This window comes from Lissotriton vulgaris, chromosome 5 (genome assembly GCF_964263255.1).
Source record: "Lissotriton vulgaris chromosome 5, aLisVul1.2, whole genome shotgun sequence".
Lineage (NCBI taxonomy): Eukaryota > Metazoa > Chordata > Amphibia > Caudata > Salamandridae > Lissotriton > Lissotriton vulgaris.
The window spans coordinates 213,940,144-214,228,501 of NC_141693.1; the positions used below are offsets into that span (position 1 = coordinate 213,940,144).

Below are 288,358 nucleotides of genomic sequence, written 5' to 3' on the forward strand. Positions count from 1 at the left end.
GTTGCGGGCGGTGGTGGGATGTGGTCTTCTTAAAGGTGAAGTGGATGCAGCTGTGTAAAATTCTTAGCTGGACCTACTTGTAAAATTCTTAGCTGGAATGTGGCTGGAATTAGACAAAAACGAAATGACGATATCTGGGTTGATTTTGTTAAACAGTACGATATTATCGCCCTTCAAGAAACATGGGATATATCTAAAAGCTTTAGTTTGGATGGGTATTCCAGTTTTGTTGTCGGAGCAATCCCTGGTTTAGGGGGTAGACCAAAAGGAGGCCTAATTTTGCTTATCTCGTTAAAACTAAGTGGTCCCTTGAAAATGCTGGAGTCTGGCTCCAATAATATATTAATTCTCGAGTGGGCTGGTCCAGATCTCCCTACTATTTTATTAATTAATTTTTATAATGCCAGTGAAAAGGATTTGACGAACCAACATTTAGGTTCCCTGGCTGGTTTTTTGACTGATTATAAATTAGCACTTGACACTTTATTCGAAATTATTATCATGGGTGATTTTAATATTCATCCCTGTAGTTGGGATTGTTTTTAGATAGCCATCAAGGGCCTCCAGGCTCTGTGGTCCCGCATTTCGAACATAGTAGGCAGGGAGAGGCTCTGGAGGACCTCCTAGCTAACATGAACCTCTTCGAGGTAGCACATGATTTGGTGGAGGAGAGGGTCCCCACATTCAAGGGCAAAGAATCTGACACTGTGATTGATTATATTTTTGTATCATCTGATGTATTAGCCGGGGCAACTCTCTATGAAGTAGTTGCCTCTCTGTATAGTGACCATAACCCGGTAACCCTGGTATTGGACTTGGGGGAGGTTACTGATATCAGGAACAGGATATCTACTGAGATTAACCACTTAACCCCAAAAGATCAAGGTAGGAGGCTCAATTGGGCTAGGGTGGTCTCAGAAGCCTTTATTGAGGATCTCTTAATAAAGGCTGATGTTAATCTGGCCGTATGTCTAGATAGTTCTGCCCCTAGTAGGGAAATTATTGGTGCCTATGTCTCCATTTGCACTCAGATCGGAAAGGACCTGAAGGTAAAAAATAAAGGGAAATTAAATAAGCTGTATAGATGGTTTGATGGTAGTTGCACCAAAGCTCATGGTGCTCTTCTTCAAGCATTAAAACAAAAACATATGAATTGGCAATTGCTAACCGTAAAAAGGATATCAAAACTGAGGCCTGGAACAATCTTCTGTCATCAGATGTTCTAAGGGATAGCAGCAAATTTTGGGCAACCATCAACCATCCCTTCTTCTCAGGTCAAGAGACCTCTATTCTAGACTGTGTGATCCCAGACGAAAAATGGCTCTCACATTTTAGTGAGATCTATGGCAGTGAGGGCAGTGCCTGCCAAGAGATTTATCACATACCCACGCAACCTGTACCACCTCTTATATTCACTGAGGACGATGTTCATAGAGCGATTCTGGAGATATCCAAAAATAAAGCCCCAGGCCCGGATGGCGTCCCAGCGGACCTATATGGTACCTTACCCAAATTCTGGGCAAAGATTTTAACTAATGTTTTTAATGCGTCTAGTATAAATGGGTTCCCGCCATCTTGGGCTACTTCAATAATAATCCCAGTTTTTAAAAAGGGCCTGAGAGATGACCCCTCCTGCTACAGACCTTTCTCGTCGATAGACTCTGCTGTTAAAATCTTGGGCAGAGTCATCTTGCATAAGCTTAGGGATTGGCTGGAGGAGAGAGGGGTCCTCTCCAACCTTCAATACGGGTTCAGGGAGAAGAGAAGCACCCTAGATCAATGCTGAAATTTGCACCTTTTAATAAGTAAATATACTCGGGCCAAGGAAAGGTTGCTTTATATGGGATTTATGGACCTTTCTTGGGTCTTTGGCCTGGTTAACCGGGCAAAGCTTTGGGCAATTTTACTGAATATAGGGATTGAACCATCTTTAATAAACTTTTTAGCTGCTCTTCACCAGGGGCTTTTAGCATCAGTCAGGGTTACAAGGGAGGGGGGATGCACCAGTCACTTTAGCTCTAAACAGGGTGTTAGGCAGGGTTGCATCCTGGCGCCCCTTCTTTTTACCTTATACATTAATGCTCTTGATAAGTCTTTAGAGGGGGCTTCATTGGATGTTCCGCGTGTAGGAGATTCCATAATCCTGGTTCTCCTATATGCGGATGATGCAGTGTTATTGGCTCGAACTGGCCTGGGTCTCCAGAGGCTGTTGGATTCCTTTGGGGATTTTATGGGATCTTTAGATCTGCAGATTAATAACAAAAAGTCACATGTCATGGTCGCTGGTAGATGCCCCAGGGGCCTAAAATTAAAACGCTTCATATGCAAGGGTACCTGTTTTTACATACCTTGGGGTCCTCTTCGATGAAAGAGGTACATGGGGACCTCAGCAGAAGATTAAATGTAACGCCGTAGCTAGGTCGACGGCGGCGCTAATGGGCTTTGCGAAGCGGTTGAGGGCAAGACCTATGGAGGCACTTTTAAATGTTTATAAATCCAAATGTTTGGCTATAGCTTCATATGGTACCTCACTATGGGGCTTTTTATCTCAAGAAAAGATACAGGTTGCAGAAAATACATTTTTAAGATCCCTCTTGGCGGGTTCCCCAATCTACCCCCACATTTTCTTTGCACTCCGAATTGGGGCTGGGTTACGTTATCGATCAACTGAAAGTTGCCCTATTGATTTGCTGGATAAAGACCTGGTTGAACCAAGAGGTTACATTGAATCACCTTATTTTAAGAGATTGTATCTCCATGGAGAAGGTTGATAGGGTGTCCTGGTTAGTTTATATCAAAGAAATGTTTTTAAAACTCAGAGGCCCAGAAATGTACATGTCACCTGATCTTATTAGAAAAGAGGATTTAACTTGGACAAAGAAAAATGTTTTGGGTATGTTATCTCTGGATCATGAGGAACGGGTGCTGAAGAAACCTTGTGTCAGAGCTAATTATGTTTTATTAACCTCATTGTTACTTGAGCCGTACCTAAAAATTGTTATAATCCCTTTTCATCGTCACCTTTTAATTAGATTTAGGTTCAATATAATTAATTTGTCTCTGGGTTACTTTCCAGTCTGGGGCAAACCTGAAACTTCAATCCCTTGTAGTTGTGATAACTTTTCTATCCAAGACACGATGAACTTTATTATGTTTTGTGAGCACTACGCCGATATTAGGAAAAAGTTTTTAGTACCGATATTAAGAGAAGCTGGGTTTCTACAAGTTAGGCCCGCACTCACCTATTTGCAACTGTTAAGTAGTACTCGTGTAATTTTTGGCGTTGCTAATTTCTTGGTGGCTGCTGCACAGAATAATGCTAAAAGAACAGCTGTTCGTAATCTCCTTGTCGGATCTTTCACTCTTCTAAGATAGTATATAATTTTTTATCATGGAATTTTATTACACTGTGTATAATGTATGACAATTTGCACCTATGATTGTATGGATTTTGATGTATGAACTGTTTATATTTGCTTTTATGATTTTAAGTAATCGAATAAAGTGTTTTGACTGACTGACTGACTAGATGCAGCTGTGGTCGGACAAGTGTAGTCTAATGGAGTGGCTGAAGGCAACGTGGCTGCTGTCAGAGAAGATGGGATCGAGCGTGTGGCTGGCATAGTGGGTGGGGGTGTTCACCAGTTGCTGAGTCTGAGGTTTGCGAGGTTGTCGAGCAGGGTGGTGGTGTTGTTGTCATTGTTGTTCTCCAGGTGGAAGTTCAGGTCCCCTAGGAGGATGTAGTCTGATGAGGCGAGGGCATGTGGGCTGATGAAGTCAGCGAAGGCTTCACTGAATTGTGTACATGGGCCCGGGGGTCTGTAGACGAGGGTTCCTCTGAGGGTGGTCTTGGGGTTGGTGTGGATCTGGAAGCGTAGGTGTTCGGCGGTGGTGAGGGCATCTTCGGAGTTGGCCATGACATCAATGGTGTTCCTGTAGATGATGGCGATTCCATGTTTTGAAAAACAGGGGACCCCTACTTAAACTACGTTTGCTAGTTGTAGGGAACTATAAACATTTATGAAAAAAATGAGAGTGAAAAGACACTCCCACTAGCAAGACACAAGGTTATTAACTGCCCATATGGTGAGTAACTGTCAAAGCGACCCTTCTCAATAATCACATCAAAATATTATAGACAATTTTTTTGATTATGTTTTTTTATTTTTATTTTGGATATTTCTTTTTTGTAAATATATTATTTCTCTTAAACAATTCATTAGTGAACATACATATATTCCATGCATAAATATATATATAAAATAGTCAACACAAGAATACACTATACAAAACCAAACACAGAATCTCCGGTCGATGTAACAATGAGGTAGGCAAAGCGGTGGAATATAGCAACTACGCGCGTTTCGGGCAGTAGCCTTCGTCAGGTGACCGTCATTGACAAAAAACAAGACTTGACATAGTACAACGTAAATTATCAAGGGATTCACATTTAAAATCTCAGGTAAATAGCCTTCCGATATTCTTTATTGCTTACATAGACGTGTCTTTGTTACGGGAAGGTCTATCCGAGCATTGTTTTCTTATGTTACGCCGAGTGTACCTTGTCTAAAGATAAAATAATAGAGTCGCATCAACAATGCCAAGTACGTCCGAATAGATACTAGATGACCTCATAAATATGGTGGTCTTTCCCTGAAAGAAGATATTACCCAGAAAGCAGTTTCTATCTCATAAGGACGTGATCCACAAATTGCCTCAATGTTTTTACTAATATAACCGCGATTATCCATATGGAATGTCAGAAAAATAAAGGACCGACTAAATGAGTCCAAAAAACTTTTTGGGATCGGATAAATTAAAAGGCACTACAGAAGTGCGGAACTTCTTTTCCATCCTATGGCTCAGAACATACCAGAAATCAATCACCTGAGATTTTAAATGTGAATCCCTTGATAATTTACGTTGTACTATGTCAAGTCTTGTTTTTTGTCAATGACGGTCACCTGACGAAGGCTACTGGCCGAAACGCGCGTAGTTGCTATATTCCACCGCTTTGCCTACCTCATTGTTACATCGACCGGAGATTCTGTGTTTGGTTTTGTATAGTGTATTCTTGTGTTGACTATTTTATATATATATTTATGCATGGAATATATGTATGTTCACTAATGAATTGTTTAAGAGAAATAATATATTTACAAAAAAGAAATATCCAAAATAAAAATAAAAAAACATAATCAAAAAAATGTTCTGTAATATTTTGATGTGATTATTGAGAAGGGTCGCTTTGACAGTTACTCACCATATGGGCAGTTAATAACCTTGTGTCTTGCTAGTGGGAGTGTCTTTTCACTCTCATTTTTTTCATAAATGATGATGGCGATTCCTCCTCCGGTTTGGTTGACGCGGTCCTTTCGGGTAATCTTGTAGCCGTCCGGGATGGCTATGGCGATGTCGGGGGCTGAGGAGGCGTTCATCCAGGTTTCTGTGAGGAAGGTGACGTCTGGTGCTGTTGTATCAAGGAGGTCCCAGAGTTCGACGGCGTGCTTGTGGACGGAGCGGGTGTTGAGCAGGATGCACTTGAGTTGGTTTGTGTTGTTGCCTGGTCTGGGTGGTGGGATGTAGGTTCGGAGGCAGGTGAATTTGCAGGTTTGGCAGTAGAAGGGTCCGTGGGTGTGCTTCGGAGTGGCTTGGTAGCAGGCGGTTGGTCGGCCGGTGTTGAGTGCGTGGAGGGTGGTGGTGTCGTATCTCAGTCGGGTTTCTTGGTTTTGGCGGGGTACAGGGTTCTACGCTGGGCGCGGTCCAGGCGCAGACGTGCGCAGACGGGCTTGCCTTTGGCGCGCCAGCGGCACGCCTGCTGCGCACGACCACTGCGCGCGCCTGCTGCGCGGCCTCCATAAGAAGGGCTATGGGAGAAAGGAGCAGCTGGGAGGCGGGAGCGGGGCGGCGAATGGGGCACCAGAGGGGCAGGCCGTAGGGAGGCAGCGACAGGAAGCGCGAGGGAGGGGAGCGGGTGGGGGGCAGAGGAGAGGAGGGCACGGTCACTATGGGCGACGAAGCAAACAAATGCGGAGAGCTGTAAAGGTGAAAAAAGGAAGGCAGTATAATTGGCACAGAAAAGGAAAGAAAAGGAAAAACAGTCCGAGGCCGAAGAAGGACTGCAACGGTTACAGGCCGCACTGCGAGACAGCGGCGGCACAGGGGGACCGTGTAGCGGCTGAGGGGGCAACCTACCTAGTGAAAGGGTCAAATGTCTTAAGTACCTGAAACTTAATAAAACATAGACTGAGTTTGTCCTCGTAAAGAGGAGATCCCTTGAACCTCTAAACTAGAAGTGGCTCAATAATATGAATTTAGATGCCTCCTTCTCATGTCTTTTATCTAACCACATCTGTGAAGCAGAGAACTCAGAATAGAATATCACATTATCACATAAGGAGTCAACACTAGTTGCTTCCTATCTACTATTAGTTTTGCCCTTTTAGGTGTCATATAAATATAAATATGAAAGTAACATTAAGTGGCCCATTATGATGAAGGTCGGAAAGCCTCCAACCTTTGGACGGAAGCTTTCCGACCCCCATCGTCAGTTTCAATTACAACCAGCGGATTATGTATTAGCCGGTTGGAATTGAAACCAGCCAGTTATTCCGGCTGGATTCTGACAGGTTTAAGGAGCCCGTTGGCCAGTCGGAACTGGCTCGTAATCCCAAAGGGCGGGCCTTTCCGCCTTTGGGATTACGATACACGATTTCTGGTATGATTTCCAAGCCGGTCTGTCCAACATGGAAACATATCAGAACGCATGTTTGGGGGCCCCCCAGCAGGTCACCCATGTGTGTGTGGCATCCAGTTGGGGGCCGAGGAGGCCCCTATGGTGCCCCCTGTTGATCCCTGTACCCCGTGGCAGGCACTTTGAGGTGCCAGCCACAGGGCGCAGCAGTGCTTAATTTTTAAAGTATGAAGTGTCAGTGCTCTGACCAGGAGGCCACTGCAGCTTGCACCACCCATCGCCCCTGCCATCTCTGCCAAAACAACTAGGGGCAGATTTACTACTTCTGGCGCATCTTTGCTAATCAGAAGGGATGCGCCAGAAGAGTTACAATGCATCTGCCTACCCGCGCGCCACCACTGATGCGCCACATTTACAATGCGGTGCACCGTGGCACACGGATGGGCAGATGCGTGTCGCATCCCCCGGCGGAAAGGCGGCGCATTGCTGGAGTTACGTCACAAGCGCGAAGCAGCTCCATCAAGGCTCGGAGTGCCCCTTTCCCTAACCTGCTGCATCAATCCTTACGCCTGCTTGAAGCAGGGTTTTGACGCAGCATAGCCTGAAAAGCGACCGAGTGCAGTCTTGTAGATGTCACTCAGCCACTTTTAGGAGGCGTTACTGCGCCGGAACGCCCTCCCCTCAGCAGGGCTTTACAACGTGACGCATCTCCCAGATGCGTCACGTTGTAAATAGCCCACATCATGGCGTGGCTTTGTGTCACAGAAGTGACGCAACTGTGGTGCAAATCTGGCATAAGGGGCTTTTAAATCTGCCCCCACCTGACCATCTCTCTCACATTTGAATGCGACAGTTCAGATTACTCCAGGCCCCCAAAGCTAAAGGAATGGCTGGGGAGGCAGGTATTAGTATTTTTTTCAATGTATATTGTTTTCCTAAACAACTGGTATACTGTTATACTAAATTACATGAGCAGCGCCACCTTGTGGCAGACTGCCCTAAGTGTGGTCTTGACAATTAGGTGCCGGTGCCAAGCACCGGAAACCAATTAAGTGCCGGTACTCAGCACCGGAAAGCTCCGGCCCAAATTAAGCACTGGGGTGCAGGGATGAACAGCACCTCTCATTTCCCCATGGGAGCATGTATTACGGCTGGTTTACGGCCGTAAGGCATGCTCCCCTAGGGAAAAGTAGAAATGCGACCGAACAGTGTTTGTCGCAACCTAATTAGAGGGTCGGAACCACCGAATGGAGGTCAGCCAGTCCCAGGACTGAGACAGTGTCAGGCAGACTTAAGTCCACCCGACATCATAATTAGGCCCTTTTTGTGCGTGGTTGTAGAATGACTGAAATAGTTACTTGAATCATACATTCAATGTATTCAATATCAACTGAACATAATTCCTTTTTTCATACAAATCAGTGAATATATTTGCTTATGCTTAGCTGTCTGCAAAGCCAATAGATATGTGAATTTGATAGAGGAATTCCCTGAAGATTTTAAATCCATTGCTTATTTTGAGCCCGGTCTAGGAAATTGTCAGTCAGTTCTTGTCACAGGCGTAGAAGTTTATTTTCCAATCTAAGGGTCTTACATCGTGCTGCGTGGCACACACACCTCACCATTGTATCACCATGGAAATACTTATTGATAGCCGAGTCCAAGCACTTTTGCAGGACATGTGATGGCTGGTAAATGTTAGAATTTAAAATGTTATCGTCCCCTTGCTCATGTTTTATTCTGTGTTAAGTTATCATTCATGGAGCCATTTTATTAGTATCCGCTATTCTGCTTCATTTTCGAAGCTAAGCTCCTGCCTCATACTGCTTGCCTCAGCAGAAAACTGTCTCCATGCACCTTTGCTCATGTTTCTCCAAAGCCGATTTAAGCGGCACTAATGAATGTACTCTCTATTGTTGCATACCATAGCTGCTAGATAGACTCGTTCCCACCTTCACTCTAATGGCGAGCATGAATGAAGTGGCCGTGGAGTGAAGATAACATATACCCGGTCCCAGGACTGTAGTTCATCCTTCTATGCTCCCTTTGTTTGCTAGTGCCTGGACCGGAAATTTCCAGTCTGGGGCATGTTCTTAGAGATCTGGAAATGTATAATATCTTATGTCATGTTGGGGGGAGTCAAGTCCCTCGCCATCCATCTCAAGAGGCTGGTCAGACTGGGCTTGACGGCAGCACTATACTAATAAATAACTTGGTTTGCATTCTCTACTGTCTGACTGACTCTTCATTTGCTTGGAAGGCTGAGAGGTGGTTGCAGGTGACCCGGGGGACCATAATCAGGCCACTTCCTTCATTTGGCGCCCAAACAGGGACCCACAGGTGGCCTATCCTAGCCCGCAGTAGGATGGGGATGACAGGGCCATATTTGGTATGGTCTGCGGACTGTTTGAATGTATTTGGTAGGTCTGTGGACCGATTTGGTTACAGAGTGTCTGCGGACACTCTATCAGGCAGCATAATGGATTTGTCTTCCTGGTGAAAATGCTTGGGGTTTGACTAGTCTTTGGTGCAGTCTGAGGGCTGACTTTTGATTTGTCTCTGTTTTATACGCCCCGAGGACCGGCTTTCAGAAAGATATTGGATAGGTTAGTTATTCGTCTGGTACGAATAGCGAATCTGTTTTTCCTTTTTAAGATGCCATGTTTTAGAAAATTGTGTTGTTTGAGGTGCTGTTGCTGTTCTGCTGATGCTCAATTGTACGAGAGGCAACCTGCGCCTCCGGAAGGCACTCCAAACTATGACATGTACGTTAAGCACCGCCTTGGGCCCATTATATTTAGTACATTATGACACACATATGCAAGGGACAATGCAGAGTTACAGTGGCCATTAACAAGTACCTTTGATGAACAGAAATTTAATTTCTTGCAGGATAAATTGTTTGCAAAACGGAGTAGGCTGTCGATGTTTGATTATCTCCGGGTATGGCAAAAGGAAGCTAAACAGAGGCGAGTAGGAGCAGAAAAGGAGGCTTGAAGGGGGAAGACGCAGATGATAACACAGAAGGTTATAGCGTATGATAGAGAGAAAATAGAGAAGCGCATAGAAAGTGCTAACTGGAGGTTTAGGTTGCAATGTGACGAGTCCTATGTTGTTCGAGAAGAAGGCGATGCCTTTGTGGAGGACCTGTTAGATACTCGACCTCCGCCTCCATATGCCCCGTAGAAAGTATATCCTGCTCTACCACAACACCAGTCCTCTGCCTTGTCTGCCCCTGTGTTTGATTTTCCTGCTATTGATCTGGCTGCCTCGGCTACAGCGCCTCCTTCTTCTTCCTCTTCAGCTTCATCTGTTGCGCCTACAGCTACTGCAGGTCCTTCTGCTATGCCGGTTGCTCCAACTTCTTCCCTCTCCCAATCACTTACACCTACAACACAGTCATTATTAACACTGCTACCTGCCCCTTCGATTATTGCGCCTGCCTCACATTTCCTCTACCCGACCTCATTGAGCATTGGGACGCCTGTGCATGATTGGATGACGGGGATTGAGTGACTGCACAGGAGGGAATGGGGCGGGTGTTGATTCGGTTTGATGTGGGAGATGCATAGAAAAAGATGGAAGCTAACCAGGCTGGCCTGTGAGCCCAGAATACGATTTACAGTGTGGATGATGTGTGGAGTGTGTTGAAAGAGTATGAGCTGTTTGTACAGCAGCATGCCCTCAAGCATATGTCCGCTACTCTGACAGGGTTGTGGGTGCAGTGTTTCAATGATGTTGCGCCCCAAATTATTTATGACATCCGGTACCATGTGTATGTTGCTGACATGGCCCCTAATAGTGTTTTTAGTAATGTTACAATGTTGATTGGATACCGGGTTAGGTTGCACCAGTAAAGTCCGACAACAGCGTTCCAGTTTCCAATGAAGAAGGTGCACCCTATGCTTCATCCTGAGATACCGGAGCTGCGAGATGAGCATAATGCTGTTGTCAGACAGCGAGTAGAGGCCGTTTCCAGGAACAATGGGTTTATACTCCTTGGAAAAAGTGTGAGGTTTCGCCCCTTAAGACTCAGTTACTTGACCCTAGGAAAAATCCCACTGCATATTATAAAGAATTAACAGAGGCTGCATCGTCGACGGTTATGACGTTGGCAGACATTGAGATGTTTTTCGTGTTATTGCTACCCATGGATATTCGGTGGCAAGTGCATACAGGACCATGTTGTGGAGTTTGGTGGCACTTGGGATGAGATTAGGACATGGGATAAAGAGAGGAAGCCTGGTGAGAAGTCTAGGGCTGAGATACTAGCTTTGCCAGGACGTATTATTACATACATTCACTCTCTTATTCCTCCCAGAAGAGTAGATTGGGACAAGTTAACGGCATGTTATCAGAAGAAAGATGAAAGTGTGTCTGATTTTTTTTACTAGGTTCAAAGGAGTGTTTAGGGATTTTAGTGGGCAGGCTTTACCAATGGAAGGGGGTGTCCGATTTTTCGTTAACAGATTTATTACAAACCTGCTTCCTGAGATCGCGACTCTGTTACAGGCCTCAGAGAGCAATTGGACTACCTCCTCCCCATCGTTGATCTTGAGCATGGCACAATACTATGAGCATAGAGAGAACCAGGGGAAGGAGAAGTTGGCGAAGAAAATAGGGAGTTGAAGACAAAGTTGTTAATGCAGCAGGTGTCCTCGCACTAGCAGAAATGCCACCTCTTTGGGGCCAAACCAGTGTGCATATTGTAAGGAGGAGGGGCACTGGCACTGTGAGTGTCCGAGGTTGTTACTGAAAGTTGCTGTCCCTAGAGGACGAGGTTCTCGAGGACGGGGTTGTGGGGCAGGCAGCCACGACAGAGGCCAGACAGGTGAGGAGCAGCGGGGTCGCTCTAATGAAAACTATTTTAATGACCCTAGGGGGCGACAGTATTACCATGATGACTACGATTTGGATGAGGTGACGGGGGTAACACATGGCTGGGACAGCCAGGGGCAGGGTGAGGAATCAGTTCAGATCCCTGTGGATCAGCGCGGACCTTATGTACAGCTGAGTTGCAGGGATCAGCTAAAAAATTATTGGTCGATACAGGTGCGATGAATAGCTCTGTGTTTTGTTCACTGGTTCCCCGGGCAGCCCTGTCCGGCCATAATAATGTTTTGGTAGGCTTTTCAGGTACAAAGAGTCCCTCACAAAATTTCAGCATGTTGACAGGAGGTCACCTACCTAGGTCACCTACTGTCGAAGAACGGAAGGAGGCTAACACCTGAACGCATTAGCAACCTTGTTAAAATGCCCCTCCCTAAGACTCAAAGGGATGTGCGTGCTTTTATAGGTATCACCTGGTATTGTCGCCACTGGATTCCTAACTACTCCCTACTAACGAAGCCTTTATTGCAACTATCCACTAAAGATGTGCATGAACCCTTGCCTTGGAAGCATGCATGTAAACAAGCTTTTGAGAAACTAAAAGTTACAATTTGTTCTGCGCCTGTGCTTGGCATGCCTGACTACCAGAAGCCGTTCATGTTGTATGTACACGAGATGGCTAGCTGCGCGCTCTCTGTCTTAACACAGGCCTTTGGAGGTAAGCACAGGCTGTGTGCTAATTTTTCTGTGATAACATCGCAAGAGCCCTCCTGAGGTGCCTAAGAGCAGTCGCGGCTGTTTCCCTCTCTAATCGATAATCGGCAGGGCTCGTTCTTGATACTGACCTCACAGTCATGGTTCTGCATGCTGTGGACACACTTTTGAACAGAACGAAGACACAGCACCTTACCAGTGCGCGTCTGACTTGCTATGAGCTGACCCTGTTTGCACCACACATCACCATCAAAAGTTGTGCCACGTTACTTCCCCTTCCTTCTGAGAGGGAGGACACGGACATGCATGATTGCATTTTCCATAAAGAGGAGGAGACGAAGGGATGGGTAGACCTGACTGATGTTCCCTTATCTGATCCCCAAGGGGAGCGATATGTCGATGGCTCTTGTTTCAAATTACCAGATGGCACCACAACAGCAGCGTATGCCGTAACAACATTATACACAGTAGTCGAGATATCACGTGTTCCCTACTAATCGGCCCAAGCTGCAGAGTTAGTTGCCCTTCTCCGAGCCTCTGAGTTGAGTGAGGGACTGTCTGTCCATATTTATACCGACAGCAAGTATGCCTTTGGAGTCGTTCATAATTTTGGGCGGCCTGTTGGTCCACCTGTGCCTGAGTCCCAGCCCGCTGAGCCCCAGCATATTTTCTTGAGGAGAAATATCCTGTGCATACTTTGATTAGCACTACGCCTGTCCCCTTGAACATATTTTTATCACTTTGGCACCTCACAAGGAGGAGCACCGAAAGTCCTATAAAGTTAATGTGTTCATCCAGACTCTGTGCCAAACATACAATGCTTATAACAGCACAAATGCTCGGTATGTGGGTTGCTGCCCTCTGTGACTCATAGAAGTGAGAACTTGTTGTCCATGCCATTGTCATATGTCAATAGCTGTGAGGAGTGGTTTGCATTGCTTAGTATGGTTCGTTCATTTCCCTGGGCTGCTACATTAGAATGAAAGAGTACTGATTCTCGATCCCTTAAACAAATATACGTTTCCAGCATAGAGCACCTCCTGGTGGTCATGTAGGCCGAGAGCCATTTGGCAGATTGTTCCTAAGCTCTTGCATGATAGGGTACTGAGAAATGGAACATGGTCCCAGGCAGAAATTGATAATTTCTTGCAGTTTAATACATCAGAATACTTCCAGTTCTTTCAGGCCCATAATGTTACTGAATATAAGCCGATACCCCTGGCAGTGGCTAATGTTACAGCTGCTTTCTGTGTCCAAGAGGCTGGAAAAATAGAGGTAGGGGAGAGCAGATGCAACATCACTTATAATTTGAGACTAGCAGATAGTCCGCCCCTAATACCGCCCCCCAATGTCTACTTTGTTTGTGGATCTCACAGCTATGTCCGTCTTCCTGAGGGATGGTTGGGCGGTGTTATCTTTCTTACCTCTTACCCTCGGTATATATCGCCCTGACCAATTACCATAAAGAACATTGATTACAGTGTAGAAATGCCCGTGCATTTCGGTTTAAGAGAATGATTAGCACAGTCGACTTAGATCAGACAGACACCACCTTGCAGTAGTTTACTGATGCTATGAAAGGTATAATACCTTTCTGGGGACCCATGGTCTTAATATTCGGGGACTCACTAAGGTTGTGGAAGGGGTCATTAACACCACTGCAGGGATTTTGACCAATAACACAGTAGAGGTCCAGGCTATGAGACTTGTTGTCAATAGATCAAAAAGAGAGAGAGGACCAGGTAAGCTGGTCCGAATCCCCAGGGTTATATGTTCTATCAAAAAGGACCAGTACCATATATGTATTTAGAAGGTGAAGCGACTCAGAGTTGTACGTTTTCCCAAGGAAAAGAAACCGCTTGGGTTTTTCATGAAGCCCTCACCCACCGACCTAGTCGGTGGCATGCTTCATCATCGGGCCCACCTCAGTGACACCGAATGTGTCCCGGGTGTGCTGCAACGCCAGATGTTACTGCAGAGCTGGTATTCTTGCTGAGTGTGCAGTGAAGAAGTGAAGGAAGTGAAAGTTAAAATGCCATACAGGAAAGTCCCAGTACCCGAGGGATCAATTAAACTTTAATTTCTGGGCCCCTGTTAGCAGTTAAAAGGCAAGCGGATGCGGTGGAGTTAAATTACGAACTCCTGCATCCTGTGTGGTCGACATGTTTCAGCCAGGCCTTTCTATTAAAACTGGCTTTCCTCAGGACCATATGGTATGTGAAAAAGTGCAATTAAACTATAAAACTAAATTATAGTGATTGTGTTCATTGGAAACAATGTGTTGCACGCCCTAAAGTGCGTATATGTGTTTAGAGGGGGATTCCCTCTAGCATTGCTACACAGAACATAAAAGACAAGGACAGACGTACATGGGAGAGTCATATTTAGTATTAACCCTTTTGCTGCTGATGACGAGCTCAGCTCGTCATCACCCACGGGTGTCGTGTGCTGATGACGAGCTGAGCTCGTCATAAGTGAAGCAAAAGAGCAATTTCCAGCATACGGGAAAAATCATGGCAGCAGCCATGTGGTTAAGGCAAATATTTAAAGCATTCAATGCAATGATGCCGACTTATTAGGTGGGTGTCCGACACGTAGGCGGCAGCGATGTGGCAGAGAATTATGCCGAGATGGCGTGAAAATTCGACGCCAAAAATGTTCGGAAGTGGTGGTGGGCTAAAACAGCGAGATGTTAACCAAGTGAGGCACAAGTGGGTGAAACATTATATCCTCACATATGCTTTTTCTGTTGAAGTCTTCTTGGGTCACCTGGCAGAGATAGAGACCCTAGAGAAAATGTACAATTACAAAACAACCTGCAAGGGGAGTCGGACTCTCATGCACCTGACTTGAGACACTGCGCATGCTCGGCCGCTACCACACCGGCACACATGCGCATTGTAAACACCCACTAACTCTACACCCATGCGTGATAAGCGGCGTATGACTCAGCGAAAGCGCAAGCATGCACCCTCCTCTATCTCTACTACAATACAGGTACAACCAATCCGGTCATACCACTACCTACATAACCACCGTCCAAAGCCCATTACCTTCGTACCGGGCACCGCAGAAGGACGTAGGTTCCAGGGAGGATCCAGACCGGCAGTACCGTGAGTAAGACCACATCCACTCAAGCTCCAGAACAGGGGTAAGCCACACCAACCTCCTTCCCTTGCAGGTTGTTTTGTAATTGTACATTTTCTCTAGGGTCTCTATCTCTGCCAGGTGACCCAAGAAGGCTTCAACAGAAAAAGCCTATGTGAGGATATAATGTTTTACCCACTTGTGCCTCACTTGGTTAACATCTCGCTGTTTTAGCCCACCACCACTTCCGACCATTTTTGGCGTCGAATTTTCACGCCATCTTGGCATAATTTTCTGCCACATCGCTGCTGCCTACGTGTCGGACACCCACCTAATAAGTCGGCATCATTGCATTGAATGCTTTAAATATTTGCCTTAATACTAAATATGACTCTCCCATGTACGTCTGTCCTTGTCTTTTATGTTCTGTGTAGCAATGCTAGAGGGAATCCCCCTCTAAACACATATACGCATTTTAGGGCATGCGACACATTGTTTCCAATTAACACAATCACTATAATTTAGTTTTATAGTTTAATTGCACTTTTCACATACTATATGGTCCTGAGGAAAGCCAGTTTTAATAGAAAGGCCTGGCTGAAACATGTCGACCACACAGGATGCAGGAGTTCGTAATTTAACTCCACCGCATCCGCTTGCCTTTTAACTGCTAACAGGGGCCCAGAAATTAAAGTTTAATTGATCCCTCGGATACTGGGACTTTCCTCTATGGCATTTTAACTTTCACTTCCTTCACTTCTTCACTGCACACTCAGCAAGAATACCAGTTCCGCAGTAACATCTGGCGTCGCAGCACACCCGGGACACATTCGGTGTCACTGAGGTGGGCCCGATGATGAAGCATGCCACCGACTAGGTCGGTGGGTGAGGGCTTCATGAAAAACCCAAGCGGTTTCTTTTCCTTCGGAAAACGTACAACTCTGAGTCGCTTCACCTTCTAAATACATATATGGTACTGGTCCTTTTTGATAGAACATATGAGACTTGTTGCCCATCAAAACTGGATGGTGTTAGGCATCAGCCTTGCTGATAGGGGTGGGGCCTGCCGCATCATCTGATTTAAGAGACCATGCACCTCGGCCAAGACGAGAAGGCCGCACTGAATTTATTCTTAAACACAGTGATTTTCATTGTTAGCTTTAAACGCTTTTTTTCATCTTTTAAAAAAGAAGATAAATTGTCATTTACCTGCCATTTGCACATTGAGATTTTCCCTTAAGCCTGCGAAGCTCTGCCCCAGCCACCCTGGTCCGTCACGGCAAGTCCGGTTGAACGGAGGGTGCTGAGGGTGACAGAGTAACTCACTTCCTGGCTAGGGGCATTTCCGGCGCTTCCGGCGCAGAGCGGACTAGTCGATCACCGCTAATTGCATATTTAAGGCTTGGTTAGAGCAGACGCGGGTCTGATTTAGGAGACCGCGCGGCTCGGCCAAGACGAGAAGGCTGCCCTGAATTTATTCTTAAACACAGTGATTTTCACTGTTAGTTTTAAATGCTTTATTTCATCTTTTGAAAAAGAAGAAAATTGTTATTTACCTGCCATTTGCACATTGCACATTGAGATTCTCCTGTAAGCCTGCGAAGCTCTGCCCTAGTCACCCCGGTCAGTCACGGCAAGTGCTGGTTGAATGGAGGGTGTCGAAGGTGACAGAGTGACTCACTTCCTGGCTGGGGCATTTCCGGCACTTCTGGTGCAGAGCGGTCTAGTCGATCACCGCTAATTGCATATTTAAGGCTTGGTTAAAGCGGACGTGGGTCTGATTTAGGAGACCCCGCGGCTCGGCCAAGACGAGAAAGCTGCCCTGAATTTATTCTTAAACACAGTGATTTTCACTGTTAGTTTTAAACGCTTTATTTCATCTTTTAAAAAAGAAGATAAATTGTCATTTTCCTGCCATTTGCACACTGCACATTGCGATTCTCCCGTAAGCCTGCGAAGCTCTGCCCCAGCCACCCCGGTCCGTCAAGGCAAGTGCCAGTTGGATGGAAGGTCCCGAGGGTGACAGAGTGACTCATTTCCTGGCTGGAGGCATTTCCGGCGCTCTGGCACAGAGCGTCTAGTCAATCGCCGCTAATTGCACATTTAAGGCAATGTCAGGATGGAGGCGCAGCGGCCGCGCCAAAGGCGCACCAAAGGCAAGGCCATCTGCGCCCGTCTGTGCCTGGACTGGGCCCAGGGCCATAACCCCTACACAAACTGAGACAGGCCCAAAGAGGGTCTGCTCCTCCAAACATGAGCTACTTCCACTCCGGCCCGAATCCTCCTGTCCCACGTTGATGATGCAGAACGAAGCCAAACCTTGCCGGATAAGTCAGCTATCCCTCAATCTCACACAGAGTAGAAGGCCGAATGCTCTCTATACCCACTGTAACACGCCAATTATCAAGACTACTAAGGCTGGACTCATTAACGCCTGGTCACTAGTCAATCACAATTCAGAAACAGCAGAGCTGATAGAAACCCAAAACCTTGATGTCATCTTCATTACCGAAACGTGGGCTGATGATGCCTCCGATATTGATCTAGCACTCTCAATTCCTGAAGGATACTCAATCATCAGGGCAGACAGAAAGGGGAAACGTGGGGGGGGGGGGGGCCTGGACGTCATCCATAGAAATGAGCTAAGGGCCAAGGGCTTAGATCATGGCAGTAATCCAGATTGCGAGATTCTGCTCTTTCGGATCAATGTCACTAATAACTACACGTTTAAAGGCCTTCTGATTTACATACCGCCAAGGGCAAAAACAACACTGATACAACTGCTGAGCCCATATCTGGAATATAGTGTGAATAACTCAGACTTTACTGTGCTGTGCAACTTTAACCTGCACCTAGAAAAGAGCTCTGATATTAGCATAATAACACTGATAGATGCATTATCCAACCTAGCCATGGGTCAGATTGTAAAGCATAACACGCATGAGGCAGGGCACACGCTCAATGGGATTTTTACCTCCAACAATAACATCAAGATACTAGAAATCCTACCAGTGCCCTGGTCAGACCATAAGGCAATAATATTTGCTATAAACGTAGAAAAGGATATAGCTGTATCTGCTCTGCCACCTAGTGTAATGTAGTTCCTATATTCCCAATAGGCTCTGCGCATTGGAATAATATATCCTATAGATATGACGTAGGACTTATGTTTACTAGGTCGCTATTGAATATATTAGACTTAATTGTGAGTGCCATCTAGCTCAGAGGTCACTAGAAACTTTCTCGAATGAACAAGGGATTAGTTTCTGACAACCGCGTAAACATGACAACTTTGTTTCCCCAAGATAAAACGTATCTTCAGAGTCGTGGAAACAATAGATAGATATTTTACTCAGTCAATCGTGCATGCTTTGTTTCACCAGAGGTGCAGGGAAATAGAGAGACGGGCGTTTTCAATAAAATGTATTTATTGAACAGTCTTCTTTCTCATGCAGAAGAAATGAACTGCTACAATCGTAATACTGGCTGTAAAGTATAATGCGTACAGCAAGAAGCGTATTATAAAATAATACTGTAAAAGCATGGAATTGTTTCTAAGCCAAAAAATACATACATAAATAAATAAAGACTAAAAGTACTCAACTGGTGCTTTTAAAATACGCCTACCCCGATGTACCTAACCTAACTCTAGTACGATGGAAGAAGTAAGTGTGGTGTAGCATACGTTTAGTATTCTTTTGCCAAGAATCTATCAAAGATATCTCTTAGGGTTTAATCAGCTCCGTACCTTGGTTTAGAATGAAGGTCTGGTATCTCTCTGTCTCAGGACTCGATTTCCCAACACCCCGCAAGGGGAGCTTGGAAACACTGGAGCTGGATTTCTCGGCAAGAGAAAAGACAGTGTCTCTCCCAGTGCGTCTGATGGAGGGTCGGCTTCCCTTGGCACTTGCTGTAGCGAGATGCATCGGGGAAGTAGATAGTCGAGCTGCTCCAAACCACTGTGCATTTGCTAGGGCAAGGGTGGGCATATTTATACCTTGGAGGTGCTGAGTTTGACGGAAAGGTGGACATAATAACGTCATCAAAGAGTCTTAGTTCTTTGAAATCTCCATGAGTTCTTGGACAAATCAATATTCAAGCAAGGGGAAGTCCCTAACTGCTGAAGCCGAGTTTTCCAAGAAATCGTTGTGGATTTTCGGAACTAGTGGAGGTAGCCATGTTAAAACCTAGACTGCAGTGTCAACATTATCGGCGCCATCTTGCCCCCTTTTCGAGCCCATTCGTGCGCGTAAGCGGCAGCCATTTTAAATGCCATGGCCTCTCTGCCCATCGCCGACAGCCAGCGCGTCTCTCTCTCTCTCTCCTGACCTCGCAGGCATCCCCCGCGTGCTGACAGCCCCCGCTCTCACATGCCTTGGGCCATAAACCCCTCTTCAGCACAACTCTGCCTCGGAACCCCATCCTGTTCCCAGCTCAACACCTCCCTCCATTCCTTTCATGATCCTGAGTCCTTTGAACCCCCCCCCCTTTTTTTCCTCTATGCCAATTGTCTTACTCGTTCCCAGGCCGCCACCTGGCCCTGCGGATGCTGTTTATTGCCCCCCATACAGTAGGAAGCTTCTCCCATCAAAGGATCCCCGAGTTGATCAAAGCCCCCACCCCATGAGATCCGATCAACCACATACATTCCGTGAATCGGCGGAATGCCCAGCTGTGCAACAATCGTCACCTGTTGTGACCGGGGTGGGGACTTCAACTGTAAATGTGTGTGGGAACGGGCCTGAAGCGGGGATTCCGAGGATGTCCTTTCATACTTCAAAGCATTTGCAAGAATGTGCCACATGCAATAAACTCTAATAAAGATCATAAACCTGTGTATAAGAGGCCAGGCCTCAGAGATGTGGTTAGAGCACCTTGAGAAGATACCCTGTTGTCTGATTTGATGTGTTCTGCTCCGTCGGAATAAAACTTCTGTTTCCTGCCTTCCAGTCTCCAGCGCCTGCCTCTTTGTTTGGTAACTTGAGTGGTAATAGAGGCGGTTAACGCCGGGCAACTCTGAAAAAGGTCAACGGCCCTACCTTTTTCCACAATTGGCGTCCCAAACGTGGGGCCCATCAGTGACTCGTGGATCCAGTGGGAGAGGTCCTGACGACAGAGTGAACGACTGCAACGATCGGGAGAGCTCCTGTCCGATAGACCCTCGTCTGACAGCCGATCATGCGAACTTCACTGGTTCCGAACAGACCTCTCTCGAGTGATCTACGGTCCTGACTGGGAACCATCAGGAGTGCCGCGAAGATCACGAAGAATAGAGGACGATCGGGCGCTGGATTCGGAAGACAAGAAACTGTCCATGCGGTCCGGGTAAGGTCGTGTGAACGCGACAAATTGCGAAATGATTGTTTGATTTGGATAATACTAGTATTACTCTTTTGTTGGTTCTTTTGGAGATTCACTGTCTGCAAACGGAGAAACAACAGGCTCTCTCTTTGCAAGCAGTGAAGGATAGGTAACGCAGACTTTTGTCCCCGTTGTTATCCGTCGTGCCTATCTTCCTCCCCCACTGATTGATTGTTTGGCCCGAACTGTTGTTCGTGGATTGTTTTCTGGAGATTCTCTGTCTGCAAACAGGGAAGAACAGGTTTTCTCTTTGCAGGTAGTGAAAGGGTAGGTAACGCAGACTTTTGTCCCCGTTGTAACCCGTTGTGCCATCTTATTCTCCCCATTGATTGTTTGATTGACCGAACATTGACTGTTCGATATTGGTTCTTTTGAGGTATTCACCGCCCGCAAACAACGAAGAATAGAAATATTCTGTCTAGTCTTTGCACGCAGTGATAAGATAGGTAGTGCAGACTTTTGTCCCCGTTGTAATCCGTCATGCCTATCTTCTCCCCACTGATTGGTAGCCTGTTTAGCCCGGACCGCTTATTAGAGATGAACCATCCGGCTCCACTGGAAGGCACCCCTAATAAGGACATGTTTATGAAGCATAGATTGATCGCTATAGCTTATAGCAAGCTGTTGCATAAATATACGAAGAAGGATCGGGAAAGTCAGTGGCCACTGATAGGATCCTTCGACGAGGATAAAATAAGCGCGCTAGAAACAGCCCTTGGGAAACACAAGACAACGCCCACTATGCTTGATAGTCTCGGCATGTGGCGCAAAGAAACCGAACAGCGTAAAAAGAGAAATGAAAGTAGGTTGGGAAAAGAGCTGCGAAAGGCAGCCCACCTAGCTGCCAAGAAATTAGAAGAAGAGATTAAGGAAAGAGAAGAAGCCAAACAGAAACTAGAGGTAGAAACATCAAGCCAGTGTCCGGTTAGAACGCCCTCTACGCTCTACCCTGAATTACCCTCAAAACAGCGAGCCAACGATGATCTCTTGTTAGGTCCTCCGATCATCTACATGCCCCCTCCATATGCCCCTTCCCAACCCTTAGCACAGCACTCGCTACCCCCAAGCACAGACGAGAGTGGTACCAGAGCTTCGGTCCCCATGGCCTCCGCGCCGGCCGAACCCCTTGTACTAGATACAGCACAAGTGACAGTATTAGATGACCCAGAGACCCGAAAGGCTGATTCCGCAAGAACGAACAGATTAACCTCTTGGCTGCTAATGACAAGGGTAACTCGTCATGGACTTTCCATTGATTTCAATGGAAATTATATGAGACTACTGATAATGCCTTAGCAGTAAAGGGGTTAAGCAAGGATGAGCGAGCAGGGATTGACAAGATAGTGAGGACACTGGTAGAAAGAAAGGAAAGTGAAGAGCACAGCACAGATATGTTCAACTCATATGCAGGGAGCCACAGACGACATTTTGCCGTACGACTGTGTTATCATGCCCTGAATGCGTATGAGGACCGATATCGAGAAAAAGGTCCCGAGAGCCTAACGACTCTGTATAGAAAGGTCGATATTGGGGATGAGGGCGAGTGTGACGTGACGGACCTCCTTACGCGTACGCTTGAGGTTTTCCGCCACCTCACTGAACAGGAATCGGAAGCTAAACCCACGACACCCGTAGCAACCGAACCACGAACTGAGCGAGCTAGCACCATGATGCCTATAGGAGAGGCTGCCCCCTACTGGGTTCCTCCACGAGGTCTAGGAACACACGATGACGTCAACCACCAAGATGCAAGAGGGAGGGTAGTGTACAACTGGGTCTACCAGCCATGGGATCGGCAAGATATTCTGACGTTCCGGAAATCTCTGCCCGATTTACGTAAAAACCCCACTGCCTTCTACACTGAATTAGGTACAGCCCTAGGTTCAACGATTATGACCCTGGCTGACATCGACTTGTTTTTCGGGTTATGTCTGCCAGCTGATGTGTGGAAGCAAATCCGGAAAGTCGACCACCTTGAGCTGTTCGGACATACCTGGTCACAACTCGATGGCATAGATAGGCAACGAGAACCTGGACAGAAGCCTTTGAAATCCATTTTAGACCTCCCAGACAAAATTGTACAGAAATTGAAAACCCTGATCCCAGAAAAGAAAGTGGACTGGTCGATATTAACGGCTTGTCGTCAGAAACCCCAGGAAGACGTATCGGAATACTTCTCCCGGTTTGAAACGGTGTTCTCCGATTACAGCGGCCAGGACATGACCACTGCAACCGGACACCATCTGTTTGTCCAGAATTATGTAAAGGGTTTGTCGCCGGAGGTCTCTCAGAAACTGCAGGCCAGTGAGAGTAGTTGGGCGGCCTCCAAACCCGCGGCTATCCTTCAGATGGCCCAATATTACGAGCACCAGAAAAATGAACACGATAGAGCAACAGAGAAAAAGAAGAAAGACTTAAAAGAGAGGGTAATGATTGCACAGTTGCAAGGGGTGACTGTAGGACGAGAGCAATACAAAGGGAACTACCAGACAAATGTCCCTAGGAACGCACCGCCTAAAGACCGTACCCCAACACCCCACATTGGACGTAGAGACATTAGCGAGGACCAGTGTGCCTTCTGCAAAGGATTCGGCCATTGGAAATCCCAGTGCCCGGTTCTGTTAGAGATGAACAGAAATAGGGACCCCAAGGACGTAGCGGATGGACCGAGAAATAGAGGACAGCAACGGGGGTCCGCAAATGACACGACTAACGATAGATCGAACAGACCGAATACATTTGACCGTCCCCGACAGAACCAGTATCAGCAGTCTGACTGCGACGATGCCCGCGACTTCGCATAGGACTGCCAAGGGCAAGGGAGGGATCCAGTCGAGCTCTATGTTGACCAGCAAGGTCCTTATGTCACCGCTAAGGTCCTGGGTACAAAGTCTCCATTTCTGGTAGACACTGGCGCGACACGTTGTGCGTTATCTAAATGACTGATTCCAAGGGCACCCTTGTCTGGCTCACTTGTAACATCGATAGGTTTCGATGGAACGCCCTCCACTACCCCTTTGTCCACACCGATCCCCTTTGACTTAGAGAACAACACAACTGACACAACGTTTTTGCTTTCCGCCAATACTCCTGACGCCATTATGGGACTCGACTTGCTGAAGCATTTCCGAGCGACTATTTGATGTTCCCAAGACGGAGTTCGAGTTTTTCTGTACGACAACCCCATTCTGCTCAGACATTGCCTTTCCCGACGCATGTTTTCTATCACTGACGCTGACTCGTCCCTACTTGACACTCTGCCTCCGTATCTGTGGGCCAAGACAGATTCGGACGTAGGACGCATGATGATTGACCCAGTGCACATCACTGTTCGACCGGACGCAATACTCCCAAAACTTCCACAATATCGGATATCGCCCGAGGGCGAGAAGGCATTGGTAATGATTATTCAGTCACTGATGGACGCAGGAGTGGTAGAGGAAGTGGTTAGCAACGCTTGCAACAGCCCTATCTTGCCCATCATCAAGAAACAAGGAGAGGGAGATGAGAAAGCATACCGCTTCATCATCGACCTTCGAGAGATCAACAAAGTAGTTATACCCCAGTACCCCGTGGTCTCGGACATCACCACTATCCTGACTTTGATTCCTTCTACTGCCACCACCTTCACTGTCATTGACCTCAAAAACGCATTTTTCTCTATCCCCATCCACCCAGACAGCCGATATCTCTTTGGCTTCACCCTAAAAGCCCGCTCATATAGATTCTGTCGAGCACCCCAAGGCTACACAGAAAGCCCCAGCATCTACAGTCAGGCCCTCAAGAGACAACTGGATGAGGTCCAGTTACCCGATGGAGTGGTGTTGATACAATACGTCGATGACATCCTTTTGGCGGCCGACACCACTCCACTAGCAGTCACTGCTACCATTCAACTCCTGCACTTCCTTGCGAAAAATGGCCACAAGGTCTCCAAGAAGAAGTTGCAATTCTGTCAACTGCAGGTCACTTACTTAGGCCACCTTTTGTCCAAAGACGGAAGGAAACTTACTCCCGACCGGATCCAAACGATTCTTGAAACCCCTGTCCCAAAGACTCAGAAACAGGTCCGCTCTCTACTAGGCCTCACCTCCTTCTGTCGGCAGTGGTTGCCAAACTTCAGCCTCATTGTGAAACCGCTGCTTTCTCTGCTAGCTAAAGATGTCCCCTTCCCACTCCCTTGGACCCCTGAATGCCAATCCTCCTTCATAGAACTACGAGATGCCCTTTGTTCGGCCCCTGTCCTAGGTACCCCCGATTACACAAAGCCCTTCTCCCTCTACACTCACGAAAGGGAGGGATGTGCTTTGTCTGTCTTGACTCAGTCCATTGGCCCAAAGCAACGACCATGCGCTTACTTCTCTGCCACTCTTGACCCCGTAGCCAGAGCCTTGCCTGCCTGCCTTCGAGCTGTAGCTGCCGCTGCTATCTCTATCCGACAGAGTGAGGGGATCGTACTGTCGAATTCCCTCACGGTATTAGTACCCCATGCAGTTGACACCCTCCTGAACCAAACTAAGACGCAACACCTGACGAGTGCACGGCTGACTGGATACGAACTGACTCTGCTCGCACCCCACATCACCCTGAAAAGATGCACCACACTGAACCCGGCAACTTTGTTGCCCCTACTAGAAAACGATCCCAATGTGCCCCCTGTACATGACTGTGTGACCCTCACGGACGAACAGACTAGAAGTAGGGTTGACCTCAGAGACACAGCTTTTCCTGACCCTGACGGAGAGCTGTGGGTGGACGGCTCTTGCATCAAATTCCCCGATGGCACCACTTCAGCTGCCTATGCAGTCACCACGGCCCGAACTGTAGTAGAGACAGCCCGCATCACACAACGATCTGCACAGGCAGCGGAACTGATTGCCCTGACACGAGCATGCATCCTAGCAGCAGGAACCACAGCGAACATTTACACCGACAGCCAGTATGCCTTCTGGGTGGTTCACCATTTTGGGCTCCTTTGGAAGGAAAGGGGATTCTTGACCTCACACGGCACCCCCATCTTACATGGAGATCTAGTCTCCGCCCTGATCGAAGCCGTCCTTCTCCCCAAAAGACTTGCGGTCATCAAATGCCAGGCACACAAGAAAGTGACAGACATTATTGGACAGGGAAATGCACTAGCCGACATCACTGCTCGAACCACAGCTGAAAATAGGACGACGACACGCATGTACGTAACCAGGTCCCAAGCAGAGAAATGGACCGACGCTAGGGACACTATTAGGGACATTCAAATGGCTAGCTCACAACACGAATTGACTGAATTGGCACGGGTGGGACTGAAAGACGATGAAGGCTGCTGGCGGACAAAAGACACAAACAAATGGTTGCTACCTGACTCATACCTGATTCCCATATTGACTATGGCACACTCCCCTGCACACATAGGATCAGCCCCCATGATTGAACTTGTCTCCAGAGTTTGGCACAATGACAAAATCACAGACTCAGCCAAACGTCTGGTCCACCAATGCTTGATATGCTTGCAACATAACCCCGGGAAAGGAACTGTGGTACCCCGGGGAGGGTTTGGGGTTCCCAATCACCCGTTTGAAGTCCTGCAGATGGACTACATCCAACTAGACAGATGCCAAGGCCTGAAATACGTACTTGTTGTGGTGTGCGCATTTAGCAAATGGGTGGAAGCATACCCAACCCGTGATAACACTGCTATGGCCACTGCAAAAGTACTGTTAAAAGAATTTTTCCCTCGCTACGGCCTTTGTCGAATTTTATGGAGCAACAATGGCCCCCACTTCGTAGCCAAAGTTATCCAGCTCATCTTGAAAGGGCTGGGTGTAAAACAGAAGTTCAACACAGTTTTCCATCCCCAGTCTGCTGGACTTGTTGAGCGACACAATGCCACCCTAAAATTAAAACTAGCCAAGATAGTGGCTACCACAGGACTGAAATGGCCAGACGCTCTCCCACTGGCATTGCTATTGATGCGTTCCACCCCCACCAAACACCACTTGACACCTTACGAGGTTGTTTTCGGCCGACCCATGAGCGTCTGTTCTGCACCAAAACCGACTTCCATTCATGACGTTCCGGACGTCCTAATGTCTGATTACTTGTATAAATTGACTGAAACTCTGTCTGTCATTCACCAACAGGTGCTGCATGCCATCCCTGACGCTTCCAGGGGTCCCGGACACAACCTGCAACCCGGGGATTTCATACTGATAAAGAACTTCCAGCGCGCCAAGAGTCTGGAACCCCGGTGGACGGGCCCCTGGCAAGTCCTACTCACCACCCGAACAGCTCTTCGAGTGGAAGGAAAGCGGACCTGGGTGCATGCGCACCACTGCAAGCGGATCCCCCCGACTCTGACGACGACCGAAGACGTGACCACCCAGGAAGAGCTCCTGAACAAAGACCGACCATCACTGAATTGCTACCCAGACACAGAGACACTTGAACTTGCAAAGATTCCTGACCCCACCGTGCCATCCAAAGAAGGGTATAACCTGCGACGAAAGGATAGAGTTTCGGCTAAGCAGACCATTGACTAAGTCATAATTCTCAGATCGGTGGCCTAACACTACAAAGGCTGTCAGGAGAGAAAGCCAGACAAGGTTTTTGGTTCTGCCCGCTACCGAGCTCCCTTGAAGATGATGGAAGCGCCCGATAAGAAGATGATGGAAGCGCCCGATAAGAAGGTGATGGAAGCGCCCGATAAGAAGGTGATGGAAGCAACCGGACGTCCGAAAATTCGCTACAGAAACCCAAAGACAGACAGAATCCACAGTTCAAAGACAATTGCACTTTTTATCACGATCCTCTTCTGCCTTCTCCTCATGACCACACTCTGGATTGTGGAAGAAAATGCACCCGCTCATGAGACATTCCTGACCACTGCACAGCCTACCACCATGAAGGAACATTATTTGATTTCTCTCTCTCCCCAACTCAGAGAAAGGCGAAAGGAGTTTTGGAACAACTCCTTTGTGCAGCTGCTGCACCAGCACAATCTTGCCACCAATGCCACCAACTGCTGGATCTGTGGGTTGCTACCCCACGCCACTGGACATTCGATACCCTTCATCCCTTCGCCCTTCTCAATTCACGGCTCCTGCCTTGCTTGGCTGATCCTTCTGCAAGAGAGCTACAGGGACAATGCCACCTCCAGCAAAACCATGACACATTTCTTTCATGAGGTCTGGCGAAACAAAACGAAGACACATTTCTGCCCGCAGACCTCCAACGACTCTATCCACATGGACATCCCTGCCAAAGAACGAATTGAAATGCAGGTGTTCAACAATCCGACCAGACCCACCTTCTCCTACCTTCGGAAACGAACAGCCGCCACCCTGACTGTGGCCCTATCTGTCATCAACGTCACAGGCCTTATGTGCATAGAAGGGCTTGGGACACAGCTGGTAAGCCGCAGTGCTTGCCGCATCACCAGAACTCTGGATTCCACCGATCCACCTTGCTTTGTATCCTCTCCAAACATGTACTTTGTTTGCGGCACAAAAGCTTACACCTGGCTCCCCAAAGGCTGGGGGGGCACTTGTTTTTATCTCCTTCATCCTTCCTCCGACCTATGTGGCTCCGGCGAATCACCATAGACAAAAACGAGCCAAGGACATTGAACAAGCCGACTCTACAGGAGCACAGTTCCTTGATGCAATGAAGGGACTTGTTCCACTCTGGGGCCCGATGGCAAACAGCCGTGCCATCCGACATTTGACTCAGGCAGTCGAGACAACAATGAACATCACAGCTGGTATCCTTGCAAACAACACAGCCGAGCTTCAAGCGGTCCGCCTGGTGGCTCTCCAGAACCGCCTTGTTCTAGATGTGGTTCTAGCGGATCGTGGTGGAGCATGCCGCATTATTGGGTCCAGCTGCTGTACATATATACCGGACAATTCACTCTCAGTGTACAAGGCCATCGAACATCTCCACAGACTCTCCTCAGAAGTTCACCAGGAGCAGGAAGAATGGTCGCTTGGTGGATGGTTCTGGAGTACTGTTAAGAACTGGGGCTGGAGACTGTTTACCATTATCCTGATTCCTGTGGTTGTAATATGTGGGTTCTGCTTAGGAATTCAATGCCTGCCGCCTCTGTGTTCATTATGTGCGCATTGTATCTGCCCTAAGACTGTGGACTTTGGAAAGGAACGCATGGGAGCACTGTATGATGTCGAGGTTAGGAATTTAATGCAGATAGACCTCGAGTAGGCAAGCTGGCTAGATATGTTGAAAAGGGAGGACTGTTAAAACCTAGACTGCAGTGTCAACATTATCGGCGCCATCTTGCCCCCTTTTCGAGCCCATTCGTGCGTGTAAGCGGCAGCCATTTTAAATGCCATGGCCTCTCTGCCCATCGCCGACAGCCAGCGCGTCTCTCTCTCTCTCTCTCCTGACCTCACAGGCATCCCCTGCGCGCTGACAGCCCCCGCTCTCACATGCCTTGGGCCATAAACCCCTCTTCAGCACAACTCTGCCTCGGAACCCCATCCTGTTCCCAGCTCAACACCTCCCTCCATTCCTTTCATGATCCTGAGTCCTTTGATAAACCCCCCCCCCTTTTTTCCTCTATGCCGATTGTCTTACTCGTTCCCAGGCCGCCACCTGGCCCTGCGGATGCTGTTTATTGCCCCCCATACAGTAGGAAGCTTCTTCCATTAAAGGATCCCCGAGTTGATCAAAGCCCCCACCCCATGAGATCCGATCAACCACATACATTCCGTGAATCGGCGGAATGCCCAGCTGTGCAACAATCGTCACCTGTTGTGACCGGGGTGGGGACTTCAACTGTAAATGTGTGTGGGAACGGGCCTGAAGCGGGGATTCCGAGGATGTCCTTTCATACTTCAAAGCATTTGCAAGAATGTGCCACATGCAATAAACTGTAATAAAGATCATAAACCTGTGTATAAGAGGCCAGGCCTCAGAGATGCGGTTAGAGCACCTTGAGAAGATACCCTGTTGTCTGATTTGATGTGTTCTGCTCCGTCGGAATAAAACTTCTGTTTCCTGCCTTCCAGTCTCCAGCGCCTGCCTCTTTGTTTGGTAACTTGAGTGGTAATAGAGGCGGTTAACGCCGGGCAACTCTGAAAAAGGTCAACGGCCCTACCTTTTTCCACAGCCATGCCGTATTTGGACTGCATGAGCTATGTCTAAATATGGTTATGATTGCTATGCCTATATAAGGATATGGTGATTTATACCTATATAAGGGCATGAAGTGGGAAATTTCACTAGGACCCTAAAATGCGATACAACACTAGGTATGCCACATACTTCGACTGGTCAAAGACTATTTCCCCTAAATTAAAGGAGCATTCAGCACTGTCAATTTCGGAATTAGACAAAGACTGCAACATAGCCACAAACCAAATTTCGAGCTGGATAATCTCAGCCATTAAATTAGCAGTCCCTCAAAAAAAAGATACCTCGAGGAGGAAAACTCCTTCCCAACCATGGTTTACAGACTCACTAAAGACACAAAAGCAAAACTGCAGAAAGTTAGAAAGTTAGAAAAGAGATGGAGGTCTAACTATGATCAACGGTTGAAAGATGATTATAAAATCTCCCTGGCTATATACAAAAAAATAATACTAGCAGAAAAAAGCAAATATTTCACTCGAAAAATAGAGGAAGCAAACAATTCTAGCAAAGAGCTCTTTTCCACAGTTAAAAAACTAACGAAAATAGATAGCACCAAACAAACAGAAATTAGCTCGGTCTTTTGTAACAATCTAGGCCAATTTTTTGTTGATAAAGTCTCCGTAGTATATGAGTCCTTTAAGAGGTCAGCTAATCCTATTCACATACTGCCCAACACAGAACCTAAAGAGGAAACTCTTCCATTTACACAGAACCCCTTATTTCACTTTCAGCCACCATCAGTAGAGCAGATTCTTCAGGGGGTTAGGTCAACTAAATCGGGGGCATAACTGACCCTTGCCCGCCAAAGGTGATGCACCTTTTCCCTGACCTACTGAGTGAGCAATTAGGTCTGCTATTCACAGAAATAATCAATTCCGGCCACTTTCCAGAGGCATGAAAAACAGCCTCAGTATTGCCGCTACTAAATAAACCAAGCTTAGACCCACAGGAACCCTGTAATTACAGACCCATTTTGAGAATTCCATTTGCTGCGAAAGTTCTGGAGAAATTACAGTTGTCTCAATTTCTCTTGGTGGTAAATGCATTAGATCACTCTCAATTTGGCTTCCGAGAAGGACATGGAACGGAAACAGCCCTGCTGATGGCAACTGAGGAACTAAGGAGTGTACTGGATGTCGGAGGAAAGGCCGCCTTCATCTTATTGGATCTCTCGGCGGCCTTTGACATGGTAAACAATGGCACTCTCCTGATCCGACTAACCAAAGCTGGAGTCCACAAGTCAGATCAAACTCTGTTGGCCTCTTATTTGTCCAACAGAACGCTCACAGTAGAGCTGGGAGAGGCTACATCTAAATCGTTTAATTCTCCGTGTGGTGTACCCCAGGGGTCCTCGCTAAGTTCCACTCTATATAATCTGTACGTGGCACCTCTGGCAGCAATAATAAGAAACTGCAGCTACCTGCCGGTCTCCTACGCTGACGACACCCAAATCGTGGTGTCAATCACAAACAATGCCAAAGAGATGACAGACAGGTTTAAAAACAGCTTGGAACAGATTAACCAATGGATGCAGGGCAATTGCCTAAAATTAAATGGAGATAAAAGCGAAGTCATGCTGTTGGGGACAGACATGCAAATCTGGCCCCGGGACTGGTGGCCAGATAGCATAGGCGATCGCACATCCCCAGTTAACAAGGTAAAACACCTGGGAGTGCTCCTAGACAATAAACTGTCATATGATGCACAGTCAAACAAATTAGCATCCACCATCTGGTACATCCTGAAAATGATCAGGAAACTCCTGCTATTCATTCCCCATGATTCCTGTAAAACAGTGGTAACAACTCTGGCCGAATCGAGGCTGGATTATGGAAACGCTCTATATTCAGGGATCCAGGTCCAGCATCTGGCAAAACTACAGCGCCTGCAAAACGCAGCAGCCAGGCTGGTGCTGGACATTCCCAGGTCTGAGCCAATAGCACACAGATTGAGATCCCTCCACTGGCTTCCAATAGGAAAAAGAATAAAGTTTAAATCATTGTGTCTGGTCTATAAAGGCCTCCATGGGATGGGTACGCAGTTTTTGAAAACTCACCTGAAACTGTATGAGCCATCTAGGACCTTGAGATCCAGTCAACACAAACTGATAGAGGTGCCAAAATATAAACAGGTCAGATGGGGGAAGAAGTTTTCTGCTGCATGCAGCTAAGGCTTGGAATCTGCTCCCAATTGCAATAAAAAATAGCCCATCTCTGCTTTCATTCAGGAAAGAGATAAAAACCTGGCTGTTCACAGCCGGCTAGAAACATAAACTTGGCAGCTCACAGGTCTCTCTGCATCTACCTAGCGTCAAGACGCCCATGGGGCAGTCGCGCACTTTATAAATAAACAAATCAAATCAAATCAAGTGGTCCTGTATGTATACACATACCGGACCACGCTCCGAATGTATAGGCCACTATAAAGAAGGTCCATAAGATTGCCTCCGACATACACCAGGAGAATTACAAATGGTCTCTCACGGGGTGGTTTTGGGGCCTCTTTGCCTCTTGGGGGTGGAAGATTATCATCTTCTTGGTTGCCATAGCTGGTAGTATTTTGGCATGTTGTCTGTGCATCCACTGTGTCCCTGCCTGTTGTGCCTGCAGTGTTTCAATGTTGACTCCTCGCCCAAAGCCTCCAGAACGTTATTCTCAGAGCAAAGCCATGATGATGCAGAACATCCAAGATTTGATGAGCATTGATGAGGGCATTTTTGAATATTGATTATATGTGTCTAGCCTTGCGGAGTATTTAGTTCCGATTGATAGTCTTTAGGGTAGAAAGCATTACTTCTGATTGACTGATCTTCCTATCTTTAGAATTGTAAAGACCCTTACCTGGTTGCAATAATAAAATTTTGCATGAAGGCTAAAAGGAGGGTCTGTTAGAATTGAAAATGTTACCGTCCCCTTGCTCATGTTGTTATTCTGTGTTAAGTTAGCATTCATGGCGCCATTTTATTAGTAACCGCCATTCTGTTTCATGATCGAAGCTAAGCTCCTGCCTCGTACTGCTTGCCTCAGCAGAAAACTGTCTCCATGCACCTTTGCTCGTGTTTCTCCAAGGCCGATTTCAGCTGCACCAATAAATGTATTCTCTATCGTTGCATACCTTAGTTGCTAGATAGGCTCGTTCCCACCTTCACTCTAATGGTGAGGATGAATGAAGTGCCCTTGGAGTGAAGATAACATGTACCCGGTCCCAGGACCGTAGCTCATCCTTCTGTGCCCCCTTTGTTTGCTAGTGTCTGGACTGAAATTTCCCAGACTGGGGAGTGTTCTTGGAGATCTGGAAATGTATAATATCTTATGTCATGTTGGGGGGAGTCAGTCCCTTGGCAGCCATCTCAAGAAGCTAGTCAGACTGGGCTCTGCTGCAGCGCTATACCAATAAATAACGTGATTTGCATTCTATACTGTCTGACCGACTCTTCATTTGTTTGGAAGCCTGAGAGGTGGTCGTAAGTGACCCAGGTGCCCTAATCGGGCCACTTCCTTCATGAGTTATGGTCCCATGAACTGTGTATATACAAAGAGGATTTAAAGATTTGTTAAGTCCTTTATAAGGTAACTTTCATATTCAATATTTGGAATGCAAAGTTTGTCAGTTTTGTATTCAGAGGTGTAATCCTTATGATTTTGACACCCAGTTCAATGTATCACTTATATTAACAGAGTGAAGTAGTTATCTTTTAAGTATGACCATATTGTTTAATGAAGAGAGAACACTGAAAATTGGGATGCAGGCGGCACTATCCCTCGGAACTCTGTTTCATTGTGCTCAATGTATCACCTTACAGACTTTCTCTCACACAAGTGTTTAATCTCTGGTATGTCCAGAGAGCAGAAGCTGAAACTAAGGAAGGACATTAACAACAAAAATTATGACCTTTGGAAGATAGTGACCTTTCTTTTGAGGATACCTCCAAGGCAGTTGCTGCAGCATTTCATAACTTCAAGAGGCGGCACTCAGCAACCATGTCTGAAGATAAAAACAAAGGACACAAAGCAAGGAGTAGTAAAATCCAAAGAATTTATTTCGTAACTATGTAGCCTTTTCTTGTGACACTATGTGAACAAATTTGACAAGGTTCTTCTAAAAGGACAGCTTTCATTTTTGAGTTACAGCATAATTAAAATCATTAAGCAACATTTGAAAGTGGGAATATTTTTAACCACTTCAATAGTTTTTGCTTTCTAACAGTTTTAGAAATGAGGAAAGAGGCACCACATATCGCAGAGTGTAATGTGCATCACAACCCACATTTTGTTCACGCATCAATATGACATTCACTTCCTTATTTCCTCATGTATAATAATGCGGGTACGGTAACGTGGGATTAGAGCCTCACAAAAAAATGCAATTCTGCATAGCATACTTTACATCATTATCTGCCTCTGAATTTGTTAAGAAATCGTAATAATTTTTTTTAAGTTTGGAAAATCATTATATCTGAACCAGTTGGTCTAGTAGCATACAGTATTATGGCAATCCAAGAGAATTGCAGGCACAGCTGCTTTCTGGGTTAATTCTTAACATCAGTACATAACGACTGGCCGAGTGAGTAATCGGGAGGTAAGCAACCATTTCTCCTGCGTCATAGTTTGCTTAGCATTCAGTGATCATTAAAGGGGAGTCTTTGTAATAAGGAACTATTGCATTGTTTTAAAGCAAACAATAAACATAGCAGGTGATTTTTCCAGATGTTTGTGTTGGGACAAAGACAAGAAAAGGTATGCCCTGCACAAATGAAAAGATAATTTGCAAAGATAACATCCCATTCTATTGGCAGACCTTCATCTGAGCCTACAGGACCAGTGACATTTTAAGGCATGAGCAAAGTGGGCACTTCCCCAGGTGCCCCACCTTCCAAGGAGCCCCGGGAAACGTGATCCTTCTCTCTAACTCACCTCCAGATATCTCTTACATTCTCCTTCTTTTACCAGTGTCATGTTAAGGATTTTTGGAGCCAATGAAAAGACCTACTTCAACTGTTTTTGTTTGACCGCATTCCTGGTAAATTGTTTAGTACCATGTCAGTGTGATCTATCAGAAATTGGTCAAGAAATTCAAAGTTGTTCCAAATAGGACCCCCTAAATATGTGTTGCCCGGGGTCCCACAAATCTTTAAGATGACACTGTACATGTCCACAGCCAAAATTATGAGCCGGTCTTCCAAATATACTATTGGTTGAGAATTCATATAATCCAGGGAAGAATTCTGTAAATTGGCAGCCTAAACAAAATTACCATGGTAATGCAGGTGCTTAACATGTATTCAGTAAACATAAAAAGTACATGTGTTCTAATTGTCTCATCTACTGACTATTTTTATTTCTTTAGAGTTCGGCCTTACGCGGAAAGGATATTGTTCAGTCTGAAACCAGCAGGAGGGAAAGTAGGATCCATATTTCTGCCCTGCGTGTGGTAGACAAAACCCCATAATTTATAGCATGAAATGAAGCTACAGATGCCAGTGTCATTGCCAGGTTCCCACAATGTGCAACAAGTGCAGGCTCCAAGGCTAAGGGTGGCTAACAGTGGGTAAGAGAGGAATCTCAGTTTCTTTAAGTAGCTGGGTGGTATAGAACAGTCATTCACTGGCAGGTGTCATGCTTTGCATACTGGTTTCACAGAGACAACAGCATGTGGGCAAAATCTGAGAAGTCTATAGTCTGCCCACCTCAACTCATATCCATTTTGTGATACCATTAGGCGATTCATCAATTTACATGTAAATGTATAACATTTCAATATTTCATGGAAAAAAAGGAAGAGGAACTTCTGTGAGAATGGAACATCGCAACATACTGATATAGGTATGTTGATACTAGAACAGGACATTTTTTCATTGAGGTGAATTATGATATAAATTGCGAAATCTGTAATACCTATAATCACCACATTGCAGATCAGTGACAATTTTTCAGGAATTGTAATGTTTTGTCACAAATTGCTGTTTTTAAATTTTTTTCACAAATCGATTCATTTTCTCACATATCAATTAAAACATTTTTATTTTCAATCATCCTTTTAGTAATTCACATATATTCCAGTGGAGAAATACATTTTTTAACCACATCTGAAGTCAAATTATCTTTTCAAAACAGTCTTTTATTGTGAAAGACTGATTTATTCTCAAGAATGGGTTTATTTCGGTAATTTCTGGTTGGACGAATATTTTGTTGGTGTCTAAAGGTTAAAGGTGCCAGAAAAAATAAAAGTAATAGGCCTCCTCTTATTTTTCTCTTCAAGTCACATGTCTAAAAACCCTAATGTTGCAACTGCATGTACTAGAAATCTTTAGTAACAAGTGATCTTTAATGTCAACCTTAACAGATCTTGCTCTGCACCCTCACTCCATGTCCTGACCCACCCGGCTGTGTGGCACACCTTCACCATTTGGAGTGATACACTTTTCCTAGATTTCCCTGGCTACTACTCCAATCATTTTGGGGCCTCATGATTATGTCCAGAAGATGAATGATAAGATGTTGAAAGAGGAATTTCTAACCCAACTTGTCACATTTTTCTATGGCGCAATATCTTGCATCACCGATGTTACATACAACAAAATTTAATAAATCAAAATACCAATGATTTTTAAAGCTTGTTTATGGCAATTAGCTGAACAATTAACATTAATGGAAACAACTGGTTAAAAAATGTCATGGTAAAAGAATTCACATAATGATCATTGGATTTCAAAATTGTAAATTTCAAATATAGTGAAAATTGAAGTTATGAACCCGAGACATGGAAGCAAACCTACCATCAGCAATTATGTCACCAAGCAGTGATTTATTGTTTATTTACACAACACTTGGATGTCAATGTATGAACGCACTGTAAAGGACCACACTCTTGGCATAATGTCTACATTGTTAAATTCTTTACTATGTGTCACCTCTCTCACACACCCACACACCTCCACGACAACAAACAACTCCAAACAACTGTACCAAATATTGCAATAAGGTAAAAATCACTAGTTCTGTGGACAGAATCTCACACCTCATTAAAACCACGAAATTCGTGCCTGTCCAGCTTTCATAATTTCTCAACTGGATGCTCAAGGCTTTCTTTAAGGCAACTCAACCCTGAAAAATAATGACAGGTTCTGCTGTGTTCTAGAACACCGAAAGCCTGGCTTGGTGATCAAGTTGATAGCTGGCATTCTTTGGGAGTCTTATTATGTCACCGTATCGCCATCTGGTTCTTTAAGAATTCATAAGCTGCACCGACAGCTTGAACTTGGGTGAAGAATGTGGTTAAGAGATTGGAAAGTAGTTGGTTGGGTGGGAAGAGCAGCCTTCGGAAAAGAAGAGTCTGTGGTACTGCCTCCTCACATTTCTTCTGTTTTGTGGTATACAAGACTGTAATTTTTGGTAGCAGCCTATATGGAGGTAAAGTTGAATATATCCCAGGAAGGCCAGAGAAGGATTTATTTATAAGTTTATTCTAAAAATGTCTCAACAGAAAAAACACTCCCAAGTTGTGTTTCTCAAATTAAACAAAACTTCTTTTCAAAGTCTTTCTAATTGTTTTTTATTGTTTCTTAATTATTGTACTTTGGAATTACAGTTGAGTTAGTAGAAAGGCTGCTTTCCCAATGGCAAAGGCCTGTGGATGCATCAATTGTGGTAACATCACCGGATGCTGTTGTTTAGGGACCATCTTTTCAGGGACTATGATGCCAAAGACAGTCACTGCTAGCATATTTCTATGGCAGAAGGTTCAACAAGATGCTCTTCATACAGTGGACAAGGTGGCAGCACTACTGATGTTGTAGTTTGCTGGTCCTCTACATCCAGTACATATACGACCGCATAGGCTGAATGACAGATAAAATGTAGTCTCTTCTCTCTCAATGGCCCGTGTTACTCGAAGACCTCCCTGTGCTCTGGAATCTTCTCCAGCTCAATAGGTCTACAGTATTCTAATACTTTAAACCTTACAAAGTGGTAACAAGTGAATTTCTTTCAAATGCTCTACCAATGGCGAGAAACATTTCCCTGGGTGATTTTCCTCTGGAGTTAGCACTTTCTACAGAAATCAGAGGAATTTAAGCATAGTAGAACCAATAGGGTTATCTAGCAAAATACCTATCCTTCCAGCCCATTCAAGGCTAACATCCGCTTTGGGCGATTTCTTCTCTACCTGATACCCAATGACCGTGTGCACCTAACATAAGAGGTAGAACATTGTCAGAAGAGACAAGAACCTCGCTTGTGTCTTCCTACAGAGAGTTGTGCAAAATGGAGATATTGCCAGCAGGGGAGTGACTGAGCAAAGTTAATAATGTTTTCATTGGCACAGGGGAAGGAAAGTGGAAGCGAAGGGTGGAAGATATTTACCGCCATAAAAGAAGTAGAAATGTGAAATTAAGGTGGGACATGAGCTCAGGAGGTGGGCTACACCACAAAACAAAAATAGTTTTGAGACAGACCAAAAGCAAAGCATTTAAAATACATATTGGGACGGAGAAAAGTGGTTCAAAATGCGGCTACCTGTGGAAAGGAATGAAAAGATTCGATCAATAGACACAGTTCCAGATTGGGTATTATATGTCAGGAAAGATGTTCTGATATTTCACGGCTTCTCTTGAGCAAAGTAACTTCACAATCTGTAGTAGGAAGTCAGTTCACTTCCTCCCCTGCTGTCCATGCTTCATGATCCCTGTTTGATCTATTGGTTACATATTTTTCACCCTCTCCAGACTGCAACTGGTTAATCATGCTTCACAATCCCCATTTGAGCTCCATAGTTACGTATTAGAAGTTAGCCATCCAGACTGTAACAGGCTTTTCGTGCTTCACGACCCCCCCTTCGATTTCCATAGTTACCCTTAACGTATAACTATCTATATTGCTGAAGAATCTGAACATTTTGGCAACCTGCAGTAACTGGCAGGTTTCATTTAATACATCTGACACTTTAAAAAACGTTTGTACCCTCATCCATCAGTCAATAGGAACATGCTTCTGTACAATGTATTAATTTAAATTCCTTATGTCATCAGAAGAACTTTGCATATTACTATATGTACATATGCTAGTAGAAGAACTACAATCACCCTCTGATATCAAAGAAAATGCATACAACCTCCTCATCCAGCGTCCCTCCTGGCAGCTAACATGACAGTTATTCTCGATCATGCATTGCTTTTTGGGTCATCAGCTATTAGACAAAATGCACACATTCCTCCTCATCTATCTCACTCACTACAGCTTTCTAGTCCTCCCCCACGAGGTCAAAGGACTGCGATCTGAATAGTGGTTTGAAAATGCATAATTCACACAATAAGACATATCCCAGATGCAACTCTCAAAAAGCAATATGTTCTCTACATCTATGTATAACTAATTTTTCACTTGTTTTCCATTGTCTGGTAAAATTGATGCTTTGTCTAGCGCTTGATCCTCGCAATTGTTCCGCCTGCACACATCTTAATGAAAAGAATGCTTAACAAGACCAATATAAACTTCTCTATGATGGACTTGTAAAATGCACTGTGCAGTGCCACCCCACAGTTGTTTTTCATGAAGTCTTGTACTGCACTTGGAAAATGAATGATGGAAAAAATACCCAGTGAGTATTGCAAAGCTGAGTGCAGCTCAACAGAAGATTTTGGCTTGAAAATGCGGTCATTAGCAGAGAAGAACATAACAGCAACCGATGATCAATATGGTAATAAACCTAGCGACCCACATCCACCAGAGAAAAGAAATGTGGCAGAGCCTAAGTTTGGCTCTGTAGAAGTAGTATTATATCAGAGTGTTGTGGCAAAAATATAGTGCTACAAAAATACTGTAGCCAAAATATCGACTAACAATAGCATTATGAAGCTAACTATAGACTTAGTATTCTTAACTTCACATCTACTACCTTTTTACAAGATTCGTGCTATACAAATACCTCATATCAAATGCATACACCTTGAAGACATATATCTACACATATATATGTATGTATACACACACACATATATATTCAAGATATATTTATATACATATCTGTGAAGTTAAGAATAGTAGGTAAATTTTCTGGCAGCAATCATTTTGGAGCACAATATTTTGGATACAAGCGTCTGTTAGAATACTGTAGAGGCACTGCAAACTGTTCTGGTTGAGAAATCACTACCACGAAATCTTACTTTGGTTGGCCTCTATTGGTGTCAAATCCTGAATACACCAAACAAACACTAAAAGACCAGTATGAAAGGTTGGAACCAGTTTGGTATGGTACTGAGGGCTCTAAGCAGATTTGGGCGAAACCACCTGGAGTGAGGTGGCCGTGCAGGGATAGGAAAAACAAAAGCTTCATACCACTGGAACAAATTTGATGCCAAACCGCATTCTGACAATATGAAGGTTTGACAGCATCCACAATGCCCAGAAAGATCAGTGACATAAAATGCCCACCAACAGCACACCAGCAAATAAAGATATGTGGTTGGAGAGTAGTTCTCATCTATGGCGCTGCAGTCAGCCCCTTGTAAACAAAGTGTGACTCTGGAGACTCATTTGCAGATAAGAAGAGGGATTTAAACTTTTGGGAAACGAAAAAGTAGCACTTTGATGATTTTGGGGGACAATCTACAGCCGTCAATAGTCATTTTATTACCACGTTTCTTGTTAAGAATCTTTACATTAGTGTTTGCAAGACAGGAATAAAGACATGACTGTATGAGTAGCAATCTCAGCATCGTATAATGTCCTGGACATATATAATGAGACATGGCAGAGAGTTCAAATCAAAACACCAGTATCTTACATCCCCTATGAGACTCTGAGTAAAGGGGTATGTTGCATTTTTTTTTAAAAAAGGGAACAAACCTACAATTTTTGTCCTACAAAATAGCTTCCATTCTATTTACTTCTTCTTTAGAATTAACTTATTTAAGCACTAAATTAGAGGGTACTGATGTTTCCACCAAAACAAGCTTAAGGAGCAAGCACTGATTGTACAGGTTGAATGAGGTACCACCTACACATATACATTATCTTCTTGGCCCAGAGGAAGTTAGAACCTCTGCTGCCTGTACAGCCCTAGTTCTTAACACTTAGGGTGAATGCTCTCAAGTAGCTGCCATTTTGTAGAGACTGTACTGTACCAATAGGCATACAGTGGGCCACTCAGCCACTATCAAACTTACTGAAAATGGTAAACCAGAACGGTTCCTGGACAAGCAGGAGTTGGAAAAGGAGAATGGGAGGAGGAGGGGAAATATGTAGAAATAGTTTGATTTCCAGTTACACAGTTTATATGTTCATCTCACAAAAAATTTGAGTGACTCTTCCTTTCACTCAGAAGAGTCCTGTGCAAGCACTAGCAGTCAAATCTCTCTTCTACTAAAGAGAAAAGCTTCCGGCAACATTTGCCAAAAGTGATATCCACTGTGCTGTAAGAAACACCCACATACAATTCTATAAAACCAAATGCCACAGCTCAGAAAGGAGTGCTGTGAAACCAATTTGGTCTAAGAAAGACCTAGTTAAAAAGGTCAAATCTACTGCACCAACAAGGAACAAAATGGCTCATCTGTCTGGTTGAAAAGAGACCAAAACAGACACAAGTGCGGGAATACAAACTGTTTGATTCCCATGCTATTGACAAAACACGTTGAACAAGTCTGATAAGATACTGTACTTCAGGAGGAGCGTGTCCTCAGAAAATCTACCCTAGTCAAAAAATACATACTTGTATGACGAAAGCAGTTAACAAAGATGGCATGGTTGGAAAGAAGACCTAAAATTCACAGATCATGTACTGTAGATTAAACCCAACAATACACCTGTTTCTGGGGGTAATACATTGACCACTAACTATGAAAATATGTTGTTTAAACGTGGCCACCCTGAAGCGCAAAAGGGAGAAAGATTGACAATGCACAAAAAAACACAAGATCAAATAACAGCCTGCCCATTGGGTATGGCATACATTAGCTACCTCACTAAGTCTTGGAATTTGAAGCCTAAATTGGCCTATGCACTAAGAAAACCATTGCTCTACTAAAGATAAATTGCCCGAGCATGGCAAAAGATGAGCGACCAAACAAACGCTCATTATCAATAAAAATTATTCTAGCTATATTTTCTATTTCTGCTTCTAACATCATCTTTAATATCATCTAAAAGAGATATGAGTACATTTGACAGATCTTCTGCAGATTGTTTCTGATTAATTTTGGTGGCACACTCCAGCATGCAAATTTTGTAGTATTTAACTTGTGCAAACATTTACTAAAATACTTTGATTTACAAGATGGCGTTCAAGGTCCCAGCACGCTTTTTGCCAGAGAAAAATATGGATCCTGAATTTTTCTGTGTGAGATCTAAACATATCAAGCAGAAATCTTTGGATGCCTGATGGGAACACCATTTATGGGATTAGCTGTCACAAGCACAGCTCCCAATAGTCTGTTAACCTATAGCCTTCAGCAACATACCAATAGTGCTGAAAGTAATACATAGTGAAAAGACAACCATGCCTAAAGAAAGAAGGAAGTTTAAGAGCACTCTGGAGTATATTGAAAATACAGGACCAGTGTATTCACCTACCCAACCTTCAGAGATGGTCAATGCATAACCCACCTTCTGTACTTAAAGCAGCAGTAATGTATAGCAAAGTAGTATGACCTCTTCAACTCCAAAATGTGAATCTGCTCCTTTTTCTCAGATTGTATTCAGTTTCAGGATAAGCATTTTTAATTATCCTTATACATCATCACAAATGTTGTTGTAAAATTGTTGTGTTGTTTCTGATTAAAGATTCTGCTGCCATTTAAAGGATATGTTCAACAGAATCACCCAGAAAGTGACATTCATAAAGGAGCTATTTAAGTACAGATTTTATGCCTAACAATTTATATAAGAAGAAAATAATAAAAATTAAGCCATGATCAGTTACATAGACTTTTTTGATATACTGCTGCTTTAAGTTTACAGGTTCCCATACTGCAAGCTGCTAAAACCCTGACTCAATTCCCACTCTTAAAAATATTTCCAGAAATGTATAGGCGCAGACATATGCTGGCGTCCACAATGAAACAGCAAAGAAACACCATGATTTAAAATGTGATACGTAAGTCTATGGAAGATAAAGAACTACTTCTCTTCTATGCCTCAAACACGGCCAGCTGACCTCGACTACAATTTTTTTCTCTTTTTCTAATTTTGTTTTTTTACTAGGTAAATAGATTTATTTTCTATTTAGAAAAATTGCACTTAATTCCTAGGAAACCCAAACGAAAGGAAAAAAATAGTTAACTCGTAAAGATATATGTGTGTGTGTATCTGTGTATATATAGATATAGATATTTATATATGTGTATATTTAAATCTATTGTTCTAGCTTATTTGTTTTTTCCCTATCAATCCACATATTGTGGCTAAGCACAGACCTATTTTAATCTTTGCTGAACAATAAACAAAAAGTCCATGAAACGGCACCTGGATGGCTTAAAAGGTCTATTCCGTTTGTACGACAGTCAGATCTGCTGCCTGCTAGTGCAAGTTTTTTTAACTTATTATTCATTTTAAGAAAACCTGAGCTTAAAATGTCATGACAAGGACCTCAAAAATCTTAAATCGATAATGAAAAGTCCAGCATTTTGTGACCTGATACAGCTCAGTCTTGCAACGAAGTTTCCAGCTCCGTAACTGTAATGAAGAACCTCTCATCTGATCAACCACCACACTGGCCTGAGGCTTTATGGCGCTCAACTGTCGCTTTCCATCAACTTCTCTGAATTTCCAGAGGCGACGTGCGGCTTCTGTTGTGCCCTTCAAAGGCTCTGGAGCTCCTTTTGGATTTCCATCCATGGCTTCCCCATCCTTCTGCAACTCAATCAGGATTTAGGGACGTAGGTCTCCTCACCAAAAGAAAAGTCTTTGCAACAGGAATGACTCTTGAGTCCCAGTGAAATGTACCCCCTTCTGCTGGAAGGGTTTCGCATAGCTCATAAGATGTCATCGTAGTCCAGTAATTTGGAATGCTGGCGGGTTTTCCAGAGACGGTAGAGGCGGAAGTCGAAGTAGGTTTCAATCAATTGCTTGCCTACAATTGGAAAGAGAAGGACAAAAGAGAGGGTCACACAAGTGGAGGAGAAAGTACATTGAGGCAAAAAAGAATTGAGTTGGGAAATCTGAAATGAAAAGAAGAATGGTAAAATTGAAGGAGGTGGAAAGGAATAAAAAGCACGGGAAATACAGAGAGGGACAGACAACCAAGAAAGACAAAAGAAGGAATAAACAAAGAGAAAAATGGGAGAGTTATCAATTCATTGGTGTTTATAGTAAAGAACAAAAATACAGACTACAGAAAAAGCAACAGAGCATTAGGTCATAAGGATCTTTGTATTTGGGGAGGAACCACTTCCGTGAAATCACGTCCACAGCTTGCCCTTTCTTTAAGACCCAGCGTCATCTACCGCTGGACTGGAAGAATTTGACACTATGAGCTAGTGCTTCAATACAGCTCTATGGAGTGAACGGATGACGGTGTCAAAGCTGCCTCTTTTTATATTTATCCTACATGCATCTCTTGAATATCCTACTATATTTTGTTATTCGTTTTTAAAACTTGAATAATTTACCCATATAAGTAATTTCAAATTAACAAGCATCTTTCTAGAATGTTTAGCGGACTGTACAATAGCTATCACGGTTACCTTTGGAATTCAGACTAGTTACAGATCTTTTCTATTGGGTTATTACTGTAGTCATTTGTAAAGTGCTGAGTGCATGTGAGTTGTGTTACTATCTAGTGAACTCTTCCAGTGACTAGTCATATCAAATGCAATTCTGCAAGATCTACACGTTCTGTATTACAATTTGCTTAGCATTCGGAAAAAAGAGCTTTCAAAATGACTAATATGCAGAGCAGGTTTATTTCTGTAGTGTGAAGGTAAGAGCAGAGAAGCATGCATAAGTATATTTCTGACCAAAACCATACGCGAACTAATTTCAAGCAAGATTATTCAGTTTGCAATCTATGCTACACAATACACCCACTTATAGATGCGAATTTGTAAGAAAAGATGGTAGCTGGTTTCCAATTCGCGGGTATGTTTGTTGACTATTTCATTGGAGCTGTAGGGATTTCCTATTTTGAGGTTGGAAAGTGGACTATATATTTGGGGCTCTGTTCACGGGTGACCCAACCCTTGACATCAAACAAGGCAAAGGAGCATTTCCTTAGATATTCAACCCTAAATTGTTTGGCTCACCTATGGCATGATGACGACATTGACATAATCACTTCATGGAGAATAAGCCAATCTTTGGAAATTAACAGAGAATTGAGTGGCCTTTGGTATGTACACTGATGTTGGGGTCATTATCAACACATCCCCAGCAACTATGATGGCCCATGATCACATGACATTTCACTCAGTGGAGTTCCCTTTAACAATAAGAGGCTAGGTTAAAGGTACAGAGAGTTTTCTTGACCCTTTGGCAGATACTCAAAGTGTAACCTTTGGAAGCAATGCAAGCCGACGAGGAAGCCAATTAGCTTTAAAATCAGGAGTATACAGCCGTTACAAGAATGGCTTTACTACGCAGGTAAGTACATCACAGGTAAGTACAGGGTATAGGTTTTTACCTTTACCATGCACTACTTTATTAGACATGTATTTATTTAATATAATAATTTTTAATGTTATTTAATAAAAATGGGGGGAAAGTTGCCTGTAAAGGGAAATGGAGGGAAGGGCAACTTTAGGCTATAGGGATGAGTATGATAAAGGGAGCTAAGGGTGAATTTAAGATTTAGGTTTTGATAGAGGTAAAGTGAAGTATGGGTAATTTTGCGCTTATGGGGAGGGTAGTGGTAAAGGGAGGTAAATATAATTTTAGGTTTTAGGGATGGGTAGAGGTAAATGGAAGTGAGCATGGAGTGATTTATGGGGTAAAGGGAGGTATGGGTAATTTAAGGGACATGGGGTAGATACAGTTAAAAGGGAGGTAAGGCACATTTAAGGGTTATGGGGTGGGTAGCGGCAAAGGGAGGTAAGGCTAATTTAGGGTTTAGGGGAGTGTATAGGAGGGGAGTGTATAGGTAAAGGGAGGTTCGTGCAATTTTGGGGGTTAGGGGTGGTTAGAGGTAAAGGGAGGTAAGGGTAATTTTAGGATCAAGGGAAGGCTAGAGGTAAAGAGAGGTATGGGTACATTTAGTAATTAGGGATGGGTATAGGTAAAATGTGGTAAGGGTAAATTTAGGGTTCAGGATCAGAAAAGGTAAAGGGAGATTAGGAGTAAAAATAGGGTTTGTGGGGGTTTCTCCCCCAAATAAGAAAAAATATATAAGTATATAATCATTAAGTATGGGCAAATTTTGTGGATCTGTGGTCCGCGAATTCGCGGGAAATCACAAAAAAATCTGCGAATTCGCGGATTTCCCCACAAAATCGCAGATTGTTTTGAGATTTGCACCATACTTAACTGGAGTACTTGCTAGTGGCTAATCAGTAAGTGCTACCTCGTTGGGTAAATGTATAGTGCTTTTCCTACACTGCAGCTGCGTAAAGGGCCAGAAGATTTGTCTCCAGTCACCATGTGTGCCTGTAACTTTGCCACCGCGCCAAAGGGCGCTGAGGTCCATTGAGTGAGCTGCCCATCATAGTTGGGAAAGTGCGGGAAGACGTTTGATACCGCTAATGTGTGGTGGCGGGGCTTCTATGCGTGTTCACATGCCTCCTGTGCATAAAGGGTCAGAGAGCGAGCAGGGCAGCAGACGAGGAGAAAGCAGCCTCCTGGTCACAGGAACTACACGGGGATTGCACTTGAGAAACTCATGGATGCAAAGTCCTCCCTCAAGTATTACAGCAAATTTTCGACGGCAGATATGGGGTTTAATCACACTTGCCAGGCCTCGACCGTGCTCACTAATGTTTTGGACTGATTAAAACGCTACTGAATTTTAACTTCACCTCGGGCACCTGTTTTATATCTGTAAGTGCTTCCTGTTGCAGGAGCCTCGTGCCATACTTGTAACTATTCTCTGACCCTTTTTCGAGGGTCAGAGCAGGGTCTGAGAATAGTTGCAAGGAGGCGCCGCTCAGGAAGCACTTACAGGGTTACAGCAGGTGCCCAAGTTGAAGTTAAGGGTTATAAAGAAATTAGCTTCAACTTGGGCACCTGCTGTAACCCTGTAAGTGCTTCCTGACCAAAATTCTCCTGCTCACGGATTCGCGGATTTTGCCGCAATTTCGCGAGATTCGTGGATCGCGAAATTGCGGAGAATCCGCAAATTCCGCGAGCGTAACAAATTTTCGGCCCATACTTAATAATCATATATATGTGTGCGTTTGTGGGTGTGTGTGCATGTTCACGCACATACATACACATGCACATATATATATATATATATATATATATATATATATATATATATATATATATATATATATATATATATATATATATATATATATATATATATATTACCTACTGGCTATCGCCAGTAGGTATATATAGTTAGGATTATTTGTCTATGGAACTTTTGAAAATTCTATGTCTAATAACTTTGGCGTTTGTGGACGGAATCGGCTGAAATTTTCAGGAAAATGGCACATTTTGTTTCTGAGCAGCCCCCGAGGCAGCAGAACGCGCTGAGATGTTGATGGCACCCAGGTGATGTCCAGTAAACTGCTGCACTGGTTTTGGTATCCTACAATGCTGCTCCGAAAATTGGCGTGGGGCGGCCCGGGGGGGGCGTGGGGGAGGCGGCGTGAACGGGCCTCCCCAGGTGGCGGCCATCCAGCTGAGTTGCGCCCGCTCTTGCGGCTACAGCGTCTCGCTCACCATGTTGTTGAGTTGCTCCCACTCTTGCAGTGCAGCGATAGGCGGCTGCCACATGACTCTTAAAATGGCGGACGGCTCTTCGGTTTTGGGCCTGGTCCACTAAAATGGCCCTGGGACACCTTGGAACTCGGACGCTTGCCTGCTAGGGCTTGGGCTCCATTCTCGAAAGCGTCCCCTCAGCCGTGAAGATTCTACAAAAGTCTTGGGGGCCCTCGACTCCTGCAGGCTTCCGGTGGGGAGCGGCTGCCATGATTGCTCGCGGAATGACCACGACGGAGCCACGAGATGGTGGTGCTCTCATGCTGACGCCAGCTTCAGTCTGAATCATCCAGAAACAAGGTGGGGCTTTCATCGTTTGGGAAAAAAAAATGTTCTAAACCAATGAAAAGTGTTATTTTTAGGTCATATGACCAAGCCTTCCATCTTTAGGAAACCAAAAGTAAAATGAACCAATGAAAAGTTTTATAAACAAGTCACATGACCTGTTATGCGGCATAGGGCTACAAAAAGCGTAGAAAATCCGTTGGCACGTGAGGCGGCGTCAGTAGCGGACCGATGTGCGAATAGGCCGAAGGCAGCACAACGCGCCGAGATCCGGATGGCACCGAGTTAGTGTCCAGCAAGTTGCTGCACTGGTGTGGCTATCCTACAATGCTGCGCCGAAAGTCGGCGTGGGGCGCCCCGTTGGCCTGTGAGGTCGCGTCAGTCAGTGGGGGCTGTGCGTCTCCCCCAAGATGGAGGCTCCTCGGCTGCAGTGCGGCGCCCCTTAGCGTTTCACTCGCCGTCCAACTGAGTTGCGTCCGCACTTGCGGCTACAGTAGGCCAAAGGCAGCACAACGCGCCGAGATCCGGATGGCACCGAGGTGGTGTCCAGCAAATTGCCGCACTGGTGTGGCCATCCTACAATGCTGCGCCGAAAGACGGCGTGTCCAGCTGAGTTGCGGTCACTCTTGCGGTACAGTGACTCGAACGCGCCGAGATCCGGATGGCACCGAGGTGGTGTCCAGCAAGTTGCCGCACTGGTGTGGTCATCCTACAATGCTGCGCCGAAAGACGGCGTGTCCAGCTGAGTTCCGGTCACTCTTGCGGTACAGTGACTCGAACGCGCCGAGATCCGGATGGCACCGAGGTGGTGTCCAGCAAGTTGCCGCATTGGTGTGGCCATCCTACAATGCTGCGCCGAAAGTCGGCGTGGGGTGCCCCGTTGGCTTATGAGGTGATGTCAGTAGTGGACCGATGTGTGAATAGGTCGGAACCAGCACAAGGCGCCAAGATCTGAATGGCAAGTCCTGGATGTTGAGTGCCATAGTTGAGAGTTCTGAGCAGTGCTTGTAAGACTATCTGAAGCTTATTTGCACCTGCTGCAGCTTCACTATTGCCCGAGGTGGTGTCCAGCAAATTGCCGCACTGGTGTGGCCATCCTACAATGCTGCGCCGAAAGACGGCGTGTTCAGCTGAGTTCCGGTCACTTTTGCGGTACAGTGACTCGAACGCGCCGAGATCCGGATGGCACCGAGGTTGTGTCCAGCAAATTGCCGCACTGGTGTGGCCATCCTACAATGCTGCGCCGAAAGTCGGTGTGGGGTGCCCCGTTGGCTTATGAGGTGATGTCAGTAGTGGACCGATGTGTGAATAGGTCGGAACCAGCACAAGGCGCCCTGCACTGTTGAGCCTTTTTCAATGCCTGTTTTTTGTTGTTTCCCCTCCATCAAAAACAAAAAAAATATATAAAACTGTGCAAAAATACAAAAAAATCAAAAAATGTTTAGAAAAGCAGTGCTTGTAAGACTGTCTGAAGCTTATTTGCACCTGCTGCAGCTTCACTATTGCCCTGGTGTGGCCAAAGATCGCCCATGACATAGGCGGCCGGCTCCCGAGGTCCGGCGGAACTTTTTTCCTTTTCCTTTTTGCTTCTTGTCCCACAATCCGTTTCATCTGAAGACATGACCAGGTCCCTGAATGTGTGCAGGGGGACGTTATTGATTGAATCAAAATGGCGGCTTGACACAAAGCTGACTCAAGCGTTGCTGTTGATGCTATACAGACAAAAATTGGTTTTCAGTTTGTACATTCTTCAGGATTTTTTTTTCCATCCAAGGCTGATTGAGAGTTTGTAGAAAAATGGCTTCAGATTTTCCACATACTACTCTTCAACATTCTTCCTAAATGTAACAATGTGAGACTCACTAGGAGAACGGCTGTTTATGTTTCCTTTCAAAATGCTGCCAACAATATTTTCTGAATGGAAGACACCATCTTGTAGCATAAAGGGCCGAAAGGGGTTCTGGTCTGGCCGATGGTTGGTGGAGACATTTTGACTATATCTTGGACCTGCCCGGCCTCGCCCAAAATGGCGCCGGTATAAATGGGACTCGTAACTCATTGTTGTGTACTGGTTGAACAACCTTGATATCACGAGATATGAATGCAGTTTTGATGCTCATGGCGGGCGGGGACGAGAATTGATTGAATATTTCGACATCCCTATTGATATTAAGTTCTGATGTGTTATTGATTACTGTACTATTGAAAGTTCGAATTAACGTCACCCATGGTTTTTGCACGCAAATGTATATCTAGATAACTTTTTTGTAAGTGGCCCTGTCGTATTTTAATTACAAAATGTACGTCCACCGATTCCGCAACTGTTATACACCTTAGTTCTTGCAACCTAATGGCTCGTTCGTTACGTTCCTCTATAATGTAAATGTCTCCTCATCATATACGATTTCAGTTTGCTCCGTGGCCGGCCCACGTGGTTATAGGCCCGTATTTGTATACTGACATTTTCACAATAAAGGTTTTTAAAACAAAACATGGTAGTAGTATTTACATTGGTAAAGTTTTTACTTTTAGTCACTGTTTTCGAATCAGTAAAAGGCAAGTGAAATAAAGCAGTCCAATTACATGACGGATAAAAGGTATAATATGTAGGAACGCAGTAAAGATAAATGGTCAAGGGCAGTTGTGTTTTCCACTCCTGCAACATAAAGTGATCGATAAGAATCTGATAATCAGGCGTATCGGCGACTAAGACAGCAGGCCGAGTCTCTTTTACTCAACGGCTCCGTCATGGAATGAAGAAACGCCCTTTTTCTCGAAAAAGGAATATATTTTACTTGCAGGACAGTTGTAAATTTTCGGGGAAAGTACATTAGCCTGGAATATTATAACATATATGTTTTTTAAAAAAAGTTCGAAATCAATAAAAAGCGTATTTTTTAGGTCATATGACCAAGCGTTTCATTATTAAAATAACAAAAGTAAAATGAACCAATAAAAAGTTTTATTAACAAGTCACATGACCTGTTATGCTTACGTTACGTGCTGCGCGCCGCGCCCCGGATCACTTCCGGGTGCGCTAACGCGGCGTGTCATATAACGCATTACGCGACAACGTAGGTCAAGGATATAGTCAAAATGTCTCCACCAACCAGCGTTCGGAACACAACCCCTTTCAGCAGTCCAAAAAGTTCTGTAAAATGACAACAGAGGGGACAGGCAACAAGAACCATCAGTCAAAGAGGGGAGGGCAAGTTCTTCTCTACCGGGTCATGTTGGGGCGCTACCGGAACTGATCGAATTGGTAGTCTACAGTGTTTCTGGATGTTTCAGACTAAAGCTGGCGTCAGAATGAGAGCACTACCATCTCGTAGGTCCGTCGTGGCCATTCCACGAGCAAACATGGCAGCCGCTCCCCACCAGAAGCCTGCGGGAGTCGGGGGCCCCAAGACTTTTGTAGAATCTTCACGGCTGAGGGGACGCTTTCGAGAATGGGACCCAAGCCCTATCAGGGAAGCGTCCGAGTTCCAAGGTGTCCCAGGGCCATTTTAGTGGACCACGCCCAAATCTGAAGAGCCGGCCGCCATTTTGAGAGTCCTGTGGCAGTCGCTTATCGTTGCATCGCAAGAGCGGGAGCAACTCAACTACATGGTGAGCGAGACGCTGTAGTTGCAAGAGCGGGCGGTAAACAGCTGAATGGCGGAAGAGGCACAGTGTAGCAAAAGCGGGCGGAATGGCAACTAAAACGGTAAAGGGGCGCCCCACTACAGCGTGTCTTCAGGTCAAACGGATTGTGGGACAAGGTCCAGAATAGAAGAGTCATCAAAAGGCAAAAAGTTCCGCCGGACCCCGGGAGCCGGCCGCCTATGTCGGGGGCGATCTCAGGCTACACCGGTGCTATAAGACTTGGGGAGGGGGTCGGAGCCAAGCGTCTTCTCCGAGTCCATGGCCATCACACCGCCCCTCGGGGGCCTCCGTCAAGCGGTTTAGGAAGGTAACATATCACATTGTTTTCAAATGCAGTCAGGTCCACAAACGACACTCACTTACTTTGAGAATAGTGAAGCTGCAGTAGGTGGAAATAAGCTTCAGACAGTGTTACAAGCTCTGCTCAGAACTCTGAACTATGGCACCCAACATCCAGAACTTATGCCATTTGAGAATGGCAGTGACATTGAAGCAACTCAGGGACCAAAACCATTAACGCACTTTCACGTATGAAAATCTTACTTGGGGAAGGGGCAGGAGCGAAGCGCCCCCTCCCAGTCCGCGCCACCACACCGTATGTTGAAAATCTGAAGCCATCGTTCTACAAAGTCAACCAACCTTGGATGGAAAAATCTAGAAAAATGTACAAACTGAAAACCAGTTTTGGTCTGCATAGCATCAGTAGCAACGCTTGCTATCAGAGTGCATGAGTTTCATGCTCGATCGATTGAGCTAGCCGGATCGGGCAATAAAAAGTATAAAATAGTTATGTAAATAGTTATTTAATAAAATGTTTTACCCTGTTTCTTTGCTGGTGTGTTGTCTATATTTTTAATATTTGCATAGGGTTTGTCGTTATTTTGGGCGGGGTGGGTGACGGAGCCGAGCTGTCTTGCAGCCCTCATGGTGTGGAGCTCAGTTCATCTCACTATTTTCGTATTTCTCATGAAGGGTTGTTCCTAATATTTCTATTTTAGCGAGGTCAAAAAGAGATCCAATTAGTGGCCTACTGATTTTGCTCGATTACTTTTATTTTTCTACACGATTTTTCACGATTTTTCACTATCTGCAAAGACTAAACAGAGTATTGCGACTTTGTGCTTGTTTGTAAATAGAGAATGAACCAAAGAGAATCAATTGTAAAACAGTAAATGCTTGGATAACAATCAATCAAATGGAGAGACAAGCAGGCACGACGGATTACAACGGGGGTAAAGGCCTGCGTTAACTACTCTTCACTATCTGCAAAGAGAGAGTACTACTAAGAGAAAAGAGGGGAGGGGGGCAGCGTTCAAAGCACATCAGCGTGCATAAACACGAAAACGTTTTTACCTATCACGTACTTGACATTTTACAGCTTTTGATATTTGCCATTAAAAAAACAATGAAATTCACTGAAAAAAACATAGGCTATAGGCCATATATAGTTAGGAATTTGCATTTACAAAACCTTGAAAATTCAATGAAAAAACCATTGGTTATAGAACATATATAGTTAGGAATTTGCATTTACAAAACCTTATTTTACTCGCATAAAACCATTGAAATTCCATATATAGTTAGATGCGCTAACTATATATCGCGCACCCGCAATCCACTGCTGATGATGTCACATATTACATCATTCATGACATGGTCAGTGACATCACTGATGACATCACTGATGACATCTCAAATGACATCACTGATGACAACATCCAGTGACTGTATGTTTCTGTAAAGTTAAAATATGTCTTACATATTGAAGAATGAGTGGATGTATGAATGTCTGAATGAAGGATTTAGTAGGTGCATGACTGATTGTATGAGGGAGTGATTAAATGTGTCTCACTGAGTGCATGGGTTAGTGATTAAACTGTATTAATTTGTGCATCATTATATCTGTTGTTCTGTAAACTGCTGCATGTGTTGATCAGTAGCTATATGAGTAACTATATGGGTTATTGATTGGTTGCCCAAGTATTTGTATGGGAGACTGAGTATGTGTGTGAGTGGCTGGGAGGTGTGTGACTCTGTGCATAGATGTGTGAACAGCTGATTCACTAGATGTATGGGTTCAAAATTGCATGTGGAAACAGCTGTATGGGTGGTTGACTGTGTGCATGAGTGTATTGGTGAGTGAATGGATATCTCAGTGCTACATGTCAAAGTAAGTACATATGTAAAACACAGTACATGTGAGAGTTGACATATATAAATAACTGTATAAGAGCTAGTGAATGTGTCAGTGGTTGCAAGGATCATTGACAACTTGTATCAGTGATTGTATAAGAGAGAAAATATGTGTTAGTATATGTTTGAATAAGTAAAGTTTGTATAACTGTATAGTTGAGGAAATGGAGGTGTGATTGATTGTTTGCATGACTGACTAGTTGTGTGAGTAACTCCATGAATGAGTGACAGTCTGTGAGTGTCTGTTTACACTGATTGTATCTAAGGTTATATTAGAGTCTGAAGAGGTTCATCGTATTATCACATGAATGATATCATCAGTGATGTCATTTGATATGTCATCAGTGATGTCATCAGTGATGTCATTTGAGATGTCATCAGTGATGTCATCAGTGATGTCACTGACCATGTCATGAATGATGTAATATGTGACATCATCAGCAGTGGATTGCGGGTGCGCGATATATAGTTAGCGCATCTAACTATATATGGAATTTCAATGGTTTTATGCGAGTAAAATAAGGTTTTGTAAATGCAAATTCCTAACTATATATGTTCTATAACCAATGGTTTTTTCATTGAATTTTCAAGGTTTTGTAAATGCTAATTCCTAACTATATATGGCCTATAACCTATGGTTTTTTCAGTGAATATATATATATATATATATATATATATATATATATATATATATATATATATATATCCATAAATATATATATATTTATATTCATGCTCGTGGGGTTTGTCCAACAAATAGAGATGCACTCGGGCACAACAGAGCTCTTCCCCAACAGCTTTATTTAGGTCAAGCACTTGCTCTCGCCAGTACCATTCAGCATCGGGCTGTTTGTCCGGACGCGTTTCGGGTGTCTCCCTTCTTCGCCGGCATTACAGTCTATAAAGCAACATCTGGCCCCACCTTCCCAACTTAGCGATATCGCACGCCACTGATTGGCTGCTCAAAATGTATCTGTGCGTTGTTTTCTGGGGGTCGAAGTCCGTCTTAAAATGGTGCCCACATTTCATGCTATAATTTAAGCTCCACATGAGCCCCAGAGAGAGCAATTTGTTAAAATCCTCCTTTTGTGCCCCACAGAGAGATTCATTTTGATGTCAGAGTGGCCGTCCTGCCGCTGGGAAGCACCACTACAGAAGCAGGAGGCCTCGAAGTCACGGAGTAAGTGGCTTCATATGTGGTGCACAAAAGGAGGATTTTAACAAATTGCTCTCTCTGGGGCTCATGTGGAGCTTAAATTATAGCATGAAATGTGAGCACCATTTTAAGACGGACTTCACCCCCCAGAAAGCAACGCACAGATTTATTTTGAGCAGCCAATCAGTGGCATGCAATCTCGCTAAGTTGGGAAGGTGGGGCCAGAAGGTGCTTTGTGGACTGTAATGCCGCTGAAGAAGAGTCACCCGATGCTGAATGGTACTGGCGAGAGCAAGTGTTTGACCTAAATAAAGCTGTTTTTTGTATTTTTTTTTTATTTACGCTCCCTTGTGCACTGGACGCACAAAAACAGGTACAGACAACTTCTTAAGCTGCTGACAGATATTTGTTTTATTTATTTAAAGTTATGTGCAAAGCTCCTTCATGACGTCTTTTGGGCCTCAAAGCCCTTGGTCACATATATATATATCCACAAAAATGCTTGCTTAAGGTCCACGATGTAATGCAGTGCATTGTATAGGTAGGTCATTGTGTTACATTACACGTGTGGTAAGGCCATGCGTGGTAATGGCATGGGTTGTCATGTAAGATAATCAAACTCAAGCTATTGGGAATTACACAACCTGTATCTCAATTCCAAGGAACTGAAACCACACTTTATCTGCCCTAGGTTTTTTTTCGTATCTGGATTAACTCAAGTTTTCAACAGTATGAAGATCAATGAAATTACCTTGTGCCGAAAGTTCAAGTGGTGACTCAAAGATTATTCGGTATGGGCTCATGAGGTTTTTCAAGTTCTGAAACAGCTGAAACAAGTAGATAGTGCAGAGGATACATTTAATATAGAAAAGAATATTTGAAATGGTCGAACTGTACATAATGGCTTGAACTCTGCTGGGATTATAATTTAAAGGTAAATTGGCTAAATTTAGCAATTTATTCTCATGTAACTATATATATATAAGTGCATCACGCAAAGAGATAGTAATCAGAGTAAAAAGATATGAATCATTATTAAAACATTAGCTAAACCAAATGCATTCTGTCTCTGTCTTAACACTAGCTTCACTTAAACGTGGTAACTAATTCTTCATGGGACACATTACCGCCAGGCCCCTCCAGTCCTCGTCCCATTCCTTACAAAGTAAAGATGACAATCTTCACAACAGAAAAAAAACTGGAGAATGCTGGGACACCTAACCCCACACCCTCCCACTGGTAGTAAATAGCTGTACCAACCCAGCATTTACTGGTTCTTTTCTTCTGTCTTTCAACAGAACAGGGCGTGGATTTTGCTGGTTGCACTTACCTGTTTCACTTTGGGTGTCTTTTGTTAGGCTGCTGGGCTATCCTCGACGTCCTGCTGCTCGGTCTCCTGGCCTGCCGGGCTTACCGGGAGCCGCGTTGGTTAGCGGCAAGCCCTGTGTGGCTATGGCGCCGGTCTGTTCTGGGTTGGAGGGTACGTCTTCCTGTGGCTGGGCCGGTCTGGATGACGTGCTGCTGATGCTCCTTTGAGATGACTGAGGCCGGTCTTTTGTGGTGCCTTTGGAGTTCCTGGCTGGCTAGTGGGGACCTGTATGTCGGCCTTTTTCCACACTGGAGCTGTGAGGCCGTCTGGGAGTGCCAGATGCTGCAGGCTTTTCTTCTTTGCCCAGCACTTCTCTGGTGGAGGGCGCCGGGCTAGCTGGTGAGGGCAGTCTCTGTGTGGTGAAGTCTGCCTGCCCTGGTGGTGAGTACCGCATAGCGGTTTCTTTTCCAGTCCTGGTTCTGCCTGTAGCCGCGTCTCCCTATTTTTTTTCCTGTGTTCTGATCGGCTCTCTGGTTGGGCCTGGGTGTATGCTTCCCTGGGTGGCTATCTCTTCCTTTGCCCATGCCTCCCTGTTTGCAATTGGTCTTGTCTGCTTTCCAGTGTTGAGTAGGTTTGGTCCTGGTTAGTATCTGGTTGGGAGTCCGGCTGGGTTTACCTGATGCTGCAGGCTATTGGCCTTTTGTGATCCAGGCACGCATGTTGCTTGAACTGTGTTGTGGTCGTTGTTCCCTCTCTCTCTCTCTTTCAGCGGGTGTTTCCAGATGGCCTCCTGATGGCCTTTTGCCCAGCGCTGCGCTGGTGGTCGGTTCCTGGGCTGGCTGGTGGGGTCAGGCGATGTGTTGTGCTGTCTGCCTGCATATCGGTTTCTCTCCTGTTCTGGCTCTCTGGCCCTGGCCTTTGTGGTCCCTGGCCTCCCGGATGCTGGGTTATGTGTTTTCTACCTATTGCCTGGTGCTGTGTTGGTGATCTTTGACTGGGATGCTGGTTGCGGTTGGCTGTGTTGTGTGGCATCTGCCTTCCCTGGCGGTTTTTCATTTGATTTTCCTTGCGCCTCTGTGGGTTGGTCACTTTCTTGTGTCCTGCATCGGCCCTTGGGGTTCCTGACCTCCCTGCTTCTTGGGTTCTGTTTTCACCTGGGGGGTGGGGGGAGGTTGGTATTGTGCCCTCTCTCTTGCCTGGCATGGCCCTTGGTGCTGGGGTTCAATGGAGCGCTGTGCTTCTGCTGCCTTTCATTGGTCTCCAGCGGCTGTCTGTGTTCGGCTCGTTGGCTCCCGGGGCTGTGCTGGGGGCACCCCTGGTGTGCCTTTATGCGGACGTTGGGGTTTGCCTGTTGCCTGGTGCTGCATTGTGGGTTGCGGGTTGTGCGTGGACTGGCTGGTGGGGGTTGGGTACCATGTTGTGGTTTCCTTCTCCCCTCTTGGGTTTCTTTTTGAGAGCTTGGGCCACTTTTGGGGGTCCTCTGTCTCTCTGCTGCCAGGGACTGGGTGTTGTGGGTCTTCCTTCGCTTCTGCCTCTATGGCTCCTTGGTTTCTCCCCTGTTGCTTCTGCATGGCCTTTGGCCTTTCCACCCTGTCAGTACCTGTTATCTTCTGATCTTGGAGTTTGGTCCAAGTCTTGCCTGGTTCATGCCAGAGTGGGAGATATCCTCATAGTACCGGGTGCTGTACGTGTGGTTGTGTTGGTGGGGCGACCAGTGTGGTCTGGTGTCTGCCTACCCAGGGGTGTGTGCCGCTTTGCAGCATTCCATTTCACTACTACTTGTTGGTCCTGTTGTTTCTCATTTCCGAGCTGTGTCTTTTCTCTCCCCTGGCCTTGCCTCTGCTCTGGGGCCTTGGCTTCCCCGTGGTTTTTATTCGGGTTGTCCCTGGTATTCCTGGTTGCCAATGGCCCGGTTTATGGGACGCCTGCAGGGTTGACTTGGTCATGTTGCTTTCCCCTTGGGGCCTGTCGGGGGATGGTGTGGTGCCTTTGGTGTCTCTGGTCCCGGTTCTTTTGGTGGCTCTGCGGTTCTGGGGTCTGCTGGGGTTCGATTTCTCCCTTTCCCTCTTCCGGTCCCTCTTCCCTCTGTGGGTTGTGCGCCTTTGGGTTCTCCGGGCTCGTCCCTCCTTGGGTTGTGGTGTGGCCTCTGGTCTTCTCGTCTGTTGGTGGGGCCTTGGCTTTGCCTCTGTCAGTCTTGTTGTCCCTCCTGTTTGGCCCCTCATTTGCATCTGCAGGGGGGCTGGTGGTGACTTCTCTGCTTGGTTGTGTCCAGCTGTGACCGTGGGGGCTTTGATCACTTGAGGGTTGCCTTTGGGTGTCTGCCTGTGTCCTTTTCCAACCTTCCTTTCTCTGGACCCTTTGCGTGTTGTTTGGGTGTGGGTCTTTTGGCACCCTGGTGGTCGGCGGTCCTGTGCCTGGTGTTGCTGGGGCCCGGGCCGGCCTTCTGTCCGTTTCCTGTAGCCTCTCCTCTGCACCTGCCTGATGCGAGCTGGGCCTTGGCGTTGGCGTGCAGGTGTGGGCTGCTTGGCTCCGTCCCTGTCTTCCTTTTGCTTTGCATTCCCTGTGTGGCCTTGCTGTGACTGGATCCTATGCCTTTCCTTGTGCCCTAGATGGTTGGGGGTTTCGGGGTTGGGGCAGCTGGCCCTGTGCCACTCCTTCCAGCTTGTGGGGGCGCCGTGTTGGTGGCCTCGTGTCTTGCTGGTGTGTCTGTTGTTCTGTCTGCTTCCTTCTTGGAGGCTTGTGGGAGGATATGCGGGGTTGGGCTATGGGCCTCCTTGTTTTTCTCCCCTGTTTTTGCCCTTCTGCGGCTGCTCTTGGGTCTCGTCTGGAGTAGTTCCTTGGTGTCCTCCTTTGTCGTTCTGACCGGTTGGTCGGCTGTTTGTTTGATTGGGGGTTTCCCCCCTTCTCTGTTCTGGGTTTTTGTTGGGTGCCATGTGGTTGACCCCCAGGTTTTTTGGTTAGGGGTTGTCGCCCTTGGTGGGAGTTTGTAGCTGCTTCTTCCCTGTTGGGCTTGTTTGGTTTTTGCGTTCCCCTGGTCTCAGTGGTTTTGCCTCTCCCCACTCTTGGTATTGTGCCCTGGTCTGGTTCCGGGGTCAGCCGGGGTCCGTCCCTTGCTTTTCCTTGGACTGGGTCCTGTTGTTGGCCTCGTTTTTATGGGGGAGGGGGGTTGCGCTTCTGGCCTCTCCCTTGCCTTCGTTGGGCGGGGTGCTGGGTTTGTATCCCGATGTCTCCTGCTTTTGGGGTGGTTGCCTCTATCTTGGCCTGTTAGCCTGTCCCTATGCCCCGGGTCCTTCTACGGGTTTGGGGGGATTTTGGGCTGTTGTCCGGTGTTTCCACTGATGTTGATGCTGGGCATTCCTGCCTCGTGGTCTGGTTCACCTCTGTGGGTTTCTGTGGCTGGGTCCTTTGGCCTCTCTGTTGGCGGTGCTGTCAGGTTGGGTGGCACTTGCTCTTGGTCGCTGTTCCCTCTCCTCCTGGTTTGCTCTGTTTGGGTCTGCCCTTGGTTGTTCCTCTGGGTCGGTGCCTTGGCTCTTTCAGTGGGCCACTTCCTCTTTTTTTCTGTGCTGATCTGCTGGGGGCCTCCCCTGGTGTTTTGGGGTTGGTCCTGTGGTTTGTTGTGTTGATTATTTGTCTCTTGTTTTGGGTGAGGCCTGTTGAGTCTCTCCTTTTTTCCCCTTGGCTTTCCGTTGAGGTCATTGTGGGTTCTTTCAGCGGTGAGTGGCATTCTTCCCTTGTCTGAGGGGGAGTCGCTTTGTTGTTTCTGCTGCTTGGTTTTGGGCGCTGGGTGGTGTTCCTGCCCTTGGTCTGGTGACCTTCTGGGCTTTTTGTGCCCTGTGGGCGCGTCGGCTTCTTCTGGGCCTCCTTCTGCTGGTTGTTCTGGGGCGGGGGCAGGTTGCTCCGGCCCCTCTGGGGGTTTTTCCTTGGGGCTTGGCTCTTGATACTTGGTTTACTTTATGGCCTTGCCTGGGGATCTTGTGTCCCTCTTGGTGTGGTCCTGGCTTCCTGCGGTGTCAGGTTACCTTGGGTCTTCTTCTGTGGGCGGCCTTGTTGTCCTTCTGGTGCAGTCAGTCTCTGGTCCTTTCTTGTTGGGTTCTCCTCCAATGTGGTTGGTTCGTAGGTTCCTGGTGTGGGTTGTCTGACATTTGGGGGGGCCCTTAGGTTTGGCTCCATGTTTTGCACTTCTTGGTTGTCCCCTACTTGTTTTGGCTTTTCGGCCCTGTTGTTTGGTTGGGGGCATTGCAGGCTGTGAGCTTTTTTCTTGTGGTTCTCCCGTTTGCTTCTTTTGAGGTGCTGCTTTCGGTTTGGTGTCCCTGGTGTTTGTGGGAGTTCGGAAGGCCAGGTTTTTCTGCTTTGATATTCTCCACTTTGTAAGTAATGTGACGAGGACTGGGGGGACTCGGAGGTAATGCCCTATGACTTACTGGTAATCTTCATTACTCCTGGTCCCGTGGTCCTCGTCCCACTCCTTACGCCTCTCCCTCCCTCCCAGATTGCTGGCCTTCCGGTTGGTGGCTTGGTAGTTCAGGCAGAATGCTGGGTTGGTACAACTTGTGCACTCCCAGTGGGAGGGGGTGGGGTTACATGTCCCAGCATTCTCCTGTTCTTTTATCTGTCGTGGAGATGGCCATCTCTACTTTGTAAGGAATGGGACGACGACAATGGGACCAGGAGTAATGAAGATTACTGGTAAGTAGTAGGGCATTAATGACCTAGATGGTGCTCAGACTTCTGTCTGACATTCAAGCATTTGGTTGCATTAACACAAAAACAAACCATTAATCATGATAGTCATTAAGAAGTAAATTGAGCCATAATAACTGCAGCAGAGCTAAAATTGTCAGGCTAATACATATGGGGAATTTGTGTTGTTTTAAAACAGCAAACAGGGCATTGGTTTAATTAAATAGGCCAGTGATTCTTGTATGCCATAAACTTCTACACATCTGTTGATTATAGGAAAGCAAAAAAGTTGGTTGCTTGATTTCATCTCAGCCACTGGGAAGCAACCCAGCCTATATTTTCTGCTGCCCACCAGGCAACCACTTATAGGAAACATCCAAAAGCAAATCAGCCTTGGTCCTGCTCCAAAAGGAAGATTCCAGCCAGAACAGTCAAACCAGGTCACCTCTCCACGGGAACCCAAGCAACCGCCATTGGCTGTAGGTTCAATTATGTTGTCAAGAGAGTTCCAAATGTTTCAAGAGCTCTTGTCTTTGTTTCTTCAATTTTAGCTGACTGGTTGAATGAACGAAAACAAACTACTACTCAGAGATGGTGTGTCCTGGAGCAAACGTAATGGTGTATAGAAAATGCAGAAGGGAGAAACTAGAATCAAACAGCTGTGAAAATCCTAGTTTTCATTTGTTTTAAGACATAGGAAATAAGTACTGATTGGTTGTACAGCAGAAAGGAGAGTATTCCATTGCTGAAGTCATCAAAGTCTAAAGATTCTTCTTTAACTGCTATAAGAGCCACTGTTGGCTTACTGAAACGCTGTTTGTCTATAAAGTTTATGTGGCCTGACCACAAATGGCTTATTAAAACTGGGTGAAAATTCACAGGGTTCGCAATGTGCAGAATGCGCGAGTTTTAACCAATTAGAGATGGGGCAATTTAGAATATAGAATAAAATGCAAGTACTCTGTATTATCCCCCATTCCAAAGTGCACAGAGCATGCACCCTATCTGCTCCCACGATTTGTGTAAATTCTAAAGTGATGTGATTTGCGCACAGATTATAACCATATTTTTAACTGAAGCAAGAGACTGTCATTGGGCCTTAGGTCTGTCTATAAAGTCCTGAAAATAATGCTTCAAGATATGCACACAACCTCCGAGAAGGTAGACTTACTCAGAAGTGCTTTGAATTGTGGTGTGTTCCAAACCAACTCCAAAATCAGTCTTTGCAACCAATTGATGAAGTCTCAAAGAAAATAGGCAATGAGCTAGACACAGAGCATCAGTGTCTTGCACACTCCAAGATCAAGGAGCTGGTGCTTCTTCCAGGAGAAACAGCCAAAGTGTTTATAGTTATGAGGCACAGCAAAGAGTCCACCTAGGAGCAAACAAATCCTAAAAAGCTGTCATAGGGAGTGGCTATTTGATGGGAGGGTGAGCAACAGTCAAAATACGATCAGCACAAGACACTGCAAAGGTTATACTAGGAGAAAATGTAGCAAGAGTCGGTGGAATGCTTAATCCATTTCAGCCACTAGTAATTATTTAGGGCCGCAATCCAGTCCATCGTTTTTCACCAACTCTGCCTCTGAATTGAGACCAATCATATACAAATCAGTCTGGGTCCTGCTCCAATAGAAACAGCCCTGCTTGTACTGCCAGTCCAAGCCCCCTCCAGACAGGAACACAAGCAACCCCAATCAACTTGGTAAATCTTGAGGCGTGGAACACTATAAGTTATTAACCCACACCCATACTTGGTGTGTCTCGTAGAAAAACAAATTGATGAGTGGAATGCTTGAATTAATCTCATCCACTTGGGCTGTTTTACATACTGTTGGATTGGTAACTGGATCAGCTTGTGGAAAGCATTGGAAGGCTTTAAAGAAAATGAGGGGTGGTCCAACTCATTAAAAACCCTCCCGTCTTGACGCATACACACCCACCCTCCAGTTGCTCTTGTTTGATACCGATCACTGCTTCAACTGGGAACCTCGGTGGATACTAGGCTGAAATGTAGTTATTGTGGTCATTACTGCAAACCCCAAATTTTCCACAGTTACATTTTGATAGATCAAACCCACTGAAATTTAACAGAAGAAAATGCCAAGTAACTCAGAATAGGAAGTATTTACTGTACATGGTAAATATTTCAGTCTGAGGTGTCAGTATTTTCCTGTTGTGGTAAATATCTCACACTTGTCTTTCAAACGTGTGATTGTGGCCCAAGTTCTGTAATTATCATGTGCTGTAATTACCATTCGAATTCATTACAATGTACAATAATTACCACACAACTTGGAATTCTGATTTGTGAAGAAAACATTTTTAGTGTGCATATTGGAATTTACTTTATTAATCGGAATGAGGCCCATGGTGTTGTGAAGTGACCAAAAGGCAACGTGAAAGCCATAGGCTGGCAATAAAAAATAGATTTTGCTTCAAGTTAATTTCCTTCATAACAAGTACAGCTCACACACATGATAGGGCGATGAAAGGCTGCCTGGTAGCAGTGATTGCAAACAGAACCTCCATCTGGAGCCTGGGGAACATTTGCCCTTACTACGCTTGTGCTGACAGCTTCCCATTCCACCAACTTCACAGTGAGCCGAAGGGGTTGTTTATCAGTGCTTATTGATATGAAACTCAAGTCGTAATCACAGAGACCAAAAAATATTGGATGCACAGCCAGCTAACAATCAAGGGCAGACAGGGCAAGAGAGAAATAATGATTTCCAGTAAAAAAAAAATCAAGGGCGAGTTGACTGAAATCTCTTTTATGTCTCAGGTACAAACAGCCTTAGATGTCTGTGGGCACACACCTATAATTCCCAATGCATTGTATATACTTAAAATGGGCTAAGGGTCGTCCATTGCCCAAGAGTGGATGGCTTTGCTGTCTATCTCATGTTTCTCCTCTGTGACCCTCCCCCCCTCTAGTGTTGCTGACTAATGGACATCCTGGCAAGTGACTGGGCAGTGAATGGGGCCTAATGGAGAGTAAGGTGTGGGGTGGAAGGAGAATGATTACACACACACATGCGGTTTAGGGCTGGGGGGTTTCAATATCTGTTGTTTCTCTTTTTGTATTGTGCATTTTGAGATGTGAATATAATTGTTGCAGTTGCCTTTACCCTATTTGTAATAGGTGTTCCATGTTGTCCTGGCCCGGCTCCCGCCCCAACCCCCCTCCCTCCAACCCCCTCTCCTCCACCCCACCGGGGTAGTGGAGTCTTGGGGGAAGAGGGTGCATCCTGCTCATTGTATTGGAAGGTGGTATAAACAAATATGATCTAAATGTAACTAGCTTCCTTCTTCCATTACAGTGTTGTTATTGTATGTCCTATGTGGTTCTATTGGCTACGTAAAAAAGCAAGAAAAAATATTTATAAACAAAAAAAAAGATGGCCTTCCCATTCTTTGTCCACCCATCAGCGTTTTGATCTTGCAGTGTTCAGAATGGACGAGTTTTATCCTTTCACTACTGACTTGAGGCCGTTATTATTTCTATATCATTTTGTACTTTTTTGAGTGCATGGCATGTGTTTCGTTTCTCTTTCTTCAGCGTGTTCTTCAGCCTACACTTTGCCTCCCATGCACTCTCCTTGTATTCACCTGGCCTGCTTCCTATCCTGTACCCTGTTTCAAACATTCACTCCTATTTATTTTATTTTTGGATACTGGAAAGTGCTAATGAGTCACTTGTTCCTTTTTTACGATTGTGCGCTATTCTTGTGTTTTCCCTTTTATTTACCATTTTAAAATGGCTGGTCACCATGTTCAAACAGAAAATTAAACATAACAAACTGGACGCCAGTGTGTCAGGGTTCATGTGAAAGTGTTGAACACAGCTAGAACATGTGTCATAACAAATGTCCACGCGTCAGCTATCATCTCTAGAGGAAAATGCATTCCACAAATGCTGACCATGAGTCCACCACATGCGTCTTGACACATGTGAAGGCAAATCCAAAAAGCATTGGCAAAGCCAATAGCTCAGCCTTTTAGAGATAAGGCATATTGGCTTTGCCGATGTCTATTATTAAATGTTGCCTATGGTCATGTGAAAGTCAAGGGACCTTTTTACATGAATTAAGGCCCTGGTAAGTCTAAAACCTAACCAATATCACAAGATCTTGCTGCCAAGTATCAATAGATTGCTTGTGCAGTAAATACATTAAGTCAAAAATATTGTTATCAAAATCACTGTTGAAATAACACCACTATTCTACATTTTTTCCAAATTTTTTATCCAAAAGCACAACTCTGGCTTAGGAACAAAATTGCACAACACTGTTTCCCCTGCCGAATTATGCATGGAAAGTGGATGAAAGGGGGCTGTTATGCACCACAAGGCAAAAAGCATACACAAAAACACAAAGAAGGAAAGAAAAAAATGCAATTAAGTAATAAGATTGGCTGAAAGACAGACAAAAAAAGGAGAGCTGAGTAGGAACTAAAAAGCTAAAAGAAACAAAGCGTGCCTCACACTTCCCCCCTTCAAAATCTAATAGATTAAAAATTATTGGTGAAAAAATACTCAGTTTTGTACCTTGATGCTTTCCACATTGACATGTTAACATGCAACCCGAATGTGAGGCTGGAGTTGCTGTGGAATGACTATGGGACGATATGCAGATGATCAGCCCACCGATGCATGTAAGGGGGGACTGTCTGCGCCAGCAGTGACCTATAGCATCCTTCAGGAGGTTTTGCCTCAGTAACACAGAAAGATATTGGAAGGAATTTAGAGGAACCTAGAAGTACATGGGAAATGTTGTGCTGTGGAAGAGTTAATCACGGAGGCTTCTCTAATGTAATTCAGCTGTATTCATGCCTAGACTTCCAGTTCTGGAAAAGGTGGATCTATCAATTATTGTATTGTTTTCGTGGTGGTAAAGAGCCTTTCTAAATTGATTAAGATTGATTTGGTCACCTAAAACATTTTCACAGCTTTTCTGAATTTGATCAAAACGGATATAATGTTGACTGACAAGTAGTTCCATCTATATGAACAAATACGGATAAATGGTGCTCTTCAGAGAGGTTTATTTTGTGAGGGAATTAGGGGAAGATGTTTGTCAAAGGAATGGTTTATATGAGTGTCATAGTAGTAGATGCCATAGCAGTAGTGTATGCTGCAGCATACTCAAAGGGCCTTATATGGATCACAGCTGCAATTTGCTTCAAAAGGTAGCCTATAAAGGGAGCCAGAGAAGGCGTTTACAATGACAGTAAAGCATTTCTAGACTAGTAGTCACCCTGGCTGCAGCGCTTCACACGATCTGTACCATGGCACCTAAATCAATTAATAGCCAACTTGTCTCGCTGGTAACACCGATGTGCAGACCTATTGACTTTATCAATACTTATTTGGTTTTAAAAACCATTGTAAGATGGAAACCTGTGTGCATGCCGGCATGGTGGACAGCTCAATTTATTTTCTTAAAGTAAAAACCGTCAAAGTTGAACGTCATGCATGTGCACACATGGTGGCCATCTTCAAATTATTTTTTATAAATCATTGCAAGATGGCTGCCATGCGTGCACATGCATGCACACTTATAAGCATACACTGCGGCAATCTTGGAGTTTTCATTTATAAAGCAAAGAAAGGCCATTCCAGGATGGCCACCATGCATGCATTTTTGCAGCAGCCATCTTGGAAAAGATTTTCAAAAAAAGCATTCCACGTGGGCAAGCACTGTGGACATCTTGGAATCGTTTATCATTATGCACAAGGAAAAACATTCCAGAATAGCAGCTGCACATGTGTAAGCACATAAAGTGGTCATCTTGAAATGGTTTAAAACCATTAAAAGATGCCTGCCTCGTACAGTAGCTAAAGAGGGACAGAGCACAGCCAAAACTGGCTGCAAGCAAGAACTAAAAATATATCTACGAGGATCACAGTTTGATTACATCCAGCAAACTATCAAAAGACAAATATTTGAGGTATATCAATGTTTTTTTTAAACATGGTAGGCAAATACCCATAGTAACGGATCGTGGAAGAAACATGGTCATCTCTCAACATCTGCCACGCTTCTCCAACTTTTGATTTTCTATGTATAATTTAGTGACTTTCTTTGTATGTTTTTCAGCAGTGCAGCCACTGAATAGTGAAACTGACACCCTGATGGGATGAGAATCTAGCTCCAGCTTCAACCATTGCTGAATTGTGGCTGTGGTTAAATTGTTGCTACTGGTATCAATGTGACTAGGAAACAACTTTTATACTGTCTCATGACAACAAAAATGTTAATGAAAACATGGTGGTTGTGTAACTAAAAGGAAGAACATGTGCCTTTATTGTGTGGCCTGTCCGGTAGTGACAAACCACCTATTTTGTTTCTCACTACTGTGAGGGCTACTCTTTTTATAAGGTAGCATTAGAAATTCTCTTACATACTTTTAAGTGGTTATTCCTGGTCTGAAAGGAGGGGTGTAGCCATGTTTGGTATGCTTAGAATGGTAGTGATAAATCCTGCTTACTGGTTTAATTGGATTTTACATTACTATTTTAGAAATTCCACTTTTAGAAAGTGGGCGGTTCTCTGTGCCTATGACTCTTTGCGCTTTGCAGCCTGACCCCAATCCAAGTCTAGGCATGGGTGACAGCTACACTTGGTGCATACTTTCCAGACAGCCCAACACAGGAAGGGCTGGCTGTGACAGGGATTACATGTGCATTCATCTGCATACTGATGGTCTTCCTGGGCTTGGAGAAGGAGATGTTGTTCACCATCAACATTTCTATAGGTTTTGTCTTGCCCTCACACAAAAGGCTGATTTACCCCCTACAGATGTCTGGAGCCAGGGCTGGGTTGAAAGGGACTGATGAACACTTCTAAAGGTTCCTTTTTAAGTCACCCCTTGAACAGCACATCGGTGATGAGCCTGTCTGCTCTGCGTCAAGTTACCAGAGTGTGAGCACAGGTTATCTTTAATGTGTAACTAACCTACCTTGACTAGAGTGGTGGGTTCTGCCTGGCTTAGGTGCCTACCCTAGCCAACCAGAAACTTCATTGCTAACAATAATCTGCAGCATAATTTGTAGATTTCAACAAAAGTATTTGCTTGCAACTCAAACAAATAAAAAATTACTAAAAAACGTGGTGATGTGTTCATGCGTCATGGAAGCCCGCACGCAAAGGTTAACTGATAATTTTTCAGTTGCTTATTTCTTTATTTGTTTTTTAAACAGGTACTAATGAGAAGAAATTGTTGCCCAGGCAGTATTATCATGTGTAAAAATGACAACATAATAAAGTAATACTATCAAAAAATGTGGCACAGTATGACACATAATTTTTTTTTCTTGGAGCATAATTTAGTCAATCCTGCTGCATAACTTGGCGCTTCTCTGCCTCATAAATAATTCTAGTAGCCCTGGCTATAACATGCAAGGGTTCTACTCGATTACAGCTGTAGTGATGAGGCATAGGTAGAGGCGGTGCAAAGTAGCTGTGGAACAGTGCCTTCACGCTGCCACTTTCCAAGCAAGCTGGCTAGAAAAATGTGAAAGTGATCCCAATCCAACCATTACCAGGGTTGGATTGGGATCAAAAATCGGCCCGGGCACACCAAAAAAAGTGGCCCACATTTGCGTATTGCCTTTCTGCAAAACACTGCTTCAGCGAAGTTTTCCAAGCAAGCTGGCTAGAAAAATGTGAAAGTGATCCCAATCCAACCATTACCAGGGTTGGATTGGGATCAAAAATCGGCCCGGGCACACCAAAAAAAGTGGCCCACATTTGCGTATTGCCTTTCTGCAAAACACTGCTTCAGCGAAGTTTTCCAAGCAAGCTGGCTAGAAAAATGTGAAAGTGATCCCAATCCAACCATTACCAGGGTTGGATTGGGATCAAAAATCGGCCCGGGCACACCAAAAAAAGTGGCCCACATTTGCGTATTGCCTTTCTGCAAAACACTGCTTCAGCGAAGTTTTATGAAAAGAAAGTGGGTGGGGGGCAAGTTTTATTAACTTCACTTATATTTTTTTGTATTGCACAGATTGGTTCACACAGCTGTGCCACATAAGAATGCAAGTGAGACCACTTCTGCTCAGGCCCCCTGCCCTGCACGATCAGCATACATTAATGGGCCGGCCCAGCAGGAGAAAGGGAGTGATACCTCAGCCCATCTTCCTCTAGAAAGTCCACTCAGGCACCCACTGGGCCGCTGGGGGCATTCTAACAGCACCCACAGCCCCCAGGCTGCCAAAAAAAGCTGCCCACAGCTAGAACTTGGCTACCGGCCCTTTCTCGAGTGCCCGCTGTATTCGTGCACTTCTCCCGACAAAAAAAGAACGCCGCCTTCGTAGACATAAAAACACACCTCGCGGCGGAGCCGGCCGTCCTACTATCGATCACCCGAGAGATCGATCGACTCAAGAAGCCCTGGGTTTGAGCGGAATGCGCTGCCCGCTGTGAGGGTGGACAGGAATAGAGCGGGGGCGAAAGATAACGAGACGATGCAGTGGAAACGTGGATGCTAAATGCCCGCAGGGCTTTGGGCTTGGCCTGTGAACGCACCCGTCGCTGTCAAGAACTATCTCAGCAGAGGGGTGGAAGAAGAGCATACTGAAGGGAAGCCCACAGACAGAACGGTGACCTCTACACCCCACTACGCCTCCCCTCCCTCTGCCTCGTCCGGGGCCTCGCTGCTCTCCAATGCGACAGAAGCGCCTGGCGGTGGGCGCAGCTCTGCAGAGCAGACACCGCATCCCGACAGCAGCGTCCGATCAATTGCAGTATTACTGGCACCGGTGGAGGGACGTGAGAGCACGTACGCCGCAGACGACGTGCGTCACAGGCGGCGATCCATCACCGCAGGCTCGGCAGAGCGACCGAAATGTCACTGAGAGGTGTTAAACTCCACACCTTTACCACAGGAGCCCTTCTCAGCTCTAGCGGAACAAATGTGTCCAGGGAGAGGGGGTGGGCCAGTTCCATGACAATGAGAAATGTAATTGGGAAGAAGCAAAACAAAGACAAGACCACACACTGATGCTCCTGACTATGACCCAGGGACAGCCATCCAGAAACAGCCGAGAGCACATGGCTCAGAACATATCATTAATGGCCGACTCGGAAACCCGAAGATCACTTGCTGAGGAACCCCAAATAGTCCGCACAACGGTAGACAGCGTTATACAGATGCAAAATAGAAACATGACATTTAAGATCAAACCGCACTTAATGACAAGAACTTGGTTCATGTAAATACATTTGACAAAAAAACAATATAAATATCGATATTGAAATGAAATTGTGACAGCCACATTGAATTTCCCAATTGCTCAACTTCTTAAGGATGAAAGGATGGGTCAGTACAGCCAGGACTAGGGAGTGTGCATATCATTTTTATGAAAAATGTGCAGCTGCTGCATTAAATAATTGATACAAAACTTTGGATCTGCTCCCAGGATCTCGATTACAATTGCTCTTTCCTGTATTAGATTAGATAATTACCTCACTCGATAAAATCCAAGACCGATGTGTTTGGAATTGTCCGAACAGTATACCTACCGTCTTTTTCCAAGATATGCCTGAAAAATGGGGCATAACATGGATTTTGGTGCATACTGCACTATAACTTTTTTGTTTTAGTTTTTGCCGACACATTTCCCCTTAAGTATATAGCCGAATGTTTGGCCTGTCTTAATTTACCTCGGAAAAATTACCGGTGTGCAGTGTTTGCCACAACACTTATAATTTCATGTGTGGTAACTTGTGTACTTGTCTGGAAACTCATTTTGTTTGCTTGTTTCTGTATGAATAATACGCCAGCCTATACCCTCTGCTGTGAGTGTGACCAGGGCACAAGTCCTGAAAAAAGAAGTGAGGGTACGCCAATCTCGCCCCAGAGAGGCCAAAGAGTGAATGTGTGGCTCCATTTGCTCCAGTTATCGAACTCACGTTAAAAAAAGTGGGGGTGACGCCGTCCACCTGCGTGGTACCCCGACTCGAGCCCTGAATGTGACACGCTATCTTTTCAGTATGAATGTGCATACGAATGTCTTCAGGACAATGTAAGTGTCTGAATGCCTGATAACACTACTTTCTAGATTTACCTATAACTAGGGCAGTACAAAGTCCTGATGGAAATACTATTACCTCACTACCTCACTGTCATGGTATTACACAAGGGTGTTTTATTATCTCCCAATTCTGTGTGTCACTGGTCACACACATAATTGCCATGTCAGACCCGATTTACCAGCAAACATGCTTAGTCGTGTCGTTAAGGGATTAGATGGGACCCTTGTGCCCACCATATTTGTGGCAGAAACAAAACAGACTCGGCCCACCTGTTAGCTGCTGTGGACTTAGCAGCATGATTCAAAGGGCAGGAATGTTGCGTATTTCACCGTATGGGTTAATCTACTAACCAATGCCGTGAAACGTGGTGACCACGACCCACACTTTCAATCCTGCCGCTTGAACTAATTTGATGGCTGTACATACATACATATTTATTTGTAAAGCGCACACTCACCCAAGGGTCTCTTGGCGCTGAATAACAGGTGTTTACTGTTACCCAACTCGTGGGTGCTCATTTTATCGACCTTGGAAGGATAAAAGACTGAGTGGACCTACCAGGATTTTATACCTGTGACCATGAGGTCAAACATAGGGCATTGCAGTGGACGCATTAGCCCACTAAGCTACCAGACCCGGCTGCGGGTGTGCAGAGGGCAGAACTGGTATCCTGAAAAGTGGTTTCTCGGAGTCCCCAACAGCTGGTGGCGGCTGAGGTCTATGGGCACCTTGTGCCCTTCCTGCCGAGCAACATGGTGACTTTCCGGGCTCACTTGCTCCACTGGCTGCACCAACAGGGCACCACAGGTTACCGGCTGAGGTGGCACCAGTAATTCTTCTCATTGACTCTGCCTCCAAGTGTGCAGATGAGCAAAAGCGCTGAGATGACTGAGCAGTTGCACCAGCTCGGAGATTTGGTTAAAGCTTTATCTGCAAGAGCTGCAGCAGAAACAAAGGCACAGCAGCTTAGCAGCAGGCGTGTGGGGGCACAAGCAGACAAGGATCTCTGAGCTGCTGTGTCAGCAAACAACTTGTGATTCAAGATGTGATCAGGATTCCATTATTTCAAACATATGAACGTAATAAATAAACCTTGTTTATGCATCAGCACATAAAGTAGATGGAGCAAAATAAGGGGTGTGTCTCAAAGGATGACCTGCTCAGCAGCCCTTTCCGCCGGCTTAGGACAGCAAGGAAGAACCACTGATCCTTTCTCACTCTAAGCAGTGAGAAGCATATGTATACTGGGACTGCAAAATGCTGACGTCATAACCCTCTTACTTCACTTGCAAGAATGATTCAAACATTTCTGTACGTTGAATGTCACTTAGTAGCATCCAAGCCCTGAATACATTTCAACAGTAGCATCCTCAAGTTTAGGTATTGGATGAGTGCTGCTGGAAGGTTAAGCTGCTTTATTTATATGTAACCAAATGACTGCTAGTTATGAGTTCAACTAATCCCCAGATTTATGTCAATCTAGTGGCCTCAGAGCTTGTAGGCGAAGTTAAAGGCAACTGCTGAAGCAGTAGATACAGGAACTTAACAACATTTCTAGACAATACCCACCTTCTCCCCATTCGGGTTGCCCAGCACGTAGCAGCCCATGATGTGGATGATATTTGGCTCTGGATTCATCTTGCTCATGAGTCTGCTCAGCTTTCTCCAGAAGCTGGAAAAGAATAATAGGAAGCAGGAGGCATCACAAAGCAGGCTATTGTGAATCAGACTGAACAATCCCAAAGCAGAAACTACACGAGTCACACTCGCTCATCTATGTCCAAATACACTGAGAACAGTTCCAGGAGAGCTCATGAGGAAGGTGTCTTGTGAGTCAGATTTAGGCCCAGTAGGCGAGAATTATGCCAGGTTTTCAGAATAATACGAGAGTATGTCAAGAAATTCCATTCAGATTTCATGCACACATATGCATTTTAGGAGGATATCTTGAACATCAGGCATGGATCTGGCTCTCCTGTACCTGCTTTGGACAGCTCAGGATCTATGTAAGAGGGTCATATCCACTAGCGGGACATGCTGTTTTGTCAGCTTTAGTAGTCCCTTGGTCAACAAACAATACTACATGATGGAACAGTGACTCCTAACAGCTCTTAGTTCTGCGCTCTCTTTGGCAACAGATAGATCATGACTATATCGTTCAGTTTTCATTGCTGCCCATGATGCACAACCACATCACACAGAAATAATTAGAAAGGATGGCAACGAAAATAGAATAGTAGCATTTGGAGGTACCATGTGTATTAGATTGTATTTTTTATTCGTTTGGAGGTTATTTGTTTTAAAGACCCATTGAGTCATTGCATCTGCCAGATTGGTGCTTCATGACCTAAGTAATACTGAAATTTGTGATATTCAGTGCAGCGTGAGAAGGGAAAGGAGCCCCCAACATCCAGAATTAGGATTACCAAGTGATGAAAGGGTGCATCATATTACCCTGTCCCCTAACTTGCTGATGGGTAGCTTTCATGTTTATTGGGTAGTTAATCACAGTCATGGAGTTTTACCATGGGTAGTGCACGCTGTATTCAAAATAAACGCAATAATGTTAGATAGATATTAGAGAGCGTTACAGGCATGCTGAAAGCGAACAAAACTCCATCCATGCAGTAGATCACGTTCAAGACATATCAGTAGGTGATGAATTCTCTAGACTGAGTCGTCTATTCAGAAGGATCAACTATTAAAAGAATGGATCTATCTTTCAAGACATTAAAACAAGGTTCCCCCCAACCTTCTTATAGTCCCGCGTCTTCTGATAACATGGGCAAAACAATGTCACTCACACAATCATGTCTTCCTCCTTTTCCACTTTTGCAAAGGTGGCAACCTTATTCTTCAACAGGTACAAGTGTCCGGGGCCACCCTGTAAGGAAAAGAAAGGTGCTGTCAGTGTCTGTGTTTATCTTGTTGAGCAGCGAAGGGACATGAAGATAAGTCCCTGCACTGTTGCGATTACCACAGATTTCTTAGTGGCCTCGGAGGTCAGTGGTGACAGGCGCATACAAAGAGAAGTTCAGCAATGACACCTCAAGGCAAAGACATTGCAACAGTGACTCCAAATGGCCAATTGGAGAATAGTTTTGTCCAAGGGTTGACCACAGCAGTTCCAGAAACCCATATGCCTATTTCCCAGCCATCATTTATGAAGTCAGAAATCTCCTTATACTAGATTTCCTCCTACATTTACAGGAAATTTCAAGCTTGAAAGGAATTTCCAAAAGTCTAATGGTGTTCATATGCAAATGTAATTTTTCTTTTTACAGATTTCCAAGAATATTTTATCACTCGTGCTTTGCTCACCAAAAGAAAAAATCACATGACTTAGTGCAGCTTAGGTTTGTATTAACAGGTGTGTTTTTATCTTCACATGCAATTTTTTTCCCTGTGAATAGACCCTTTGCCTCAGAGATATACTAAATATGAAGCTGTTGGCTATGCCTCCCCACTGCATAACCTATTTACTCTTGCCTTTTGCAAGAGTAGTTTCACATGTGCTTCTAAATTGGGAAATACCATGGAACATTTTATGAATACTCACAAAGTTTTGACTTTGTGGGTGTGCACAAAAGAAAGGGTCCCTACAGGATTTAAATTTTACAAATGGAATTCCAAATAATTGGGCGTCTTAATGAGGTTTAGATCCACAGACCTGTAAGTGACTCTGGCCCCTCTACCCATCTATGAGTGAAAGAGTGAAGGAAAGAAGTGTTTGTAACAGAAACATCAGTAGCTGACAACCTAACTTTAAAGGATCTATTTCCGGTCACCAATGTCATAGGGTGCAAGGGTTGGAGGTCTAACAAGGATAAAGTCTTCAAAGTCCTGTGCAGAAAATGTTAAGGAGCTGAAAAGTACAACTCCCTTGTACACAAACAGCCAGTAATATTCACAGTGTTTCAATTTTTCTATTTCTCTAGTATTTGTTAGTGATGCGGTCTCTTGCAATTTTCCTATTAAAAAAAAAGCATTCCATTCTGCAAGAAAATTGCTTTTGTTCCCATTGCATATACACCGAAAGGGCATTAACTTTTTGGGCGAATAGTTTTAGGTAGCCACATGGTGTCACAGACCAAACAACAACTCTATTGGCATCTGTGGCTCGTCCACCCACAAGAAGAAAGAGTGTATTTTAAACAAGTCTTTCAGAAATATTACAAATACACAATAATAAAAAATGATATGGTCTTGCGTACTTAAATGTATCATTGGAAAACATGAAAGCAAAAGCTGAATCAAAGATTGCATAAGTCATACACATACGTACACATTTAAAGAACACTATATCACAACGTAGTAGCTGTCCATTTCCTCTCAGGACAGAGCTCATCCTCCCATCACATGTTAACTTTATGCTTGCCTTTGAGCCGGGCAGTGCTCAGTTGTACTTTGGCTAAGTATGCCCCATACAAATACCACACACATACAAAAGCTGGAGAAAACCAAGGAATGGCGTGTTCTCAGCAAATTAACACCACAGACCATCTTTTTTATCACAAAAAACGTCTGTGTAGAATAGATGATATAGGACATCTTCAGTTTGAAGAAAGGAGTCAACTGAGAGACACATCAGAAAATAAATGTCCCCTTTAGTGCAAAAGGGTCCTTTGGAAGCGTTGAATCATTTCCAGGAACTGCATGGTCAGCAAGCTTCACTGATTCGTTTGACTGGCATTTGTTTTATCAAACCTGTAGGTGTGCTATCCTGTAGGCTTGTCAACACACTCAGAAGGGTCATTTGATAGTTTCAATGATAGGATCCTTTAATTAAAAGTCAAAATTAATTGAAGTTGGAAATACAGGTAGTGGAGCTCTACACTCTTGAATCTTAGTTGCTGAAGGAAAAGGAAGTCTCTCAAGTAAAACTGGAGAATCCTTGGGAAAGAGAACTAAACAAAAAAGAGGTGCCAAAAATGTGTGGTTGGAAATATCACCATGCACCAGGTAAACAGAAAAAAAGTGAGCGAATCATGAGGGTACACACCTGACAGAAAATCAGCATCTTCCAAATCTTGCAGCCTTTTCGGTAAATATTCAACTTTTTCTCGATTTCCTCTGCAGGGGACACAAAGAGGGTGTTAAACACAATGAACTAAACACACCATTAACTAAAACAATAAAATTCAATGAAGGACGGAATGAGTGAAAACTTGTGAATGAAAACTGAAGAAGGGATCAGTCGGAAAGAGCCAAGACTCATCATGTTGCTGTATGGCACTGTCCGTCTTTTAGTTGGTCGTTGATGCATACTATAGCTAGAGCCGGGGGCCTCATTTATGAAAAGTGACGCATCGCTGCATGAAAACAGCGATGCGTCACTTTTCACTGCGCCCTCCTTGCGACACCAATGATGCGTCATATTTAATGTATGACACATCATGTCGCAAGGTCTTACAGATACGTCAGTATTTCTGACGTATCTGTAAGCGCAAAAGTGACGCATTGCTGGAGTGTGTCACAAAAGTGACGCAACTCCAGCAATGCGTCCTTTCACATGGGGAAAGCCCCATATGAAAGGGCTTGCGTCAGTCTTACGCCTGCTGTGAGGCAGGCGCAAGATTTTGACGCAACAGCATCCTAAAAGTGACGCAGTGAAATCTCATAGATTTCACTGCGTCACTATTACGAGGCTTTTTGCAGGGGAATGCCCCCTCTGCATATATTATACCTGACGCAGGTATAATGTGGCGCAGGGGTTTAAAAAGTGGCGCATCTATCTAGATGCGGCACTTTTTAAATATGGCGCAACAAGGCGCATATTTTACGCCACTGGTGCGTCACAAAAAGTGACGCACCGCGGCGCAAAACTGACGCAAGGCCTCATAAATAAGGGCCCTGGTATTTATCTGGTATGGAATGGGGCACTGACCAGGAACAACGAGAGGGGAAATTAATCACATGCCACGGAGGGAAGGAGCATAAACGTACACAGGTGGTAGGCAGGTGAGAGAGCGCAAACTGACCAAAATGTAGAAATGCATCACACTTACACGTAGTAAGCACAAATCATGAAGAGAAATGCCATGAGTGCTGATAGTATCCAAAGTTATATTCTGAAATGTGTAGTTAATATAGAAGTTTAAATAGAAGTGGAACTAATACCGAGTTGTGTGAAGTAATGCAATTTTATTAAGCGGGATTATTCCTGAATCCATGTTGTGTAGCTGCTAAAATGTAAGATGGCATACGGAAACGTTGAAATATGGTAGGCCTCAGGGCCTGAGCAAGGCGGGAGGGGGAAGGCGATTGAAATATACAATGTGGATTGCACTAATGTTTAGAATTAATGAGTAGGCTTTTTGATTTACAGATGTGTTTACTTAATCAGTAGAATAAGAGTATTAACATGCTAACAATTAAAGAAGAAGTCGAATATTATAAAACTGTTGTAGAGCTGGAAAGCCTTAAATGTTGATTTACACGTATTAGTCTGGAAAGGGGAATGTTGCAACGCAGTTGGAAAACCATAAAGATTTGGGACTTGGCTCCAAATGTCTGTCTGGAAGAGAAAAGGGGGTATTCAATTATTAAATGTGAATAGAAGCCTGTTCTTGAAATGGACCAGACATGGAGGAGGGTTCCGGAATGTTTAAGGGGTATCAGCGGGCCGGAGAAGCGTCTGAGAAGCAAGGTCGACTCTAACCGCAAGGCCTCATCATGGAAACAGCCAGAAGCTACACCACGTGAGGGGCGTCTCACGAGGGGCGTCCTAAATGTTGTTGTGATTTTGTATTAGGGACAGCACCCCTGGGTGGAGTTAGAGCAGACGCCTGAGGACCCTTTAGAGAGCGGATGGGTAGGCAGAGAGGGGTCATGACTGGAGAACTATAGGTTTTCACCAAGAGTTCGAGAGTGGGTGGCTTCCTTTGGGAGTCATTCACTGCTGACACCTTTGATAGGTTGAGACTTGGTTAAGTAGGGATACCATCTAGTGCAGGGTAGGGAAAGCCTAACCTGTAATTTCCTTCCGCCTGTAATGAGCGATAGATTTCAATACGTGTCTATGCTAACGGCACTATTGTTTTTAGAACTGGTATTGATAGTTTCCGTTGTTCGTCTGAGGGCTTTCAGAGAACACGTGTATGTAGTTGGGCCCGTGTATTTGGTGAATCTCATCTTGAGATGCTTGTACTTACAACTTATAATAAACCTTTGAAAGCTAGAAGTTGTTTGTGATCCTTTGAAGCAGAGTCCTTTATTGGGGGAACTAACTTGGTAAAAGATGCACTTTATTTCTCAATGACAGGCAATAAAGATTCAGTCGACCAGACCGGGGTTTTGGATCGATAGTGATAAGGTATTGATCAAAATCTCAGCCCTCCCAGTTGGTAGCTATAGAGAATGGTTGCCTTCTTGAGGAAGGTGATCTAGGCCAGGTTAGATTACCCCAAGCCCCCTAGAGACCGATGATCGGAAGAACCGCCCGTGGAAGAAGGACCGGATGACGTGAAGCAGAGAAGCAGCAGTATCGGTCGAGAGTGAGTATAAAGGGTCATGCGTGTTAAGATTGCGGTGTTTTGTATTGTATCTATGTGTAATGTTTGGCGGAGTTGAATGACTGTAGAGAGACTGTGGAACAGGTTGTGAGCGCGCGCAACCGGTGGAAATCTTAGGCTCAAGGAGAGCTTAAGTGGTTCGGGTGTATCGGACACCCAGAAGTAATTGTTAACCAGGGTGAAGGGGGTCATGAGGTACCAGTGACCACCCGAAGGACCGGATAGGGGGAGTGGGTGCGCGAGTAACAGACGCTGGTCGGAAGTTACTGTGCGCGTACAGAACCTATCAGAGTGACGACAGACATCTCGTCAGTTGTGTTAATAATTACAGATAGACTGTGGACGTACAGTCGAGGGAAGTGACCGCTTGGTCGGAAGTAGTCATTTTTCGGTGTATGAATGGGACGCATGCATGACCGCGAGGAGAGCTGAGAAAGGAGGGGTGCTGCTGCGAAGCGGAGACTAGTGACGTCAGAAGGTGCCGCGCTGGGATTGGTCGGCCGGTGAAAGACCGCGCTGCGATAGGCCAGCTAGCAAAGCCGCGCTAGGATTGGTGAATTGTCATCAGGAAGTAAACAGAGTATTCAAGCTGGAAATCTTGCGCATAATTATGAAGTGTTTTAAATGGTTAAAAGCGCTGTTTAAAAGAGAACGTAGGGGATCGTATGAAGGGGAAGAAGCCCCGCCGGAGGGTACGCCAGCTCATTACATGGGGGTAAATGTTGGGCTGCACACGATTCTGTGGATCTCAGAGTGGAGTAAGATGACAGATGGAAATGAGGAACTCACGTTCCCGAAGTACGGGACGTATAGATTAGAGGTGCTACACAGACTAAAAGCAGTTATGACCGCTACGAGACCCTTGCCTAGACCAACACAGTTTGAAGCCCTTAATGCATGGATTAGGGCAGCGCATGAAAAGAACATGAACAGACGGCAGGAAAGAGTGAAACGCTCGGTAAGAGCAGTACAGGATGCTAAGTGGGATGAGGATGCCAAAAGATGGAGGGCGCATAACATGGAAGTAAACAAATTGTATCCAGTGTTAGAGATGCCCGGAAATAAAAGCCCCCTAGAAGAGGATGACGAGAGCGAGACAGAGGATAGCCTGATAAATAGATTATTGACAGACAGGCCGCCTCCGTATAATAGAGCAGAAGGAGATGCTGAGAAAGGGGGGGGCAATGCAGGAGAGCATGGGCCGCTTCCCAGTTCCGAATGGGATCCTGCTACAAAGAAAGAACTGTCTCAGCCTAGCCAGGTGCAACAGGTGGTCGGGAGGTTTGTGGTGCAAAGAGCGCCAGAAACGGCGTGTGCCACATCCTACGCATTACCTGATGCACTACAGGTACCTGTTACCATAGGTCCTATAGTATCAATATATGACCCAGAGAGAGCTAGAGGGGAGGAACGGGTACGGAGGGACAGAGAAAGAGCAGAAATGGCAAGAAGGATTGATACGATTAACTCCCCAAGCCAGTTACCGATACCAGGAGAGTGGAGTACCCCAGTACCCACGGCAGGGGATCTGGGGAACATTAGATACCCAGAGGATATGAGGGGACCAGGACGGAAATCCTTTCAAGAGTTAAACGAGTACATGAAGAAATGGGATGAGGCAGTTGAGGCTCACAAGAGCATCATAGTGGCGGAAGCTGAAAGGGAAAGGCAGGACAGCAGAGCCCGAACTCACTGCGGGGCTGAAGAGAGTAGTCCGGAGTGGGACGGGAGGGAGAAAGACAGTAGGAGAGGCACCCATTGGGCCCGAAGCGGAGGTAGATCAGACCTGGAAAACGGAGGGGTGTCTCGCCCACTATGTAGTGATGAAGATAGAAGGGCTCGGGAGTACAGAGATAGCTTTAAGTGTATCCACTGCGTGCCAGACAATAGAGAGCAGAGTGGGAATTGCGAAAGGCCATACCATAGTCCCTGTGATGACGGACATGAGCGCAGCCCAGGGAATATGGGAAACCAAGAAGGATCGTATCAGATACTGAGTGATACAAGGCCAAGAGGGGATGAGGACCGAAGGGAGAATAACAGGGAGTCCGACGGTGAGAAAAGAGGAGAGAACGGACAGAGTAGGATAGGGGGTAACAAGCCTGTGTTCCATCACCTTCCAAGATCGGATGGCCGAGCATGGGATCTGGAGAGATGGGAACAAGAGAGAGCACTCCCCAATTCTCCCGAACCCAAACGAAGGGCCCGGAGTTGGGATGGGAGAGACACATGTGAACCGCCCTCGAAGGAGATATTACGAGCAGAAATAAAAGCCAAAAGGCTCGATGTCTCCAGCTTAAAGTCAGATCTGGATGACATGGTAGATGGTACCCTGCCCTTAGAAAGAATAGACATGTATGAGCAGGATGAAATTCTGTTCATGGCAAAGGACGTAACTCGAAAGGCGAGAGCAACCCATGAGAAATTAGTGGAACTAGCAGGCAAGTACATGGTAGACCTGTCAAGAACCAAAGCCTTACAAGGCAACCACAGGCTACATTACACAGACCGAGACCTAGATGAGAGGCGAACCATCGGATTGAAAACACACATAAGGGAACTGATCACTGGAATAAGGACATGGAGGGCCCTAGATAAGTGGGAAGAGAGGTGGTCCAAGAGAGGGACCGTCAGGAGAAGCACACTTATGATGACACCAGGAGGACAGCAGGGAGTAGAAACATACCCTTTGAGGGAAGTCGCAAATGGGACCTACGTCCACGTCCCTTGGAGTAGGGGGGATTTAGCTGCTTTTACCACCTCTTTCCCCAAATTGCGGGAGAACCCAGTGGAGTGGTATAAGCAAGTTGAGAGATTTGTAAAAATCTCAAAGGTCCTATGGATAGATTTAAACACGCTGTTTGACATAGTAGTGCCAGGAGATTTGTGGACCGCATGCAAGGTTAGTGCTGAGTGGCCCACCATAGAGCCCGAGAGAGATGCTAAGACTAATGGGCCGTCCGAGAGTGTGATGGCAAAATTCGAGAGAGTAATGACTTGGCTGAAAGATAAAGTGCCAATGCAAGACATAGATTGGGTAAAAATTGACCGAACCAGACAGGAACCCAAAGAGTCAGTTCACGAATACTATGAGAGATTGCTGAAGGCGTTCAAACAGTATAGCGGTCTGGATGTAATGGATCCAAAGGACATAGGGCAGTTTGTGTCCAAATTCGTCTTGGGCCTGAGACCGGATATTAGTTTAATGATACAGCAACACTTGATCTGTTGGCAAAATAAACCCCTGGACGAAATATTGAGGTATGCTAGGTACTGCTGTGATGAAATAGACTCCAAGGCTAAGAAGTTAAAGGAGAAACTGATGGTGGTACAGATGCAGGCAGCAGGGAAGGGGGGACAGCAGCAACAGCAACCGGGAACAGGTACTGGAGGAAAGAGACAGTACAGTCAGAACAAGGACAATGGGGAGAACTCCACCTTTAGACCAAGGATAGATATAACTACCTTAAAGAAAACAACTAGGTGCCACCAGTGTAACGAGGTGGGACATTGGAAACGCGAGTGTCCCTATAATGTTGAGATAGGAGATCAAGAGGTGGAAGAGGAAGAGACCCAGAGTGCGCCTGCAAGAGGGGTAACGCAGTACCAGGGAAAGGTGCTCAAAGGGGGGGGGGCACCTCCCCGAGCTCAGTTCCCGCAGCCACCCAGAGTAGGGACTATGGGCAAGACCTATAGACAGATGCCACTGTTTGTCGGAGGAGAGGAATGCTATTATGTGGACCCACTAACTGGACAGAGGGTAGAAAGGGATGACTGTACCCTCGGGGCAGCTCTGGAGGTAGATCAGAGGGGACCCTATGTTGAGGCCGAGGTGGCAGGGTTCCCCACGACATTTTTAGTGGACACAGGAGCCACCAGATCCACGATCAGGTCAGCCGCCGTGCCAGGCCTGCCTATGTCTGGAGAGACCATACAGGTGGTGGGGGTCGCTAACAGGAGAATGACCAGTCCTCTGACGGAACCCGTGCAGGTGAAAATAGGGAAGTACAGTGATGAGCACCAGTTTGTGGTTTGCGATTCTAGTCCTGTATGTCTGTTAGGAAGAGACCTGTTGTGCAAGTTAAATTGCACCATATATTGCACACCACAGGGCGTGGAAGTATTGACTAATGATGATGATGCTGACTTTAAAGTCGCCAATTCCAGAATATGTGTGGAACTATATCCCACTTTGACAGTAGACGAGCTACCCTGGGATCTGAGAGAGACCGTTGCTCCGGAAGTCTGGGATTTCACTGGGGAAGAGATTGGGTTGGTGAAAGGAGTAGACCCAGTGAAAATTGTAGTGAAACCTCATGCTGAGTTCCCAAGAACACCTCAGTATAAATTGACACCAGAAACGATTGCAGGTATACAACCCGTGATTGAGTCCATGATTAAGCAGGGAATACTGAAGGAAATCGTGGGTAGTCCATGTAACTCCCCAATTATGGGTCTGCAGAAACCTAATGGGAAATTTCGGATAGTGCAGGACCTCAGAAAGATTAATAACATAGTCGTTTCGTGTTGTCCAGTGGTACCGAATCCATCAGTGATACTGTTTCAGATACCGTTCCAAGCGGAATGGTTCACTGTAATTGATCTTTGCCAGGCTTTCTTTTCGATCCCTTTGGACGAAGAAAGCCATTTTCTTTTCGCATTTAAGCTGGAAGGTCGCGTCCTAACATGGTGTCGTATTCCTCAGGGGTATACAGAGAGCCCATCGATCTTCAACCAGCTTCTGAAGAGAAATCTTGAAAGTCTAGTACTGCCCCAGAGGTCAGTTCTGGTCCAGTACATAGACGACCTCCTTGTGGCGTCAGAGACAGAGGAAGCTTGCAGGGAAGACTCTATTGCCTTGTTAAACCATCTAGCCGAAAATGGGCATAAGGTGTCCCCGGGAAAATTGCAGTACTGCCTGACAGAGGTGCAGTACTTGGGACACAGAATTGAGAAAGGGAAACGGAAGGTGTCACCAGACAGGATAGAGGCCATCATGAAGATGAGTGCACCTAAAACGCAGAGAGAAGTCAGGATGTTTCTAGGAATGGTGGGATATTGCCGACAGTGGATCGCAAACTTTTCACTGAAAGCAAAGCCCTTACAAAAACTGACGCACAAAGAGGTGAGTGATCCGGTACCATGGGACAAAGACTGTTTGATGGCGTTCCTGCAGCTGAGAGAGGACTTGTGTCGTGCTCCGGCTCTGGGAATGCCAGATTACGATAAACCATTCTTGCTCTACTGCTGTGAGAGAGAGGGATGCGCGCTGTCTGTGTTAGTCCAAATCCATGGGAATGCCCGTAGACCAGTCGCTTACTTCTCGGCTACCTTAGACCCAGTAGCCGCAGCGTTGCCCGGATGTCTCAAATCCGTTGCTGCAACAGGTGTCAGCATTGAGAGGTGTGAAAATATAGTGATGGGGCACCCGTTAGAGGTGCATGTGCCCCATTCTGTTGAATTGTTGATGACCAGGACTAAAACTCAGCATCTGACGAATAGCAGGCTTACGCGCTATGAGCAAGTCATTCTGGCTGCAGAGAACGTGACCCTCAGGAGATGCTCTGTTTTAAATCCTGCTACCTTAATGCCACTTCCAAATGATATCGAGGATGATGAAGAATGTACAGACCATGACTGCCTCGATGTGACTGAACTATGCACCAAACCAAGACCCGACATCGTAGATGAGCCACTGACAGACCCAGATGAAATTTTCTTTGTCGATGGCTCATGTGTAAGAGACGAAGTTGGGCAGTTAAGAGCAGCTTACGCTGTTTGTACAATTACTGGAGTAGTGGAAGCTGGATGCCTGGAAGGAGTACACTCCGCTCAGGTGGCCGAGATTATTGCCCTGACGCGTGCCTGCCTGGCAAGCAATCAAATTCGAGTCACCATATACACTGACAGTCAATATGGTTACGGGGTAGTTCATGATTACGGGCAGTTGTGGTCTCAAAGAGGTTTCATGACTTCTTCAGGCTCTCCCATTCGCAATGGAGAGTTTGTGCGCCTGTTGTTAGAGGCATTGCAATGTCCAGCAGGTATCGCAGTTGTGAAATGCACCGCGCATACCAGAAATATGGACTTCGTGTCACAAGGCAATAGATATGCCGACGAAGTCGCACGGTATTGCGCGGAGACAGGATACTCTTTCACAGAGGTGGAGGTGGGTGGAATAAATGTAAGGACTGAATTAGCTATGATATTGGAAACCGTTGATACTTGGGACGAACTGAGGGAAATGCAAGAAAATGCTCCTGACTGTGAAAGAGAAACATGGCAAAAGGCAGGATGTGTAGTGGGGGAGGCCCATTTCTGGGTTTCAGCTGATGGCAGAGCAGTGTTGCCCAATGAGATGGTGAGCCCAATGGCCCGACAAATACATGGTCCTGTCCACTTAGGAAGAGATGCTATGCTGAGAGTGTTTAGACAGACCTGGTTTAACCCCAAGTTCAGAGTAGCAGCTGAAGCAGTGTGCCAGCGTTGTGTGACGTGCCAGCAGTTGAATGTAGGGAAGAAGACACCAGTTGCACTGAGCCACATAGGGAGGTCAGGAGGTCCATTCAATCGAATGCAGATAGATTTCATCGAAATGCCAAGGTGCAGCCGCCTCCGTTATATCCTGGTGGTTGTTTGCGTTTTCTCTAGATGGGTTGAGGCATATCCTACACGCAGGTGCGACACCCTCACAGTAGCTAAGATATTGCTCAGGGAGCTTATCCCGCGCTTCGGGGTGCCGGCCTCTTTGGAATCAGATAGGGGAACGCATTTCAACAGCTCGCTTGTGAAAATGATTTGTGCAGCTTTGAATATAGACCAAAAACTGCATTGCAGTTATCGACCAGAGGCTTCAGGAATTGTGGAGCAAATAAATGGCACCATCAAGGCCAGAATTGCGAAGGTGTGTTCATCAACATCCTTGAGTTGGCCTGATGCGTTGCCATTGGTCCTTATGAGCCTCCGTAGTACCCCGGATAGGAGAACTGGTTTGTCTCCTCATGAGGTACTGATGGGAAGAGCAATGAGGTTACCTTCTGTCCCAACTGCTGCATTGATTAGCATCACAGATGATATGATCCTGGACTATTGTAAGGGGCTGTCTGACGCCATTCATTCTGTGTCCCTTCAGGTGCAGGCTGCCGAGGTACCATCGTGCCAGGACCCTTGTCATGATTTGCTTCCTGGGGACTGGGTCCTGGTGAAGAAGCACGTAAGAAGCAGCTGCTTGGATGTTCGTTGGCGTGGGCCCTTCCAGATCATCCTGACCACAAACACAGCCGTGAAAGTGGGAGGCCTGCCCAATTGGATCCACGCGTCGCATACGCGGAGAGTTCCAGCACCTCTGATAGAAACAGCTCCTCTCTCGGATAGACGTCCAGCAGCGGACCGAGAAGCCATAGAGGGGGCTAGCCAAGCTGTAGAGGTGCCAGAGGAAGCAGGGAACGAGTCTGACCAAGCTGAGGACGGTCAGTACAACAGCGAAACAGACAACGCTACTGAAGGAGAAAGTAGCTGGGAGTACGAGTCAGACACTGACAGGTCTGACAGAGAGCGTGAACCAACGAGGAGAAGAAGGAGTAGAAGGGTACGCGGAGAAGCTGACTGGCCGCAGAGAAGGAGCTCTAGCCTAAGGTCAACTCTGGAGAGAACCCTTCCTCCGATATCAGAAGACTCAGACCCAGAAGACGGTGCTCAGGGCGCTGAAGCACCAGAGTTGAGGAGGTCAAGAAGAGTGCGTGTGCCTAACAGAAGATACTCCACCCCTGAGTGGACATATCTAGCGACAGATGGCTTCGAAACCGGTGACGGGGAGGATCAGAGCGGTGGTGGTGTCCAGTTCTGAGCCCATCGTAACAGTGGAGATAAGATTGTTAGTGCCCGGTGTCGAACAAGAAGGGTCACTGACATTCATGCTCCCCCGTCCTCCCCGCCTCAGCAAGATAAAGGACATGTTTCTCACAGAATTGCAATTCCCTGATTTTGGTTCAAAGATATCAGCCGCAGAAGAGCACAACCTTCGTCTGGAAATATTGAATTTTGCTGTCGAAGCTGCAGGCGAGCGCCTGATAGTGGATGCTTAAAAGACTTTGTAAATAAGCGAGAAGAAAAGAAGATTACCTAGCGCCCAGGAAGCAGAGAATCTTAGGGACTTTCCCTGAGTTGGTGGAGAAGGGCTAGGGTTGTCTATATTAAACTGTAAAGAACTTTGCGGAGAAGGTTGTCAGCTTCCAGTTGTGTGGTTCTAAGGACAAAAGGAGTAAAAGAGACTGTAAAGGAAAGAAAGGGAAAGAACTTTGTGCCAAGATAAGAGAGAACCACACTATCTGACAAAATGGAGGCCGGTACCCAGAACCGCAGAGCGAAATGTATAATAGGTACACTAATAGTAGGAGTGATAATACTAATAGCTTTAGTGGTAACAGTCTCTTATGTAAAGGGACGTGAGGAGGAGGCAAAGGTAACTGATGTGGCATCTGCAGAAGCGCTTACACCCACCATTGCTGGTGAGAAAGGGGAAAACACACACGAGAAAGCGTTATTGGCTGCAGAAGCCCGCAGATTACATGTAGATGAGTCCCAAGGTGACTTTAGGTCAAATGCTTATGCAAAATTACTGTATGAATATGTAGATGCCATGGAGGTCAAGGACTGCTATGTCTGCATGCAGTTGCCGGCATCTGTGGATGAAGGCATTCGTTATCATCACCTCCCGCTGACATATGGCATTACATGTAGCTTATTGCTTAGTATATTTTATGGGAGAGATAGTTTTGAATACTATTTCTCCAATTATGACTCAGTGTTACCAGAAGTCCCAAATTATAAGCAAATGAACAAATGGGACTACTGGAAGAGTGAAGACAGATTGGCCAAGTTCTTCATTCCTTGGATTACATTAGACACTTCACATGCCCGCAGAAATAACCTGACATGTAAGGTGTCAGAGGTCGAGAAGAAGTTCATAGGGCAGGTGGATGATCGGAATAGGAGGCAAAAGATTTTGAAAAAATCAGGACAATGGAAAACGGATTGGACCGAAGAAGAAAAGGCACACAAGAGAAAGGGTAGTAGTGGTCCAATAGCTTTAGATAGAACGCAGAGAGGAAAGTTATGTCTCCATAGAGCCAAAACGTATTATGAAAATGTATACGTGGGAGAAGTTAGCTGTGAACATGCTTTCAATTTGGAGTACTACACCAAGGACTTCCTGAAGGGAATGCAAGTGATTCCAAATGTATATTTCGTATGTGGAAGAAATGCCTACGTGAAGCTACCTGATAATTGGTATGGCTCATGTTACTTGGCAATTATCTTCCCTAAAATATATCATGCCCAAGACTTAGAGATCATTGAGGGCAAGACATCATCGAGAGGAAGGAGAGATGTGAGTGCAGAAATGGTTGGAGATGTCTTTGGAGCTGTGTTCCCACTTCTGGGATTAGCTCTTAATGATGTTAAAATTAGACGGCTCGCAACAGTCGTAGACAGGTTGTCTGCCAGTACTGCTCAGTCCTTAATGCTGGTAGAAGGAGAGATGCAATCGATAAGGGCTATGGTTCTTCAGAACCGTCTTGCCTTAGACGTCCTATTAGCAAAAGAGGGCGGAGTCTGTAAGGCTTTGAAGGTCCAAGAATGTTGCACCTACATTCCAGACAATTCGAAGCCCCTTGATAAAGTTATTAGGAACATAACTGATATTCACAAGGAGATCGAAGACTTGAGCAGAGAAAATGTCTGGGAAAAGGTGGGCCAGGGGATAAGTGACGCAGGAGGTTGGCTCACCACCTTAGGCAAAAGCTTTGTGTGGAAAATACTGAAACCTATCATCATAATATTGATCTGTGGGATTGTGTTGTGGGGATTGGTGAGGGTATTCAAATGGTACAGATCAAGAAGGTCAGAGAGAGCTCGGAGTAAACAGCTGCAGAGATTGGCTGCCATACAAGATAGTCAGTACCGAAGTCTGAGGGCTTTGGAAACACAGAAACGAGTTATGCTAGCAATCACTGCAGTTTAAATGTTAATGATGACCCCGAGAGGTCATCAAAGGGGGGAACTGAGAGAGCGCAAACTGACCAAAATGTAGAAATGCATCACACTTACACGTAGTAAGCACAAATCATGAAGAGAAATGCCATGAGTGCTGATAGTATCCAAAGTTATATTCTGAAATGTGTAGTTAATATAGAAGTTTAAATAGAAGTGGAACTAATACCGAGTTGTGTGAAGTAATGCAATTTTATTAAGCGGGATTATTCCTGAATCCATGTTGTGTAGCTGCTAAAATGTAAGATGGCATACGGAAACGTTGAAATATGGTAGGCCTCAGGGCCTGAGCAAGGCGGGAGGGGGAAGGCGATTGAAATATACAATGTGGATTGCACTAATGTTTAGAATTAATGAGTAGGCTTTTTGATTTACAGATGTGTTTACTTAATCAGTAGAATAAGAGTATTAACATGCTAACAATTAAAGAAGAAGTCGAATATTATAAAACTGTTGTAGAGCTGGAAAGCCTTAAATGTTGATTTACACGTATTAGTCTGGAAAGGGGAATGTTGCAACGCAGTTGGAAAACCATAAAGATTTGGGACTTGGCTCCAAATGTCTGTCTGGAAGAGAAAAGGGGGTATTCAATTATTAAATGTGAATAGAAGCCTGTTCTTGAAATGGACCAGACATGGAGGAGGGTTCCGGAATGTTTAAGGGGTATCAGCGGGCCGGAGAAGCGTCTGAGAAGCAAGGTCGACTCTAACCGCAAGGCCTCATCATGGAAACAGCCAGAAGCTACACCACGTGAGGGGCGTCTCACGAGGGGCGTCCTAAATGTTGTTGTGATTTTGTATTAGGGACAGCACCCCTGGGTGGAGTTAGAGCAGACGCCTGAGGACCCTTTAGAGAGCGGATGGGTAGGCAGAGAGGGGTCATGACTGGAGAACTATAGGTTTTCACCAAGAGTTCGAGAGTGGGTGGCTTCCTTTGGGAGTCATTCACTGCTGACACCTTTGATAGGTTGAGACTTGGTTAAGTAGGGATACCATCTAGTGCAGGGTAGGGAAAGCCTAACCTGTAATTTCCTTCCGCCTGTAATGAGCGATAGATTTCAATACGTGTCTATGCTAACGGCACTATTGTTTTTAGAACTGGTATTGATAGTTTCCGTTGTTCGTCTGAGGGCTTTCAGAGAACACGTGTATGTAGTTGGGCCCGTGTATTTGGTGAATCTCATCTTGAGATGCTTGTACTTACAACTTATAATAAACCTTTGAAAGCTAGAAGTTGTTTGTGATCCTTTGAAGCAGAGTCCTTTATTGGGGGAACTAACTTGGTAAAAGATGCACTTTATTTCTCAATGACAGGCAATAAAGATTCAGTCGACCAGACCGGGGTTTTGGATCGATAGTGATAAGGTATTGATCAAAATCTCAGCCCTCCCACAGGCAATGGTGAAGGGGGGGAGAGGCAGGGAGACTGGCGGAGTGGCATAGGGGCTGAACATCTTGCAGGGAGGTGATCAGAACAGGATGCCAGAGGGATGAACAAAATAAGACCTAAGGGGAGGGGAGGAGGATCAGAGAAACAGGCCGTTCCAAGCCTGCAATCTCCATCCAATCCAGCAATTATGTCTATAAAATGAGATACAAAAATGGTGCTCACATACCTAAAATGTCATCAAATGTTGCATGCTCGTGGTCCTGAAAGAGAAACAAGAATGTATATGAATTTAATATGAAAACACAAATGCCCTAACAGGTTTCTGCTTTGTGTTTCCTTAAATGACATAACATATTAATAATATTGTTCATCAATGAGGCAAGTATCAAACCTATGGATTATCGTTTCCTACTATTTTTTTTCTAGCATATACTCAGTGATAGGGACTGTGGGCAATGTGGTAACTTTCTACAGGACATACTTGCAGGTTTCATCCGTACTAAATCAAACCATGGCAGCTTTCTGCATTCACAGTTCGGATAGGACTATAAAGTGTTAAGGACCTTTCTATTATCTACTGGCCTTGTCTGGGCAGGCCGTGAATTGCAATGGGACAGTGTTGTTCTTTACAGTATTAACACCCACCGACCGAGGCTGGATAGGAATCTTCTTAAGGCAAGATAATACCGCAGTTCATCACCTCATGGTGAAACAGGCCAAAACATGACCTGGATGGGGAGCACTATGGTGCTAAAACGCTAAATTGCATCGAGGGTCAAGCATTTTTGCACCATTTTTAAGCTACGTTCTAGGGAGGCCTGTATGCAGCATATGGAGCACTAACCCTGAAGGTCACGCAATAGGGTAATGATGAATGGAGGGCGTCAGTCTTCTTTCTCGTATGCACTCTATTGTCTCTGACTATGAACATCCATGCAAAGGCCTATAACTGAGGAACACAGCTCTTCATTTGATAATGCAGCCGCACAGATTACTGATTCTCGCTGAATTGAATGCCGAATCAATTCTCAATAGCCCCAGCGTAAAAATGTCCGAAATCTACTCCTATGGATTGACGCATATGTTAGAAATACATTTCAGACTCCGATGGCATTCACACAGGTTTCCAGTACTCACATACAGAATCGTTTATGCATATGAAAATCCAACACGTGTTCATTTCGAGATGCAGATGAGAAACACAAAAATGCATTTAAACTTAGAAATAATGTTTCTGTGTAAAATATTTTTTGCCCTCGAGCAACCCCTACTCCAATACCACCATTTCTTTGAGGGGGCTCATTCCCTTTCCCATCGGAACATGTATTTGTACCTGCCCTTGCCAGGAGTAAGTTCGAAAGTGTTTTGGGGTTGGAAACTATCAGCAAACAGCTTGTAAATGTACACAAGCATGCATTTGCAGGTATTCACCAACCTTTACAGCTGTACCCATGCCTACACACGGGCAGACCTGCTGTGGCAGAATGCTGGCGTAGGCATTCCCGTAGACTGAAATCCATTTGCACAAGAAATATCCCAATACATCTGATTATATGAATTAGGAGCAGGATTGGGACCTCACAAGTACCCCTAACGGTGCAAATAAGCTTTAAATAGCTCTTAGAATTCTGCTGCTACATGGTAAATTGGGCACTGAAGTGTTGCCTTCTAAGAAAGTACTTCCTTAATTATGTCTTCCGTTCGTGCCTTCCACCTTCTCTTCTGAATGGGGATATCAGGGAAACCCCTCAGAGGGTATTCAGTGCCATATACTGGTAAATATCAACAAACTCATTTCTAAGGCAATCTAGCTTTGCCTCTCAAGCCCCAGGACTCCAAGATCAGTATCACTGGTTGGTATAGGCACACACTGAGTCCTCTCATATCAATATAGTCAAACGGAAATCAAACCGATACACCTTAGCCATGCCTTTACCGGCTGTCCTCCTTGAAGTTAACTTTCAATGCTAGGGAGTGATGCCAGGATTACACACTGTCCCTGAGGGCAGTCGATGTACTCCGAGCAAGCAAATGCCATTTACCATGTTTGCATTGAATTGAGCCCAACTAAGTTACAACTGACACCTTGGTTTTGGAACCCTGTCCTACTAGACATAGGATATTGTGGATTAAATGAAACCCTCTATTCCAGGGGTCTCCAAACCGGTCCTGGAGGGCCGGATCCATTCCAGATTTTTTGGATATCCCCATTGAGATATATGCAGTAATTTTAAAAATCTGGCATGGATCCGGCCCTCCAGGACCAGTTTGGAGACCCCTGCTCTATTCAGTACATTGTGGCTAGGTGCCACAATGTTCTATGTACACGGTCTAACACTACTTACGCTTTCCTCAGCCACAAACCACCCCTATTAGGTTTTTACTGGGACTACAACAGCCTGCTCTCAGCTTCAGTAACCCACCTCTCATGTCAGCTCCAAGGCTAAGGAGTTTTGGCTCCCTTCAGCGGATCCAATGGACCTCCGGGATATAGCTGTCATTGTCTGGAGCACTCACAATTTGTTCTAGTGTGACCAGGCCAAACCAGGTCTCCAGCAGGAAATTCCCAGCCATGGACTTTATTCTATGATCACACATATGAGCTTGATTCAAACTCCTCACACACAAATTCAAGGTACTCCACAAGCCAGGCCCCACCAACCTAAACGGTTGCATCCCCTTCCACCAACCATCCAGACACTTCTGCCACATAGGGCTCCTACTTCCAACCATCCCACGTATACACAGAACCAAATCAGGAGATCAGGCGTTCTCTTACATCGCTCCTAAAGCGTGGAACTACCTCTCTCTCCACATCAAAGTCTCCTCCTCTCTTTTTAAATTCCACAAGAAGCTGAAAACCTGACTTTTCAATTAACCAACTGGCCATAAGCAGAGCTAGGAACACACCTGTCCAGTGCAGGATATCCTCTCAGGTAATAGTGTGCTTTACAAATGCACATAACATAACATAGCATCACTAGTCAGCAATTCACTCCAGTAATGTATGTCACCCAATTTGCCTCAATGGCCATACTGGGGTACCGAAGGCTCTTACCATATAGAGATGTTAGACAAGAGCGCACCCACATCATGTACAAGGCATGCAAACATGAAATGGCTCAAGAGTCCTACAGACATTCCACAAAGTAACTTACCTGCATACCTAGTCAGAACGACAGTGACTAAGCTGGGAAAGGCTGAACACAAGGAACTGCTGCCCATGTGATCAACCCCGACACTGGTGTGCTAGTTACTAGTGTTAGTTGTAGATACAGATGGTTATCTGATCTCCTTTGGGCATTCTTTAATTTACTAAGACATGAGACGGGATAATCAGTAATATTATTCAGAAGGTCCAGGGAGAGATTCTTGAGTATAATCACAGTGATCAAAAGACAGCAGATTTAGAGACTGAGCAGGGTCTGTATATTACATGAGGTAGGTGGAACGGTGAAACTAGATGGGTTTCGTGCTTGGTCATTAGCTCTGTATTAATGACAGAAATGCTCTTCAATTGAAATGAAGATATCTAACTACCCCACACAGTAAATACGGATACCTCACACACTAACACGGCCAGACTGGGAGCCCAAAGAAGCCCTGGCAATTTTCGCGAACCAACCCCTGGGACTGCCTGGCCCTGGAAGGCTGGAAGCGCTTGCTTGCAGCTTTTTTTACCGGGGCCAATATTGCAGCACCACTGCAAAACCAGCCCCCAGTAACAAAACCTGTACCCACTGGTGCAAACAGGGCCCCACCCTTCCAGCCTCTCGGGGAAACGCACAATGCCTGTTACAGCCAGTCCGGCCCTGCACACTAATCAACTTCCAAAACAGTTAAACACAATGCCGAGACTCAACTCACACAACCCGAACTTAGGATTTCTGTCTCACCTGCTAAACACAGACAATTGCTATAGAATTCTCACACAAAACAGAAAGCAGGCAGCGGTGCATCAAAGGTAGAGTGTAACTACACACAAGGTATTTACGCAGATACTCACATAGAGGATGGGGATGATGGAAGGGTCGTCCCTGCGGATAATAGTTGGAATGTACTCGGCTTTTGGAACCTTGGAAGAAATAAGCTGTGGAAAGACAAAGAGTAGTGTGAGCAGAGCGTCTGTGTGGAGCAAACTGCGCTTCGCTTTCTGTTTGTCATGCATTCATTAACTCTCATACTTCCTATGATGTACATTTATTAACAGACTGTTCTGCACAAAGGTTTTGTTATACACATCGTTATCCATGCTATCAAATATCTGTTACCACATTGTGCTATAGCATAGTGCTTACTGTATGTCAACCAGCATAATCTGTTGAACTTCCTTCCCTCCATCGTACAAAACACATCAACCGGCAGAGATCACTACAGGAAGGTTATTGATAGGTTACTGCTATTTGTAAAGTAAAATGATTGCCAGTGTGTTGCTAATGCCTTGGCTCTTGGGGCTGCTAATTCTGCCCCATTCATTGTGTGCATTCTTATTTTAGTGCCAAGAGTACCTCCCTGGCTAGTCAGTCAGTCTATCATAACTTTATTTGATTGTATATATCTTAAAGTACAAATGATAATAATAATATGTTACAAGTTGTAAAGGCAATGAATTGCAACATTCCATGACTAATTTTAAGAAGAACCAACTGCAATACATACATCATTCCCATTCACTACCTGTAGAAAACATTGTGCAGGTCTACATTGTTTGAAGCTACATCGTTTCAGCAAGGGAAATGAATACAATTTAGTATGAAATAATAAAATGTACAAAACAAAAGAAAACAAAGTACAATAGTGTCTGATCAGAGAAATAGATTTTTGATGATTCTTTTTTCGTGGCCTTAGGACTCTGAGCACTTTCCCACTACAATGCAGTTTGAAAGTGTCCGCGCCCTTCCTACACACTCTAGTAAATGGTGCTTACCTGATTGGTTTAGGTGCTGTACCTGTGAGTACCCTGTAATGCGTATACCACATTCCCAGGGCAGGTACTGCACTGGCTACTACTGGGCCACAGCACTGATTGTGCCACCCACAAGAATAGCCTTTCAAATATGTCTCAAGCCTACCATTGCAGGCCTATGTGTGCACATTTACACTTATGCTCCGGTTGACCTTTCTAAATCATTGACCAATGCAACACTAGAGCACCCCTAGGGTGAGCAGTGGGGGTTGGAGCAAGTAATAGGGGAAACCCAGGTATTGAAGAACCCCCATGTGTGTTTTCACTACCTCTAGGGTCTGCTCTCCCCACCATATCTTAACAGGGAGAAATGGCTGAGATTACTTTAAGCTGCAGTGTTGGCTTCCAGTGGAGCAGGCCTATGTTGTTTACTGTCATTGGATTCACAATGGCAAACCCTCTCTTGTGGTAAAGGTGGATTTGTCATTAATAACTTAGAAATGCCACTTCCACTTCTAGAAAGTGGGCATTTCTCTGCACTAAACTCTTTGGTGTGCCTTTTAGTTTGACTCCAGTCCACACTGGAGGTTGTGAGAGCACATCTTTGCATTCCCTAGAAACAGACATAAACATTGGGTATGCAACTGGAATGACAGACCTCTGCCATTTGATGACTTATCTGGATAGATTGGGGGGAGAGGTTTTGACACTTGGCCTCTGGGAAGCCAGATCATGGCCCCACTAAAGATTGAGATCTGCAGTCTAGGCCTCATTGCATACAGGCCTGTAATTTAGGGGGGCACATTTGTGGTTCAAAAGGGAACGCTTTGATCCACCCCCAACTTCAGAGGCACACTACATTATAACTACAAGTGCCATACTTCAGATGGGGAGAAATACACTTGTGGGGAAGTGGGACCAGACAGCCTGGATTGCATGGTGCACACTGCCAGAGGAATCTGTTGTGCACAAGGAGGAGACTGCCATTGGAAGGGACTGTGCACCCTGCCTGAATAGTGGATGGCCTGGGCTGACTACCTGCTGCTGTGTGGCACCCTGAAGTGTGATCTAAAAAGGCTTATCGGCTTGCCCCCTGTTCTTTGTGGAGGTCTCAGGAACACCAAGGACCTCTAGTGAGAGACCAACACTGTCTAAGTGTTTCACCTGGAGAGCGGTGTCCTCTCAAGCACCTACTTCATCTGCTGGAGCCTGACTGCAGAGCGGTGTGAGCATGGAACTAAGTATTATGCCTGGAGACCGATTGCCTTGTGCGGAGCCCTCATACCGTGACCGCATCTAAGGAATGTGGTTCCTGCATTGTGGGGCCTAGGCACGCACAAGAGTCTTGGTGGTGAGCAGATTCACTGGTTGCGGGACTCAGAGTGGCCTGCTTCATCATCCGTGCTGCACCCCTCTCATACAACATGCTGACTGCATGCTCATTGTGGGCGGTGTCCAATTCACAGATTGAGATCCTCGAAGGGGGGGGCGCATCCGTAGTAGTGCCTCATTCTCCCTGTGTGTGTGTGGGAACGGACTGTCCTGTATGACTCGTGTATCCTTGCGCACCTAATGTGCCTCATTCCAGGAAGTTATACCAAACCCGACTGTGGGTTGATTTTGTAACCAGATTTTTTGGTGCAACTGGTATCATCGCACACCAGACGTTGTGCCACCTTCCATGGATGTACGACGAACACAACCTTTGGTGCATCGTGACATTATTGTCTGGTGCGACTCGTATCAACTCGCACCGTTGTGCCTTATTTCCAGGGAGGTACAGAAAGCCTGATACGTGGTTCATTGTGACCGGATTGTCTGGTGCAACTCGGATCAACGCCCACCAGACGTTGTGTATCACTTCCCATGATGTGTGGCGACAGCTGCACCCCCCCATTCACCAAGTGTTCCATCTTGCTCTCAGTGTGATGAATCAACTGCCCTCTCCTCACCTGGTCCGACGACTTCGTGTTGCCAGGTAGTATCGCCTGGATCAGGCCAGGGTGGTGATAGTAAGTGACTGGGCTGAAGAACACTTCTGACAGCGATCGGAAGCGGTCAAGAGGCTGCGTGAACCCCGTGCTTCACAGAACTGGGCTGGTGCCCGAAGGCGAATCGAGGGACCTCTTGAATGAACTGGAACAGCCTCTAGCCCGTTTCTGCTCCACATACAGTGGGTGAACTTCCGTTTGTCGTGGCCAACCCCCCATTTGTCGGCTGTTGCCTAGTAACCTTGATAGTTACGCCGGCCTTAAACCGGTATAGAAAGGGGTGGGGGTTGTTGACTCTAACCTGTGGGCAGAGTAGTGGGGGGTAACTGAGAGGTGTGGGAGGGATCTGCATTCATATTATCAACTGGCCTGCCGGATATCATTTGCACGCACTACAGTTACAAGTGAGTGTGTGCGCTGGTGTGCTTCTTATTGACTGATATTCTTTGCACCACGTTACAGTGCTGTGTGAGTGGGCAACATAAGAACAGGCTGCTAATAGTTGCACCGCACAGCAGTGTTGTTTTAATGGTTTGTTTTATTACCTAACAAATACTCCATTTTCACATTGGTTTTGCCTGTGCGTCCTTGGCTCTAGGCGCTGCTGGAAAGTGTTATAAATTCCTGTGTGTACACATTCCTGATATTGTTGTGACCTGGGGTCGCCCTAGAAATTTGTAGATTTGAATTGTGTTATTTGCCAGGGTGGGCTCAGTTCTCAGAAAGTATCGCACATCATAAGGGTGCTGGTCTTAAATAGAATATTTCCCATGTGTGCATATTACTGATGTCATTTTAACATTGTATTATTTATGCACAGAAATATATGAGTTTCATATTTTGTTCATTAATGTGTGTTGAATCAAATCTTTATTTACATACACCACAGGTGAAGTCTATTTTGTGACGTTCAGTGTATTTATTTTGTGACAGTTCTGTGCCAATACTTTACACATTGCCTCTGTGATAAGCCTGACTGTTCGGTGCCAAGCTACCCAAGGGTAGGCGCAGGTTATACAGTGAGTGTAATCACCTAACCCTGGCAGAAGTGGTGTGTACTGCTTGGCTTGGGCAACATCTTAGCCAACCAGAAAATACCAGTTCCAACACCTTATAATAAATTATTCTAATAATCCGCTGTACTCAATAAGATATTGATTTCAGAAACTGAAATGTTTGAGAAAGGATGCATCCATTACCAAACTTTGTAAAAGAAGATGAGTAGTGTACACAGTGGCCTTCTCTCAGGTATCATTTAGCAGGCATCTACTCGCACTGTATTACATGAACGTCTTGTAGGATGCGTCCTTTATCAAAATATACTACGTTATGACATGTAATGTAAAAAATGGCTTCCTTTGAGCTTTCTGATACGATGCATCCACTAACAGACAGCATTATATGAACATACGTAGTGTACCATACAGCATTTCAGCTGTTTTACATGATGCATCAACATAGAAAGGGCATTTTAGTAAGATTTTTCACCGGTCACACAGGACGCAACAACTAACAGAAAGCAATACATAAAGGTATGATGTGTACAGCATTGCAGCCGCTCAGCTGCATTCACTGCCATTTTCGACCTCGGGGAGGAATTCATTGTTTTTTGGATTCTGAAGCTCATTGGTTTGTGGTTGATTGAGAACTGTGGCAGGCAGACAGGTGATTAGACGAGCATTTATCAGAAGGTATGCTTAAATGTGAACTCTTGACAGACAGCTTTTTAAAGAAAAACAATGTTCTAAAATTACTGTTTACAAACCTGCTTTGAAAGGATGTTGGGAGCAGTGAAGACACGCATTCGCAATGCAACAGGTCTCGCATTTTAAAAACTTTGACCTATTGGTATTGTGAGCGACAATGCTTTTTATCATTGCAGGTTTTTTAAACTCATAAATAAAAGGCATTGTTATTTAAAATGCCAATAGCTAAAATTCTCACAATTGCAAGACCTATTTGCATTGCAAATGTTTGTTTTCTTTTCACTGATGGAGGGTCTGTGTTTGTTGCACACGACTTTATACATCAAAATGCACCTTTGGTTTTACGTGTTTGCATTTTTCCTCAGGAAACGCGTTTAGCGGTAACACGTGCCTTCCTGTCTCGGCTTCTCACTCATACCCGAGGACGTTTTCATCACCAGTTTCACTGGGGAGCTTGTCGGACAGAACACAATAGTTCACTGGCTGTGGCTCTTTGTAACTGCCATTCACCGAGGCAAGACGAGAGAGGTGTTTTGTTATCCTAGAGAATGAAACTAATGTAACCAAACTTCTAGCACGCTCAATAATATTTCCTTCCAGGGACAAACTGGAGAGCAGAGGTGTCGGAATGATTCTGGAAAATCGTAGCCCTTTGCAAGTTCTGGAGGGCTGGGAAGTATAAATGACGGGTTAGCCAGTCCAGACTTGTGGATCACCGCCACAGCCCAGCAAGCACTTAATAGTCTACGGCCTCTGGAAAAATCTGTTTTCTGCCCTGTCTTTTAAGCCCTAAATTACTCTCATTATGGCATGGTGCACCGTTCCTGTATTATCTTGAGTGTACTCACATAGAGGATGGGAATGATGAAAGGGTCGTCTCTGCGGATAATAGTTGGAATATACTCGGTTTTTGGAACCACGGATATGTTTTAAATTGACATGATTTTCTAACATATAAAGTTCAAATGTGTTCCGAGACAATTATTTTGCAAATATTGAGTGTAATCTCACTGTTGAAGGGGGTAAAAGGTTTACATTTTGCAAAGTGTGTTGTGGTGGAACCACTGTGCATTTAATAATATAGTCCTCAGGTTCTGCGCGTTACTGGGGTCCCCATTGATAATACTGACTCCGTTTACTCCAGCACAGAGCCTCTAATCATGCTCACTTATTTCTGGTCTGTCAGAGGTCAATATAGCCTCCCTCTTTGGCATTTATCATATTTAAATGGTGATACAATTTATGTCTGTGTGTGTGCATGTGTGTGTGTATAGCTTGATCGATAGATAGATGGATAGATACATAGATAGATATGATAGTTAGACAGCTAGATATGCCTTTTCCAATGGATAAAACATGTTGTTCTCTGCTCCGATAAGCCTGCCTCCTGACCACTTCATGTGTTAAATGAAGCTGGCCGAACACAGCAGAAGCAATGAACCAGCCAAGCGTGCCTGCCAGCCCAGTCAAGGGTAGGGAAATCCAAGGCTCAGCTTGGGCAGAAATGCAGTGTTGCCAGAAGGCCGTGTGCACACCTTGGGGATGTTACTGAGTTATTTATAGAAGACGAGGAGGGGGCAGGGAAGCGTGGCAGCTGAAGGGGGCACGAAGCACTCAGCAATCACATGTGACGGTCACTTGAATTTCTTTGGCACATGTACATACCAGGAGACAGTGCGTTTTGCACAAAATATATTTGTATTTCTTCTACCTTCACTAATCGAGTAACAGGTAGACCATTGTATGATGGCATCTGTATAGTTACACAATATCAGAATATAAGCAAAGGGTCTTCAAGCACCTACAAGCAGCTTGGATGTGCAGAGTTAGCGCAATGCAGGCACGGTCTTCACTCCGTTGTTTCACTGAGGATGTGCTTTGGTACACTGACTGAGCTACTTCAAGATCCCGTGGTGTGCCTTAACCTCACAGCATGAGTGCAGCACCACTTAGAAGAGTGATCCAAACGTACTGCTGATCTAATGGAGGTTCAACCACCATAAATATCTCGAACAACAAACCAGACCTTCTGAACAGCCCATGGTGGTGTCATTAAACAGGAGCAACTAACATCAAAAGATTTGCTGGGTATGCTTGCAAGCGTGCATTGTCAGCTCTGGCGGGTATATCCTCTGAGCTGCATGCCAAACTTGTTTTACGCTTCGCTTTGCACTTGCGACAGACGAGCAACCACAAGCTATTCATTCTGACGTGTCTCGAGGAGGAGTCAGCCAACCCGTCTGCAATGTGCTCTCTAAAAACAGCGCAACACTCTAGGCGCAGCAAGCATGGAGGTGCATGTGGGTTCTGGCATAAAGAATGCAGAGATGTGAACTGAGTCCCTGGCACAGTAAGCATGGAGAGTTCCTAGCCACAGCAAGCACAGACGGTAGATTGAGTCCCTAGGAACAGCGAGCTCAGGCAACACTTTGAGTCAACAGACACAGCAAGCAAAGATGGGAACTTCAGTCCATAGGTACAACGAACACAGAGAGAAGATTGAGTCTACAGGTGCATCGAGCATAGTGGTGTATCTTGAGTAATGAGCTATTGCAAACAAGAGCTTCTGCCAACCCTCTTGAAAGTTTATGTATGTCAAATCTCAACTTGGGCGACAATGAGGCCTGTACAGCTCTTTAATTTTGTCTTCTTTGTTTGGAGACAGCCTGCCTACAATCCCAGCTGACCACTAAACTCTAGGACAGCCACTCACATGACAGCACAACAATTTGTAGGCCTTCACAGAGGTTCCTACTTGTTCACAATAGGACTTTGATGTCTGAGACTGGGTGTGTGGTATGACCAACAAATGCTAGACTTGTCACAGTTCTTCAGTGTAATCTGATATCATTACAGCAGGCATAGATATGAAACAGTACAGACTGAAAGCCCAACGGCAGAGCACAGGGCATAGTACACCTCAAAATTAACCCTTAATGACTGGTGTTAATCTTTAAGAGTATTGCAGCCAATTACCCCTCAGTTGTTGTGCTTTGTCTTATATTCAATTGGATGGATACAAAAAAAAACTGAAATGGCATTGCATGATTCTTTATGGTGCTAATTTACCACCATGTGCATTCATCCCAATGAATGCTGTGACTTGACGACTGGGACTATCAGATGAGAAACCAGAACCCAAGTTACTGAATGCACTGGATTGCACAAAAGTAGCATAGGGCCTAGAACCATAGCCACATCTTTCACCAAGATCACAAGGCAGATCAAACCATATAACAAGGGATGTTGAAAATATGTTTACCATTATCTTTGGAGGGAGGAAGTCATCTCCATCACATGCCATGACCTCCATCTCACGCTCTGCCTCCCAGTTCAGGTCGTCAAAGTCATCGTCGAGCCCTCCGCATGAATTCGGAAGGTCGTGACCTGATAATAAATGAACGTGATTAACAGGGTGTTAACTCTGCTTCCATTGCAAAACCGAAATCCCATATTCAGATCACATTATGAAAAATTTGATGCAATCTTTAGTCCTGTTTTGTTTGATGCTGCAGCTGATAGAAACGCTTAACTCTATTTGTTAGAATAGAATCTATCTATTCATTACGTAAAATGATATGCCATTATTCAAGCCTAAACCACAGAAATAGTGATGGAAAGTCCGTGCCATATGGTACATGACCGACTGCCATAAGTAAAATGGGGACTTGTGTTTGCCCAGTCCCCATTGCCTACTTCTTCACTAAACCCCAACAAGTAAAAAGAAATATCTTGAGCAAAGTTTCAACTCAGTCATTGTGGACCGATTGTGTCTGGAGCATGAACTCAATTGCTGTCCACCACGAGGACGGACCCATTACAGCCAGGGTGGGGACAAGTGTTGAACTGAGGTGGGAGGGCTGGTTGCCAGAATCCATCGTTTGTGGCTGTCAGCATCCATCGTTTGTGACTTATACAAGGAAATGGTCATGCAGCCAGTCAACTGGAAAACTTAATGCTAAATGGTATGTATGTTCTACTGTTTGCAAACCTTTATGTTATTTCAACATGTTTTGATTCAGAAACATGGTTCATTCTTGCCGACATACGTGGAAAAACTGAACCCAACTTAGAGACACGTGTATTCAATGATGTAATGCTTTATGTTATGTTATAGGTTTGTTGAGCGCGACAGCTGCCCCAGCAACGGGGCATCCCGGCGCTAGGAACCATAGCATAACCTGTTGGGGGGGGGGGAAGGTTTATAGAGGTGGGAAGAGGTGAGTTTTGATTGCTTTGCAAAAAGCGGACAGGTTGTCGAGGCAGCGGATGTGGAGGGGAAGGGAGTTCCACAGCTTTGCTCCCAGCAACAAAGAGTGGTGGAACGCTGCAGATATGATGCCTTCAGGATCATTCCTTATTGTATGCAAGCACCAAAAGAATTTGAAGTGTGAGTACGTACTTTCCCGGGAGTCATGTATGGAGTCAGGCTTGATGGGAGTCGGGTCGCTCCAGGACCGGCTGAAGCTCCTTTCCCTGCGATCGGCAAATGCTGTCAAGGGAAGAAAATAACATTTAACTAACTACCAAACCTTAACTTTGTTCATATTGGCTTCTAGCAGGTTTCGTAGACAAAAGAATGGAGCAGTCCAGTCTCTGATATTAAACAATCCTAGGAGTTTTATCCCCATTATTGTGAAGATTAGAGACATGTCGTTTATCTGAAAAGATGGCTGGTTTAGACCACAGGCACATGACTCTCCCCTCTTCCGCTGTCACAGTGCAAAAGACCTCTGTGTGCAGGTGGAAGTAGGTATCAAAATCGATAAGCCAGCATCTATCTCTGATAATAGGGGTATCTAGGGCAAATACAATCTATTTCTCTACTCTTTCCTTACCCTATGAACTTGTTGTACTATTCACTGAGCATTGGAAGGTGGCCTGGCGCCTAACAGCAGCCACTGTAGTCTTCTCATGGTTAGGAGGTGGCTGTACATGTCCTTTAGCTGGTCGCAGTGTGTGGCCGTGCAGTTGTGTGATCGTCAGCTTTTCATATTAAATTGACTATCATTTGCAGAGAAAAAAAGTTCTCTTTACCCTGTCCTCCACCACTAACAAATACCAACAATAACATTCAGACTCTTCCTTTGTTGGATGACATTGTGATATCATTCAGCAGACGACCCCTTAAAAAACTAAGAAGCACTTGTCAAAGTGAAATAGAAACCTCAGAATTCACAGTTGCAAAAACCTTCCCTCTTGATAGTCTACAACTGTAGGCATATGATGGCTTTAAACCCCAACCCACCTCCTGGGATGTAAGTTATTTGAAAAACAGCGTATCATTTGTGGCTGCTTACTTTGCGCTTTCATGCGCCGGCTGCCCACCATCCGCAAATGTTTCCTAAAATTCCTGCAAGCAAAAAAGAAAACTTTACGTCAAGCAGGAAATACAAATTGCAGGAGGGACATATTACCCTTACCAGTCACATTACATTATGACAATTAACCTCGAAAGGATTTTGCTGTGCAAATTTCACGATCCTTTGATACTAGTTACTAAGCAAAAGTAGTTACACCACCGACAAAGTCCCTCGAGTCACACAAGGTATAATTACAAGAGGGGAGCCTTGGATAGGTATCTTTCAAATTGAGAGAAATCAGTGCAGTGCAGTGGAGGCTAAAGAAGAAACACACAACCACAGCCCACTCATATAACTAGTTACATATACAGTGACATCCGCATGGCACCCTGTCTCAGGGACACCAACTCTACAGCCCCAAGATTAAGGTATAAAGGTACTCTCGTATTTACATTTTAGGCTCCAAAATGACCAGAATTGACAGTAAGTAACAAATGCACTGTTGTACAATGGAAAAGCAGAGGACTGGGGATATAGTGTCCTAGGGATATCAGTGAGTGGGTGAGGGAGGGAGGGAGTTTATATGACATAGCCTATGCTATTATTGTGGTCAAAGCATTAAATCATTGGTATCGTTCTACAAAAATTGTCAGGGTCATTTGTCTCAACTCGCCTCAAATCCAAACCCTCTCTTTTTTATGATATTCCCGAGTAGATCAGTAGATTGGTTTGAATTTAGCTCAAAGATGGCGTACATGGCATTAATTTTGGAATAAGCACCTAGGGAAAGTACGTATAATGACCATATTTTTTTGGTACTGCAATTCAAACAATCTTTGACGTACAGACCTGTAGTTTCCTATAAACGGAGATGAATCCATGATTCCGTAAAATACTGGCCATGCCTTTCCCGGAGACATCAATTTACCATTGTCCTTCACATGATCCTACGGACACGCTGTGTCATATAATGAGTCAGGCCACTTACAAGTGCATCTGTCACAGGATGTCAACTGCTCCACAGCTACTTAATCTAATGCACTGTGATGAAAGAACCTCACTTAACTTCTCACTCGGAGGGCTGGATTGTAAGCGGGAATGGAAGTCAGGTCAGTCTGAAGGTCGATCTGTGGCCGTCGTCCAGCTGCTCCTTCAGCAGCACAGACGGTAAGTCTTGCTGAATGACAGCTGTACCCTAGATCCTACTTTTCAAGACTATTTGTGAAGGTTCTGCCGCAGAAGTTTTGTGAAGTTTTGTGAAACAGTTGCAATAGGACGGCAGAGGAATCAGAATTTGTGAAAGGTTCTGCTAACTGGGGCATTGCATTCGAAAAATAAAGGCTACCATTCTGGGAAAAATTTCACTTTCAAATACATTGACGATGAAATATGTGCCATGAACTACTTAAATAAGAGTCGTTTTAAGGGGGTTGGTGCTAAAATGTAAACTTTAAAATATCGACCTGCAACAACATCGACTCCACGCTATTAACTTGCACAATCGTCAAGGTAAGTAGATATGGAGCTAGAACAGTACATGTTTACCTTGACGATAGTGTGCAAGACAATATTTTGGAGTCTATATTGTTGCATGTGAATGTTTTGAAATAACTAAAACTTTTTTGTCAATCATACAATTAAATACTTATACGCCATACCTTAAAATATAAAAAAACAATATCTGCCCACTTCCCCATCTCAAACCTTAAAACAATTATTATTCAGGACTTCAGCGGATGTTTTGTGTGAGTGTGAGAAATGGATGTGAGCAATGAGCTCACCCGTCCATCGTTGAATTCTGGGTCCTGTATAAAGGTGAAAAAGGTGTCACTAGGAGAGTGATACACGGTGTTAACATCCCTTTAAGTTTCAGCAACATTGCACTAAACAAATGGAAACGAAGGGTCCACTGGCAAGAAAAGTTACATCTTTCTTAAATGGTAGAACAAGCAGCATCGTTTTAGATCTTTATCTAGTAAGCAATACAGATTACCGGAGAACTCCAAGATTCTAAGAGGTCATTATCAGTCATGTAACTCTCCTGGGAACAGCATTTCTTTTAAGGTTTTAGGGTGAATCACTCTTTCTTTAAAAATCTCATGCGCTTGTTTGTGGGATCTGCCATGTTTATGAGGCAGGACATCCTGTGTAATACACCAGAGTGATTATCCTAATCTTTCTAGAATACATGTCAGGTGTGAGATGGGTCTACCTTCCCCAACAGTAACTCCCAGAAATCACACAAAAGGTTCAGAATCTCAAAATGGCTGCAGCGACCAGCAATTGAATAGCACAGGGGTTTTTCTTGTGTGGAATCGCAGAAAAAAAGCTCAAAAACAACCCAGAGGAACTTAAAGGTAAGAGTGTAGGAAGAGTTTTTTCATGCAAAAACTCCTCACAAACAGTCACTTCTGCAACAGATATCAGTTGGGCCTGGAATTCTACGAAATAGTTCATTGGGACAGTTGTGCGCTTCCCACCATCTCAACAGAAACACAGCCAGCAGCATAAGTGGCATATGTAGGCTTTCAGGCTTGGCACCCAAATGGTCCCAGCCACACTCTTCATCTATTGACAGTCAGTGGGAAGGAAAATAGCCCTACCTCTGAATAACGGCAGCAGAATCATTCTCCCGCTTCCTTCTCTTCCTCTCTGCGTAGCCCCTGAAGGCCCTGAGGAACCATTTTAAGTGGTTAACCAACTATGAATACCAGGACCAGTTAAGACGTGAAACAGACAGACAGTGAGCTCCCACTAGACAACAGAGATAAAGAGCGGGAGAGAAACACACACGACTGGCATGACAAATTAGGCTTAACAAAGCTGCTTGGGTATGGCTGTGTGAGTGTTGAGGTGGAGGGGAAGAGAATGTGTAAGCGAGGAAGATGTCTCATGAGGGTCCTCCTCCAAAATGTTCTGATCCAATCAGAACCAGTGGAAGGTGGATAATCCAGAAGACGTCTGTTTTGCCACCCTCCCACCTGCAGATGGTATCCACAAGAATGTACATTCAGCAGACAGGACAGACATTCCGCAAACAAGCAATGCTGGACAGGTCATGGGTGGAAATAGGTCAAATTGGCAAGGGCACTTTTGTGATTTGAACATGAGAGGTGGGAGATGGTTTGAAAAATGTTATCTTCATATTGACTGTCCCTGTAGAATGGATTGATCTTTACTGCATTCATGCTATTGTCGTCATCAAACAAACAGATAACAGGGAAAAATACTTACGATATTCTGCTCATCCCAGAGGTAGGAAAGAAAGAAAGACATGCATTAGTCCAGTGTTTGGGATTTTTACAAGATACACTGTCACAAACTAGATGCAAATAAGGCTGTCTGGGCTCCTGTTAAACAAGGCTGTAGATGACTAGGTATGAGTCAAAGAAGTAGTTTCGGTCGCACCACAGACCCACATACCAAAATCAAATCAAATCAAGCTTTCTTCGCATCATTCAAAATGTCCATAAAAGCATACTATAAAATACAATAATTCATTTATAATCAATATCTAAGTTTTATCCAAAATTAATACTAAAAACACCATTTTACCAGGATTCTTAAAAGAGTACAGGTTCGTAATACAGATATGCTTACATTAATTCATAATTCAGTTTTTCTAAGTGAACTAAGTCATTCCTTTGTTTCATTGCCAACTGCATGTAACAAATCACTCCATTACAGACTGTCATTTTTTCCAAATTCCTTAAATAATTAAAAGCAATTTTATAGGAGAACTGGGTATTAACGTTAAAAATTGGACAGAGATACATTTTCCTAATATCCCTATAAAATTTACAAAAAAGTAAAAGGTGGGGGGTACTTTGTTTGGACCTACCGTCACACGGACAATTCGGAAGTTAAGAGCACCACTTGCACCTTTTAGGGAAGGCACATAAATAGTGTAGTGTGCTCAACCTCAGTCTGGTTAGGTAGAATCTGTGTTGTACATTCGTTACAAATACGAGGTATGGTTGTAAGCCCGTAACAACGGGGCCCTCAAGATAGGAAATAACAGTCTTCTTGGAACTTGTAGCCTCATCTCTTAGGGCTTCCCTCGCGCTTAAAAATCTCCTTTTTAATTCGACCTTGCTAATATATACTTTTAAAGGAGATCCTTTTTTTGTCTCAAATACAATCACAGCATTTGGCTAGTGGGTCCGTAACCGCCCCTTTAGGTGCTGAGGGGAGCTATATTGCAGTCTGGCTCCCTTTCAAATGTAAAAGCTTCGGTTCAATGGGCCTGATTTACAAACAATTCTTCCAGACATAATACTACCAAAAGACTGCCTTAAGACAGGAATGATGCACTTGGTTTACAAATGTTTTGTTCTGGCTTAAGACAGTTTTAGGATTTTGCATCTATCAGGTTTGACTTATGAAGGTTATTCTTTTGCTTTAAACTGTTTTTAGGCTGTCATAAAACAGGAAAAACTTGCAAATTAGCCCCATCTCAGTAGCATGAAGAAGGCTGCCTTAAGTTTAGGGAACTTGTTGGTAAAGAATATTCTGAGGTTTTATAGTTTGCTAATGGGTATTAGACCCAACGTTGAGCTGCAGAGCTTTGCGGATGTGCAAACCCTCTTTTTTAATGTGCTGGTCCCTGCACACCAAGTTTCCATCTAAAACGAGACTGGTCTGTATTAACGGAAAAAGATGAAGCATTAACCCAAGTGTTCATTATCCTGACATCATTTGTTAAATACTTATTTCATTAATCTATTTTGGTTTTTATTATATCAAAATATCATATAAACAATTAAAATATAAAAATCACCATCCATGATGCCAAATGCTCTTCGATGACGTGACAAGAAAAGAAATAAGGAAAACAAGACAAGAAATTTAGGTTAAAAAGGAAACAACTTGTGGGAGAGACGGTACAGAGAGAAGGATGGAAATGAAACAATGTAGAAATAAGAGGGTCACCGTTGCAGAGGAGAAGAAGGGGGATGACCTAGGTGAGAAGGGAAGAGGATGGTGTAAGGTATTAGAGGACAATAACTGATAAAAAGGGAGGAACAGAGGTCTTCCTTCATGAAAAAGACACCCTCTCTTGTACACATGAGTGGTTAAATCAACTTCTTCCATTTTCCCCACAGCAAGCAGTCAGCATCTTTTCATGTCCTGACTTCCAGCATCTCAATGATTTGTATAGATCTTTTAATTGAACTACCACAGCTCATCAGATGGGGAAAAACCTTGAATCCAAAGCCTCAGGAAGAGGAATACAAATAAGCACATCCCTGGATTTGGACTGTTGTGAAGTCCATGGACTTTCAAGAATAAGGGTATGCGTGGGTCTATGTTTATAAAATAGCTCTGTCTGCCACACTGGTGCATTGCTTAATAAAAGTTGTAACATGAGGGCCATCACACTAAAATCATTACAGCTTCTTTTTTCGCTACACTCTCTACAACACGAGGCACAACCAAACCCGAGCAACCATAACTCCACATGGCATATCTCTGTTGTACAATAAGTGAAAATCACCCGCACAAACAGCAGACTCAGCAGGATCTATATATCAAACAAGGTGCCAGGTCACAAACCGAATACTAGTAAGATACGAACTTTAATGTTCAAGCTTTATTCAACTGGCAAAGCATTTGCCATGATCCATCTGTATGTCTATTTTAGGAAGCTGTTGTTTACTGTTGTAATTGAAAGACATTTTGGGGCTTTTCATTTTCTGGTGAATATTTACTGCATGGGATTTGTGATAAGATTGCCACCTGAACTTACAGGATAAACTACAAGCCATTCGGGGGTCCTTAAACTCTATACTGGGCAATGATACGTGTTTGGGAAAACTACTGCAATGACCTCTCTCCAAGGCACACAAAGAAACTAACAACAATGCTGTCAAATAGCCTCAGCTTCTATAATAATACCTAGAAATATCCAGGACTAACAAACGCTATCTCACAAGGTGTGCAAATGATTTGCCATAACCAAAACATGGGCCTTCTTAACAATCATAACACCTTCGTTTTTAGTGCAAACAGGAATATGGCTCCATTTTCTCATTCTTTGGGCATAGCTCTTAGAGTCCTTCAGACCCGATGATTGGACACTAAGGTAGGATAGAGCATAACAGAAATAGAAAATTAAAAACAAATCAAACGAAACATCAATAGTTCTAAAACCTTATAGGTATACACATTAAACTACACTGCATGTCCATGGCTTCCATTGTTTGCTTATGTGTATAGAACGTGTCTCTAAGAATCTGTTTTGTTTACTAATTTGCAGGGTATTTTGCCAGGGTTTCTATTGTTTTTAATGTGAAAAGTATGTGTATGTAGTGTTTAGTTGTGCTGAATGTCCCCTTGAGATCCAGAGCTGAAGGGTCCGTGATATCCTCTTTGGAATGTTGGAGGTGGTGCTGCGTAGAAGACAATGCTTGTGAGGCTAAGAGCCGCATCCAGTTTTATAGTGACATTGAAGATGCCTTGGCAAGGTAACTCCTGTCAGTTCTTCGATAGGGCCACTACTTGGGTCGCACTTGGTTCCTCTCTTAGGTTTATCCCCAGGTTGAGAGATGGACTCACCAGTCTTTGCCCAAGTGAACTGCCAGGATTGTATATTTTGCTAGCATTGAGGAAACAAATGCAGGTTGTTTTCCTGATGCGAAAGATTACACTAAGGTAGTATTTAAAGACAAGTAGGAATAATTATTCTGTGCGGTAACAAGGTTGAGAGCATCCACACTACAGTGTGTATCCTATCGCAGAGAGAGTTTCGAAAAGGTCCTGAGTGTCCATAGTTAACAAACTCCCATCAAGAATTAGGTAAATTACTGGAATTAAGAGAATAGGAAGAAGCACTGCACTTTCCCATTCAATTGCTCTAATAACTTTTATTCCTCTGGTTTTATTTTTCCTAAAATCCAAGTAATTTCCACGCACTGGAAGAAACAGCTACCACCAGAATCCCCAAGTAGAGCTTGGAATCTAACTTACTTTAATGTGAGTCTTCGGTTTATAAATAACTATGGCTATTCCTTAGCCTCTCCTCTAGCGATAATCTATTGAATATTCACAGCTACTGAGCCCTAACCACGCTCATTGCACTACCTACAGATTCCTTGAAAAGCTGCGACATGCGCCCAGCTGCTCTGCACAAGTGACCATCCTTGCCCTTTCCCTTGGCAAGGTACAGGAAGCATATTAATTTATAACATCCATTCGCTTTACATGCATGTGCGCATCACCTAAGCCTTAAAAAGCGCAGCGCACCTGGGTGAAACTAGATCATCAGCCCCCCAACTATTCCATCTCGCAAATGCATGCTTGTTAATTTGAACATGTGCATGCTTGAGAATCCATTGTTATGTTTAATTTTAATTTTAATTTTCTCTGGGAGCACCAAAAACAATGCTATACTTAAAATTGTAGCAAAACCAGTAAAATACATATAAGAAAAGAAAGTATAATCGTAATTTCTGTAGTTTCAGGAGGCTCAACTGTCCTGATGAAGATCTAAAATAATATAGATCGAAACGCCGTCGACCTACCCAAGGAATTTCACGTGTATCATTGTAGATAATTGTTGTGTGTGTTTATCCTTGTTGTGTGTGACAGTTCGTTCACTGTGTTCACTTATGTCACGTCCTGCACCGTACTACTCACCTGAGCACCTGAAATACAGTGTATATATATTTTTTAATATTTTGTGTTTTGATATAAGAAAAGAGTAAAAATAAATAACTCATTTTTCCTACTACCAATGCTCCCTAGCGATTTATTAAATACTCGCTGTTACCCTGTTTTCCTTTAAGGACCACATAAGGCCTACTCCGAACCATTGTTCTATAAAATTATCAGGATTTCTGGGCGCTGGTCATGATATACAATGTCATTCCTCGAGAGATCAGTTATAGAAGTTCCATAATGAAACCCTATCCTGGCAAATGTTTTATAAGGAGTCAGGACACAGGCCAGCATTGGCACAACAAATTTAAAAGGAAAATACTGGTCGGAAAACCGCTTAAAGGTACTGGAGTAAAGTGGTGGAATGAACATCTACTTGAATTGAGAAGAGCCCCCTTTAGGATACATTTAGTATGGATTTTTGTTCGATTTTTTTATCTTATCCTCTGACGTCTGGATAAGGACTCAAGAAGCTGTCTCAGTGTCTCGGCACCACACGGTTTTGTGACTTGGCAGGCTTGATTTGCAGTGCTAATTGTGAAAGTCTAGAAGCTCATGGCATGTGGAAAATCAGTAACGCACTCAATGCACCTTTCAAGCCAGCCCCAGTCTAAAAACAACTATGGAGTTGTAAAGGAAACAGTGTCATCCGATGGCAGCTGCCTGAATTAGCAACTGCTGTATGTAACAGGTGCCAATAGTTGATCTAATCTACTCCAGCCATTCTTAAAGTTATGAACAGTTGTGTCAACACTGCCGGTAGCACCACATAAACTCACAGTAAGCACACGGTAAAGAGACTTCACATGGTATGTGGCAAAGTCATACCACAAGTGCTGTCGGGAAGGAATCATCTGCAGTCATATTTACTCACTTACATTTTTGAGGAATAAAATATATCTTTGATTCTGTAGCCGTCATCCACGTACTTTTATTCTCAGGCGAGTCACAGTGTTTTCTATCACTTAAAAGTAATATTGCTAAGGTACCACCTAGTAGCCAGGGACTCCTTAGTAAATTCCCGGAAAGGCCTAAAGGTTATCCAGCTTTTCAGGGTAAATTTGGGACTATAACTAATCACAGCTAGGAATGGAAAACTCGCTTTTGTATGATTTGTTATGAGTGTATGGGGATCAAGATGATGAGTCGCAGAGCAAAGGTGCGAGCAATCAGAAGAGAACCATTGAATCTTCCAAAAGGCAACTGTTGAGGCTAAAAGAGGTTCATGGACTCTCACTGGAGTTCGAACCTGTGACTGGCAGGTTGAACATAATAGGATACTTTTTATTTCACGAGTGCTACTACATTTTTGCTGTTTCATAGCTTTGCATATAACAGGCGTTATTACCAGCCTATTGATTAATTTTAAATGTATCAATCTGAGAAAAATAGCACTGATTCAACCCTGCTGGGATTGCAAGTTATGACTTGCATGTCACACACAAAAATGCCAGCGGCAAGTGCTTTACTGGCTGGGCCATATTGTTAGCTACATATTACTGTACAATGGGTGCTTACAATAGGCTTTTTGTTCCTAGTGAGATGACCTTACGGCACTGTAATGCAATACTCCTTACTTGAGCAGGCGTTGTCTAATGCAATACTCCTTACTTGAGCAGGCGTTGTCTAAGTGAAAAACTCAAACGCATTATATTACAATGGCGCTGTGAGAGGCAGGATTCTGTGACTCCCAACATCAACATTGCAATTCCTTGTAAATCGCAAAGAAATGGGTTGGTCAAAAAGAAGCTCTCGCTTTCCTTGTGATATGTAAGAAAGTGTATCAATGGTTTGTTCACACAGTGAAAGCTGTCCGAGACAGTTTCTGCTTTTGAATGACAACTGTCGGGCTTGGGGAGCAGACAGAGGGTCCATGGATGTCTGCATCCTCCCCAATGCCCCTTTTGCAAAATGCTATTGTTTTGCAATGGCAAGGGATAGGGCTGCAGAACTGGCGCTGTGAGATGTAAACGCAGACTTGGATGATCACGGATGGGGCATATTAGCTCTGAAACCTTGAAGGATTCCAGGTAGATATGATAGTCACAGCACAAAGATTTGACAGTTCGTGTCACAGAAGCTGTGCAAATACATCACTATGACAGGACCTAGTCAATGATACATCTGCCCGAACATCACTTAGAGGTGGGAGCAGAGATTGTCCGGTCTAACTTGTAATAATCCTATTGCAGAACTGCTATTCACTGCATCTTCAAAGCCACATTTCTTTAGGTATGGTGTTAGCCAAGGTGTTTTGATTTTACTAAAGTTATATGTTTTCAGAGTATTCTGCTCTGTCATAAAGAGGCCAACCACCCAAAGTAGTACTCTTCAGTACCATGGATTTGTATGACAGAGTGTGCTTTGTTAGACCAAGAAGTAGTTTAGCTGTTAGCCAGTGTTTCTTTTTTAAATTGTTGGAGTTCTGCCATCTCCTCAAAAAGAAAGTTTTCCAAAAACGTTGAAAAAACAAAACATGCAATGAAAAAGCCAGCGCCAGATCTAGTGGCTGTGCCAATGCTTGTTTCTGATAGGTATCAGTATTGGACAATGATGTGGAACTGAGAATTCGTAGTCATGCTAAACAGGATTGCTCTGAGCCAGATTTGGGACACAGAGTTGTCATTAAAAACCAGCATACTGCAAACCCAGCAGTTTTGTTCAAGAGAGGCAGATTTTCTGAGCAGGCATTTTTTAGTAGATTAATTTGCAGAAGGTGAAATCTATGACCTGCAGGGGAAACAGAAATGCATACTTAGCTAGGAATCCTCCCAGGCCTTCTGGCACACAGTATAGTTTAGTAGCTGGAGCCAAAAAATCGAGGGAGGGTGGTCTTTCGACAAAGAGCTGTTTAATTATGCTGTGCAGTGCAGGCAGCAAAATGTCTGTCAGCTGCATCAAGGACGCGGCATGAAGGTCGCATGCCTGCTGTGTGAGTAGTGCTGTGTGAGTAGTGCCACCATCTCAGACTACCTCTTTGTATGTACTAGGCACTCCACCTGCCGAGGTGTGTGTCTGGGTGGGGGGGGGATGCGTGCAGATGGGGTGATCGTCCCTTCAGCATCCTCCAGTAGGGTGACTAGACGTCCCGGATTTCCACGGACAGTCCCGGTTTTAAGAGGACTGTCCCGGTGTCCCGACGCTTTCATTCATTTTAAATACATGTCCCGGATTTTGGGACAAAGGTCAAGTCATCCTGCAAAGGAAGAATAAAATGTATGCTTTCCTTAAATAATGTATCTCTTTCAGGCAGCAGTGGGTTGATCTCGGCTGCATGCATGCTGTAGCAGCGGAGGGGAGGCAGGGGTAGTCAGGGTTGAGGCTAGAAGTCTTGCCATAGCTAATGTACCTGAATGTACCGCAAGTGTGCGTTTTTTGTATTCTCCCAAAAATCGGGACAGGCCTGACATAGAAGTTAAGTTGATGGCATATGCCCTACTTTTATGTCTGGCCTGTCCCGGTTTTTGCTTCTTAAAATCTGGTCACCCTATCCTCCAGGTTCAGAGAGTTGAGTACTGAGCGTCACACTGGTGGGAGATACAAGCTAAGAGGTATGCCGCCTCTGTGCCGCGCCCTTGTGCCAATTGACGTCTCATGGAGGTTATCCAACTCTGTTTATGGCCAAACTTTTACCCCCTTCTCATGTTGCCTTTGTTGTAAGCTGTTCCTTTTCCCCCTATTACCAATAGTTACCTTTCCCAGACTGTTAAAATATTGATCATTAAAAATCAGGAACACTTTCAAGATCAAAACTGCTATATTTTCATTCATGATTCCATCCCTTATCTATGGAGAACTGGTGACAAACTGTTTCCTTGCTTGGGTCTCACAGCCAAACTAACTAAAATGCACACTTGAATGAGCATTGGCATAGCCAATAGCTTTTGCCTTTGGGACCGTATAAGTATTTAGCTATGCAGCATTATCCTGGGTGCTACAACATCTACTGTTTCTTCACGTGCCACTGGTGAACAGCAGCACACACCCAAGGATGGGTTTCCATGCTATTTAATGAAAATTTGATAAAGTCTCTTCAAAATTCAAAAAAGCTTATTTCATTACCAACGAAGCTTTGACCCTAATAGGCACATTATAGCACTGCATTGAGAAGTACTTATTTAAAATGTTTTTTTTGTACAACTGGTAGTCTGAATTTATAATCTGGAAGTCCTTTAATACATGATAATAAAGAACAAAAGAGTTTTTAATGAAATAAGATATAGCACTGTGGCTAAGATCCCAAATGAGAGAGGCCGGGATCATCCAATGGGGTGTCTGTGACACTCCTCTCAAGAGTTACTATGGATCCCCTCCAAAAAAACAATAATCTATGGCCATCACACAGGTCCTTGTCACATTCTGTATGCAGCCCTCACTGTTTAGGAGACTACGTCCTCCAAAACCAGCAACGATGTAGGGGGAGTTCAGACGGGTAAGCAACGACATAGGAGGTGTGGTGTGGCTGGGCAAGCAGTGTTGTGGGAGGGGTGGGGTGAAGGCACAAGGAGATTAAGTGACGGGTGTGAGCTGAAACATCGAAGATGGACAAACAATGACACAAGCAGTAATCGAACAAAAAATAGTCCCCAAATGAACACCTAAACACAGAAACATAATGTTAACAGTAATTGGGTGGAGCTCGGTGGGAGGAAACTAAACACCAAAAAGATGGACAAAGAGGAGGGTTAACCAGTAGCAAGAAAGCATTTTGGATCGAAAATCAAAGGGAGAAACTGTGCAGAGTTTAAAAAACAGCAAAACTGCATTTACACAAGTTTTGCTTCATGGACACACAATACGGGCATATAACGATCAATATTTTTCAAAGTGACTATTTTCCCCTGGGCAAAACATGCAGCAAACCAAGTTCACACAAGTGTTGTGGTATTTTCACTGTAAGAAAAGAACAGTGGCACTATAATTTTTGGGTGTCTACATGCCCCATTCATCTCCCTGCTCTAGCCCTAGATGCGATTAAGAAAGCAATCCTTGCGTTTCCACATAAGACTACTATTATCGAAGGGGACTTAAATGCCTCCACTGACCCTACCATTGACTGCTCAGGAACCCTTAGGACCCCGTTTATCCTGTGCCAACTCACAGCTTTTTAAAAGAAAAATTATTTTATTAGCTTTCATTGAGACATATGCGAATGTAAAGTACAAACAAAAGGGACAGGAGTCCCAACAGAAGAACCAGCCAGCATGTCAGTACATTAATAAACAAAGCTTTAAAATACAAGCCATCGGAATCACATGTCTAAAATAATACAACGAGCATGCAGCGCTAGTAGTCTAGGTAGCAATATGACTATACACATATCAATCTGTAGTAAAATCCATTTCATTGAAAGACAAGCACATGAGACATCAGGGGCGAACAAAGAGCACACTCTACCTATACCCAACATTGCCAGGTTGCACGGGATGGAAAATATACAAAACCAAATGCAAATTAATCAATCACATTTAGGCAACACAGTATTAGATATCCGCATCAAGACTAGGTGCAGGGGACTCAGCTACAGTGCGCGCCCAACACAAGAATGGCTCCCATATATCGCGCGGTCGTGTAGCCGGGGGTATCAGCTCCCAGAATATACCAAGTTGTGTGTGTATGTTATATCATAAATGTAACAAAAGGAGGGAGGGAGAGAGACAAGTGGATTTGGTCTCCCTAAGTAATACGTTTAAACAAAATAGAATCCACTCAGAAAGTGGTGGTGATCCCTAAAGTGATGGGGAGCACACAGTGTTGTTTAAATGCCCCTCACACACCAACAGGCCCCTTGGTGTCATGCTTCATCATAGGGGCCTTCGCACCCCTCTACGGGATGCAGCGTGCTACGACTCAAGGTTCAGGGACCCTGTGAAGTAAAACACTAAAAAAGACACACAGTAGACATAGACATACATACATTCAATCCTGTATCGCACCCCTGCCCATCGCGCAATACCGGACTTCTTCTGCTCACAGCACCCGTATTTGGGCATGTTTCTGCTTCAAATTAACTAATTAACTCTCTAAATTGAAGCCCTGGGCAGTATATAAGAGGCCAAATACCAACCTGATCCTACACTTCGTCGGAGCAGCGTTGAGGGGAAGGCAGGCTATTAGACCATGCAGTAACCGTGAGTTGGGTCGCAGCATTGAGGGCTAGCTAATTTTCTCTCATAACAACTATATCAACCTAAAACCCACCCTTAATATCCTTTAGGTTGCTTTACTGAGCAGTGAGGAAGGAATCCCCCAATACTACGCTTAGGCTCATGAGGTCAGAAAACCTTGAACTATAAGTAAGCCTCCATTTAAAAACTCCTCCCTCTCCTCCACAGTCTATGTTGGAAAAGATATCCTGTTTTCTACTATATATGTATGTCTATGTCTACTGTGTGTCTTTTTTAGTGTTTTACTTCACAGGGTCCCTGAACCTTGATTCAGGTTCTTTTTACCCTCATATAACTGCAAACCATTGTTTTTCCTTGTTCCTGGACGTCCGACTGTGATGTTTATTATGTTTTTTACTCCACAGGTTCTTCTAACGCCAATTGGGCGCAACAGAGCTTATCCATAATTAACATTGATAGGTACATTTCACCTAGTTTTTGTTTTTGGTAGAATACACTTTGACATTCTACATTCCATGTGAGTAAGGTGAGGATAACGTGCATATCCTCGTCCTGAAGAAGGAGTCGCTGTACTCCGAAACATGTCAAACGCTTTCAAAGGTTGATATACCCTAATACGTATATTGTCAACCTCACTTTGCACTTTTTAACAATACCAGCCGAGGACATAATAAATAATTTTTTCCTACGAGCCAGGCATTTTTTAATTAACCTTCACTTTTTCACCTCACCTCACTACTCACACTCCCTCCCTGAACACACACCTACACATAGTTCACTATCAAGTGCTCCTACGTATCCGTGAGTCGTAGCACGCCGCATCCCGTAGAGGGGTGCGAAGGCCCCGATGATGAAGCATGACACCAAGGGGCCTGTTGGTGTGTGAGGGGCATTTAAACAACACTGTGTGCTCCCCATCACTTTAGGGATCACCACCACTTTCTGAGTGGATTCTATTTTGTTAAAACATATGTCACATCAGTCAACCAATCCTTAAATTTGGGAACCCTCTTTCTCCCCCAGCGAATAGCCACCTGTCGTCATGCATACAGTAAAAGAAGAGCATGCAATTTGTGTTGTTTTGGTGGCGTGTCCTTCACATAACCCAGAAGGACCAACTCTGGGGAGGGGGCATCCGTTCTGTCAACAATTTGGTTTACGGCAGAGAAAACCTCCGCCAGAACTCATGGATTTTCAGACAGTCCCAAGCAATATGTAAAAAAGATGCTGATGCACACCCACAGTGCCAACATCTATCATCCTCTCTAAGTTTCATGCGGTGTAGACTGACTGGTGTTCTATAGTATCTATGCAAAAATGTAAAATGCACTAGGCAGAGTCTGTAATTTGGGTAAAGTTAAGTCAGCTGTCTACAGCAGAAGTCCCACTGCTCTTCCATCAATTGAGGGTCCAGTTCACTGTTCCAATGCTGCAGCGACTTTGATCTGATTACTGGGGCCATATTTTGCATACTGGTATATAAGCGTGTGACTAGTTTGCGTGGGGATGGGGATTTCAGGACAAGCTCTAATGCAGGTAGAGTAGGGGGGCTTTGGGAAACCCTGTCCAAAGCACACGGCATGCAGTTTTCAGTTTGTGGTATACAAACAACTTTGCAAATGATACAGCACGATCTTCAGTCCTGACTGAGGTGGGGGGCCTGAACTCCCATTCGGGTATAGATCATCAAAAGTGTGTAGTGGCATGTCTTTCAGTGGAGTCTTACTCACCCCACCTTCAATGCATGGGAGCATGGGGTTTCGCACCAGTGGTATGGTTGGCGCATATAGAACAGGGATATTATCTCTCTTCCTGAGTGCGCTCCACGCCCAGCGCAGGGTGCCCGCATTGTCTACATCTTCCCTTGGTCGTTGTGGCTTCTGGTACAGCACCACCCCCAGTGGCACTGGTGCCACCGCATCCATCTCCACCGCCACGTGAGGTTGATAGGGAGTCTGGTGCACCCAAAAATGAAGAAATTGAGCATGAGTGCACAAAGGATATAACTGCATATCAGGAGCACCTAAGCCCCCCTGCCTTAATGATAGCGTCAGCAGGTCCCATGATACCCTAGCCTGCCCTTCCGCCCACACGCCAACTCGCAGCTTGATTGGAATCCATGGGGCCCTGTGATGCTTGGAGAGTATGTAATCTCAGAGACAGAGAATTCACTAACACTTCCGCAGCCCATAAGATACTCTCCCACATAGACTTCCTCCTACTCCCCAAAATGGATGTCGTGCATTTGGGTGTTATGATCCTTCCATGGAGTAATTCAGATCATTCTCCTATTGCTGCCACTTTCGGGTGACCAAGCAGTACACTCAGCACCATTTGGCGCCTTGACACCTGGCATTGAGTAGATGCCCAGTGCGTTGAATACGAACAGTTTGAACTCTAAGCTTACTTTGCTCACAATAAGGGCTCAATAGCTTCTCTGGGGGCACTATGGATGGCTGGGAAGACTACCACTAGAAGCTTGGCACAGAGCTTACTCAGTCATAAAGAGATAGCTAAACTGGGTCAAATAACTAAGTTGGAAACACAAATAATGTGTACAGAGCGACAACTCCTTTGAGCTCCGTCAGTGACACTGGATCAACAACTTCATTTCCTCCAGGCATCATTGAGACAAATCTCGCTTGAAGAGGCTTGGAATTGCTGGAGAACGTCTATGCCGTGAATGTATGAATGGGGGGGGGGGACAAGAATGGTAAGCTTTTGTATTGGTTGGCACCTAGAGACACGGCTTCGAGGATTGTTCCCAAAATCACAGAGCCTCTATATGTTTATAATTGCACCTCCACAGTGGTGGCTTCAGCATTCCCCAATTACTATTGACAGCTTTACACTCACCATCCCAGTCCCCTGACTGAAATAGACCACTCGTTTTTTTAAAGACATCTTTTCGCATCTCTTCGTGGAGACCTAGATGAGCCACTGACACTGGAGGAAATTATGAGTGCTTTTTCAGGTATGAAGCCAGGAAAATCCCTGGGATCAGATGGGTTCCCTTCAGAGTTTTATACAACTAATATGCAATCTACTTGGTCCCTGTCTCCTGGTTGTATTTCAGGAGGCCCAAGATACTAGGTGGTTCCCTGCAGAGCTAGACGTGGACACAGTAGTGGTCCTCCTGGAAGGTGGGCAACCGCCTAAGCGATGTTCTTCTGATAGGCCTATCTCATTGATTATTATGAAACTCAAAATGTATGCTAAGGTACTCGCCACTCATCTACAGCATGCCCTTCTGGTCCTGATTCACACAAACCAATGTAGCTTCTTACCTGGCTGCAGCACACGGCACTGTATAAGGAGAGTCCAGGCAGCCCTGGCTCATGTCGAGGCCCTCCCAGATCTGGACACCCTTCTGTTACTTGACTTTGAGAAGGCGTTCGACTCAGTAGACTGGTCCTACTTGTTTGAAGTCCTAGAATGCATGGGTTTGTCCCAAGGTACTGGGCTTACATACAATTACTCTAAACTATCTCAAGGGCCCAGGACGGCATGAACAAGACTCAATCTGAGCCGGTCCCAATCTGCAGGGAGACCTAGAAGGGTTGCCCACTCTCCCAGCTTTTTTTCGCCTTGCCATTCCCTTGGCATTTCTAGTCAGTCTGACACTCAAGTTCGGGGGTGGCGGGGATCAGGGAGTGAGGAAGACAGGATAGCCCTCTATGCCGATTACATCCTTCTCTTCTAGGCTGACTCGCATCTATCTGGCTCTCGAGTCCTTGATCTACTGTTTTTATATGAGTCGGCATCTGGCCTTAAGGTAAATTGAAAAAAGTCACTCTTAATGCCTATCCATGAGGAACACAGCACTGTCAATTGGCAGTCCGTCATTCCAGTTCAGAGACTCAGTTTTCAATATCTGGGCTTTATATTTCAAGAGGCCCCAGTCTTGTGTAGAGCCTCAATCTGACACCACTGTTAGGATGAAGCAAGATTTTCAGACATACAAAGTTCTCTCTCTCAATGTACTGGGGAGATTGGCTGTATTCAAAATGATGGTTCCTCCCAGGTTTTTTTATACTCTCCAACATGTCCCGCTCAATAATCTGAGTGAGTGGTTTCTGAAGCTCAACGCCCTTATTCATAACTTAATTTGGGCTGGTCATATTGCCACTTATAAATGAAGACAGTCAGACTATGATGGGGGCCCAGGCATGGCAAACGTCAAGTTATAATGCTGGGTGTCACAGCTGACAGTAATAAACAACTGGTTGACAGGCAGGTGGGACGATCCAGCCTTCCACCTGGAATTTATTTTGTTTGGGGCTAGATGCTGTCATGAGACTGCTCTACAGGAGTCCTATCCCTTCCCCCCTCCTGGAATTGACAGTGGTGGCAATTAAGGTGTGGAAGACCAATCCAAGATTCGAAAGATGGGACAAAACACTCACCCAACTCACTTCATCGTGGAAAGGGGCTTGCCTAATCACAAGACCCACCTGGACGATTTCTAAACCTGGGATAGAATAGGTCTCATGACTCTTGGCAACATTTGGCAAAGTGGACATCTTTGTTCCTTCAACAGCAGTTCTCTTTAGTTAATTCTCAATTCTACCAATACTTACAACTCCATCACCGACTCTATCACCATCCAAGTGACTCCACAAACATATCTGAATTTAACCCTCTGGAGGCCAAACGTCTGAAGAACGGCCTTTGGAAAGGGGAAATATCCTGTATATATCATACTTTGGTGATTCCTGCACCTGATGAATTTACTAAACTTAAACAGAGATGGGATAACTGGGAGAGTGCTTTGGATGATGCAGACTGGCAGGATGCCCGTCTGACCCCTCTGGAAGTTATTTCCTCCAAAATGAGATTGATCAAACTCCATTACCTCCATATCTCATATCTCACTCCAAATGCTTGTGGCATGAATGAGGGCAAAGTACCTCAACTGCGCTGTTTTCGGTTTGTCCACACTGAAGCAGCCTTGTTTCATATCAATCAATCAGGGAATTTGTAAAGCGCACTACATACCCGTGAGGGTCTCAAGGCGCTGGGGGCGGGGCTGCTACTGATCGAAGAGCCAGGTCTTGAGAAGTCTTCTGAAGGCCAGTAGGTCTTGAGTCTGTCGTAGGTTGGTGGGGAGGGTGTTCCAGGTCTTGGCGGCAAGGGGGGAGAAGGTTCTGCCGCCGGCGGTTGTTTAAAGGATGTGGGGGACCGCAGCGAGCGTGAGGCTGGCTGAGCGGAGGCTGCCGGTGGGGGGTGTAGAAGCTGAGTTGTCTGTTGAGGTATGCTGGTCCGGCGTTGTGTAGGGCTTTGTGTGCGTGGGTGAGGAGTTTGAAGGTTATCCTCTAGTTGACGGGGAGCCAGTGTAGGTCTCTCCGGTGGGGGGTGATGTGGCTGTGTCGGGGGATGTCGAGGATCAGTTGTGCCGAGGCGTTCTGGATGCGTTTCAGCCATCTCAGGAGCTTGGTTGTTGTTCCTGCGTAGAGGGCATTTCCGTAGTCCAGCCTGTTGGTGACGAGGGCTTGGGTGACGTTTTTTCTCGTTTCGGAGGGGATCCACTTGAAGATCCTGCAGAGCATTCGGAGGGTGTTCTTGTGGACGATGGCAATTCCACCTGCCACTCCGTTGGTGCGGTCTCTGCGGGAGATCTTGTAGCCTTCTGGGATGGCTATGGCGATGTCTGGTGCTGAGGTGGTGTTCAGCCAGGTCTCCGTCAGGAAGGTGACGTCGGGGGCGGTTGAGTCGAGGAGGTCCCAGAGTTCGATGGCGTCTTTGCGAGCAGAGCGGGTGTTGAGGAGGATGCATCGGAGGTGGTTGGGTTCTTTGGTCAACGGTTTGGCGGGCTGGATGCTGGTGAAGCTGCAGTTCCGGCAGGTGAAGGGCCCTTGGGTGCGCTTGGGGGTGGCCTGGTAGCAGGTGTGTTCTCGCCCTGGGTTGAGTGCGTGGAGGGTGCTGGAGTCGTAGTGCAATCATGTGTTGTGGCGTCTCTGGGGTCCAGGGGTTTTGGCACTGGGCGCGGTCCAGGCTCGGATGGGCGCAGACGGGCTTGCCTTAGGCACGCCCACTGCGTGCGGCCGCGCAGCGGCCGCCATAAGAAGGGGAGGTGGGAGGGAGGAGCAGCTGGGTTGGGGCGAGCGGTCCAATGGGGGTGGGGGGGTGCGTCCGCAGGGGACGCAGCGGTGGGAAGAGGGATCGTGGAGGGAACGGGCACAAAGGAAGGAACAACCACAGGCAAAGGCAAAAGGCAGCCAAAAACAAGCACTGAAACAGAAAAACAGTCACAAGTAATACAAAAATCACATTTACAAGGAGAAATGCGAGCGGGCAACAAACAAACCTAAGGCCTACCCCTGGCCACCAGGGATGAAGCGCAGGGGTAGCTACAGGTGGAGACGGGCCTCGAACACCCTCAGAGCAGAGGCAGCAGCTAGGCAAGGAGCATGGGTGCAGTCAGGTGGAGCTGTGCGGCGTGGGGAGCGACCTGCCTGGAAACAGGGTCAAGGGTCGCTCTCACTGCCGTGCAGCGGCTGCCATAAGAGGGAGAGGTGGGAGGGAGGAGCAGCTGGGTGGGGGGAGCGGTCCAATGGGGGCGGGGCCGCAGGGGACACAGCGGCTTGAAAAGGGATCGGCGAGGGAATGGGCACAAAGGAAGGAACAAGCACAGGCAAAGGCAAAAGGCAGCCAAAAACAAGCACTGAAACAGAAAAACAGTCACAAGTAATACAGAAATCACAGTTACAAGGAGAAATGCGAGCGGGCAACAAACAAACCTAAGGCCTACCACTGTCCACCAGGGGTGAGGCGCAGGTGGTAGCCTGCGGGTGGAGGTAGGCCTCGAACACCTCAGAGCAGAGGCAGCAGCTGGGCAGGGAGCACGGCGCAGTCAGGTGGAGCTGGGTGGGTGGCGACCTGCCTGGAAACAGGGTCAAGGGTCGCTTCCATATGATGTGGTCTCGCCTCAGGCTTCAGGGGCAGGGTGGAGAGATCGCTATTGCAGGTCCTGGATTGACCATTGGAACTTACCCCATGAGTAGGCTTGTTGGGCATATTAGAAGACTTGGATGTTCCAAGACTTGAAAGGATTATGGTAGGGGTGTCTGAAGATGTGGTCAAGAGGGTCAACGCTGGCAAATTGGAGGTCCCCGTTACCCTCTTACCCTAGTAGAGTGTCGCCGTGGGTGGACTGCCACACCAAAATGGAGCAACCACTTTATCAACCTTGGGGCTGGATCCAGAACCGCGCTAAGATCTGGGGCAAATGGTGGGAGAATTATGGACTTGCGGAAGTTGGGTGCAGGAGCAATGGTGGGAATTCGATGCATTGGAACATACTAGTGTCTACTATAGTAGATATGAAATGATTGGTTTTACTGGTTGTGAAGAAAATAAAAATTGGTTTATCAAAAAAGAAAAGAACATTTTTTGGTTTCCGTTTTTTGAAGGTAAAAGGGGTCTAGGTTTCAATCAGTCTGTTTCGGAATAGAAGGGGTAAAAATAGTGCAAAAAAAAGTCTACTCTTGTTAGTCACTAAGTAATTCATGGCCATGATTTCTTATTAAATTATCTAATACACACATGAAATGATTTATATGCAATAAATGTGTTATGTTTGTTTACCAATGTGTTCACCTTCCACTTACCCCTAATTTGCCCTCCGTAACATCGACAGAAGTAACATTTGCAAGCTCCATTCCTTATTGCACAAGTAGCGAAGAGGCCTGTGTGGAAATGATTTGTTAGCCCCAGTGCTATGTTTCTTTAGTGGGGCCCTTGGGTGTGATTTTGTTTACCTAAAGGTTTTTGGGCAAAGCATGGGAAACTCGCAGCTGTGATGCGTTTAGATATGTTCATCATAACAAATTCACTTTGGAGAGTACTTTGGTTCTCCTCCCCCCAAAAAATATCCTTCTAGCTGCTGTCAGGGCGTATTAATATATCCACTCCTCCTACGACACTTGCACTGTTACCGGCCACCCCTCAATAGACTGTCTCCCTATCCTCGTTCAACCTTCGGGAACAGAAGAGCACCATATGCTTGGGGAGGGCAAACAACTTTGTGAAAGATATTCCATTGGATCATGTCCAAGATCAACTTAGCTTTGGCAGCATGAGCCAGCTGCGCATTTGACTGCAGTATCATATCTTTTAACCCTTGCTTGCATGTGCAGTAGTTTCCAAATACGTGAGTGCTGGGGTTAGCCGATCGGTTTAGTTTTAGAGTAATTCAGTATTGGATTTACTCACAGTTACATGCTGAGCCGCTTATGATGGAATATGATTTTTAATATTCATCAGGTGCCTAGGATCTTTAATATTTATCAATTACAATATAAGGGTGAAACAATTACATCAAACTGAAGGGTGCGGCATTGTTCTTGACTTCATGAAGTTTGTCTCAAGTCTTAGCCAACTGGTGGCTCAAAGACAGGGGTATTACTACTGCCCATCGGTGCCCAATGTTAGCCTTTACGGCCGGATCCATGCCAGATTTCCAGCACATTAACATCAGATAAATGTACATGCAATGGATTTAAATGTAAATCAGTCACAAAGTCAGTTGTTGTCCAGAAAATACCGCATGATGACCCCTATGTAGAACTCCCTTATAAAGAGCCATAATGGCACAAGGCAACATTTATCTCAACAAGACCAAACCCATCACTGAACCTGTCAGCACATAACAGTGCTGTGGGCATTGCAAAGCATATATTTCACAAAGATCGACAGCATCTGTTGTAACACATGAATGGGCCGACCCTATTACCTCTTTCCAATACCATTCTATGACCAAAAACAGCGGTGTCTTGTAAACCAGCAGAAAAGAGCACTTTTATAACACCAACATCCTCGAGAAATCAATTTGCTTTGCGAAATTTCTTTTGCCTGATAATCTAATCGGAGTTAATGTATTGCTATGCATGTGCTTCCCAGAATACTAAAAGAACCAGCACTCAGTTCTTCATTATTTTACATAATAAGGCCTCCAAATAAAGAAGGCTGATGGAAAGGGGAGTTTCACGTTTCTTTCCGTTAATTAAGTGCTCGATCATTCCTCATTCATGCACAGGGCTGAGTCATTCTGTGCTTTCTACATTTAGTTCCATCAGTGAAAGCCGATGATGCAACTCATGCATAACTTGGACCGTATCCTTAGGTGCTATCTACCATATAGGCATCTGTGCCAGACATGTTTATGTGAAGCCTTCAGAAATCTTATTGTCTTCTGACAAATATACATTCTGGGCCTAATTCACAAAGATTTTTCTGTGCGTGTGATTTGCCCCTGACTCACTCTTGAATTTCTTCTCATGGAAGAAATCTTAGTGAACTGAGCTGAATCTGTTTCACAGAAAACAAACCATTTATACCTTCCTCATTCCTCACAGGCTCAACTTAACCCTATAGAATACTCATCCCATTAATTCTCAATTTTAGTATGTTGCTAAACCCTGCCCTGTGGCCTCTCCCTCTCACAAAAGCTTCTACACATCCAGATTTCATCTGAGAGATTTAGAGTCACAACACATATACCATTTGTCCAAGAAGTCATGTCACTCAAACACTTCATGCTGCGCCTTCCTCTGAGCTATTATGCTTTCCATCCAGTATTCTCTTTTCTTTTGGTGGAAGAATGGTTGTTAGCCCCAACTACAGTGGACAGAATTCCACTCCATCTGCAATTATGATGCTTTCGATGCTAGCTTTTTAAGAGCTCTAGAAACTGCCATGGATTCTTTAACTCCAAATTATCTTTAGATATCCACCATGGATTGGTAGAGAATGTTCTCCTATCTTTGAATGTTAATAATTTCAGTCTCGTTGTGAGGAGTCTCCATCTACCTTCGATTACTTGGCGTTGAAAATATCATTGATTACTGATGATTTATAGAACTCAAATCCCACTATCGTTACATCTCCCACAGGGGAAGCTATAGCTTCTCTCTCCAGCATTGTGATGCAATGTGTGAGGTCATAAGCGGGGCACAAGTTATAGTGAACTCAGGTACATTTAACTGCTGAATTTCCACGGTTTTGCACAAGTAAAATCTGAGCCAAACTATAATGTCCCTGTGTCCTTAGGTTTTTTCAGGGAATTTCTCAGGTTTTTAAAATGTTCTTTCCTAACTGTAACGTCCCTGTAACCTTTGTTTTTTTCATTGAATTTGAATGTTTTTTTAAATGTTATTTCCTAACTATAACATCCCTGTAACCTTTGCTTTTTTCAGTGAATTTATACGCTTTTTAAAATTCTATTTCCTAACTATAATATACTTGTAACCTTTGTTTTTTAGTGAATTTCTGCGTTTTTTACATTTTAGTTTCTGTTTTCCGTAACTTTTCAGAGTGGGTGATTTAGTGCTTGTATGTGTTAGTAAGTTGGCATGTGAGTGGCTCAGTGTGTGAGTGGGTACTTGAGGAACTGAGTGGGTGCATGACTGTCTCAAGGGGTCTGTGAGTCGGAACATGAAGGCCAGAGTGTGTGTGTGAGGGGGTGCATAAGTGACTGAGCGGCTCTGTGAATCGGTGCATCAGTATCTCAGTGGGTCTGTGATTGGGTATGTGAATATCTGAGTGGGTGTGTGAGTGGCTCAATGGGTGTCTCTGTGAGTGGATATATGATGGTCTGACTGGGTGTGTGAGAGTGGGTACATGAGTGTCTCAGTGGGTCTGTGAGTGGGTATGGGAGGGTCTGACTGGGTGTGTGAGTGAGTGCATGAGTGCCTCAGTCGGTCTGTAAGTGGGTATATGAGGAAATGAATGGGTGCGTGAATATCTGAGAGGGTCTGTAAGTGGGTGTGTGACTGTCTCAATGGGTCTGTGAGTGGGTACATGAGGACCAGAGTGGATTTGTGAGTAGTTGCATGAGTCTCGGAGTGGGTCTGTGAGTGAGGGCATGAATATCTCAGTGGGTCCGTGAGTGGGTACGTGAATGCCTGAGTGGGTCTGTGCAAGGGTGTGTGAATGTCCCAGTGAGTCTGTGAGTGGGTATGTGAGGGTTTGAGTGAGTGTGTGAGCAGGTGCGTAAATATCTGAGTCGGTCTGTGAACTGGTGCATGACTGTCTCAGTGGGTCTGTGAGTCAGTTTGTGAGGGCCAGAGTGCATGTGTGAGGGGGTGCCTGAATATCTGAGGGGGTCTATGAGTGGGTGTGTGGCTGTCTCAGAGGGTCACTTGAGTGGGTACATGAGGGACCGAGTGGGTTTTAGAGTGGGTTTTGTGAGCATCTGCGTGGGTCTGTGAGTGGGTAAATGTGTCTCTGAGTGGGTCTCTAAGTCAGTGCGTGAGTCTCTGAGTGGTTCTGTCAGTTGGCGTGTCTATCTGTGAGTGGGTGTCTAGGTGCATGAGTCTCCAAGTGGGTCTGTGAGTGGGTGCATGAGTGTCTGAGTTGGTCTCTGAGTGGGTGTATGAGTGTCTGAGAGAGTCTGTGAGTGACCGTGTAAGAATATCAATGGATCTGTGAGTGACTGTCTGAGTGTCTATATGGGAATCTGAGTGAATGCATGACAATATGAGTGAGTCTCTGCGTGGGTACATAAGTGTCTGCAGTGGGTCTGTGAGTAGGTGTAAATCTCTGAGTGGGTCTGTGAGTGAGATGGTACATGAGTCTGTGAGTGGGAGCATGAGTGTCTGAATGGGTACATGAATCTCTGAGTGAGTCTCTGAGCGGGTGCATGTGCCTCTGACTGGGTCTGTCATTGGGCGCGCCCATCTCTGAGTTAGTGGATATGTAACTGAGGGTGGGTGTATTACATTTAAAAAAAAGTTTTTCAGTGATATTCGCAAATTTGTAGCAAAGTTACATGAAGACCACGCTGACGGTCATGGCAAATTAGCAAATATCGCAAGTGAAAAAAAAACATGCTTTCAACATATCATACTCATAAGGGAACCCTCAACTACCCCTATATTCCTCTCATGGGGTCAGAACACATGCAACCTGACCCATTATGCCACATTCTAACATTTATTTGATGCCCGGGGTAAGCTCCGATGCGATAAAATGGCGGCCACAACTCTCAACTCAGGTTGCGGCCAGCCAATCACAGCATTGCTCTTGGCGTGCATTTGCGATTAATTGTGAAATCGTCGCCAATTACTGTGATTGCAGATATCCTAATTTGGATTTCCTTAAATTTCTAAACACCTACTGAACAGATTTTTTACTGGATAACTGAAAGTGTGATCTGTGAACCAAAATCTACCTTCCTGTCAAATGTAGTATTATTCAGTCCAGTGGTTCGGGCTGCAGACTTAACATGGGAACACACTTAACATGGGAACACACTTTTTTGAGCCGCCCCCCCTTTTTTCGCCCCCTACTTGACAGGTCGTCCCAGACTCGATATGACACTTTTTGGGGGAAATTCAGTGAAGATTGGTCAAACGACGACAAAGATATAGGAAAGTCAAGAAACACTTTTTCTATGGAAATATATATATATATATATATATATATATATATATATATATATATATATATATATATATATATATATATATATATATATATTTATCCTTCATAAAATGTAGCCCAGAAAATGTAGATGCTGAGAAATATTGTGTGAAATCTTGGTAAATCTGGGCTAATGCATAAAAGAAAGCAACAAGTGAGAGAATGTAACCTATAAACTTTAAGATATTTCCAAAGTAATCAACCTTTTTCACAAAGTCTCTTATTTAACCTAGACACGGAATTCATACCAACAGGTGCTTCGGGATAGTTTAACACCTTGGGTGCTAGAGGTTTTCCCCCGCGGCATGCATTTCCTGATTTCCCATTGTTCATGACGAGCTCAGCTCGTCATGAGCACACGACCAGTGTACTGCATGACGAGCTGAGCTCGTCATGAGCAGCAAAGGGGTTAAGGTTTCACGAGCAAAAAAAAAAAACTGAGATCAGGACCTGGAGTTCATATCTCTATTCTGGAAAAATTGCCTTATTATAAGTAATCTTTAATTCTACAGCTCAAAGAGTGCATTGGAAGACACTCAGCCAGACTGATTGTTGTCTTGTGTATGAGCTGATGGTGTTTGTGTTTTTCCCAGCATTGCTTCGGGACAATCTCTACAGGGACCATATACCATGATCTAATGTCTGACAAACTTAACTGCAGTCTCTGGAGGGTTTGCCTCATCTGCGGGTGCTAAGTGCATTGACCACCTAAAGTGAACTTCTCAAACTATTAACTATCATCAATAGCGGCAGCAAATGTTACCCTTGAGAAAATATATGAACCACATATTGAGTGGTTGGATCCCTCAAAGACGCAATATCTTGCATTGTAGTCTAATAAAGTTTTCTTTTTTTCAATTTCAAAAAACAATTATGCCCTCTCGCATTGACAGTGATACTCATGGGCTAGTGGCTTCATGATGCCTCTAAGCATAAGGATGCCCTACATATTACAATTCGTACTGACAGCTTGGGTTATTTTAGCCGCTACCTCCCAAAATGTGCTTATCGGCTGGGGCCCTCCACTCATCTTCTATACAATATAGAAAATCTGTGCCTTTGATTTTTATTTTCTGCCATTGCTCCTCTCACCTTTGATAAGAATAAGCTACATTAATAAGATGTGCTGCGTTATTATGGTTCATTACATTCATCCATTAACCATTTAAATAGCATAGAGAGGTAATTAATTGTTAACATATTTTGGGGCACTATTTGGTGATTAATGGTAGCTTTTGTTTTGAGGGCCCATTGGTGACCAGATATGTTACATTTGATAAATAGTATGTCTAAGTAATTGCAATGGTTTTGTCATATTGTATTTGTAAGAACTTGCCATAGGATTTGTTAATTTAATTGTGCATGTTCGTTTGTTTTTAGATGTATTTATTCTGTGATGTTTTGCCCTGTAAATTGTATTGTATATGTTTCTTGTTAGATATGTTTAGTCTCTAAGTATATTTGTAATGTGGCTTGCTTTAATAGGTTATGAAGCTAAAAACATTGGCTGAAATTAAACTGCATTAACAAAATATTAGCCTAATATCTGTACCTCTGTAATTTTCACATTTTGCAATTAAGAAACGATTAACAACATATCTTTTGCGAATCTAGTTGAAAAATCCAGCTCTATACCATTCTGTGTCCTGCAATAGGGAGAAAAAGTGAAGTGTGTTATCATCAAGTCCCACTTAACGTTTATGGTTATTTTCAGTGTGCAATTATTCAGCAAAGCCAGTTGAGTTTCTTAATTTTGCACCCTAATTCCCTTTTCTTGAAGCAGAGCTTCTCTCATTCAAATGCTACTTAGCTTGGTCTGAGCCAAAATGACTTATTGCCTAAAAGAATATAAATGCAGAAATGTCCCTGAACTCCAGCTGCCATTTGACCCAGGTCTTCTAGAAGATGCTCGGTGCCTCTCTATGGCATCTCCTTCCTGGCAGCAGGGGCGGCTCTAGGCTCATGGCGGCCCTGGGCAGGGAGCGTAGGTAGGGGGCCCCGGAAGAGGGAGTTTGGGCGGGGTGGAGCGCGGAGGCCAGAGAAGAGGGGGGGCAGGGTGTTTGGAAGTGGAACAGAGCCGGAGGCAGCCAAAACCCTGCCAGGGGCCGCCACACAAATATGTATCCATCCTCTGAGGATTATTATACTAAGGATATATATTGGCGTGGTGGCCCCTGGGGTTTGGTGGCCCTGTGCAGGTGCACAGCTTGCACATGCCTAAGGCCGCCCCTGCTGGCAGGCATAACACTCTTGTTTCAACATGTCTATTTTCCCAGAGAGTCATGGCAACCAAGGATATTTGTCAAAAGGGATCAAAATCATAGTTGTATTAGAAATCAGATGCAACATGCATTATACGGCGATACTGGATGGGTCCATAATACTCACGCTTGCATAGTTGTGGTCGCGGTCTGAAAGCTAAAGAGGTTTTCCTTGGGAAACCAGGTTCGTACGGGCACATCATCTGAAAGAGAAGAAAACAGGAAGTGAAGTTTTTGGAAAGTAGTGGAAAGAAGTGTATACATGCCTTGGATGCTTGCACAGTCCCTTAAGATTTCTGTTCCACACAGTTACATGTTTTGCTCTATTTTGGGATGGATCTAACAGTCAAACACTGGAAAGATACAGCATTCAACTCCTCCCACAGACAGTCAACTGGAGATTAAAATGGACACCACCGCCTTCAAGGCCAGAGATATCCTATTTCTATAATTAAACAACAAGCCACTCTCCCCCTTTTAATTTCAAGGCCCACCCATGACATTGCTTTTCCTGCCACCAGCCTAACCAGCGTTGTCTTCTAATACAGCAGTGTGACTTTAGAAAAAAAGAAAGGCACACAATAGTATGAACGCCTATATTAATATATGTATGTATATTTATTTTAAATAATTGGTTCTCTAATTTGTTTTTGTCATGGAATTTGTTTTTCTTGGTATTGTTTTTGTACAAATGTGTGTGGGTGTGTGTGTGTATGTGCGTGCACGTTTGCTGTGTGTGTGCTTGCGTGTTTGTGTACGATGTGGATGTGCAAGACCAGCAGCGTGACATTGCTTGCTTGCATCAGAACCGATTACAGCCACTCAGCTTCACTGCAATGGAGTTATTTAGGTATAGCACTTATATTGCATCCGTAAAGCAAGAGGACCAGCCAAATGTGCATGTCAGAACATCTTTAACAAAAATATGGTCCTACATAAACATTGCGCTATAAATATCATTTGTTTCTTCAAAAATATTGTCCCATTTGGATGTAGATTTTCTGTTCTTTTCTCCAAAAGGGGGATGTTTTGTAAACGATATATAGGGCAAGATATTCTAATCAGGCAGAGTTTAGTCCATGATACTCTGATACCATACTGTGTAATGTGTGACCATCTCTAATGGTATCGATGCTATTGAAAGAACATCTGATGGTTAAGAACAAGTACTTCCAAGTTGAGTCATTGAACTGCCACCTCCAGGCCACCTTGCATTTAGAAACCCACTGCGGCTTGCCTCGGAGATAGAGACAATAATCATTTTTTCATAACTTTGCATTGGATAGATCAAGTCTTTAAATGAGTTCTCTTACACTGTGCTAGAAGAATATATATTTAGGCATGTATTAACATGCACTTATGTACATGTACAGCAGTATATGCAAATTAAAACATCAATAGGTTTGTGTGTGAGACAGAGAGCTACTATGAAACTGGGCGGGAAAAAAGACAGATCTGAAGAGAGTGGAAGCGAGACCTACTGAGAGACAGAGATGTAGAAGGTGAAATGGTGAGAGAGTGTCTGCCAGGTACAGAGGGAGAAAGGGTGAATGAATGTGTTCTTATTCGAACTTTGGGTAGTGTCGCTGTAATAAATTATAACTGATAAACCTTATATTTGAGTTTAATCCGAATTTATAAACAACCTAATAGTCACGCTTTGAACTTCTTATGTATTACTAAAAGTCAAAGTCAGAAAGTCTTGTAAAGCGCACAGATCACCGTTTAGGTCTCAAGGCGCTTGCAGACCATTCCACTACCTGGGTTCTATCTCATTTTATATTAGAAAACAGCCATGTTTTTAATTCTCTCCGGAAACGTGGGTTGTCTGGGATGGACGTGAGGTAAGGCTGCAGCTGATTCCAGAGGTGGGGGGCAAGATAAGAAGAAGAGCGGCGTCCGTTGCGCACAGTGCGAACCCGAAGAGGAATTAAGAGAGGTTTGGAGCTGGATCTCAGGGTTCTGGCGGGCTGCTATTTTTTCAGGATGTATGACGTTACAACGCATGCTTTTACCACGCATGCTGTTACAACGCAAGTATTACAACACAAACCTTTACAACGCATTACACTTGGGGGTGCTGGATAGTGAATAGTTTAATTTACTATTCCAACTCCAGTCCCCGTGGACACTAGGGAAGGTGTTGGATAGTAAAATAAAACGAATTCCTGTCCTAGAGCGCCCCCCAGTGTAATGTGTTGTAAAGGTTTTCGTTGTAATACTTGCGTTGTAACAGCACTGCGTGGTAAAAGTTTCGTTGTAAAGGATGTTTCCCATTTTTTCAGTTTTTTACTCGAAATTGCTCAGTACTTGCACTCACAGTCTGAGCATTTTGTTATGCTATATTTCTGTTTATAATTAAAGACTGTGTATACAGAGTCGGAGAGAAAAGAAATGAGTTTGTGTGGGCAAATGTGTCTGGAGAGCCAGAAAAAGAGAGAAGGCGAGAAAGAATGGCAGCAGGAAGAGGAAGACAACGTGTTAGATAGTCCGATTTATGATCAGGCAGAACGTTAGACGGCAATACAGAAATAATCAGGGTTTAATGAGCCCTCAGCCCTCTGGGCCCCAGTGCCACTGCACCTGTTGCACCAATGAAAGATATGGCCCTGATGATATTTCGTGGGCAGTACTTGCTATGCACAGAAGTCTTGCCATGATATGGTCAGTAGAAGTCTGACAAGGGACAAGAACATACCTACCCGCATTTGAAAACAGGAAAGATGAAGACAGGGAAAGAAAGCATGGACATATATTTTCCCTGTTGACTAATATTGAAATACAGACACTTTGAGAAGGGGGGGTAGGTAAAATAAAGCCATTTTGGCTTCAGAAATTGGTAGTCTTCCACTTGAATGGAGTTTGTTGGCATGTAAGCTAGGGGAGGGTTACCTGTGCTGGTGTATTGTGATATTTATATGGGGCCTTTATTAAAGCATAAAACCAATTATGCAACATGGCAGCAAATAGATGCAAACATTTTTGATTACTTGCATTTAATTCGGGGCCATCATTTATTTCGGGATTAATGTCAGGAAATTAATCTTGGAGTAATTAAAATCAGAATCATATTTTTATCATAGTTTGTGCATTGACATCAGAGCCATATTTTCAATATAAACTTCTGATAATTTCGGGGCGGAGGTGAAATTTTTTATCTGTCCAGAGGAGACACAAAGTCTCTCCTTTCGTATTTGTCCTTCTCGGTCCGTTAGCATAATACGTACCCAAAGACCTATTTCGCTTACCTGTGGATGCGTTGTGTCCAAATTTCAATTCCTTCCCTATACTTTTGTACCAATGTTTTTTCAAGCAAGGTTTTTGGACTGATTTAACCATGTCACCTTTTTTGGGCTAAAAGTCCAGTATATCCATTTGACCAGTGACTTCTCACCTAGAAATTGGGCTATCAGCCTAATTTTGTTTTCGTTTTTTTTTTTAAACCTGCATCTTAATGGCCTCTACCTGTCCACCCGAGGAGACGTAAGCTGCCCGGTTGTATAGTGGGCATCACCTTCAACATAAAAAGAAAAAAGCCTCATCATGGGGGTTGAAAGTTTAATGCTGTCGATTGTAGCCAGCCAACCTTTTCATCATGGCAGCCATGTGCTTCTTTTCAGAAACAGCAGAAGACAGAGGGCCAAATAAAAGTGGCTTATTTTAAGGGCAGTAAAATAGATATACACCTTTCAGTGACTAAGGAAATTGAAATACCTCTTTTTGCTCATGACTTTGACGTCTATATAGTAGTGATTACAAACACACCAGTTCAATGATGGCCGCCATATTTAACTGTAGTGAACAGAAATCTGCATTTACTTATGGCTTCCATATTCATATATGAGTAATTAGTGCATCTACTTGGTGGCCATATCTAGCTGCAGTCAACAGAAACACATCCACCTACATATGGCTGCATTATTTATGTTATAGAGAAAATGAATAGCCTCAATCCCTTGCACCTTTCATTTACTTAAAATGGTGAATGGAAGCTACTATTCCCTAAAGGACACCATTTTTCTGCAGGTCCAAACACCAATGAGATTCTAATATATGTAAATATAAGTCTTCAAAGTAAGTATTGGGGATGGAGGATCTTTGAAAGAAGGGTGTCATTAAGAGCAAAAGAGGGAGGCAAGACGCATACATATACACCCTATAGACTCCGCCTGAGTCACTATGCTGCAGCAATTTAAGATCTTATAGCTGATGATCTCCCCCCTCGCCTCCTTGATATACCAGATCAAATTTTGTCAACAGAGTCGGCCTCCCAGCCTGCCCCTACCTCCTACTGACATCTGGCAATGCTTAACTTCTTTTGCTCGTGCTCTTTACTGGTTGACCTCCTCTGTTCCCTCTCCATTCCCACAGTTCTCCCTTCACCTCCTCTCCCCACCCTCCCCCTCACACTCAGTCCTGTTCATTTTGTTGTACCTCCCCTAGATTGTTTAGGGGTTCGGCTATTGGGGGACCAATATCCTTCTCCACAAAGACATGACCCTTGCTATGTTCACACAGCACATGCCAGACTATGGCGGTGTGTCATACAGCCTTAGTCATTATCATCCAGTGCCTATGCATTGATGTAATAAGTCAGCTTCTCATCACTTAGTTCAGTTCTACAACGAGCACTAATCATATCTCTGTCCTCTGTATTCTCTTCGAATCTAATGCGACTTCTCTCTTTATCCTTTGACTTATGATTTCTTAATGTGATCTTGGATTCAATTTACTGTTAATGTCATGCAACCACAAGATGCTCTTTACATCGTTATGTCTATTGTTGCCATGGTTATCATTTTGAGTATGCAAAACCCCAATACAAATCTTTTTTTTTGAAAGAGCAAAACAGACAATATTGATGCAAAAACTGCACCCTGCTGCATCTGGCCAGTGCATGCCTTACAACATGACGTTCATGTAAATGGCAGCTTTGAAGGTGAGTCCAGAGACAGAGGTCAGCTGAGGATGCCGCAGGTGCATGGCTTGTGATTTATTATAGACGTCATTAAGGAGATGAGAAGTGAAGCAAGTCAATTTTACTGGAGCAAGTCAATTTTCTTGCATTAGTGGAAAACGCAGTACACGCAGGACGGAGATACCGCAGTGGGACCATACCTGCCAACATGGTTCTCGCTACTCACTGACTGTCATGCTCTCTACAATTGTGATTTTGGCACACTAGGCGTTTTTCTCTATAACTCCAAATAGATGTAGGTTAGGACATACTTCAGCAAAGAGATTTGTCCTCAGAGGCAGTGTCATGAACTATAAGAGGTGGTGCAAATATTGGTTTGCGCACTTCCATTTGTTGATGATGTTGATGGATTGAGCACGCAGCTACCGAAAAGAGTGTTCAGGTGTGGCTCCTCCACTAGGACGGAGGAGCGTCACCCCACTGCTTTCTTGCAGTGCGAGAAGCAGAAACATAAAATGATGATAACAGAGGGGTTGGCGGGGCTGCTCTCAGAGCTGGGCTGGGCAGGGGAGGAGTGGTGTGCCCACTCCTGAGTGCGTGAGTGGTTTGGTCGACCCTATGGGGCCGACCAAACCAGTCATGAACACTCTGCCCTTCTACAATGCATGCTGCAATGCAGCCTACATGGAGAAAATGGCCGGGTCATTAGCCCCTGACTGGGTGGCATCCCGACTAATCACAACTCTGCTTGCAGTGCTGTGATTGGCTTTAGGGTGGGAGCCTCGTTGCCTGCTTCCTGTTCCTGCCGGAGGTAGGAGAGCAGAAGCAGAGACGACGCGGGACCCAACCGGCGGGAAGGTAAGTTTAATATTTTTTTTTTAATTAAATTAATCCCCTGCACGACCCCGTTCCCCGCGCGACCCCCGCCCACCCACCTGCGAGTCATGCTGACCGCAACTGATAGTCATGTTTCTGCTGTTTATACACCCAATAAGTAGCTTGTGAGAATGACCTCTGTTGTGATTAGCACAGATGCTCAAATTACAGATTTCATCAGTTCCTATGAAATCAGCATCGAGGTGTCTACTAACTTATATGCTAGGGGTGAGATAGACAAGTGGTGTGCACAATTTTCTTTTCAAAATGGGAATTCTTAATGGTCTCTGCCTGTAAAGGTCCACTTATTATACTTAGTACTGTTTAGTTCCTTTATCCCTTTTTGCTTTACAATTGTTATGTCAATGCAATCAAGTGCCATTAAAATGGTACACTCCACAATAGCAAACAGCAGGTACCCCTATGGGACGTAAGTATGAAGTTGTGCGAGTTGGTTCTGTTTAAAGAGCTATGCTGGTAAGGACCAAAGAAACAAAACTATTTAACATGGGGATATACACAAATAAAGGAGAAGATTTAATTTTGAGTGGCTTAACTGCTTACCTTCCATCCCAGTGAAAGTCAATTTAACAAAAAACAGGGGTGGAATATTGGTACTTAAGTATTGGGAAGGAAATAAAATTTGGGCACACCACATACACAGGTAAATCATGTTATCTTCCCCTGCCTCACATTCTAGACATGTTTGACATAAACTATATAAAAATAACTCTGTTTTCCAGTACTGTCTCAATTACATGTTCCTACATACTCCTATCACATTCTGGACCCAACGAAGGGAGGTGCGGTAATGAATCCCCACGCCCGTGCCTTTTCAGAGCCCAGCGTCTGGCAGCAACATTTATTTGTAGAAACCTTGCACTATTAAAGATGAGCCAAGCAATAAGGCTCATATCAGTAGATTGCGCCAGATGCCGGTGTTTGCTGAGCCGGCCGCAAACACTTCTGTCTCGCACATTCTGTCTTGTGTGATATGGGTTCAATCAAACCAAACTGTTTTCTGAAAGCATTTTATGTTTGTGATTCTTCGGTCGTTCCGTGGACAGAGGTTCACTCAGCATCCTATATCTTTATAAAATAAGAGCCTAGACACCAAGCTCCTTGTTACGTTGGCACTTTCTCCGTTTGCCTTTTGTCCCTCTTGTGCCCCCGTCCTTGCAACGTGACTCTTGGCATTTGCATGCGTTACGTCAGATAGCTATCTGACAGTTGTGTTGACAGTTTAACGGCATTGATTGTAAGCCGGTGACCGGAGCGCTCTTTCCTACCGGTGTGTCGTATTTAACTTGAAATAAAGTGACACCTTCAAGAATACTGTGTGTTTACTTTACACTCCTCTCTCTGAACCCTCGGCTGCACCTGATCTAGAGCACCAACGTCCAGTTTTGTCTTCCTCCAGGCTGCAACACTCACAGATATTAAAACTCAGACTACATCATCGCGGGCGAGTCGAAAATTGAGCCACGGTACACTGAGCTGCTTAACCTCATGCGCGCTAGCGGAATTCCGCTCGCACGCTGAGATTTTTAAAAACGCACTTTACGTGACGAGCTGGGCTCGTCATCAGCGTGCGAGGAGGCTACGCCATGACGAGCCCAGCTCGTCATCAGCGTGGAAGGGGTTAAGGAATGCATCCTGTATCTGCTGCCTTTTGTTTCCTGACAAAAAGGAGATGAATGAGGCACAAATGCATCCCTTCCCTAAATGCCTACAACACTTCTTGCTTACAGGCAATGTTCCTCATGGACTAGAGTCTACAAATGGTTACCCTACTACAGAAAGTGTTCCTGTTCTTTTGATCCTTGGGTGGAGCACAGGTCACTGATGGACTGGAGCTGTGGGTGCTAGAATTAAAGATGGCTGAACTATATAAATCATAACATAGTATTCTTGTGATACGGTTGTACAGTAGGAGTCAGCATCATCACAGCCTGGGATGTTGTAAAAAAGATGCTATGTGGGTTACAGGGTTATGGCTTGAACCCCAGGTAACAGTATGATCATAGGATGGTCCAACAAGGGCACGTCGAGAAACGCTAGATGAAAATACTATATAATTATATGATATTCAACTAAAGGTGCAGTGATGATCTATGAAATTCTGGACTGAACACTAGGTGTTAGCATCCTCACAAGCTGTTCTTGCAAAGATGCATCGAGAGCTGAGGAGTTATGTTTGAGCAATAGGTGGCAGTACTATATCAACAGAATGTAATCTTTTAATGGTATGTTATGTTATGTGTAATTGTAAAGCGTCCTGTCACCCACAAGGGTATCCTGGCGTGGAGCAGGTGTGTGTATGCCCAGCCCTGCTTGTGGTAGGTTGGTTAATTAAAAACCCAGGTCTTCAGCTTTCAGGGAGAATTCAACAAGAGAGGAGGAGGACATGATGTGGAGAGGGAGGTCCTTCTATGCTTTAGGAGCGGTGTAAGAGAAGGCTTGTTCTCCTGAACTGGTTCTGTGTATGCATGGGATGTTGGTGAGTAGGAGGCCTGAGGAGCGAAGGTGTCTGGATGGTTAGTGGAAGAAGATGCGACTGTTCAGGAAGGTGGGGCATGAGTTGTGGAGTGCCTTAAATGTGTGTGTGAATTAAACATGTTTGTTAGGGTTATGGTTTAAACATATGTTAGAAGTAGTGTAAGTTGTCTCAATTCAATCAGCTAATGTATCTATTTTGGGGCAAAGGAGTAAAAGCAAGTGGACAACCTACTGAGATAAATTTACTGAGGAACCCATAATGTCTCTAAGGTAAATGTCAATCTTAGGCAATCCTTCAACCTCTTAATAACCGGGGAAAGACCATTTCAGAGCTATACTGCCGGCTAAAACAAGCATTTGCAATGCAATAGGTCTAGCATTTGTGAGAGTTTTACCAGTTGCATTGTAAATTACAATGCTTTTTATTTATATGTTTTAATCATTAACATGTACATAAAAGGCATTGTCACTCACAATGCCAATAGCTCAAACTCTTGTAAATGCAAGACCTATTCAAAGAAGCGGCCGCCATTGTCCCAGGCTGTTTAGAAGGTGGCACGCTGAATGTTGCAGGAAAACATGTTGTGCCTGCAGTAGGAGAAACTATTTAAAGAAAATAGTGCTTACAGACTAAAAAGGACATACCATGTAGCAACCGAAGTAAAAGGGCCAGTCCTCATGGGAGGCTACAAATGAAGACAAGGCGGTACTAAGGAGGGACTAACACAGCTATTAACGAATCAGAAGCCAGCATTTACGAAGGACAATGACACAAGCCAATGACAAATATGGGCAGAGAGTGGATGGGGCTTCTAGTCCATACTCCAATACAGCATGCCTCGCAGAGCAGCGCATGCACTGACCAGGCTCGACCTAAAAAGAAGTGACATCCCTTTCAAGAGAGACTGAACTGTCTCAGGCGTAGACATAAATGACTCATTCATAAGAATTCCTCGCTTAGATGGTAATAGCAAACTCTCATTGATGAGGTGGTTGGCTGGATAGGCACATATGTGATTTGTGCCCCTCCAAAGATTTGTGCCTACCTACACTACTTCTCTACTCCAAAACTGGCCAATTCCAAGAATTGGATGAGGTGGTCTCACTCGCGAATGGAAAGGGGCGACCACTCGGTCCCCCCGCACGTATGGCAGAGTACCTCGATCCCCCCGGGAAGCCATCTTGGGCGGGAAGCGTGTCTCGGCTGGTATGCCCGAAGCGGCGTAGCCGGGGCGCGCTTTTTCCCGCCCTAGAGTGGGCTGGCCTAGACACTGACGCGGCTGGCCACGCCCTCGGGGCAGGCAGGGGCGGGTTTACGCCCGCCCTGAAGACGGATAAAAGGGGACGCAAGACCAGAAGGCATCCTCTTGTTCCTGTGCTCTGAAGCTGCACCTCCTCGCTGCACGTGAGCTCGAGACGGAACGAAGAGCCAATTTTGAGCGTTTTAATCTTTCTTTTGTCTTACAGATACTCTGTCGGAGAAATGCCCAAGAAAGGCGGAAAGAGAATGACGACCGAACAGATGCTTCGGGTCCTCATGAAGGAGATGACCGAGCTGAAGAAGCGGGTGGCGGAGAGAGAGGGGGAAGGGGGGCCGGAACGTCCTTCGGCTGGAGCAGCCCCAGGAGGGAGAGCCAAGAGGCCAAGGAGGGGACCGGCTGGGGGAGACGTCCCGGTTCCCCGTACCCCGCTCGAAGCGCCAGCCCCAGTACCCGTGGAGGGGAATCCGATTCCCGTGGTGGTCACCCCGGTGTCCAATGAAGATATGCCGCCCGAGCTGGCAGCACAACTTACAGCGTGGTTGGGCGAAAGTAGCGAGGGCGCCACGGCTGTCGACGCGCAGGCGCTGATGAAGCAATTGCGCGAGAAACGGGATGCAGCCAAGGTGTCCGCGCCGGCTGCAGTAGGTGACAAGCCACAAGGGACGATTACGACCGCAGAGGCAGCGTCCGGTGCAGGTAAGCGGCCATTGCCGATTGCGAGGGATGAGTCAGCACCCTCTCGTAGAGAAAGGTTGGGTCAACATGTGCCTTTGGCAATTAAAGAGAAGATTTGGGCAGGGGAATATGTGAACATCTTCTCGTTGCTTGTTGATCATTATGAGGTGGAGCATGTTAAGGGCCAGAAAGACCTCATGCATCCGAGTGTTTGGTGCGCAAAAATGGCCGCCTTTAAAGTGAATGAGAATATTGGCAATTGGGGCAATGCATGGGGAATTTTTACGTCGATCTTGGGAGAACGTAGGCCCGAGTTGCTTTCCGAGTTGCCGACCTATCAGTCGCGAATTATGGGGTACTCGACGTCACACCAGGGTAACCATTGGTTCTGCTACGATAATCTTTTTAGAAAGGCTAAAGAGCATAATAAAAGCTTAACCTGGGATTGTTACGATTCTTTGACATGGGATAAAATGAAGGAGACAGGTATGTTGAAAATGCCATTGGTAGGGAGTAATGTTGGCGAATCCTCCCGCCAATATGCGGGGACGCCCTTTCGATCAGGTACGGGTACCGACGATTACTCGAGACCTGCCAGCAATACAGGGAAAAGGGGGTTCTGCTGGAATTTCAACAGAGGTAAATGTACTAGGCCCCAGGGATCGTGTAAATTTAAACACGAATGTAGTGGGTGCGGGTCGTCCCATCCTGAGTCCACGTGCAGAGCCAAAACGGGTGATAACGGCGGTAGAGGAGGCGCCAAACAGGTCTAACATAGTCCGAGGGGCGCCTTTACCTACCCCGATTGATACCTTGGCGATGATTCCCTGGCTCAGTGAATACCCGGATCGTACTTCTGCTGGGGTGCTGCGGAACGGGTTCTCGTATGGTTTCCGCATCCCAGTAGGGGACTTTCAGGGTGTGGAGAAGTGTAAAAATCAACTTTCGGTCCTGCAGCATACGACCGTGGTACAGGATAAGATCCGGAAAGAGGTTAGTCGAGGTCGGGTTGCCGGCCCGTTTAGTGTACCCCCGGTGCAGAATTTTGTTTGTTCTCCTTTAGGGGTGGTCCCCAAGAAGGACCCGGGTGAGTTCCGACTGATTCATAATTTATCAGCTCCACGTGGTCTTTCTGTAAACGATGCAATAGACCCAGAAGTGTGTTCGGTGCGGTACGCATCCTTCGATGAGGCCGTAGCCATTTTGAATCGCCTGGGGCCCGGGGCGCTGATGGCGAAGTCAGATATCGAGTCAGCGTTCCGATTGCTCCCGGTACACCCAGACGACCAGCGTCTCCTAGGTTTCATGTTTCAGGGCCATTACTACATGGATAGGTGTATGCCGATGGGGTGCTCTATATCTTGTGCCTATTTCGAGAAATTCAGTAGTTTTCTACAATGGCCCTTCACAAAGAGGACGGGTTTCCAACATGTAATGCATTACCTTGATGATTTTCTGTTCCTTGGGGCAGCCGGGGATCTCGAGTGTGGCCAGGCCTTGGCCGAATTTTGTGTGTTAATGAAGCAGTTTGGTGTGCCATTGGCACCAGGTAAGACGGTGGGTCCTGCGACTTGCCTCGAGTTTCTGGGGATCGAGTTAGACTCCAGTGAGGGTTGTTTTCGTTTACCAGCTGACAAAGTGGGGAAGTTCAGGGCAGCCCTGCAAATGTGTATAAATGGATCTAAGGTTACGCTGCATCAATTACAGCAGTTGGTGGGACAGTTGAATTTTGCCCTGAGGGTTATACCGATGGCCCGCCCCTTTTCCCGTTCTATTGCCCAAGCTATGGTCGGCCTAAAGGAGGGTCATCAGCGCACGAGACTATCGGCTGAGGTCCGCCAGGACATGCGCATTTGGTTAGCATTTCTGGCGGATTTTAATGGTCGAGTTGTCTGGAACAAACCGGCCGTGTCCTCTGAAGAGCTGGGGCTATGGACAGATTCGGCAGGTAGCATAGGTTTTGGTGCCATCTTCGGCACAAAATGGTCGGCACAAAGATGGCCGGCATGGTGGCATGACAATGGACTGACAAGTAATATTGCTTTCCTGGAACTTTTCCCCATTTTGGTGGCCCTGAGAACCTGGCCCGAAGGGTTCAAAGATCACTCTGTGGTATTTTGGTCTGACAATATGACCGTGGTCGAGTGCATCAATAGCCAGGCAGCACGATGTAAACTGATTTTACGATTGCTCAAAGAAATTGTTTTACTGTGTATGCAACTGAATGTGCTATTCAGAGCAAAACATGTCCCGGGGGTGATGAATCAGGCGGCTGATGCACTGTCTCGTTTTCGTATGCAGGCTTTCTCGGGTTTCCTTCCCACAGCGGACCCAGAGCCGGCACCCTTTCCCGAAGCTCTCTGGTCTCTCGGTGCCCCGAACTTCGTCACCTCGTGGGAGAGAGCCTAGCACCAAGGACAAGGAAGGCATATGAAGGGGCGTTTCGGTCCTATTTAGCCTTTTTGGGGACTGATAGAGAGGGGCTTTGGGGCCACGAGGAATGGGTAGTGAATTTTCTGATGTCCTTACGTAGGGCTGGGAAATCGGTGGCTACGGCCCAGAGGCATCGTGCTGCCATTTCCTTTGTTGCCAGGGCTCATGGTATCCAGGACCCGACAGCGTCTTTCGTTGTACAGAAAGCGCTGCGTGGGTGGCAACGCCTTGAGGGTCGCAGAGTAGATGAGAGGCGCCCGATAGGTTTGGATAGGTTGGCCCAGTTGTTGGCCACACTCCCTGCCACATGTTCATCTCAGTTTGAGACGGTGTTGTTCGGAGCCGCTTTTACGCTGGCATTTCATGGGGCGATGCGGGTAAGCGAACTGGTGGCAAGGAACAAACGGGATGTGACAGGGGGTTTGTGCCAGGAACACGTTCAGATCAGAGGAGAGATAATGACTGTCTCCTTTGTCAGGTCCAAGACCGATCAAGACGGGATGGGTGACTGCGTAATCATACGCAGGATTCCCGGGTCCTCCATGTGTCCGGTAAAGTGTTTAGAAGACTACCTAGCACGAAGGGTGGCATCATGGGGGGGGACCTTGTTGAGACACGCGGACGCCACCCCACTGACGAAATTTCAGTTTCAGCGGGTGCTTGCGATGTCAATTGCCGCTGCGGGCTTGAACCCGGGCGAGTTTGGGACCCATTCCTTTCGGATAGGGGCTGCTACGGAAGCTGCAGCTAGGGGTCTTAATGTTGAACAAGTGAAACGAGTGGGGCGTTGGTCCTCTAAGTGTTATAAGAGGTATGTGCGGTTGCACATGTTGTGAAGCTGTAATGATGTACTCACGCTTCTTCTCTTTGTTTGGTTTTCAGTTGCGCAAGCCTACGAGGCGGGGCGGACTATGCAGTCGACCCAACACCGGGCCAGCGGTCAGACATCACCGGCTGTGAAAAAGGAGGTGTGGGTCGTGGGCCACTCATACGTGAGGCGTGCCGCGGACGTATTCAAAGCAGGTGACATGATTCACGTAGCTGGGGAATACGGGTACAGTGTCTCCTTCTACGGAAGAGGCGGTCTCTGTATTGACCAGTTTCAAGCATTTTTCGAGGGTTTGTTAGGGCGGACGAGGTCACCGCCGTCTATAGTCATAGTACATCTAGGGGGCAATGATTTGGTCACCACCGGTAGACGACTTCTCCTGGAGGCAATGCTTTCCACTGTAAGTTGGTTGGCGAGGAGAGTTCCGGGGTGCACAATTGCATGGTCCCATATGATCCCACGAAAGGTGTGGTGAGGGGCTATTTCTGTTCCTGCTTTGAATCACTCTGTGAGAAAGATTAATAACAAAGTGAGTAGGTTGTTCCGTTCCAGGACATTGCATTCTATTTCGCATGGCTGTATTAATGATGACAGTATGTATTTGGGGGATGGTGTGCATTTGTCTCGGGTGGGGAATGAGTTACTCATAGGAGACTTCTTAGCATGGTTAAAAACGTTAGAACATGACCTTTAGGTAGGAGCTTTGTGGGGGGTCCGGATAGCCGGTCAACTCTCCGGCCTGTGGCGGTAAGGTCATGATCGGTGAGCACTAATTGGAAGATCCCTATGAGTGGGCGTAACCCAACACGGATGGGAGCGCTCGGGAGAGGTGGCCATAGGCCCCTCAATGGGGAGGCGGTCCCTTCTAAGGATGGGTCGCCGAAAGAAAAGGAAAGGCGGTCAAGGCCCCTTCCTGTGTAGGAGGGGTTACAGCCCCCTCCTGGGGAATTTCCCGGGGCCAGTGACGTCTGCGACGGCAGATGTGGTAAGTTGTGCGGGGTTTGGGGGGGGGTCTACGCTACCTTCTAGATACCTCACACGAGTCCTCGAACGACCTTTAAGTGGCGTAGAGTTTTATTGGTGCCCCCGTCAAGTCAAAGGGAAATTGGTAGTTGCACTTGAGGTACGCCTCAGTGCTGTCGCCCCTCACCAGTGGGGGGGGTATTTCTGGTTAGGGATCTTGACACCGGTTACGACCTTGCCGTTGGCCCTTAAACGTTAGGATGTACAATTTCATAATTTCAAGTAAATGTTTGTAGGATGTTAGTTCGGCTAGGAGAACCTCTGTATTAGAGAATCTGTTAAGGTTAGCCAAACATCGCAATGTGGTAATGAAATTGTACATTAATATGAAACTGTTTAATGTTTTAATTTTGTTTTAATAAATACGGCCGGGAGGGTCACTCCCTCCCTCTTCCAAAAAACTTCAAGAACTGTTTCCGGTTTCCCTCCTTTGGGGATTGTGTTGAGAGGGGGTGGCGGGTATCTCAGCCATATGGAAAGGGGCGACCACTCGGTCCCCCCGCACGTATGGCAGAGTACCTCGATCCCCCCGGGAAGCCATCTTGGGCGGGAAGCGTGTCTCGGCTGGTATGCCCGAAGCGGCGTAGCCGAGGTGCGCTTTTTCCCGCCCTAGAGTGGGCTGGCCTAGACACTGACGCGGCTGGCCACGCCCTCGGGGCAGGCAGGGGCGGGTTTACGCCCGCCCTGAAGACGGATAAAAGGGGACGCAAGACCAGAAGGCATCCTCTTGTTCCTGTGCTCTGAAGCTGCACCTCCTCGCTGCACGTGAGCTCGAGACGGAACGAAGAGCCAATTTTGACCCACCCACCAGCCCCTGATGACAGCCAGTTGTTTTGAATAAAAGTTAATGAATAATTCTAATTTCGTTTACAGGTCGTGGTATTATCGTGTTGATTTTGAGTGTGTAATAAAGAATGGTCTATTTCATTTATGTCTTGTGATTAAAGAAATTCATTTATTTTCTTTTAATATGGTCGTAATGCCAATGTATTTTTAGTTTGATAGGATTAGTTAGCATTGTCGTATTTATTTTGGTCGGGCGGTAAGGTCATGATCGGTGAGCACTAATTGGAAGATCCCTATGAGTGGGCGTCACCCAACACGGATGGGAGCGCTCGGGAGAGGTGGCCATAGGCCCCTCAATGGGGAGGCGGTCCCTTCTAAGGATGGGTCGCCGAAAGAAAAGGAAAGGCGGTCAAGGCCCCTTCCTGTGTAGGAGGGGTTACAGCCCCCTCCTGGGGAATTTCCCGGGGCCAGTGACGTCTGCGACGGCAGATGTGGTAAGTTGTGCGGGGTTTGGGGGGGGGTCTACGCTACCTTCTAGATACCTCACACGAGTCCTCGAACGACCTTTAAGTGGCGTCGAGTTTTATTGGTGCCCCCGTCAAGTCAAAGGGAAATTGGTAGTTGCACTTGAGGTACGCCTCAGTGCTGTCGCCCCTCACCAGTGGGGGGGGTATTTCTGGTTAGGGATCTTGACACCGGTTACGACCTTGCCGTTGGCCCTTAAACGTTAGGATGTACAATTTCATAATTTCAAGTAAATGTTTGTAGGATGTTAGTTCGGCTAGGAGAACCTCTGTATTAGAGAATCTGTTAAGGTTAGCCAAACATCGCAATGTGGTAATGAAATTGTACATTAATATGAAACTGTTTAATGTTTTAATTTTGTTTTAATAAATACGGCCGGGAGGGTCACTCCCTCCCTCTTCCAAAAAACTTCAAGAACTGTTTCCGGTTTCCCTCCTTTGGGGATTGTGTTGAGAGGGGGTGGCGGGTATCTCAGCCATATATGACATGCTTCATCATAGGCCACCTATTCCCACCCTGGTAAAATGGTGCTACCAGGGCGGTCTCAACTTCATGTGGGACTATCATGAGGGAGTTCTTAGAAATTATTCGTTGGATAAATATCAGGGATACAGGTATCTAAACTAAAAACACCTAGGGTAAACCACAAAGAATCCTTCATTAGGTAGGACCCCAGGTACATATAAAAATACTTTTAAAAGTATGTTCAGGGGGCGTTATTAGGTGCTGTATATATTGCGTACCCCTGCGGGGCCAACATGTTTTGCCTCTGCTAGCATAACTAGATCTCGGGCATCTGTCAGGGCTTATATTAGAATCACTATAGCAACCTATGTGATAAATCAAAGGAAAGGACCTTCCTCTCCTTGTGAAAACAAAAATATTTTACCTGATATAAGAACGGAGAGAGATAACAGTGTTAGGATATACAATCAATTAAAAATACATAAATCTCACGGTATCTTGCCGAAAACGTTTAAACATATTTAAAACACAATTGTGGCACTACACACACATACACATTACATGCTCGGACGAGTGAAGTAACACACGTGTAAGTAAAACCATGCTCAGTTGCTGTGTACTCCTGCTACTTTCCCTAATTTGGGAGATCTTGTGCCTCCTAGTTTGTTCAGGGGTGGGTGACTCCTACTGTCACACTCTATGAGCAATATATTACACATATAATTTTAACAATAGGGATTAGCATATTGCGCTTTTTGGTTCCGGGTCCTCATTGTGATGGAACCTTTCTCACATTTTCGACTTTTATATGTTCAGTTTAATGTCATTTTTGTCTTACTAAAGAAAGATTATGATATTATCAGCAGTCCTCATTAACAAATGCAGTGGTGTGGGCTACCACAGAAAATGATCTTTCCAAGCAAGGAAAACGGTTTTCTGTTTTGGTATAAAGCATAGATCACTTACTTCCTCAAGGAGATTTGCCCTCTGTATTCCTGCCCTGGCCCTGAGAACAGCTGTCTGGTAGGAAGGTACAACGGAAATGACAGCCTTTTTATCTTATCTCAAGACATTGTTAACGGCTAGAAACAAGAAGACCTTAAGTCAAAGATCTGACAGACAACTAGCAGTTCACCCATGGAAGGCATGTTACTGTTCACACCGGAACTGATCTCCATTGTGCACATACAGAATTCCTTCTCACATGCTGCTCTCTAAATGGAGCAGCGGGGTGTACTCAGCATACATGTAAGATTGAATTCGAAAGCCTCAGGCTAAATCTGTCAAGATTTTTCGACCTAAACCAGAGATAGGGATTACCCCTGGAGAACTAAACAAATAGGTTTCCTGAAAGAATCTAATAATTTTTATAAAAAAATAATGATCTGATCTGTTTACCTTAAATTACATCTGCTCACTGCTATCTTCAACGAGCTCAAATCTTTCCTGAGCAACTGACTTACCTCCCTCGTATTGTGACAACATGACTATCAATCATTTGATTAAGCTAATACTGATCTCCCTTTATTAGAACCCTATAAAACAGGTGACATTGAAAGAGAGTATTTCCCTGACTCCATGACTCTTACTCTCGTACATACATAACACATTTCAAACACTGTTCTCTCCAAGAAATCTCTTCCCTTGGATTTTTCACAATCATGCTCTCACGTCATTGCCGTGACTACTATTGATACTACATGATCACTTCCTGAATGCTGCACCTACCTTCATCACCGGCAAAAGCATTCCACCTACTTTACTACCTCCATGAAACCTGTCCCCCAACCACATATTGGTTCGAAGAAGGATTACAAGAAAGAAGATGAGAACATTCTACAACCCAACAACCTGGTGTTTACTGCAGAGGGATTTCTTTTGATATTTTTCAGCCTCTGGAGCAGGGGAAGAGCTTCCCCAGCCGCCTGAGGCATTTTTTTTACTGTAATAACGATCGGTGCCCATGGTGCGCTGACATCATTAAATTGGAAGTGAAATGAGCCTCATTGGGGAAAAAAGAGTCTGTTTTTGGCAGAAAAATTTGCTGCATCCATGTTGTGTTTTGGGCGGTTTCCTGTCGTGGGCTCTAGGTCTACCCACACAAGTGAGGTACCATTTTTATCGGGAGACTTGGGGGAATGCCGGCTGGAAGGAAGTTTGTGGCTCCCTGCAGATTCCTGAACTTTCCATCACAGAAAATGTGTTTTTTAGTCAAAGTTTGAGGTTTGCAAGGGATTCTGGGATAAAACATGGTGAGAGCAAAACACGTAAGCCCACCATGGATAGCCCTAGGTCTCTAGGTTTCAACTTTGGTTAGGTTTTGATCACTGCCGGCTGGGGTCCAAGATTTAGGGGAACACAGAATAGTAGAAAAAGTGTTATTACCAATTCTCTGGTCACAGTGAGGCTTAACCTGCTTCATCAGGATCAGAACCTCTGACCGGGGCCTCGGAGGCCGTGGGGTGGAAGCCCCCTGTCATGAATCCAGTCCTCTGGCCCACCGTGAGGCAAAGCACCCAGGACAGGGTCCCACGGACCCGGGGAGGCCTCACCTGCATTACCGGGTCCAGGAGCTAGCTCTGACTGGGCCTCGGGCCCCACTGGGCCCCAGTGCAGGTTCCATCCTCCGGCCTGCTCCACCACGAATGGCCCGGGACAGGTGTCCATCAGGCCCAGGGAGGCCTCCCCTGCTTTGCCTGCATGTTAAGGTGCCTGAAGGGCCGGGTAGGAACTCCATCAGGGCCCCTCTCGCAGCCCTGTGCCTGAGGCCCAGCTGGGGATTTGAATTCCCGGGCGGCAGGGTCCCCTGTGTCCAGCCATCTGGTCGCACACCATGCTTACCAATGGGGTGACCAGATGACGGGCTGCCCTGGAAGTCCAGATGAGGGCTTCCTCGAATCTAGCCATGGCTACAGGAGGTTGGGTGCATTTGCCTCCGGTCACCTCTGTCACTCAGTGCGCATGTATTACAAGAAAGAGGGGTCTCAGTGCGCATGTTTTACAAGAAAGAGGGGTAGCCTTCCTCCGGATTACTAGGGACAGGATACCGTAACCCCCTTGTGGTCTGGCTGTTCTCAGCCGGCGACCAGATGCCACAGTACCTGGGGAGGGGACCCCCATCCTGATCGAGGTCCACAGGCCTGCTGTGTGGCATTTTTTTACTTTAATAACGATCGGTGCCCATGGTGCGCTGACATCATTACATTGGAAGTGAAATGAGCCTCATTGGGGAAAAAGGGTCTGTTTTTGGCAGAAAAATTTGCTGCATCCATGTTGTGTTTTGGGCTGTTTCCTGTCGCGGGCGCTAGGTCTACCCACACAAGTGAGGTACCATTTTTGTCGGGAGACGTGGGGGAATGCCGGCTGGAAGGAAGTTTGTGGCTCCCTGCAGATTCCTGAACTTTCCATCACAGAAAATGTGTTTTTTAGTCAAAGTTTGAGGTTTGCAAGGGATTCTGGGATAAAACATGGTGAGAGCAAAACACGTAAGCCCACCATGGATAGCCCTAGGTCTCTAGGTTTCAACTTTGGTTAGGTTTTTATCACTGCCGGCTGGGGTCCAAAATTTAGGGGAACACAGAATAGTAGAAAAAGTGTTATTACCTATTCTCTGGTTACAGTGAGGCTTAACCTGCTTCATCAGGATCAGAACCTCTGACCAGGGCCTCGGAGGCCCTGGGGTGGAAGCCCCCTGTCATGAGTCCTGTCCTCGGGCCCACCGTGAGGCAAAGCACCCAGGACAGGGTCCCACGGGCCCGGGGATGCCTCACCTGCATTACCGGGTCCAGGAGCTAGCTCTGACTGGGCCTCGGGCCCCACTGGGCCCCAGTGCAGGTTCCATCCTCCGGCCTGATCCACCACGAATGGCCCGGGACGGGGGCCCATCAGGCCCAGGGAGGCCTCCCCTGCTTTGCCTGCATGTTAAGGTGCCTGCAGGGCCGGGTAGGAACTCCATCAGGGCCCCTCTCGCAGCCCTGTGCCTGAGGCCCAGCTGGGGATTTGAATTCCCGGGTGGCAGGGTCCCCTGTGTCTAGCCATCTGGTCGCACACCATGCTTACCAATGGGGCGACCAGATGACGGGCTGCCCTGGAAGTCCAGATGAGGGCTTCCTCGAATCTAGCCATGGCTACAGGAAGTTGGGTGCATTTGCCTTCGGTCACCTCTGTCACTCAGTGCGCATGTATTACAAAAAAGGGGGGTAGCCTTCCTCCAGATTACTAGGGACAGGATACCGTAACCCCCTTGTGGTCTGGCTGTTCTCAGCCAGCGACCAGATGCCACAGTACCTGGGGAGGGGACCCCCATCCTGATCGAGGTCCACAGGCCTGCTGTGTGGCAGAGTGCCTGAGAGGGGGTCCCAATAAGCCCGGGGAGACCTCCCCTGTGTGGCTGGGTCCAGGAGCTTTAAACAGGTCCCATCAGGCCCCGGGACTGGTGCTCCTGCCCTGGGCTCCATCCTCAAGCCTGCCACACTGCAAGGGCCCAGAACTGGGGTACATTGGACCTGGGGAGGCTTCCCCTGTTTAGCAGGCTTCAGGAGCTCTGACCGGGACCCTGCGGCCCTGCCAGGCCCTGGGGTGAATGCTCCCACCCAGGCTCCGTCCTCTGGCCTGCAACACCACGAAGGGCCCGGGACAGGGGTCCATCAGACCCAGGATGGCCTCCTCTGCATAAGCTGTATGTTAGGATGCATGCAGGCCCCGGGTCAAAGGTCCGTCAGGGCCCCCCTTGCAGCCCCATGCATGAGGGTTAGCTAGGGCTCCATGCACCAGGGCTGCAGATTTCCTGTACCCTCCAAGTACAAGCGGAAGCCCTTTCGTTAAGGTACAGTTCAACCAGATGACAGTCCTTCGAGCTTAGCCATCTGGTAGCTCTGAGCCGCTTGGCCATCTGGTTGTGCGCAATGCTTTCCAATGCCACATCCAGATGACCAGGCTGTCCTGGAAAACCCAATCAGGACTAATTTGCTTCCTTGAGCCCAGCCAGGGCATCAGGAGGTTGGGTGCATTCGCACCTACGGTCCCCTCTGTGACTCGGTGCGCCCAGATTAGAAGGGTGGTATTCTTCCTCTGGAGTACTAGGGACAGGGTTCTCCGGACCCCCTTGTGGTCCAGTGGTACTCAGCCAGGTGTTGCCAGGACCCGGGCCGGCCCCCCGGTCACCCAGGGGCCTGGGTCTGCGCCTGTCGCCCAGCCATGTTTGATAGACCTTTTCCCTGAGCCTGCTTTACCCGAGAGCAGGTAGGGACACAAAGACGGCCAGCGCCATATACTCTGATCAATTGGGTATGCTTGGTCCGTTTAGGGATGGACTGCTCGGATGTTGTTTCAAGCAAAGAGCTTCCACCCTACCATGGACCGCCCAACTTGAGAGCTTGCCATCTGTGAAGACCCTACCCACCAGTGCGAAGGTCGAGCAGCCTTGGCAGCTTGTGCCTACCCAGTGGTCTGATAGGAGTGTAAGGGGATGGGTGGGGCCAGGTCCCGGATGCTGCCTGGTGGTCCAGGTCGATGTGAGCCAAGCCGTCACCCTCCTCCACCTAGTATTTGCGCAGCAGTTCACTACGACCATTCCGTGGGGACTCCTTAGCCACCCAGTCCGACATCCCTGTGTCTCACAAATGCTGCCTCTCTCTTCTTTGGAGACAGCTGGGCCTGCTGGGGACCATGTGGCTGCCCTGTCCCCCTAAGAGGCACCTGAGGGGGGAAAACATTTGTTCGGGATGGACATGTGGCTCCCAACAACCTGTCCAGTAGGTGGGGCTACCTGGTTGATCCTGCCAATAGCATACGCTTGTCTCAAAGATTAAGCCATGCATGTATTAGAACACACAGGCGGTACAATAAAACTGCAAATGGCTCATTAAATCAGTTATGGTTCCTTTGATCGCTCCGCTACATCTGTCACTTCGATAACTGTGGTAATTCTAGAGCTAACACATGCCGACGAGTGTTGACATCCCGGGATTAATGCATTTCTCTTCCAGGGGATCCTCATCAATAGTCATAAGCATTAGAATATTCCTGCCCATGCGCGGGACCCCGGAAACACTATATTATATGTGCCCCACATATATATAACCATATATATATATACATATATATATATATCACTGAAAAAACCCATAGGTTTCAGGCCTTATATAGTTAGGAATTAGCATTTAAAAAAACCAATGAAATTGCTCCTATATAGTTAGTTGTACTAACTATATTTCGCGCATCCGCAATCCACTGCTGATGATGTCACATATTAGATCATTCATGACATGGTCAGTGACAAGGACCCCCCCAGGCCCAAAAATATATATATTTTTTGGTTTTCCCCGTGGTACGCTCAGGGTACGCGTACATGGCATCGCACCCAGCGCCTACTCCGCGAAATTTTCAAAAACAAAATATTAGTTTTTTTGACTTTCGGGGTCCTCCTAGGCCCCCCTGATAAAACCTAGGGGGTCAGGGGGTCTCTACCCTGCCCCCTTTTACATTTTTCCCCTTTTGTTTTTCACCTCTTGTGTCTCGGTTCTACCGAGACACAATTGGCGGACTCTCCGGACCGTTTGGAATGTTCACAGACACCCGAGAGCCAATCAGCTTTCCGCTCGCGCACTTTCGTGGCGTGCCGGGTGTGCTCCCCGGTACGCGTACAGGTAAGCGCTTGAAGCGCGCATATAGATATATATGTGTTTTTGAAGTTAATTTTCATAAAAACCACTGGAGCAATTTTCACCAAATATAGAAAAGGCACTTCTGCGTACCAGTCCCTACAATTTTGCAAAGTTTGGTGTAATTCCATTCAGCGGTTCGGGCTGTAGCTGTGTCTAAACGTCCTATGGAAAATAACATGGGGAAAACCCCCCTTTTTTCTCTGCCCCCACATGACGAATCCCACCGAAACTTCCAGGGAAGGAGCGGAGCGGAGCTGGCTTAAATTTTGGAAAATTTCACATTCATTCCTCAACAGGCGCCAAAGTTATTCCCAATAGAATGTTGCGGATTTCCTATTGTAGCTAGGTCCTAACTATATATACCTACTGGCGCTCGGACTCTCCTTCACTTGCACAAGAAAGGGGCAGCACTCGCAGACCAAGGTTGAACCAGAGTTTTAATCAAAGGGAACAGAAAAGCACAGACGCATTTCGGCGTTAGCCTTCGTCAGTGTGTCATTCATCAATATCATGCGACCCATTAAATAAACAAACAATTCGTGAGCATTGTCATCGACATAGGACTATACCCCTTTTGGCCACTGTGGGCGACATCTTGGAATGGTGTTCTATCCAGATAGGGGTCTTTATCTGATTTGTACGTGAAGTTTTCACGTCAAGAAATAAAGCCATGGATCGGCTAGTGTCCTATGGCATTATGTGCAATGCTAACATAATCAAAATAGTGCAAAAAACATAAGAAGTTGGAAGAGATCATCAGACACATGAAAAAGGTGTTCCTATCCTTCAAACAAACAAAGCTGAACCAAAATGTTTCGTCATAATTTGTCACATATATATATATATATATCTCTACAGACTCCTTAGCACACGTTTTATAATTCAATAGTATACATTTGTTTTCACCATACAGCAATCATATGTTCATAAATAATTCAGATCCTTTTTAGTCAAGGTTGTCGTTGGTGTTGTTTTATTTCTGGAGACGTCACAGCCAACACGTGTTTCGTCGCTAGGGGAATGTAACCCACGACGTTGTCAAGGCTATTCTCCTTATTGTCGTTTTTTAGTTGTTGAGGTGATAATTCCAACCCTCAAGGGGTTCTTTTTATAGACTTTGTTTCTGGGGTATGTCTCTGCCCTTCTTGTGGTAAAAAGAAGGCCAAAACAGACTCTCATGAAGTCTGTATTCTCTGTCTCCCTGAAGATCATGACCTGAAGGCCTGCTCTCACTGCCAGAACCTGTCCAGATGAACTTTGAAGGACAGGGAAAGAATTAGCATATATGGCCTGGCCGAGAAGTCTAGAGGAAGGTCTCCAGTCAGGAAGGGCTCCAAGAGGGCTAGAACATCTTCTAGAAGTAAGTCCTCACGTCCTTCAGCTTCAGCGTCGGGCTCGGCGCTGAAAGAAGATCTTCAAGTGGGTCATTTATAGAAGAAAAGACCCTCGACAGTGGGCTCGCCGTCGAGAAAAGGTGCGTCGTCGACGTCGAAGATTCGAGATCCTCGGCCGTCGTCAACCCGGCGCCGATCGGCGTCGAGAGTTAAGACTCCTCCGCCGTCGTCAACCCGGCGACGATCGGCGTCGAGGAGCAGAGACCCTCCGCCGTCGTCATCTCAACGACAATCAGCATCAAGGAGTGTCACCCCTCTGCCATCGTCAACCTGGCGACGATCGGCGTCGAGGACCAAAACCCCTCCGCCGTCGTCAACTCGGCGACGATCAGTGTTGAGGTGCAAAGACCCTCTGTCGTCGGCGGCAAGGCGTTCGGCGTCGAGGGCAGGCTCTCTTCTGTCATCGCAGTCCCATCAGCGATCGACGTCGAGAACAAGGACCCCTCCACCGTCATCAACTGGGCGACGATCGACGTCGAGGATGAGGTCTCCGTCGTCGTCTCGACGGAGTTCGGCGTCGAGGGTGAGAAAAACCCCTCCGCCGTCGTCTCGAAGTTTCGACGTCGAGACTGGATGCAGCTCCGTCGTAGTCTAGAAGACACTCGGCGTCGAGTGAGAGACGTCCTCCGTCGTCGGCTACTCATCGCCGTTCGACGTCGAGACAGCACTCACCTGCTTCTTATCGGCACCGGTCGCCATCGAGACGGCGTTCAACGTCGACAAGACGGCAGGAGCCTAGATCGGCGTCTGGAGCACGTTCGACGTCGAGACAGGCCTCGGTGAGGTCTGGGGATGGATTGGTGGTCCTGGTGACGGAGTCAGCCTCACGCCATTCGTCCTCTCATTCTTCCAGGAGGGCTTCTTCAAGGTCGCCCACTCCGGAACCTGCTACCCACGTCCGCAAGTCTCCTTTAAAACCAAAGGAGGATCCTGCTGCAGTTCAGTTATCCCCAAGATGGTATCTGCCTGTAAGTCATTGGCAGTAAGGCGGATGCAGGAATATGCCAGTTCTGCACATAGGTCTCCTCTTCAGAGACTGGTGGACAAAGCGGACAGAGAGAGCCCTCCTAGACACAGGCATGAGAGGTCTCCGGAGAGAAGGCAGGACAGGTCACGTTCTCCGAGACGCAAGGTTCGCACTGTGAGATTGAGAGAAAGGAGGAGTAGTGCACACCGAAGAAGTAGGAGAACACCATCTACTTCCTCGACTTCCTCCACCCGATCCTCCAGGAGGGATTACTCCCCCACACTATCGGAATGCCCGATTTCCAGGGTCTCTCCCATAGACGACATTACCACCTACCATGAGGTTCTGCAGAGAGGTGAGCAGAAGCTCAATATTGAGATGTCTGTCCCGCAAGTCACGACAACAGTGATTTTCGAGACTCTCCATCAGAAGACAGCATCTCGACCTTTGCTGCCATTGGTTCCTGGGATCCTTGACCCTGTCATGGACACTTTTTTAACTCCAGCAACCATTAAGGCGGTGCCGGCTCGTGTCTTGAAGAAATACAAGCCAGCTACCTTGGATCCGGTCTTCGTCAAGGCGGATCCGCCTGCAGACTCTGTCATTGTGGCGGCAGCAAAGAAGACGCATGCTGTTTCTGCCACTTCTCCTGTTCCACCAGACAAAGAAAGCAGGTCCCAGGACTCGTGGGGTCGCAGGGCTTCCACACAGGAGACTGCCTGGCAGGCCGGACCTGCTGACCAAGATGAGCAGGAGGTTTCTTCATTCCAACCTTCCCTCACTGAACTTGACAGCATGGTTCCTGAGGTCCTACAATACGGACATTTAAATCTGCCTCCTGATTGTATGCATATTTTAAAAGAAGCAAAAAGACCCTCCACAAGAACGTCATACGTGTTTAAGTGGAAGAGGTTTTTTCTTTGGTGTAGAGAGCATCACTTTGATCCTACGAAGGGGCAGGAGGATGTCATTCTCCCTTGCCTTCTGTATCTAGCAAGATCTGGTCTTAAGTATGCTTCTATCAGGGTGAATATATCTGCCATTACAGCGTACAGGAAGTCACCTACTCAGCCCTCCTTTTTCCAGATGCAGGTGGTCAAGGACTTCTTACAGGGGTTAAAGAAGGTGTATCCCCCTGTTTAAAACCCTTCTCCTCCGTGGGAGTTCAACCTGGTATTATCGAAGTTGATGGGCCCTCCTTTACCAATCCACAGAGCTTCCTTGCAGCATTTGTCTTGGAAGGCCGCTTTTCTGGTAGCAATTACATCAGCGCGCAGAGTAAGCGAAATCCAAGCACTGTGTACCAATGAGCCTTACACTGATTTCCACCATAACAGAGTAGTCTTAAGGGCGCATCCTTCTTTTCTTCCTAGGGTGGTGTCTGATTTTCACATCAATCAGTCTATTTCCATGCCATCTTTCTTCCCTAATCCAGTGACCTCAGCTGAGCGTTCGCTTCATTCCTTAGACCTCAAGAGGGTGCTTAAGTTCAACTTGGAAAGCACCAAGAAAATAAGAAAGGCAGACCAATTATTTGTTAATTATGGCGCCATGAGAACAGGCTTCCCATCCGCTAAGAGATCCATTTCAAGATGGATTGTCTCATGCAGTGCCTTAGCTTACCAGCTGGCGAAAAGGCCCTTACCTTTACCTCCCAAGGCACATTCCACCAGGGGGAAAGCGGCCACTGTGGCTTTCTTGCATGACGTCCCTATGTCAGAGATTTGCTAGGACGCAACCTGGAAATCAGTTCATACTTTTACGAGTCACTACTGCCTAGAATCTGATTCCAGGGCTGGTGCTCAAGTAGACCAGGCCTCCTTGAGAAATCTGTTCGGATAGTGGTTTCCTCTATCCTAGCTTGGTTTTTACTAGGCTTACTGATCACGTTTTCTGTGTTCTCCTTTGCCCGCAGGGAGATGAGGTGATGCTCGCTATTCTATTCTAATGCTTATGACTATTGATGAGGATCCCCTGGAAGAGAAGGATTAGTTTCTTACCTGTAATCCTAGTTCTCTTCCAGGGGTATCCTCATCAAAGTCATAAGCAACCCTCCCGCCTCCCCGGGCAAAGGACTATTTTAATTTGGAGATTGTTAACCTCCTTGTTCAATGGTTTTTTCAGTCTCCGCAAAGAACAACGGACCTAACTTTCACCCCTGAGGCATGATGGGAAGCTGGGGGTCATGAGTACCTTAAAGGCACGTGTCAGTTTATTGCTATACAGCTACAGGTTAGCTTTTCAGTCTTTTTAGACTGTGTATTTGCAATGCAGCCAGGTAGTGATGAAAAATACCAATACAGGACTCTTTCGAGGCCCTGTAATTGGAATGAGCACACTTTAAATCCTATGGAGCTGAGGAAAACGGTTGTGGTGGCTCTTATTCTTTCTCGCCTAGATTATTTTAACACCCTGTACCTAGGTGTTGACAAATGACAGCTGTCTGAACTTCAACCCTACAGAACGCGGCTGCACGCACCCTGCTAAACATGCCAAAATACAGTCATATTTTTGGTGCCATTAGAAATCTGCATTGGCTTCCAGTTAAACAATTATCTGAGTTTTAGGCACCTTTCCTGGCTCATAAAGCCCTAAATGGGTGTGGAGGCCTTAACAACTACCGCAACCTATTCCAATGGCATGCCCCCTCACAGGCAATAAGATCTGCCAATAAAGCTCTGGTGTACGTCCCTTGAGTTAAGAAGGCCAGATGGGGAGGCAGATGTCTCTTTTCTGGCATCTAAGCTCTGGAATGAACTTCCACTCAATATCAGGCTTTTATTATTCAGGTCCCAGTTTAGGAGCCAAACCTGACTTTTCCCTCCCCAATAGCGATTCAGCACCTCCTGACTTATGCTTCTTCTTGCTTACTCCAGCGCCAAGATGCATCGGCATTCGTGCACTTTATAAGCCTCTTACTTACTTACTTAACCTGCGGAAGGATCATTCACGGCAGAGCGGCCCGAGCGACTCATGGCGTGAGGTTCCGTGACAATTGTAAGTGGTGTTTTCGACTCACACGAATATGGTCGAGTCTAGTATCTATGAACCGCAAATGACGAGTTTAGCAAGTGTGCGCAGTTTCGCTGTGCTAACTTAAACCGTTCGTTTGTTATGTGGGTTTGTCATCTGTACCCACGGGTTCCATCTTAGATACGGCATCCATTTTGTCTCTTGCCCTCAAGTAGCCAGCGAACGGACGCTGTCCGCTTCGCGACCCTGGGACTCCCAAGATATTTGCGGAAGACACATGTTCTTTGAAAGTGTCTTTATGACGAGGGGGATGCTACTGTAAGGCAGATGGCGCCGCTCGAGGCTCATCTTGCCGCACGGGCTTATTGTCTCAGTTGTGCATCTCATTAGGCACGTCCCTTTGATGCCTGTATCTCGTGCTTCTCGACACTCCCCTTTTACACCCTTTCCGATCTCCCCACTGTCTCCGTCTTCCTCTGCACCTGTCTTCGTTCCTGTTTCGATCTACTTTATTGCTGATTGGAATTTGCTAATGGTGGGAAGATGGGTTTTTACAGTTGGGAACCGCCAAATGTTTCCGCACTTATGTTCCGGATCTTGTGTGTTTCAAAGTGATCTAAGCGACCCCTCTGAGAGCGACTTGTGGGAACCAGGTTGTAAACTATTGTGTATCATGTTATCCTATGGGTAGAAACTGTATAAAAGGAGCGATCCACAAATACAATTTGAAGCAGTCTCCCCGAACTACACTCGATGTACTTCCTGTGACTTCTGTGTTCCCTGCAGTAAATAAACCTTGACTCTTTGACGCCGAAGGAAGTGTCCCGTGTCTCTGTGACTTGTACGCCGGAGCAGGTTACCCACGAAGGTTTCAGGTGTTGTGCCCTGGCACCGCTGGGTCCAAAGAACCCAGTCCTTCAGGCGCCAGCCCGAAACCTTAAGCCTGCCTCTCAGATGGAACACACACCTGTAGGCGCAGGGCCCGGCCCTGCCCTGGTGCGCCCTGGCTGGTGGAGCTTTCTGTGGGTGTAAGGGCACTTGGCCAGGACCAGGCCTCGGTCGGGATCTTCCACCCGGGGAGTACCGGACAGGCATACCTGTAAGGGACTGGTGGATGAGGGGACGGGTGCACCCCCCACCCTGGCTCCTCGGGGAGTGGCAGGGATGGAAAGCCCTCTAGAGACTCAAACCATGCTCACCCTGTACGAAACTGAATATCAGTGCCTCCACGGGCTGGGACCACCCCAAAGGCCTGGATGAGAATGAGCAAGAGCCATCATGGAAACCCTGCTCCTGTTGGCGGGGTCGTGCGTAAGGGGGAGCCTCCAAGCTCTCTTCTTCCAGCACCTCTCACCAGGGCAAGGGGTGGGCCAATCCCAGCCCACCGTCATGGCTCGTTGTAACCGCCTAAGAGGGGGAGGAGCCCGGTGGTGAATGGCCGATGTGCAGATGGGGTGACTTCCCTTGTTGCCAGCTACATGGTTTGTTCTGGTTCTGTGTGGCTGGTCTAAGGGTTTGAAGACTTGTGTGGACCCTCATGGTCCTACGGGAGGGGCCGGCCATGGAGCTGCCTGCCTCTGCCACTCTAGGAGCCCTCCTCGCCTGTGGGGACAGGAGGCTCACAGGCCAAGCACCTGGAAACCCTCTTCAAATTGTGCTAAATCATTTGTAGACAATCTGATTCTGGTTCAGGGTTTCGCAAGTAGCAGAGCAGCTACCTCGCTATGATCTATTGAAAGTCATCCCCTGAGGCAAGCTTTTGTCTCTGTCTGTGTGTGACCAGCAGACCCCCTTCACCATACTTGGGGGTGGGTCCCTCTACCAACAGGCTGACAGGAGGGACACAGAAGGGGTTTATGGGCCTGTGGGAGTTTGCCTCCACCACATGCTCACCGGCAAGGGGGCCTCCCACTCCCACCATGTGCCGCCGGATGCAGGGACTGGGGGTTGATCCTGTGTGGTTCAGCAGGGCGACCAGATGGCCGGACAGGGATTCCCTACTCCTGCACAAGTTGCCGGGAGTCAAGCAGCCCGGGAAGGAGCCTCCCGAGCACCGGACTCCAAGTGCAAGGCCTCTCCTGTCATCGGACTGCCGTGTGACTGAGTCCTGGGTCTGATCGTCCCAGACCATCTGGTCGCTGGGTCATCTTGGGCCATCTGGTCACCATGCTCTGCGACCAGATGGCCCAAAATGTGTCCCCCCGCCTCTCCCCCCAGGTTTCTGGAAGCCCCGTGGGGGCTTACTAGTCTAGGGAAATGTGCTTCCCAGGCAGGCCCATGGAGAAAGGGGGTGGCGTGGGGTGGGCAAGACTTAACCCTCCTTGGCTCCCCAGCCACAACTAGCAGAGAAAGGGTTAAGATTCATTCCAGCAGTTGAAACAATACTGCATATATGCAGCTCAGTTCTTTCTAAAGCACACAGAATTACTGCCATACCAGCGAACCATGAACCAGAGCCGCTGTTTATAAATTAGGCATGGTTCTGAGAGGTATTTAATCATAAGTAAACAAACACGATCTCGTACAGCCTCTCCCTTAAATGGCTGCAAATTATCTTTCCTTTCTCCAAAACAAGCCCACTCACATTGTCTCATGTATCGTCTTCCAGGTAATAATCAAGTCCTTATTGAACATTTGATTAATTATGCAAGTAAGCATCTGCTGACAGGCAACAATTACCTATTTTAAAGGACTTCAATCTCCACAACACTGACACAATAGACATCTCGTTTTTAGATCTACGGGCTTTTCATTTCAACAATAACATAATCAAATTCTCTCAAAAACTGATACACAACAAAGGGGCTATGTTAGATATCATCATTGCACCCACTAAGCACATCATAACAGATAGCCCTAATTCAGCTCAGTGTCCAATCATTCCTTGTTTTCGTTCTCCAACACAATCCCTAACAAAATCCTTAAAATCAACCTGAAACAAAATATGTATGTATTAGGAGAACTAGAAACATTCCACTTGCATCTTGTAACATTAGGATTGACACTACCTCACTGGAACCCAACATGCAAATAATAGTTTAAAAATTAACAATTGCAACTTACTCCCTCCCCATCATCAGTGAATTTACAAACAAGAAAAGAACTAAACCCAAAGCAGTGAAAGGATAGTTCCCTTCAGTAATAAAGTTAGAGAAAAACGTTGCTATCCCTAGAACCTAAATTGAAGAAACATCCTCTGCTCTACTGCCAACACCTTGAAAAGTATGAGGAAGAGATATAAAGCAAATCTAATGGATATCCACATTAACAGAGAACCAAATTAACACAGCAAAAAAATCCCCCAAGAAACTCCTTGAATTCATTAAAGCACAAACTTATTCTCACAAACATATTGCTCCTCGGCCCAATGGCCCATGCAATGAAGAAGAAAAGTGTGTCACTCTGACTAAATACATAATACGTAAAGTGACAAAAATGCAAACTGATAGGTAGACTTCCTTCAAGTCACTCCATCTTGACCCGTTCGAAAAAAACAGATTCTCCAGCACAACTGACAAGTATAACATTGGATCCTATCCCTCCTAATCTGGCAAAATCAACGTGGTCATCCCTTCCTCCTTCATTGGAGGAGTATCTTGAGTTCCTCAATGGCTAGAAGGGGAGATTCCTGCATCCCGGAGGCATAATCCGGCCTATTCTCAAAAACTGTAAAGTAGATTTTTTAACACTTCTACAGCAAAAATTACCTCACTCGGGTTCGGAACTGGATGACCCAGAGGAAATGGAAACCAAAAATATGAAAACCGTAATTTTTATTAGCATCTCTAATCTTAAAGACGTTAAAGTAATCTCTTGGCAAGACAGTCTTCAGAAATAACACTATGTCCTGAATGGAATACACATCACCAAATCCATATTCTGTACCCGTGTCAAGGTAAACGTAGACATCCACAGCAAAGGTGTTGTTGAAAGCATGTTTCACTAGGTGAGAAGATTAAAATCTGTCAAACCATTGAAACGTAAGGAGGATTTTAAATAAGCTGTCCAGGTTCTACACATTTCTGTGTCCATTATGTGTAAGGTCTCGAGACTCAATACCCAAATATCTCCCACCTGTGAATACTTTTGCAACGATTTATGAAAAACTTATATTTCTTTGAAAACATCTATTGCCTATTTCGAACCCTGCACACTGGGGTCTTTATCACCGAATGAAGTTTCATATTCTGCCTCTGGTGAAGCATCGGTACAACAGCCTCCTTTACTCTTCATAATGTAGCAACTAATTGCTGTATAAATGTATCTTTATGTGTAAAACACGCTGACACGCATTTGGACTTTGTTTGCGTTATAGAAAATGTAAATGATCACCTCAGAAGGTAATGGGAAAACTGAAAAGGGCAGGTAAGGTTATAAAGTTGGCCACGTATGACAGCAAATGTTTTACAAGGCTGCCCATACTGCTGGATTTTGGAGGATGTCTGTTTGCTTTTTAATAGGCCGCAAACGTAACTCTTATTTGTGACAAGCATTTTATAAAAATATTATTGCAGAAGCACCAAGTTAACTCGTTGAGTGCTCATGACGGCTCCCGGCCATCATGAGTCACAGTAGGCGTGTGCTCATGACGGCCGGGAGCAGGGCCGGACTGGAAACCACAACCAGCGTTGGCAAAGTGTTATGCCGCCCGCCCCTCCTCCCCACTGGGGGGGGAGGGGGTTGGAGGTGCCGCCGAGCTCTTTGCCAGGCCGGTTTTCGGCCGATTTTAGTACAGGGCCGGTTTTGCAGGTATCCTGCAAAGACGGCCCTGTAAAAAAAACGGCCCCCAGGGGCCCAAAACCGGCCCCCACCTGTGCGGTGCACCAGGGGATTGCCCGGTGCCCACTATGCCCAGTCCGGCCCTGGCCAGGAGCTGTCTGAGCGTTGTCGCTCCGCCCACGTGGTATTAATTCCCCGCCTGTGCAAGAGAATTAATCAGTGGGCGGAGTTCAGACGCGTCATGAGCACAAGCCCACCATGATTTATGACGGCCGGGAGCCGTCCTGAGTACGGGAGCGCCACGCCCAACCCCCCCCCCCCCTCCCCCCTCGCACCACGGCGAATTTGCCCTGCAGCATGGGGGTTAATGAAAGATAAGGGATACACAACCACCTCTTTTTATCGGTTTAAAGTCAGTGCACAGGCTACATGGGCCAGGTCACATGAAGTTTTCACTGGGGCCAACATACAAAACATTTGGTACCTATTTTACTGCTTAGATAATGCGGGAAGGAGGAGTCCTATGTTATATGAACATCTTAGCACCCAGACAAAAGTATAACCAAGCACCAGCAAAAATATGGCCCATTTAATGCTTATAGAAAATCAAATTTTGGTACTTTTGAGTTTGATTTCTAGCAAACTGATTTCCCCAAACTCAGATTCATTATTCATGCGTTTGTCTCATCCTTTCAAATCCAATTACATACTTCAGTATTATAGACTGCAGACTGTGCTCCACTTCCTTAGGCGAACTCAGCAAAAACCTTGCGGAAGGGCATTCGTATCATTCGTGCAGCACAGCACAATTCATAAAATCTACACCTAGAGTTTTGTTATAACCTCTGCTGATAAAATAAAAACCAATAGACCCAAGGGTGGACTGATCTGCAGTGCAATCTGAAGATTGCGTGAGGTGCTGGAAATTAAAAGTCAGTCACCACGTTAATCTAAAAAGCAGCACGGCTGTCACGAGCACTGATATATAGCACAACATATAATGTGCCACTGGGTCACAGGGGCTTAAGAGCCCCCCTGTACTGCAGATATGACTTCCTTTACTGCCCTATCAGGGGCTAGGCGCTATTTTCTGTGCTTACATTGCGGCCCTGTGCACCCTTGCTTTGCCTCTACCGGCTCTTCCCTTGCAACCTACCTACAACTGAAACTCAGAGATCAGCATATCCTTTAGACAAAGAAAGCACGATACAAGCTCTTTCCTCGCCCTGCCCCACCCTTGCCTCTCTAACCACATGATTTCAGGTCTGATTGGCTGCAAAACCAGTCACACACTACTTACCAAAAGAATTTCATGCAACGCCTTTCCCAGCTGAACCCCAGCATTTTAGCCTCCAAAGAAATGCTCTGCAATCCCTGTCACACCCGATTATACTTTTTTTCTGCGAATAAATAAATAAATCCCTATCACCCATCAAGGTTTCAAGGCGCTGGGGGCCCTTGGAGAGATTAAGTGAGCTATTGCACAGAGTCACATGGTGCTGTGCTGAGTTGCGGGCGGTGGTCGAACCGTAAGCCCTGGAGTCAGCCGCTCTGGCTGCTGAGCCACACCTCTCCAAATTAACAGACCGCTGTAGCCACTGCTGTGAAGTGTGGTCAACCCTCAAGGGAGCCCCAATCCTTTAGGGGGGCCCCATTCAGCCTAAGGCCAATAAATATCTGTGAGATATAGGAGTCTCAGGGACCTCTCATCACAATCTGCAGGGGGACCCCATCATTTTGCTTTACGCCACTGCTAGTGCCTGCATCACCTCCAAGCACCGATGGATGAGTGAGTAATCTTGTGCAACACTACTCACCGTGGAGAAAGCCGCCTCTCAATATGTTTTTTAAAATAGATATGCGCCTGTACACAGTAGTGGTCAAGGACAGTTGTAGTCAAATGCTATCTGATGGATCTGTGTGTTCTTACATGTGTGTTTATATGCAAATGGAATGAAAGAAGGAAAATTATTCCTTAATTTAAAAGAGAGAAAGTGTGATAAAACAAGGATTAGGGGTGGGATACTCTGGTCGGGAATGTGCAACCAAGTGTGGGATAAAAAATACAATTCTGCACATTTTAAATCTGTAGAGAGGGGAATACTGGAGATAGAGGGACAACCTAATCTGGCTCTAATTTGCTCTCCTGTCAGGGAAGCTGTAGGAGGAACAGAGGTTGAAAATGACATGCCTCAGGTTCACTTACAGGTAACTGATGGAGTGGTCTTGACTGGAGATTGTATTCAATTAGTGAATTATAACTCGCTCGTGTGATTTATGGATTTTTAAATTCTTTTTTACCTCATCATTCCTTTATTTCAACAAATAGGTTGACATTAGTCCAAAAAAATAATTCACAAATTAGTTTCAATATAGCCGCAGCATAACATTTCAATTCTTGAATAGTTTTTGCACGGACATAAGATACTTGATTTCATTGTTCAATAAGTGCAAGTCACACCTTTTTAATAGATAAGCTAGACTTCACATTGCATCAGTATCCTTCACATAGTGCCAAGTTAGATTTAAAGCTAAACTAGATTCGTAGCATGTTAGATATTCTTAATCTTGATCAGAATTCTACGTGCTTCCTTATACGGCTAACCCTGGTTTGAACCTCAAGAGGTATGCTAATGTTCATAAACACCCAATTGTATTAGTGCATGGGAATATGCGTGTGCTGCCTACATTTGAGTCTATTTTAAAATGAGTGGTGGTAGCCAAAGCTGTGACAATGGTTTTTAGCAGCTGTGCTCATTGGACGAAATGAGGTGATTTGTAGTGAACAATATGGTAGTGTAGTAGCTTGCACTCTGTTCAAACATATTCACTTTGTTACGGTATCAAACGAGTGGTGATTGCTATGGCCCTATGTCTCTGTGTACTGTCGACAGCCACAGGGACAAGACAGTTAATGTGCAGTGATTATTGCCAATTGTGACTGCTGCAGTTATAGGACCTTATGAGATATATAGATTAGGACGGTTGGCATTGTTGTGGCTTTGTCTAGTTGAGTGGCTTTGGCTGACAGGACTACTCTACACTTTTCCGCCCCTCAATAAAACTTTAGGAGTAGTAACTGTACTTACATTAAAGTTCATAGTTCATAAATAACTATAACATGAACACAACTTCTTACCAATCTACAACTGCATTCTAATCTGTTGATAATTTAGTGCAGCAAATGATGCTGTTATCGTCTGATAGGGGAACTTTCTGTCCTATTGTGCTCACTTGCTTATTCCATGACTAAGACTAGTCCTATCCTTCATACCTGTGTAGACACCGCATCCACCCTGCCACCACCCCAGAGTGCCTGCACACTTACCGGACACTCGGTCGATGCTGTACATACGCTCCAGCTTTTTTCGACGCCACCCTGACTCGCTGGATTGGTGCTGCTCCAGGTCAAAGGACCGCTGGGTGGGCATTGCTGATCTGGTACATGTTGGGCAGTCTTTAGAGTTCTGGCGACTGCCAGCCCAGCTCTTAGGAGGCCTTGTGATGTTGTGCGAGCTCCCAGAACTCTGCAAGGGCTGCGCCAGCTGGTGCTGCTGATGCTGATGCTGGTGGTTGTGGTGATGATGATGATGGTGGTGATGGTGGGGATGGTGGTGTTGATTGGGGTCCTGCTGGTGCTCCTCTCTGCCTCCCTTAATCACCACTAGCTCCATGCTCTCATTCTCGTGATCCGACAGCAGAGGTCTCTCGCCAGAGATGGTGTAGACTCGAGCCTGAGACCCCTCACTCGGGATCAAAGTCTCACTGTGTTCCTCTGAGAAACTCCTCTCAAACTTGCTGTCCGAGATGAGTGAGAGTCTGCGCTTGTTCTGGGCGGCTTGCTGCATTTCAGGGGAGTCCTCTTGGCCAATGTAGGAGTCAGCCAACAGGTGATCTGAAACAGAGGTGACATGCTCGGTTTTTATCTCTGTTCCCTTGGATGGAAGACCCTATGATTTGCTTTGGGAGTGGAAACTCTTTTTTCATGTGTCTGCTGGTTTAGAGATTACAAAAAGTTATTAATGTATGGTCTAGTGCTCTCCCCAATAGTTACATTTAAGGTACTTCAGTCTGCACACTCCAAAAAGTAACAGGTGTGTTACCTTGCCCACACTAGTGCATATTGATTGATATCAGTGACACAGATAGATAACATTTTTAATTTGTAGCCAACATAAATCACAAATCTATCAGCCCCACAACACCAATAAACTCCACCTCAGCATCTACTGGGACATTTCAAGGCATGCGATGTGAGCGGAAGTCTAAGGTGATAGTGCATGAGCTCAGGACTGCTCAATACTGATCCGGTTAGAGAGGGGAGGGGTGGATCCATGCTAGATCTTATCTTTTTTTTCCACATCCTGAAAATCTGCACTAAATCCATTTACCTGGACCTATGTCATACATGCTTGGTCCAAACCAATGACACTTGGTGTGGTCTTGGAAAAGGAGAAGGGTACGGAAGAAGAAGGAAACAGAGGTATGCTGGCTGAAGCTTATAAGTGGAAATGCAGTAGGCGACTTCCCTCAAGAGAATGGAATCAGTGGCAGGAGGAGTATAGAGTGTGGGGCATAAGGAAATTACATAAAGCAGGAAAATACAAGTAGAGAGGAACCAAGCAAGGATTTGCAGGTTGATACAAACGCATGTGTAATATTCCAAACACACTCCCCAAACATATCAGCCCATAGCGGCTCTTAAAGCCTGGGACTGAGTAGATGCTGACTGCTGTGTGACATAGCTGCAAAGGGAGAGACTGAGGAAACCAACCAATTGAATGAAGACCACACCGAGCCTATGCTATCCATAGTTGACCTACCTACAGATAAGGCCATGCTCCACCTCCTCAGTCTGCATTTTTTGGCCTGTACTTCAGGTTACAAGACAGTGCAAAGAACAAATTAAGCCCAAGGATGGGTGACACATGCCAAGCACTCTCATGTGGTGCCTCGTGGAACATTTTTTCACCCTTCAGAGCTTGTGCACATCTCTTCTGGTCAACCACCCCCTCGGTTGAAGACATTTTCATGTGGCTCACTACTTTGAAAGTTTGCAAAGAAGAACATCTCTTCTACCAATTTCATTTGTGACCTAGGAACTTAGTGAGAGCTAGAGATTAGAAGGAGCACAATTAGAGACATGGTATAAAGACCCTGAGACTCATTCCATGGGTGACCTAAGAACTCAATGAAAGCTTGGGGTGGGGTACGAGGGAGGAAGAGTGCGGGATGGAAAATAGACTTTGAAACACATTTCACATGTGACCTGAGAACTTGAGAGAGAGGATGGAAAAAGTGTGGGATGGAAGGTAAACTCTGAGATTGATTATATATGTGACCTAAGAATTCATTGAGAGCTGGGGGTTGGAGTGAGGATAGAGAGTGGAGATAAATGTTAGTTCATGAGACTCATTCCATAAGGAACCTAAGAACTCAACGGGTGCTAGGGTTAGGGGAAGGACATGTTGTGGGATTATAAATAGAACCTGAGACTCATTCCATATCTGGCCTGAGAACTTGACGAGAATGGGCATTAAGAAGGAGGACAGTGTGTGGGATGGACAATAGACCCTGACACTGATTCCATTTATAACACGAAAACTCAGTAGGATCTGTTGGTTAGACAGAACACAAAGCATGGGGTGGAAGCTAGAGTCAGTGGCGGCTGCTTCCAATGGTACTAGGCAGGGCGGCAAGGGGGTGGGCATAAATACATTAAAACAAATATATATGAATAAAACTTACCTGGTACTGCGCCGATCCGTCTTCCTCCTCTCCCGATCCTAGGACTGGTAGACACTGCGCAGGCTCCCAGATGCCGATCCCAGTGCTTCTCGCATGTTGGGAATGTTATTCCCAGCATGAGAGAAGTGCTTGGATTGGTCTGAGTGCTGTGGTTCGGCGATCAGACAGGGACTGGAAGCCTGTGGCTTTTCTTCACCCGGCTGTAAAACACTGCCGGGTGGAGTAATGCTAAGTGCTAAAACGGCCAGCCAAACTGTCAGGCGCACTTAGTAGTGCCTACAACTCCTCCTCCTGAACCTCAGGTAGATGGCCCCGCCCACGACTTGGCTACATAGCAGAGGCAACGGTGAAAAAGAAAATGATAATACAATTATTTTATTAACATTTTCTTTTTCACTGGGGCAACTGGCTAGACCCATTCCATGTGACTTAAGAACTCATCACAACATGGGATAGCAGGAATGACACAGTGCAGGTTGATATATAGTCCCTGGAACTCATTCCATGTGTAAGCTAAGAACTCGTCGAGAGCTGGGGTTAGAGGGCTGACAAGAGTGTTGGATGATAGTTAGGCCAGGAGGCTCATTCCATGTGTGACCTAAGAGCTTGATGAGAGCTGAGTGGCTGAGGTGAGGACAGAGTGTGGAATGGAAGACTCATTCTGAGACTCCTTCTATTTGTTCCGGGAGAACGCCATGAGAGCTGGGGTTAGATGGAAGGCAGAGTGTGGGATGAGAGATAGACCCTGACACTCATTCCGTATGTGAGCTGAGATCTCGATAAGAGCTACGGGTTGAATGAGCACAGAGTGTATGATGTAAGAGTCAACCTGGGACTCATTCTAGTTGGGGCCTGAGAACACAATGAGAGTGGTGTTAGAAGAAGGACAGAGTGTGAGATGATAGATTGACCTTGAGATGTATCCCATTTGTGACCTGGGAACTCGGTGAGAGCCAAGACTCATCTGGGAGATAGAAGGAGCATATCAGATGGGATGGGAAATAGATCATGAGACTCACTGATTTGTCACTGGAGAAGTTGGTGAGAGCTGGGGTCAGAGGGGGCATAGAATGCAGGATGAAGAAAAGGCCATAGGAGTTATTTCATTCATTACCTTGAAAAGAGACACAACTGTTTCACTGTATGACTAACCTGAAAAATGCGTCACTAGCAAGCTCTAATGATAATTGCAAATGGTGTCACTAAGTTTTTTGACAATCTCTAGAGTGTAATCCCCATGTCAATAATTCCTCACCCTAAAGACGACTGTCTGTTACTGAGGCACATGTTAATAAAATACAGCTATCAAACTGTGCCCCAAGAAGGCCATCGCACAAACCAAGTCAAATGCGGATAGAACAACAATAAAGATTGCAAAATGTACTCAACAATGTCCCCAGCAAAATGATCTATCATACTTGCCAAGCGGGATATTGCCCTAACGTGGAAGGGGACTTCCCCACCGTCAATGGGGAGGTGGAGGAAGGCCATGGACAGGTACATGGGGGCCGAGATTGTCGTGTACCAGGCGGGTAGCTGTCCACAAAAAACAAAGAAAAATATGGTCTCGCTGGGCAATATACCCGGGTATAGACCTGCCTCCCCTGCCGTCCCTAGACCCTCCTTAAACCAGACAATAAAATCAAGGTAGACCATACTAATGTACAATGAGTCACCTCTGTCTGCTACATATGTTCATCTGTACATTTCTTACAGTGAAAATTGTGCCAAGTTTAGTTGTTGCCCTGTATGTTCACAGGCGATACTGTTTTTGGGATATAATTGCTACCATCTCATACATACTGTTCTAAAAATATATGCACTGCCCACTATGTACCGCAAAACTCAATAAAATTTGTTATTAAAAAAATGCTCTAACATACGAAAATCTTGCCCTGCATCCTCCGTCTGTTCCCAAATACTACAACTGGAGAATACTACAGTAACCTGATCCCTTTTGAATTTAATTTAGCTAGACATTAAGAATTTAAAGAAGGATGGATTTTATTAAGAGTTATTTATATATGATGGCCTTTTAGCACACCAAGGGGATTATCTATGAACGCATGAAAAGCAGCACACAGCGATGCAAAGCATTGCATCTATTAAGAAGGCCCATTGGCCAGTAAAAATTTGCACAGCCTTGGGTAAGTGTATGTGCAACTCTTACTAAACCTGGGCCCACGTTTTCTAGATTTATAAGCCTAAGATTTCACATGCGTCCACCTAGACATGAGTTGCCTGTGAAGACAGATCTTAAGTGATTCAACATTAGTTTCTAAGGAAGAATTTTTACATATTTGCAATAGCACAACCAATGAAGGAGAACAGGCTCGGGCAAACTTTTTGTTACTGCCTTTATGAAGAGGGGAAGAAAGGTTAACCAGTCCAGAAAACGTCCTCTCTCATCAAATAATATAAATACAGTGTGTGCAGTTCTGACGTGACAGCGCAAGCTATATAATGTGCATCATAGGCAACTGTGTTGCGGATAGCTTGCTAACTGCACAAATTGTAATTATAAAACTTTTTGTTACCCTGGGAATATTTTGAGTAATTTCCATTATCTCGTGTTCAGCTTGTTATTGACAATTCCTGAAATTATGCTTTATTCACGTCATGTAATTCAAATCCGTTTAGGTAAAAATCCTCTTGGGAGAACATAATGAACAGTGTGTGAGCGGCAGTTGTGCGCAGCACCTCTGTTATTTGCACTATATTTTAGTGCGAAATGCAACCATGTGTCCAAAATTGACATGATAATGCATTTTGCACAAAAAATAGTGCTAAATAAATCAAATTTACATTTCGCGTAATTCCTTTACAATATTACTTAATTACGCAAAATACAATTAGGCACATTTCATGCACCGCTTCAGTAGAGATAGACAAAGTGCCTCATGAGAGTATATTTGACAAAGGTGACGGCTGATGCATAGGAAATTTTAGATAATAAGATGATATCATTGGCTCCATGAAGAGTTTGCCTTTCCGTGTTGAAAATTAAAAGAAATTCATATTTGTTTTTACTAAAATTAAAAATTCTGACATAGGAATTGCGTTGTTTTTGCATAAGAGATGGAGAAATGTATGTTTTGTGTTCTGATGAGATTATCAAGTAATAAAACTACCATACCCAAGGGTTAATCAATCAATCAATCAGTGACACTTATAAAGCGCGCTACATACCCGTAGGGTCTCAAGGCGCTGGGGGGGGGGGGGAGCCGCTACTGCTCGAACAGCCAGGTCTTCAGCTTCTTCCTGAAGGAGAGGTGGTCTTGGGTCAGGCGCAGGTCGGTCGGGAGGGAGTTCCAGGTCTTGGCGGCCAGGTAGGAGAAGGACCTTCCTCCTGTAGTCGCTCTTCGGATGCGGGGGACGGCGGCGAGGGCGTGGTTGGCTGATCGGAGGTGGCGTTTGGGAGCGTAGAAGTTGACTCGGCTGTTGAGGTAGCTCGGGACTTGGTCGTGTAGGGCTTTGTGTGCGTGGGTGAGGAGGCGGAAGGTGATTCTTTTGTTGACGGGGAGCCAGTGAAGGTCTCTCAGATGTCCGGAGATGTGGCTGGTTCGTGGGATGTCGAGGATGAGTCTGGCTGAGGCGTTCTGGATCCGCTGGAGTCTCTTCTGGAGCTTGGCGGTGGTACCGGCGTAGAGGGCGTTGCCGTAGTCCAGTCGGCTGGTGACGAGGGCCTTGGTGATGGTCTTCCTGGTCTCGGTGGGGATCCACCAGAAGATCTTCCGTAGCATGCGTAGGATGTTGAAGCATGCCGAGGAGACGTTGTTGACTTGCCTGGTCATGGAGAGGGAGGAGTCCAGGATGAAGCCCAGGTTGCGTGCATGGTCTGTCGGTTTGGGTGCGGTGCCCAGGGCGGGAGGCCACCAGGAGTCGTCCCAGGCGGAGGGAGAGGAGCCCAGGATGAGGACCTCCGTCTTGTCCGAGTTCAGTTTCAGGCGGCTGGTCGTCATCCACTCGGCTACCTCTTTCATCCCTTCGTGCAGGTTGGCTCTGGCGGCGGCGGGGTCGTTGGTCAGGGAGAGGATCAGCTGGGTGTCGTCGGCGTAGGAGATTATGCTGAGGTTGTGTTTGCGTACGATGGCCGCGAGGGGGCTCATGTAGACGTTGAAGAGGGTGGGGCTCAGAGATGATCCTTGGGGGACGCCGCAGATGACTTCGGTGGCCTCTGACTTGTACGGTGGTAGGCGGACTCTCTGTGTTCTCCCGTCGAGGAAGGAGATGATCCATTCCAGCGCCTTGTCCTGGATTCCGACGTTGCTGAGGCGCCGTACTAGGGTGCGGTGGCAGACCGTGTCGAATGCCGCGGAGAGGTCTAGGAGGATGAGGGCCGCTGTTTCTCCGTTGTCCATCAGGGCTCGGATCTCATCGGTGGCGGCGATGAGGGCGGTCTCGGTGCTGTGGTTGGCTCGGAAGCCGGACTGTGAGGGGTCGAGGGATCCGTTCGTCTCGAGGAAAGCGGCCATCTGCTTGTTGACGGTCTTCTCGATGACTTTGGCTGGAAACGGGAGGAGCGAGATGGGGCGGTAATTCTTGAGGTCGGTGGGGTCCGCTGTTGGTTTCTTGAGTAGAGCGCTGAGTTCGGCGTGTTTCCAGCTCTAGGGGAAGATGGTGGTGTCGAAGGATGTGTTGATGATGTCTCGCAGGTGGGGTGCGATGACAGCGTCGGCCTTGTTGAAGACGTGGTGAGGGCAGGGGTCGGTCGGTGATCCGGAGTGGATGGAGTTCATCGTGCGGATGGTGTCTTCGGTGCTGATCGGGGTCCAGGCGTGGAGGGTGGTGGTGGGGGGTGGTTGTTCGGTCATGGTGTGCGTTGGTTGGTTGTTGAAGCTGTTGTGTATGTCCGCGATCTTGTTGTGGAAGTATGAAGCCAGGGAGTTGCAGAGGTCTTGCGATGGGGTGATGTCGTTGTTTCCTGCGCTGGGGTTGGAAAGCTCTTTGACGATGTTGAAGAGTTCCTTGCAGTTGTGTGCGTTGTTGTCCAACCGGTCCTTGAATGCTGTTTTCTTGGCGGCGCGGATCAGCTGGTGGTGTTTCCGGGTGGCAAGTTTGAAGGAGGTCCTGTTGTCCGGTGTCGGTTCCCTTCTCCAGACTTTCTCGAGGGCTCGGCAGTTCTTCTTGGAGCTCTTGAGTTCGTCGGTGAACCATGGGGCTTTCTTGCTGCCGGGTCTGCTGGGCGGGGTCCTCAGTGGGGCGAGTTCGTCCGCGCAGTTGCTGATCCACTTCGTGAGGTTGTCGGCGGCCTGGCTGGGGTTCGCTGAGCTGGCAGGAGGGTGCTGGCTCAGGGAGGTGGTGAGCTGGTCTGCTGTGATCTTGTTCCAGCTTCTACAGGGCGGCCTGTTGCTGGTGGTGGTGGGTCGTTGTTTTCTTGAAGGTGAAGTGGACGCAGCTGTGGTCCGTCCATTGAAGCTCTGTGGCGTGGCTGAAGTCGATGTCCTTGCTGGATGAGAAGACAGCGTCGAGTGTGTGTCCGGCGAGGTGGGTGGGGGTGGACACCAGTTGCTTGAGTCCCAGGTTGGCGAGGTTGTCGAGCAGGGTGCTGGTGTTGCGGTCGTTGTTGTTCTCCAGATGGAAGTTGAGGTCTCCCAGGAGGATGTAGTCAGCGGAGGGGAGGGCATGTGGGCTGACGAAGTCGGCGATGTCCTCGCTGAATTGTGTGCGTGGTCCAGGGGGTCGGTAGATCAGGGTGCCTCTGAGGGTGGTGTTCGGGTTGGTCTGGATCTGGAAATGCAGGTGTTCGGCGGTGGTCAGGGAGTTGTCGGTGCTGGTCGTGAGACGGATGGTGCTCCTGTGGATGATGGCGATGCCTCCTCCCATCTGGTTGGCGTTTCGGTCCCTCCGGACGATCTTGTAGCCCTCTGGGATGGCGATGGCGATGTCGGGAGCTGAAGAGGCGTTCATCCAGGTCTCCGTGAGGAAGGCAACGTCTGGAGCTGTGGTGTCGAGGAGGTTCCAGAGTTCGATGGCATGTCTGTGGACGGAGCGGGTGTTGAGCAGGATGCACTTGAGGTGGGTGCTGCTGGTGTTCGGCTTGGTGGGTGCTGGTGCGAGGCAGGTCCGGATGCAGGTGAACTTGCAGGCGTGGCAGCTGAAGGGTCCGTGGGTACGTCGTGGAGAGGCTTGATGGCATTCTGGGAGTCGGCCGGTGTTGAGAGCGGTGAGGGTGGCGGCGGAGTACGTCAGGCGGGTCGGTCGGGGTCTTCGTGGGACAGGGGTCCAGGCACTGGGCGCGGTCCAGGCGCGGACGGGCGTAGACGGGCTTACCTTTGGCGCGCCTTCGGCGCACAATCGGCGCGCCCGCTGCGCGTGACCGCTGCGCGTTCGCACGGTCGCCATTTAAGGCGAAGTGCGCGGGTGGGCGGAGCAGCTGGGAGACGGGAGCGGGGAGGGTACAGAATAGAAAAAGGGGCGGGGAAAAGCGGCGGTGGCGGGAAGGGAGGGCGGAGGGCGGCGAGGTAGGCGGACAACAAGGAAGGAAACCACAACACGGGGGAAATAAAAATTAAACAGAACGGGCACAAATTCTCAACAAAACAAGGAAAACAAGGAAAAAACCAAAGTTATATAAAACAGGCACAAATGTTAGACAAAACAAGGGCAAAAACAACCGCAGCGGCGCCCGCCGGCAAACGGCAAAACGAGGCAGCAGTGAGGCAGAGGGCAGGCAAGGGGCACACGCAGCAGCTGGTGGCCGTGCGGCGCGGGGGTGTCCCACAAGTGGGTCACACTCACCTGCGTCGCACGGTCGCCATTTAAGGCCAAGTGCGCGGGTGGGCGGAGCAGCTGGGAGGCGGGAGCGGGGAGGGTACAGAAGAGAAAAAGGGGCGGGGAAAAGCGGCGGTGGCGGGAAGGGAGGGCGGAGGGCGGCGAGGTAGGCGGACAACAAGGAAGGAAACCACAACACGGGGGAAATAAAAATTAAACAGAACGGGCACAAATTCTCAACAAAACAAGGAAAACAAGGAAAAAACCAAAGTTATATAAAACAGGCACAAATGTTAGACAAAACAAGGGCAAAAACAACCGCAGCGGCGCCCGCCGGCAATCGGCAAAACGAGGCAGCAGCGAGGCAGAGGGCAGGCAAGGGGCACACGCAGCAGCTGGTGGCCGTGCGGCGCGGGGGTGTCCCACAAGGTTAAAATTCTTAATTATTTTATTCTACAACCAAGCGGGTGCAGCTTTGTGTTTTTCTTTGCATAAGATTGAACTATGTTTTCCCATACTATGCATGCACTGGTGCAGACTGTGATGCACTTCTTTGTGAGTGACGCTTGTACTCCTCCTGGGGAGCTATGAAGGAAGCTTGCTCTAATGACCTGTGTTGCTCTGTGGGCCGGCTTAAAAAATATTGCCTTGTAAAAAATTTCCAACTAGCCCTGCCTTACAGAAGGCCATGGCTAGAATGTGGCTATCAGGGCATGATTGGGCCATGGCAGCCAATTGTCCTCTAAAAACACTGCAGCCTGCAACCCAAAGGGAAAATGGCAGAGCGGCACATTGGCCCAGGCTGTACTTGTTCTGAAGGTTTGTAGGACAGCTTGTTCTGTTGTTTTCTCGGATGTATCAGTTGTCGGTGGGTGTGTCAGTGCCTAATATATAAAATAAGTGCTAGTGCCCAATTTTTTTCTCAGAAGTCTGCAGATAGTGCTGACGAATGTCACCGTAATACCAAGGGTGCATAGTCGTGCTTCCACCTCACGCCGCTTTCTTCCGCCACCATACACTTCCTGCTCCTTTATTTCTCTCTTGAAGGTCCTGTTCATCCTATCGCTTTCACCCTTTGTCAATTGTTTCTCTTTCTCCTCCTTTCCTACTTTTGTGTTTTTGTCTCTCTTGCTCTGGTTCAAAGTCTCATGAAGAAAAATAAGTGTTGGTCCCCAAAAATGGGTGCCAGTGGGCCACAGCTGCAACCACTGGCTAAAATTTGGCACTGATCTACTGTACCTACTGTGCATCTGAGGCAATCATGTACTGTTGCTGCTTGTGCTGCTGTGGTTGTTTTGGTTGTGGGGAATCTTCTCCCACTACTGCCTGTACCATATGTAGCGGTTCTGCATATGGGAGGGCGTTCCAGGTGCTGCAGCTGTTCTGTATGGGGAGAAGTTTGCACTGCTTCCGGTGTTCTCTAGGGAGGTGCTGCCTCTTGTGGAAAGGAGGTGCATGTTCAGTCTGGTCTGGGGCTAGCCAATCAATACAAAAAGACACAACTTTCAATGCATCTTCAACTGGACGATGCCCCCAAATGTTGACATATTTGTCATTATCATAATAAATACCAGGCACCATATGTTGGCTATGTTTGCGCAATACAAATACCATATACACACAAGTGAGCAGAGGCTTTTCTACTTGTCCCTTTTCTTTCTGCCCTCTCGGAAAACACAGCTGCATGGTGCAGGTGATCCAAACCCCGTGTAGATCTAAAGCTGTACAGAAACCCTTCAGCTGATTCCCACCCCTCTTGTGGCATTTAAATCAGGCGGTTGGGGAGGAGGTGGCAATGAATTTTCTTCTACTCAGCGGGAGATAGCTTAATGGCACTGCTGGTACGAGTGGTGGCATAGCAAGAGTACATTGACTGTAATGCAAGCAAGGAAAATGCCCCCCAACCCAGGCTCCCAGTTGGTAATGAAAGACAGCCATAACTAGAGTGTAATGAGCGCCATAAACCTCTGGACCCTGGTCTCGTTGCACCTGTGGCACCATTGTTAGCTACATCCTTGGGTACCAGCTGTCCTTCTTCATTTGCGACGCACCACCATTTTACAGACCCACGTGCTACACGTGCTAACAGTGTTCACGTTTTCATCCCATAAATTCAGGCGCTCCAAAGCAATTCAGTGGTGGATAAAGATATCACCCTCCAGCTGCCTCCTTCCTACATCTTGGAACTCACCAAGGCTTGCTTTGAATTAATCAAGAAGTACAGTTTAAGCACACCCCTAGTAGTCACAATGAATTAAATTCATACATATATTCCATGTAAGAATATGTCCAGGCAATATGTATCAAATCCCAGGGTCCGAAAGCGAATGTATCCTGTTCAAATTTCTCAAAGGTTTTTGAGGACTTTCCACAAAGTGAATGAAAAAGATCTCCTTTATTTATGTACAACAAATTCCCAGCAGTCATTGAAGCCAACACGTGTTTCATCTGTACATGTCAGTATTCAAACTTTTTCAAGGCAAACTAGAAAACCGAGTCTTCAGAATAACGCGGATCAACTCATGAATGGTGTGAGTGTTTAATCATTCTGGCGGGATAGGGAACCGACGTATTAAGGTCCGGCCTCCCTTGTCAATAGATATTATCTTCGCTTTACCCCCTAAGTGATAGTGTTCCTATCTACCACGTGTGACATTACGGTTTTGAGTTGGGGCCACCAGCTGTGTGGATGTCCTCTTTACATTAATCAGGACAATTTCTAGTGAACATGCATTGGATATAGGAGTGGACTCGCCAACTATTCCAAGAGCATATGAATATTTTGCAGTGCACCTACAAGAAGGACTCGTTGCGGCGTGGAACCCCGACTCAGTTTTCTAGTTTGCCTTGAAAAAGTCTGAATACTGGCATGTACAGACGAAACACGTGTTGGCATGAATGACTGCTGGGAATTTGTCGTACATAAAAAAAGGAGATCTTTTTCATTCACTTTGTGGAAAGTCCTTAAAAACCTTTGTGTAATTGGAACAGGATACATTTGCCTTAGGACTCTGAGATTTGATACATATTGCCTGGACATATTCTTACATGGAATATATGTTTGAATTTAATTCATTGTGACTACTAAGGGTGTGCTACAACTGTATTTCTTATACATTTGTATGTGCCTGTTCTTGTAACTTGCCAACAGCACCACATGGTAGTTGGTGCTCCCAGTTATTTTAGCCTCCCAATTTCTTACATTGTGGAATAAATATTCACGCTTATATTAATTGCCAATTATACTGTAGCTTTTTCTTCTTGAGGTGTGGTTTATCCCTCTTGGGATTGCTACTACCAATTTTATATTTTTTTGCTGTGAATTAACAATGACTGCAAAAGCCTACGACAGCTATTAAATAATCCGCCTTTGGAAGCAAATGATAAATGGTGCTTAGTGGAGACAAGTTAGAATTAGCTAGTCCTCACCAGCTAGGGCTTCATGCCAAATACAGTAACCTGCCAACTCTGACACCATTCCTTCTAAGTCACCAGGCTGCATGTGGTGCCTTGTGTGCCTTAGAAACGCCCAGATTGCAACAGCTCACCAAGTGCAATGCCCTATCAATGTGGAGCCATACCAACTACAGCGCCCCCTTGTTTGAGCAACCCTCAAACTGCTGCACCCTGCCTACGGCAACATACCAACTGTGGTAAACCTTGAAACACAAAGCCCTACCAACTGCATTGATCCACCAACAGCAGTGCCTCTCTAACAGCAGCAGTCTACCAACTACGGCAAACCTTCAAAGACAAATGGATAACAACTGCAGCACCTCACTAACTGCAACAACCCGCCAACAGTAGAAAACCTTGGGACAAACAGCCCTGCCATCTGCTCGACTCACCACTGCAGTAACTTATTAACTGCACCGACCCTGCCTACTGCAGCAAATCATCAACTGCAACTCACTCACTGCACAACCCACCAACTGCAGCAAGCTTACAAACACACAGCCCTGCTAACTGCAGCAACCCGCCAAATGTAACTCACTAACCGCACCAACCCTGCCAACTGCAGCCCCTCATTAACTGGAGCAACCCACCAACTGCAGCAAACATTCAGTGATACAACCTTGCCAACTGCAGTGACCCAACAGCAGCAAACCTTCAAACACACATCCCTGTGAACTGCAGTGCCCCATCACCTGCACTAGAGTGGAGTGACAACTGTAGCAACTTTCCAATTCCAGCTAAAGCACCTCACCAACTGCAGCGCCCAGGCAAATCCACTGTTGTGCCAACTGTAGCGTTCTGTCAGCTGTAGAGCACCTTGCCAACTGCAGTTCTGCCAGCGCTGCAGCATATTCAGTGCTGCAGCACTTAATAAACATGAATACCGCCTCAACAGGAGCATCCCACAAAACACATTTCTCCAGAATCTACAGAAGCAAAACCCCACAGGGGCGACTATTCCTAGCAAATCTGCCAGTCTTGAGAAAAAACATCACTTCAAGGATGTACAAAACCACAACATTACGAAAGCAGCTGCACTATAGCAAGTTCTGTATCAGGGAAAAGACATCTCTCCAGGATCTACAGACCACAACATTTCGAGAACACTGCTCTTTAGCAAGTGCCGTATCCTGGAAATCACTCCAGGAGCTACAGAACCACAGCACTCAGAGAAGAGCTGCACTTAAGCGAGCCCTGTTTCCTGGAAAACACATCTCTCCGGGATCTATGGACCCAGAACACCACGACAACATCTGCATCCCAGTAGCATGAGAAAAAGCAGAACCCCAGAGCTAGAAACTCCAGGAAAAGGCAACACCCTTCTGAAACCCTGCCAGGGGCAGGGAGCAGGGCCAATTTTGTGCTTGCTCTACGGCTCATGGCACCCTTGCTACACCACTGGTCCAAGCCTGTCCTTGGTTCTTGACTCTCTGTCTATGTGCCTGTGTTTCCCTGCACCTGCCGTGGCACTGAGCAAGTCATATGGAAAACAGTGGGGGGACTAATGTTCATATACATATCACAATGATTTCACATGTGGTGATGCCACAAGAAGTAATGTCATACCTTTGCAATAATTTTCAATTACAAGGCCAAAGACATATTTTATTTTTAAAGAAACAGATAAACATAACCACAATGAATTGTGAAAAGAAAATTTTTGGCTTTACTTTTTATACATCACTGGTATTATTTTCACATCAATTACCTCCTCGTTAGTCTTCCTCGCCACATGACTTACATAGTGAGCATCAGCTCCACGACAGAACCCTCCAAAGCAAAAAAAGCCTCCCACCCCCTCCCAACATGGCCGACCAGTCCCACCTGACCTCTATAAGAGGCGGACCAGCCCAACCAACAGCCTGTTTTTTTTGTTCTGCGCGATTCTCTCCAGAGGCGCTGTACAGGTAAGATGGGCCGGCGTGAGCTGGCCCATGGGTTTTAGGGTTGAGGATCCTGCTTTAGCGGTCCCTGGTGCCTTATGACTAAAAATCCCCCCCCCCTCTTCCTTCCCCCGGTCCTGTGGGGCCGGTTAGGTGCTGCTATAGCGTGCCCAGGGTTTACGGGGGGGGGGGGCGGCCGGGGGTGTGGGGTGTTTGTACACTACCCGTGTCTCCCCCGGTCGTTACTGAAGGGTCCTTGCCCGTTTGGGGGCTTCGGGTCCAGCGCTGGACTCCCGTGTGCTGGGGCTCCGGTTGCTTGCAATTCGCAGGTGCGTGGGATCGCGCTGTTCGTGCACTGCCCGCCCCTGCCTGCCGCATACGCAAGGCATGAGAGCAGGAATGCTTCTCTTGTCCTCACCACGAGCAGACACTTTAAGCGAACATACTGTCTGAAGGGCAGTGGTTTTTTGGTGTTCGCATATGTACACGGAGGTCTCCGGGTGTCCCGGTTCTCTGTCTTGGGACATGCCTGTGGCCTTGCGTGGAGCGCGTCAGTGGGCGACGCTCCTACGGCGGTGCTTGCATGCCGGGGTTGTGCGCCTCGGCGTGCTTGGGTGCTTTTGCACATTGTTACGGCGCGTGCCGGTCTGGGGGCTGCGGGGGCGGGCACGGTCCTACCTTGTTTTTCTGCAGGTCCTCGGCGGCTCCGCTGACCGGGTCCGGCCTCTCCTGCCCGCCTGGATCTCGGTAGCGCGGCGCTGGTCGCTGCCGCCGACGTTCGGGATTTTCTTAGCTTCCCTGGGGTCCGCGGCTGCTTGCCGCGCTGGTGTTGGCTCCGGGCGCCTCCCGCCTCTTGTGGGCGGGGTTGTGTTTCCGCCTAGGCCTGTGTATGCCTTCGTCGGCCACGGCTGTTGTGGAGTGTGGTCCATTGGTTTGGGCTGAAGCCCCAGAGGCCGGGGTCTCGGTCGGGACCTGGGTTCGATTCCCCGCCTCGGCGGGTCTTGGGCTTAGAAGTCCCACGGACCTGGACTAGCCGACGGGAGGTCGCTACATGCCGCGGGTTGCCTCTCCTGGGCGGCACGGAGCTGTGATGGACGCCCTTGGGGTCCAGGGGGTCGCCTCCCGGTAGGTGATTGTTTTTTATCTTCTTCCGACCACCTCTGCTCTTGGTTGTCGTCCTCAGGAGGCTCTGCTACGGCATCCCCTGCTGGCGCGGCAGCTTGGTGTCATGCTTTGCACTGCAGCCACTGTTTGGGCGGGCGAACGTGGGTTCTGATCCCACTTCTGCCGTTCCGTTCCAGCGTCCTGGGGGCCCGTGTTTCCCCCGGTGGGGAGTTGTACTGTGTGGTCGGTACTTGGCACGCCCTGGGCAGTCAGGTTGGCCGAGTGTTCTTTGCTTCTGTGGTACTGTGCCTTCTGGTCACCTCTTGTTGGCGGGGGTCCTGGTTCCTCATCTGTCGCCGTCAGCGGGGCCTTCCTTTTCCTGCTGTGCTCGCTTCGGCGATACATATGCGAAAAGTGTTAGTGGAGAAGTGTGGCTCAGTGATTAGCGGCTGGCCCTGGTACTGTGGTCTGGCCCGGGACCTGGGTTCGGTTCCCTGCCTCGGCGGGTCTTGGGGTTCAAAATGTTCCACTGCCCAGTTAAATCTCGCCTCGGTGCCTATTCCAATCATGGAGTCCCAATCTGCGTCTCTGGGCTATAGCTTGCTTATTCTCCACACCGGCCCCCACGATGCTAAGGATGCCTGGCCTCCTCCTTGGGGGTGTCCGGGTGTGGGCGCCTCAGAGGGTATGCTAGGATTCCACAGCGGCATTCGTACAAGCGCCTTGAGCGCCTTGGGGGTGAGTAGTGCGCTATTCTTGTATCAATTTCCGCTACAGAGCTGATTGGCATGGCCCCTGCGCTGGGATGACACGCATAATTTGTGATTCGTTCCATAGTAGGGCTTGCTTTTCCCTCCTCCGGCGGCGGTGGTTGTTCCCGGGGTTTCTCTGGGTGCGTTCTCTACGCATGTCTCCGGACTCCCTCCCTCTGCCTGCGTCCGTTGTGATGGGCGTTGCGGTGGTGGGCTTTGTCACCTTTACCGCTCTGGTGGCCGCGAGGCTGGCTCGGCCGTCTGGTCTGGCTGCGTCCTTGTCGGCGGTGACGGCGTTTTCGGCGAATGGCCTACTCTGGCTGTCTCCGGTCTTTTCATTTGGGGCCCGCTCCCCTGGGCGCGGCCTTCCTTCGGACTCCTCGTCCGCCTGTGGGTGAGGGCGTCCTGCCCTTGCATGGGTGGGGTCCTTCGGCCATTCCACCCGGATTTCAGGGTGTCGGTCTTCACGAGGTGCATTCAGGTTTGGCTTCCGGGCCCGAGTTTCGGCTATTCCCGGTCTCGTACTGGTGCTGCCGCTCCCTTTTTCGCCCCTAGATCCTGGCTTTCGGCCATCTCACTCCAGGGGGTTCCCTGGGGGGGGCTGTCGCCTCCGTTACGTCCCGTCTTGGGACGTGGCTGTCACGGTTCTTGGGCTCTTCGGGCTTGCTGGCCGGTGTCCCGTCTTGCGGACTTTCCGCGGGGTCCCACCTTCTCGACGGGTTCGGGTACCTACTCCTTCCCTTGTCTACACTGAAGGGTTTTCTGGGACCATGGGTTGGCCTGTGAGGCCGGCCTGCGAGTGGGGGTTCCCACTCTCGGTTGCGGGTGCTTCCGTTGGGCTTGCCTTCTGGCCCGTGGGTGGGACCTGTGCTCCTGGCTCGCCTGGGGATCTTCTTCGCCGGGAGGGGGTCTTGGTGTTCCCTGTCTGGACGTGTGATACATCTCGGCCTCGTCTTTTTCATGGGTGAGGCTTCACGTCAGGCGGTGTCTCCCCTCCGTCGGCTCCCTGCTCTATGTGCGGTGATCCCTTCGGTTCCCGTCTCGGGCTTGTCCTCCTTCGGGGGTCGTGTGCCTGGACCCGGTCCTCCCCTCTGGTTCGTTCAGGGGGGGGCGTCCTTTGGCGCCGGGTCGTTTGAGGGTCGTTGGGATCTCCTGCAGTCACGCAGCTCCTCGTGCTTCGGGAGTTGCTGGCAGTCCTCCTGGCCTGCCGTCTTTTGCACCTTTGCTTCAAGGTCCCCATGTCTTGGTCGGGTCAGTCGACCTGGTGGTGTGGAGCGGTGTCAGCCTTCAGAGGGGGTGCAAGGTTCGCTCCTTTTGTTTACATACTCGGGGGTTGTTTTCTTGGGCGGAGTCGTCGGTCCTGTCCCTTCGGGCTGTCTTTCCCCCGGGGTCCGCTTATGTGGAGGCGGATCGACTGAGTCGGGTCTTTCCTTCGTTGCCTTGTCTCGCCCTGACCCCGGTGGTGTTTCGGCGCCTGGTGCCTCGACTCGGTCTGCCTCCGGTGGATCTGTTCGCGGAGGGGGACTCGGCCCTCCTGCCCAGGTTCTACTCTCTCCTCCCGGGTCCGGGGGTGTGGCGGGTGGATGCCCTGTCATTCGCTTGCCCTTTCGGTCTGCTGTACGCGTTTCCCCCGTTCCCACTGATACCACGGGTCCTCTGCTAGATTCGCTTGGGCAGGGCCGGGGTCCTTCTGGTGGTTCCCGGCTGGGTCCGCCGCCCCTGGTACCCTCTCCTTTGCGAGCTGGCGGTTCAGGCCTTCTGGCCGATCCCGGATCTTCCTGTTCCGTTGTTGGGACCCCCGCTCCCGGAGTCGGGGTTGAGCCGGCTCTATCTGCAGGCCTGGCTCCATCTGCAGGCCTGGTTCTTGAGCGGATGACGCTGCTTGCTCGGGGTTGTTCTTCTGGGGTTGTGGTTTTGCTGCTGGGCTCCCGCAGGTCTTCCACATTCTCTTCCTGTGCCCGTCACTGGGCTTCTTTCTCGCGTTGGTGCGGTCGGCTTGGTGCTGGCCCCGCCACCGTGGACCCCTTGCGGGTCTTGGATTTCCTGGCTGTGGGCTTTTCCTTGGGCTTGGCCCTTTCTTCCCCGAGGGCCCAGTGGGCCGCCTTGCGGGCCTTCCGCAGTCCGGTTTTCGACGGGCTGGATTCCCTGGTGGCTCGCTTGGCTCCGGAGTTGTTTTCTCCGTCACCCTCGGACGCACTGCCTGTCTCCCCCTTGGGATCTCCCTCTCGTTCTGCGAGCACTTCAGGGTCCGCCCTGTGAGCCCCTGGCCTCGGTGGCTTTGCGGTTCCTCACCTTAACGGTGGTTTTTTCCTGGTGGCGGTGGTGTCTGCTGGGCGATTGGGCGTGCGGGGGTCGTTCCTCCGCTCCCCTCCCTTCTTGCGGGTTTTGCCGGACAGGTTGTTTCTCCGGCATGTCCCCCGTTTCCTTCCCGGGGTCCCTTCCCTGGTGACCCGGGCTCGGGTGGTGTCGTTACCGCCCTTCCCTCCCGACACGGTTCCTTCCTTGTCCATGCTGGATGTCCGGCGTGCTGTTTTGGCTTCTCTTGAGCGCACGTCTTCCCTTTCCCGGTGTGATGGCCTGTTTGTGGCTTTTGGTCCAGTTCGTTCTGGCCACTAGCCCTCTTTTTTCCGCCTTGAGTCGATGGCTGGCACAGGCTATCATCCTTTCCTATGCTTCGCTGGGTTCGGTGGTACCGGCGGGGGTCCAGGGTCGGTCCACGGGGAGTGTCTCTGTGTCCTGGGCCCCCTTCAGGGGTGTCTCCACTGAGGAGATTTGTCGGGGGCCGACGTGGTCGTCCCTTCACATGTTCATGGAACTCTTTCGCATTGTCTTGGGGGGTGCTGTCCCGGGGGTCTTCGCTGGGGCCGTTCTGAGTGCGGGTGCTGTGGCTCCTTCATGGCCTTTTCTTTATGTCTTGATTCAGGTTTGCTGTTCTTCCTGTTTTCTTTGCATTGTACTGATTAAACCTTGTGTTGGTTTATCTGCTTCACCGTGTGGTGTTGTTTCTTATGGTGGTCAATGAAGCCTTTTTGGCTTGGGTATTTGCTCACTATGTAAGTCATGTGGCGAGGAAGACTAACGAGGAGGTAATGCCCCGGTTACTTACCGGTAATCTTCATTACTCCGAGTATAGTCTTCCTCGCCACATGAGTTCCCTCCCCCCCTCCCTGTCTGGCTATCGGCTTCATTGTTTGCTTGGTAGTTCAGGCTGTTGGTTGGGCCGGTCCGCCTCTTATAGAGGTCAGGTGGGACTGGTCGGCCATGTTGGGAGGGGGTGGGAGGCTTTTTTTGCTTTGGAGGGTTCTGTCGTGGAGCTGATGCTCACTATGTAAGTCATGTGGCGAGGAAGACTATACTCGGAGTAATGAAGATTACCGGTAAGTAACCGGGGCATTTCTGATTAAGCTCTAAAATGCTCGAAAGTGACAAGATTTTTAAACAGACAAGTAGAACTTGGAAATTACTTGTTGAACTGTTTTTACTGAATAAACAATGTGATGACAGTGCTTCACATTTGCAGTGCATTAAGCCATAGAAGGATTAACTCTGTCCAGTTATCTGTTCCTCAGATAAGAGATTAAAAGATAATATCTCTTGGGCCAGTCTCACAAATAAAGAGGATGCAGCTGGTAGGACAGAGGTTTACAAACACCCTGAGACTGGATGATAGGCATCCAGTGTTTGCAAATACAAGTAGCCGCTGTGTAGGGGCACAAGGTGGCACCTCTCAGCCTCAGGTGAATGGAGTCCCCTTTCTAAAAGTAGTGGGGGCTTTGTCCACTCGAGTCCACCCCTGCCTGGTCACTGGATAACTCAGGCGCCAGTCAGTCACACATCCATAGGACGATGGTAAGTAATCCTCAATGAAGCCCAATGTAAGTGCAACATCATTTATTTATTTTTATTTTTTACAGAGTTTAATGTAGCGCGAACTTGACCCGAATAGGGTATCGGAGCACTTTACATAGCACCAGTTGCGTTACATGAGTACACATTCATTTTTGTTAGGCACGGGGAGATTAAATGATTTGTCCAGAATCACAGGATGTTCCGCGTCATTGCCTGGACTCGAACCCGGTTCCCCAGATTCGAGGTCGATTTGCTACCATTCTTGAGCCTGGGAAGTGGCAACGCCTCTGGCGGGTCATGATGCCCCTTCCTTCCCTCAACAATGGCAATTAATAGGACTGTACTCTCGGCAGAGCTGCATATATGGCTTATGCAAAGCTGTTTATATGGTATAAACAAAGAGTATAGGGCTTAATACACACAGTGAGATATAATATCATTTAATAGACCTTTTCTGGATGGGCCAACTTGTTTTTCTCTGAGAAAGAATAGGCGCATTCAATCTGCCAGCAGTGATTTCTCAAGTTGCTCGTTCTGTACTATTGTGTGAACATGGAATTCGACCTTAGCACTGCAATAATAAACGTGTGAAGGTGAGTTTATGGGTACACTTGTTACAAATAACATGTTTTATTGGTCACATTTATTTCCACTGGCATGGCCTGGATGTAAATAGGCCACTTGGGCTCTGCTGACATATGGAAACTTGATTGAAAGCAATTATGGCAGGTTCTTGCTGACCAGCGGGCAGGCAACTGCTCGGTGCCTTTGGCGACTGCGATAATAGCTCGGCAGCTAGACAAGCTAACCCAAGGCTTCCCCGAGTGCAAGGATATCACCAACAGAAGGCCATAGGCAGGAGGCCAGACATTAGGCTGATGGAGTGACAGCATGGGAGATGTACATTCTAAACGGATACAAACATATTGCACCACTCTCTCTTGTCTAAAACCCACCATTCATACTTCAGGCTTGTGTAAGAATCGCATATATCAAGGCACAAATGTCTCGAAACATGTTTTCCTGTCTTTTCCAAATAGGCTGCAGAGATTGCTTCTGTTTAGCTCTCAACTCACTTCAAAGGCTGCAGACGCTGCAAACGAGCAGACCCTCGCAGGATGACGCGATTTTAAAGAATCCAGTTCTTTGAGCATGTTGCATTATTTCTAACGTTTAATTTAGATGTGCTCATTGTGAAAATACTGAACATATTTGATTGACTGAGCACAACTGTTACCTTCTGCAGTCATGTTTTTCTGCTCATTCTAACCCCGCCCGCAGGATGTGCCCATTTCTGAAATAAAGGGGAGATATGTGTTGCCACACAACACAAACCCCCATTAAAGGCTTCCTCTGGCGAAAACAGTTGATATTTTTGTAACTCTTGAAGGCCTTTCCTAGTTTTCAGCTAGGAATCTGTCTGTGCTCATGGTGAAATTCTTCTCATGTGGCCATTCCTAGAAACTCAAGTACAAATCTGAGCTTTGCCTGAACCTGACGATAGTGCACCACCAATATTTTTAGGGGATCCCCTGGTTTGACAGTTCTGAGATTCACAGACAATCGAGTTTGGTCAATACATGCTTTCAGACTCAACCAAAACCTGAGGGAAATGCAAATCCCCTAACAGGACAGGTGACTTTTTTCACATGTAATGTATTTGAAAACGTGAATAGTCCCTCGTATAGTGGAATATCTATTTTTGGAAATTCAGATGTTGAGGAGACAGAAGTGTTCCTGGTTGGGTCAACCTATGTAAACTACCGGATATTTAAAAATTCTTGGGTTCACAGGTATTCATCAACAATTGACAGGTAGTATCCTACCTTGGAAAGGTACAGGAATAGGTGTGTCTCCAGCATCCAATAGAGAGGGTACACCCCCATGTTTTATGAGAGTGAATGAGGATGTTTGCTCCACAGGGAAAAATAGTCTACCTGTTGAGGAAAAAGTTCAATACGTAAATGCACATTTTCTACCCAAGTCTGTGGCAACAGCAGCATTTTACCCACCACATCTCTTACACAGACTCCAGAGAGGCTGGGAGAGGGTGCTACTTTCAGGGCAGGACAAGTTGAGGCATCCTCAGCCCATACAACCCTGACTGAGTGAATCACAATTGTCCTTAGTATTTCATTAGTTTCTTTCTATTAATGCCTAAAGAACTGGTAGCATTTTAGTAAATATATTTGGAAAATTATGCTATGCGGTGAAACTAATTCATAAACTACACTGCAAAATGAATTGGTTGAGGGCTCCCAACTCCAAACCTTTGTGTAGAAGATTAGGCTGGCTGACGGGGTGCAATAAGGAGTTGCTATTACACCATTTCCTACAGTTGCTTTCAAGGTCTAGTCAATTCCTGCATGCAGGAGAAAGGAGCGTTTAGAATCCAGTGCAGCAGTGAAGAGCACTGGTGGGAGGCACCAGGGCTAAGCTACGTAATATGCACCAAGCCCCCAATTACACTGTGTCTGTCCTGAAGCGGGCAGATGTGCACTGTCTGAGGGGCTTTTAAATGCTATACACAATTTTCTGTCTCATCATTTTCTACAGCGTAACACTGCAAAAAACATGCTTCTCATCACTTTCACACCCAGTCCTACCCCCCTCCCCATGAATTCACAACTGGCACACCACACTGTTTTGTCTTAGGCCACAGGCATATCACAAGCCATGCACACTATGGCTCTTGACAAAATGGCAGTGGTGGTAACACTGTACTTCATACACACCTCTGCATTATGGAGCCGCAGTGCCTGAAACAAGACGGATACGCCCAAGAAAACCACGAAAGACACAGAGGTGCACAAGAGGAGGTGCAAAGGCCACTGAGATGGCAGCATGGAGCCCTTCAAAAGAGTTAGGCTGCCTCCACTTTATTCCAGAGTGCAGAGTTGTCAGAGCATGACACACTTTTAGTGGAGATCCCACTATATCTTTCCAAAGTCGAGGTTGAAAGAGAAAGTCACTAAGTGGGTTCTGGCTCTTGGGTTGAGCCATGGTCGATCTAATGGGCATCGACCAGAACCTACTGGGCCTTCGATTTCTGTCCTTCGCCCCCTTAAGAAAATAATTGTTGCTGTCCTCGCGCTATAAGCCAGGGCTGCAAAGTCACTCAAAGGCCCCTTTATGACACATTGGATACTGCTGTTTTTCGCGGGCGTCCCAAGGCTTTAGATACTATTAAAGTCAAAATGATTAATCAAGTTCTCTACACTCACTTTATTTTATGGCCCAGGATAATGGCGCTGTGTAAACTGCCAAGTGCATACTTTGTTGCAGGTCTTTCTTAGATCAGCAAGAGTTAATTTATGAATTAATGACGCAGAAGATTATAATGCCCAAGAATTACACTGCACCTTTAGAAACATAGATTACACATCAAGTGGGTGTTCTTTTACATCTGCTTCTTAGGCCACGCCCCTTCCAGAACTCAGCCCCGCCCCACCACTCATTTTCACTCCACTTACAGCACTGGAAGGAGATTTAGCTATTTCTTAGCTATGGTTATAAACGTCTGTCATTCAGTACCAAGACACCCTCTTGGGTGAACGTGCGCTTTACAAATACACGTTGTGTTATGTTTATGTTCAGTTGAAGTACAACCTGGAAGTCTCTGAATGCTGAAGCCTGAGATCGCCTTTATCCTTTTTAAAGAGTTTGCTTGAAAGACATGATGCAAACTCACAGGAGCACATGTGCATCCAGACACTGGTCTTTAGTTTATGCACAGCTGTATCCGTTATAGATCATCAGTATTGTCAGAACGTTTGTGCGGCCTACGTCACAAATGTGATATGGGACGCCTCTCTGGATTTATTGCGACACCTGGTGGTTGCCAAGGTTACCTGCCTAAACTAGAATATATCACAAAAGAACACTAAGTCTGCTTTTGTGATTTATAAATAGATTTAGCAGTGCAGCACTGGCCCCTGAAAACAGTGGGGTCTACATTTAACCCCTTCGCTGCGGAGGTTATTCCCCCGCAGCGCTGGGGGGGAGGGAGGCGCGCACAGCGCCCGCATGCTCATGACGAGCTGAGCTCGTCACAGGTGCATTGGCTCTGTGAAACGTTCAGCACAGCGGGGGAATTCTCCCCGCACCTGAGCGTTCCACGGGCCATGACGAGCTGAGCTCGTCATGAGCACCGGAGTACCGTGGCTCATGACGAGCTCAGCTCGTCATGAGCATGCAAGAAGTTAAAGATGTTTACATGGGCTGCTCTGTGTGCTTCTGGTTTCCCTTCTACTTCTTTGATGATCCATAAAATAATAATGGTCTCCATCAACTTGTCGGTGTCCCTTGCACAAGTTAGCTAAAGATGGTAGTGCTGGATGCCCAGGTAAATGGACTAAAATATGGGGCCCCTGGAACGAAGGCAGAGGTTTTATGTGCACCCCCTTTGGTGATGGTTTCCCATTTAATGTTGACACTGAGACACTTTAAGGTTTAATGCCAGCATGTGACCGAAATACTATCAGTGACGTTTCTTTCTATTTTTTTTTTTTGCAGAGTTTTATATAGCGCAAACTTGACCCGAATCGGGTATCAGAGCGCTTTACATAGCACCAGTTACGTTACATGAGGACACACATTCTTTTTTGTTAGGCTTATATTGATTATAAGTATTCTGTGTTTATTTCACGCGATGTGATCATCTTGACAAATGCTCCTTTTTGCGTTTGTGTTTCTTTTGTTTTTTTAAATAAAAAAGATTTAATAAAAAAAAGATGGTAGTGCTAACTGTGTAAAAAATAATTGGGTACCTAAAGTTATTTGTTATGATCTCCCTATCATTTTCCAGTGGTGACAACTTGGGTGTTAGACAAGGTCTCTCATGGTAGATTTGGGGTCGTTGTATACCATCATACCCAAGAGAATATACCAGCAAGAATGGCCCCATATGAGCTTATTGCCCAAAGATATAAATTCCGGTGGGTATCAAGGAGAGCAGATAGACATATTGGGCTATATTTTGACAGACATTCATTTCAAAAACAGGTCAGTCAAGGGAAAAGTTTATGTTGCTGAATCTGTGGTTATCATGGAGAAGGCAGATGGCAATTTGCGTTTCTGTGTTTATTTGAGGAGTTTAAATCAGAATATCATTCCTGATACCTTTCCCCTACCCAATATTAATGAGTTAATTTTATTTTTGCAAGGTGCACATTTTTTCTCTAAACTGGACCTTTGTCACGCTTATCACCAAATACTTTTACATACTTTTACATGACTCTTCTGAACATCTGACAGCCTTCATCACCATGGAAGGTATCCTTCAATTTACAAGGATGCCTTTCGGTTTGTCCTCGGCTGCTAGTGTTTTTCAGAGGATGGTCTCAGTAGTGTTTAAAGGTCTGAAAAATATAATCTATTTCCAAGATCATATCCTTGTTTTTGGTGATAGTGTGAGCAGCCACAACTTAGCGTTAAAGGAAGCTCCTGCCCGGCATTTTGGAGTCCGGTTTAACGCTACGTAGGGATAAATGTTCTTTCCTTGTCACAGAGGTGGAGTACTTAGGACACTCCATTTCTTCTGATGGTGTCAAACCCAAGTGAGATGTGCTTGCTTCCATAAAGTTGACTTCCATTCCAAGTAACAGAGATCAGTTGCGGGCCTTCCTTGGGTTAATCGAGTACTAATGCAAGTTTGTGAGGAACTTTGCGAGTAAAACGGAACCTTTAAAGGTACTTATGAGGAAGGGTGCCAATTTAATTTGGGGAACAGATCCACAAAATTGTTTTGAAAACTTCATGCTTGAAATCTGAAATGCAGGTATTCTAGTTCCTTTTGATGTTAACGCAAAAACCATTGTCAATGTTAATGCCAGTCACACTGTTATTGGTGCTGCCTTGTCTCAGAATTATGGTACTTCTGAGAAAACTGTGGCGTTCACTTCACACACTTTGACTACTATTGAACGTCATTACTCAGTAATAGAGAAAGAAACCCTGGCTGCCACCTGGGGTGTCGAATATTTCAGAACGTATGTTTAGGGGCAAAAGTTTATCCTTTGCACCGATCATAAGCCTTTGCTTAAAATTCTGTCACCAGGTGAAACAGGGAAAGTGTCAGCCAGACTAGCTCGCCTAGCCTCCAGGTTTCAAGAGTACAGTTTCCATATTGAGTTCATTTCTGGTTGGCGCAACGTTCAAGCAGACTGTTCGTCTTGTCTGCCTTTAGACTGGGAGAAAGTGGACAAAATTGGTGTGTCAAAGAGTGAAAGGGAAGGAGCTATTTCCAGTGTGGACGATGTTGTCCAGTGGAGTTGTGGTGTGGTCAGCAAAGAAGAGTGGGCAGAGGTCATGTTACAAGATGAGGTTCTCAAAGGAGTCCTCAACCTCTTTTTCAAAGGTGGGAGTAGGGAGAGCACATTACCTAGTAGGGTTAGACCCTTTTAATGCTGTCATTGACAAATTATTCACTGTTACTGACCAGATTGTCATGCGGGGCGATAAGATGAGGAACTATCATTTGGCATTCGCAAGAGGTTATTTAATACAGCCCATCAAGGTCACTTAGGACAGACCATTACAAAAAAAAGATTGCGGAGTGTATTCTGGTGGCCGGGTATGGATAGTGAGGTGGTTGATTGGCTTGAAAGGTGCAGTGAATGTAGTGAGTGTGAGAAGAGATTGAAGGTCGGGCTACAGTCTGTCCTGAGTTCCATCTATGATCCTGGTGTGGTTTGGCATAGCATTTGCCCTGATTTCATTGGACCCATGCCAGGAGTTCACCCCAGCAAGAGATTTGGTATGGTTTTCATGGACGTTCACTCAAGATGGTTGATTGTGTATTTGCTCCCTGAGATTACCACTAGAGTCACCATAAAAGTGCTGCGCACTATCCTTAAAAAAGAAGGCTTTCCCACCGTCCTTATCGCGATCATTGGCACACAGTTAACTTCCACTGAAATTTGTGAATTTCTATGTGAGTGTGGGATTAAACATTCTCTCACTACATTGTATAATCCACAATCCAATGGTATTGTGGAGAGAGCCAACCGTATGATTGAAGGAGCAATTAGTCTTGCTCTCACCAATAACCTAGATATTGATGAGATCTTGAGCGAATTATGTGGGCTTACTGCACCACAGAAAATTCTACTACAGGTGCGGTTCCTTTTGTTGCCATGCGAGGAAGGAAACCCTCTTCCAAGCTAGTACCTTTGTGGTCAGGGAGTTGTTGGAAGGGAAGTGTGTGTGTGGCAGTGATGAAGTTACTCCTATTTATGCACCCACTCTTGTACATTCTCAGAAGAAGCCTTCTGTCAACCTATATGTTGGAGATTGGGTCAAAGTCAGATCTGGTCGTTGGAATAAAGGCCTCTGTAAGTTCTGTGGTCCTTTCAAAGTTCAGGCGGTGCACCCGTGGTATGTTGTGTTGACCAATGGGGAGAAGTGGAATTTACACAGAGTAGCCAAGTATTGTTCACGAGACAAATCACCCAAGACCATTGTTGATAGAAATTCCTGTTTGGTTACATGTCAGCACATGATCACCAATTACTTAGCAGTTCCCGTGCCTGTGTAGAGTGTCAGGCCCCAGAGGTGACAACTTGGGTGTTAGACAAGGTCTCAATGTTGAGAGTCCGTATTCTCACCTTTCTCAAGACACTCAACCGTGTCAGAGACCCTTAGGGGTCAGGAGACTTCCTCAACACTTGCAGTATTTCATGGTGGGGTAATCCATCCTTCATGTTATTTCATTGCCCCATGCTCTTTACACTGCTCAATATATTTCATTGTTCAATGCCTTTTTCGTTGCTTAATGTTTTGTTTCATGCATCTCTCCTCTCCACTCCTTGCCCCCTGCTTCTCCCTTGTCTTCGATTTCTACTCCTTCCTTGTTTAGCTCTACCTGTGTGTAGAGGAAAGGGGGGTATGTTATGATCTCACTGTCATTGAGGCCGCGCGCCACTGTAGAACCTTTTTGTTCCAACGCTCAAATGTGGTTTATGGTGTCCTCGCGCCCTGTCAGTTTGGCGGTTGCTTGCTGAGGCGAAGTGACGCGTTGACGCTATTTGTTTAAGTGAATACATCTACCTAATAACCAACCTGCCTTCGTTTCATGTTGTAATCACATCATTATTCTTAGGATCCATTCTCCAATTTCCAATATGAGTGTCGTGGAGGCTGGTTTTGATTAGGCCTCATTCCCTTACTTCCCTCACCATACACTAAGGGGGTCATCATGATTGCGGAATTCCCGCATCCTCTGGGCCGGCGGAAGCCACCGCCGGCCCAGAGGATGCGGGAAAACCGCAGCGGAGCCTCCACAGACCCACCGCCAAATTAGGATGGCTGGTGGGTCTGACAATCTGTCCGCAGCTTTTCCGCCGCGGTCGGAAGGCGACCGCAGCGGAAAAGCACTAACATGTCTGGCGGTGTCTATCAGACACCGCCAGGCATATTAGGATGTCTGCAGTTCTATGCTTTTCCACAGCGACTTTTCCGCCGTGAAAAAGCATACGGTCCTTCACTTCGGGGGCCCGTTGCAGGCCCCCTGGGTGAAGGGGTGGTGGGGGGTGCACATGGGGGCGCCTATGGTACCCCCCTGCATTTGCATGCACAATGCAGCAGGCACCGCGCAGTGCCTGCCGCTTTGTGCACGCAAATGCTGTGCATGCATTTTTTACATTGCGGCGGGTGCAGCTTGAAGCTGCACCCTCCGCAATGTTAGAGATAGAGGATGTGACCGCCACCCTGGCGGTCACATCCTAATCTGATCGGAGGGAACGCCCGCTGTCCCTGCGGACGTTCCCTCCTCCTCAGGGATCGCGGACGGACTCAAGTCCGTCCGCGATCCTAATCGACCCCTTACTGTCTCTTTATCTCGTTCTTGTAGGATCTTTTGCCCACCTGGTTATTTCCTATATCACTGTTTCCTTCTTGTATGTCCCTCCTTCTTTATCTTTTTTCTGCCTCTCTCTCTTGCTTTGGGTCAAAAGATGATGATAAAATGTAAGTCAGAGAGCCAAATTGAGCACTGGTGCTCGTCACCCACAACCACTGACACAAATTAAACCCTTATGTTTTTCTCCTTCCCTGTTTGGTTTTTTGTAGGTAACTGTGCCTCATAATGCCTACCTCTGCTTGTGCCTGGGCCTAAAACTATGTACCTCCATTTGTGCCCACGTCTCATGATGTGTACCTCAGAACACTGTTTTCCTCCATGATGTTTATTTTTCTACACCTTGTAAATTGGAGAGTTGACAATATTCAAGCACCTGCTCCGCACACAGGAGACTACAATCTAACCTCTTCCAGGGAATGAAATTAGAAAACAATTACAGGAATGATGGCGTAACTGTCTGGCAGCTGTGGCACACAGCACACTTGTCTAGTGAATAGTGTACAACGGCACAACTGTCTGCAACATGAGGCTTGATGGAATGGCTGTCTGGTGCAGCAGAACATCTGTCTGGTACATGAGGCACAGCCAATACCACTCTGAAACAAACAGCATAGATGAGCAGCTGCAGGCACATAATAATAATAACCACAAAGAAAGAATTACCTACTTCGACTGATCCTTTTAGATCTCACTGCGGCCTTCGACACCCTTTCTCCTGCGGTATTAACATCTCGCCTAAGGGAAATTGGGGTCTGCGGGTCTGCTCTGGGACTTCTTTCCTCTTTTCTCGACCACAGAGAACAAAGGATAATGCTGGGCTCATTCCTATCTCCATCCCTGTCTGTGCAATGTGGGGTCCCCCAAGGGTCAGCGCTTAGCCCTACCCTTTTTAATATCTACGTGACCCCCCTTGCCAGACTTATCAGATCTTTTGGGATGGAGGTAGTGTCCTATGCGGACGACACCCAGATCCTAGTCTCTCTCTCCCAGCCAGCTACGTCAACTGCCGCAAATTTTAGATCCTGCATGGAGGCAGTTGGCCAGTGGATGATCCACAATTCACTAAAGCTGAATGGGGAGAAGACGGAGGTGATGGTTTTTGGAGGAAAGGAATCGATCTGGTCGGCGGAGTGGTGGCCGGATTCGCTGGGTGCATGTCCCGAGCCCACCCTGTCAGCTAAAAACCTGGGAGTTATGATCGACCCCAACCTCAGTATGTGCCAACAGGTCAACAGGATTGTTTCGACCTGCTGGGGGATTATCCACACACTGAGGAAAATCAGGCATTTCCTGTCACCCCAGGCAAGAAAGCAACTTGCTGTCGCTTTTCTGGGCTCGCGTCTGGACTACTGCAATGCGCTGTATGCAGGGTTGAACAAGAGTCATCTACAGCGCTTGCAGGTGGTCCAGAACGCGGCAGCGAGATTTGCTCTTGACCTACCTAAGCGTGCCTCTGCCACTGAAGCCCGAAAACAACTGCACTGGCTCCCCGTTGAATACCGGATCCGTTTCAAATCCTTGTGCCTGGTGTATAAAGCTCTTGCTAAACCCAACCTTACAAGTATGGGATCCATTCTTTCTCGGCACAACCCTAGTAGAAATCTTCGTTCCGGTCACAAACTCCTCCTCTCTGTACCTCGTGTCAGAAAAGTAAGATGGGGAGGTAAGGCCTTTTCCTTTTTGGCACCCAAGTGGTGGAATGCCCTCCCTCTCGAAGTAAAATCTAGCCCCTCTCTGCAAACTTTTAGATCTGCGCTCAAAACTCATCTTTTCATACTTGCATACCCCTAGTGGCATTCTGCATTAGTGGCATTCTATATTCTGTATATTTTCTGTTTATTGATTTTGATAGGCGCCTTGATACCTTCGGGTTTAGTCTGCGCAATACAAATTGCTTAATAAATAAATAAATAAATAAGACTGAACAATACAACATATCAAAACACTTGCTCTCCGATTACACATAGCTACCCAGGAGCCTGACATACGAATCACGATAAGCACTCTCAGCAAAGCAATCAGCCACACACAGCCTACATGTCAATTCACATAAACAGTCAACTAAAATACAAAAAAGTACAACTGTATCCCTACAGCACAGAGTCTACCAAGATACCAAGCATAAATGACTGTCATAGCTGACAGTTCAAATAATAACCCCCACTGCTATGCACCCAACAAAGACTACCCTAAAACACCTAAATCTCACATGGTTATGGCCAGATGGTCACAAATATGCCCCATGCTTCCGTTCAGAACTCTATCACAGAGAAAATCCAAGATACAACACACCACCACTCTGTCTAGATTGGGCATGTTCTGTACACACACAGTCCAATGGGTGACTATCCATGGGCAACCACACAACTGCAGGCATATACACGCCTGCAAGAAACAGCACTAGGGGGGGCAAGCATTTTGTGGATGTGTGCTATATAAATACAAAATACAAATATTTTTTTAATGTACGGAACCACTGTTCTTATCTTAGAAGCAAAGGATAGATGGGATGGTGGCAGGCTGTACCCTAAAACAGGGCCAGCTTTAGAGAGGATTGCCCCTCCTATAACCTTATCCTTGGATTCCCTCACTACCACCTGCCAACAGAAGCCCCTCATCTCCCCACTGTCTCTCACTCTCCTACGTTTCATTTGTTTTAAAGCACTGTTAAAAGCTGGATTTGCTAATCCACTCAGCTATCCAAATAGGAGTAGATATGTTCTTTGCAGCAGGCATATTAGCCCAATGCACTCCTCGAGGTCCACGCCCAGTGCAGTCGCACTGCCCTAAAGCCGGCCCAACCCTAAAACCTCCATATATTACTATTTACAACATGACAGGAATACACAATGGTTTTGGTTTTATATTCTTTAGACAAAGAATACACTGAGCTCCATTGAGCATGCTGAGTTAACTTTTTCCAACATAAATCATTAAAAAGGTCAATATGGTACTGACAGGGCAGTTCAAATCCACACCTTAACTGGAATTTACATGTTATTGCTACCAACGCGTGCACTTGAGCATATTCCCAAACCCCAATCTTGCAAAGAAGACACACGATAAGCCTGAACTAAGTAGATTTGCAAACAAAAATCTATTAAAAAAACAATGAACTAGGATTGGGCTACACTTTACATTTGGGCCAAAATGTTTCTATGAATCAAATAAACTCCTGTATGCGTTTTCTTGGCACCTTTATTAGCAGCTACAAATTTAGTATCAAGATTGGATTATCTATAGACGTCTGAAATTCACATTTTAGAACAAACTAGGGGACTGATTTAATGTATGGCAAGGCGGGCAATGTCATAACCTCCATCAACCTGGCCGGACTCTTGCCACCATATCTAGATTTCACCGACAGCCCTACGAAGATCTCTGTGCCTTCAAAGGAGCCGCCACCACTGCAGCTCCTTTGAAGGAACAAAAAGTTTGGCTCACTTCACTAGGTTACTTATGGCCAGGTACCAAGCTTTTTTTCCGAAAGAAACTTCCAAAGTTGGAGTTTATTTCTGAAAAACAAGAAACTAATGACTCCCACACCCTGAGAGTTTTCTCCCAAGGCGAGGGATCATTATTTATTGTTTTCTGTTTGTGGCTGTCAGGTTGTACCTGGAAGAGCTGGACAGAAAATAAAGGACTTTAGACAGTCCACTTTAAATAGGGTGGGTAGTCTGATGCCCTTAATCTGACCACCCCTACTCCACCAGAATAGGTTTCCTGATGGTGGAGCCAGCAGCGCAATCGGAAAACTGAGGGTTCGTCCAACTCATTACTGAGCGGGCAGACCGAATATTTACCAAACAGGGCCCTGCACCGTGCTTTCGATGGAGTACCTTGTCCAACAAACACTAAACCAGGCCCTAAAATGTGAACTGGATAGTCACTGGAAACTGATATTGGACTTGAGCTGCTTTCTCAATGTCAAGATCAAACTTTTAGGGAAATGCCTAAAAAGACCAGCTTAATGTCAAAATGTAACCTTCGTCAATTCTTCAGAGCCATGTTTTCTTTTGACTGAGTCGTAGTCTTGTTTTGAAGCCTCTCACCATGTGCTCAGGGAGACGGCTCACACATCCATTGTACTTCTGTTAACACCTAAGAAATCTTCTACGGTGTCAGTCAATGACGCGTGTGCAGGCGTCTTTCTCCCAATGCACTAATGTGCTACAATGAATGTACTTTTGATGAGTTTCAATGTCTTTTTGTCACCCCATGTGATATGCACTTCATTGATTGAGGTAACAATCCATTTGTGCAAAGCCCTAGTTGAAGGGGTGTACAATTCCCTCTCCTGATGTTATGCAGGGTATTCACCTACCTGCAGAGGGGACTTGTGAGGCTCACTAGCCGTAAGTGAAGTGCAGTGCATATCGCAAACCTTTTGATCACTCAGTTTAACTATGGTGTTCTCATGATTGCAAAATCAATGTCTCCTTTCTGGCCCTAAGTATCAGGGAGCAACCAGAGGTGGGAGGAGGGATATTCCATCCTGACACCCCAAATTTCGAATTCCCGGACCATTACAATGCATCCCCTGGATGCCCACCATCATGTTGGGAAGGCTACGAACCGTGGCCTAGGCTCCGTAGCCTGTTGTAGGGTTCTCCAGTCAGATGAGCTCCAATTGCGACCTGGTCTAGAGCACGGTGTCCTATTTGATAGTATACAGGAAGGCTAATATACCTCAGAAATGACATTGAGTGTAAATGAATACGTTGACCCCATTAGAATGGCATTCCCTGTGGCCTTATAGGTGAACCCAATGCTGTCCTGAATAAGTCCTCGTTTTCGTTGGGCGAGGAAATCCCAGCCATCTCTTTAGAAGTTTTCATTGTCTTTCTGTTAGAGGTTTGCCAACATGAACCTATTTTTAACAAATATTTTACTCTGTGGCCATGCCACTAATTGCCCTCGGTTACTGGCACTATGTGACCTCTGTTCCATGAACTGAGTGCCTCCACCCACGACTAACCATTCCAACTTCTAGAGACAGGATAGACTGAATGCCTGCTGCAATGCTCAGAACGAATGAGGTCAGACGAGGTCACGGAGGAGGCTCGGAATACCACATGCAATGAACACATGCAGTGGAAGAGGGCCAGCACAGAGGCTTTGCAAGGCCTTGCTTAATAATGCTGGTGTTGATAAATACAGCACGCATGCGCACATATGTATGATGGGCAAGCCTGGCGTGTGCCCTTATTCTTATCATTAACAAGAAGTGATGGTCCTCACTGTGTAACTGCAGCCTTCTACTCTTACATCCTGGGTGACTGATCGTTCCTATTATGCATCGGATGACCTCGGTACAGCGCTCAGATCAGGCTGGCAGAGTGCCCTGCTCTTCAGAGGACAACATAATGCTCGCACTCTGTATTCACATATTCTTAGGGCAGCACCATGGACCTCCTTGTCACTCCTACAGGTGCTGTGGGCTTTCTAGTGAGTGCATGGCCTTTTCAGAGAGAGTAGGACTCTTTAAGGGGGCTCGCACTTTCACAAGAAGATGGTTCAGTGAGTAAAATACTCAGGGCCAGATTTACAATAACTGGCATATCCCTGCATATCAGCAGGGATGCGCCAGTTATTGTGCGCCACGGCACCGCAACCCTGGATGCGCCGCATTTACAATGTGGTGCACCATGGGGCAAAAACGGCACAGATGCGTCACGCATCTGTGCCGTAAAAGCGGCGCATTGCTGGAGTTGCGTCGCAAGCGCGACGCAGCTCCAGCAATGCTCTGGGGGCCCTATCTCCACAATGCTGCGTCAATCCTTACGCCTGGTCCAAGCAGGCGCAGGGTTTTGACGCAGCATGGGCCCAAAAGTGACTGAGTGAAATCTTGTAGATTTCACTCAGCCACTTTTGGGAGGCGTTCCTGCGACGGAACGCCCCCCACCCCCTGCGATGGTACGCCTCCTTCTGACGCAGGGCTTTACAACGTGACGCATCTGGGAGATGGGTCACGTTGTAAATACCCCGCACCATGGCGCATCGTTTGTGCCGCCACTGCGTCACAAAAGTAACGCAACGGTGGCATAAAAGAGGCGCAAGGGGCTTGTAGATCTGCCCCGATGTCTTGGTATCTGCTGCTATTTGCAGGGCGTGTGTTTGACCCCTATCAAGACAATCAACTGTCAGTCCTTGCCAATCAACTGTCAGTCCTTCCTAAATCGGTAAACTGGGTCCCAATAATTTGGGTTATAGTAACACGTTATTTTCAGTGCCTGGAAACAACAGAAGCGTGGAAGGCACAGCTATAAAAAGCGACGCGTTATGTGGGTAGAGTTTTAATCGGCGGTACCTATGTGTGAAATAAATCCGCACTGTGATCACCAGTGTGAGTGTGGCAAACAGCACGAGCCTGTGTGTGTGTACGCGCGTGCCGACCCGAGACTGTTATGAACAACAGTGACGTCTTTCACACCTCAGGCATCTGATGGAAGAGACGGCAGGTGTGCGGGGCTGGTCTGTTTACACCTCCCCCCCTTTAAGAAGTGCGGTGCCCTTGAGAGGAAGCTTCAGACAGTGAGTCAGCTCGTGCTTGCTACACAGCCCGCCGGAGCCTGTCAGGGGAGGGGCAGGACAGAGACGCATCACATCACTTACTGTCAGGAGAGGCACCGATAGAACCCACTATCACTTACTCTGCTACAATCGAGCTGTGGTTTTAGTTATTTTTTTGCCTTTTTATGTAGCCTGAACTCACCCGAATGTCTTGGAGCTGCTTTACATGAGCACCAGTTACATTACAGAAGGTCATATTCTGTTTTTTTAGGCACAGGCAGATAGAGGACCACGTGTATGAAGCAATTTTGCGTTCACAAACAGGCTGGTTCGCGGAATCGACCCATTTGCGAACGCAAAAAAAGCTTTTTCTATCTACCAACCTCTATTTTGCAATTCACAAAGCTGCTACTGAATCGCAAAATGGGTTTGAGATTTGGTATTAGGAAGCAGCTTGTTTAGCGTCTCCCTTCCTAATATCGAATCGCAACAGTATGTATGAATGTTTGCTACCAAATACCAGTTGCAAAACATTCACTTACCCGTTCTTAAATGGGAAGGGGTCCCCATGGGACCCCTTCTCCTTTGTGAATGGTGGCGAAAAGTTGTCTATGAGTAGGCAGTGGGCTCACGGACCGCGGCCTGCTCTTAAAAAATGAAAAGAAAACTTTTTTTTTTAAACTCAACCAACCCGTTTTCCATTACGGAAAACGGGCTGCATTAAAAAAAAAAATATTCCTCTATTTAAAAGCATGATCGTCTGCTGACCCCAGCAGGCCATCAGCCCTGTGATTTTAGCAATTCCTAATGGCTAGCAAATTGCAACAAACCTCATCAATAATAATGAGGTAGGTCGATTTGTGACCCGCTAGGAATCGCTAATTGAAACTGATGGAGTTTCATACATTAGGAATGGCAATGACCAAATTGTAAGTCACAGAAAAAAATCGCAATTAGGTATTAACTATTCCTAATATTGATACATGTGGCCTAATATGATTTGCCCAGAATCGCATGATGTTGAGCAGACACTCGAACCTTCCTCAGTTCCAAAGTCTGCAGCTCTGACCGGAACACAGTGTCTTGTTCCCACCTGTCCTTCCACTGTTCCTTTGTATCATGTCTCCTTTCATGTATTATATCTCCTTTCCTTCATTCCACTTCTTTACACCTCGCTTCCTCTGCCTTCCTTGCCACCCTCCTGTCTAGTGTTCCTTCCACCCCATACGTCATTGATTCTTGCTGCATTCTCAGCCCCAGCGCCTCATTTTACTTCATCTTCCCTCTCCCTAATTACTATTTTCTCTTTTACTTGTACCCCACTTCTTCCTAGTTCACATCTCCTTGTACCTGCACCTTTTCCCACTTAAGTCTTCCCACCTAATCACTTCTTCCTTGAATTCTCATCCTTTTTAGGTTTCGCCTGGCGTTCACTGCGCAAGCAGTGTCGCGCAGGCGAAATTTTTTGATCCTCAGTACAGAGCTTTAACCCGCCTCTCTCTTCCATTGAGTAGCTCCATAAATGGAGGCTAGCCATTGGAAGAGAGGTGTGTCAATAATTGTCGGAGCAGATTCGTGGGCGTTCCGCTTTTTTTTAAGCTCCGCCCCTTTTTTGCCGTCATGAACATGTGGGTGTTTAATTTTTTTGGGGGGATGATTACGGTCCGGCGGGTGGATGTGTGCCTTGGTGAGAGGCGGTGCAGTTTACCAGCCCACGGCACCCTTTCCGGTAGTAACATGTATTGTGCCTACCCCGTGCCCGGGATGGGGACCAACTCGCTGAGGCGGGGCCTGAAGGAGGCAACTTCCGCTTCCCCCTGCTTGGGGCAAGCCATTGAGACGTTGCCGGTCTCCCATGCGATGCCGCCGGAAGCAGCACTGGAGTTGTGGGGCTCCCATGATGATGGGCGAGCCCCGGAGGGATGGAGGGAGACCGGAGATTCTTCACCGCCGCCGGAAGCAGCAAGGTAGTTGCTGGGCTCCCATGATGATGGGGGAGCCCCGGAGGAATAATGTGCCCGGAGCCTTGCGGGCTGAATTTTCAAAGTCCCTGCCCCGAGATGGGGGACCGGGTGAAGGCTGGCGCATCGTGAGGTCTGGTGCTGCGAAGGCGGGGCTCTCCTGAGGAGTGAGAGCCCTGCAGGCGCCACCGAGAGTTGCAGAGATGCGGAGGGGCTGAGGCACATTGCCGGTGCCTGCCCCGCCGCGTAGGCCACAGATCTTCCCCCACCCAGCGCATGGAGCAGCCTGGTGTGTTATGGCTGGGGCAGGGCTCTTGTCAGTGTAGGGCGGCCCTGGATGGCAGCGGGCTGCCCAAACGGTGCCCAAAAAAAGCTTCTGAGTCCTCGTGTGGCTCCGTGGGGGGCATGTCTCATTCTTACGTGTGGGCTTCAGTGCACTGTGAGTATGCAGGGTGTGGGGTTCTGGGCACAGTGTGTATGCAGGGTGTGGGGTTCAGTGCACTGAGAGTATGCGGGGTGTGTGGTTCTGTGCAGTGCGTAAGCACGAGGGGGGCTTCAGTGCACTGAGTATGCGGGGTTCTGTGCACTGTGTACGCAGAGTGTGAGGTTGTCTGCACAGTGTGTATGCGTGTTGTGGGGATCAGTGCACTGTGAGTATGCGGGGTGTGGGTTTGTGTGTATGCGGAGTGTGGGGTTGTGTGCACTGTGTGCATGCGGGATGGAGCTTCACATCCCTTGCTTGGAGGCCTTGGAGACGTTTATTGGTGTGGATAATTTACTCTTTCACATAACTTCCCCAGCACTGTGGCTGTAGTTTGTCCGACGTTTGAATAGCTTTTGCGCATAGAGTGTTTTGACTGCACGTAGATTTGTATTTCAAAATTATCGAGGGGACTTCCTCTCTGTGTGTCTCTTTGGCAGGCCCCAGCTGTGCAACTTCCGGCATGTGTGGCTCTGTGTGTGTGGCTCTGTGTGTGTGGGTCTGTGTGTGTGTGTGTGTGTGTATGTGTGTGGGTGCAAATGCAATAGGTCTCGCATTTGTGAGAGATTAAGCTATTTGCATTGTAAATGACAATGCCATTTATTTATCTGTTTTAAAAACCAACACATAAATAAAAATGTTGTCATTTACAGTGCCAATAACTCTAACTTTTGCAAAGGCGAGACCGTTGCATTGTAAATGCTTGTTTTCACTTCTCATCACTCCTTCCTTCCCCACCAGAGAATCTTTATTTTCCCTTTTGCCTCTATCTTTCCCCTCTTATCCCCTTTTCTCCTCTAATCCATCCTACACATATCACAGATTTACTGCTTTGACTGCCGGTCCAGTTTCCTTCTCTTTATGTACATTTGTTATTCCCCTTGCTCTCTCTTCCCAGCTCAGTACTCCTTAGTGCTCATCACTGCACCCCTCACAAATTCTCTTCCTTCCTTTCCGCTATCCTTCTTCTTGTCGTCTTTCCATGCATTCCTCCTCACCCCATCATTCCCTTCTCATCACCCTTTTCTCCATTTTTCTTTTTGTTGTTTCTTTCTCAAATTTCCATCTGGGGCTCCCTGTCTGCGTCAGAGGCGCACATGTATGATGTCATAGACATGATGTCATAGACAATCAGGCTCACTCGAGCAGCATTCATTGATTAGACGGAACTAAAAGTTCCACCTGTCTGACAGCCCTGGAGAATGAGTGCATAGGCAGAGGGGTTGCCCCCTTTCCCAAAGAAAAATACAGATTATCGTTAGTCTGAAAAGTACGGGACATGATACTTGTATGGAACTTTGTAGATTCTCCGTCTTTGTTTACTTTAATTATCAGTCGTGGATCATTAGGGAAGCTGCAAAAGATATTTTAAAGTGATCTCTTCTTATATTTACAGTTTAAAGTATGTTTGGCTGTTTTCTAGCAAGTTAACTTTAAAACCTCTTGCTTTTCAGTTGCGAAAATGGATGAATGTTGACGATCTATTTTATTTACTAGGGGGGTGAAAGACCTGCTTTTAACATAAATACTCGCATTCAAAGAACACTGCAAACAAACAAACAATAATATTAGTACTGAGGAGAGAACTACAGGATGTTTGGGGAACAAAAAGATCGTAAATTCACAGATTTGCTCAACCGTAGATGACCTTGGTGTCAACCTGAACTGATTGTGCTGATGGGATACATTTAAAACACAGATTGCTCAATTCCTCTTTTTTGGGGGTGGGGAGAGACAGCTAAATATCAGATTATTCTGTATTTAGAGGGGCAGTAGAATTACATTTGTGTGAGCCTGTTCGAATGTTTCTACAAATGTCATACAAAAAATATTTTGACTTTGCCAGTGCCCGTTTTGTTTTGACTTGTTTTGTAAAACGTTATTTTTGAGGGAGCTACGGGGTCATCGCCAATGTAAAAAAATAAAACACACTGGCCAAAAGCAAAAATATTTTGGGGTCTCAAAAAGCACTTTTTTAAATTGGTCACTGATTCTGAAGGGAACTACTTCTTGTGTGGATCTGCACCCAGTAAAAGGAGACCAATGTTGTTACTGAAAGTAAACCTAACCAAAGACTTAAGTGGGGGTAGGCTAACCCATTATCCCATACTGTTGAGGCTCGAAGAAAAATGTGAAAGGCACGGCACATGAAAAGACCAAGGGATAGAGGGCTGGCTGAAAACCCCTAAACGTGTAGTATATATTTAATTTTAGTAAAATCAAAAATGATGGCTATCAAGAGACTTAGAAATGCATTTGCTACAATACATTTGTGCTGCTCTACAGACAAGCATGGAATAATCTCCCATCTGCTTCTGATATGTCGTTCACACCCTCTTAAACGTGCTCCGTGTAGTTAGCTGGGGACAAAAATACATTCTCCCTGGTAAAAAGGTTAAACACTTGGTGCCTTGAGTGCAAGTCACTCTTTTCATGTCACTTTCCTGCGAAGAGGAGCTGATGGCACTGGCTAGCCTGCTGACCACGATGGGCATGCTAACCTGGCATCCAAGCATGGGGAGGAACAAATAATCGCAGCAGTGGAATAAGTGTAAAAATAGAAACAGAGCTACATGGAACACTGTCTGCACTACAACAAGAGGCTTAGCTCCTGACTGCTACCAGTTAAGAAGCAACAAAGCAGCTCCTGCACACAGACTACTGCCAATGTGGAGTATTGCTGACACTGTCACAGGACCAAAGAACCCGGTTGGTAGCAAATCTGAATACTATTTCTAGGTCTCATTTCACCCAAAAACAAAAACAAAAGAGGTGCTAATTACACTGTGGAGTACAGTGTTGTTGCTGCTGTTTGTCATTAGACATAATCCGTTCTAAAAAAGAACTCTGGTGCAACCAAAGTATAAGTGTATAGTGCGCATTGAATTTCAAAGACTGGTGTGCTGAGTGATGTGCAGAATCAGCTTACAAAATATCTTTTGAGTTACAAACACTATATACACATTTTCCAAAGAAGGGAGATTATATGTGAGCAGTATTTCTATAGTGCAGACCTAGCCAAAACACAACCGAGTGCTGTAGAGGGTCAAAGACAAGCACTTCCCTACCAACAAGCTTCTCTGTAGCATAACAGTACAGCTAAACCATATAGTAAAAAAACTAACATAAAGTAGATCTGCGTTTGGAACAGTCAGAAGTGGAATTCGCCTGTCTGGGGTCGCAGGGAGCTTTCATTGGGCTACACACATTTGATGGTGCTCGTAGACTGGAGGTGGGTTGTGCAGGTTTGAGAGTGAAGGAGGGAAGGAGGGAAGTGGAAAGCTGAGCGGAGGATGGCACCCTCACTGGCAAAGAAAGAAACAGGGGCATTATGAAGAGACAATGAATGGGGCAAAAATACCTGACCACTCTCTGGGGGCACCCAGCATACTGCAATGCTTCACATGAGTGCACAAGGGACTTTTTGTGCCACATCTAGGCTCAGACTTAGCTTGCTTCGATATTTTTCCTCTTCATCATCCAATATGGTAAAGGTCAAACAGCTGGGAACCTGTCCGTTTTTATTGCCCAGCTAAGCTGTCACTCTTTTTAATGCTCTAACCTCAGCAGGTGACGTGTGTGGTTCTAAAAGTCTTGTGGCAAAGCTCCATCTAGAAGCCCCAAGCACCAACCTCACAGAAGGTCATGGAAGAACCTGGAAAAGCAATGTGGTGATGAATCGTGCAAAGAGATCGCCAATTACTCTTATACTGCCAAGAGGCTTGAATCGGTCATCTCAGCGCTACTCTTCCTTCTCATTCACTCAGAAACAACTCAAGCATTCAGTTAGGTTCATGTGGTCATGGCGATATTGCAATATTTTTGGTTGACCTGGAATAATATTCTATTCGGTGCCTTGAAGTTAGTTAGAAACCATGTAAAATTAGAACTGCAAGCAGGATATGTGTTGGGAATCCAAGCAAAGTACTCTACAGTAATAAAGAATGGAACTCACTTTTAATAGCCACCTGCTCCTAAAACACCCCCTTCCACAAATAACAGATATAGGCCTTTTACCTACCCTCTGGGGCATACCCTCATTGTTATTCCCCGGCACAGGGACTCCTAACCCCTTTTGCCCTGGTCCTCGAACATTTCATGTCGTTTTCAGGTGTGCGTGTCCACACCACAGCCCTTACCTGAGCCATTCCTGCCATCGGGACTGGTCTGTGAGAGGTACTCGCCAAATGCACGTGCTGCTCTGTAGGGCCGCATCCCAAGTACCACCATGACGCAGGCCGGGAAAGAAAGAGAAGGGAGCATTAATGACATACTCATTCCACACACTCCATCCCTTTTTACACTCACACACTCTTGTGCACATTCCCAATACTAAATCACCAACTCACTCTTTACCCACACTTGTGCCTGTTAAACCACACCTAAAAGGACATGTCATGAATTCAGGTTATCAGGACTAATTCATCCATTCCAGTGATCCATATTTGACATCATGGTCATGGGCTCCAAATATCATTGAGCCCACTCAGCCTTCAATCCTTCCGTGGTCAATGAACTCATTACTTCACTCATTGCTTTACAGATTCACATGTTTTGTTATGTTTAAGTGACTTAAATCCATGCAACTCTAAAGAAAATATGTTTGCTTCACTTGCTTATATGGCTATTATTGCCTCAGTGCCACTGTTATACTGGGGTTTTTTTTTGTTGCAGATTTATATAGCGCGAACTAGACCTGAAGGTATTGAAGAACTTTACATGAGCGCCAGTTATGTTACACAAGGACACATTAATTTCTTGGTAGGCACGGGGAGATTAAGTGATTTGCCCAGAATCACAGGAAGCTGAGCCGACGCCGAGACTCAAACCTCGTTCCTCAGTTCCAAAGTTGGCAACTCTGGCCGTAAGGATACAACCTCTCCACCATGTATTTCTTCGAAGCAAGTTCAGCTCTTCCAGTTCAGCGCATAATTTGTACATTCACACAGTGCCTTAGTGAGTGACCTGGCACTTCGATCCATGACTCCAAACCAGGTATGTAATTAATTTCACCACGCATGCTTTATAAGGCGATAAAGCCAGGTGTACAAAGGTCAGTTCACAAAACTGCCACTAATTTTTGGCCAGATGCCCTGAAACTAATGTACAAATCAGTCACAGAGAAAACCACCATTTGCTAGGACATGCGAAAAGACCTGCCACATTGTGAAAAGCTGCAAATACTAAGATGGTGGCCTGAGGGGGCAGCAGACCTCCCATACCTTCACTTGTGTTCACAGAATGCCTACTTGTTTTCATTCAGCCTGTCACTAAAAAAAATCAAAAATAAAATAGATCTTTTTCGAACAGCATTGAGGGGGAGCAGGCATTGGCTGTACCCCGAACTGTTATTCACAGATTGGGGGATGTCCTGGTTTCATAAATCAGTAATCTGTCAATGTTTTGCGACCAAAAATGCTCTTATCCATGAACGGCCATTTACTGCTTTTGCGTAACTGACAGGTGAAGCCATGTTTTCTTGCTTAAGCTAACCATGTCTAAACGAAGTGTTGATCCATAACGTTTTGAGCATCTCCTTCACATTTTGGTTCCCAAGACGAGTAGATGTCGATTAGCTTGCATACCTATGAAGGTCGTCTTCTTCTTTTTTCATAATCTCAGACCCATGCACCCTGTGTGCTTCCTTTGTTTTACAAAGTCATGTGATCATCTTTGGAAGCCTGTATGTGAAATGCTAAACATGTATGCATTTCTGACCTCGCTCCCATATGGTTTACTTGGAGACTCCCTCGTGGCCCGAAACTGTAATGCAAAGATATTTCGTTTTTTTTGTTTGTTAATAAACCCTTTTTCACTTCTATATGTGAGCTCAGATCTCTTTGCTACTTTGCATTACAGGAGGAGGACGAGGCCCCTGCCATGACCTCCAATTCACATTGAGTTGCAAAGTGTACTTTGTGAGATAGACAGAAATTTCCAACTGCTTCAGTGTTTTTGTACATTGACATTTACTGTCTGCGATCACAAAGACTGTGATTTTGCAAATTGTAGGCCTTGCAACCACAAAGAAGTTTAGTATATTTGCCCCTACATGCGGCATTGTAGTGAATGTACAGCAAGTTTTATGGCACCAGAAGGCACTAATCTGACTCTTGGTTATTGTCAGTTGCACAGGTTGATGTTGAGGGACACTCTTTCTCTGATAGTGTGCCAGGAAAAAACTGTACTGACCGTAAAATGCTTATGATCAGGTTTAAATCATAGAAAGTATGAAAATCATTGGAATATAAAATAATAGGTACGTTTTAGCCCGAGTGAGAAAATCAAGGCTAAAGGTGAAACGATTATTTCAAATACAGCAACACACTTGGACAAGACTACAAGTAATGAGTCCTGATTTTCCACAACAAATGCACATTTTTTCACACAGAATCCTTACAGAGAACACACTACAGGGACAGGAAAGAACTCGCTGGAAAGTACTTTGTAGGTAGACGTTGGGATTGAAACAATGCTGATGGCATGCTGCAGTGAACCCCAGGACTAGATGCTCTGCAGCACTCTATGTGCCAGCCCATAAGATTACAAAACAAATTCCTTGAAGAGGCCATGTCATGTACTTTTAGGAATGACACCCACACAGCCAGCATAAGGGCTGCTACTGCTTCAACATACCATAAATCGCTACATGCCTGGATGTCCCAAAAAGAGTTCCGCACCAGTAGGTAACGAGTTGTACAGGCTCACCAACATACTCTTTCCACATATCAAACTTAGCAACGCTCCCTACTTCCATCGTGGGGAACACACTTACAAGTAAATTTGAAAAATGTTGTCTAATTTATATTGTTGTCAACAGTTTTTTTTTTATTTGGGACTCTGGATTTTACACCTTTGCTGTGACCTTGGGTCTTTTAAACAGACACCAGTTGAATTGCTCTCTACAGAACGTATGCCTGTGTCCCCAATAGGCTGCTTCCCCTACTGCGGGCCTAGTGTGTCACTGAAGCAGGTTAAAATATTAATAACACATGTGCTGTAAGTCAGCAGTTGCTTCAGAGATGTCAATTAATGATTCTAGGGAACAGAATATCTCATTCCTCAGTTTTTTCTTTTCTCATGCCGCTAGTGCTGTCCGAGTATCTGGAAGTTCTTGCTGCAGACCCATATCTGTTTAAGATTAAATTCTTAGTTCGCAATTAGCTTGAATCTCAGCGCTGATAAATGTAATCAGCATTAAAATTATATCCCAAATGTAATTTGTCCTGATAAAATAATCAGATTTGAGTTCTGTACTCTAGATTTGTTTAATGTGAAGCTATTTCAACAGCTTTAGCATAATGAGATTAACGCTTTAGCTGAAGTCTTTTTCACGCCTACCTCGCACTTCTGTCACAGAGGCTGTTTCGCTTTGCACTTTCTACTGTGTTCCATGGGAGATATTGTCTACCCATCGTCAAAAGAAACACTGACTGTATCCAGGAGGAGAAGTTGTAATAATGGTGAGTATCTGGTACATATGCTGGGTAAGTGAATGGACAAAGCCTGCCTTCTCTCTTTTTTTGTTTTCCTATTTTTTAAATTATTTAAGCGTGGCAGATCCCAATTTACAATCATCCTCCTGCTTCTTGGAGATTCCTTCCACTACAGAGGGCGGCCAGACTGGTGAAAACCGATCACCCTGTGCACAACAAAGACCAAGCCAGATCTGACCTTGAGTATAGCTACCACTAGCTCAAGCCCGGGATGTTATATATACCCAGGGCACAAGTCCTAAAAAGAGAAGTGGAGGGACGCTGTCACCGGAAGTGACGTCACGACCGGAAGTGACGTCACGAAAGGTGCGCTCCGATCTCGTCGCAGAGATGTCAAAGAGTGAAGTCCAGCTGTTTGGCAGGGGGGACAGCGTCCACCTGGTAAAATAAGTGGAAGGACGCCATCCACCCGCGTGGTACCCCGACTCGAGCCCTGTATATACCTCCTGTATTGAGTCAGTCAAAAAAAGATTCTACATCTGAGTAGTCTTCCATTTCTTCGCCCATGTTCCAACTAGTTTCAACACTGCAAGAGGATAATTCTAGATGTGGAAAGAGGGTTGTAAGGGACTCATTGGCTCTTTTTAAGTCCTTCTCTAAATCACGGAAAATAAGTAGTAACCTGTTGGCGTTGGTTCATGGCGGCATGGCTGAAATTCTGACTTCCATACTTTTTCAAAAACGTATGATCCCACGTGAGTCACTTGACCTCCCTGTGACGTATCTTCTGCATATATGCATTATAATAAGGAAAAGAGTGCGTGAGTGACAAATTTGCAGCACATCTTGATTTTGTGATCCAGTCGGACCCACACACCAGTGTGCTCCACGTACAGTTTCTTAGGATGGAGATGCATCAATAAATATATTCTCTGCAATGGCCCCTGATCCTAGAAGGTGAGTCTGTGCTAAATAAATAAAAACACAGAAAGGTATCCGAACATAGATTAGAACAGGGCACAAGTCCTAAAAAAGAAGTGGGGGGACGCTCCAAGTTAGGTGGTCACCGGAGGTAACGTCACAACAGGAAGTGACGTCACGAAAGGTAGTCCCCTCTCATTACAGGGAGTCCTTCACTTTGACCCTCTATCACACTGAGCCAGCCCGGCTGCCCTTTGTGACTTCTTAGCTTCACGCATTTCAACAGCGACAGGCACTTCTCTACTCTATCCTATGGGTTCAAAATTGCTGAGGCTTTTAAACCACAATTAGCACGCGCAGCCTTATAACTCTTGTATAATTACAGGTCGCGATCTCACCAACGGTGGCATGGTCGCATTTATTGGTGTCTCTCCATCTCACGGGCCTCAGGCATCCAGCTCTTCTTCCAGGAAAGAACAGTGAGGCAGGGGGGACGGCGTTCCCCTGGTAAAAACCTGGTAAAATAAGTGGGGGGACGCCGTCCACCCGCGTGGTACGCCGACTCGAGCCCTGGATTAGAATGATTCAATTCAGTTATTTTACTGCTGATGTACACTGTTGTTGAAGACATTATTTTATCTCCTGCCCCTTAAGGAGGGGGTTAGGTCGGTGTGAACGGTTACACTGTGGTGTACAACCTCTGTGGGCGGTGGGAACACTGTGAGAATGGAAGTATGTCTAGAGAATGGTGAGTGTCGGCGCAAACAGTATTTGCAGGCGGGGGACAGGCTGGCGGGCAGGGTTCTTCTTTCCTCGTGACCTAAATGCACGGGCACAAAACACCGACGCTTTATCTCCCTCTGAGACTTACAGAAAGCTCCTTTTGCCTCTCAGCTTCTGAGACGCGAACCACGATCCCCTCAGCTGCGCGCGAGGTCACGCACGCATCACGTTGGGCGCGCGCGGCGGGGATTAGGAGGCCGGCTGCGGATCTGTGCGTCTCCCGAGCCTGCGTCGCGCGCGGTGTCCTAGAGCCCTGGGACCTTCCTCGTTCCAGCGGCTGAGCTATCTGGGCTGCAGCCACCGAGCAATGCGTGCAATCTCCGTGGAGCCTGGGCTCAGCTGGCAGGGACTGGCGGTGCGGCCGAAGAGCGCGCTGACAGCCTGGAGGACAGAGTGGAGAGTATTAACAGCATAATCTATCCGACGAGGAAACGGTGACTGCAGTGGAAGAGAATGTGTCGGATAATAGGGGTGGCCAGCCAAGGCCAGCCAGCCTTTGGCGTGACAGTTCTGTTCTGGGTTCTGTCAGTCGGGCAGTTACCCAGGGCATCTATTCACCAGATCGAAAGTGATATTAGGCGCCCTTTAATCCAGAATCATTTCATAAAGCTGATTCCTTGCTTCAGCAATATCCCCCTTGCTGTCGCACGTGTAATGGAAGGGCATGCATTAGAAAATTCAGGGACAGAATGTGCCTATCAGAGATTTTGTAAATGCTAAGACTAAAACTAGGTGGTATCTTTTTCAGACAATTCCATCTCTTCAGTATTTTCCAGAAAACAATGTGTGAAGGGATGGTTTGAAGGGAGGGTGGTAAAGTATTCCACAAAAAGACTTTTATGCACTATAGACAACCCTGAAAACGGATCCTGGCACGGATGGGATTTCTGTCTAACTTCATGACATCTCAGACCAGGGAAGCAATGGAAGATAACTGCTAACCATGGTTACATCTATTTAATGTCCATGGGAATTTCATCACCTATACTAGGTAGGGATTGAAGAACAAGTACCAGACACAAGTAGACTTGATCATACCCTATAACCTCTTAACAACAGACCCTGCAGCAGCACCTTAGGAGACAAACCTTTCCACATGCCTGTCAACCCATAACACTAACAAATCACACCAGCAAATTACGCACAGTAAGAAGAAGCAAAGGTTTATTTTTAATCAAATTGCATTGTGGTTTTTGTGTGAAGAGTACTGTTACACAAAGATAGCCAACGTTTTTTTTTGTATCTTGTTATGTTGCTTCTCGAGGGCTTAGGCTTCATGCTTATATGTATAAAGGGAATCCGGACAACTGTCTGAGGCTGCAGTAATTTTAAAAATGCCAATGCCATCACCATTGGGGTGTTGAGGTTATATAATGAAATAATTCCACAGGTAAGTCAACAACAGCAGATTCCATCTAAACTGCAAATTACACCCCACAAATCGTTTTCATCTATGAAGAATAGTTTAAGACCTCCCCTCAAGATTACCTACTGTTCATTATACAGGATAGAAACCCAAAAATTAAAAATTAAGTCACTCACTTGGCCATACTGTACATCATACAATATCCTGAAAAGTTAATTTGGAGGAAATAGGGTGTGTCTTCCTCACCTGCCTAATCTGACCTCAGTCACTGTGATTAAATACTAAATCGGCAGACTTGCTTCCTACATTAAGCTGGTTATCAATGCTACTACGGTGCACGTGTTAATACTCTGCCTACTTATCCTTACCTCAACATCACTCAAAAACGCCAGGTAAAATCCAGCAGACCGTGCGAATTACAGGCCCATCTGAAAGTCATGCCAAATTAATAGAGCACATTCAAGCCCAACAATTGCTAGTGTACACAGAGAACCGTGCTCCGATAAGACATAGCTGAATCCGGCTAGCCCTTTCCAGGGCACAACATGCACTCAAGTATCCATATGGGTGGAGTTGGTACACCCAGAGGTCCGTGGCAAACACTAGCCTTGATCCTTAGAGACAAAACAGCTGCATGCAAAATTATTAACCACAATATTCTGCGTAGTAATTTTTTCAGTACCATCCTCATCTTCAATACACACTCTAAGCAGTTAAAATACTAATTGGCTCTAGTTTCCAGAATGCTAGACCATTGTTTTAGTTTATTAGTGTGCCTGCGTTCCACTTGACCAGGCTTTGAACTACACCACTACATATGTATACAATCTCCCAAAATGTATTTCTACCTAATTATATATCCTTCAAATTTAGCTTTTTTTTTACCAGAATGAGAACCAAATACAAACTACTGACAATTATATATGAAGCTATTAAAGGCACTATCCCCTGCTGTCTCTCTGCCATCTTTACCCGATACACACCAATCGCTCCTCTACCTTTAAACATCTGGCCACACTGAAGCCACTCTGCGCCAGCTCTGGATTTCAGTCATTGAACTGTACACTGAACTGATCTACTACCAGGTATTCATGTATGCCCCTCTCTAGAGTTCAGAAACCATGAAATATTATCTCTTGCTAATCCAAGGGCCAGAGTGGATATTTCCTATCACACAAACACTCAGTAAATGGGTATACAATATGTCTATACCATCTCATTGGATTTTGATATGTAATTAAATGTACCTTTGCTGATAAAACCACAAAATATGTCATGTAATATTCACCTATATGATTAATCTTACTTAAATGCAATACACTACACCCTTGTTTTGTGTACTGACACAATATTCTTACACACAACATTTCTGTTCAACAACTTATGGATGCTAAATAAACAGATATTTGAATGTAGCTTGAAATAGCGGGATCCATCTTCCAGACCAGCTTAAAGTAGGGTGAAAAGGGGACTACCTCCCCATCATGTATATCTGATGATCAATTGGGTCAGCGTCTCCACTAGGCTCTTCAATATTTACATGGGAGCAGATGATCTGAGGTCTTGTGTTGGGATGCAGTTCATTTTATTCATGAGGTCCTGGTAGTATGTAGCTTATTGAAGTGCTCAATGATATGTAGGTTCTTGTCTTTAATGAACCACAAAGAGCTTTCAACCATGGCAATTGGAGAAGAAAATCCTACTGGGGTCACAGCTTTAAGCCATTTTAAGCAAGTGGTAGAGTATTTCTGGAATGAAGAATGACAAATGCGGTCTTCATAGTATTCAGTTTCTACAAAAAAGTTGTAACCCATTAACTTAATTCTTCTAGGTTGTTTTTACGCTTGATTGAATTTAAAGGACTGGATACCCTGAGGTATATCATCAGCTTATTAGTGTGTTGCTGTTTTCCCCTTTTACCATTTCAATCTGTGGCTCCATGTACAAGTTAACGAGGTGTAGGGAAAATGATGACCCTAGTGGTACACCACTGTTTTAGGCGTGTGTTGGTGACTTGAAGGAATTGAGCACTACAAATTAGATTCTGGATGTTAAGAATCATAGGAACAAATTTAAGACTAATCCTTTCGTAACTACTCTGGCTCATAGGATTTCGTCAAGGATCTATAGTAGATGGTGTCCAACATGTAGACATTGTTTCCATTATATTTACACTTTATTGTTTACATTAATATTTGCATATTTATAGAGTGCACCATGTACGACCATCAGCTGATGACACCTAGAGTCGGGTGCAAACAACTACTTAACTCTTAACGGCCTCATTACAAACATTTGAATACTAGCCCTCAAACCTCTGGGCTGCCAATTCTTAACGCAGACCCAAGAAATGTAAAAACAGCTTAGAAACCTGGGGTGATCATAAACTCTCACCTCCCCTTTAAAAGCCAAATCAATGCCACAGAAAAGTAAGAACACATCTAGCTGACATTACTGAGGAATGTTTAACTCCATCTCTTAATGCCTGCCTCAGATATTTTCTGTACAGATTATTGCCATTGATTCACCCCATTCTCAGGTTTTTAAAAGCGGGGAAGGGTTTGAAATCCTCACAAAGATTCACACTTAATAATGAAGGAAGGGACCAGCATATACAACAAGGCAGGTTCAACAGTTACATCAGTGGGAGGTTCGATAGGCCCTCCCCTTCACATACCCTATCAATTCCCTAATTAAAAATGTATAAGGGAAATGCATATCTCTGGAAAGCCCTATTGTCTTAAACCCCATTCCTCACACATCTACTGCTGATGAAAAACATCCACCCTTACGCAGATCTTCAAATCTCACTTCTTCTCTTATCACGGCAGGGGAGTCGGTGGGGTTGAGACTTGAGCAACGCCGGGGTCATGAAGTATAGGTAAGGGTCATGTAAAGGTAGGGCTGTCACTGTACTGTCATCGATGTAATGGGGCACATCATAAAACTCACCGAGGTATTCAAAGGATATATGAGCATTAAAAAAATGGTTGTCTTTTTCAAACCACAAGGAATCTGCACGATGAGAGGAGGCGAAGATAGTATATTTTCAAGAGTTAAAAACACAGAGAAGAAAGTTAGGAGTGCAAAGACCTAAACCTAAGAAAAATAGCACAGATTTACTAGAGGGCAAAAAATATTTTAACACATTAGTGCTACGAGGAAAATAAAAGTTGGGTCATTACTTAAAAGGAGAAGGGGAAAGTACGCAGACGCAGATTTGGAAAACAAAAAGGATGAAGGCACAGATTTAATAACACTTTTTACCATCGGTAAGTGATGCAAAGTTACAAAAAGCAGTACTAAGCAACAGATTGCTCCAACCCGGTTCCCCATCTTAACGGTCCACAGCTCTAGCCATTAGGCCACATCCTCTCCTCAATGTCTTTTCAGTACAAAGTCTATGATTGACAGCACAGCAGATTTGATTGCTGCAATGTGTTAAAAATGTGCAAATCTTCCCTGAAATGCCCTATGGTTACCAAATGTTCACAATGAAGAAACAGATGCACAAGTAATGTCTGAAGGATGATTGGAAAAAGGGCTGGAAGCCTATTGATGAATGAAATGGCTTCATGCCATGTGTCCTTGTTCCTGTAAGGGGGTGGCATTATAGCCTGTCTTTCTGTAATGCTACCTCCTATCATCCCGTCCCCGTGTCTGTGTGTTTTCCTGTACAGCCGGTGTTATAGCTTCTCCATGTTTGTCCCTGTTCATGAGGGTGGTATGTCATGTCCTGTTTGCATATTGTGCTGTAACTAAAGGAAGGGCAGTATATCCTGTCCTCCTATGTCCCTGCTCGTGTGCTGCCCTCTAGGGACAGGGTGAGTATACTCCTGTGAAATGCTCGATGGAATGTGTAGAAAAGAATATAAAGACAGGAAGTTATTGAGGGGGCTGTGCAGGGAGTGCACGTGCTCTTAGTGGGCGTTTACATACCATAATCGTCCTTGAAATAACAAAGAACAGTCGACTCTTGAACAACAGTATCCTGGAATCCACGTATGCAGACGGGCATTCTCTTAACGTGACAAAGGTTCAGGCGGAAGTACTTAAAGGTATGACTGGTCAGGCTCTGAGCTTGAAGGCCGGTGATTCTACGAGAAGTAAGGGAGCTGCTGGCACCCACTGCCCACCTGATGTCCTTCCTGAAGAAAGGTGTGGTTTCAGTCGCCTGTAACCCTGGCCACAACGCACGACTATAGTGCTGGGGAAACTAAAGGAAAAAATATGCCCGTGTATCTTGCATCCATGGCACATATCAGCATTATATTAATATATATATATATATATATATATATATATATATATATATATATATATATATATATATATATATATATATATATATATATATATATATATATATTTTCACCAAAAACTCCCTCCTCACGGACAGAGCAGAGGCCACAGTGGGAAGAACCAAGGAAACACTTTTAATACGGCGAATGTATTTCGGCCAATCAGGCTTATTCAGCGCCAAAACAGTGTTCAGTAGGTGTCAAGGCACCGGTTGCTGTAAGTCCTGCTCCGTTGTCATTGGGCAATGTCAGCTCCACCCCCAAAACAAGTGTATCTGCTCACCAATAGCAGATCACGGGCTTCTTGTGAACTACAGGTCCCAGAATGCTGTGGGATTCCAGGTAGGTGGTGCGGGGGGGGGGGGGTATTGTAACGCCAGAATGCTTATGCCAAGTGCAGGACAGTCTCTGGTGCTGCTGGAACCAATATCCTGCTGTGATGTTTATCAAGCGCTTCCTTGGGTCCCCAAACTACATCAACCCTGCATTCAGGAATCCATCCGGCGGGGGCAGGTAGGTAAGTAACACTTTCGAAGACTGTAACCGATATAAAAAGAAGTGCAGGGGTATGAGGGTTGAATGCAAATTCTGATAACCTTAATTTATGATTTATCTTGCATCATCAGTGCAAACTTTTTCTAAAGGATGGGAAAGAATGTTGATCCTGTTGGTATATCTGGGTAAAAAAAATGATAATTCACATCCATTTTCTGAACTGATGGTGACCACAATCTACAACGAATATCCTTGCTACTATTCCTGGGTGAGATAATAGAAAAACTGATGAATAAATAAAGTATTACATTCACCAGTGACTATGCATTCTTAGATGATATTCGGGCAGTAAACTGTGCGTTTTTGTGGCATGGCGCTTGCACTGGTAGCTGTGACCAATAAATTAAAGCTGATTTAGGATAAAGGAGGGATTGCCACCCTTCTCATGTTAGTTCAAATGTCTTCGAACTGGGTTGTGGGCTCTCCTGGGGAGGGGGCATAATTGATTCCAGGGGATCCACCAGGCTCTGGCCAAGAGAAGCTTCATTCTGACAGTGGTTTGTTTTCAGAGAAAAAAATGAGTGACAATAAGCCACTTTGTAATGAAGCATCACTGCTACATCACTAACATTTTTTGTCATTTATATTCTGACTGGGAGTAGGTGTAAAATGGGAAAGGACTCCAAATATTCATCAAACCTCTCTACACCCCCTATTTCTGATAATCACATTGTGGATATTTTTACACTTTAGTAAGGTCCTGGCTGTCCAGAATAATTGTATGTTTGGCAATCTTGTATTTGAATGCATTTTTAAAGGGGGTTAAAGAACTTAGCTGCAATGTTTAAATATGTTTAGACATATTTAAACATTGGCAATTGGCAGTGGCAATTGTGAAAAATTAAGTGTGGCCCAGAGATGCTTAAAACATTTTTTTTACATGGGGCAAGTCATTAAAATGTTTGAAAACCACTGTGTTTGATCCATCCATAGCATTTGACAAAGTATCACAATGGATAATAGTGTCATGGCTAGAGGAGACTAGACAAAAAGAGAGTCTTAGAATGTCTCACCTCTTTACTTGAAGATTGTTTTCAGATAGTTATGCTACCTCCCTACATTTTTAAGCTTGTTCAGATTGAGTTTGGAGTCCTGCAAGTATCATCTGTAAATCCAACCGTCCGTTGTTAACAAGTGGACCAGGACCCCTGGGGGTTCACCCCCCCCCCCGCATACAAGGAGTCTGTGACTGTTTAGAAAATTAAATCATATTAACAGATTAATACATTAGATATAAAGAAGAAAAAAAAAGTGAAATTGTGAATTTTAAAACATCCCATAAGTGTGAAGGAATTTAAAATTGGAGGCTAAAAATTACGTTTGTGCCCCCAGAATAACTCGTGGGAGAAGTGCAAATACATCAAACAGAATATAGTATGGACGGTGGATGGCCTCAGTTAAATTTAGAAAAGCCCCAACTTTCCCAGTAAAAATGAAAATGTTGATTGTTTTATGTTTGTGAATAAAATTAAAATATTTCATAATTTGTGCATATGTTTGATGAATGTTTGGTTCTGTATTTATTTGCATTGTTTAGAGGTTCAAATTATCAATATTGATTAAGCAAAGGACGCCGACTTTCAGTAATAACTGTGGATGTTCCCTGATTCAAATAATGATTCAGTGGGTGTCTCTGGATTCCAGTAATGATTTAGTGGAGGTCCACAGATGACAAAAGGTTAAGAATCACAGGTATAGCCCATTTAATAAGATCTTATGGGTTATAATTTATTATATAAGTGGATGAGACTCACCTGCTTTAAGGTAATTACCAATGAGCTAGAGGTTCTCATCCTAGGGGAGAGAGATCTATGTGGTTGCAGGATTGGTGGCCATCTTCAAATGGAAAATGTCCTGACATTAATAAAAGAAGTCAGCAACTTGGGCTTCATTTGTGACAACAAATTAGATTGTGTAAGGCAAATAGTGAAATAGTCTGCTTTCTGCATTTACAAGTTTTGTGTAAAATGTTTACTTTCTTACAGAATGAGTAAAAGTTTACATTCATCAGAACCATAGTGGACTCTTGCCTTGGTTACTGCAAGGCGTTACATTTGGCTTTACCAAAAGGTACATTAAAAAGACGTTAAGTTATCACAAAAGTTGGTAGTCAGAGTGATGCTGAGAATTCCCGGTTATATGTCAGTTTCACTCATGTCAACTCCCCCAACTTAACTGGGTGCTGATTGAGAAATGTGTCTCTAAAATCATTGCATATTTGCCATGAATCCATCTTTGCAAAATCCCCCAGGTTTATAAAGGAACTACTTAAGAATATGTTTCCAAGTGCAATCTTGAGTCAGCTTCTGTTCTGTTTGTAGACTTGTAACCCTGAGAATCTTCAGAAAGAAATGAAGCAGAGGAGTATTTCCCTGTGTGACATCTACTGTATGGAATGCTCATCCTACTCCTCATCAGCTTATCGAGGATCACTTGACCTTCAGGAGATTGTTGGAGATCCACTTGTTTACTGCAGCTTAGGAGGACTTTGACCATTGATCTACACGTCCACTATTGGTGTGTTTTAACATAACATAGCAACATGTTTTTTTGTGAATTGATGGTGGCCAGCCTCATGGAGACAACCTCCAAACAGCCAAGACTTCAAATAGCCACTGTCTGAAGGTTGAAGCCAGTGGGCACGAGGCTTAGGAAGCGAGAGATTTTAACTGTGGGCAGGAATGCATGTGAACATGTAAGAAAAAAAAAGATGTGGAACACGGTGCATTTGAAGGAAAGTGTATGGTGGGTATTGTAAGAGGGAGCGAAGCAGAAAACATTGTGCAAAGGAAATTATATCTGGCACTTATGACATGAAACTAAGACTATTAAAACACAGTCAGCATTTGACATTTAGATGACATGCTGTCAAGACACATTGATTAAAATTTGGAACAACCTGGTTGCTTTGGGCATGAGAGCAGCTGAAAGAACAACATGTACGTACCAGGGCCAATGTCTTGTAAAGAGAACTAAGGATGGACCCCAGAACAAAGCCCTGGGGGATACTGTAGGACCAGGAAGAGAGAAAACAGAGATGATGAAGAACAGTATGAGGTGCAGTTGGAAAGGAGGGCATCCTGCAAGGAGTGGGCATGGCAAGTCAGAGAGTTAAATACTCTCCATTGACATTGCTGCGAGATGTAGGTAATAGGTTTGAAACATAGCCAACTCTGGCTTTCATCTATCTGAGGTCGATAGATTGTGCACCACTTAATTGAGTAATTCTAACATCTGGAGAAGTGTGATACAAAGTGCTGAGAAAACACAGATTATTATTAAATGAAGAAGATTCGTAGGGTGCAAACAGACTCGAGATCTGTCAGGCCATGCACACAGAATGCAGGACGTTAGGCAGTCAATAGCACATTTAAGGAAGCATGCAGCAGGAGAAGAGGGGACTGAACATGGCTATTTTCCAAGCAATCTTTGCAGAGAGGCTAACCATTGAATGGCCTAGGTGCCCAACTAGTGATAACAAGCCCTTTCATTTCAAAACTCCAGTAATAACAATTACAAAACTTTCACAGCCAATCACCTGATATTTGCATGCTGATAACAGGTGTGGTTACTTAACTAAGGAGTTCTCATTTGATCTGACTTCAGAAAATGTCGAACCTGTGTTCTTTAAATTACACCAGGATCTCTACAATGGATGCATTAGTCCACTGAGCTGCCTTATCGGCTTTCTTGTGCACTGGCAGAACATTTCTCCTTACAACTGAACAGATGACTGTGATTACCTGTAGCCTAGGGTAGCGCACTTTATCTACTGTAGCTGCTGCTCCCAAGCGCTGCTGACAGGAAGAGTAAGTGCAAACAATACCGACGTAAGGAAACCTGCTACTGCCAGGTATGAGTGCCAGCAAAATGTCTGGGTGAATTAACCACTCACCGCAAACATCTCCTGTGATCCATAGTTCGTAAATTTGAATCCCAGCATGGCTGACTCAGCCTTCCAGCTTCTGATATAGTACATTAACTACAATTAAATTGGATAACACCAACACTTGTTATTTACAGTTCCTAAAAATGGCAGAAGTGTGGAATGAAGTGCCGTACAAAGAATAGGGATGAAGTCTGGAGATACGAGTCTAATCCATCTGTTCTATGCCTCAGAATTTACATCAACAGTGTCCTGGATGCTATGTCACCACCTAGCTGGCTCTGCCATCCTTTTCCTCACTCAATTAATTAATTTTAAAGACTTTTAGAGAGTGTGCAGTGCCCACATATGTACCTCATAAATTAAATTTCTTTGTAAAGGATAAGAGAATACATTTCAAGCTAACCTGGCTGATGAGGGCTGTTACCCCAAAACCGGTCCCAGGATGCTTGTTTCCGGTCCAGGAAAGACATGGCTTGGCAGTTCAGGCTGGACTGTTCCCATGAGGTACTGGGTGAAGCCTGATTTGCATATAGCTGTGTCTGAACTGGGGTGGGGAAGTGAGCTAAAGAACGATGATGGATTCAACCCAGATCTGTGACTGGGGGTGAGTGAAAAGTTTCAGCACTCCGTCCATCATCTCTTTGTGTTTCTTTTCTTCGCCCTAAGTTGGCAGAGTATGTCCAGACGTGGGTCCCTTTGCCACTGGATTCAAGCTAGCTTGGCTGATGAGGGGTGTTTCCCCAAAAATGGTCCTCGGGACGGCTTCTAACCTCTAATTAGCTCCAAGAGACCTTTTGGTGTACGTGCGCTCAACAAATTCCCTAAACATAAACATTCTGTTTTCTTATTAATTAAACATATAAAGGTTATATTTCAGAAATTACAGACACCCTTAAAGAGTCAATTATGTCGCTATCATCGCAGCATGAACTTCTTGAAGGCTGAGCACTTGGCTGATATCTTTCTTGCAGGTTATCTGTAAGGCCCTCAGCACTGCCAAGATTTTTGACAAAAAAGATCTGAGACTCAACCGTACTAGTCACAAAGATGCACGACTTTTGGGAAATTCTAATAAACACATCCACCTCTGGATAAGTATTACATATTTCATGGCAGCAATTATTTAAATTATTGAACAATAGCTCGAGAAGGGACACAGTCCTGAGCGGGCAATGCAGAGAGGGACACATGATGGGTGGCTGGCATAACAGTAAGAAAGAAGGCACTAAAAGACCATGCAAATGCAACAGGGTTGATTAATGTTGAACTTGTCCATTTCCTGGTGAAATTAGCTTAGAAAATGTAACTGATTGCTCATTTCGATCAGTGGGTACCTCTTATTGGGTCACTGTGCCCTAAAATGAACACAGATGCACAGATTACAAGGATGTACAACTATGTACAAAGGAGGGTGGAATAAGAGAAATATGGATGCTCTGTATTGCATTCAAGGCTTCCGTGTTGATTGTTACTGTTAATCAAACAATATGCCTGTGGTCACTCATGCTAACAATGACCCGCAGTGCCCTGTGTACTGCAAATCAACAAGTGACAGAGTGAGAGATAGGCCAACAAAAGGTGAGAGAAACAGTCAATCGTGTTCTCAATAATCAATGGATGACTATCACTGTAGCCTTAGAAAATAACACTGATGGATTGGGATTAGAAGCAATCAGCTGCACTAACTTGTATCAAATTAATCAATATAACTAGGAAAACCAACGAGATCAGCTGAAAGGACAGCAGGCATGGGCAGGCAGGAGACCACAAGGGACTCCCATTTTTACGAGTAAGACCCAGTTTCTAACGACAATGTCACAGAGAGCGTACTGATCAGTAAACCTAACACAGTACTGTCACTGCAGCGCTGTGGACCAAAGACATGAATAATAAAAGGCAGGATAACGGTTATATATATATATATATATATATAGCCAAGCAAGTAAATATATGCATTAAAACCGCATTTGCCCGATGAAAAACAAGTTGATGCTTCAAATAGGCTATCAAGAAAGTTTCATTGTACGCTTTTGCAACCCTAGAGGACTCCTTCTCCAGGGAAAATGAACAATCGCTGGCAACTTTACGCAGGAAAATGGACAGGCACTATTTTTATTATGCTTGGCAAACAAAGTGCAGGCAGCTTTAACTACTCAACAGACAGATATATTATCGAGCACAACAGGGCTCTGATGTCGACGTCAGAAAGTACTACAGGAAAAGGCAAAATGTGACCACTTAAAACTCGGACCACGCTGGTAAAATCAGCAATAAGCTATCCTAAAGCTTTTCTGTGGCTCTCTGAGGTTTCTGGTTTCATTTTCCGTGACGATCGCTTACAGAAGGTGGTGCGAGATGTCCAAAAGGGGGTTTCCCAAAAGGATGTTTGTTTTCCCCTTTAACCTTCCAAATGGTTTTTTGTTACAGACGAATGCAAAATGCTCTCAAGATAACGACACCGATTTTAGAAACCATGTGACATTTGACTAATTTGGAGTTTTTATATAATTGACAAAATTGAGCAGTTTCTGTTGCTCAGCATGTGTACATTGTATTGCACCTGACAGTGGAGGAATACAAATGGCAGAAGTCCTCAATACTAGGACTAATAACACAACAGAAGGTCCTTCATAGACTCTTATCAGCCATTAACTGCTTCTCTACCTACAGACAAAGGGTAAATCATGAGAGAAACTGTAAATGTACTAAGTACCTGGTGAAGGGCCTTTAGGTTCCAAAACCTCAAAAGATACACCACATGCCTGTATCTTTATCTTCCCCTGGAGACCACCACACCTTTGTCACAATCTAGACTTAAGGCGAGTAGAAGCATTTGATGTCACTGGGGCACTCTAAAAGAACACGATTCAGGTTATTTGATGCTTTGCTACCTTAATATACCTGAGCTAGTGCACAGATGGTTCATAGAGAGAGAGAGTGAGTGTGTGTGCATATATATGCATTTGTATCTTTTAACCAAAAAGTGATAGAAAGCAAGAACATGGGGGTACTTGAAAGAATATATAACTAGCACTTAATGTGTGCTCAATATAAAGAGTGCCCATGAATTTCCGTCCTATAGCACCATAGGAGGCTTTGGTAACATGATAAACCAGAAGGCCAAAGGTTGAATCGTTTGTAAATCTCACCAATGCTGCAAGATAGTTTCACGCAATACAAGCTAGCCTGCTGCTTATTTTGTACAACATATAATGAAGATTTGTTTGTCTGTTATTGTTATTTGGCACTTGCACAGTTCACAAGGCTTCCATCACATTCCATTCCGGAGTCTGAGTGGGTTTGTGGAGATATTATGTCAGTGGGGTAAAAGACTGCGCCTTTGTTTATTAAATGTATCAGATTTAGTGGGTTGCGGTTCTGCAGGGTGAGCCCGGAGGGTTGTACCAAGATGGTTTACCCATCTTCTCTTCCGGTAGCTGTAGCCATTGTCAAGCACATAGATATGCGTATATGTAGCCAGTGGAGGCATCTGCTGTTGGGTACCCTCGTACCCAATTATTTGCATATTCCAGCAGTGTTGGGTGTACATGCAGAGTTCTGCCTTTATGCTGTTTGCATGTGGGGCTTTTGTTACTCCCTGCCTGACTGGTTGACTATCATTTCAATGCACTTGTTACCCATATGGTCTCTTCGACCAGTCAAGTCTTTCTACAGGTGATAATAACGTGGATGATTTACATTAGGAGAAATATGACTTTTCCGTCCATTGCAATACGTGATGAATACATATTATGGGTTTGCACAAGGACGTGGCAATGCAGCCGGTAATGCTGGTAAACGTTCTATAAAACTCACCACTGTTCATTTTTATATCTGTACATCAAACTAATCTCGCTCGATTCTCGGGGGCTAGAAAGTTTTCAATCGGTTGCAGATTTATCACAGGGAGTGTTTATTTTCCACTGCAGATGATCCTCCTCGATGTTTGATTTGCACATTCTTGAGGGTGTTTGGGAAGGGACAGAATCGCTGGCAGGTCTGTGGCCGGTAACAGTTGGAGCCCGGCTAATAATTTCACCAGCCCAGAACTCCCTGGCATGCCTTTTACACAGATGGTGGCCTTCAAAGTTGGCACACACTTTTGATATGACTCAATTTTCTTCTGTTTTCAATTGAACATTTCAAATGAAATTTTTCTAAAGTGGGATTCAATCAAATCGAAAGCAATACGTTGTACAATAAGCTGGTAAATATATTGGTTTTGAGGCTTAAGTAGTTGAATATATACGAAAATGGATTAGAACAGGGTTGCTCAAAGTAAGCAAAAGAGGAAAGGTTCACAGCAAGTTCTCCAGGTAATCACCAACTCTGTAAATGAGTCCCATATAGATTAATAATATGCACATGTATCCTGTATGGATATCTTGAAAATCTGGCCTGGATCTGGTCTTCCTGGATTTAGTTGGACACTCTCGACCCAGAGGTCCTTTGACCTCCTTATCAATCTTATTCTGCAAACACTATGAAATTAAAAATGCATCTCCCACTAACAGTCTCTGATCAGCAACCAACTAAAAACAACTAAGCAAATTTCAAACAACGTGTGTTCGCTCAAAACCACATGGCGCTTTGGCAGGAATAAATTACAACTGTACGAACTATAAAACACAGCGAGACCAGTGGACTTAGTGGTTATAGCATGTGTTTGAGTTTAGATGTCTTTGTTCATGTTAGATTGTAGCAAAAATACTAAGAAAACAGTGTTGGAAGTTGTTTGCACTGGCTAATTTGTAAAAAAAAAAAAAGTGCTGGGTTTTTGTCAGGAGGAAGCTTGCACTAGCTCATTTCTCTTGTTAGCCTCGCCTAAAACAGAACCAACTACTAACCATGAAAGTGGGTAGAAGATGGGGTGTAAGGACAAGAGCTGCCGACTTTGGAGCTGGGAAACCATCTCGGCGTTGGTTCACCATCCTGTCATTCTGGGCAAATCACTTAATGCCCCTGTGCCTATCATAAATTAATGTGTCCTTAGCTAGCACTCATGAAAAGTGCTGGTGTTGATGATTAACTCCCGTGCAGAGCCCTGGAAACCACCGGCTCAAATTAAGCACTGACTTGTTTACCTTTTGGGTAAAGAGGTGAACTATCCTGTTGAGGAACAGGCACTACTGTCCACCTATTTGATTGATGCCTGGCGTGAAATGAATTCAACAAACTACAGTGAAAATGCAGAGTGATAAAAAATACCCTCTTTTTAAACTGCTCAAGCACAAAACAGTCTTGACAGAGCGCCCTCGCGTCTGCCGATGGCATCATGCAAACTGTGCATGACTGTGCTAGTGCTACATAATGTACTCTTCACCGATATAGTGAAGGCCTCGGTCACCTCACATGCCTGCAGTTTGTATGAGGGTGACCCTCATACAGTCTTCTGTCAGGTTTTACAGCACCCGAGGGATCCTAGGGCCGTGGCAAAGGTTTCTTGCCGAGGCTTTTAAAAGGCTCTCTTCCGAAATATAGAATGCTCAGCTCCGCAGATGAATTCTATGGCGAACACTTATGTAAAATGCGAGCATAAGCATGGCACTAGACAATGTCCCCCCCTCTCACCCATCCCAGTCACCGTGCAAGACACTCTTAATGTGCATTAGCAGCCCTCAAGGTAGGAGCACCACACAACTAAGCAACAGGTGAGAATGGTCTTTGCCACGTCATAAAAATATGTAACAGGTCACAAACAAGTGCCCAGAGTACGAATCGGTGCTGATCTAGGCGGACGTCTCTGATTGTAAAAGTGCTTCGTGGCACCAACCACTGAGTGCATTCGTACACAAACCTGTAGTAAGCCGAGTGCATATAAAGCACAAGCCACAGAGTGCACAGCACTGGGATATGTATGCGGGTGATTGTGGTCTTTATCAGTACACATAATAACCCTGCGCACAAATTTGATGCAACCTGCGCACTGTATTTGATGTTAGTGCATCAGCGGCTTAGCACTGCGAGGCCAAACTAGTGATCGAACATGCTCAATGTAAACGTGAGTAACATAACATTACAAAATATTGTGGACACACCACAAACCATTGTGCGCGCTAGCACACAGACCCCTACTGAGCATAGACTTCTATAGACAGTTATGTTTTCTTGCACACTGACCGTCCTTGAACCCTCGGCACTAGTGACACCAGCCGTTATGGGTTTCTGAGCAGACAACAAGACTGAGCATTATTAATACAAGCCTTGGTGTGTCCCACGAGTGCACAACTCCACTAGAAGTAATGCCCTTACACCACAAACTGTTGCGTGTGTCTCTGAATACTGGTCTGCTTCGAGCACAGTACATTATTAGCAGCATTGCGTGTCTGTCTCCGAGCTCAGACATGCTCTGCACTTACTTCATTCATGACACACGTACAGGAACTGCCTTACACTGAACTTAGTGCAAAATGACCAGATGCCTTTTTAAGTGACCAGGCACAGCCTTGACCGACCTTAGTGACACAGACCCTTCGGGGTAGCTGAGGAAGGACATGCAGGGAGTGAGATGCAGCAGTTGCTCAAGATATTCTGTGTTAGTGAGCACAGGCTTACATTACACTTGGTGTAATATTTAAATTACACAAATCGTTCAGTGTTAGCTGAGCAGAGGCCTGCTTTGAGCTTGCTTAGTACACTAATGGCACAATCCATCATGTGTCTGGACACAGACCTGGCTCGTGGTTAGTGCATTATGGCCACAAACCAGTGGGAATATCTCAGCACGTGCCTGCGCAGAGTTTCGTGCAATGGTCTATTGTGTGTGCTTAGAGACAAAAACTGGCATGTGTCTCTGAGCACACACATGCATTGAGGTTAGTGCACCAATGTTTTGATCATAGTGAATTAGTCCTTCAAAAAATAGGGGAAAACCCGGTAAACCATTGGCATCTGGGTAAATAAAGTCGTATATAAAGCAAATGATGCCTAGGACACTAATAACGCAATCTTGGTACTAGGTGAGATAGCTCAATTGTCCCATCCTATCACAAATATATTATCTTAAACAGAATAACTTCTTGTATTTGTTTTTATAAGGCTTCCCACCTCCACACAGAGCACACAATATACTCTTTTTTTCTATTTGCTTTTCAATTTAATTGAAAAATAATTAAATTTGGGCTCATGTAATTTTTAAGCCCATTTCCTACGTGTAAACAAACAAACACATATACATATACACATCACTTAATACATAAATATATACAAAAAAATATATATACATTGATCCATAGTGAATTAGTGGCACAAACCATTGTGAGTCTTGGGTACATACTTATGTTGTTAGTTCAGGACATTCAAGGCCCACACCATTGTTTATCTCTGAGCACAGACTTGTACTGAACTTATTCATGAACACAAAACATTTTGTTTTTCTAGACAGAGAGCTGCATTGATTTTATTATATCTGAGGAACAAACCGTTGTGCATTTTCGAGTGCAGCCCATAGTGTGCCTGTGACACAACTCAATGTGATCCCCTGAGCACAGACCTGAGTGTGAATTTACTGCATTTGAGGCACAAACAATAGTGTGCCTCTAAATACAGGCCTGTAATGAAGTTAGAGCACTAATAATGGCAACAAAAAAATTTGAGCCCCCGAGGACAGACATTAATTGATCATAGTACCCACATATGAGTAGTAAACGCTATATAAATGTTATGACGCACTACCTTGGATCGCAATTTAGATCATAAAAAGTCAATATGTCACGAGGTTCATCCTATACCCTCCATGTTATATCAATTACTGGTTTCATTGGCCTCCCCCAAAACTAATTTTAATGTTGAACTCATGGGAAGCGGACTTGGGATGTGTTTGGTCTATAGAAATATGGGGAGAATTCTGGGTGAAATCTACTGCTCATTCTCTAGCTTAAAAGAAACTTACACTTTCTTCTATTTTAGGATGTATTTTGTCCCAGATAAATTAGTGAAATTTACACTCACATGACTACAGACTTGCTGGAGATGTGATATTCATTTATTTTTTAATTGTCCTAAAGTAATAGCATTTTGACAGGCAGTTTGGTTCAAGATTATTGTTATTATTGGGAACTCATCGCCATTTTCTTTTCGAAACATATTTTTAGGTGGTGTCCATTTTATGTGGTCTCTTTTTTGTGCTTGCAAAATTATTGGATGTTTGCATTGCAATTGCTTTGCTGGCAAAATGATTTGCTGTTTAAATTGCAATTGCTTTGCTGGTTATCACCTCCAATTTTATATCAAAAGACAATATTTATATTAATCTCTGGTGGAACCATATGTGCCATAATCATAGACTCGATACACATATCTGGCTACCACTGCATTGGTTATTAAACATGAACATTTGTGGTAACCAGCTACAAATTATCTGTCTGAAAAGTGCACTTGACTATATCTAGCATATGCTCTAGGTAATGTTGACATTTAACATTTAAATGTAACATTTTTGTATTCACTGCTTTCAACATATTTTTCTCTCTTTTTCTTCTTTTTTCTCTTTTCTTCTGTGCAATTTGTGTCTTTCTCTTTTTCTACTTTTTTCTAATATAAATTATACATATATTTTAAACAATTAATAATAAGTTCATTTTTGCAGTCTCTTCCCTTTTAATTATTATCTCATTGCTTTCTGATAAGCTTATTTATAGCACTTCTATAATTTTTAATCCTATAAAGAATATTTTAACTAAAAAAAAGTTACAATGCAATACAATAATGCCATAGTGGCCCACACCACTCCGAGTCCGCGGTCACATGCCCGCGTTGAGTTTAGTGCACTGGAGGCACAAACCGTCATGTGCCTCTAAGCACAGAGCTGAGTGTATCATAATGCAACAGCAACACAAGTTATTGTGAGCTCTGGACCGGAGCTCACACCGACGTTGATCAGAATGCATTAGTAGCACAAATCGTTCTGCGTCTCTTGGCACAGATCTGCATTGATTCTATTATAATAAGTGGCACAAACCAGTGCAAGTCCCTTTGCACAGACCTCCGTTGAGCCTAGTGCATCAGTGACACATACCAGGGGTGAGCCGCAGTACCATAGCCAGTGAGTCATGGGGCTACAGCAAGGAAGGAAACGGCATCCCGACTGCTGTTTGAATCATAATTTACAGCAATAAGTGGGGATCAGTGAGCCCCTCGGGCCTCTGGGCCCAGGGCCACTACAACTGATGCACCAAAGATGCTTCTGGTGGCCTGAGCATAGACCTACGATGAGTCTACTGCTCCAGACACAAACAGGAGTCATCCTCTAAGGACCGCTCTCCGTGGAGCCGAGTGCATTTGTGGCACAAACCAGCGCGAGCCCCTGTGCACGGACATGCCTTGGGCCTAGCGCGAGGCGAGCCCCTGTGCACGGACCTGCCTTGGGCCTAGCGCGAGCCCCTGTGCACGGACCTGCCTTGGGCCAGGCGCGTTAGTGGCAGAAATCAGCGCGAGCCCTTGTGCACGGACCTGCCTTGGGCCACGGACCTGCCCTGGGCCTAGCGCGCCGCGAGACCCTGTGAACGGACCTGCTTTGGGTCTGGCGCGTTAGTGGCAGAAACCAGCGCGAGCCCCTGTGCACAGACCTGTGTTGAGCTAAGTTCACCAGTGACCCAAACAAGTGTCAAACCCCGAGCGCAGGCCTACAATGAGCCCGGTGCACCAGTGACACAAAGCACTGGGTGCCCACGCCACGCACATCAAGGAGCTGTGCCTGTGAGTTTCCAGGCTTCTGACAGCGGAGACAGTTCTTCCCACCTGATGTCAGCTCTATTTAAACAACGACTACAGGGGAAGGGGTGGAGGAGTGGAAGGGAGAGTGAACTAAAAATAAACCGCGGTCCCATCCGCAAGAGATGACAGCTAGGAAGAGATCTGTGCTGCGTGGAGGAAGAGCAGTAAAGGGGCCGTGGGGGCGGAGATCCCTCCCCCAACCCCACACACACACGTAAACTAGGGGCAATCTGCATGATCGCTCAGTAACCCAGGCCTGTTCAACTATTTATAACTCAAAAGATCTTTATATCGCCTTTTTATTCCGTCTTCCGGTCGCTTCGCAGCGCTTTAAATTCCCCTGACCACGTCCAAAGTCGGCTACGCAGCCACAGAAGCCTTGCGTGCAGGTGGGAGCGCTGCCTGATGTGATTACTCTGGATTGCAGAGCCACAGCGCCGGCTCACAGCTGTGACGACATATGTGGCCAGTGGCTTCCTGTGGCTCCCCGGCACCGGTCTGTGGTTAGCCGACATCAACCATTACGAATAGGATGGTCCTTTATAGCGTGCTTGCACAAGAGCAAAATGCTTCTCAGCGCTGGGAAATCACAGTAACAAGCACCGGACACTCGGTAAACACGACGTCACGCCAGGACTCGCCTGAAATAACCTATGCAGGCGAATTGTGGGTACCTTCCTGTTTTCTTCTGCCGTCATTCAAAACACGCCAGTAATAAGAAAACAACTGCCCGGCGATTCTGGGGAGATCACACTCTCCCACTATTGTACCCACGCGGGCATTTAAACATCCGCCTTCACGTCATACTCCCCCACATCTTTTACGAATAAGATCCAGGCCACTGGCTGCAAGGAGCTGCATCCTGGCATCCTCCCCCATCACCACTGCGGACGCGCTGCCCACAGCCATGCCCCGTCCCCCAAGTCACACACACTCGATTTGGAGAGGATCTCTGAAGTTTTAACCAGAACACTTTCATTCCTAACCCACCCGGCCTTTGAAGCGCTCCCTTGCACTTGTAGCTAGGTAGGCGCTGTATGAGCACACAATGCGGCACGCTTGGAGACAGCTTCATTCAGCTCAGCAGTCGTGATATTTCAATTGTGTGTGATGATCCGAGGAAGCACAATAACCTGTTTCGGCCTGTGCCCGGCAGCTGTACTCTCTTGGTCACTGCCCCCCCCCCGCTGTCTGTCTAGGTTACAGCAACACCACAGCCCCCTCTCTCTCTTCCTCGACTGCACTCCGCATCTCCTTTATGCTCCACAACCCAATCGCCCACCCTTGGGGACTGGCCTCTGCCTTCTGGCCCTGCTCTCTGGAGAGCAGCATTGCCAGCACCCCCCACTTGTCCCTTTCTGTGCCACTTAATAATGCTCCCTGATAGACCCAAGGCATACTCTATGCTGTGGGCAACACTTACACCAGAATCCCACCCTCTGTATCCGGTACCCTCCCAGTCATGGCGAATGGACAGAAGTTATTAAATACGAACATTTCAGTGACCACCATTTACAGTGGCACTGAGCAGCGGAACTATGGGGAATAAATATCTCCGGTTTCCCTTTGACCAAACAGGCTCTATTCTCGTTTTCTGTGCCTCTTTCTCTCACTCACACAACGGCGGCGTGTTAGCAGAGGGTGCTGCTGCACAATAACTGCAACACATTTGTGCGAGAGATTATACCTCGCAAAACACCTTGCATACAGGAAATCTGATCACCCCAGGCGCAGTAGGGTAGCAAGGATGCCATGGGTCCTGGTGCAAACAATGGAAATGCCCTTTCGACTGCTGTTGTGTAGTAAACTACAGCACTGTCAGGGTTCAATGGACCCCTCAGGGCTCTGGGACCCGGTGCCACTGATCCTGCTGCACCAAGTGCACACCTGGGCGCAAAGGAGGCAGTGAGTGTGATGTTACTTTTTGCTCACAGAAGTCCCAGGAAGGCCAAAGAATACACTTACAGGTCTCCGCTAACATAAACGCTTCCCATGTTTTTGTAAAGTGCTTAGAAGCAGCAACCTCTTCAAAACCCATTGTTCCATGGCTAGGGAAAATGTCACCAGGAAAACCAGCTTGTCAGCAACCAAGTCAGGTCTGTGGGTGAGGCCAGAAGATCTCGTGGATGTTGTGGTGAAGCATGTGTCTGGAGTGGTGAAAGATGTAATTGAATTGGTGAGAGATGCCACTGGGCTGGTGAAAAATGGTATTTGGCTCGTGAAAAATATCACTGGGCTTGTGAGGGATGTGACTGAACTGCTCGTGATGAAGGACGCATCTGGGCTTGTAGGACATATATCTGGGCATATATCTGGGCAGTGGGAGGGGTGACTGGCTTAGAGAAGAGTGAGTGGGGGTTTGGCACATGTCACTGACTAGTGCAAGGGAAGCAACAGAGGGTACGAGTGTGATGGTGAAAGGTGAGACCTAGCGCGCAGGGCTGTGCAGCCTCAGCACCACAACCCCCACAGATGCCCAATATCTGTTTACAGTAGCAGCGGCCACCCGTGGATTTCCTTTCAGAACTCCGAGCACTCATGTTTTTCCGGACCCATGGGACCAGGAAGACCGTGACCAATGCCCAAACCATCAACTGGAAATAAGCCGTTGAGAAGTCAGAGATGGACAGAGGGTCAACCCTGTAAAGCAGGGGTCTCCAAACCGGTCCTGGAGGGCCGGATCCATGCCAGATTTTTTGGATATCCCCATTGAGATACATGTAGTTATTTTAAAAATCTGGCAAGGATCCGGCCCCCCAGGACCGGTTTGGGGACCCCTGCCGTAAAGTCTTGGAGGGTCGTAAGGCGCGGCTCCCACTACGGCCGGCATTTTGGTGCATGGAGTTCGCTGACGTCCAAAGGCCAAGACAGCCAGACTCTCCATGCATCTCACAGCCTTCCAGCACCCTCAGACATCTGCACTTCCTTCCCCGAGACAAGTGCACCCCTCCGCTCACCCTAACAGAACACTCTCTGGTCCAGGTGTGCCCCCAAAACTACTCAGATGCCTCTCACCCGCCCCTACCCAGACTGTTCACTGGCCCCACAAACCCCTGGCAGACTCTGCCGGTCTCTCAGACGAATGTGCGGGCGCCTCCGGCTCGTCAAGCCCCCACAACCCTCCGCAGCAGCCGTTTCCCGCCCCTAGTGAATACTTCCAGGCCCTCACATAGCTCCTCACAGACGCACAGCTCAGGCACTCACCTAACTTTGGCTGCGACGGAAGACATGGCCTCGTTCCTCAGCGTCTTCCTTTTGGATACAGCTGTGCCCATTCTCGTTCGGATGAAAACGCTTCGGGACAACATTCATCCCACAAAAGGCCGGCTCTACAGTAAGGGGAAAATGTTACTTACAAAAATAAAAAAGTCCTACAAAAAATGGAACACCTCCCAGTCCCGCAGGTCTTTTTTGGTGTAATACTAGTGGGGGCCGGAGTGGTCACGGTGCCCAGCTCTGGCAGGGCACAGGACGGCGGCTCTGGGCGCCACCCACTCCCTGGCTCCGTGACAGCATCAGGAGCGGCGAGGTCCAGCCGGCGAGCGCGGCTGCGCCCGCTCCGTGTGCGGCTGCATGCCCTCACTGCCCCGGCTGCATCCCTCCACTGCCCTGCCGCCCATTGACTGCTGCAGCAGGGGAGGGGAGATGTGAGGCGACCAGAGGAACCGAGGCAGGAGGGGAGCCGAGGAGGAGAGTCAGGAAGCGCAGCTATGTTTGGGCATGGGAGGCGCCCTCCCCCTCCGCTGCTGACATCATGGGAGGCAGGTGGAGGAGGGGACGGGGGCGAGGAGGGGGGACACCACTGGGGAAGGTGCGAGGTACAGAGAGCTGAGAGTGAGCGAGGGAGAAGACAAGAGAATGGGGGAGGAGTAGGAGAGCAAGAGAATAACGGGGATAAATAAGGATACAGCGAGACTAAGAGATGAGTTGTAGAACAGGGGGGAGGTGACAGAGAAAGAGGCCGCGTAAGAGGGAAAGATGGGGGCAATGAGAGGAAAACAAAAAGAGGAAAAAGATAGAAGGAGAAAGGGAAAGGAAGAGAAAAGAGGGGATATATAGATAGAAGAGGCACCGAAAGAGATCGATCGATCTATCTATCTATCTATCTATCTATCTATCTATCTATCTATCTATCTATCTATCTATCTATCTATCTATCTATCTATCTATCTATCTACCTATCTATCTATCATCTCTCCTCACACACCCACATTACAAAGGTGGCATTAACACCTCTGTTGTTTAGGATTCACTCAACAAGCCACCACCAATGTGCACGAACCATCACAGAGTAACACAATAATTAATTTATACTTTTATCTTGCCAAATTGAGCAGATTGGAAAAAGGGCAGGGGGGGGGGGGTTAAAATAGAGGGACCACAAAGCCAATGTTTTTGTGGTTTAAAGTCACTTATGCCAATTGGGATTTCATTCGGGATGTCATCAATGATGTCACTTAACATGTAGAGAGTAATATTTATATAGCAACGTTTTATGGTGCAAACAAGACCCGGAGGTGACAGAGTGTTTTACATCAAAAGAAGATTCGGAATCAACAGCAGATATTGAGGGTTTAGCACAAATGGTGAGACAATGGTTAACGGGGGTGGTCTGTAAAATGAAACAATTAAAGTTGCCATATATACAATCCAGTAAATATAAACAATTGGCTATAGGTAAAGGACATCAATCAAAGAGATACTGAGTTTGGTGTCAGAGGCAGGGTGCTATAAGTTTTGCCATATTTAGGATCATATTAAACAAAGGAAGAAGTCTCCCCTTGGCTTGACAATTTTGAGACCCATTTAATCAAGGAGTCACTAGGTGTTCACGCTTTTGTTACTTACGTTAAATACAATGGCTTGTGAGGAGTTTTACAAAGGTCACTTTTCATCCTAGTCGGAGGTGTTGTATGAAATAGTGGTTTCAGTTCCATTTTGAATAGCTCTTATGCGAGGTCATGACTCACCAGTGCATGACAGTGGCACTAGTTATAGTTACATTACTTATCAATAGTCAGTGAATTTCAGTGTTTTTTTTAGGTTTTGCTTTTGTAATGATAACTGCACCATAACTGTGCTTTTTTCAGCTAATCTCCAATGTGTTCCTTAAACATTAATTAGGATCTCACAATCAGAGATAACCATAACTTTACTTTAACCTTTGTGTTTTTTCAGTGAATTTCTGGGGGGCTTGATCATAAACACACAGGGCCCGATGTAGGTAATTCCTATTTACCTACTCTTAAATACCGAATCATACCGATTCGGTATTTAAGAGTAGGTAAATAGGAAGGGGGCAGATGTAGGTAAATCTTATTTTAGAATTACCGAATCTGTAACCTTGAAGCCCATAGGAATCAATGGCAAATACCGATTCGGTATTTACCGAATCAGTAAATACCGAATCCTGCAAAGGTGAATGGGGTGTCACTTTGACACCCTGTATCACCCCAATTCCAGGATTGTGTGCCATGTGGCACAGATACATGCCCTAAGGGCATATCTGTGTGTCACATGGCACAGGTGTACATGCACAGATGTGCATGTAAACCTGAATTCGGTATTTTACCACCCAATTGTATTGGGTGATAAAATACCAAATTCTGAAGGCCTGTAGCACTGTAAACAGTGCCACCTACATCTGGGATTTAACGAATAGGTAAAATTACCGATTCAGTATTTTACAGAATCGGTAAATTTACCGATTCGGTAAATTTACAGATTCTGTAAAATAATGGCCCCTACATCTCAATCACCAAATACCAGTCGGTAACGGCCGAATTCGGCCGTTACCAACTGGAATTTGGTGACCTACATCGGGCCCTTAATCTCTTTCGGTCGAAACGTCGACAGCGTATTTGGCGCTTCAGCGCATTAAATGAAATTTGTTTTATTTATTTATTTATTTATTTATTTACATTACTCCGGTCGGCCGTGAGCCGGAGTTTACTACCCCCCACCCTGACCCTCCCCCGCCCTACGTACTCCCTCCTGTAGAAATCAAAAATCCACTTCTCAGGGGTTCCACTAATACTTAGTCCTTTTAAACTCACAAAGAAGAACTTGACACAGAAGCTGGAATATAAAAGTACATTTTTATTAACCTCAAATGAGTGAGACTACATCACACAGAAGCCTTAGCAACTGAATGAGGCAGTCTGCTAGAATGGTCTTACTTCACGTCTTATATACTCTTTATCCTGCCCCAGGCATGTAAAAGAGTTGTACCAATTACATTCCTAAACAAATGGAAAATCTGGAGGGTCAGCAGGTGAGTAGCTTTTGGGGTTTTAGCAGGATATGGGCAAACATTGTAATTGCATAGTTCACAAAGTTTTAACAAATGACGGAAGGCGCACTCAATAGAATATCCCAGAGACGATGTCCAAATAGTTATTCTTCTTTATTGTGGTAATTATACCAGATAAAACAAAGCAGACAACGCGTTTCGTTTCTATGGCGGAACTTCGTCAGGGCGTGAACTGTGTTGTATACGTTCAATCCGAGAAATGGTAGCTGTATCGAAAAACGCAGTGGAGCATCATCAAGCGTGGGCCATGTAAATATACTTGCCCAGATTCGATTCTATTACACGATGAGTAAAAGAAAGGGGAGCAGATGTGAAATTTCTTCTTGCCCCTATATGGATTATTATTTTCAATATGCTGAAAAGGTGAATATCAGAAGGTGCCAGGTTCGGCTCCTGCGCGGTCAAAAAGTCATGCAACCAAGTCCTTCTTGAGCAGTACAGAGGGGCCCAGAGGACACAAAGTTCACCTCTTGAGTGGCGGTATGGGCTCAGTTAACGACGCTCAGAGACCCCACATGCTAACAGGGAAGGTCGAGTGGTTCATTTCAGGATTTTTATTTAATTTCTAATTAATATTAATTAACTAACATTTTGCATAACAGACTGAAGACAAGAAGAAAGACCACAAACACATATTGAGCTCATTTCAGACATAAACAGAAAGGGGTCAAACACTCAGGACACACAATACGGCGCGCTTTAGCCATTCATTTCATAAATAGCGCCATCGCTATTTACTTACAGAAGTTGCACTAATGGGAAAACCACATAAACATTTAAACACACATTTAACCCACAGATCAACACTTAGGACTGAAACAAAGGACAGCCCACAGACTGTACTGAAACCAAACCATTTGTAAATACTAGTTGTAAGTCATATTTACAAGAAACGCTTCTCAATAGTGTTCCAAAAGACTGCAAAAACAGCCCCACAGACCTTTATTTCCAAGAAGCCAAGATACACTCAATTCACTAGCTTTGGCTGGCAGAACACCAAAAATCGCTCTGCATATCTCCATTCATAAATTTGCACAGAACAGAGGATCCTTGTATGTATTATGTCCATATTTTTATTCCCTGGGGATACAGAATCACCAAGGAATAAATATGTTTTCATACCTAAACCTATTTAGGTATTCCCTCTAGGGGAGCTGGCTAATTTACTTCACATCACACTATGGTACCTCCAAGAAAAAGCAACACATTCTTCAATGTGAGCTTTGAAAACAGGCATGCCAAAAATACTGCAAAATATGCAATATTATAATCAAAGTAGTGCTTAAGGTACTCTTCGTACGTTGCACCGTTCAACAAAACCAGATAAAGAAAAATCTCCTCATTACCTGCCTACACAAATTGCAATTCGCATATACAAACCTATACAAATCCAAAGTTGGCCAACACAAATTCTAAAATTCCAAAGCTATACCAAACAAATGGTTGTCCAAATTCTAACTGCCAAGTTCTAAATGACCTAACGGTCTTTTTTTAAAATACTCACGCCAAAAAGGTTCCCAGTCAGGAGTGACATCATGTGGAGGATCAAAATCAGGAAGATCAGAAATATACTGGGCTGCAGAGACAAAGAATCCCCAGAACCTCCGTGCACAGAGTACCTCCTTAGGAGAGTCCTCTCCTGTCCTCCTCAGTAGATTTCTGTCTTCTGACAAGATCACTCCCTCAGATAGCCACTTCTCTGATGAGGCCCGCGTTGGCTGCACCATTTGTATAAATAAAACATCCACTTCTCAGGGGTTCCACTAATACTTAGTCCATTTAAACTCACAAAGAAGAACTTGACACAGAAGCTGGAATATAAAAGTACATTTTTATTAACCTCAAATGAGTGAGACTACATCACACAGAAGCCTTAGCAACTGAATGAGGCAGTCGGCTAGAATGGTCTTACTTCACGGCTTATATACTCTTTATCCTGCCCCAGGCATGTAAGAAAGTTGTACCAATTACATTCCTAAACAAATGGAAAATCTGGAGGGTCAGCAGGTGAGTAGCCTTTGGGGTTTTAGCAGAATATGGGCAAAACATTGTAATTACATAGTTCACAAAGGTTAATCTGATTTAGATGGCACTGCAGGGCATGGCATGATTACATGTACAGTATCCCAACCCAAAAGTTAATCATTAGGAATGTCCCAAATTCAACCTTCAAAAGCCGGACAAACCTATAATTGAAAGCATAACCCATGTAATGAAGAAACATAAAAAGAAACAGTAACAGATGATGAATAAGATAAGGCATGTGCAAGGAAACTAAAAGTTAACGATGTCCTGAACATTGATTGGCAATCTCAGACAAAGATCGATCAGGGAAATTGGCTTTGCGAGGTCAGTTTCAGGTGAAGAGGTCAGTTTCTTACAGTTCATTTCAGAGTCAAAAAGAAACCTTAGTTAATGTATACATGAACTAAGAAGGCCAGGCCACTTTATTCGCCAGGCTACCTTCACAGGCCTACGTGAGGGCAACACAAAATGGTGGCACAGAACAAAATGGAGTCAGACTCGAGAGTTACAGAATCTCAGACTCTCTTTTTGCCATTACATAGACAATAACCTAAGACTCATGTTAATCTGAATCTAGGTCTATATCGATATTCATTAGGTCGTCAAGGTGTTGCTGTACCATCATCTTATTATTCTCTACTTCTCTCTGGACAGGTCTCCAAACACACATAGTAGCAAAAAGACTCACTTCTGGTGGACCATTTTTGGATGTTAGAGGCGGAGCCACTTCCACTTCCATGGCAATTCAGTCAAATGAGAACTTAATTAACATTTACTTTATACAATTACACTGGAATCGCTTGTGCAACTGTGCCCAAAGTCCGTTCAAAGCCTCTCTGGCAGGCTTCTATCGTCCATCAAATCTACTTCCATTGTCTTCTTCCGCATTGGGCCTCTCGATTCAGGCCTCTTCATGAAAATAGTACTGCTTAGTTGGAGTGCCCTCCTGGCAAACACTCAGAGCTCACTCGAAAGTCTCAATGTCTCAAGGCAGTGCACATTGTCTCTCCTCTGCGGCAGACACTACAAATAATGTGTTCTTCATTGGTCATGGGCACAGATCATCTCATGCAGACCCGGGTCTACATTCTCAGGCTCTAACACTCATTATTCAGTGTCAGAGGACGCTCAGGCTGCTCTTTCATGGGCACCATAATGTAGTGCCTTTTGTCAATCTTGGATCCTCCGCTGCACTGCCCTTCCATTGGAGCAAAGAAAAGGGGAGGTGTGTGGCCAAAACTCAGGCCAAGGGGTTCAAGGGACTGCACACTGTCAGAGGTTACCAGCACATGACAGGTAGAAAACTCAAGGCTCAAATCAACCCTGCCATCAACAGCTCCTCCTTCTTTTCTGATGTTCAACGCCTTCTGATGAAGCAAGCACGATGCCTTGGAGATACCATTGATGGCGCGCTGGCGATCACTGTCCAGCCTTGCTACTTTTCTGGGTGCTGGTACTGTAGGGTCAAGACGTCTGCCATTCATCTGTAGCTGTCACTGATGGGAATTAGGCCTAAATCAGTGTTCTGCAGGTCATGACTCGATCCCGCAGAACCTAGTGATGTAGGGTTTGTGACACAGCTGTTAGTTTTTTTCAAATTCAGTACAAAAACAGTTCATTGTATCTAACAAGGGGATTGCAAGCAGGTGGCCTGCAATCTTCAAAAGAGTGGCTTCAATGTAAAAGCATATCCTCTACCATCTAGGGGTAGATAGTTACATGGGAATTCTATCTGAATGGATGTCCTCACACGTAGTGGCATTGTCTAATGGGGGAAAACATATTTTCCTCAATGATTAGGTCTAGGTGTTCCTAAATTCCTTATCTAGAACCCCTCAAAAGAGAAAGCACATGATACAGATTATCAGGGACATGTAGATACCTCCCTTTAATAACTGTGCATTCCATCATTACCCTAACAGTCAGACTATATAAAAAAAAACATCCAAGTGGGCATGAAGTAAAATTCTTGAAAAAACCATCTGGGCATACAAAAGGGAATTATACATAATATGCTGGTCCCTGGTACATCACTGCAGTCTGGAAGTGTGAACCTGAACAATACACCAACAATAATAAATGGGCTGACTGGTGAAAGGAATACGGAAAAGGGAAATGGGACTAGGACACAACTAAAATCCCCAATAACTAGGCACAATGTGACATCGATCAGGGGAGAAGCGGCAAAAGAAAAATCTATAGGAAGAACAAGAAATTACTTGGGTGATAGTCAGGCATGTGACACAACACCAAGAGTACAGGTGATACACAAAAATCAAAATAGTTCACAAATGTTAGCTCTACCGCTGGCCGCTACACCATATACGGTAATCTCAGCTAATGTTCCAGTTCCTTTTTCAGTCAGTCAGAATATCTTTATTCAGCTTATTTAAAAACCATACAAAGAGGAGAAAAAGATAAAAACATTTCATACAAGGTTTTTCCTTTTTACACAAAAAACATTAGATGTAAACGACGAGTTTAAAAAATGTTACAAACAATTAAAAAGTATTACGTTCAAACATAGACATAAGTGATAAAACATTTACTCTAAGGCGGATCTTGACAGACAGCTTTCACCCTTGAAGCGGCTACCAGAAAATTAGCTATGCAAAAAGTAATGTGGGGATTGGGCAGTAATTGTAGAAAGAGCAGAGCCGGTCTCACTTGAGTGAAGCCGGTCTCTTTAAGAATAGGCAACAGATATTTTTTTCTTGGCTCTGAGTACAACCCGCAAAACATGACAAATGCATTGTATCTTGTACAGAAAACTGGTCGCAGCTACAGGGCAGGGCTAGTTCTGGCTTCTGCCAGTTATTAAAAGAGCCTAAATAAAAATGTAACAAAGTAAATCTGAATTTGGTTAAAAGGAACCTATGGAAGGGGATTGTGACAAAACCAAGATAGGGTGCTAGTGATAACGAGTTAACAAGTAAACAATGATCCCTCACTGAGGGTTTTGCCAGTTCGCGTTCTTCGCGGCATGCTTCCTTCCTTCCCATAAAGGACTTTTTCACAAAGTCAATGTCTTAAATCCTAATATTCTCAGGGGAGGTAAAAAGCTCCGGGCGTCCTAGGTCTGAAAATGCCTTGGCCAAATAAGCCAGCCAAGGAATCTTATTTAATTTATCCAGGGACAGAACGTCAGACATGATCTTGTGATTTAATGGGAGTTCTTCATTCATCCACATTTTTAGCCAAAAAATCAAGGGGGCCATACTCAGCATGTCAGACAAAAAATGTAGGCCCACTTCTTTATGAATGGAATAGGTTGGGGTCGACTGGGGTACAGAAAGCAGGGTTCTGATGAATCTATTCTCTGCTCTCTGAATTGGTTCCACATTTACATAACCACACAATGCGGAACCATATAGTGCGATAGCCACGGATTTACTCTTGTAGATTTTTAACAGGGCTTCCATAGGCCTAGCCCCTAGCCTACCAGCAAAGCCCAAGAGTGCTGATGATGATCTAATAACAGCCAGCCTCTTGGCTCTTACCTGCGGACCCCAGGTCCCTTTCTGGTCAAACAGTACGCCTAAGTAGGGAAATGTAGATACCCTAGAGACCGTGTCCCCCCTGCATGTGAATGTTATACTTCTCTTTTTACGACACTCTTGACCCACCACCATTGTGTGTGACTTGGTTACGTTTATCTTAAGATCCAGTTGCTCCATAAACGAACCAAAGGCATTCAGAAGGTGCTGGAGGCCAACACCTGTGCGAGCGATCAGCACGGCGTCATCCGCATATAGGAGCGCCGAGACCTTAGCCGCTCCTACACGCGGGACGTCGGCTTCCTGCCCACCTAGATGTGCGCCCAGGCCGTTGATGTAGATGGTGAAGAGCAAGGGGGCTAAAATGCAGCCCTGCCGCACCCCCCTTAATGATTTAAAGAGGGGGGTACACCTACCCTCGTTCGTTACGCGTACACTTGAAAAGAGTTCTTGGTGCAGGGTGGCTATAAAGGTAACCAATGCCTCATCAATACCCATCTCCAACAAGATGGCCCACAACTTTGTCCTATTGACCAGGTCAAAAGCCGAGGAGAGATCCATGAATGCAAGATACACGGACCCCTCCTTGGCCACAGTATATTTGGAGATGAGCAAATGTAAGTTGGCGCACTGTTCGATGGTCCCCTTTCTTTCCCTAAAACCATATTGGATCTCAGACAACCCACCACAGCTCTCAACATTTTCCCTCAGCCTGGATAAAAGAACTCTACCTAAGATTTTTACAGATGAGTCCAAAAGGGATATAGGCCTATAACAGCCTGGATCATCCCGCTGGCCTTTTTTAAAAATAGGGACGATGGTAGAGGTGTCCCATGAGGCAGGTGCTGAGTTACCATTGACTGCGTTGAACACGTTTGCCAAAACTTCAGCCCACAATTTTGGTGAATACATAAAAAAGTCGGCAGGAACTCCGTCAGGACCAGGTGCCTTATGCTTTGTAGTAGCCAAAATGGCTTTTTCCACTTCATGTTGGTTAAAAAGGATGGGGCGGGCGGCTGAGATTGTCAACGAGACAACTTTAGTCGCTTCGTCAGTATCCCCGTAGACGTTTTTAAAATGAGACAGCCATTTTTCGTCAGGGATAACGCAGTCCATGGATTCGTTATTGTCATCTGAAAAAAGGGCTGTTTAATAATCTCCCAAAATTTTCTACTATCCTTCAGGACTGCCTCCGAAAGGAGACTATCCCAAGCTTCTTGTTTAATGATGTCCTTTCGTTTTTTTACGGCTAACTTATAAATTTTCCTAAGTCTGGTAATCTCATCTTTTACCCTAGGGGTATTTTTTAGGGCTGCCAGCAATAGTCTATGTGCTTTAGAGCATGCTGAATCAAACCAGCGCTTATTTCCTAGGGTTCCTTTTTTTGTCTTTGCTAGAAGATCCTGTGACACCTGCCCACATATTGCCTCAAATGCCTCTACAATTTCTTGACCCTGGGCACAGGGATTTTTACAAATCTTGACCTGGTCCTTAATCTTTAGGAAATTTTCAGCATAAAATTTTCCCGGTACCACCTTTGCCCATTTCATACGCCTACCTTGGTCAGAAGTCCTCAGGGGGTGGGCAGGCCTTACTATCGTTGGGGATGGCCCCATATGACCTCCCCACGCCACTTCAAGTTCTACCGGATTATGGTCGCTAAAATGTGATTGTGCCGTACGGTAAGCAATAACCCGGTTTAAAATACCTAGGGATACAAAGATGTAATCTATTATTGTACCTTGAAGGATGCCAGTGAAAGTTGGCAATCTGGTGCCACCATCTGGTTCATGCAAATCGAAGTTGGCAAGAAAATCTTCCAGCTCCTCTCCCTCTGTGGTATGTTCGAAATGGGGTCCCTCTAGTCCTTCATCCCCCTCATTGCTACTTCTCCTACAGATTAAGTTACATGGATGGATGTTAAAATCGCCTAATAAAATATATTCTATGTCATACTTGGTATTCTGGCTGACCAATTTTAAAATGCTATCTAAGTCAGTGATGTTACAACCTCTATAGTCACTATTCCCTGAGTTGTAAAAGTTTATGTAAATGGTCCTGCTAGTGTTATTAGTCACTCTTTCTACCATCAAAATGTTAGGGAAGTCGGTGCTAATCTGCCTACAACTTCCCTTCAGATCTAAGGAGAACAAGATTAAAAGGCCTCCCTTGGCCCTCCCCATACGACTGGGAACAGCTGCTTTAGTGAAACTGGTAAACCCATCCCACCAAAGATTGGCGGAAGTGTCCCAGGTTTCCTGGAGGGCAATAATATGGTGGCCTAAAACAAAGCTTGACCATGCCTTATCCTGTCGCTTGCCATTTAGCCCTGCTATGTTCCAACTTATCAACTTACAAGAGTCTATGGGTGTCTTAGGTTCTGAATACCGCACCAATACCCCTTCAGCCTCTCGTGATAATTGGGTTCCTTCGTTAGGTCCCACTTTCGGAAGGCTCTGTAGGTTATCACTGGCGAGACTCTGGATCGCACAGTGCTCAGACAGATTTAGCATGGGGAGATGTTCATATTTAGATGTGGCTTGGTCTTCCTGCCCTATCTGGAGGATGGGCTCACTGGGATCTAAACCATTAATACGTTGGCTGTTCTGATCTAGTTGCTGATCTATAGCATCTTTTCCCAAGTTAGTGACCTCCATATGTCAGTCGCAGTCATTTAAATTGGACAAGACTCCATACCTATTCCCTGTTCCAAATCCCCAGTCAAAAGGGGTGGCCGCCTGACCCCATCCATTTACTGTTGTGTTCCACATGGGCTGTGGGGTATTAGGGCGCATCAGAAACTGTTCATTTCCCGGCCTGGCCATAAACCCATTTCCCTGGCCTCTGTTGTCATATCCCGGGGTGCTTGGTCCCCACCTATTTATATTGGGCCAATTTAGCCCGGGTGTTCTGGCGATTGGCCCAATCGGAAAGTTGCATTGCCCTGTCCCAAGACTAATCATAGGGTGGAAACGGTCGTTGTTATATCTGGGTCTAGTTTCCCCTCCCCAGTGAGTAACTCTTGTATTCCTTCTAGGCCTGGAGATATTAGAAGAGGTCGCAATCTGATTCTCATTATAAAAGAATTTCAGGGTAAGGGGGATTATGGAACCACTTCTTCGTTGAGGTGGGAAGATGTTGGCAAGAATGTTTGGGAGTACTTCTGCGCTAGCAAAATGTAATACTACGCAGTCCCCTTTAAACTTCTTTGGCTTATTCCCAATCCATGGTACCCTCCTTGTCATAACAATTTCCCCTGCTAGCTGGTCAACTCCCTGGTATGCCATATGCATATTATTAGTGAGCCAATATAGAGCTTTATCTTTTAGTCCTTGAGTGGATTCTTTTTGCCCGTGTGATAGGGCAGGAACGTTCGCCAATACCAGAACTACTGGTGAGGCTTCCATGATAAATTGTGATGAATCATCCCCTAAATGCAGTGGTGCTGGCACAACAGGTGGTAAAGTGGAGGACTCTCTTGTTACTTCCTGGCTGGGCGCAGGTGGTGGTAACTGCCCTACCGGGATAGGCTGTAATTGGCCTTCCGTAGGGCCTGTGTCTACGCCCGAGTCCTCCTTCGCTATGGCTACTGGTTTAATAACATGAGTGTCTAGATTCTCCAGATCGTTAACCAACTTACTTTGCGACCCACCCATCTTTTTCACCTCTGCTGTTAATTTGTCTATCTTCCCAATAAGTGGCTTGATGATGGTCTTAATTTTCATATCTATCATATCCGAGATCCTATTGAATAGGTCGTCGTCAATGATTTGTCTAAGCTCATCAGCATCATCGCGCTCCACGTTTTTCCCTTTGTGTCTAGGTGGTGTGGTAAGCTTTTTCCTTCCTGACTGTTTCCCCCCGCGTTTAGCTTGTGATTTTCTACAAGTTCTCACAGGCCGTGTAACGGGCAACGAGGGTGAGGGAACTTGCACTGCAATATTTTGCTGTTGCTCGGAGTCAGACACTGCATTTGTTGACAAGTCAACTAGCAGATCAGAGTTTTCATCATCGTTGCCAATGTCTTGAGAATTAATGTCGGATATGTAGGTTGTGGGATCTAGTGATGGTGTGCCAGATATTTGTGCATTGGGGACAGGGCTCGGTGGAAGCAAAATTGGTGATTGGCTCAAACCTAGGGATTCCCTTCTTTCATTATTTATTTTTTTGACCACTTGGACTAAAAAGGAGTCTAAGGTATTAAGTGGTTCTGAGGTTACAGGGGCCAGTTTTCTAGACATATTTACAATAGAGTAAAGATGCTATCAGGGGTCAAGAACGGCACTCAAGTAAATAAATAAATGAGGACGAGTCACAATACTAACAAAACAGGGGAAAAACAATACCATACAGAGATAAGCAGTTTCTTACTCCAATCAATTCAAGGACCAAATACAATTACAAATAGGGGCTGGGGTCCAAATATGAGATAACCTCTCAAAACAACCAATATTAAGTTCCTATTAACCTCAAATGGATCACCTGTAAAACAGAATTATTCAGCAAGATCCTACTTAAATTCATATAAGGAAGATCTAGTCCTTTTCTGTAACAATAACCCCTCCTACTAGTCTGTGTTCCTGGGCGATTCAGTGAGGGGTCGAAAAAACCCTCTTCCTACTGACCCCCGTCTGGTAACCGGAAAAGAATGGAGGATACGAATAGCTGGTAGGACCAATCGAAAAATGTTCAGTGATAATAAATGGCAATAGACCACGATGTTTTCCTCATACAGCACAGTACCTTGGCTGGTCCACAAAGGAGATGTCAATGAGGTGGCCCAGCCCGGCCTCCCTCGGCCCCTGACGGCCACAGACGGTCCCGCCCTTGTCCCGGGCTTCTCCCGGTGCACTCCCGCGCGCTCCCGCGCAGCGGGGGGAGACCTCCTCTTAAGTACGTAAACCTATGGAGTGCAGGCGGGGCGTGGTTGACAGGGAGAGCGGCCAGGTGACGAGAGGCGCGGGTTGCCGGGGCTTCTGGTCCTAGAAGTCCGGCCCCCACTCGCTCGCAGCCCTGCCCAACACACGCTTCACCAGAGTGTAAAAATCCAAGGCTCAGAAGCGGGAGTGATACGCAGCGGGACCCGCGAAGCGGGTACCGCAAGTTGTGAAGCTGGAAAACGGGAAAACGAGTCTCTCAACGCCCTCGCAGGCAGCAGTTCAGTAAGCTAACAAGCAGGTCTGTCAGCGTCCTCAATGGGAGTAATTCAATGCACGGAAGTGTCAGGGAAAAATGAAACCTGGTTTCCTTTTAAGGAACAAAGCCATATACTACTTAGGAAGCAGAACATGATTAACTAATGCAATATAGAAATTAGGTGACCTTGTACAAGAGTCACAGATCTATAATTTCATCCTTAGGTCCAATCAAGGAAACATAAATCTAGGGCTGCCTGTTCCTTGAGGGAAGGGGCAGTAACGTGACTAACTGCAGGTGACACACTTTGATCCTGTATATCTCTTTTTTTTTCTTTAATACCATTATAGCCAAATAGACATGATGCACTGGTGAAGTGTTGTCTGTCTTGTTCACAGTATGAAAATATCATATCTGTAAAATGTAGTATCAGAGCAAGTTCAATCAACTGTTGCTCAAAGATGTACATCGTCATGACATCCCCTCACAACACAGGAAAACTTGTAATAGTATCAGAAGCAACAACATAAAACAAAAACATACATAAAATTAAAAAAAACGCATCTCAAGCCATCAGATATACATGCTGTATACCAATCACAGAAAGCATAGACAAATTACAATAGCACATGTAAATTAGCGGTGACGCGCGCACTTCATGCAGCCCAAAACCCAATATTCGGGCCTGCTTAATTTGTCAGGCTTAAAATTAAAAGTACACTTTCTTTTACTTTCCTCACCCTCCTTTTGACAACTGGTCACCAGTTAGTGGTGATCAGCTGTCAAATACAACTTTCCGGGGCCCTTCTGACACACAGGACCAGCAGGAACAATTCATAGAAGGACAAAATGTAAAAACATGAAAAAACACGAACATTTTTTCTTCAAAGGAGTCATACAAAAACTCATCTTGTTTGAACATACTGCTAACCCCCACCTTACTGACCTCAAGGTCAAAATCTGCCTCTCCTCAGCCCTCTCTCTCTTCACCCTGAAGCTGTCAAAGACAGAAAGCCTTCCTAACTCTTTCTAACTTGCAATAACCAACCCTTTCCAAAACCACATACCATATATATTACTTTCTTTAGGGGCCAAAATCCACTCCAATTCCCAGACTTAAACACATCTACTGTGAATTATCCACAGAACACAACAACACAACATACCAGCTTTAGAACACATGCTTGTTACCAACCTATGCATTGGTACTCATTTCATCCACCTTAAATGGATGAACGTCTCAGTAGGTCCAGCTAGAGTTAAAACCTTCAACCCTGATATTAAACTCAAACCTCTGCACCGGACACATTGGCTCACTGAGCCACTAAAAGCAACCCCAAATGAGAACAACCTGCAAATTTGTATTATACCTAAATGTATGCATTTACTGAAGCCTAAGGCACTTTAAAAGCTACTCTAAATGAAAAAAAATGCTGCCTAAATAGTGCCCTCACCCAATTTCGACTTTGCCACCTGGGTCACTTAAAAATAAATATCCTATAACTGTGGTACATATTAATCATCCTCAGAATGTTCTTTACAGATTGCAGAGATTGGACATTAGACATATCTCATGTAAATCCTTAGAAAAATGAGTTTTTTACGCCTGGGCCAAGTGAATTTCCATATGCAAATGTCCTCATTATGCAGTACAACACAACTTACATTAAATTATAATGCTAGGAGGTCACAGTATGAGTATTAAGCTTTATAAATAGTAAAAAACGAATGTAATAAATATTTTTCATGATTAATAATTATTTTTAATAATCCCAATCATTTTTTATAATTCCACATATAAAAGCAAGCTGCATCCCTTGCCTATAATTTTAGACGCATTCATTCACAAGCCTAAGCACATAAGCCTAACTTGAATCATGACACATTTTTGCGCCCCTTTTTTTTGTTAAGAAGGACAATTATTTTAACATTAGAACCAAGAATATGCTTATAAAAATGCTTAAAGAGAGGAAACCCTTAATTGAAATGTCTTCCTGCAATACAAAATAATGAACCTTAGTTTTGGAACCTTTTTAAAACAACATTCTGAAATGCAAAGATTCACCCGTGTTTAACTGAGGGCGAAGTCCTGCCTGAGTAAACATTCCTGTCTATTCGTGATTGCTTCGTGTTGCTTGCTTAGTGGCAGCAACAGCTGTTTCTTAGTGTTGAAAACGTGGGCATGGTGGCTGTCTATTTAAAACTAAAACTAAGACATTTCAAGTTTCAAAATGCTTGTGTAATACAGCAAAATCCAATGTATTCAGATGTTTTTGCCTGTTAATATCTAATACAATGTATCTAAGGAAAATGCGGTAAGTTTATTTTTTGGAAAACACACAATTTCGTTTTTGAGGGCTTTTTTATTCCTAGTGAATGTGAATTTTAATTTTATTTTTTTAAGCATTTAACAGTGTGTACATGTGTGTAATTGCTTACTCTATAAATTATATAGCAACATATAGCTATTTTAGCATATCACATGGTTCATTTCAGGATTTTCATTTAATTTCTAATTAATATTAATTAACTAACATTTTGCATAACAGACTGAAGACAACAAGAAAGACCACAAACACATATTGAGCTCATTTCAGACATAAACAGAAAGGGGTCAAACACTCAGGACACACAATACGGTGCGCTTTAGCCATTCATTTCATAAATAGCGCCATCGCTATTTACTTACAGAAGTTGCACTAATGTGAAAACCACATAAACATTTAAACACACATTTAACCCACAGATCAACACTTAGGACTGAAACAAAGGACAGCCCACAGACTGTACTGAAACCAAACCATTTGTTAATACTAGTTGTAAGTCATATTTACAAGAAACGCTTCTCAATAGTGTTCCAAAAGACTGCAAAAACAGCCCCACAGCCCTTTATTTCCAGAAGCCAAGATACGCTCAATTCACTAGCTTTGGCTGGCAGAACACCAAAAATCGCTCTGCATATCTCCATTCATAAAATTGCACAGAACAGAGGATCCTTGTATGTATTATGTCGATATTTTAATACCCTGGGGATACAGAATCACCAAGGAATAAATATGTTTTTATACCTAAACCTATTTAGGTATTCCCTCCAGGGGAGCCGGCTAATTTACTTCTATGGTACCTCCAAGAAAAAGCAACACATTCTTCAATGTGAGCTTTGAAAACAGGCATGCCAAAAATACTGCAGAATATGCACTATTATAATCAAAGTAGTGCTTAAAGTACTCTTCGTACGTTGCACCATTCAACAAAACCAGATAGAGAAAAATCTCCTCATTACCTGCCTACACAAATTGCAATTCGCATATACAAACCTATACAAATCCAAAGTTGGCCAACACAAATTCCAAAATTCCAAAGCTATACCAAACAAATGGTTGTCCAAATTCTAACTGCCAAGTTCTAAATTACCTAACAGTCTTTTTTTAAAATACTCACGCCAAAAAGGTTCTCAGTCAGGAGTGACATCATGTGGAGGATCAAAATCAGGAAGATCAGAAATATACTGGGCTGCAGAGACAAAGAATCCCCAGAACCTCCGTGCACAGAGTACCTCCTTAGTAGAGTCCTGTTCTGTCCTCCTCAGTAGATTTCTGTCTTCTGACAAGATCACTCCCTCAGGTAGCCACTTCTCTGATGAGGCCCGCGTTGGCCGCGCAATTTGTAGAAATCAAAAATCCACTTCTCAGGGGTTCCACTAATACTTAGTCCATTTAAACTTACAAAGAAGAACTTGACACAGAAGCTGGAATATAAAAGTACATTTTTATTAACCTCAAATGGGTGAGACTACGTCACACAGAAGCCTTAGCAACTGAATGAGGCAGTCTGCTAGAATGGTCTTACTTCATGTCTTATATACTCTTTATCCTGCCCCAGGCATGTAAGAAAGTTGTACCAATTACATTCCTAAACAAATGGAAAATCTGGAGGGTCAGCGGATGAGTAGCCTTTGGGGTTTTAGCAGGATATGGGCAAAACATTGTAATTACATAGTTCACAAAGGTTAATCTGATTTAGATGGCACTGCAGGGCATGGCATGATTACATGTACAGTATCCCAACCCAAAAGTTAATCATTAAGAGTGTCCCAAATACATCCTCCAAAAGCCGGACAAACCTATAATTGAAAGCATAACCCATGTAATGAAGAAACATAAAAAGAAACAGTAACAGATGATGAACAAGATAAGGCATGTGCAAGGAAACTAAAAGTTGACGATGTCCTGAACATTGATTGGCAATCTCAGACAAAGATCGATCAGGGAAATTGGCTTTGCGAGTTCAGTTTCAGGTGAAGAGGTCAGTCAAAAAGAAACCTTAGGTAATGTATACATGAACTAAGAAGGCCAGGCCACTTTATTCACCAGGCTACCTTCACAGGCCTACGTGAGGGCAACACAAAATGGTGGCACAGAACAAAATGGAGTCAGACTCGAGAATTACAGAACCTCACTCCACCAGCCGCTACTGAACATCAACGACAATTAGAGGTGTTCCTTACCTATGTCAAGCAGACTATACATCCAAGAAAAATAGGATATCTGCTTCAACATATATATATTTTCTATGGACTCTGTTACATCAGGCCCGTTGATGCTTACGCAGTGCCTTGTATAAGTTAGCATTCGCTGCATTCGCCATTTTCTGTTTAAGACGCCATTTTGTAAGATGATCAAAACTAATCCTTGCTATTTCTGAGAAAAGTAATCTGCTGAGTTTCGATTCTGTACTGAAGAAGGTTGAACGCCAGCTCTTAGCTTTACCACTAGATAGAGGCCCTCTCCCACCTGTCTGGTTGTGTTATCGCAGCTCAGGGTGCAGCAGCCTTGGACTGTGTTAAGTTGCGAGAGCAGAAAATTATTTTTTGTATATTTTCCTGTCCAACTGCATGGGCCTGGAAAATTCCATTGTTGGTGTGTTTTTAACGAATCATGAAATGTACATAATGTATCTCTATGCTTGCAGACCATTAGTTCCGTCTGTACCACTCTCAGAGACGGTGCAATCGGGGCTCCGCTCTGAGTGTATACGAATAAACAATTATTGGTGTATATTCTCCACTGTTCCTCCGACTCTTCATTTGATATGGAAGGCTGAAAGGTGGTCTACTAGTGACCCAGGTGACCCTAAGTGGGATACTTCCTTCAGGTGGCACCAGAAACAGGGACTCCTTTGGGGGTATTGACTCAACCCCTTTCCGCAGACGTGGGAAGGATGAGGACATCACCAGGTCGGACTGACGGTTCAGGGATCCCTGCATGAAGAGTTTCTGTTACTCAAAGCTGCTGCCTCAGTCCTGAACGGCGAACCCATTTCTGACCGTTTGGTCCGAAGAGTCAGCAGTGGAGAACTGGTTTCTTTGTACTTCTGATATCAGGTGAGTCTGTTTTGCTTTTATGTGGATGTGGTACCACAGTGATTTGGTTTTGTTTTGGCATTTTGGATTGTTTTGCTAAAAAGTGTTTGCAGATACTTTGCCAGGTAAAATAACAATTTGTTTTTCATTCCTTTGCAATGTCTGGTTTTAATAAACTTCAGTTTGTTTTGTGACTGTTGTTCTACTGATGCACAGTTGGCCGAATCCCAACCTGCACCTCCTGAGGGCAGTCCTAATTATGATGTGTATGTGAAGCATGGCCTTGCCCCTATTATATTTAGAACATTATGGCACAAATATACAAGGGACAATGTCGAGTTGTAGTGGCTTTTGACGGGCTCTTTTGATGATCCAAAGATAACATTTCTGCAGGAACAGTTGTTTGAAAGACATAGTAGGCAATCTATGTGTGACTCTCTTTGTGCTTGGCAGAAAGAAGCTAGACAGAGGTGATTGAAAACGGAGAGGGAAAGATGCAAACTCTTACACAAAAAGCTGTGGCTTATGATAAAGAGAAACAGGAGACAGGAATAGAGTGTGAGGACAGGAGTTTTCGGTTGCATATTGATAAATATTATGTGGCTAAGGAGGAGGGGGATACTTTTATGGATGCTTTGTTAGATACTAGACCCCCACCTCCGGTATGTCCCAGAAAGGGTCTACCCCATTATTCCCCATCAGCAACCAAAGGCACCAGGTGCATCTGCCCCTACAGTCGTCACACCTACTGCCCCAGTTAGTGTGCCCCCTGCTCCTCCTTCCGTTACACTCTTTAACTGTTGCAACACCTACCACTCCTGCCCCTGTAATCCATCCCCCATCGACCTTAATTGCTGACACACCAGTGCGCACCTCGGGAGATAGAGATCTTACTGGTCTCAGAGAACGGTCAGGTCTATTAAGGCGATTGGGGTGGGAGATAGAGAGAAGAACGAAGTGGCGAATCAGGCAATAAACTAGGATTGTAACTCAATTTATAATCTCACAGACATTTATCAGGTAACCCAGGACTATGACCCCTTTTTGCAACAACATGCCCTCCAACATTTGTCCTCTACCCTGATTGACCTTTGGCGCATACACATTGAAACAGAAGCACCCAGAATATTATTCGATATTAATGAAGGTGCTTATTTACATACTTTGGAGCCAACCTCTTTGTATAGAAGATTGCATGATAGGAGCCCCACTAAGATAACTCAATTCCCAATGCGAGAAGTTCACCCAATTTATCATCCAGAAATTCCTACAATAACGGATCAGCATGGGGCGGTTACCACACAGGCCGTACCTGTTCACTTTCAGGAACAATGGGTTTATAACCAAAGGAAGAGAAGTTAGGTTTTGGCCTTAAGGCTACGTTACCCGATCTTAGGAAAAATCCAAGTGCTTACTATAAAGAATGGACGGAGGCTGCTTCCTCTACTGTAATGACCCTTGCTGACATTGAGATGTTTTTTGTTTATTGATTCCAGTTGATATTTGGCGGCAAGTACATACTCAAGATCACATTGCCGAGTTAGGTGGTACATGGGACATGATTAAAGGTGGAGACGACAGAGAAAGGAAGCCAGGAGTTAAACCATGCGCTGAGTTACTTGCTTTTCCCGGCCGTATAATACAATACATGCATACTATTATTCCGCCCAAGAAAGTTAGTTGGGACAGGTTGACTGACTGCCTGTCGGTAGAAGAAAAACAAGAGTGTGTCTGATTTTTTCACTAGGTTTGAGGAAACGTTTTTTGACTACAGTGGGCAGGATATGTCTGCAGAAGGAGGAGTCAGTTTATTTGTTGACAGGTTTGCCATTGATATCCTCCTCAAAATAATGTCTAGACTTCAGGCGTCTGAGAGCACTTGGTCTACGTCTTCTCCCACTGTGATTTTAAATATGGCCCAGTATTAGGGGCATAGGGATAATAAAGAGAAAGACAGACATGATAAAAAGTATAAAGATTTGAAGACCAAGGTATTATTTCAATAAACATATCGAGGTAACACCAGGGGACGGGGACTCCAAAAACAGCTTCCTCATACTAGACAGCCTCCAGTTACCCCTTTGGGACGGAATCAGTGTGTGTATTGTAAGAAGGAAGGTCACTGGAACAGCCAGTGCCCCGTACTTTTGCAAAAAGATTCGTCCACCCGAGGACGAGGTTCCGGAAACAGAGGCCATGGGACCAATAGGCAGCAATGTACCTCTGCCCCTGTATTTCGTTCTGACAATTATTTTGATGACACCAGAGGCAGGCAGTGCTACAATGACGATTATATTATTGATGATGTGACGGGGATGTCTTACAGCTAGGACAGCCAGGGACAGGGTATGGGACCAGTTCAGAAAAATGTAGAGCAACGTTGCCTTATGTCAAGATAGATCTGCAAGGATCTCTTAAGGAGTTCCACTGGTGCCACGAAAAGCTCTATTGCCACACGTGGTCCCTGGGTCACCCCTGTCTGGCAAGAATTACGTTTCAGTGGGTTTTTCAGGAGTACCGGTTGTAAGCCCTATCCCATGCCCCCTTGCTGGTACTTTTGGTCCTTTTACTGTAGATTCTTCATTTCTATAAACATCTAATTGTGGTGAGAATTTGATGGGTTTGGATTTACTAAAGAGATTGCTACTATTTACTGTTCCCGAGACAGAGTCTATATTACAATGGTTCCGGTGGTAGGTACTACACATTCTATGGAAAAATGTCCCCCTTCCACCTGAATTTACCAAGTACCCCCTACGTTGTGGGCCACTGGTGATACCGATGTGGGTCTATTGTTTCCATACATGTTAAGGACAATGCCATATTGCTCCGCATTCCAGAGTATAAAATACCACAGGCAGGAGAACAAGCCATTCTTCAAATAGTTCAGGACTTAATACGTAAAGGAGTTGTGAGGAGACTACAGGTAATGTATTTGATAGTCCTATTCTTCCTGGCCTGAAAAGGACACTTACAGATTCCTCTGATAAAGATGATGAGCTATATTGTTTTGCGATTGATTTGTGAAAAGTTAATAAAATAGTAATTCCGCAATTCCCAGTGGTTCCTCACATTTCTACGCTTTTGACAATGATTCTATCTACCGCAAAGTTTTTCTCTGTTATTGATTTGAAAAATGCATTCTTTAGCATTCCTATTAACCCAGATAACAGGTATTTTCTTGGGTTTACACCAGCTGGCAAAAGCTTTCGCTTCTGCAGCGCTCCTCAAGGCTATACTGAAAGTCCTAGTAGTTATAGTCAAGCATTGAAAGGTCAGTTAGATTCACTATCGCTTTCTTCAGGTAATGTATTGGTTCAATATGTTGATGATTTGCTAATTGCTTCTGAAACGGAACAAGGTTGTAAGGATAGTACAGTGACATTATTGTTATATCTGGCCCATCCTGGACACAAGTCTGCGAGCGGTAGCTGCTGTGGCCACTTTCAACAGACAATCGGCTGGACTTGTACTTGATACTGACCTCGCAGTTATGTTACCCCATGCTGTGGATACACTTTTGAACAAAACAAGGACACAGCACCTCACCATTGCACATCTTACCGGTTATTAATTGGCATTTTGTGCTCAGCATATTACGATTAAACAATGTGATACTTTGAATCCAGCCACGTTACTACCCCTCCCTTCCGAAAGCAATGCAGTTGGTAAAACATAACTGTATTTTCCAAACAGAGGAAGGGACGAAAGGAAGGGTAGACCTGACTGATGTTCCCTTATCTGACCCCCAAAGAGACCTATATGTTGATGACACTTGTTTTAAATTATCAGATGGCACAACTACTGCAGCTTATGCTATTGCTACTTTGCGCACTGTGGTGGAAACATCACAAGTTCCCTATCAGTCTGCTCAAGTGGCAGAGCTTGTGTCTCTTATAGGAGCTTGTGAATTGAGCGAGGGTTTGGTTGTCAATATCTACACAGACAGCCAATACGCATTCGGGGTTGCCCATCATTTTGGACGATTGTGGGCAGAGAGAGGGTTCCTTACTTCTCATGGCACCAAGATCCAACATGGACACCTTATACTGCGATTATTGTCTGCTTTAGCACTCCCCAAGAAGATGGCAATTATCAAGTGCAGCGCCCAAAGAAAAGTGACAGATGATGTAGGTAGAGGAAATATGTTTGCAGATCAGACAGCAAAGATGTTGAAGCAAGATGAAAAGAATGTGTGTTGCAGGCCCAGCTAGATGGGTTCCTGAGAACACTATGTTTGGGAATACGGTTGAGTGTGTGAAAGAGATACAAAGTGAGGCAACGGGAGAAGAACTAGCAATATCGCACGGAAGTACAGCACAGTTAAATGACGAAGGGCGTTGGATTGGCAAGTCTGGAGAGCAGAAGTGGATGTTACCTGATGCATATGTACTCCCTGTGGTTACTATGGCTCATGGTCCAGCTCATATTAGTGCAAAAGGCATTTGTAAATTATTGGCTCCGGTTTGTTGCAATAATAACATTTGCAGAACAGCTACACAGCTAGAAAAAAATTGCATGATTTGCATGATGCAGGATCCAGGGAATTGGTTATCCAGGCTGTGATAATAATACATATTGTGATAATTTTTGTATGGAAGTGTAGAATTTTATATTAGGGGTTAGGCATTACAAGGATTTGAAAGTACGCCGGAAGGCTGGTTATTATTCTGCTTGTTGCCCCATAATAAACAGTACGGACACTTCACTGTATATTAATTGTTCTGGGATAATATTGTTTAGACATACAGTCCCCTTGGTGAATAAAGATGATTTGAGCACTTTGGGAATTAACTCTAGATACTCTGCAGTGAATTATGAGGGACCGATATATGCACACCCAAGGTTCTTCTTTTTGTCCAATGGGTCTTATTCCAATTTCCATAATGCTAATGATGATGTGGCTCTTGGGATGGTGTTGCCATTGGGTGTTCCATGTAAATATGCTCAACCCAAAATGAGATGGGTGAGAAGGACCTCAACAAAATAATTCTGTGAAGGGGTTACCGATTTAGAAGTAAATAGCTATAGTAATGGAATTACATTTGGATACATCCTTTCTTCCGTATTCACATTGGGTGGTACTGCCATGGCCAGGGCTGAGAAAGCTAGGAAAAATTTCTGATGTAAGCTACAATTGTTATCCAGAACCACAGCAGCAGCTTTGCTTGATATCACTACCCAGTTAGAAAGCATGCAGGTGTATTTAGAACTGACAAGATATGCCGTAGACTTCATCTTAGCAAAGAGTGGTGGTGTATGTGCAGTAGTTGGCGATCAGTGTGTGGTTGGTATAAGAAATTTGGAAAAGAATGTAACTCAACCCATTATGGAGATCATTAATAATCTATAAGGTATGAACAGCCGCGGTCGGCAGTAGGAGTTCCTGCAGGGCGGTGACGAGGGGAGGGGCATAGTGGGGGGTAGTAATGTATGGATTACGGAGTTTAACAGGTAAGTAAACATATAAATGAATAAAACGAATTTCGTTGCGTGCACTGCATCACCAAATGTGATGCAGTGCGCGCAATGAAATTCGTTTTATTTATGTATATGTTTACTTACCTTTCAAACTCCGTAATCCATATTATTATTATTACATTTCTTATATAGCGCCAGAATCGACCCCCGAAGGGGTATCTCCGCGCTTGCCTTGGGAACCCGTCCTGGTTTTTCCCTGTGAGATAGCCCCTACAGGGCATCCCCAAGGTGAAAGCCAGGCATCCCGCCGCGGGGGGCCGTTGTGGAGATTAAGCAAGCTTAATGCCCAGAGTTGCAGAGTGTGAACCCATGATTAGCTCAGGCACCGAAGCGAGAATTATCGAGTCCGTGGACATTTGAGCTCAACACCCTGCCGCGTCGGGAATCGAACCCTGGTCCCGGGTCTGACCTCTGCTTCAGGGTCTGCCTGCTCTAACCAGTGAGCCACACTTCTCCACTACATACATTACTACCCCCACCCTGCACTTCCCCCTCCCCAGGTCACCGCCCTGCAGGAACTCCTACTGCCGACCGCGGCTGGGTATGAACATTGGGAATTGGAATTGGTCTCTTTTTGGCAGTTGGGGTTGGATACTTCAACAGCTGATTTACCTTATTGTGATATTAGTGCTTTGTTGTGTCCTCATACCATGTCTTCATTCTTGTTGTTCTTATTGTGCCACTGTTTTTATGCCCAAAATTAAGATATCAGCCCATGTAACAAATGCTGCTATGATGATGCAGGCTTAAATTGATGGTCTGATGAATATTGACGAGGGCATATTTGAGGATTCTTCCTTGCTTGCTGTACAATTTCCTAACGTTGATTGTAAGGAGGGCCCATAATTTTATCTGACATATTAGAAAATGTTTTTAGCTCTGCTAAAAGGAGGGTCTTTTAGATCAGGCCCAATAATGCTTGCGCAGTGCCTTGTATAAGTTAGCATTCGCCTCGCCATTTTCTGTCTAAGATGCCATTTTGTAAGATGATTGAAACTAATCCTTGCTATTTCTGAAAAATTTCCTCTGCTGAATTTCGTTTCTGTAATGAAGAACTGTGAATGCCAGCGCATAGTTTCCCGCGAGATAGAGGCCCTCTCCCATCTGTCTGGTAGGGTTATCGCAGCTAAGGGTGCAATGGCCTTGGACTGTGATGAGTTGCGAGAGCAGAAACTGATTTTTTGTATTTTACTGTCCAGCTGCATGTCCCTGGAAAATTCCACTGTGGGTGTGTTTTTAACAAATCATGAAATGTACATAATGTATCTCTATGCTTGTTGACCGATAGTTCCTCTCTGTACCACTCCCACAGACTGTGCAAATGGGGCTTTGCTCTGAGTGTATACGAATAAACAATTATTGGTGTATATTTTCCACTGTTCCTCCAACTCTTCATTTGGTATGGAAGGCTGAGAGGTGGTCAACTAGTAACCCCGGTGACACTAAGCGGGTCACTTCCTTCAACACCATATTTATTAATTTATGTATTTTATGTTAATCTTTGAAATGTCTCTCGTATATAATGTATAAGGACTTTACATGCCTCATGAAATTGTCAAAACGAATTATTTGGGTTTGCACTTGATGAATTGAGGTGGCGTTTATATATATATATATATCTTTTAATGAAAGCCGAATATCAGTGTTAACATGACCAATGTAAAGAATTAATGGGACATAGTTCCAAGATGGAGCTTACGATTTAGTGAGGCGTGTAAAGTCCTGTTTGTGTTTCCATAATGTAAGAATTACAAATGTCGTCACACTGCGCATTACGTATTGACACACAAGAAGGGAATTACCGAAACGCGTCTGTCAGGGAAATAAAGAACACCGCTTGGCTTAAATTCCCGTGAGTGCTGCCTCTTTTTCCTGTCAATTGGGAGAAACTCTGGAGCTTTAATATTACGCGGCACACCAACACGTGGCAGCACCCGTCTGCAGAGTGACTCGCTGTTCTGGTGTATCAGGAGCGGCAATGTTTTAAGCGAGTGCACCGCCTCAACCAACGTAACCGGAAAACGGACATCCGCATTCCGAGGGAAGAGCAAAGAAAGACCCTATCAAGCGCCAAGGCTGAACCAGAACAAGCAGGTAAGCCTCAAGAATTTCTAGATGCGCTTGTTTATAATGTGGTTGTAGGCAAGACGAGGGACCTATCAATACTAGCGGTGTTCAAAGGAGGTGGAGCCCAGGACCGGAGCACCACGCCCCCAATGACAGAATTATGTTTAGCGTAACAGAACGCAGAGAAACGGCGGCTGGAATGTTGAAAAACAAAAACCCAGACATCTCGATGCCCCCAACGAAACTAACCAAAGAAATACCAAGTTCTCTGGCAAACCAATACACAAAACTAGAGAGACTATACGAGCGGGAAATACGAAAGTGGTGGGAGGGTACCTCACTCCAGAGTTATATCGAAGTGCAAAGAGTGCGCGAGGCTTAAGGATCTACCCCATTCCCTAATATGAGAATCCGGACCCTCTGCTATTAGAAGCTTGGGCAAAACATACTGCTCTATTGTGTAAAGGCATGCTAGAAATTCTCGTACAGTTTGCCTGGAGCGACAGAGATAACATCCTCAAAGAAATTGAAGCTTTAGAGGAGGAATTACAACAGAATACCGACAAAGAACAACAGAATCAGTTGAGAGCCACAATGAAAAAACGCCTTGAAAAATACGAAAATAAAATCAAAACGCGGAAACAAGAAAAATGTGACCGTGATGAGAGGGACTATGCCATGGGAAGGGTCCTAACCTTCACAAAGAGATATAAACAAACACGCAAAGAGCTGGGGGCTACCAACAAGACAACGAGAAATGAATCCAAGACAAGGGTTGAAACCTCAGAGTCGGAGGTGACAGAAGAAGAATTGAGTGGAGAAGACGTAGCAGGTCCCTCGAGAACACTGCCGAAAACTCCTTTTCAACAGGAGTTCAACATCATTCGCCAAAACTGGTTAAGGGGAGGGAAGAACAAACCCCCAGAGGAAGGAGGCAAACCAGACGTAGCCGTTCGAAGAGGAAGAGCCAGAACAAATCAGCCACCCAGAACAACAAGAAGCAAAAGAGGGGCAAGATGGTAGAAACCAACGATCACATCTAACGATAATAAATCTGTCACACAAGACATTAACGGCTGCACAGGAATCGGTCCTGAAACTGGGTCTCAACTTTTGTCCCAACCATCACTTGGAGTACACACAGACAAAAATTGATCTGTTCAAGTTCATTCGTAAATTCAAACTGCACAAATTTTTATAAAACTAAACCAACAACGAAAGAGGCCACGATTTTAAAGTCCAATTGGGAGGACACAGATCTCTTAAGTGTCAATGATCTAACAGCTTTGGAATTGCTTGAGGATCTGCGAAAAGAAGGTATTATGGAAACCGTTCCACCAGCGATAACATTGACTCAAAGAATAAGGAGAACGGAGGTTATACAAGAAGCACCAAGCAGTGGTCTGAAGTTACCATCAAAATTTGTACCACAAATGCCTCTGGATTCCATAGACACTTCCTCCGATTTAATCATCAAGGATTTGATGAAATTTAGGGAGAAAAAACAACTTAGAAAAATATGTGACAATCTGAACAAGACACAAAGAGAAGCTGTCAAAAGTCTGGAGGAGGATACATCAATTATATGCAAACCCTCAGATAAGGGAGGAAATGTTGTCTTACTCTCACAAGAGCAGTATGTGGAGGAGGCAATGCGACAGTTGGGTGATCAAAGTTGTTGTGAATTGACCACGAAAGCCACATACAGTGACAGCATCGTTAAACTGCATGAACTCCTAACAAAATGACATGGCAGAACAATGTTGGACTTGGACGAATACCTGTTTTTAAGAGTAACCAATCCTGTGTTGCCAATTTTTTATTACCCACCTAAGGTACATAAAGATATGAAACAACCTCCCGGATGACCGATCGTTTCTTCAGTCGGAAGCCTGACAGAGAACCTTTCCAGATATCTGGATCATTTCCTGTTTGAGGCAGTCCTGGAATTAAAATCGTACATCAGAGACACAACGGATTTCATTGAGCACATAGAGAAACTGGATTGGCAGCCTACTTACTGTTTGATCACGTTGGATATAACCAGCCTCTACACCTTTATTGACCATGCACAAGGCCTGTCTGCAGTGGAATATTTCCTGAAGAAGAGACAGTTAAAATTTGCCACACACAACAATATGTTGTTAGAGTTGATCCAGTACTGTCTCTTCAATAATATCTTTCTTTTTCAGGGGGAACTATTTAGACAGATCTCTGGCACTGCCATGGGCTCCTGCTACGCCCCCATCTATGCAAATTTATTCGTGGGCTGGTGGGAGGAGCAGGTAGCCTAGGCACCAGAGAATGGGGCATGGTCAGAGAAAATCATATTGTGGTATAGATATATCGACAATGTGTTCTTGCTGTGGAATGGCCCAGAGAGTGAGGGAGAAGAATATATCAGATTTTTAAATCACAATATCAACAACCTAAAATTCACTGGCCAGGTAAGTTCGGTGGCAGCAAACTACCTAGAACTTCAAATTAAGATCCAAGAGAACAAGATAAATTGCTCCCTCTTGAGAAAACCAACAGCTGGCAACAGTACGTTACATGCATCTAGCAGCCATCCCCGCAACCTAATGAACAGCATACCATACGGGGAGTTTCTCAGGCTTAAACGGAATTGCTCAGCCAGACCTGACTTTGACATAGCAGCCAGGGACAGCTTTAATAGGTTTATGGCAAGAGGCTATGATGTGAAATTGCTCACAACCACTCTCCAGAAGGTAGAAGCAATACAGAGAGAGGATCTCTTTAAAAAGAAGGAAAAGAAGGTTGATGATGCAAGATTTCACATGATAACCACATTCTCACAGGATGCTGACTGGCTTAGAATAACCATGAGTAAGCATTGGCACGTCTTGAGGACCGATACTATTATCGGGCCGATGTACCGGTGGGCCCTCTGATTACATTCAGAAAAGCCCGTTCCTTGAGAGATGGTTTGGTTCACAGTCATCTAGAACCAACCATTAAATGAAAAGGCACACTACAAGATGCTAAAGGGTTCTTTCCTTGTGGGAGGTGTAAAGCGTGCTCAACGAATAAACGCACGTTGTCCTATGAAGTTAGAGGTTTAAAGGAGGGCAGAAAGATCAACAAGTTTATCATTTGCAGTTTATTGTTTAAAATGCCTATGTGGGATGAAATACATAAGAAGCACCATAAACTGTTTTAAGTTTAAGCATGGGCGGAAAATCCGTTCCGCTCGCGGATTTTGCGGATTTTCGGTAAATTCGCAATCCGCGAGATTCGCGAATTTCCCGCAAAACCCGCGAACGGAAAGGATTGGGTCAAAAGTTCAAGCTGACTTTTTGTAACTATTTTAGAATGGCGCTGGCAAGCTGCCAGAGCCTCTAAAATAGTTACAAAAGTCAGCTTCAACAGGAAGCACTAATAGATAAAGTAAAGCAGGTGCTAGAGTTGAATCTCAAATTCAGTTACACAAACATTAATCACCCCAAACTTGGGGTGATTAATGACTGTGTAACTTAATTTGACCTTCAACTCAAGCACCTGCTTTACTTTATCTATTAGTGCTTCCTGTTGAAGCTGACTTATTGCTGAGGCAGAAGGGCACAAAGTGGGACAGAGGGCATGAGTTAGGCAGAGGGCAGAAGGGCACAGAAACCAGTGGGGCAGAGGGAAAAAGGGCACAAACAAGAGTGGGGCAGAGGGCAGAAAGACACAAAAACAAGTGGTACAGAGGGCAGAAGGGCATAAAAAACGAGAGGGTGGCAGTGATGAACCAGGCAAAAAAAACAGCGAACACGCAAAGCGCCCCGCGAATACGCAAAGTTCCCCGCGAACACGCAAAAATAAAAAATCCGCAAATCCGCGTGAATTCACAAATTTTGTGAATTGCGAATTCGCAAATCCGCAAATTCACGGATCGTGAATTTGCAAAATTCACCCATGCTTAGTTAAGTTGAGAATTTTGGAGCACATGCGGGCCATTACGAATACGGATTTTACTTATCTGGTGGCTCGTCATTTTTTCATCAAACACAAGAGTGACAGGAACCAGCTACAATATTTCTGCTTAGATTGAGTACCTGAGTGTGCCAGAGGAGGGGATAGGCTGCAAAAGTTGCGCAGACTAGAGTCTAGATATATTTTGGATTTACAGACCAAGAGCCCTGGGGGCCTGAATAGTGGGGAAGAACTAGTAGCACATTTGGGCTTATAGGGAATTATAAACTGTAAATTTCATTAGCAATGGTATCTGTATTCCACAAATGTCTTAGGTTTCAGGTAGAAAACTAACCTTGACATGTGTAATACTCTGCCTTTAAAATGTGATTTTGCTTTTTGTCATTTTTGGTTTTTTGAGTACTTGATTATTTTCTTTTTGTGTTGGACAAGATAAATTGTCAACTAAATATGAATTTTTCTTTGGGGGGTTTTCTTGTTTTTCTTCTTTTTCTCTTTCTGGGACACAAATTCAGTGTTGAGATGTGACAATATTCATATTGAATTTGAACATGAGATAATTAGAGAATGATAGTCAAAAGGTTTTTCACTTATGTTTTTGTATGTTTAGATGGGTATGTGGGTCAATTCACGACTCCATGGGAACCAACAGGACGCTCAGGCAACCATTAAGGTTGCCATCACCGATCCACGGCAAGATAGTAATTGTCAAAACTAATTATTTGGGTTTGCACTTGATGAATTGAGGTGGCGTTTATATTTATATATATATCTTTTAATTAAAGCCGAATATCAGTGTTAACATGACCAATGTAAAGAATTATTGGGACATAGTTCCAAGATTGCGCTTACAATTTCATGAGGCGTGTAAAGTCCTGTTTTTGTTTCCTGGCGTCGCACTGCCATTACGTATTGACACAGAAGAAGGGAATTACCGAAACGCGTCTGTCAGCGAAATAAAGAACACCGCTTGGCTTAAATTCCCGTGAGTGCTGCCTCTTTTTCCTGTCAATTGGGAGAAACTCTGGAGCTTTAATATTACGCGGCACACCAACGCGTGGCAGCACCCGTCTGCAGAGTGACTTGCAGTTCTGGTGTATAAGGAGCGGCAATATATAAATATATGTCTTTTATCAAAGATACATAAAGGATAAATTCCAGGACGCCCCATAATATCAGCATTGAACAGCATGACAGAGCAAGTGGGCGAATATATCGATTTTTACCTACAAGACTTGGTCAGGACATTGCCGTCTTTCATCAAAGACACAGGGGATTTTTTGAGGAAATTAGAGAACATTGTTTGGAATGAGGACCTAGTATTATTGACTCTAGATATAGAGTTATTATACATGAGTATCCATCATGATTGTGGTTTGAGGGGTGTTGAGTATTTTCTAAACAGGAGACCAGCGGAATATGTACTGCATAATAAGATGCTAATGTCTCTGATATCATGGTGCCTGAATAATAACTTCTTTTCATATGGGAAGGATATTTTCAGACAGAAACAGGGAGTGGCCATGGGGGCTTGCTTCTCCCCGAGCTATGAGTGCTTGCACTTAGGGCTCTGGGAGAGGCAGGTCTTTGAGCATAGGATCAAGCACTGGCTACGATTTATAGACAATGTTTTTATAATTTGGAAAGGGGACAGCAAGAGTGCGCAGATTTTTGTGGATCAACTTAACGCAAATGATTTTAATCTGCACTTTACGTCACATAGCAGTCCATCCAAAAATCGAATTCTTAGATGTAAGCATACAGGTGGTGGAGGAAAAGCTGGTAACTAGTGGCTTCAGGAAACCAACTGCTGGCAATGCAATTTTGCACTCGACCAGTGCACACCCGAAACACCTAATCGCAAGTATCCCCTATGGGGAAATCTTGCGATTGAAACACATTTGCAGTACACAAGAGGAATTCGAAAGATGTCAAGGTGAAACCCTCAACAGAATGAGACGGAGGGGTTACACAGAGAACATCTTGACAAAAGCAGTCTTGAAAGCCAGTCAAAAGCCCAGAGAGTCATTACTACCAAGAGACAATGATTTAGAAAAGGAGATAAGTAATAATGATGGTGCTCCTAAATTAATTACTACTTACAGCAGGCAAGAACGTAAGATCAAAGCCATTTTAACCCAAAACTGGCCCATAGTTTTGACCGATAATATCTTGAAAGATAGATTACCAGCTAAACCAACAATAACCTTCAGGAGATGTAAAACTATGGAGGCCCACCTATCTAAAACCAGAGTAGAAGAAGCTCCGGTAAAAATGTGGCTGCAAAGAAACAAGGGTTTTTTAAATGTGCTACTTGCCGGGCATGCAAGTTTGGTGTCAATACTGCGAAGTACAAAACGCCATTCAGGGACAATGAAATTGCTATCAGAGGCAATTTTGATTGCCGTACAGGGTTCGCAGTTTATGTTCTCACGTGCACCTGTGGGCTACGATATGTGGGAAGCACAAAGCTCCAGGTGCACGTGAGAATTTTGCAGCACATTAGAGCAATTATAAACTGTGATCCCGCCTGTCCTGTGGCGCGGCATTTTAAATCTGTACATAACAAAGACATCAATTGCCTGACATACTTTGTAATTGACACAGTGCCTCTGCCACGCAGAGGTGGAGAAAGAGAAAAATTGCTGAGACAGTTGGAGACAAAATATATTTTAAATTTCAACAGTAAAGCTCCAAACGGTCTCAACAATACTGAGGATTTGCATACATTCCTTTGGTACATCCTCTTTCTCGTGGCCTACAGTTACGTAGTTTTTTATGCTGATGTAAGAAACCTTTTATAAGAATACCAGATCCCTTTTTTGTTGTAATTTGTTTAAACCAAATTTTTAAACCTGTCCTGCAGGCGTGCAGTGATGGGAAATCTGATTAAATAACTAAGATTAGTTGGATTATTGATACAAAGGGATACATCATGACTTGACAATGTTCAGCCTTACGAGGTTAGGGAAAAACATATTTTAAATAATTTTGGAGTTCACAATTATTGTAGCAATCACTTATTTATTATTCACTCGGAGCACTTAGCACTTTGGCAGTACTTCATGAAATAAATGTAGGAGCACTTTTTGGCACTTGGGATCAAGTGTCAAATTAATCCAACAAAGGGTGTGAGTTAAAACACCAATTGTAAGAATTGAACATACAGATAATTATGTCAGCAGTATATGTTTACAGTAATATTGAGTTTGCACATACGCAACTGCATTTAGGCAGCAACTTTGCACAAGTTCTATCGCTTCTCAAAATTAATATGTTTGAGAAGCATAACAATTAGACTTGGTTTTAGGATTATTGCGTAATTTGCACATGCACTACAGCATTTAGGCTGTTATTTGATGGGATATAGGAATGGAAAATAACATTTTAGCGTATTGTGATTTTAACAATGTAATGCTTAGAAAGTTTCCTATTTTGTAAATATATGTAAATAAATATCAATTTTATAATTTTATGAATTTAATAATTTTTTTATTTTTGATGCAGTAAATTCGTATAAACTAATATTTATTGCGTATTTTGCATTTATGCTGACAGTAATCCGATTGAGAAATGAGCTAAAAAAAAGTAATAATTGCAGTGCACAATGAATTCACTAAGTATTTTACACTGTTTATAATCACGTGACCTTTTGAAATGAGAAAGAGAAAAAAAATGAGTACATAAACATTCTTTTGCAATGCATGCCTGTTATGTGATCAAGGGTATTCACTACCCGAAACGCGTCATGCCTAATGAAACAAGGAAGAGATAATAAACTCACCTGATATTTCTTGCTACTTGGTGGTCCGTGATTTCTGCTGTGCTGGGAACCGGATAGACAGAATCTGCTATATATATATATATATATATATATATATATATATATATATATATATATATATATATATATATATATATATATATATATATATATATATATATATATATTATATTTAATTCTCTTTATCGAACTAGTATTTGATCCATCCTTACAAATAGGAATCAGCAACCAAATGTGTTTTGTGCAACGTACATAACAGGGTAAACAATATTATAATAATTGGAAGGGATCTCAAGACATCAAGCATCGCATATCCTGTTTGTGCCAACCCCTGCTAGGACCTGTATTTCTCCCAATGGATCCAGATTTTTCCCACTTTTTGGAGCAACCTCTGCTTTTATATAAAACCTTTTCTGCCATTCAGCACCAGTCCATGTTCTTCCTCCAGCTGGAGAGCTCCGGTGAGTCCAGTGCCCCCTCACCCCCATCCTCGCTACATTTCGTTTCGCCAGCCCTGAGGTCAGCATGAACCAGGTTTTTGAGTGTGGGGGCCACTGGACCTCCCTGTGACCCCCAGTAAGTACCAGCGTGCATCTAGGTTCATTAGGTAATATTTTAATACCTGTACAATTGATTTGTCATATTCCTAGTGATTCAGGATTTTGAATACGTTTTGTAAAAGAAATAGCTCACTCCCTACAGAACCAATTGTTGTTACATGCCGCCAATCAGAAATCTCCAGTTCCACAAACTCGGGATTGGATTTGCAGACCTGAAATCGCTGTCAGGAGAAAAAACTCCCTTGTATGATTAGGTCTGAATATATTTTTTAGATTTTAGGCTCGCAGGAGGGCCGAAAACCTAGGTTTATAGACCATCCTGGCTTAAAGTTCCAGAGAGCTCTGTTATATAACCTTTCCACACACAGACTGAAAGAATTTTAAAACAATAGTGTCTCAAATCTACTGAGTGGCTTTACACCTAACCTAACAAAGGCACTTCCTTGAGTACAATTCGACTTTTACGCCGTTTCATGTAATTGCACTCATCTGTTTTTTCTGTATCGAAAAGAATCCCATGATAGTTAAAATGAGAAGAGTCACATTTTGAATGCCCCACCGTCATGTTGGCCCCCTCCTGATAGAACTACACAAAACTTACCACATTGAACTCAAAATACCAGAACTTTTTTATTGGAAATATTTGTGTAGATTCATTAAACAGCACCAGGGTCATTAAGAAAACAAAAAAAATGCAGTTTCATTGGAAAGTCTGACCTAATCATAACTGCACAGGTGCTATCACCGCCTCTATAATATATCCATGTTTGTGTGTATTGATTTGCTTATGGAGTTAGTGGGAATTGCAGAATTTGAAACAAAATTGGCAGACATTTAGCACATTCAGTTCACTCTTAGGACTTCCAAATTTATGCTGAATAATTAATACTGGCAGAGATTAAACGGGAGGTCAAACAAATGTTAATTTACTAATAACTGTGATACTGTGTAAGAAACCCACGTAACTATTAGCATGATTAGTTTTTACTGCCATATCAAGTTTAATGCATATCAATCAAGAGGAAGCAATTTTAAAGGGATGGGGGAATAAAACACATATTTTGGATTTTATTAGTAACTTTAATGCCTTATCCTAGATCTGCACAACATTTGGCTGACCCTCATCATATTTACCTTACTCCTGTTATATTGAGTTTCATGCAAATCCGTCAAGGGGCACAATTAAAAGGAGGAGTTCAGAAATTGTTTATCACTAGTAACGTCGGTGCTGATTAATGAATAGCATTATATTTGAGAGGCTCTTAGCAAGTTAAGCTCAGTGCGGGAATCTCAGGCTTCAGACATATTTGATAAGGGAAGCTAGGTTAAGGGGTTGGGGTGAGAATGGTAAAAAAAATCTTTGATTTGCTAATATCTTTAGTGGCGTATCAAAGATCTGAATGAAGTTTGGGAGACCCTCAGCATGTTTAGCTTACTTTCAATTGAGTGAGTTTCACACAAATTGGTCAAGAGGGCACAGTTTCATGGCGGTCACAAAAAAAAGTGTTCGTTTTTGAAGACTTGTGATGCCTTATTACAGATCTGCACAAATTTGAGCAGACCTTTATTGTGTTTAGCTTATTGTTGATATATTGACTTTCATGCAAATTCATTGATGGTCAAACTTAAATAGAGGGCTGTTGGGAAGGAAAAGTCCCTCAAATGGTGACGGATGTGTGACCCTGCAGCGAGGCCCCCAGATACGAAGATGTCTGGATCCCAGGGCAGATTTTTGTTGTCATGGGCGAACACGGATCATGTGTGTGCACCATGACATAGACCTGTCTTACCAATAGAAGTCTTGTTGGACTTGGATGGGTGCCAAAAGCCCTACCCTCATGTTGGTGAAAGGCTACTGCCTTTACCAGAAGATAAGAGGCACAAACACAGTGGTGGCAGTATCCCGTGTAGTGATCAGTAGAAGTGAACAGATCTTTCAAATTGTGTCACTGGAGTGAAGCCCATAGGCCCACTCATGTAAAGTTTTGCTGCTGTGTGCCTAACTCACTCTTAGCCTACATCAAGATAGTATGTACTGTTGTGCAGCATGCATGTGCTCTGTGTTTGTTTGCCTGTGAATGGTGCAATACGTAGAGGACTATGGGTTCCAGTTTGGGAGACCCAGGGCTGACTGGAAGCCCATGTGGAGGGAGAGGAATCCCCCCATACAGATTTGTGTAATGCTGCATTCCTGTGAGCTCAGTGGTACATACACACACCAGAGGAAGAAGAACCAGGCAGTTTAGTACACTTCAAACGGGGCCCCTTGATTCAGGGAGAGGCCACTGGAAAGGGACCTGGGCACATCTCAGGAAGGAGATGAAGCTGAGAAGAGAATCAAAAAGATTAGGGCTAGGGTCTGGCGGAAAACCTTTTCATCTACCTACCATTGTGGCTGACATCCAGGTGTGAACCTCTAGTCAACTCCCATGGCCTATGTATTGGGGCTATCAGATCTGGAGTAGCTCCTGCTGTGACACACTGCTTTCTGGAGAAAGGGCAGGGAGTGTGCACTTCAAAAGGAAGCAGACCGACAACACAAATGTCAAATCACATTTGGTGTCTGAAAATGAACCATAAGAAGGGGAACTTGAGGCCCCAAACATTGTCAACTGTAAAGCAGCCAGTCGGGTTATGAGGAAAATGCGTTACAAAACCTCTAACTGTGAACAGGACTGGTGGCTAAGGCTTGCAAGTCTCCCAGCTGGGTGAGGGGGCATCACCCAGTGAAACCTAAGACCACTTGCCCCTGGAGCCTGGCCCCTGGAGCACCAGTGCCTGACTACTTCCCAAGAAAAGGGTGCCCTGTGAGAAAGAGGAGGGGACTGGAGGGAGTGAGGTCCAGAGAAGGGACCTTCCCAAGTGGATCCCAGTAGTGAGGTGTGAGGAGAAGGATGCTGTACCAATTGGGCCATTGCCTGTGTGCAGATTCAAATCAGTGACCCTGTATGCCAGAAGGGGCCACATGAAGTTAGCTTGGTTGCAATGATCAGGCCATCGCCCATATGCACAGAGAAATATGCAACCCCGTATGCCAGAGGGGGCCGCCGTGAAGATTGCCAAACTGCTGTGCTGATTGGGCCGTCGCCTGTGTATGGAGTGAAATCGGCAATCTTATATGGCACGAGGGGATTGAAGGGGGCGCTGTGAAGATTCGCAGACTGCCATTCTGATCGGGCTGTCGCCTGTGTGCAGTGGGAAGTCGGCAACCCCGTATGCTGGAGGGGGCCACTGTGAAGACAAAATTATTACAGGGCCAATTGGGGTGATGTTGTGAACCCTTTATGCCAGAAGGGGCCACCAGAAAGGACAAGGACTGTTGTCTGGTTCAAGCCATCAACGAGAAGAGAGGCTGCCGATGACCCATGTGGGCCCAGGCCCCTGACTGACGATCAGAACCAGAGCAGTCAATCCCCTCTCCTCACCTATGGAAAGATCAGAGGAACTTGTCATCTCACCGGAGGAAGAGACGTGGACGTCCGGGCGCTGCTTCTTCATATCCACATGTGCTACTCACCCACAGCAGTCTCTGGAGCCCTTTATGACATCCACAAGTGAGCCACTCTTGGAGACTCCAGTCACGCGACCCCTGGAGGAGCCGTTAAGACTGATCATCTGATAATCTACCCGGCCAAGTTGAGAATGCTCTTTCTGGACAAGACACTTCTATTTGATCAGCCTGACCATGCATGGGGTGGATTGAGGAGTGGCCTCCGCAACTACCCGGGAGAGCAGGCTACTGTCCCGGGGACACCCAGGTTGTGAATAGAGGGAGGCCCAAGAGGTCGGTACAGCACTGAGCTCATAGAGCCATTGCAGGCGATTGAGACTAAAGGGCCATAATGAAAGCCTGGCTTCCCACTGGACTGCAGCGGAGGACCACTTCTCGGATACGTACAGTGATGATTAGCTCACCAAACAATAATGGACCACAACCCATGAGGAGGCTTTAAATTAGCAACTAGTCAGCACACAATAGTTGCAAAAATAGGGGTACCCCTGAAAAATGAGAATATTTCCTAAATCAGGGACAGATAACAAGTATGTACAAAACGTTTTAGGAAATTGGATGCACAATGGACCTTCAAAATTTCAATATGCACATATCATGACCCAATGTTAATAATTATCAAAAATATTAAAAGTTGTATTCATTCAAAACTTAGTCTATTTATCTTTTCTTTTTTGTTAAAAATCAATGCAAATACATTATGTACAATTATAGAGGCTCATAAAGTTTTAGATTGGGTCCTGTACAGATATACACCCCATATGATGCACCCTTGGAATTAGTATGTTTTTCTCATGCCATGGGACTCATTGATGTATGACAGAAGTCACTCCACCGGGGGAACATACCTTGACTTTGGGGCGAACAGAGAATAATATCACAACCACACGCTACAGGCAGCCTGACAACAGTACCTTGGGGTACTGAGAAAACTGTATGATACAGGGGACAAAGCGGGCAGTCTCCTTGCATGGCTGGGTAAGAGGAAGGAAGAAGCAAACCGGGTGTCTGAGGTGCTGACAGAGACTGGGGAAGTGGGCTTTGGTGGGAAAGTGCTGACCTGGTTGACATCCTGTCTGAGCCCTCATACTCAGAGTGTTGCCCTTCAACTTTTCGAATCAAAACCAAAACAGCTCTGGTGCCATGTCCCCCAGGGCTCAGCTTTGAGCCCTTTACTTTTTAACCTCTTCCCAGCGCCACTGTTTTCCCTGATTGCCAACTCGGGTGTGAAAGCGATGTCCTACACTGACGACACCAAGCTGTTTTTTGCGTTTAAGGAGCGGACAGTAGATGACTTCAAGAACTTCAAAGGTTGTTTGCGTGATATAGCACTATGGATGAACTCAAATAAATTAAAACTTAATGCTGGGAAAACAGAGGTTCTGTTCTTCGGCAAGGGCCAGTGCCGGATTCAGTTCTATGGTGGCAGCCAGAAATGGGTCCACCACCATCCCCTGCCACGCGTATCTTAAATTTAGGGGTGAGATGGGAGGCGGACCTCTCCTTTTCAGCCCAAATATAGCAGGTCTCTGCAACTTGCTTTAGTAAATTAATAATGCTCCGGAAAGTTTTATACTTTCTACCGGAAGATTGCCGCAAATCAGTAGTACATGCCACAGTTACATCCAGGCTAGACTATGCAAATGGCCTATATCTTGGCCTTCCCAAATACGCCATTTGCCGCCTTCAGATGATACAGAATGCGGCTTCAAGACTGGTTCGTCGTATACCATTTCGACACCATGTCTCTCCGCATCTGCAGGAGCTCCACTGGCACACAGTTGAGAAAATAATTAAATTCAAGGCCCTGACGTTGGCCTACTGGGGCCTTAATGGAAAATGCCCTGGTTATCTGAAAGAAAGATTGTGTCTCTATAAGCAAAATCGTGCGTTTTGATCCAATTCTATCAATTTGCTGCGCACCTCACGCTTTGCGAACACATGCCTGGGCGGCAGAGCATTCACTGTAGAATTCCCTACCAGGGTCCCTGCGGCAGGCTAATTCAGAAACCTGTTTTAGAAAGGCCTTGAAGACGTGGCTCTTTAGGGAAGATTAATATGGGTTGTTAATACCCAAGCTCTTTCTGGACGCAATTACCTGCTGCTTCAGCGCTGGGACACCCCTGTTTGGGGTAGCTGTCGAGCTTTATAAGCTGCAGTATTATTATTATGATTATTAATATTAATATTATTATTATTATTAATCCACATTTGCGGATTCTGTTTTGAACAGCCAGAGATAGAGGGGACCTTAACCATGTGCTCATTTTATTTATCCCCAAAAAGAACAAACCAAGTAACTTATTTTCCTCATACTGGCTGATCTCACTGTTAAATAGAGTAAATCTTTGGCCAAGGTCCTGGCAAACAGAACAGCCGGGGTGATATCCTCTGTGATCGATACCAACCAAACGGCCTTATTTCAAGACAGGCGATTATACGTAGATAGATTTAAGGCAGACAAGAACCCAAGGTAATAATGTTGCTAGATGCTAAAAAAGCATTCAATTACACAAACTGGTGTTACCTAAGGGACCCTGAGGCAGTTCAGATTCCGACCTGGGTTCCGTGCAAGGGTGGCCCTACTGAGACAGTGAGGGTAAACAGAGAGATTTCTGAGACTTTTGCCTTTGGGGAGTGGTATGAGGCAGGGGTGCCCACTGTCACAGTATCAAGGATACTTGGAGGAAGATAAACGTTGGAACTTGTTCCCTCTGCTGAGATCACATAGGCAGCTGGAACCCAACGACCCCAGGAAACCATCCGACAAGCACTGAAACCAGAATCACCAGTACCCATTCGATGATCTCACGGGAAGGGAGTTTGGGGATACACAATAAAATAACTTAAAAGTTAACATAAAAAGTTAAATTAAAAAAAGACACAACAGGTGTGCATTTGTGCTGGTGGAAAAGACATGCAATGGGTCACAGATCCACCTTTGGAATGGCACGGATAGCAGAGAGTAAACACCTACCCAAGGTGTTTTAATTGAGAAAGATCCAGGCATACATAAACTTCTGTATGAATAAACACATAAGACACATAAATCAAAGTAAAACATTAATCACAACATACATCAGACCCAATAAGGTTTTAGGAACGTTTTCATGACCTTCAGTAGTTGACGTCACACAAAATTTCATTCCCCTAGGATAGCATCAGCCAAAAATGCAAGAGATGCTATATTGGTTCCAAATGCAACAGCCAATCAGAAGCCCAGAAGTAGGGTACCAAAGTGCATATTATTGCCAATATCAAAAGGAATCCCCTTTAATAGCACTGTACAGCACCAAGCAGGCACAATAACTTATCTCCAATGTTGCTGAAGTCGCAGAATCCTATGCCCTCCCCAAGATATGGACATTAAAAACTGGCCAGAGAAGAAAACAAGGGCCATGGGACTGCCCCAGCTAAAAATCCTCAATGCAAAGCTTTGCGAAGTGCAGGGGTGGGGTTTATATACCAGCCAGCTCTTCGGGATGGTGCCCAAGAGTTCAGTGGTTCACGCGAGGGAGCCCCAGCCACACCAAACCTCTCATGCAGCAGCTCAGAGGAGCACAGGCCCAGCCACTCAGGACCGATCACTGCAGAGAGAAAGCGCAGCCTCAGCCTCCACAAGGCCAGTCCTTATTTGTTTTATTGCTTCCCGGGATCCAAGGGCGCCTAGGGGAAACGCGAGGTAAGGAAAACACTACCAGCACAACAGGGCAAACATCATATGACAGAGGGAGCACCTAATGATATGTATAGTGCTCGTTAGTGAGTAACAAGTGCGGAGTGTGCAGACTAGGACCTTGAAGTGTGCCTTAGAGGGGAAAACCTGCTGGTGACCAAAGCTGACTTCCTAGGGAGGAGTAAGTTACCAGTGGGGACACGGCATGCACTATGGCGAGGGAATGTACCCCAACCCTTCCAGAATGATGAGAGGGCTGAGCAACCCTGGAGATCCAGACAGTACTCCCCATCCAAAGCCTTGGGACAGGGACAGGTTTCTGAGATTTAGGCAGGTGAAATATCTGTAGAAGACGAGGGGCTTCGATGTGAGATGCAGGCTCCCAGGTCTGTTTGTGGGACCATACTCCTTCCAGGCCACTAGATAATGCAAGATACCCCAGGTACGGTGGGAATCAGCAATGGAGCATCATTTGTGTTCTAAGTGACCACCAACGTTTACTATAGGCAGGGGAGTGAGAAGCAGAGTGTCGGGATGTGTTGGCTTAAGGGGGGGATACATGAAAGGTAGCGTGTAATTGACAGGTAAAGCCAAACAAACTACAGAGTTCTGATAAACCTTTGTATGGGGAAGGGGCCAATGTATTGTGGCTGAAATTTACAGGGCCCTTTTAAACATGTCTTGTGGATAATGCAATTTGTTGGCCCACCTGGTAAGGAGGGGCTGGGCGTCTCTTTCTATCTGCATACTGCTTGTAAATGAGCTTTGCACAAGCCAAGTTCCCCCTAAGCTCTTGAAGGACCTGTTGCTGCAGCTGTGATTTTGTGATATGGATTCAGAGTAGGAGGGGCAGTTTGTAAGTAGGGGTGAAATCCTGGGATGATTCCCATAAAGAGCATAGAAAGGGGAGAATCCAATGTAAGAATTGACCATGTTGTAATGGGTGAATGCTGCTAATCAAAGATGATCAACCCATAACTCTTGCTCTGTCATATACTTTTGTAGCCTTTGTCCGATTTCCTGATTGGTTTTTTCGGTTTCAATAACTGACTAGGAGTGGTAGGCTGACGAGAGTTCCAGTGAAATACTGAGTAGTTTACAAAAAGCCCTCTAAAAATAGGAAACAAAATGCATTCTGAGGTCTGAAATGATGTATGATGGTAAACCATGGAGCCTATGTTCTACATAAACAGGTCAGCAAGTTGGGCAGCATCCAGGATTCCTTTAGTTGGGTGAAAAATCTTGGTTAACAGGTCAACTACAACCACAACAGTGAAAAAACCTTGATCCTTAGGTAGGTCTACAATCAGATCTATGGATACAGAATGCCAGGGAGATGGTGGTGTTAGGAGAGGGTTCAGTAGCCCAGTATGCTACTGCTGTGTGGATTTGGTGCCGGCACAGGATTCACAAGTTGGCAATCAGTTCACATAGTTGGCCACCAGTAGTTGTGTTGTAACAACTCAGTCTTAGTAATGCAATAGTGACCAGAGAGGGGAGAGTTATGACACCACCCTAGGGTGTTCTGTTGAAGTTCCAACTTGGGTAGATACAGTCAGGTTAGATGATACAGGGCACCTCCTGTGGATTTCTTTCCAGGGGGTTCCTTCACCCACTCCGAGTTGGCAATACGAGCAGAGGCTTGGTGCACTTGCTCAGTCCACGTAGCATCTCTCATATTGATGTTGTTTTTGAAATTTGCTTTGACTAAAAAAAAGGAAGTTTGTTGGTTTGTTCTGTGTCCTGTGTTGGTTGGAATAAGGCATCAGCCTTACCATTCTTGTGTCCTGGTCGAAAGTTTATAACAAAGGAGACATCTTCAAAAAAATAAGGTCCAGTGCAATTGCCTAGGCGGGAGCGCCTTGACAGACTTTAAAAACTGCAGATTTCTGTGGTCTGTGGAAACAGTGACAGGATGTTTTGTGTACATGAAATAGTGCCTCCACTCCTGAAATGCTGCTTTGGCCGCCAATAGTACTTTATCGTAGATGGTGTAGTTCTTCTCAACTTCAGCCAGCTTACGGAAGTAGAAAGCACCCAGATTTAGCTGTCCAGTATCTTTATGTGGCAGGGAAAGTATGGTGCCCAGAGCGATGCTAGAAGTGTTAGCTTCTAGATAAATGGGTTGGCTAGTGTCAGGGTGTAAGAGAATGGGGACAGATGTAAAATCACCTTTGAGGTGTTGAAATGCTTGATTGGCTTCTGGACTCCAAATGAACTTCTGACCTTTGTGAAGAAGTGAAGTGATGTGGGCAACCACATGAGGAAAAGTAGTGATGAATAGCAGATAAAAATTGATGAAGCCAACAAAACGTTGGATTTCTTTTATGCAGGTCTGTGTTGGCCATTGTAAGATGGCATGGACCTTGGCTAGATCCATACCATTAGGTGGTATGATGAGCCCCAAAAAGTGTATTGTAGTGATATGGAACTCACATTTTTCAATTTTTGCGAATAGTTGGTTGTCACGCAGTGCCTGCAATACCTTCTATACATGCCCAATATGCTAAGTAAGACAATGTGAAAAGATCAGAATGTCATCAATCTAAACAATCACGAAAATGTCAAGATATTCCCGTAGGATGTTGTTTACAAAGTGTTGGAAGGCAGCTGGGGCATTGCATAATCTGGAAGGCATCTCCTGGTACTCAAAGATCCCAAACTTGGTCCAGAAGGCAGTCTTCCATTTGTCACCTTGTCTTATACACACAAGGTGGTAAGCGCTGCATAGATCAAGTTTGGTGAAGATGGTAGCAGACTGCACTTGATCCAACATGGAGGGGATTAACAGCAAGCAGTATTGGTTTTTGATGGTCACCTAATTCAGGACTCGATAGTCAATGCAGGGGAAAAGTTCGCTCCCTCTCTCAGGGGCAAAGAACAGAAGCGACAAGGCCGGTGATTTAGAGTGATGGATGAAACCATTTCCAAATATTTTGATAAATATGTCTTTAAGCATTCATTCTCTGTTTCTGTCAGAGCATAGATACGGCTACAGGGAATACGTGCCCAAGGTTCCAGGTCCATTTGGCAGTCAAACTCTCGATGGGGTGGTAGAGTTTCTGCCTGTTGTTCACTGAACAGGAAAAAAGAGGAGTTAGGCCCAAGAGCAAGGCACAAGCAGGGTCGTAATCTAAATCAATCTAAATTGAAAAAAGAGAATGTACCTGTGCCTCACGTTCTTTGTAAGCTGGATGCTTTCGCTAAATAGTCAAACCTATTGATTTCAGTTTGAGCTGGTATTTTAACTTCACCTTTTTATTTTCACGAAATGTTTGTTCTTCGTTGTTTCTTTCAGTATGCAAAAGACAAATGTTGGGTCATATCAAAACTCTATATAACCTTGTTCTCAAAAATATATTGATAAACATACAAAAATGAAGCATAAATGTGCCATGCAACATATATCACAATAACATTTTACATCAAAAAATAATGTGGAACTTTCCAAAAAACATCCAATACATATATCACAATTGGTATTACACTTTTGATTATGATCCTTAAGACTCTTTTAGTGTCTATATTCGGTATACAATCTGATACGGACCTAAAGACAAATAGAAGAACCTCCGGCTTGCCTAGGATAACCCCATTCTGATGAGCACTTATTAAATCTAGATGACAACGTTCTCGCTGCCCATTAGGTCCTTCCATGATGAACGAGATTGTGAAATGTGGAAAGAGCCCAGAGGACAATGGGGAACCATCAACAGCACACACTATATTCTAACATATTTTTCTTCTCGACGTTGATACAGTTAGCATGAGCAAACCCTCAATCACAGAAGTTCCCCATGGCCCCAGAGTCTATCATCACGGACACATTCCGAAGTTGGAAGTTGGGACCAGTTAAGGATACAGCCAAGGTTATTTGGGTAGTAGCAAGTTGGGTGGCACTGGCAGCTATCCCCTTCCGGGAGTTGGCATTCCTATGGTCCTTCTTAGGTTTTTTTGTGCAGTCTTTAGGAAAGCAGCCACTCAACCCACAATAAAGACAAAGGTTTTCATTCCATCTTTTTTCCTTTACAGCCTTGGACAGAGGAGGCTGAATAGAGCTGATCTGCATGGGTTTTCCAACATCAGACAAAGTGTTTCTGGAAGGTCGAGAGTCGACGAGGGTTGATGGTAGTAGGAATCTGCTGTCCAAACATTTCTTTTCCCCACCATTCTGAAAACTGATGATCAAGTTGCAGTGCCAGGGTAATGAGAGCATCAAACTCATTAGGACAGTCCAACACTTGAGCCAACATGTCCCTAAGTTCATTGCAAAATCCACAATAAAAACGATGCCCTTTTCTGTACAGGCCAGTTGGCTTCCACCATTAGCCTTTTGAACTGTGTCAGGTAAGCAAGGAGATCTCGGCTACTTTGCTGTAGGTCTGAAAGCTTGTTGTCGAGTGTCTGTCCTTCTGTCAAAGATGTGCCTGAGTTCATGTTCAAGGCGCTCAAAGGAATACAAGACGGGGTCATCACTTGCTACGAAGGTAGGGTGCTATGCCGCTGCATCCCCACTCCCCAGTGAAATACGAGAGGACAAAGGCCACCCTGGATTCAGGAGTTGGGAATGCAGTAGGTCTACACAAAAAAATGAGTTTTACATTGGGTCAGGAACACATTCAGTTTCTAGGGATCCTCTCGATATCGCTTGGGTGGGGCCAAAGGCACTGCTACCTGAATGCACAGCTGGAAGTGAGTGGGGTAAGTTTCCTTCGCAGGTGAACGAGGTCCGGAATCAGTTACTCTTAAATGGGCTGGGTTTAACCTTTGGAACATCCCTACAACGTGTGACCGCAATGTTTGATTCTCCACCCGCCCAAGTCCACCTGTCATTGGAGATTCCTCATGGTGTCATTTAGGGCAGATAAGCTCCGGATGCCATGCTGCCTAAGTGATTCATATCACGTGGCCTAGCACTCTATCAAGTATGCTTCGAAGATGAACACTGGAACGTGCTATCTGCTAAGATGTCAGAGGCAGCTGAAACCCAACGAGGGGTGGAAGGCATGTATAATCCACATCTGTAATATGTCTAAAAGAAACTAAAGGTGACAAGCGTACATGAACATCTGTATGATAGCTTAAGTTTAGGCTATGGTGACAGGCATACATAAACAGCAATATGATTTCTGAGGTTTGGACTATAGTGACATGCATACAAAAACCTCTGTATGAATAAACACATAACACACATAATCAAAGTAATGCATTAATTATAACATACATCAGACCCAATAAAGTTTCGGGAACATTTTCATGACCTTCAGTAGTTCAGTGTTGACGTCTCAGTAAACTTCCTTTCCCTAGGATAGCATCAGCCAAAAACGCAAGACACGCTATAGTAGTTCCAAATGCACCAGCCAATCAATAACCCAGAAGTACGATTCCAAAGTGCATGTTATTGCCAAGAGCAAGAGGAATACCCTTAATAGCACTGTATGGCACCAAGCAGGCACAATCACTTAACATCATTGTTGCTGAAGTAGCAGAATCCTCTGCCATCCCCAGCACATGGGCATTGTAAGCCGGCCGGAGAAGAACACAAGAGATGAAATCCTTAATACAAAGCATTGCGACGTGCAGGGGCGGGTTAAATATATCAGCCGGTCTTCAGGATAGTGCTCTAGAGTTCCCTGGCTCACGCAAGGGAGTCTCAGCCACACCGGTCCTCTTGTGCAGCAGCTCAGAGGATCGCAGGCACAGACACTCAAGACAGGTCCATGCAGAGAGAAAGTGCAGCCCCAGCCTTCACAGGGCCAGTCCTTATTCGTTTTTCTCCTTCTCGGGATCCAGAGGCGCCAGGGGGAAAAGCAAGGTAAGGAAAACACCACCAGCACAACAGAGCAAACATCACATGATAGAGAGAGCACCTAATGATATGTATAGTGCATGTTAGTGAGTGCAGGGCATGAGTCCTGAAAAGAGAAGTGGGGGGACGCTGTCACTGGAAGTGACGTCACAACAGGAAGTGACATTACGAAAGGTGCGCTCCGATCTCGTCCCAGAGAGGCCAAAGAGAGAAGTCCAGCTTTTGGCAGGGGAAACAGCGTCCACACGGTAAAATAAGTGGGGGGACGCCATCCACCCACGTGGTACCCCGACTCGAGCCCTGAGTGAGTGACATGCACAGAGTGTGCCAGACTAGGACCTTGAAATGTGCCTTAAAGGAGGAAAACTGCTGGTGGCCAAAGTGAACTTCCTAATGAGGAGGGGGACAACATGCCCTATGGTGAGAGAATGTGCCCCAACCCTTCCATAATAAGAGGGAGGAGAGCAGCCAAGGAGATCCTGACACACAGCTCCTGTTCACACTGTGCATGGAGCCACTGGCATGCTGGGTGTGCAGCAGAGTGGACTTACTAGGCATCCCTGGCACAACAAAAGTCCCAACAACGCTCTAGTGTTTCTTGCGGACCTAGAGCTGTCGATTTTAGCGGTACTGTCAGCGTTCTGGACCTTTTAAACCTACTTAGACTACCATATCAACTGGGAGAAATCCATTATCTACCAGATGGTAGACTAGGAAGGCCTGGTTCGTTTGGAAGATGACTTCCGAGTGACAACAGTATGTTTCAAATACTTAAGAATCGAGATTACGGCATACAGGGAAGGTTTCTTGACCAAGTCCTGAGAGACTGCTGAGAATACACAGAGAGATGGCGCAAACTCCCCATGACAATTATGGGCACAGCTGTTCTTTTAAAATGATCACCCAGTCCAAGCTGCTCTACATGTTGCGCAATATCCCATTTCAGATACCTGATAGGTACTTTGCCATAATATATCAAAGGCTCCAAATGCTGCTTTGGGATGGAGCCACCCTGAGAACAGATCTGTCAACAACAGGAGCTCCCTGACATGACAGCATACCATTGGGCCACCCAATTACAGGCCATTAAGGAATGGGGACACATTTCACACAACAAACCGGTATAGAGGACCGGAAGGGACAAATTGCAAGCAACTACTAACATTCAGTACATAAGGCAGGATATGCTGGCCCGAGCCGACACAGGCCACCCTGAGGGTAAGGAACGATGTTACCGGCCCTATGTGCTGGTGAGGAAGGCTGACCTTGGCCACACTCTTATAGAAGAGAACCCTACTGACTGAAGTTGGAAAGCTCACTGGCTTTCACCACTGGGAACAGATCAGGATGGAAACACTAGGTGACATACTAGATGGAGGGGAGATTAAGAAATTTGCGGTAGTACAGCAGAAATATGCATTAGCCACTACTCAAGGTTTAAATATTTGCAATTGATGCACACCCTTAAGACAGAAGGGGTCCCAGATATGGATCTTCCAGAACACAGCATGCTAGAAATCTGGGTCCTCAGGAGTGCGTTCACCCAAAAGACGGTATCCAAGCTGTATTGCACAATAATTAAC

The 288,358-nt window shown here is 45.3% G+C and overlaps 1 protein-coding gene and 1 pseudogene across 3 annotated transcripts; one reads left to right on the top strand and one right to left on the bottom strand.

Annotated features, from left to right (window-relative positions):
* Positions 1-40,843: 40,843 nt before the first annotated feature.
* Positions 40,844-239,369, bottom strand: NSMF (NMDA receptor synaptonuclear signaling and neuronal migration factor). Of its 3 annotated transcripts, XM_086921189.1 has the most exons (16): positions 238,823-239,243; positions 210,793-210,854; positions 190,665-190,775; positions 168,661-169,227; positions 132,451-132,526; positions 106,456-106,524; positions 103,850-103,902; positions 102,952-103,041; positions 101,812-101,936; positions 93,953-94,036; positions 90,173-90,206; positions 75,996-76,066; positions 73,798-73,877; positions 72,563-72,665; positions 55,713-55,788; positions 43,666-43,894 (listed from the first exon to the last, which is right to left on the bottom strand). In XM_086921189.1, exons 1-16 carry the CDS (start codon positions 238,924-238,926, stop codon positions 43,797-43,799), a joined length of 1,803 nt encoding a protein of 600 aa, XP_086777315.1. In that variant the 5' UTR covers positions 238,927-239,243; the 3' UTR covers positions 43,666-43,796. The 3 variants fall into 3 exon arrangements, with proteins under 3 accessions (XP_086777316.1, XP_086777317.1, XP_086777315.1); XM_086921190.1 differs by lacking the exon at positions 190,665-190,775 and having other exon boundaries at positions 40,844-43,894; positions 238,823-239,369; XM_086921191.1 differs by lacking the exons at positions 106,456-106,524; positions 190,665-190,775 and having other exon boundaries at positions 42,991-43,894; positions 238,823-239,369.
* Positions 184,979-185,078, top strand: LOC147710520 (U6 spliceosomal RNA; annotated as a pseudogene).
* Positions 239,370-288,358: the final 48,989 nt, after the last annotated feature.

Excerpts from the sequence above, each read along its gene's own strand:
- NSMF (XM_086921189.1), bottom strand. The coding sequence starts at position 238,926 with ATGTTGTCCCGAAGCGTTTTCATCCGAACGAGAATGGGCACAGCTGTA. Across the intron at positions 210,855-238,822 it reads TCCGTCGCAGCCAAAGTTAG|AGCAGCACGTGCATTTGGCG; the intron begins GTGAGTGCCTGA and ends GCGGCCCTACAG. Across the intron at positions 132,527-168,660 it reads CAGCATCGACCGAGTGTCCG|ATGATGTGCCCGTACGAACC; the intron begins GTAAGTGTGCAG and ends CTTCTCTTTCAG.